Genomic DNA, 267,353 nt, shown 5'->3' on the forward strand with positions numbered 1-267,353 from the left:
TTCCCCCAAGCCTTCAGACACCTGAACTCCCAGAACATTTGGGATTGGGTATCATGGACTGTTAAGGTATAAGTCTTAATATTTTTAATGTGTTGAACTTCTATTTTAACATATATTTATTTAATTATGTTCCATGGTTCTGGAGAAACATAACCTCATCTTACTGTACCAGCATGGTATGAATGATAAATGAAGGTGATTTGACTTGCTCTAATTAGAGCAAAAAGAGAAATGTTGGAAGAATCAATCCATCATAGCCTGTGAAAAGAGAAACTAGTTAATATTCTGGGTTTAAGATTCAAATTAATTTAATCATTTTTTAAAAATAATTGGATGAGTTCTTCTCGAATTTCTGTTTTGTTACAGGCTCCAGCATTTGAAAATGTCCTTGTTTATCATAAACATTTTCGGAATCATTTTCTGTCTAACGAATTCCAAGCTATTTGTTGAGAAAACAAATAGATGATGGAGAAACTCAGCAGGTCAAACAGCGCCTTTATGTAGCAAAGGTTAAGATACATCACCAACATTTCAGGCTTGAGACCTTCATCAAGGTATGGGGGAACATGAGAGATGTCCCGTTTTCACCCCTGTTTTACCCCAAGCTATTTGTTGTTAATCATGCGTAATGTGCCTTAGCTGGGTTTTTTTCTAAGTTCTGTCCATGCAAATTTTTTTTGGATAATTCAAGTGCAACAGCCTGCAGACAAATCAATGGAAGAAGATTGCATTGAGGAAATGAAGACTTCCTGAAGTGTTCAGCTAAATGGAGATTATCTCTGAACCTCCGAGATATTTTGAGACCAATGTCATTCTGCATGAAGTGATGCTGTTCAATGAAATAGCAAGTCCAAAATGACCATAATAAAGACTGTGATGTCCATGAAGCCAGACTCCATATGTGACACTGGGAATTAATGCGGGGTTATTAAGACATTAATAATATGTGAGATTGAATATTCAAGGTCAATAGCCATGAAGGTATAAACACATGGGAAATGAGGTTGATTGGGGTAGATTCGATGGGTTCAAAACTTCAATATTGGACCTGCCAAACTTCCAAACTCTGACAAATGATAAAGGTTAAAGGTTCTATTATTGTCACATAATACTACATTTGGAATGTAACATACATGAAACTCTTTAACTTTTGTCTACTGTAAGGCAAATAGAAAGTCGCCACTTTGTCCAGCGCCCCTCTACAGCATCTGGTGTTCCTAGGCGGTCTCCCCTCCAAGTGCTGGCCAGTCCTGTGCCTGCTTAACTTCCAAGGTCAGACAATCCCCAGCATATTCAGGCTATTAGGTGCTTTTGGTACTTAAAAAAAGAGGACAGAAATATTTCAAAGATAATCAGAACACTTCTTAGCATCTTATTAGGAGGATCACGCTGAAAGCTAAGAAAGGGTGCCTTCTGGCCTCTGCACATCAAGCTATTCCAGATCTCCGCACCGATGCAATGTGGTGTGGACGAATGCAACATGATGGAGGTTGGATGCCAGTGTGTGTCTAATCTTTTGCTCTGCTTCAGGATTAAATTTGCTGTCATTGCATTGTACTCTAAATGCAGGGACCAGCTACACTTCTTGACTAGGTAAATGTACTCTTCTTTAATTTTCTTTATTGAATTAATAGTGAATCATGATTTTTTTAAAAATAATTTTGATTTCTAAATCAATATCAATCTTCTGATTGTCACAGGCATTTCCAAACCTTGATAAAATGCCAAAGATTGTCAGAGCCAGGTAGGGAGCACACTCAGGATGCCTCATCCAGAGCTTGACCTTCATTCACAATGCAATCCACTTGCTAGACAGGGGTGGAACTGAGGCCTTGGGGGCTTTAGGAGCCACACAGTCTGCCCAACTAACAGCATTCTTGTGGAGGAGGGTGCTGGTAACAAATCCATGTGGTTATGTGGCTAATCCACCAGATTTTCTCATTACACAGGTCTCATATTCAGCAGGAACATTGTACAAAATGCAGTAAGAAAAGCTTGCCCTCCTTCACTATCCATCAATGTTGAGTATATCCCTTCATTCCAGCAAGGATGACTTTATATTTTCCTTAAGTCTGGGGTGGTTGACCACAGAAATGCCAAAATATGGTTTATATCCATGGTGAAGGAAGCTTTTTAATGGGCAAATTTAGCACTGTTACAGATGATTTCACAGTATTTTTTATTGTTAATTACCATTGGCCTGAACCATGATGTATGTCATATCGTATTCATTTACCTCTTGGATGTAGGTTTACCTTTAATTCAGACCTCTTAAATCATCCCTGTAAACCTCATTTCAACACTCTCCAATGTCAGCACAGTTTTTTCTTAAATGAGGAGTCCAAAACTGCTTACGATACTCCAAGAGACAACTCACCCAGTACCTCACTTGGTAGCAGGTACCCATTGGTTCAACCTGAGCCCATCGAACTGGGCAAAGCTATTAAGGATCTTGGAGCAATGCAAATCAGAAAGCTTTAAAAATATTCACTGAGAAACCATTCGAAATATAGAATCATTCTAACCAGACCCGCTTTCATTTTGCTCTAATTTTATCCAAAAGTCTCACTTTTCATATTTGATTAATGCAAACTTCCTTTTGATTCTACCACAACATCTTGTTTGACTGTCACAAATTGTCGAATGCCTGATGTTCAATTAAAAAGCCTCTAATGAAGAAAAAAACTAATTTTATTAGCAGCTTTTAATAGTTGTTAACCAGTTTACCGTGATGTCAACAGTGATGACTTATAACTTTGATGTCCTTGCCACTGCAAGGATTTGAAAGAAAAGAGAAACAAATTCTCCAGAACTTCCTTTCCAGCATATAGCCTGTTTATAAAGTTCAACAGTGAAGCATCTTGAGATAAGAACTTCTGTCAAATTTTGGTCAATTTTAGTTTCCTGTGGATTATGTATATTTTTGGTAGAGATGTCATTACATAGCATTCTGCATAGCAAAATAATTTGGAATGAGATTAGTTTTGTTCGGGATAGAGTAGTAATTAACACAACATTTGCTTTCTAATTATGAAATAACAAATAAATTGCAAGAAATAGCAAATAAAGGAAATTCATTATTTCAGTATTAGATCAGATCTGTTGACACACATAGTTCTCTCCCCCTTATTAAAGACAATTTAACATAATTGGTCCTGACAACAATAGTACATTGCAAAATTTTAAATAGATATGGCAACATTAATGAGTGTTTGGAGGGTTTGATGCAAGGCAGCTCCAAAAATGCAAGAGAGAAGAAATTAAAATATACAGTAAAATCCCCGTTATTTGCAATTCAAGCAACCGGCAAAAAAAATATTGAAGGGAATATATAGATTAAAAAAGCTTAAGTTTAAAATCCCTCACAGCCAGATCTCTGATCACATACGTGCAATCTCAAGCAAGTGGCAAATACACTTATCCGGCATCTACCAATCCCCATAGGGGATGGATACCGCGGGTTTTACTGGAGAAGGAATGCCTGACCTGGAATTCCACGATGTAGGATAATATATTCAATTTCTAAAATATGAATTTAGCCTTTGAATACAGTATTCAAAAAGGAATATCTGATACGATGAACAAGGATCAAATGTCAATCCAATGCAGAATGGTGTTAAATGTGCAACAACACAACTTAATTGTTTACGGTTGTCACCACACGGCTTCCAATATGCTCGTGTGGATGTCCACAAGAAATGAGAAGAACTTCGGAATTTATTACCTTGCTTACATTTCTTCTTGAGTGCAGTTCATAGTTACAGACAAGTAAAAATTCTGCTTGGCGTGCAGGCAAAAGAATCTCAGGGTTGTATGTGATGCCATGTACGTACCCTGGAAATTAGTTTGGACTTTGATATTGGAACTTTGATCCTGAGGCCGAGCTCCCAGCCCCGTTGATCGTCTCCTGCCACCCCAAGTTGTCAGAGGTCTTCTCCACCGGTTCTTAGTGATCAGAGACATTAGACATAATTTTAAATGAAAAGAATTAAAAAGTCAAGCATTAATAAATGTAGTTATCATAACCTTCTCCATTAACAATGGCATGAAGCAAGGCTGCGTTCTCGCACCGACCCTCTTTTCAATCTTCTTCAGCATGATGATGAAACAAGCCATGAAAGACCTCAACAATGAAGACGCTGTTTACATCCGGTACCGCACGGATGGCAGTCTCTTCAATCTGAGGTGCCTGCAAGCTCACACCAAGACACAAGAGAAACTTGTCCGTGAACTACTCTTTGCAGACGATGCCGCTTTAGTTGCCCATTCAGAGCCAGCTCTTCAGCGCTTGACGTCCTGTTTTGCGGAAACTGCCAAAATGTTTGGCCTGGAAGTCAGCCTGAAGAAAACTGAGGTCCTCCGTCAGCCATCTCCCCACCATGACTACAAGCACCCCCCCCCCCCCCCACATCTCCATCGGGCACACAAAACTCAAAACGGTCAACCAGTTTACCTATCTTGGCTGCACCATTTCATCGGATGCAAGGATCGACAACGAGATAGACAACAGACTCGCCAAGGCAAATAGCGCCTTTGGAAGACTACACAAAAGAGTCTGGAAAAACAACCAACTGAAAAACCTCACAAAGATTAGCGTATACAGAGCCGTTGTCATACCCACACTCCTGTTCGGCTCCGAATCATGGGTCCTCTACCGGCATCACCTACGGCTTCCACCAGCGTTGTCTCCGCTCCATCCTCAACATTCATTGGAGCGACTTCATCTTTATCATCGAAGTACTCGAGATGGCAGAGGCTGACAGCATCGAATCCACGCTGCTGAAGATCAAACTGTGCTGGGTAGGTCACGTCCCCAGAATGGAGGACCATTGCCTTCCCAAGATCATGTTGTATGGCGAGCTCTCCACTGGCCACCGAGACAGAGGTGCACCAAAGAAGAGATACAAGGACTGCCTAAAGAAATCTCTTGGTGCCTGCCACATTGACCACCGGTGGGCTGATCTCACCTCCAACCGTGCATCTTGGTGCCTCACAGTTCGGCGGGCAGCAACCTCCTTTGAAGAAGACCACAGAGCCCACCTCACTGACAAAAGACAAAGGAGGAAAAACCCAACACCCAACCCCAACCCACCAATTTTCCCTTGCAACCGCTGCAACCGTGCCTGCCTGTCCCGCATCGGACTTGTCAGCCACCAACCAGCCTGCAGCTGACTTGGACAGTCATTAATCTTCATCTGCGAAGCCAAGCCAAAGATACACTAATTTGAAATATTACTATTGCTTGATCAATGAATGAAAGCAAACCACTTAGCGTCATGCCTCTTTTTAATGTAGGTCAGAAACTCCATCAAATGGATTTGGGCTGACATGAGATATGATGGATATGTGATGCTACCAGGGATCTGTCAGTGGGAGCGTGAAGGGGGACATGTCCAGCCTGATAAAACAAGCAGCAGTTTTGTAGGATCAGTTGGGGTGTTTTACTGCGACAACTGAGCAACACTCGATATAACACATCTGCTGCTCAGTTTCCATATGGTTCTAATTGTGATCCTGCAGCAACTGGCATTCGAATGTCTTTTGATGCCCATTTATTTTGGCACACCAGTAAAATACTATCAATCAAGATGAATGCAGAAGATTGTGAGGCAAAATTTATCCCCTTCCACTGATTATTCGTTTCTTCTTAAAAACTGCTGCAGACATGCTCAATTTCAATCTCTGCAAATCTGCGACACTTGGAGAAAGTCAATCGATACTTTTGCACACAGGAATGGGAGAATGTCGATCAACAAACATTTGCATGGCTCAGGATCTCCTCCCAGTGAAGACAGAAATTGATGGTAAAATTCACAAAGCTTTTGATCAATTGAAGGTCAAGATCAGAGAACTGCTCTACCTGGCGGACATGATCCCTATCTCCTTTATGCTTCTTACACCTGGGCTAACCGCAGAAGGAACCTTAGTGACTGGGAATATATGGCCAACCCTTCCTCGACAATATATTCCAACCAACTGGAACCCTAAGCAAACCAACACCAGCCTGTGATAAGGGCCTGATTACATTAGGCAAAGCCACGTCACACAAATGTTCAACATAAGTCTTCCGAAACAGGCATTTTCTTCAGAGCCAATCAGGAAAGAAATGACCAGGAAAAGATTCAAGCACGGCGTGCTTGGGATTAAGTTAGGGGGTGATGTAAGAGATAAGCTTTTCACACCGAGAATGGTTGATGCATGGAATGCACTGATAGCAATGGAGGTGGAGGCAGGTATAATAGGATCTTTGCTATCTACTAGATAGGAACATGGAACTGAGGGAAATGGAGCGTGGTGCAGCAGGGAAGTTCTGGGCAGTTGTTTGATTTGGTTGTTCAATTGGCACAATGTTGTGCTCCAAAGGGCCTGTACTGTGTTGTAGATTTCTACATTCTATGTAGAATGTCCAAAACAATTCATTGTCAGTAATGTTGTTTTGAAAGGTAGACCCAAGGGTGCACAGAGGTCAGCTAATGCACAGATAAACAAAATCAAGATAAATTACCAAGTGATCTGTGATCTCGTGGTGATGATCAAGTTAGAAATAATGGCTGGATGGCAAATGTGATTCTACTGCTTAAACAATGGAGTGCAAATGTTTTGTGTTCGTTGTTCCTGAGAAACTTCACGATGGTGCTGTCATTTTTGGGGTGCAATTTTGGGTGATGTGCTACATGTGTTCTTCATCAACTGGCTCTGATTGCTATAACAGATTTCCCTCCCAGTTTTTTTGGCCAAAGTTTATTTCTCATGTGGGAGTTTGCCCTATGACACAACAATTCAAAAGTACCCATTGATGGTAAGAGAGCTTTGGAATGTCCTGAGATCATAAATGGTGCTTGGCCAAGAAACAATGGTTCCTTTGTGAAATTGGAGGAAGAATAGTTCACTTATTAGATTAGTCCTTTGAAATGAGGGGGGGGGGTTGAAGAATCTCTGGCTCAGATGAAGGGCTCCACCAATGAACAAGCAATGGCATACACAGCAGTTTGAATTGTCTTGCTCTCCATTACAGGTGACACGGTTGACATAGCAGTTAGCACACCTTTACAGCACCAGTGATTGGGACTAGACTGGGGTTCAGGTCCTGTGCTGTATGTGTTCTCCCGGTGTCTACGTGGGTTTTCCCCGGGTGCTCCAATTTCCTCCCACCCTTCAAAAACGTACTGGGGTGTAGGCTAATGGTGTGTAAGTGGGCCAAATTGGCCTGTTGCTGCGCTATACGTCTAAAATTTAAAATTAAATTAAATGTTAAAAAATTAAAAATAATGTTTTTTAACTACTATATTTACATCTTTTTTTTAGGTCTGATTTACATTTCCAATGCTCTGTGTTGTTATCGTAACTTCCTCTGAACGCCAGTGATGCAACACTACCTGGCTTAATTCTCTCGTATTTTATTTCTCTTCTCCCTCCATCTCCATTTCTTTGGTGATGGTGATATCGTCATTTAAAATATCAACATGAATCGCACTGATCTCATTGTTCACTATCTGCTGTGACTAAATCGTTACTGACACAAAACAGCTGTGGAAACAACAGTTCAAGTCATCATCTCTCATTTCATTGTTTATTCATGCCCACTCACTAAAGCCAATATATTTTTTCTGAGATCATTATATTGCATTGCCATACCCTCACCAAGTTATTTGAAATAAAGCTGTTTTTCTTTCATGACAAACTCAAGGTATTTGTTCATTTTGTTTCTTTGACATTATGGCAAATTTATTTCGCCCGTTCCACACTATTAATACATTTACAACTGTTGTGTAATTAACTGCTGTTAGTTCACAGATAAGCGTATACAGAGCCGTTGTCATACCCACACTCCTGTTCGGCTCCGAATCATGGGTCCTCTACCGGCATCACCTACGGCTCCTAGAACGCTTCCACCAGCGTTGTCTCCGCTCCATCCTCAACATTCATTGGAGCGCTTTCATCCCTAACGTCGAAGTACTCGAGATGGCAGAGGTCGACAGCATCGAGTCCACGCTGGATGGGTCACGTCTCCAGAATGGAGGACCCTCGCCTTCCCAAGATCGTGTTATATGGCGAGCTCTCCACTGGCCACCGTGACAGAGGTGCACCAAAGAAAAGGTACAAGGACTGCCTAAAGAAAGCTCTTGGTGCCTGCCACATTGACCACCGCCAGTGGGCTGATCTCGCCTCAAACCGTGCATCTTGGCGCCTCACAGTTCGGCGGGCAGCAACCTCCTTTGAAGAAGATCGCAGAGCCCACCTCACTGACAAAAGGCAAAGGAGGAAAAACCCAACACCCAACCCCAACCAACCAATTTTCCCCTGCAACCGCTGCAACCGTGTCTGCCTGTCCCGCATCGGACTTGTCAGCCACAAACGAGCCTGCAGCTGATGTGGACATTTACCCCCTCCATAAATCTTCGTCCGCGAAGCCAAGCCAAAGAAGAGTTCACAGATGCTTTGCAATTCTTCATGTGCACAAAGTTCACCTGAGTTCTTTACTCAGGGATATTAATCTGAAGTGAGCAAATTCTCTGCCATCAAGTTTTAAAAGGTACCTTCAAGAGCACCTCCAACAGCCACTCCATTCTCATGTTGGCAAGCCTCTTTTCAAGGAGAACTTTGCATGGTTCTGATTTTGTAGAACTAAGAGAAGTCCATTTTATAGTTGACATGATCATAATTCATTGCAAGAGCATAAATTTAGACCAACAGTGTGGTAATAGGTCCTTTCAGCCCACAAGCCCGTGCCCCACAAATACACCAATTAACCTACATTTTTGAAGGGGTGGGAGGAAACCGGGGCACCCAGAGAAAAACAACGCAGACACTGGGAGAATGTACAAACTTTTTACAGACTGCACTAAATTCCAACCCAGGTCATTAGCGCTGTAATAGTGTTGCACTAACTGTGCCGCCCACAAAACCAGACAGTTCCCCATACTACCAAGGGACGAAGAAAATAGCACCTAATAAATGTGAAAAATGTTTATTCATCATGTTAACCAGAATCTCCCCTGCATTGCCATATTTTATGACTTAACCAGTCCTTTTTTTTGCATACAACTGGAAATATTTGATTTATTATACAGAAAATTTGTCAAATAATCAGATAATCTTATAACAAGTTTATTGTCATATACATTGTACAATGTGCATAATGCACTGAAATGTTTACTTGTTGCAGTAACTAGGTGCAGATGGTCCGACTTGCGATTTTTCAGTTACAATGGTCATTATCGCTCTACTTTATGATTTTTTTTCAGTGTGGAACAAAAAGGTATTCAACATTTAATTATAAAATAAGCTTTGATTTAGATACATTTGTCCCCCTGTAGGCTATGGTAAGTGTTCTTAGCATGTTTAAGATATGCTAGGCTAGACTATGATGTTTGATAAGTGTGGAACTGTATCTTTTTCGACACGATGGGTTTATCGGAACTCAGCCCCATCGTAAGTTTAAGAGCACCTGCTATTCAACAACTACAAAAATAACTAAAAACATCTATAGTCTACTCAATTGAATTAAAAATAGACAATAAATACAAAAAAATAGATAGATAATAAATATTCACAGTTATCCTCGTGCAATAAAGTGACTTAGCAATAGTGCAGGTGGTCCTTTTGTGATGTCGGAGTAGTCCCTGAGAGGCGGAACAAAGGGAGTTTCATGATCCTGATTGCTGTTGGAAGGAAAGTGTTCTTGAACCTACAGGTGCTGGTCGACAGGCTTCAGTACCTCCTGCCCGAAGGTAGTGGAGAGAAGAGGTTGCGACCAGGGTGATGGGGCCCTTTTTAATGTTTGTTGCCCTCTTGAGGTAGCACCTCACTTCAATGTCTTTAATAACTAGGAGACTGCTGCCCGTGATGGACTTGAAGGGGTGATGGGGGTCCTTTATAAAGTTAGCTGCCTTCCCAAGTGCTGAATTTCTATCAACAGTGGAAAATGAAAGGTACGTTATTCATCTAGCCTGCAGCTTATTCATGTTAGATAAAAGATATTAACCAAATTCTTTCTAACCTCAATGACAACCTCACAGTCATTTAAAAGCTGGAAATGAATCTAGAACAAATTAATTTTAAAAATTGCAGTGGGAAAACCCTCTCCAATCTCCAAAGGTGATTGAAGTACAGTTTGAACTTGTTTTACCTATGCATCACATTAGAATAAGAGTACACTGTGGGATTATGGACAAACAAACATAATTAATCAGGGTTTGAAAGATAAAAAGGCTGGAACTCTGAAATAAGAACAGGAAATGCTGTAAATGATCAAACCTTCTGATAAAGATTCATCAAATCAAAATAACAACACTATTCCTACCTCCACCAGATGCTTTATGGCTTGTCGGAATGTTTCCAGCATTTTATACTTGTATCAATTTACAAGAAATGAAAGAATCTTACAGCCCACCTCATCACCAAAGGCTAGTTTCAGTTTTGTCAAGAGGCCCAGACCTCAACATCAGCCGGGTCAAAATATAAAACATGAGCTGAATTCAACAGCCCTTGAATTGTTGATCTGGTCATTCATAAATTTCTATTTGTGATTAATTTTTCAAAAATTTGAATAAAAAGGAATGGCTTGAAGTCAAAGGCATCAAGTCAGAAGATTATCCAGAGAGTTTTCAAGCATGATCCATATCAACAGATGTGCTTTAATAAATTACAGGTGGGCTGCAGATCTAGAACAGACTTCTGGAGACAGGCCCACATGAAAATCAGGCCAGAAATTTCTCCCTTAATTTTCAGAAGTAACATCTTTCTCCCTATGACAGGAACAGTTTGGCTTCAGAAAAATATTCTTCTCACTTCTGGAAATTTAGATTAAGCTTTTTAAGAGGGCAAATAGAATGCGCATTGAAAACCTTATGTCAACACAGTTCAAGTTGAACTTTTGGAGGAACCTAATGGTGCAGAGCACACTACTACCTAGAACATAGAACTTTACACCACAGAACAGGTCCTTCAGCCCACAACATGGATCGGAGGTCAATTCACAGGAGCATAAGCGAGGCAGAGAGGATCACTGGAGTCTCCCTTCCCCCATCGAAGTGATCTACCGGGATTGTTGTCTGAGGCGAGTGCGCCAAATCATTGAGGACCTCATCCACCCTCAAATTGGAGGAACAACACCTTATATTCCCTTCCTACCCTTTCCTCCCCCCCCACCCCCCGTCATCAATTCTCAATTTTTCTATCCTGCCCTCCTGTCCATGTTCATTGCATGTCTCGACTGTTGGCCTGTGCTCCTCCCCTTGACCTTTCTTCCTTCCTTCCCCCACCTTTTTTATCCAGGCGCCCGCCTGACCTTTGCTCCAACTTGACAAAGGTCTCAGGCCCGAAATGTTGGCTATGTATCTTTGCTTACTGTGGATGTTGAGGGACCTGCTGAATTCAATTGGCAGGCTTGTTTCCATGCTATATAACTCTATGACTCAAGGACCAGAAGGTAAGATTAGATGAGCAGTTCTACTTCATCCAACACAGACAAGATGGGCCAAATGTTCTCCTTCATGCATTTCAAATTCCCTCACCCGCTCTTTTCCATTCTTGGGGCTGAGAAGTCAATGACTGAGGTGGCCCGTAAAGGGATTTTACATGATCTTAAAGGCCTCAAGTCTCAAAGTGGAGGGTCGGCTCTGTGGACCTCTCATGATGAACCTAACATTATGAGCCCAGTCAATTTGAGATTGAAAGCCCAGTTTCTAAGGGGAAAAAAGATTTCGAGGGGGGTTGTGGAAATTGGTTCCAAGTTTGCTAATGAACAGCAAAATGTACCAGACCAATCTGACCTTGAAAGAGTCGGGTTTCTGGGGATTACTAAAAGGCACTTTGAGCATGAAAGTACTGCCACCTGGCATCAACAGTTTCTCATCGGATATAAGGCCTTTGTAATTAAGAACTAGAAAGCACAAGGTACAAATAATTCAGCTTCTGTTATTGGCCTGTAAAACAGTGAATATCAGTTCAGTGCTGAATTAATTCCTTTAATTTTCATTTGCATTGGGATGCATCTGTGAGACACCAAGATGCACGGTTGGAGGCGAGATCAGCCCACCGGTGGTCAATGTGGCAGGCACCAAACAAAGGGATTATTTGGATTTAAATTACTACACAATTTAAATTACTACACAAACCAACAGAAGCAGTTTTCACAGCATTGGAGTAATGAAAAAAAAACCATCACAGCGCTATTACAGCACCAGCACCCGGGTCTTGAATTCGCCGTTGCCTGTAAAGAATTTGTACTTTCTCCCCATGTTCACATGGGTTTCCTCTGGGTGCTCTAGTTGCAGGTTAATTGGGGTATTTGTGCTATGGATTTGGAAGGGCCTGATACCATGCTATATGTCTAAATTTTTTTTTTAACTGGAAAATTGCATCTCACTTATTCCTAATAGAGCTCTTTTCCCTCTGAATTTCCATAGAATCTTGTAAAAGCAGTATATATACCTGATAGTTAACTGAAATCCCCTTAGTGTTTTCGGAGTTCAAATAGAGTTCCTTCGGGGAAGAAATATTAAGCTGCTGGAGGAATCCATTGGGTCAGGGAGCAGCTATTGGAGGCAAAGGGGTGTGTGGCATTTCAAGTCAGGATCCTACATCCATCTTGATTAATCCCCGGACTCCCCTCCCACAATAAGCTCATTGGAGCTAAACAAAAGAATCTGCAGATGCTGGGGTCTCTTGCAATGACTCACGCCCAAGATGGCAACTGCCTTTTGCTTTCCCTGAATGCTGTGTGACCTGTTGAGTTTCTCCCACACTTCTATGTACTGCAGTAGGCTCCTTGGTCATGCCGATAAGGTCATTGTGACAGAGTATATAGATATGTTTTTGGGAGATAAATTGGGAAAGATTTGTTAGTGAAGGTCACATACAAATACTTTAAAACAGATCTTATTTGAAATACTGGAGCTCTGCTCATGCTAGACATATTGGCCCCACAACCTTTGCAAGAGCTTTGGAGAGTGCCCAAGAGACTTCACTAATGGATTTTTGTTTACAAAAATGCAACAGACGATAGAGCTTGTCGGAGCCACTTCTATCTGGAGCTGTTCTAGGAGGGTCATGTGGTTTGGCAAGCAGAGAGTGTCAAATACGTTTTCTCTCAGAGAGAGAGAGAGACACACACAGAGATCACTTCTACAGTGTTACAGCCAGTAAGAGCAGTTGGGACTGGAACATTTGGAAGCCGGGTTTGTAAGTGCTTTGTTCAGCCTGGTCAAAGCCCATCTGGTTCATGCTGTCTTACGTTTCACTTGGAATAAGTGAAACAAAAAGGAACACTGTGGTGACCTGAAAGAAAGAGGTTATCATCTGGAGAGCCCTGACGGAGTCATGTTTCATCAGCAAGAAACTGAAGTGGCTGATTAAAAAGGAATCAGTTGTGGATGTCCAGCGAACAACAAATCTCCCTAAACCAAAAAGAACCTTCCTAAGCGGTAACCATTTACCTTTCAAGCTCCAAAGCCTGGTGAACTTTATAAATGTTAACTTCTGTCCACAGTATAAGAATTAATTGCAACCAGTGAACTTGGAGGAATGAGAAGTGAGATTGGACTGTGAACCAAAGAACTTTTCTGAACTTACACACACATTATACACACGTGCACTTAGTATTAGAAGGGGGCTAAGTTAGGTTAAGTAAGTCAATAGTGATAAGTTAAAGTTTGAATTTTCTTCATGTTTAAAGATAATTAAAAACAACTTTTGTTTAAGTAACAATTTGTCTTGGTGAATATCTGTTGCTGCTGGGTTTATGGGTCCTCTGGGCTCGTAACATAATTGAGTTATAAATAAATTGTAACATAAATTGTAAAATGGACATAAATTGTCCATTATCAGAATCAATAACATTCTCTTATTTTAGGCTCCTAATTTAGCTTATTTCCTCTCTCACTTTATTCAAGCTTTGATAGGAAAGGTTTGGAAAGATATGGACCAAGCACAAGCAAACGTGACTTGCATCAGTAGACAACTTGGTTGGCATGGAAAAGGTGAGCCAAAGGGGCAGTTTCTGTGTTTTAAAACTCTTTGATTTTATGAGCCCTCAAGTTGCGCTGGTTGGGAACAGTTAACAGAGTTTGGCCAGAGAACTGAATGTCAGACTCCGCTGCTCTGAATGGTTCAATTCTGTTGAACAGTCTGTCCATAATGGGCAGTGCCTTTGCTAATTAGTCATTTAGGAATCCACTTATGTCTGTTTTTCTGTTTTTCTTCAGAAGATCACAAAACATCTGTAGTATGTCATACTTCATTTATTTAAATAAATCTGATATATTTATTAATCATAAATCAGATTAATCCAGTCATTTAATGGAACAAAGTAAATGAATGTAAGTTTCATTTTTTTCATTAAAAACTCTCCAACTGTGTAAACTGTGTAAACACCTTTGTTTTTAAAGTGGTTTCCGTTGTCGAGTTAAGTACTTTAATCCAAGTAAATTGAAATTTCCACTTAATGGCAGTGGACGGATTGAACTATGACCCTCATGTCTCCGGATGGTGAGTCAAATTGAAGCTGATGTCCTTGAAATGATGATACTTTTGTTACAAATGGTCAGACTGGAAGGTCAAGTGGGATCAAATATAACAGACGTTCTCAGTACGAAGCAAGATATCTGAAGTTTAAAAGAATGGTGCCTTTCGATTCATTACCATTGGTTGAAAGTTGACAAGGAATTGGTTTTGCATTTGTTTAGGACATTAATGTGCACCCCCACTCATTGCTATTTTACTCAAACAGTCTCTGTTTAGACAAAACAAATGCAGTCACCATTTCCTTTTCACTGAAAAATAAGAGAAGTTAATTGAAACATCTCATGCAACTTTCTAACCAGCACCAAGAATTAATTGAAACATCTCATCTCTTTCTAACCAGCACCAAGAAATCCAGAGATTAATTAAATAAGCTTCTTCATTAAAATACTCCATTAGATCCAGAAAAGTAAAGATACAGAAATATGGTTCCATGTAATTTTTTTCAGTAAAATTCATCCATTTTTCAGGTTATTTTGTTTGAGTTAAACATCCATGATTTCTTTATGTAGGAGATACACCTACATGTTGCAAGAAGGTCACTCACAATAAAAAAATACATTTTTTTTCCTTGCGGGTAGAAGTTCCCTAAGAATTTGGAAATAATCGCAATTTAAAGTGGTGCCCTAGTGAGTTAGATGCAATAAAGACCACAAAAGGTGCGTGTACACAGTGTGCAATGAAACTTCATTGTTGCAGAGAAATATTGGCAAATATGTACAGTAATTACTGTTTTTGTCAGGAAATTGGCAATTGAAATCCCATTATAAAAATGAAAACCATAATACCCAGTGGAATAAATTTTAAATTGCAAATCCTATTTGGATTTCCATTGGCCAAATAGAAATCCTGAAACATAAGGAATGGGAGCAGGAGTAGGTCAGATGAGATCTCCAGTCAAGTTTGTCTTTTAATCTGATTTCTGGCCTCATCTCCACTTCCAAACCTGATTCCTATAGCCCATATCAACTTACTCCACTCCTCAATATTTTACGTTTATAAGCAAGCAGGAATGACACGGTGGTGCACAAAGTTGTTCTGTTCCCATCGAGCACCAGTGATGTGGCACCAATCCTTATCACCAGTGCTGTCAGTGTGGTTTAGTTTACCAATAAATATGCATGTGTAATGTGTTTCGAGTATAATGCGACCCCCCCCCCATTTTTGAGGGGAAAAAGGGAGAAAAATTCTACCCCCATGTATAATACGACCTCACCCCCCTCTCCTGCCCAATTTGCGCTGCCGTCTCTCTTCCCCCGCACCCGCCCAATTCGTGCTGCCTTCTCTCTTCCCCCCTTGCCCGCCCATTTTGCGCTGCTGACTCTTGTAAGGTAAAACATCATGAGATGGGAATGTGTAGGGAGTTACCCTGTACAGGGCAGTAACAAGAAGGGGAGGTGTCCTTGTACTCCTGTTAGGTAAAACATCATGAGATGGGACCGGAGAAGGAGTCACCCAGTACTAAGGAGTAACAGAATGCATCCTTGTACTTACAAGATAAGAGAGACATTGATGGATTGAGAGGCAGGAAGCTAGCAGGGAAAGGATAGCAACAGTTTTAGTCATTGGACAAGTAATGATATGATGATGTTCTAAGCACATATCCAAGGGTATAAAAAATCACCATTTTGCTGATAACGGCAGAATGCATTCTCCGACTAACTTTGTTAGTCGCAAGTGTTACAATCCGGTAATAAAGAACAAAGAACCCTGATTTCGACTCAGCCTGGTGTTTGTCTCACTCATTCATGAACAAAGCAGACCTAACAATTTGGTGACCCCGACGTGATGGGTGAGTGAACACTGGACGACGGTTTCTGTTTTTACTGACAATCATCTCAGCCGGCTGATAAAAAGGTCCAGAGAAGCCTGTTTTAACAAAATTCTCTTTTTTTTTAAATCTTTATGATTGTCAGTAAGAACTGGAGATCGGACAAATTAGACGACCACAATTGAAGGTCGCATGCCAGGATTGTAACACGTAAGTGATTACAGACAAGATAAAAGTCCTTAAGGTGTTTGAATGACATTTATTAAGTGCTTCGCAAGAAACTACTAGAGTTTAAAAGTCTTTATTGTGTCGTTGCAAAGTCCAATAGAGTGAGAAGGTGGTCTATAAACAATTGAGGACCTGAGTTTTCTGCCCTAAACTGGTTATTAAGAGGAGAAATCTCCCACGTGAAGGTTGGGCTTTGAAAGAAAACAAAGGTTCAGGCTTATTGGCCTCAATTGTATCTGAGAGACTGACTTATAAATGTCCGGTAGGTATGATAATGTCTGTACACTTGAGAAGTTAAGAATTTATTTCCCCAATTCGCCGTGGTTGAATACCACAGCAGACACTAGAGACCTTGAGACAACAAAAAAAGTACTCAGGGACGCCTGCCTGGTGAACAAGAACGACGACAGAAGGCTGCGACAGCTGTGTCCGGATCAGGTAGGAGATATTAATGAAAAAGTTGACAAACTCCTAAGAGACACCCAGTTTATTCGAAATACTTTTGATAAGTTAAATGAGGGTATTCCCAACATCACCAAGGAGATAAAGTTACGTAAATTCATAGATTGGTACAGGGAAACAGGACAAAAGTATAGCCCAAATATTTGGTTTTCTAGTTGTAATTTAACTTTCAGACCCCTTTGGGAAAACAGAGAGTGGAAAACGAGCAATCAGAGTATACAGGACAGTCTGAAGTCAATTGGAGGACAAGACTTAGACTGTTCCTTTAAAAGATATTAGTCATCCAGCTTGCAAGGAGACATTTTTAAAAGCAATTTTCGTTGACATAGATCCCCTAAACGGACAAGAACCTAAATTAAAACAGGCATTAGAAAGCGGTCCCGCAGCTATGGCTGTACAGTTGCCTGCTAAGACTTTTGACCAAGTTATTAAGGAAATTAATCAGGAATTAGAGGAGCGAAATACCAGTAATGCGGCATTGGAAAAACAAAAAATGCTCCGAAAATGTGTAGACCGCTGGAGGAAGAGGGGTTGGTTACCCGGGGGCACTGAGATGTTCCTGACAGGTGAGGAAAAAAATTTTAAAACGTAGAGGCTTAGATAAGCTGGAAGAAACAAAACACAGAAGGGAAAGGAAAAGTGCCTGTTTCCAGTTTCCAGCCACGAAGTGTCCGGGTTTGCTCTCTCCCTCCCTCCTTTCACCCTCCCCCCTCTCTCTTCTCTCCCCCTCTCTCTCTTCTCCCCCCCCCCCTCCTCTCTCACCCACTCCCCCTCCCAATCCCAATCTGTGGTGGTGCTGCCCTGAAATCCCCAGGTTGGGCAGGGCAGAGAAATACAATTTGGTTTTAATTTTGTACCCACAATTCCAGCTCCGCATCAAATGGGATCCTGTTTTATCCTCTCTCCCTCCCTTTTTCCCGCACCCCCACCATTGCGGGATCAGGGCAGACATTGTGGGCTGACGTGTAGCTCACTCGAGGTGGGAGGGAAGGAAGGAGTGATAGTTCCCAGTGGTGGGAGACCCAATCTGATCCAGACCAGTGATCACAGGATGAGAACCTTTTAAAACCTTTGAAACGAAAGTGTTAATCTGAAGACTTTTCTCCCAGTGGGGCCAGTGCAAGGCATTTTCTCTCTCTATCTCTTGTGCTCTGTGTATCTGCCTCTCTATCTCTTTCTCTCGCTATGCTCTCTCTCTCTCTCTCTCTCTCTCTCTCTCTCATAGTCTCTGGATGTATGTGATGTCATGTATGTACTCTGACAATAAATCATTTATAAGTGAGTCTTATACAATTAAACAAATAGCTGCTATGGTTGTCATGACAGAAGAACAATGGAGTGGTTCTGCTTAGGAGTGGAAAGTGTGCCTCATGTGACCTTGGGTATTGCCAAAGATCATCACGCTCGACAGCTGGGTCCGATGGTAAAGGAAGCGATAGGGTGTGAATACAGGCAGACAGAAATCCCGGGATATTCCACCCCGGAGGGAGGAAAATTTGTCAGACTGAATATTGAAGCATGGGACCAGGTAGTGAATGAGAAAGTAGAAAGAGACCGAGCCATAGAAGGAGAAAATATTGATCACAGAGACTCAGACAAATATCTTTCTAATCTGAGTCCACATATATGGACAACGGGGCCCTATGATGTGGGAGTAATAAAAGGAGAGGTATTTCTAGAATTGGCCAACCCCGGGCAGAAACCAATATGGAGAAAACAATACCGCTTGTCGCCCAGTCAGGAGGAGGGTATTAAAGGAACGATAGAAGGGTTAATGGAGTCAGGGGTTTTAAGGGCGGCACCTGACAGTATGTGGAACACGCCCATCATGCCTGTTCCCAAACAGGGTAGAAAAGACTGGAGGATGGTACACGACCTCCGGGAGATTAACTTGGCTACCAAGACCATCGGGAGACCAGTCCCAGACCCATATGTAGCACTTAGGGCTCTGAGTCCGGAGCACGAATACTATACTGTCATTGATCTGGCAAACGCATTCTTCTGCTTGAATTTAGCTGAGGAATGGCAAGACTGGTTAACTTTCACTTACCAAGCACATCGGTACACATACACTAGATTACCTCAGGGTTATAAGGACAGTCCAGGACTGTTCAATCAGGCCCTTAGCGAAATCCTAATGAAATTAAAGCTCCCGGAAGATGTTACACTGATTCAGTATGTAGACGACCTACTATTAGCAGGGAAAACGCCACATGGGTGCCTGACAGGGCAGCCAAACAGGTTACTGGTTATCATGAACATATACAGGGGATGATTTTGAGGTCCCATAACAAAAAAAAATGAATCTGAAACTAAGGAGACTTGTAGCAGATTGAATGACTACACAGATGAGTTTTGTGGAGGAAGAGTGCTGTACAACTGGCTCCCTGCTAACTGGGATGGTCGGTGTGCTCTAGTAACCCTTAATGCGCCAGTGCTGATTGTCAAAAGGCAGGAGGGAGACGAGGATTCCCTAGAATTGCGCCACACAGAGAGTTGGCTGTGGAGGAAAAGGAGGAGTGTTGGACTCTTGGGGCCGGGAGGAAGGAACCCTGATGGGGTATGGATTGATGCCATTGGCCAAGCCCGGAATATTCCGGACGAATTTAAATTAGCCGATGAGATTGCAGCTGGGTTTGAAAGCTTTCCTGTTTTTAGTGCAATTTTTCCCATCACTGTAAATAAGAATGTTAATAGGATCAACCTTATTCACTATAATGTCCAGCGCCTTGCAAATTTGACCAGGGACGTTGTTGAGGCAATACATCAACAACTGTCAGAAACTTCCCTTATGACACTTCAGAATAGGATAGCGATTGATATGGTCCTGGCAGAGAAAGGTGGAGTGTGTGCTATGTTTGGAGATCTATGCTGCACTTCTATCTCTAATAACACAGGGCTAGATGGATCACTCACTAAGGGGTTAACGAAACTTAGGGCATTGGCGAAAGAATTAAAAGCCCAGTCTGGAGTCTCCAATCCTGTTTTATCCTGGTTACAGGGAGTGTTTGGGAGATGGAGCACATTGTTAGGACAACTTTTGCTGGGTTTGTTCATTTCTGTATCAATTTTTATCACTTGTGGCTGTTGTTGTATTCCATGAATTCGAACGCTGGTCACGAGGACCATAGAGAAAGCCTTTGCTGACCGTGATGAACTGCCTCCGAAATATCAAGCTGTGCAGGCTGTGGAGCAAGACTATCTCACATTACAGGAGGCGGAGAAAGTTGCTGAGATCGATCTGGAGTCTGATGGGGAATGTGATGGAAAGGAGGGATTGTGAATTAGATTGTTACACATATAATTTTAACCTTGCTTGTAACCTAAATATTATAACCTTGATTGTAGAACAAATATTATAACATTGATTGTAACACAAACATTATTAATCAGATTGTAGAACAAGTATTATGAATTAGATTGTAGACCATATGTTAACTTGGGAATTTACTAATGTACGGGGGGTTAGCTAGTTTTTTGCTTGGGGGCAAATGGGATGAAACTTGTAAACGGGCAATGGGATCGGGGTGACGGATGGGGGGTGTACGCAAAGGAGGGTTGGGGGAGCCCTCGCCCACCAGCCGAACTACCCTGTGAACAGAACCCGTATAGAGCTTGGCAATAATAGGCGAACTAATGTAACGCGGTGGTAGCATAGTCAGGGCGAGATTGTCCTCTAAAGAGGACAAAGGAGGGATTGTAAGGTAAAACATCATGAGATGGGAATGTGTAGGGAGTTACCCTGTACAGGGCAGTAACAAGAAGGGGAGGTGTCCTTGTACTCCTGTTAGGTAAAACATCATGAGATGGGACCGGAGAAGGAGTCACCCAGTACTAAGGAGTAACAGAATGCATCCTTGTACTTACAAGATAAGAGAGACATTGATGGATTGAGAGGCAGGAAGCTAGCAGGGAAAGGATAGCAACAGTTTTAGTCATTGGACAAGTAATGATATGATGATGTTCTAAGCACATATCAAAGGGTATAAAAAATCACCATTTTGCTGATAACGGCAGAATGCATTCTCCGACTAACTTTGTTAGTCGCAAGTGTTACAATCCGGTAATAAAGAACAAAGAACCCTGATTTCGACTCAGCCTGGTGTTTGTCTCACTCATTCATGAACAAAGCAGACCTAACACTCTCTTCCCCCTCACCCGCCCAATTTGCGCTGTCGTCTCTCTTCTCCCTCGCCCTCCTGATTCACTCTGCCATAAAAAAGGGGTGTATAATGTGATTCCTACTTTGATCTCGAATTTTGGTACAAAATATTTTGCGATTTACAAGCATATTTACGGTATTTATTTGTATAGCACATTTAAAGCAACTCATGTTGACCAAGATGCTGAACAGATTAAAAGGATATTTCAACTAGGCAACTATTTAAAGAACAGAATAAAATGAATAAAAGAGGTTAGAATACAAGGTGCATGAGGTCGACTCAGAATGCTAGTGAATTAAAGTACATCTTCATTCTGGATATAAAAGAGGTGATGGAAGGGGCTGGTTTGATAGAAGGAGGAATGGTGTTCCACAGTATGGGGTCTGCAGTAGCGAAGGCGTGATCTCCTCTGAGTTTACAATTCGAGTGTGGAACAGCCAAGTTAGCCAAACTGAGAGGTCTTGAAATGGAATAAGGAGTTAGGAGAATCCATGATATAAGTGGGGGCTAGCCCGTTAAGGGCTTTATAGACAAACAGCAGAACTTTAAAATCAATTCTGAGCGGTACTGGCAGCCAATGGAGGGAGGCCAGAATGGGGGTGATACTGTCCCTCTTCTTGGCATCTGTCAAGAGCCTGGCTGCAGCATTGTGAACCAGTTGCAGGTGGGATAATGAAGACTGACTAATCCCAGTCTATGGAGCGTTACAGTAGTCTAAACAGGAAAATATAAATGTGAAGTTGATATGTTCTCACTGTGAGCGGATTGATTTCTTTAGCATGCTCTAGTTTCCTCCTGAATCCCGAAAATTAAGTCGCTGTGGCAAATTGTCCCCAGTGCAAGTGACTGGCAGGAGAAATGTGGGGAGGAGTTGATGGGTAGACGAGCATAAGTATGTTGGAGGGGGAAATACGTGGAGGAAGTGGGCTGATGGGATTGATCTGACAGCAGGTGTAGTATGGTCTCCAATGTTGTAAGACGATTTCAGAAAATGTGACAAATGTGTGCTGCTTCCGGTGTGAAAATGATGAGCTCTTGATTGCCTGAATTCTGGCAGTGGGTGAAGGTGAGCGCCACATGCTCCCTCCCATCTCTTGAAGTTTGTCTGACAGTTGGCTAATGTGTCAAGAACTTTATTATTTGTCTGAGAAAGGGGTGCATGCACAGAGCACTCGTGGAGGGATTTCTCTGCTGCACAGAATTCTGGGAGGGGAGGTCCACTAATATGCTTTCCCCCACCCCCCCCCCCCCTCTCTCTCTCTCTCTCTCTCTCTCTCTCTCTGCAACTTTGCCACGGTCTTTATAAATTTATAAAAGTTTATATAGTTGTGGTGCACTGAGGTAGCAGCGAGCAAGCACAAACTCAAAAGACTGTACAACAGGCTTTATTCCAGTAAAAGTCTGAACACCAGTTCATGCCTTGATGGCTCGCCGTGTGACTGGCTCAGGAGGGGCCGGCTCAGATCTATATTCATGTCAGCTGATTGACAGCCAGCCAGGTGGAGTCAGCCCCTTAGGTGGTCTTCCTGCAGGTACAGAGATTGCCCCCTGCAGTCGGCTGGTGGTCACATCACCACAATAGGCTGGCATAACAACAGGGGCTGAAGGGCTCATATTGTACTGTACATAAAGCTTAATTATGTTATAATTAAGCATGATTAATTTTGTTTAAATATGTTCATAATTAGGGGATGCAACACTCAGGCTTCACCAGTAGAGAATAGGAGTCCCGGGGATCCCTGGTGGTGAGTGTGAAAGGACGCAGAGAGCCAGTTATCAGTGGTCTAGGGTGATCGGTAAAAACAGCTTCTTTAACTAGTTCATTGAACGGCCAATTTACAGGTGACTCAGTGTGTAAAGGGCTTATATTAGAACTCCCACATGCACTGCAACTTCAAAATCCAGTGGAACATTGTGAATGCAACTTCTTTCTACAGGAAGAGGACACGTTATCCTCCCTTTTACCCATAAGTTTCACCTCAAGGAAGAAACCCCCTGCAATCTATACTATTTATTTTCTTTGTTGACACTGAGCTATTTAGTGTAAGGTGTAATGATCCAAATTGATCCTTCTCTTCCTCTTCCATGGGTGAACTTTCTTCTTTTTTGGGCAAGGGAAGGAATGGGTTAGAAATGGGCCATGGTCTTTCAATACATGGAAAAGAAAGCAAGGCAAGGGTCTGTCTGTGAACATGGCATGTTCTTTTCAGCTACATGTCATCGGAATATTCAGTGCACAATGTAGAAGATATTTGCATATCAAAAAATAGATGATTTCTACAATGGGACCAATACATATGCCCCAACACCCTTCAGGAGAAGGGTTTCCTTTATCATTCTATCTTGTCTCTGAGATGGGAAGATGTTCACTTCCTTTCTACTGAGACAGACTTCTGTACAAGTTGTGTGTGTGTATGTGCGTGTGTGTGTGTGTGTGTGCGTGTGTGTGTGTGCATGTGCACGCATGCATATGAGTGCTTATATATATTGGTGTGTGTGTTTTAAGTTTATTTAAACATAGAGCAGTGTAGCAGGCTATTTTGGCACACGAGTACATGCCAACAAACCCCATATGTTTTTTTTTGGAGGTTGGAGTGTGGTGAAACCACTATTGTATATATTTGTGATATGTAAATGTCATGACCTTTCCTGGTTGACCCTGCTCTCGCTGGCCAGCTCACGACTCCTCCCCTTTCTTCCCCATAAAGGCTGTCATGCCACAAGCCTGCCCCCAGTTCGACTCCAGGTCAACATGAGCGACCAACACAGGGGTGCTGTCCATCTCTTGTAAATAAAAGCCTTCAGTTTCGGCAGCTTCAGTCTTTGTGTAATTGATCGTGCATCAGGGAGGAAACTAGACCACCCAGGGGAAACCCATGCAGACATGGGATAATGTACGAACTTCTTACAGACCGCCAAGGATTCAAACCCAGGTTACTGTCTAAAGCATATGTTTGTATTGGGCTATGTTTGTATGTCTTTGTGCATTGTGATTTATGTGTGCAAGTGAGATAGAAACATATAAAGTTATGAAAGGGGTTGATAAGATAAAGGCAGGAAAATTGTTTTCACTGGTAGGTGAGGCCAGAACTAGTGGACACAGCCTCAAGATTCAGGGGAGTAGATTTAAGAAGGAGATCAGGAAAAACTGTTTTTCCCAGAGAGTAGTGAATCTGTGGAATTCTCTACCCAAGGAAACAGTTAAGGCTACTTCATTAAACATATTTAAGGTTCAGTTAGATAGTTTTTTTTTACATGAGAAAGGAATTTGGGGATATGGGGAAAAGGCGGGTGGGTGGAGTTGAGTCAATGATCAGCCATGACCTTATTGAATGGTGGAGCGGGCTCGACGGGTCGGATGGTCGACTCCTGCTCCTATTTCCTATGTTCTCGTGTAAAGAGAATGGCTGGAAAATGTGAGATAGAAACTGAAGTGATAGCCACCTACTTCTCCTCAGTGTTTTCATTGTGAATAATTTTCCCCATTGTTACGCTAATATGCTAAATAGAAACTGAGATTTGGCCTTTCAATTGTTTTTTTTTCAAACCTGTTGAGGGCATGTGTCCAAACCCACTGCCTGTTCAGTGATCAACCAAAGAGCCAGATTGTCTGTAAACATCTGAGCACCTGATGACAGTATGAATGATTCACAATTCGAAGTGTGGGATCTAGTAAGTGATTTAATTTCATGTAAATTGGTGCTCGAGGAAAGGTCATCGATGACATCCTGCCTATCCATCTGGGATCTGGTTGGTCTGTGGTCCCCTCCCTTCACTCATGACAAGAACACACCTCCTGCTCTCCGCTCCTCATGGAGGTCATAATTTGAATAATGAAACCACGAATCCTCCCCTCCACTGCCTCCCAACATTTCAACTCAAAATTCATCAGAACTCAGAAAGTGACTTAGTGTAGAAAGCCATCCATCACCTGAGGTCCTGGCCTGAATTAACATTGATAATTATTGACAGCTGAGATCTGATCGCCGGTATCTGCTGAAGGGGTTACACTGGTGAGTGAACATCTAATGGCTCTTTCACATTAGGAATACAATGTAGAACTACTACAGTAACGTGAACAGATGTGCGTGAACGTCTGATTCGCACTCCAAATCGGAATTGGGACATTTCTAGGAAAGTCTCAATCTGGGATTTAATCTTCAGGGCAGTTTTTAAACTGAGACGGATTGTTTATTCGTATTCCTGCTGGGCATCACATCACATTTATTTTAACTAAAATTTCATAAACATAGAAATGTCAGCCTATGAGGATATAAGCCCATTTAAAGTTTTTGGAAACTTGCTGGTAATATTTTCCAGCACTGCAATCCAATTTTTCACAATTTTTAATAAACTTGATTTTTTTTTTATTATTATTTCAAGTAGATCATTGCAGTATTGCCCAAGTTCCACAACAAGATAACTATCTGACCATGTACTGGAACATTTCAGTCTTAATATTTGGGAGAGATTGAAGATTCTATTTTAACCCTGAACAGGTTGTAAATGGAGGGTTGGTGTGGCAATGTTAAAGTGACTTGATGGGACTTGAGGTGTGTTCAGCAATTATAAACATGGAAACCTAGTTAAAATGATATTGATCAAAACTAAAGTTTGCCTGCTAAATTAGCATGGATTTCTACCAGGGTTTCCATTGAAGCTCTCATTAAACTGATGCGTTGTTCTGAGGGCATAGGTGCAGTTCCCTTCCCTTTTGATCCTTACAGCCTGTTGTGTTCACCTTGAGCATATATTCAACATTGGAACAGCAGGAATTTGCAGTCCAAAGGTAATCCTGAAAAGATGCAAATAGATGTATTTCCTTTCAGGTTGTTGTGGATAACAGTAGCTATTAATGTAGGCTATTGCACATTTTTAATCATTTTTGTTTTTTAAATGAGGGTAGAAAATCGACGGTTGTCCTCCTCTACACATGCAGATGCTTTTCACGGCTTATCTTGCTTCACTGTCGACGCTATTTTGGGTGGTTGCTACACTGGCAGTGTGCTTGGGTGGACAACATGCTGTTAACTTTCTGAAGGTCAATCTCCATCCTTAAGATTTACCCTATTAAAAATGGGGAAAGTTATTCCCAAAGAAAGGACTGAGAAATAACCCTTCCTCAAAAACAAACATGGAAAGGGAAGGTGTGTTTAACAACCACTTGCTTTTGAAAAAAATTATTGAGGGAAGGGGGAAGAAGAGCCGCAGTCTAAATTCCAAAACTAACAGAAGGATTTTATTAACAGGCCCAACCTGGAGAGAATATTTTAAGATCTGCTGGCATTTCTTTGCTACCAGGAGAAACCTGATAATTTTAAGAAATTGGTGGATTGTTTGAAGTAAAAGGAGGGGTCACGCAAAGTTTGATTTTCAGTTAAGGAAACCCAACAAAGTGGTGCCTGCAAATATAAGTGAGTGGAGGATGTTATCGCCAGACTGTAGTTATGGCAACATTCTCTGTCAGACGATAAGGGACAAGTTGGAATGCAGAATCAACGATGACTGGATCCAGAGGCTATGATGATCAGAGCTTAATCTGACTTTCAAAATTGCTCTGCAAATTGCCCAGGCTGTGAATTTGGCAACTAAAAGCGTAAAGCGATTGAAAGGGACTGCAACTGTTCCATGTATGGAATGTTCCAGTTCCAGTGTGATGGTGGACATGGCAAAGCACACAGTTCCAAAGCAAATGGATCGTGATATCTTTTAAAGGTAAATAAAAGTTATCACTGCTATTAACAGGGAACTGTTGCTAAGAAAAGTGGCAGATACATGCTTTAAAAATCCACTGCCACTCATTGCATTGTAGAATGTAACAGCATGGAAACAGGTACTTCAGCTAGCTTTACCAATTGTCTACCTGTGCTGTCCCTTTTGCCTCTGTTTTCCCTCTAAACCTGTTATAACTACGTTTCTGTCACTTGTTTTCGATTTCCCTACCCTTGTGGAAAAAAAATTATAAGCCTTCTATAACTCAGGGTGAAAGCTCCCAGCCTATTCAGTTTCTGCTAGAAATACTAGTCAAACAGTCCTGGTAACTTTCTTATGAATTCTTCCTACATCCTTTCCAGCTTATTGATATCTTTCCGATAGCCAGACAACCACAACTGCGCACTTGTGAGAATGAGCATAAAGTTGAGCAAACAAAATTAATGCAAGTCGAAAGAAAGCATTCAAAATTTCCACTTCATTCTTGCCACAGTGCAGTGTTTGATGGAAGAGTGACTGACTTAAAGTTGAATTATTCATTGTTGACAAGAATTCAAAGGGCAAAGCTATGACATTTGAGCTGGGTGCTCGGTGCACCATTCCACCGAGGAGCAAGACTGACTGTCCAGGTAGATGGCATTCAACCAAAGCACCACTACATCTGATTAAAACAGACAAAGATATCAAAGTGACAATGAAATACCAAAGAAAGGTTAAAATATCATTCACAGTTGAAGGTATTGCCTGAAAAGAGGTAGACTGAATGCAATTCTCTTAATTACTAAGCGGGTTGAGGCTGGAATATTACAGATGATAATGATGCTTCTCCATGGATTGTCACCTTGTCGTGGTGGAGTAGCCTGTGGGGTCCTGTGATCCTGAGAGCGATGCCGTCTGGAGCTTTGCACCTGGCAGGGTCACCCATGGTAGTAAGGTCGAGGGTGAGGTCCCTGACAAAGAACAATCCAACCAAGTCCTCAGCGGTGGAACAGGCAGACAAAGTTACTCTGAACTCAAAGCTGTGAAGGGGGACGAAGACTGCAACAAATCCATCAGCTCATCGTGGTTTCCATGCCACTGGAGTTAGCTGGTTGATTTGTGAAGTATCATGTGCTTCTTGCAGTGCAACATCAAGTATAACGTTAAACAAATACATGCACAGGGGTCTTCACTCTGTGGATCAATGGAACCAAGGCCATCATCCTCGACTAAGGGGGTTAGCCATGACAACAATAAAGGATTTTTTAACATATACATTGTATATGTATACTTATGCACCGAAGTTCTTACTTGTTGCAGCAGGGCAAGTGTTTCATTTATCAAAAGTAACTATAATAATACTTCTTAAATTTAATTGAAAAGAGATAATAATCTGAAAGATACACAGATAATAAATATTAGTAACGCTGAATGCACAGCACTCATTGTGCCACTGTTGAAGCATGGTGGATCCATTTGAATTTGTGGAGAATACAGGTTGATTGTTAATCATCTCCTTCCTGGAATAGTATCTCATCCCTAGGATGGAAGCCATTTGTAGTTTTATCTGAATGGCAGCGACTAACTAAGTTGGATATCACATGCACCGACAAAGAGCATTAGAGGATCGATTGATGAATGTTTTGACTGCCAAAATGCCCCAGAGCATGTTCACACATAACCACTGGAGTTTAGTCCGCACTTTCTACCCCTCGGGGAATCAGAGACATCTGACGGCAAGCTATTCCCAAGGTTGCACTATGCTTGAGGTTTCTACAACCAGGATATCACCCAAGATGTGTAATGAAGAAAGAAGTGTTCAACGGACTGGAAAATTCAGCTTATCTTTAAAGGTGTACTTTTCCATTGAATATGCTTTAGACACTGTGTGGACACCAAACAACGATTCCTAATATCAGATGGGCCAACAACTGTGAACCGTGTTTCTACCTCAACTGATGAAAACTGAGCTTCCAACATAACCAGGATTGTTGAAGTATTATGGATACATTCTTGCCAAATGTTGTGAAATTGCTGTAAAAGGATGAAGGTGAACTGAAACTCAAGGAAATTCTTTCAGTCTTCCAAAGAGTTGCTGATGTCCATCCACTCAGTGGAGATTTAGTTTTTTTTTAATTGTTAACATTATAGCATGGTGGAAACTCATTCTGGCCATTGAAACCCCAAATGTTCTTTTATGGTGGGAGGAAACCGGAACACCTGGAGAAAACCCTCACAAGTGAGAGGGTAAATGCACAAACAGAGCTGGATTGGAACCTGGGTCTCTGGTGTCGCTGTAACCATTATGCTGCTCTAGCGTTAACCTTGTGGTGCATTCCTACATTGTGCTATAGGATAGGGGATGGTTCAGAAAACTTGATGGGTTTAATTCTAGAATTCTAACAGCAGATAATAAAATAATACCGTCAAATGGACAAATAAAATTGAGCCATCATGTTGGAGTGTACCGTGATTACATTTATAGACGTCACTTCACCATTTACCCAAATCATAAAGAGCTAATTGCTCTGTGCCGCAAAATGGAGCCATTGCTTTAGGTTCAAATGTGGACTTGGATCTTCAGAGAGTATGAATGCATTATTGTTTTCAAAGTTAGGAAATTTCATGGAAATAAATGATCTCAGCCAACTTTTGGTGCCAAACACAACTGCCAGTGAAGGAATAGAGGGCCAAGTGCTGATTATAGTTCACTTAGGTACTTTGCCAATGAGTACGATGCAAGCCAGACAGTGAACAGCATAAGCTCCTGTATGAACACAAGTGCACGAGTAAGTGATGAAAGAACCACAGTTAATGCCCTTCCATATTTGGAACCTGCAGCTGAGTCCGAAGGAAAGACATGGGGAGCTGGTGCCGTCATTCCCTGACAAGGCCAGGCACTGTCTCTGAATTAACTCGATGAAGCGCATCCTGGAATTGCCAGAATTTGGACCTATCATTTGTCGAATATGCTATCAAACATCTACAGGTACATGTGGAAAGTGTACTGACTGCTTGCATCATAACCTGATTTTGAAACCCAGCCATCCAGGAGGATACTGTTATGAGTCCAGAGGACGCCAAAACCCAGCAGCAATAGAAATTCACCAAGACAAATGGTTACTTAAATAAAAGTTGCTTTTAATTATCTTTAAACATGAAAATGGAATTACACTTTAACTTAACTTTATTGACTTATTTAACCTAACTTAACCCCCTTCTAATTCTAAGCACTTATGTGTGTAATGTATGAGTAAGTTCAGAAAAGTTCTTTGGTTCACAGTCCAATCTCACTTCTCATTCCTCCAAGTTCACTGGTTGCAGGCAATTCTTATACTGTGTACAAAAATTAACATTTATAAATTTCACCAGGCTTTGGTGCTTGAAAGGTAAATGGTTACCACTTAGGAAGGTTCTTGTCGGTTTTCAGAGAGAGATTTGTTGTTTGCTGGACACCCACAACTGATTCCTTTTTAATCAGCCACTCAAGAGTATTGCTGACGAAACATGACCCCGTCAGGGTTCTCCAGATGATAACCTCTTTCTTTCAGGTCACCACAGAGTTCCTTTTTGTTTCACTTATTCCAAGTGAAACATTAGACAGCATGAACCACATGGGCTTTGACCAGGCTGAACAAAGCACTTACAAACCCGTCTTCCAAATGTTCCAGTCCCAGCTGCTGTTATTGGCTGTAACACTGTAGAAGTGATCTGTGTGTGTGTGTCTCTCTCTCTCTGAGAGAAAACCTGTTTGACGCTCTCTGCTTGACAAACCACATGACCCTCCTAGAACAGCTCCAGACAGAAGTGTCTCCGACAAGCTCTTTCGTCTGTTGCCTTTTGGAAACAACAATCCGTTAGTGAAGTCTCTTGGGCACTCTTCAAAGCTCTTGCAAAATCTATTGAGGCCCTGAGATGTCTAGCATTAGCAGAGCTCCAGTATTTCAAATAAGATCTGTTTTAAAGTGTTTTTATGTGACCCACTCTAACAAAACTTTCCCAATTTATCTCCCAAAAACAAATCTATATACTTTATATACTCTGTCACGATACTGTGATGACTCTTTTGAAGAATGGTAATGGCACTAAATATATTGTACTTCCTGCTCCAAGATGACTGATAAAATAATCTCTCTTGGGGAAAAGAGCTGCAGAGAACACAGGACATTGTTGCCTGCTAAGTAGCACAGTGGAACAGGAATTTTTTTTACCACTAGTGGCCATGATTTATTTTCCTTCATTTGAAAGAAATCACTGCCAAAACAGCAGAGAATTAATTGGGGTGGGGGTGAGTAGGTGGGTGGTGAAGAGATGACCCAAAGCAGTAGCAGCCAGACCAATAGCACCGTGGTTGGCTGTCATTCTAGGAAAGGAGTGATGAAGTCAGGTAGAGTGATAGGCATAGGGGACCTGATAGATTCCACAGCCACAAAATGGACTCCAGGATAGTGTTCTGCCTCCCAGGTGCTCAATTCCAGGATGTGACTGAGCGGGAGCAGAATATTCTTAAGGGGGAAGGTGATCAGCCAAAGGTCATGGTGCATATTGGTACCATTGACAATGGATTTACGGAGTTAGGAAAGAGGCTCAGGAGCTGTACCTCCAAGATAGTCATCTCAGGATTACTCCCAATGCCATGAGCTAGGGAAGGTCAGAATCAGAAGATAGTGCAGACAAACATGATCTGAAGAGATGGTTCGGGAGCAGGGTTCTTGGATCATTGGAACCTTTTCTGGGGAATGTGGTAACCCTAAAAGTGGGACGGGTTGCACCTGAACTGGAGGGGAGCCAATATCCTGGCAGGGAGGATGGCTAATGCTCTTGGGAGGGTGGGGTGGGGGGGATTTAAACAAGATTTGCAGGGGGATGGGAACCAAAGTGAAGAACCTGAGGAAGAGATGGTTGGTGAGCAAGTCAGGACAGCTAGTAGGGAGTTTGTGTGGAAGGACAGGCAGATAGGGCAAGATTGCAGCCATAGGATATGTTTCAATGCTACAGGGACAGAGTCAAACGTAACAAATGAAGGTTTCTTTGTATTTAAATGCTCACAGCATAAGAAATAAAGTTGATGACCTTGTAGTAGAATTATAGATTGGCAGATATGATGTTGTGGCCAGGATGGATGTCATTTGGAGCTTAATGTGCGAGGATATACAGTGTGTTGAAAGGATGGGCAGGTATGTAGAGAGGGTGGCATGTCTCTGTTGGTTAAACAAACAACAGTAAATCATTAGAAAGAGGTGACATGGGATCAGAAGATATAGAATCTTTGTGGGTTGAGTCAAGAAATGGCAAGGGTTAAAAAAAAGTCAGTATTGTCTGTTTATATACAGACCTCCAAACAATAGCCAGGATGTGGAAAACAAATTGCAACTGCAAATAGAAAAGGCGTGCCAGAAGGGCAATGCTCTGATAGTCATGAGGGATTCTCTAACATGCAAGTAGATTGGAAAACCAGGTTGGGACTGGATCTCAAGAGAGAGATTTTGTAGAAAGCCAATCAGATGGCTTTTTAGAGCAGCTTGTTGATGAGCCCACGAAGGGATCGGCTATACTTGATTGAGTGTTATGTAATGCACCAGAAGTGATTAAAGAGCTTAGAGTAAAGGTACAATTAGAGGTCAGTGATCATAATATGATTGGGTTTAATTTGAGATTTAACAAGGAAAACCTAAAGTCAAATGCGTCGGTATTTCAGTGGAGTAAAGGAAATTAAAGTGGAATTGGCCAAAGTAGATTGGATTGGGGCAGTCGTCGGGAAGACCTCAGACGAGCAGTGAATGGATTTTCTGCAAGAAGTGGGGAAGATGCAAGATAAATACATACCAAAAATAAAGGAAATATTCAAATATAAAAATGTCAGAATGGTGGGTGACAAGAGAAGCCAAGGCCAATGTCAAAGCAAAGAAGAGGACACAAGGAAATGGGAAGATGGAGGACTGGGAAGTTTTTAACACTTGCAGAAGGCAACTAAAAATTCATAAGGAAGGAAAAGATAAAATATGAAATTAGACTAGCAAATAATATCAAAGAGGATACAAAAAGCTTCTTCAAGTACATAAAGAGTAAAAGCGAGGTGAGTAGATACAGGACCACAATAATGGGAGACAAGGAGATGGCAGAGGTACTAAAAGAGTACTTTGCATCGGTCTTCACTGTGGAAGACACTAACAATGTACCAGATGTCAAAGGGAATCAGGGAAGAGAAGTCAGTGCAGCCACTATTTCAAGGGAGAAAGTGCTCTGAAACCTGAAGGTCTAAGAGTGGATAAGACTCCCAGACCAGATGGATTCCACCCTCAGGTCCTGAAAAAAGTAGCAGTAAAGATTATGCAGGCATTGGAAATGATCTTTCAGTATTCAATAGATTGTGGCATAGTACTGGAGGATGGGAAAATTGCAAATGTCACTCCACTATTCAAGAAGAAAGTGAAGGTGCTGAAAGGAAATTAAAGACCGGATAGCCTGACATCAGTGGTTGGGAAGGTGTTGGAATCGATTGTAAAGGAAGAGGTTACGGAGGACCTGGAGGCACATGACAGGTTAGGACAAAGCCAGCATGGATTCTTTAAGGGAAAATCTTGCTTGACAAACATATTGGAATTCTTTGAGAAAGTAACTAGTGAGCTAAATAAAGGAAACGCAGTGATGTTGTGTATTTGGATTTTCAGAAGGCTTTTGACAAGGTGCCGCATATGAGGCCACTTAAAAAGAAAAAAGCCCATGGTGTAACACGAAACATATTAGTATGGCTAGAGCATTGGCTGATTGCCAGGAACGAGAAAGTTGGAATACAGGGATCATATTCAGATTGAGTGCCAGTTGCTAGTGGTGTTCCACAGGGGTCGGTGTTGGGCTGCCTCTTTTTATGTTGTATATTAAGCATTTGGATGATGAAATGATTGGCTTAATGGCCAAATTTGCAGATATTATGAAGGTAGATGGAGGATCAGCTAGTGCAGAGGAAACACCGAGGCTGCAGAAGACTTAGACAGATGAGAAGAATGGGGAGAGAGGTGGCAAATGAAATATAATGTTGGATGGTCATCCACTTTGGCAGAAAAAATAAACGGGCAGACTATTTTTAACGGGGAGAAAATTGAAAATATCCAGATGCAAAGGGGCCTGGGAGTCCTTAACCAGGATAACCAAAAGGTAAACTTGTATGTTGAGACAGAGGTGAAGGAGGCAAATGCAATCCTGGAATTCATTTCAAGAGGAATCGAATATAAGAGCAGGGATGTGATATTGAGGCTTTATAAGGCACTGGTGAGACCTCACTTGGAGTATTGTGAGCAGTTTTGGACTCCTCAGTTTAGAAAAGATGTGCTGATGTTGGAGCGAGTTCAAAGGAGGGTCAGTGGATTATCTCAGGAATCAAAATGTCATCATGTGAGGAGAGTTTGGCCAGTATTTGTTGGAATTTAGGTGATTGACGGGGAATCTCATTCTTGTTTCCCATGGTGGGAGAGTTTAGGACAAGAGGCCACAACTTCAGGATTGAAGGGTATCTGCTTAGAACAGAGATACGGAGGAATTTCTTCAGCAAGAAGGCAGTAGATCTGTGGAATTTGTTCCCACAGGTGGTTGTGAAGGCCAGGTCACTGGGTGCATTTAAGAGAGTGATTGATAGGTTCTTGATTGGCCAGGGCATCCAAGGTTATTAGATGGCCAGGCAGTGGGGCTGAGTGGGAAAATGAATCAGCTCATGATTAAATGGCAGGGCTTACTCGATGGGCTGAATAACTTATTTCTGCTCCTATGTCTTATGGTCATATTGGTATCTCAGGTGGGGCTGAAATCCATCAACCTCTAGCTCTGAAAGCAAATCTTGAGCTTAGCCTGGCACTTAAACTACAGAGTGTTTGGTGAGGACTTGACGAGTGTAAAAATAACAAACAATAAACCAGTAATATCCCTTATCCATGTCTGCAGAATAAACTTGCAATACACTTTGTGAGCAAAATGTTTGCCCAAACCACTTTAAGTGGTACAAGAAAGTCTGCGGAAGCTGTGATTGCAGAGAATGCATAAAAGTGCTGAAGAAACTCAGCAGGTCCTGCAGCGTACGTAGGAGGCAAAGACTGGGGAGGCCCGGTTAGTGTAGCAGTTAATGCAATGCTGTTACAGCGCCAGTAATTGGGACCGGGCTTCAAATCCCACGGTGTCTGTAAGGAGTTTGTACGTTCTCCCCGTGTCTGTGTGTGTGTGGGTTTCCTCTGTGGCTCCAGTTTCCTCCTACACTTCAAAATGTACCAGGAGTTGTAGGTAACTTGGATGTAATTAGGCTCGTGGGCCAAAATGGCATGTCACCATTCTGTATTTTGAAATTTAAATTTTATAAACAATGAATATTTCAGGCCTGAGCCTTTTATTTAGATATGAGCAAAAATCAGGCAGATGCCTGAATAACAAGGTTGGTGGAGGAGGGGAGAAGGGGCAGTGGGGAGAAGAACTGACCAAGAGCCAAGACTCCATTGGACACAGATTGGATTCAACAAGGACAGGATTTCCCTACCACCCCACCAATCTCTGCATCCAACACATCATCCTTCACAATTACTGCCACCTACAGCACGATCCATCCACCAGACACATCTACCCCTCTCCTCCCCTCTCTGCTTTCCACAAGAACTGCTTCTTCTGTGAATCCCTCGTCTACTCATCTTGTCCCACCCCTCGGCCTCTTGGTACATACCACTGCGACTGCAGGAAATGCAGTATCTGCCCACACACCTCCTCCCTCACCTCCATTTTGGGGCACCAAATAGCCCTTCTAAGTGAAGCCACACTTCACATGAGTCTGCAGGGGTCATCTACTGCATCTGTTGTTCCAGTGGTGGACTCCTGTACATCGGTGAGACTGAGCACAGACTGGGTACTTTGTTGAGCACCTTCACACTGTCTGCTGCAATTGCAAGGATTTCCCAGTGGCAACCCATTTCAATTCCCTGCTCCATTCCCATGCTGACATGTCTGTCCACGTTTTCATGCACTGCCAAACTAGGCCACCTGTAAATTGGAGGAACAACATTTTACATTCCAGATGGAATTAACATCAACTTCTCCGGTTTCCGGCTAATCCCATCCCGTCCCTCTCATTTCCGATTCCTATATCTCCTTTTTCTCCAGCTCCCTGCCCCAGTCTCTTTCTCTCTATTTCTTCAACCATCAGTCTCCTTTCCTGTTGCTCTGCATTCACAGTGACCCCTTCCCCCAATAAATTCTCAGCTTTTCTCACCTGTACTCCTATTTGTGTCCACTTCTAGCCTGGGCTCATCCCCCTCCCCCTTCTTCCCTTCTCCCCCTAACTTTTTATTTAGACACCTGTCTACTTTTCACTCACATGTCGTCAAAGGGCTCCAGCCCCAAACGTTGGTTGTATATATTTGCCTCCTCAAGATTCAAGATTCAATTTATTGTCATTGTAATAAAACAGTGTCATATTTACATGAAATTGCTTTTGCCTGTTATAAGGCAGACAGATTTGCCATCGGCAGAAATTTATCTGAAGCACCTCTAACAGTCAGAGAAAGAGAAGCAAAAGAGAGCCCTCCACCCCCTGAGTCACCAAGTTCCCATAGATTCTCCTCCAGTGCTTCTGCAACCACATAGAGTCTAGTCCAAACCATTGGTGACCCGAGCTCAGGATTCCAACCTCTGACACAGTCAGGAACCCTTCAGCACTCCTTGCATCCCAGTTCCGAGACCTTGTACCCATTCAGCTAGTTTTGAGCAAGTCTCCAGCAGCGCCCCAGCCTCCGTGGGTTCCTCGTCACAAGTCACCAGCAGCCCACCGCATGGGTTGGTCTATCAGCCGCAAAATTCCCCTCACTGGACCGCCGCCGTGGTCACCTTCCCTATGGGTCATCTCCTCCCCAGATGGGAGATGGCCTCCCTGTGATAGTACAGATCTATCACCAATGTACATAGTGTATATAGTTACTGTATCTAGACTGTGCTTACAGCGATTGGCTGAGAGCTAAGCCACACCTATTGTTTGGGCCTTAAAGGGTTGTGTCCCTAGCCAGGTCGGATCATTCCGGACTGGTCGGCCACCTGTGAAGAGCTCCGGTCTTTTGCTAATAAAAGCCTTGGTTTGGATCAACAAGTCTTTGGTTCTTTCGACGAGCTCTACAATTTTATTAGCAAAAGGAATTTTTTTTGAAAGGGATGGAGCGTTTAACTCGGCCAGAAAAACTTGATATCGACCCACAGTCAGCTACAGCCTTCAAAGCCTTTAAGTTCTGGCTGCTGAACTTTGAAAACTTCCTGAGATTCATTCAGGTAGAGGAGGATAACCAGCGTCTAACAGCATTGCTGTCTATGGTGTCCTTGAGAGTCTACGAGAACATCCAGGATGAGACCACTTACACCGCAGCCATAAAGGTACTGAAAGGACTGTATGATCAACCGGTGAACAGAGTTCATGCCCGGCTCATGCTTGCGTCGAGGAAACAACAGCCCGGCGAGTCCAGCAGGGCATATTTACAAGTACTAAAGGCATTGGGCAAGGACTGTAACTGTGTGGACAAAACTGCTGCCGAGATCACTAGCGACCTCGTCCGGGATGCCTATGTGGCTGGGCTCCGATCGAACGAAGTGAGGCTGCGTTTGCTCGAACAAGGGGTAGAAAAACTAGAGGACGTGGCCCGGATTGCAATCACAATGGAGGATGCAGCCTTAAAGTCCACCGAGCTCTCTAGGGACTGGACCCCTCGTTCTGATGTGAGTAAAGTGCCCTTCTACCCTACCCCTGACGGCCTGTCGGCTGCTGCTACCCTGCCCCGTGCGAACCCGAAATGTTATTTCTGCGGGAGGAACAAGCACAGCAGATCCCAGTGCCCAGCAAGAAAAGCCAGGTGCCAGAAGTGCCTTAAAAACGGCCACTTTGCTGCAGTCTGTAGGTCTAAAATGGCCGCCAGCAAACACAGTGCCTCGTGTGAAGCCCAACCGCCACTATCCCATTCAAACTCTTCTTCCCCAGAGCTCTCGTCCAATGAGAGCGAGGGCTCCCCTGCACGGCAACGCCTGACGTCACGGAGACGCCGAACCCGGAAGGGGCAACCCACCGTCGCAACCATGGTGATGGCCTGCCTCTCGCCCGCCGCTGCTGCCGCCGCCACAGTCACCCCCGGGGCCGACGCTACCGCCGCTGCTGCCACCGCCACGGACACCCCCGGGGCCGACGCTACCGCCGCTGCTGCCGCCGCCACGGACACCCCCGGGGCCGACGCTACCGCCGCTGCTGCCGCCGCCACGGACACCCCCGGGGCCGACGCTACCGCTGCTGCCGCCGCCGCCACAGACACCCCCGGGGCCGACGCTACCGCCGCTGCTGCTGCCGCCACAGACACCCCCGGGGCCGACGCTACCGCCGCCGCAGCCACCCCCGCGGCCAACCAGGTGCTCACCCTAGCGTCCATCGCTGACGACCGCCAGGGCCCGACCACCGATCACGAGCAACTACAAACCCCACTACTTACCATTTACCCGCCACAACAGCACTTCCGGGAGGTTCTCCAACCTGCTCCTCGAGCGTTGACTACGTCATCCCGTTGCGTGACGTCATCCCGTTGCGTGACGTCATCGCGCAAAACTCGCCTGTCAACTGCTTCAATAACATTAAACCAGCAATGCTCTCATCCCCTCACCAGAGCAATGGAACTGATTAAAGTGCATGGACACTACACCAATTGCTTATTTGACTCTGGGTCAACTGACAGTTTTATCCAGCCAGATCTGGCCCTCCATTGGGGACTTGACATTATCCCCACTACCCAGAGGATCTCATTAGCGACGAGGTCGCACTCGACTGGGATAAAGGGGTATTGCATCGCCACGCTGGAAGTACAGGGCGTGACGGTCACCCACTTTAAATTATTCGTCCTTCCCCAATTGTGCGCCCCAGTGTTGCTGGGATTAGACTTCCAGTGTCAGTTCCAAACGGTGTCCCTACACTTTGGGGGACCCCACGCCCCCCTCTCGGTCTGCCATCGCCATCGCCCCACTCCCGAAGCACCCGAGCAACCCGCCCCCGTGCCCCGGGGCCAATCCTGCGGCCTTTCCACACTCCGGATTGCCCCGCCAGCACTCTTCGCAAACCTCACCCCTGGCTGGAAGCCTGTGGCCACCAAAAGTCGGCAATATAGTTACGAAAACAGGCAATTCATTAGGAGTGAGGTGCGTAGATTGCTGGATGAGGGCATCATCGAACCCAGTTCAAGCCCCTGGAGAGCCCAGGTGGTGGTTGTCAAGAATGGGGAAAAACTACGGATGGTGGTCGACTACAGCCAGACCATTAACCGCTTCACACTCCTGGATGCGTACCCCCTGCCACGCATCACGGATGTGGTGAACCAGATCGCCCAGTACCGCATTTTCTCCACTATTGACCTACGTTCGGCCTACCACCAGCTCCCGATCCGCTGCGAGGACCGACCATTCACGGCCTTTGAAGCGAATGGGCGGCTATATCAATTTCTCAGGGTACCATTCGGGGTCACAAATGGTGTCGCGGTCTTCCAGCGGGAAATGGACAGGATGGTGGACCAGAACGGGCTAACCGCTACCTTCCCGTATCTGGACAATATCACCATCTGCGGCCACGACATGCAGGACCATGACGCCAACCTAGACAAATTTCTTCAAACTGCCCGTCAGCTAAACCTGACTTACAATTTGGACAAGTGTGTTTTCCGGACCACACGACTCGCTATTCTAGGTTGTGTGGTGGAAAACGGGATAGTCATGCCAGATCCTGACCGCATGCGTCCCTTAATGGACTTACCCCCCCCACATACCCAGAAAGCTCTCAAACGCTGCCTGGGCCTTTTCTCTTATTACGCACAATGGGTTCCAAACTACGCTGACAAGGCACGTCCTCTTATCAAGACCACCTCTTTTCCCCTCTCGACCGAAGCCACAGCGGCTTTCAATCGAATCAAATCTGACATCGCTGCTGCGACGCTGCACGCGATCGATGAGTCTGTCCCGTTTCAAGTCGAGAGCGATGCATCCGACTTCGCCCTGGCAGCCACCTTGAACCAGGCCGGTCGGCCTGTAGCCTTCTTCTCCAGAACCCTCCAGGGTCCGGAGAGTAGACACTCCTCGATCGAGAAGGAGGCCCAGGCCATAGTTGAAGCGGTACGTCGTTGGAGACATTACCTCGCTGGGAGGCGCTTTACACTGTTGACTGATCAACGCGCGGTCTCCTTCATGTTCAGCAACACCCAGCGTGGTAAGATAAAAAACGACAAAATCGCCAGATGGAGAATCGAACTCTCCACCTTTAACTATGACATCCTGTACCGGCCTGGTAAGCTCAACGACCCGCCTGACGCGCTCTCCAGGGGGACGTGCGCCAGCATACAGATGGACAGACTACGGAAACTCCATGAGGCGCTCTGTCATCCAGGGGTCACTAGGTTTGCTCACTTTGTCAAGGCGCGCAACTTACCCTACACAATTGAGGAGATCCGCTCCATGACCCGAGCCTGTTCGGTGTGCGCCGAATGCAAGCCCCACTTCTTCCGTCCGGATAACTCCCACGTCATCAAAGCCACCCGCCCCTTCGAGCGTCTTAGCGTAGACTTTAAGGGACCCCTACCGTCGACCAACCGTAATACCTACATCCTTACGGCCATCGACGAATACTCCCGCTTCCCATTCGCTGTGGCCTGCCCAGACACCACTGCCACCTCAGTGATACAGGCCCTTCACAGTATTTTCACCATCTTCGGGTACCCCAATTCCATCCACAGTGATAGGGGGTCCTCATTCATGAGTTCAGAGCTGCAACAGTACCTTCTGGAGTGTGGCATTGCTTCAAGCAGGACCACGAGCTATAACCCACGCGGTAATGGCCAGGTCGAGAGGGAGAATGCCACCATATGGAGAGCGGTTACACTGGCTCTCCGGTCTAAAGGTCTCCCCACCTCTCACTGGCAGGAGGTTCTCACTAGTGCCTTACACTCCATCCGCTCCCTCCTATGTACTGCAACAAATGCCACCCCCCACGAAAGGATGTTCCTTTTCCCGAGGAAATCCGAATCGGGAACCACTGTACCGGCATGGCTCACCGTCCCTGGCCCCGTCCTTTTGCGACGCCACGTCCGGCACTCAAAGAATGACCCCTTGGTCGACCGAGTGACTCTACTCCACGCGAACCCACATTACGCATACGTGGAGTTCCCAGACGGGCGGGAGGACACTGTTTCGGTGCGGGACCTAGCTCAGGACGCGGTAGACCCAGCAAACCCCCCAACTCCTTATGCTCCAGGCCCCGTGCCACAACAGAAGGACCAACAGCACCCCAATGACTCGGGCCACCCTGCCGACAAAACGACTGGGGAATTGAGCGACGGAGCAGTCGCACCCGATGAGCCCGCTGGTGACACCACTCCAGCGACCCCAATCCCGGCACCACGGCGGTCACGCCGGATGGTCAGACCCCCTGACCGCTACAGTCCTTGACCTACCCCTTTTCATTCTCTCCCTCGTTTTTGTTTTTTTTTTTTCCCCGGGTCAATTCTCCAAGAAGGGGTGAATGTGATAGTACAGATCTATCACCAATGTACATAGTGTATATAGTTACTGTATCTAGACTGTGCTTACAGCGATTGGCTGAGAGCTAAGCCACACCTATTGTTTGGGCCTTAAAGGGTTGTGTCCCTAGCCAGGTCGGATCATTCCGGACTGGTCGGCCACCTGTGAAGAGCTCCGGTCTTTTGCTAATAAAAGCCTTGGTTTGGATCAACAAGTCTTTGGTTCTTTCGACGAGCTCTACACTCCCCATTTTCTGGCCCCCCCTGCATCAGTCCTCCGCTCCCCTGGAGCCTGAAACCCTATATTGGGCGCAGACCCAGCAGTCGTGGGATTTTAAAGAAAGCTGCCATCAGCTCCTTTAATGGGCCATTCTAAGCCTGTACAGAGTTGATGGCAGTTGATGCCTGTGGTGGCTGCAGCATCTGCAGAGTTTTTCCAGCACTTTGTGGGTTCAGAACAACTTTGGCATCAGCTTCAAAATCTGCCAGTAAATTCACTGTCATGGCTTTATAAGAGCTCAGCCTCATTTGCAGAATATGCGGTTTCTTTTTTTGTAAACATAGCCGCCCATGACATTTCCTGCAGGATTATAGCCTCGTTAAAAATCGTACAAAAACAGAATGATGGCAGTCCTGTTGAACAGCAGGAAGGTTGTTCTCTCAATATAATCACTGCATGAATATTAGCCTAGGTCAGGAAGTAATCATAACGTGAATAATGAAGCTTTGCAGGTCTGGTGTGTCCTCCAGGAAATCAGCAAAGTTGGTGCATGTGTTCTGATCTTGATTTTCTCCTTCATAATTATCCTGCAGGAGAGGAAAGTTATATTTTACAATCAGTAATCATTGCAAACATGAAATACCGAATGGTAATCAGAGTTTTATGAATTGAGAGTATTAGAGTCTGGATTGCTCAAGGTGTTCCTTGTGGAGGTTAGCATAATAAGTAAATATTTCTTCTGATGTGAAAATGAAATACTGCTGATGCTTTTAAAAAATTGAATAATTGCTCTAATGAACGGCTTTTGGCCCAGGATGGTTTTTGTCTGCAGGTGCTGTCCGACCTCGCTGGGTATTTCCAGCACTTGCTGTTCTTCTCACGTTTTGCTTTGAATGCATTGACTAGGAATGGGCTTCCACTTCCTCCTTTTAATTCCACACACTATGGCCAGACTGATGTGCCCAAACATGGTCTCATGTACAGCCATACCTCGACTTAACACCTGATCACAGGTCACCATTGTCCCTATCTCTGCTCTCCCAGGCTCTCTTCCTTTTTACTCTCTCTCTCTTTCGTCCTCCTTGACACGATATTTCCTTTAATCTCTCCCCAGTCTTCCACCTTCCCTCTCTCCTTCTGCTCTCCTCCACCACCCAGCTTTCCTGCAGCTCTGCCACCAACGCCAGAAGGGCCCCAACCCATGGTATCTAGGCACCAGCTGTATACTCCTTTCCAGAACCAACCTAGCCACAGATCTGACGAAACAAACATGATTAAAAAGAAAAAAAATGTATATATATTATATTATATATATTATATTTTATATATATAACCATATAACTGATTACAGCATGGAAACAGGCCTTGTCGGCCCTTCAAGTCCATGCTTGTGATATATTATATATATAAATATACATATATATAAATCTTCGTCCGCGAAGCCAAGCCAAAGAAGAAAAAGAAGATATATATATATATATATATATATATATATATATATATATATATTTAACAACATATTATGATCATTAAAGCAGAGACCCTGCAGGACCAAATGGGCTGTCTAGGCAGTACCTGCAGCTCCCCACACAATGAAGTGCAATTTGCTTAAATCCAGGCACCGACTTGAAATGTAAATTGCTGCCTGGTGTATGTCAAACAAGATCTGGAGGCAGTTATTAAATCCGTGACCATTTTTAATACATATTTCATCTTGTTCTCAGAGGAATAGATTTTATTAATATTGTTCAGTAGATTTCATCTATTCAACGATGCGCCACTTAACATCCATTTGGGCAATGACCGACCATATATACGTCTGTCGTCCAAGGTCCCATAAGGTTATAAGAATTCAGAAATCCAGATCGGAGGATGGGACATAGTGGATGTAACCGGGTGAACGCAACAACATCCCGTGAGCAACACGTGTATCTCGTGTCTTTTGTATACAAAGGCTTATGCATGTAGGTACTGTACTTTCTATCTATCATGGCTCCCAAACGCAGCAAGACCAGTACTAGTGATAGCAGCAGCAAGAGACAAAGGAGAAATTTCGATTTGGAAGTGAAACAAAAGGTTATTAAACAACACAAAGGTGGAAAAACCGTGAATTCTATTGCTTGCGTTTCAGGCACGTCACACTCGACAATCGCGATAATCCTTACAAACAAAGAAAAAAATTCTCCAAGATGTTAAAGGATTAGCTCCTGAAAGCTACAAGGCTAATGGAAATGCGAGAGGGTCCTATATCAGATATGGAGAAATTGTTAACGACGTGGATTGAGGATCAAACGCAAAGGCGAGTCCCTCACAGCACGTTGATGATCACTGCTAAGGCCCGAAGCTCGTTCCAGGTGCTTAAAAAAAAGCAGGACCAGACTACGATATTAGCTTAGTGCCAGCTCTGGTTGGTTCAGGCGCTTCAAACAATGATTTTCACTGCATAATGTGAAAGTGAGTGGCGAGCCTACGAGGTTAGCAGAAGAATTTGTTGAAACCTTAGATTAACTAATTATAGTATAATTATAATTATTAGCCCCAGCAAATTTTTAATATGGACCTAGACATAGATGACGAGGACATTGAAGAACTCCTAGGGATGGTTCCTGAGGAACTAATGAATGAAGAGTTGCTGGAGCTAGAGCAAGAGCAAACAGCTGAAGAAGAGGCAAGGGAAAAGGAAACTGCAGGAGAGGAAGAAGAGGTGCAGAAGAGTTTCACCGTTAAGGGGTTCACCAAAATTTTATGCAGACCTTAACAGCTTGCTGAAGAGATGGACCCAAACACTAAACGCTTTTCGCTGATAGAGAGGAATGCTCATACAGTGTTTGCTGTATGTAAAGAAAATTATGAAGAAACTAAAAAGCAAACTATACTGGACATATTCCTGAAGAAGCCCCAAGAAGAGCTTCAGCCAGGTCTTTACAGAGTGGCAGTTCATCAATGAACCTTCCAGTGGAACACTATGACGGAGTTTTGAACAGCGATGTACATAATCCTGATCCTCTGTTAGATTGTGTGTGATATAGTTGAAGAAAGTTGATGTACCATCGATAACTTCAAGAGACTGTAAAACTGATAGGCTTTTATTTGCAATAGACTGGAGCCACGTCCATGCTGGTCGACTGCCCTGAACTGAGGAGGGAGCTGCAGACCACTCACAAGAGTCTGTGGGAGGAACCACAGGTACAATCAGCCAATGGGCATGCCCAGACAGTTAAATATACAAGCAGTGGTTTACCACAAACAAGTTTACATAAAAGTTTAAAAAGTGAAAAAAGCTGTTTAACTTAGCTTGTCCAGTATCCCATATAATTTTGCTAAGTATATACAATAATATGGTGTTTGCACAATGTCCACATGGCATAACGCCGTTTCACAGAATGTATCATGGGCGATAAGCAGCGCATACCTGTAATGATTAACTTACACCCAAATCAATTTGCATCCTCTCTTCCAGAACATAACCTGGACACAAATAGATGCATGGCTGTATTGCCCAATCCCGCAAATTGGAGGAACACCTTATCTTCAAAAGGGTGCCACAACCCATGACGACTTTTGGCTGGATGCAGGACACCTTACTCTCTTTAACGTTAAATACTCATCTTCTGAGCTTCTTTCACTGAAATCGGCACCATGCAGTCTTGTCCTCAACTGCCAGCTGAAAAGAGTTAATGATCTACAAATCTCCCAGGTAACGGCTGAGTCAGGCTGGAAGGCAGAGGTCTTAAAAGTACAGGCCACCACCAAGGCTGAGGCTGGAAACATAGTGTGAGGGCTGGGATCCGAACAAGACGGAAACCCAAGGGATTGAGACCACCCCCATCATCCGTTACTGGCGAATGCCCAGTCACTACAGAAAAGATATTGATGAGCTGCAAGCAAGTCTGCTTTACAAATCTCAATTTGCTGCACCCAGACCTGGCTAATAGAGAACACACCGGGCACCGCTACCCAACCAGACAGTTTCACCATTCCTAAACTGGATCAGAACTTGGATGTTGAAAAGGGGAGGGGGGGCAGTATGTGCTTTTCTGAAAATCCTCTTTTTCTACTGCCTTAGAGCAAATCTTGATTAAATGCAGACCCTTCTATCTACCCCGAGAGTTCTCATCAGTGATTCTCACAGGAGCTTATATCCTTCCTGATGCCAATTACAAACAGCTTTCGGAGCTGCATGATGTGGTAAGTAAACAAGAGACGGCCCAGCCCAAAGCACTACAAATCTTAACCCTCTCTCAAGAAAACCCTGCCCAACTATCACCAGCATGTAACCTGCTGCTGCAGAGGTCCCTCGGTCTCTGCTGCACCAAGATGAGGAAGGCCATTCCTGACACTCCATTTTGGCAAGTCGGATCATCTGGCTGTAATCCTTCCGCCTTCATGTGGAGAGTGCCTAAAAAGAGCAGCTCTGGAGATCGGGACAGATGGTCACAGAAGGCTGAAGAACGGTTGCAAGACTTCCTCATTTCCACTGATTAGGTGGTGTTCAATGACTCAGCTGAGGATCTGAAGGATGACACCAGGGCTGTCACAGACTTTGTCGAAACAGCTGTGGATGAGTGTATCCCCACCAAATCGTTGAGAGTTTTCCCCAACCAGAAGCCCTGGATGAACAATGAAATCTGAAACCTGCTGAGTGCCAGATTACAAGTATTTAAATCCGGACTCTAGATCAATGCAGAGGAGCAGGTATGACCTGCGGAAAGCCATTTTACTGGTAAAGTGGAGCTTCCGGACAAAAATGGAAACCCCGAGGCATGTCCGACAGCTGTGGCAGGGCCTAAATGACATAGCCTGCTCCAAAATAAAATCTTGTGCTGAAGAAGTCAGCAGAGCTTCACTCCTTAATGAACTCAATGCTTTCTATACCCAACTCAATCTCAAGAAAAAGAAAATAAAAGGTAAAGGTTGATTGTCATGTAAAACTACATTTAGAATGTAACATACACGAAGGTCTTTGGATGAGAAGAAGATGGAGGGTTATGGGCATTGTGCAGGGAGGTGGGACTAGAAAGGGGTGTTTGGTTCGGTGCGGACTAGAAGGGCCTAATGGCCTGTTTCCGTGCTGTAATTGTTATGTTATGTTATATGTATGTTATCCCTCTTTAACTTTTGTCCACCATAAGGCAGACAGAGTCACCACTTTGTCCATCACCCCTCATAGAAAACTACAATACCTGGCGTTTCTAGGCAGTCTCCCCTCCAACACTGTGTATTCCTACGTCCCCTGATGATCCTCTCCTGCCCTTATCCGAAGATGACGAGCGTGCTGCCTTCAGGAGAGTCAGTCCGAGGAAAGCATCCGATCCGGAAGGAGTATCCGGCCGAATATTAAAAATCTGTGCTGACCAACTTACCAATGTATTCATGGATCTCTTCAATATCTCACTCCAGCAGGGCGTGGTACCCAACTGCTTCAAATAGGCATCAATCATACCAATGCCCAAAAAGAGTGTGGTAACCTGCCTAATGACTGTTGACCAGTGGCCCTCAAATCAATGGTGAAGAAATGTTTTGGTGTTAAAGCATTTCAGCTCCTGTCTGAGGGTGACATGGATCGGTTCCAGTTCACATATCATAGCCACAGGTCTGTGGCGGATGCCATTGCACTGGCTCTATACAAAGCCCTGGAACACCAGTACAGCAAAGATGCATACATCAGGATGCTATTTATTAACTACAGTTTGGCATTTAACATCATCATCCCCTCAAAACTGATCAGCAAACTCCAAGACCTGGATTATCTCCTCCACAATCTCCATCAGTACTGGAGCACCATGGGCTGTGTTCTTCATCCCCTGCTTAATTTGCTTTACACCTATGACTTTTTGACTTGGTATGACAACAACACCATCTACCAATTCGCTGATGGTACCATGGTAGTAGGTTGTATAAAAAGGGGTGATGAGTCAGCTCACAGGAGGGAAACTGAAAACTTGGTTGAATGGTGCACCAACAACAACTTCACACGAGATTAAAAACTGCTGATATAGATTAGTTGTTGACTGGTAATTCTGTTGAATATTAGTCATCAAGGACCTTCGCTGGGACGATAAGGGTCTGATGGGGATAGAACACAAGGCACCAGTGGAAAACACTTCCATTCTCTCAGGCATTGATTTGCTCCCTAGTTGTAGTGTTTCCTAGGCAATGTAAAATTCAGCCAATATTTGTTATCTCCGAAAAGAAACAAGTCAAATTGGAAACAACCAATGGAACTAACTTTTAAAATGCAAACATGTCATCTCAGAGCGGGTTTTATGACCACTCTGTCTTGCCTTCGGAGAACCCAACGTAGCTCGGAGGCACCTCACCCAACATTCAAAAGGGTTTTGACTTAACACTTTTCTCCCACATGTGATCTTACTCACCAAAGTATATAATGAAATCTAAACCAGATCTATTCTTTCTCATTATTTTTGAAGTCATTAGAAAAAAAGTAACTGAAAGCAAAAACTGTCCTCGTTTTAAAAGCGATGGAATGATTTAACTGCTTTTTTCAGTATTTAAATTTTACATCTCGACATACTGCACAGTAATAGGCCCCTCCATCCCACAAGCCTGGCCTCCCAATTAACTGAAAAAACCCTGTACGTTTTTGAAGGGTGGGAGGAAACCGGAGTGCCCAGAGGAAACCCATGTGGGAACAGGGGGAACGTACAAACTCCGTACAGACAGTGTCGGATTTGGACCCAGGTCGCTGGCACTGTAATAGCATTGCTCTGCTCTGGCCGCCACACTAACTGCTCTACAAACCGTGCCACTCAATTAATTTTTTAGAGCCATAACATGACTTGTTTATAAAGCATTGCATGTAAATGTTTTTCTTGCAATCATTTAAAAGCTGATAATTGTTTGACTTGAGATACCTTTTAAAATTATAGGTTTTACAAAAACTGTTTGTTTATCCACTCTAAGCCCACTCCCTGAGTTGTCCCATTAATTGTATTCCCCCACTCTTTCTCTCTAATCCCATAAATCACCATTTACACCCTTTCTGTCTACCAAACCTGAATATGCATTGCCATTTTTTATTCCTACATTGCATCCATTTTTCTTTGTGAATTCTCATGACCCCAATTATAATCTTTATGGCCTGTGTAAACTCAGGACATTGTAATTACCTCTCCCACATAATGCTGCAGAGCAGCTGTTCAGTAAATCTGAATCCCTGCTTCTCAGCTGTGCCACCATTAAAGTCCACTGTTTTATTTTCTTCTGAAATGTTCTCAATAATTACATAAGTAAAATAGAAAATTATAGTTATAAAATATAAATTCTGCTTTTAAAAATTAATAGATTATATGACAAGCAATCCATCCAAGCTCTTTGGATGCAATGATGTTCAATGTTGATTTAATAAATATACATAAAATAATCTAATATGTTTTTTTTAAATTCTGCTTTGGCTCGACTAATTTCCTTCGCATTTCTATTTGACAAATGTGCACCAAAACTTTGAGCAATTCAAAAAGGCATCTGCTCGTGTTTTCAATAATTTATTTCCTCTTTTGCTAAGTTTGACATAAGGTGGCCATTCTAAAAGAAGGCATGGATGTAGGTTACCATATATTACCATAAACACACACACACACACACACACACACACACACACACACACACACACACACACACACACACACACACACACACACACACACACACACACACACACACACACACACACACACACACACACATGCACGCACGCACGCACAGACACAAACACACGCATGCACGCACACACGCACAGACACAAACGCACTTACACATACATGCACACACACCCACTAACGTATGACCATGCCCTCCTTTGGAATGGCCATCCTACGATGTAAAGGGGTGTTCATAATGAACTGTGGAATAGTTGGTGTGCATTTTCAGTTGAAGTTGAAGTTGAAGTGTTTGCAACATTACCCTAAAATATACATTATAGTGTAGTATTAATTTAATAATTACAATAGAAGTCCTAAAATTCCGACTGCTCGGGTATTGGGTCAGTCTGGATTTTCGGATTTTCCAGATTCTCAGGCAGGACTTTTTAAATTAAAGTTTAAGGAGGAATAAAGAAGAAATGAACAGGTAAATTTTGATTGGTTATTCATTAACAAATACAGCAGGCTTCATTTATCAAATTGAGCACTTTAAAAGTAAAAAGTAATGTCAACACTTGACAAAAATGTAAACATAATCTTTTTCACCACAATAAGAGTGTTTAGTGTTTGAAATTATGTTTAAAAATGAACATTATAAAAGAAATATACCGCGTTCAAATGAATTTCTTTGTGATAAGATTACCTGTATTAGACGTGGTCACTTGTTGCCGTTGCCGTTGTGCATCTGTTGCACTTACCTATGCACACAAAAGCCCACTAAATTTTAAAAGTTTGAAAGTTTTTGCGAAGTACAGATTCTCGGGTGATCTGGATTTATCGCATCTGAATTTTTGACTTCTACTGTATCCATCAATCCAAACAACTTTCTCTATAAGTAGTTGTGTGTCAAAATCAAATACATATTCTAAAAATACTCAGTCTTTCTCCATAACCTTACACCGAGATAAAATCTCTTAATTCTAGCATTTGAAAGAGAATAATATGTACCATATTTGATGGCATATTAAAAACCTTTTTTTCTCAAAAAATGGCTCAAAACGTCTAAAATCTGGAAAGCTCCAAAATCCAGCAAGTGGAGTCCAGCGGTTGGTTGAGGCAGCCGAGAGACTGGCGGTCAGGGGAGACATTTGAGGGACTGGCGGTCAGGGGAGACTGCTGGCCAGTCGGGGGACCAGCGGTCGGGGAGGCGGCCGAGGGACCAGGGGTCAGGGGGAGACATCCAGGCAAGTGAGGGACCATGGTCGGGGGAGATGGCCGAGGGACCACGGTCATGGGAGACTGCCGGGTGGTCAGGGGACCAGCGGTTGGGGAAGGTGGCTGAGGGACCAGCAGTCAGGGGAGGCGGTCGGGCAACTGGAAGGGGATGGGGGTGGATATGGCAGCACAATTCAAGTGGGCTTACCGAAATAGGGAAAATTCTGAAATTCAGAACACACTATCCCCCAAGGGTTCCAGATAAAGGATCGTGTACCTGTATACTGTTAGAAGCCCAAAGGAACCCATACCCCAGCAGCAATAGATATTCACCATGGCAAATGTTTACTTAAACAAAAGTTGTTTTTAATTATCTTTAAACATGAAAACAGAATCAAACTTTAACTTATCACTATTAACTAACCTAACTTGACCCTCTTTTAATTCTAAGTGCACATGTAAGTAATGTGTGTGTAAATTTAAAAGTTCTTTGGTTCACAGTTCAATTTCACTTCTCATTCTTCCAAGTTCTCTGGTTGCAGGCAATTCTTATACTGTGCACAAAATTATACATTTCTAAAGTTCACCAGGCTTTGGTGCTCGAATGGTGGACATTTACCGCTCAGGAAGGTTCTTGTAGGTTTGCAGAGAGAGATTTGTTATTCCAGGATTTCCACAACTGAGGTACCACCATTGGTCACCTCAATGTCTTGCTGATAAAACTTGCCCCATCAGGGTTCTCCAGATGATAACCTCTTGCTCTCAGGCTAGCACAGAGTTCCTTTCTGTTCCAATTATTCCAAGAGAAACATCAGACAGATAGCACTTCCAGCCATCTACCGCTCTGGAGTTTCTGTTTCAGTTCCAACAAGCTTCTCCTGGTTTGTTACAGTTTTCTGTGTCATACACAGAAAAAGACTCCTTTCTGTCTCTCTCTTTATCCAAACTGCCTGCAGCATGTCCTTCTCTCTCTCACTTGCAAAGCCTCCGACCTTCTCCAGCAAACAACAGGAGTTAGTCTTCTGCTCCATCTGTTGTTTTAGGTAAACAAACCTCTCAATGACCTCTGAGTGAACACTTTGCAGAGAGGTCAAAACAGACAACCTGGCTCTGGTTGTTCTTCCAAGACAATAGTACATTCATTTCATGACATTATTTCAATTAGCACCTACATTCTCCATAGTTTCTGTAAAGTCACTGAATATGAATTTTTCAGTATTTCAAATAAGATCTGTTTTAAAGTGTGTGTATGTAACCTACTCTAACTTTACCAATTTATCTCCCAAAACCATTCCCAAATATTTAATCACAATGTGACGTTGAATTTAGGGTGATAATGGTGGGTAACGTCGACAATTGTCATTGTCGCTGTGTGGCTCACTAGCATTGTCATTGTGGGCTGATGGTGAACTGTTGAGGGAGTCTCCCGGTGGTCCCGCTGTCAGTCCCCATACTGGTCCCATTACCCTGCACCCCCCAGACTGCTCACCACCTCTCCTACCACCTGTCCTACCACCCATTCCTCCCTGACAGCCCACAACCAGCCCACACACTGATCCCACCACCCCACTCCCCCCCCCCACAATCAGTGCCTACATTGATCCCACCTCCCTGCTCCCCCAACAGCCCATCACCAGTCCCCACACTTTTTTAACAAAATACCTTCATTTCGAGTCAGGAACCTTTCTCGAAGGTGGGAAGGGAAGATGACAACCGTGAAAACAGGAGGATGGAAGACCATGAGGTAAAAGGATATGGGAGAGGTAGAGGCTGAGGAGTGGGGCATCGTGAAATGCCAGTACTGGAATAGGCTAGGGGATGGGCCCAGGTAAATGACAGATGGAAACAGTGGACCAGGATTAGGGCAGAGTTACCTGAAACTGAAAAATTCAATGTTCATGCCATTGGGTAGTAGATTACTCAGATGGAATATGTCATGCTGATTTCAAGTTTGTCCTTGACCTTACCCTCGCAATTGATGAGGCCAAGGATACAGTATATAGGTTGGTGCGGGAATGGAAAGAGGAATAAAAAGTCATTCCAATGTGGTTCCCAAATTAGCCTCAACAACCAGCTCAAAAGCAACAAAACCACAGAGTCACCAAGACTGGCTGTTCTCTGGAGAGTGACTTACCTTCTGACAACCCATGGCTCATCTGCCATCTACAAGGCCCAAGATAGGTGTGGTGGACTACCCTCCACTTCCAGCACAAGGGCACAATGTCTCACTTGTCTCATTTGTATGATCCACAAATGAACCGTGGTTACTCTCCCAGGCTGTTACACCAACTTCTGCTAGACCTTTCACCAAGAGCAACAGTGGGGACTAACTGCAATTGTAGGTTCCCTTTAAACATTCCAAGTCAGTTGTTGACCTGACTTGGAAATAATATCACTGTTGCTTCATTGTAACTGGCTGTAAATCTTGGAAGTGAGTGATAAGAAGAGATCGGATTGCTTTAGGTAAAACCATGTGAAGTGGTAGATTGAACTCAAGCTGTGTTCACTGGAAGACTCAGAGAGTGCATGAAACATCAGACTTATTCAGCACCAACTTGGAAAACCAGCAACTATTCTCCAAGCAATATTATTATGACAATGGGCCTCCTTTTACCAATTGATGAAAATGACCCCCATACTCATCTGACATTTGCTCTTCCTTTCTATACCTCACTCTTCCACCTTTGTCCAATTCCAACAATCAATCTGCTACCGTGGTTTAAAAATCAATATATTTAAATGCATATTTCGGGGAAGAAATAACTTCAAACAAAGTAGTACTACTTCTCAAGAGGCCCAATTTTTCAAGAAATATGAATTTCCCTTTCTTTAATCGCAGGATGATCTTTATCTGGAGACACAAGTGTCAAGTCAAGTTTATTATCATATGATTGTACAAGAATAGTCCGATGAAACAGTGTTCTCCGGTCCTCGGTGCAAAACATGCAGACACACAACGAGACCGAACACACACACAGACAAACAATACATACAAGTGACTGCAGATGCTGGAATCTACAAAAAAGTTTCAGGAATAATGCAGCAGGTCAAGCAGTATCTGTGGAGGAAAACCACAGGTTTGGGTTCAAGACTGAGCATTATAACTTACTTTGCAGTTCACGTTCTACCCCATCTTTAACTAATTGATTTGAGATCCTTCCACACTGAGAATTCATAACAATTTCAGTATTTTTTTTTGTGTTACAGATTCCAGTTGTTGACTTTATGACTTCAGAAGCTCGTCAAATGAATGGTTCAGAAATGTGCATGTTTGAGAGGTGAATGTGGAGAGGTATGGTGTGGAAGAGAATGGATAGACACAATTGCATACTACAATTCTTTCTGTGGTGGGATGCAATTCTACACCAATAATTTTAACATAAAAAATGATATGTTGGTGATCTAATCCCTGTCAGGCATTTGTTAACCATGATTAATGTCACACATACTCCATTGGCCTCATTAACAAAGAGGATCTTGCCCCATTTTTCCAACATTGTGCTCTTCTAAAAAGAATGAAAGAGTAAACTGAAGTATGTCTTCAGTTTTTTTTTCTCCCCCTGTAAAGATTTTGATTTTTTTTCTTTCATTATCATGTTTCCTAAGAGGGTTTATCTAATTATTTGACAACAGGCTGTGATTTTCATTCGTTTTAGGAAGTATTCTGCTTAACAAGCTGCCTCAGCTCATTTTATACTAACCTGAAAATATCGATTCATTAATATTGTGTGATCAGCCAAGCAAATGCAAACACCTAGAATCTAGTCCCTCAACTGATGAGTTGGCAAGGTGATGGTTGGAGAAATTCTCAACACATTGTGAAGCTGTCAGTTAGACCAGCCATTCTCAACACTTTCGTTGGCTACCGCCACCTTAGGACTACACTCAGACTTTATAGGCCCCCTTCCCTGTGAAACAGTCAAAGTTAGTTGGGGTTTTTTTCTGTCCTTCTCTCCTACCAACTACATTAAAAAAAATATTTTATGGTTTCAGATCACGGCCCCACTTAAGTGTGATGTGCTGTGAGCCCTGGGAGGGAGGGGGGGTAGGTGGGGTGCACATTGAGAATGGCTGAGTTGGACTGTTAGACTACAAGTCTTCTATGTTTGTTATGTCTGCAGTTGTGATTCTAAACCTCACTTCTAAAGGACTTTCCAAGTTATTGTTCTGAAAAAGTTCAGGATGTTCAACTTCCTTTGACCAATTTTACATGCAAGCAGTCTACTTACATTATTAAAATATTGCTGATACCTTCTGCATCTTGTGTTAAAGCAAGATGGGCTGATAATTGGTCATGAAAAATAAGCTAGACATTGCTACATAATCACAAAACAATTAGGGCTTCCAACCCCCAATTTAATCTCACTAAATCCCTTTGTATGGCTACCTCTCCTTTCTTGAAGTCACTCTTTAAAATCCAACAATTTAACATGTCTTCCTATGTGGATGCCAGAACAAAGTTACCACAATATTGCGTTCTTTTTGTTGATTCTCCTCAAGGTTTCCGTGAAGCAGAACTATTATAAAACCAGGCTCCAGAGGTATATTTGTCTGCAAGGAAAATTCTTCTGCTGAATTTCTCCTGAAAGCCAGTTTATTTAATTTTAAGAGGTTCCAATTTGTTTTTTCTTGTGGCCCAGGACTCAAAGAATAAATAGATGCAAAGAGGAGTATTGAGAGAGGTAGTAGTGGTTACCTTATGGAACCAATAGCCAGACATCTAGACTAATAATTTGAAGATATGAATGCAACTCTCACCACAGCAGCTAGGCAATGTAGTTTCAAGTACAGTAAAACCCCTGTTATCCAGAATTCAAGCAACCAACAAAATTAAAACTCAGAAAATAAATAGGTAAAAATTTGGGCAGAATAAAATGTGGGATTAATGCAGGATAAGTGTAAATGGATGATTCAGTGAGCCGAAGAAAAGGTTTCTGTGCTCTATCTCTCCATGACCTTATTCCTTTGATAAATAATGCAACAACAGCTATTTTTCTATAAACCATATAACCATATAACCATTTACGGAGTGGAAACAGGCCATGTTGGCCTTTTGAGTCCACACCGGTTCACTGATTTTGTGTGCCCTCTTCAGGCATTGGTCCCAGTAGATCTTCATTCAATAACGATGGGCGAATGGTGGAATGAAACATTTTTTCATATAAAATTTTAACAAAAACATTTATTTGTTCATTTCCACAATTTCTGTGCATCTGTGATGCTTATGCATGCATACATACACACAAAAGGCCGCTACATTTAAAAAGTTTGAGTTTTCGAGAAGTCCAGATTCTCGGGTGGCCTGGATTTCTGGACTTTACTGTAGTACATTTGGAACTTTCACAAAGCCTTCAATAATTCACAATTATTAATGAATTCCTTGAAAATCTAGGCAGCCAGTGTGTATATTCAATGCACTTTTACTCCATTATTATGTAAAGTGTTGTACAAGCTGCTAACAGTCAATAGCCCCTTTTCTACTGGCACCCTGGCCCAGGAATTAACTGGGAATTTACTGGGATAGGGTCCAGTGGAAAAGGAATGCTGTCTGAATGCTGGCATCAAATGACGTCATTTCACGCCACCTCTACCCCTGCTCGCATCCCCGGCATTTGCAGATGCCAGCGTGCCGATAAAACCAGCAGAAAGTTGCCCGTTTCCAGTTGGAGGTAGAATGCTCTGATCCCCGGGGATGAGTTGTGCTCAGTGGAAAAGTAATTAGTGTCCCAGTTAAGGGTGGTCCAGTGGAAACGGGGTTATTCCAGGACACTGCACTGCCAATTAACTGGGATGCCAATGGAATGGATCCCAATAATAAAGACTCTGTATTATGTTGATGCAAAATAGAAAGAGACAATGTACCACCAAAATATTTGTGAAGATATATTTCTTAGATGAAATGAAAAGACAAGAAAGTTTTTAAAAGTGCAGCAAAAAGATGGGGGTATATATTCCAGGATTTTTATAAATATGGAAAATAATTATGTGAAATATTTGATAAATTTCAATACATTTTAAATATAGACATTTTGATATTTGTAGATTCTGTGTAGGGTACCCTTCTCCCACCTGCATCTCCTTACGTCTGGATACTTGGATATTAATTAAGCTCCTCAGCTCCTACAAATGTGAATATACTTCCGTTCATCTCCCCTTTCCCCTTACAAATACTCTACCTCTGAAGGCTTAGCGAACTTCCAAACCTCATTTCAAGCTTAATTTTCTCCTCTGCCCTCCTTCACTGATGCCCAATTTCTAATTTGCACTTTTCCATCCTGCAATGAGACTTCTCCCACATTACCTTTTTGAATCAATGCTTTCAAATCTCCAGATAGTGTCCATTCTTTTATTTTAAAAAAAACTTTATTTAAAGATAACAATCGACTAATAATGATAACAAGGAAAAATAGAAAAAAAAGATTTTTTTTACATAATATAAAATGTTAAAAAATATCCACCCACCCTCCCACCTCCAGCCAGCTCCCTTAAGAGGAATCTTAAGGCAGTAAATATTAAAAAAAATTTCAAAATATATCTAGATTCATATATTCTAAATAAGGAGACCACATTTGAACAAAAAATGGATAATTATCATGAAAATTACATGTAATTTTTTCCATAATAATATAAGTTCTCAATCCATTATGCCAACGTGAAATATTAACCTCCACATTATCTTTCCAGGTACTAGCTACACATTTCCGTGCTACAGATAGCACCAAATGTACAAAAACAATTTGAAATTTATCTATCCCTAATCCTTTCAAAGAAACCATACATCCCAACAAAAAAATTGATGGATCTAATGGTAATTTAATTTTAAATATTTTTTCCAAAATCAACCTAATTCCTTTCCAAAGTGGTTGTACTTTAACACAAGACCAGACTGCATGTAAAAAAGTTCCAGTGCATAATCCACATCTGAAACAAGAACCCGAATTACTAAACCCATACTTTTTAAATTTCTCTGGAGTCAAATACAACTGATGTAAAAAATTATAATTGACCATTCCATTTCGTACATTGGTCACTTTAGTTACACTATCAGAACACATATCTTCCCAATTATCTTCCGGAAAAATATGTTAAATCACTTTCCCATTTAAGCCTAGATTTCTCCCAGCCCAGGTTATCCATAATTTCCTGTAACAAATTATACATATCCAAAATATAACCTTTTCTTAGGTACAGAAGAAATCAAAGACTCAAATTTCATCAACATAGGTAAATACATCTCTGTACCATAATTCTTTTTTTATCAAAGCTCTAACTTGATAATGCACAAACAAGGAATTTACTGAACTATCAAATTTCTCCCACAATTGATTAAAAGAAAGGAATTGACCACCTTCAAAACAATCCTGAATTATTTTTGTACCCTTAGAATTCCATCTCTTCAAATGATTATTAAACATTAAAAAAGGAATAAACCGATTATGATATAATGGAGATTGAATTGACAGTTTACCCTTTGATCTTAAAACCCTATTTCTTTTAACCCATACCTTTAACAAATGTTTTAGTACCGGCATATTACATCCTTGCAACAAATTCAAATCCTACTTAAGTATAAACTGATGTATCTCAACTTCAAATATACAAGCCATTTCCACCTTTGCCCAACTCGGAGGTTGATTCATATCCATCAATCTGCTAATAAATTTCAACTGAGGTGCGTCATAATAATTTTGAAAATGAGGTAACTGCAATCCACCTAGGGCATATTGCCATGTAAGTTTAAATAAAGCTACACAAACTAATTTCCCTTTCCACAAAAACACCCGCATTGCTCTATTCAAATCTTGAAAAAAACCCTTTGAAAATGAACACAGTATAGACTGAAACAAATATTGAATTCGAGGAAAAATACTCATTTTAATGCAATTTACTCGACCAATTAATGTCAATGATAAATCTTTCCACTTAATCAAATCCATTTTAATCTTTTTTAATAAAGGAACATAATTAATTTATATAGGGACTGATAATCTGCACTTACTACCACTTCTAAGTATTTAATCCTATCAGACCATTTTAATTTTATAATACTTTTATGCTCTAAATAATCCCCATCCCCAACTAGCAATATTTCACTCTTATCCCAACTTACTTTATATCCAGACAATTCTCCAAACTTTAACAATCTTGTAAATGTTTCAAAGACTGCTCAGGCTCTGTCAAATATACCAACACACTCTCTGCAAATAAATTAATCTTGTATTCATCATTCATAATTTTCATTCCTTTAATCTTATCATTCTGTCGTTTTGTCTGAGCTAACGGTTCAATGCGAATAAGGCTGATGATAATGGACAACCTTGTCGGATCAATCACATTAATTTAAATGATGGGGAAATTTGGCCATTTGTCACCACCCTATTACTGGATTTATGTAAAGCCCCCAGAAAGAGGTTCAATGTTGGAAACCTGCAGTCAGACAAAGTGAGAGGAAACTTCCAGGCAAACCTCAAAGGAAAGCTCAAGGATGCAATCCGCCTCACGGACTCGTCCCCTGAAACCCTCTGGGATCAGCTGAAGACTGGATTTCTATATAAACCCTTAACCCAGCCAATAAAATGAGGGCCAAAATTAAACTTCTCTAATACCTTAAATAAAAAATTCCACTCGACCCTATCAAAGGCTTTTTCTGCATCCAGTCCAACCACATTGGATGGTTGGGTTGCTGTCTAAATGCATTGACCAGAGTTATCAATCTAAGAATATTGTCAGATGCATTTCTATTTATAATAAAACCTGTTTGGTCTATATGTATCAACTGAGGTAAATACTTAACAAGTCTATTTGCCAACACTTTTGCTATAATTTTATAGTCAACGTTTAATAAAGAAATAGGCCTATATAAGGATACTTTCAATGGATCTCTATCTTTCTTAGGAATCACTGTAATTATAGCACTCAAACAAGATTCAGGTAATGACTGTTCTTCAGTTACTTGCTGTAAAACATCTCCAAATACAGAAAATAAATCTTCTGTAAAATATTGTATAAAATTCAACTGAAAGACCATAATCTCCTGGTGACTTTCCATTTGGCATCTCCTGTATAGCCTCGTTAATCTCAAAATCTGTAAATGGAACTTCTAATTCTCTAATCTGCTCCTCCCAAAAAACAGGTAAATTTAATTTAGATAAATATGATTCAATAGAACCGACGTCATGCCTTCCATCAGAAGTATATAACTTTTGGTAAAATAAATAAAATTGATCATTAATTTCCTGAGGTTTATAGGTAACTATTGAGTTCTTTTTCACAGCATTAATAGTTTGCGATGCCTGTTCTGTTTTAAATGTCCATGCTAATACTGAGCTCTCTCATCTAATTTATAATAACGTTGCTTAGATCGATTAAGTAAACGCTCATACTGATAGGTTTGTAATGTATTATAACGCAACTTCAATTTCATTAAAGCAGCTTTTTATCTTCTGTAACGTCTTTCTGAAATTCCTTTTCCAATTCAGTAATTTGTTTCTCTAACATTGAACTTTCCACAACATATGGCTTTTTAACTTTCATAGTATAACTGATAATTTGCCCTCGTAAAAATGCTTTCAAAGCATCCCACAATACAAAATTACTATGCAGTGAGTTAACATTCTCATGCAAAAATAATGCAATTTGCTCCTTAACAAAAGTAATAAATTCCGGTTTCTTCAATAGCATTGTATTAAATCTCCATCTATAAAACGACTGTACCACCTCTGAACTCACACAAGAGAAAAATAACATTAAATGGTCTGGTATAACCCGGCTTTTATATTCAGCCTTCACTACTCTATCCAACAAATGTGCCAAAATCAAAAAAAAATCTATTCTAGGAAATGAATCATGTCGAGACAAATAAAAAGACAAATCTTTCTCGGTAGGATTCACTCTCCTCCAACCATCAACCAAATTCAAATCTTTCATCAAAGCTCCTATTTGTATGGCCGCCTTTGATACCTTATATTTTTCGGAGATCTATCTAATAGAGGATCCAAAACACAATTAAAATCTCCCCCTACCAAAATATTATTATTAGCCTGATTTAACAACAGAAGAGTCTCTGACATAAACCGTTCATCATCTACATTAGGTGCATAAGTATTTAACAAAGTCCATGATTCAGCAAAAATTTTACAATTGACCATCAAAACCCTACCCGCATTTCCTTCAAACGATTCCAACTCAAATTATAATTTCTTCTGAACTAATATTGCTACTCCCCTTACCTTAGAATTAAAAGAAGAAGAAAACACATGCCCAACCCATTTTCTCTTCAACTTCAAATGTTCTTTTCAGTCAAATGTGTTTCTTGCGAAAAAACAATATCAACTTTCTTTTTTGTATATAGGCCAAAACTCGTTTACGCTTAATCGGGTTATTCAAACTCTAGACATTAAATGTTACAAAAATTCAAATTAGACATCACTAAATCTAATACTATATCACATTACTATAATATAATGCTCCCCTTCTAAATCTCACAATATTCTAATACCCCCTATTTTAAAAATTCAAAAAAAAGAAAGAAAAAATAATCCCCAAAAAGAACTACTAAAAAGTAGTAGCCCCCTAAAAATCTGGATGTGGTAAAACCCACTAGTGGCAGGTGACTAAAAGTCTCAGTGTCATCCACACCCCCCCAGTCAGACTCCACAAAGTACTTAAACAGAAACATTCAACCCAGTGATTCCAGTCCCAAAGATTGTTCAGGATCTTCAATATCGAGAAGACTACATCAATTCAGCTTTTTTCCCCGTTCATTCCATATTTTCCATTCTTCCCATTTCCATTGCCATTTACCCTTCTCTTAGGTGACAATGGTGACGATCGCCCATTTCCTCGTAGATCTGGCAATGAATTAGCAAAAATTAATGCTTCATGTTCATTTTCAAAAAAATTAGATTGAAAATTCCCATAAAAAACTTTCAATACTGCCGGGTAACGAAAAGCAAATTTATATCCCTTTCGCCACAATACTTCTTTAGCCAAATTAAATTATCGGCGTCTTCTAATAATTTCTTGACTCAGATCTACATTAAAAAAACACCCTGTTATTTTGAACCATCATTGGAGCCTGATTTTTCCGTGTTTTCTGCACCGCCAGTCAGAGTATCATTTCTCTATCCTGATATTTCAAACAGCGAATCAAAACTGCTTGAGGTAATTGGCCTGGAAACGGTTTCTTCCTTAATGCTCTATGCGCTCAGTCTAATTTCAGACCATCTGGAAAGAATTCCTTGCCCAACACTTCTGGGATCCATTTCTTAAAAAACTTCACCAGATCCGAACCTTCCATATCTTCCAGAAGACCTACTATCTTAGGACTTTGGTTTTCTAATGAATCAATCTTCTTCAAAGTCCTTCTGAATCCCCCAATCTACAAAAGAATCTTCCATTTTGTCCATTATTCTCTATTACATTCCACTTAATTCTTACATTCAAGAAAAGCCTCTTCAATCTTTTTAAAGTTATCTTGTACAGTATCCACTGATTGTATACATCTAGTAACATCACTCTTAACTACATTGATATCTTGCTTCGCAAAAGTTATTTCTTCACACATAGTGTTCATTTTAGTTTTTATTTCCGAAAATCCATGAGTCATTTGGTTAGACATCTGCATTGACATATTTGAATATGTTCCATTTGCTGTGCAATCCCTTCTAGAATTGTAAGCACACAATCCATTCCAGGATCCATCACCTCCCTTTGAGGCCGACCTTCTTTAGTCACCGTCCCCAATTCTTCAAATTCTAATAAAGTTGAGCTCTCTTCTTCCTCCAAAGCAATGGGTCCTCTTCCGGTGCGGCTGCGGGTCTGGACACCCAACGACAGCATGCCAACCTCGTCAGCCCTCCGCCACTCAGGCTCCCCCTCACCCCACACCTTCTTCAAAAGTTCGCGGACCCGCGAAGCACCACGCATGCCCGGTAGGGCAACTGACCACGCAGATCCATCTTCCGATGCTACATTGCGCGCCCGTGGACCACCAGGCAATGCCACGGGCTCTCGGGTCTGTCTGTCCTCGCTCAGCCAGCCCACCCACGCACTCAGACTCACGAGTGCACGAATGAGACCCAGCCAAACTCATCGCTGAGCCAGTGCCATCATGCGATTGCGCAAGCGGCACCAACTTAATTCTTAGCCGAGCAGGAGTCCTCTGAGGTTTGGGGACTCCCGTCGATGACTCCGTGGCTTCAACTGGATAGGTAGGCCTCAATTCTTCAACATTTTTGTAGGGTAATTTCTTCTGTAGCTGAGTTTTCGATTTTTTCACATTTGCAGCCATTTCGATCCTCCACTATTCCAAAGTCTCTAAACAGTATTTTTAATCGCTTTTACAACTTTTAAAATCTGGAATTTAATAATCTAATTGGGGAAAGGTGGAACCACACGTCTACCCTCTACGCCATCTTGCCACGCCCCCCCCCCATAGTGTCCATTCTTTTTGTGGTTTTGACCAATCATATGCTTAAGTCTTTCGAAACATAGTCTAACTTGCTGAGAACAATGTCCACATCATCTCCTTCATAGGTGAGTTTCTGTGATTGATATGTCACAGGTACTTGGTTTGGTTCACAACTATGTTTTCTGCACAACTCCCATCTGTTTCATTATGAAGAAATAATTGGATGAATGCCAGGACCACTGGAGTCCATCTCTGCTAATATTATCTCTAAAGACTCCCCCTCGTTAAGGGAGTTATAAAATCAAATATATATAAAATCAACCATTTGATGACCTTAACTGTTTAAGTAAAATAACACACAATTTTTCCATTCATGATACGATTGTTCATAGAGAATCAGTTCCCTCTTATCTAAACAGTCTGTGTGTCCATGTGTGGGAAGTTGGTCAAGCTCAAAATTGACAGAATTCACAGTAATTCTCATTGCCAAATGGCCCAATCCACAGTCTTCAGTTTATTTTCACAGAAATGCTGGAGGAACTCACAGAGTCCACTGGTGGTAAGGATATATAGTATACCCATCATTTCAGGCCTGAGCCCTTCTTCAAGGCATGAGCAAAAAGCAGGCAGGCCTGAGTTAAAAAGAATGGGAAGAGAGGAGAAGAGACCAACAGACTGCAACTGTTCTTTGGACATGGATAAGAGAGCAGGAGAGAGGAAAGGTGAGAATTGATTGGGGGCTAGGGTTGTTTTTGGGAGAGAGAGAGAGCTAGAAAGAGAGAGAGGGGGGAGACCGATAGAGGGAAGGAGACGTGGGGAAAGGTGGGGAGGGAGCTAATTCTTTCCATGGTTTCATCCACTGCCAGACTGAGACCATCCACAAATTGGAGAAATAAAACCTCATATTCTGTCTGGGCACCCTCCAAACATTAACATTGACTTCCAGTTTCCATTTGCCCCCCCCCCCAATCTTTCCTCATATCTCCATTCACAGAGCAAAAAGAAGTAAACCCCCCCCTCCCCGAATTAATTCTCACTTTTCATCTCTCCTGTCCTCCTATCAAATTCAATGAGCACCATTTGCCTGTGGGTCTGTACTCTTAACCATTCTTCTCTCCATCCCAGCCTTTTAATTCAGGTGCATATCTACTTTTTACTTTTATCATCAGTTATATATCTTTCCTTCTTGGCTTGTTGAATTCCTCCAGCATTTCTGTGCTTTTCCTACATTTACAGCATCTGCAGACGTCAGCATTTCACTCCAGTTTATTTTTAGCTCGGTTTCATACAGTATTTTCTCTTTTTAATTTAATTTAATGTAATGTAGTTTTTATTTTAATGAAGTACCTGGTTGGCCACAGCAAGTGCACACGTACGTAGCGCAGAGCGCATGACAATATACTCATTCCCATTATTGTAAAACACTGGAATTTAATTCACCCCACTGGAGAGATATTTGGCTGCTTCAAATTAATGAAGATTTGTGTATTTCGTCTTTGCTTTTTCAAAAGAACAAGTTATCATTTTGTGATGTTGAGAGGTGGCTCTCACCTAAAGTGGGACTGTCCAAATATCAGAGAGAACTATATTTCTTAATAACTTCTCATGGTTACATCTTCCTTTGATTTCTGTATAAAAGTAATATCATCTCAAATTTCCCCAGTCTCTCTTATGAACTCATCATCTTGCCTTTGGATACAATATCTTATATTAAGGGAAATGCACCATGAACGGAAAAGTTTTTGACTCTAAAGAAAGGATTAAATGGAATTCTTTAAATTGGTGTCTCTTTTGGGAAAGACCACCCGGTAGAGCAGGAAGTTCAATACATGAAAGAGCTGAAGTTGGTAATCTTGGATCCACAGGAAGCCAGATTCTGTCAGTTTACTTATATAACCTTAATTTCTGCTGTATTTTTTAAAAAATCTGATTAATAAACTTGCAATTGGATGAAACCTGAGAGCTGAACTAAATTTAAACTGAGCTCCTCACCACCACTAATATATTGTAGGGGAAATTAATAAGAAACATAGAGTCTCGGAGAATAGAAATCATTATCACATGGAGCATTGGAACGCAAAGCACAGATATATTTCTCAGAAAGGAACATAAAATGGAAGATGGATCATCGGTAAACTTTCCTTGAGTTTGGACAAAGCAAAGTGTGAAGAGGTTCACGTGGAAGATAAATATTGCAAAGATCTAATGGGGATCTAAAGGTCTGCTGCTGTGTTGAAAACCCATTGTGAGCGCGGCTGTGCAAAGAATTCAGACACAAAGTACAAAAGGCTTTCATTGTCTCAGTACACTCCAGGCTCCATGTGCCTGACCGCTCCCAATGGGGCCAGCTTGAGTCTTTATACAGGCCGGTGATTGATAGCAGGCAGGTGGGACCAGCCTCCCAGGTTGCCTACCTGCAGGTACAGTGGTTGCCCCCTGCAGTAGGCTGGTGGGAGTGTGGTCAGTGTAGTGGTTGTATCGCCACACCCATGCAAGATAGCCTCTCCCCAAATTTGACCAGGCCTTTCCAATGTCCCTCTTTATCACACTCTGCACAAATATTAAAAATTCTTAAGTGTAGGTTTAATTAAAATATGGAGTGCAGCCAAGGTTTAAGGTTTCATATCTGGAAAATATTCAAATCCACTTCTAACAACATACTTAATCTGTGCATTAGTCATTCATCACAGCTGTAAATAATGGTTTGCAGGCAGGAGGCTTCAATAATTACCAGATATTGAAAATGACCACTGATCATAATGAACTGCAATATATGGAAATGGTATAATGACATCACCGTCAATAGATTGATGCCAGAAAAAAAGAACTTAACCACCATCACACTTAACTCTTCCAATTAGTATTGATTTTTATTCATTATAATATCACAGTAAACAAGCATGCCTGTTTATGTAGTCAATATCGCGACATGCAACAATACTGCAATGTGTATGATTTATCTTGGATATAAATCAGTTAAAACAGATTTCAAGATGGCATTCAAGTTTTACATCAATTTGAATGTGAAAAAGTGAATAAGGGAAGTTCATTATTTCAAAATGGTGGCCACGGGAAAACTGGGACTCCAGATTGGTTACTCAAATATCAGTAGTGGGAAATGCCAGAGTTTATTGTAAAGAAATGAGTTAAAGGGACACAGAAAATCAGCGTCGGTGCCGGGACGAATGTTAGAGGAGGACATTAGCGTGTTAGATTGGGGCCCGGTTATCCTCATCTGCCCCTCCAGTGTAGGTGCTGAGAGCGCTACTTTTATGGCGTCAAGTCTCATTAGCCACTGGTGATGCTTGACGACCACTAGTGACATGGCTGGGAGCAGCTGGAGCGTCACTGGCATGCATCGGAGCAAAAGACACGGGGTGGAGGGGCAGAAATACCCATGGATGGCCCCCTTGGTGCCGACCAAGGATTTATGAATGTAAAATCATCTTTGACAAACCAGCTGCATTTATTTTGAGGATTTAACTGGTAGAACAGCCAAGGGTGTGTCTGTGAACTTGATGTGCTTGGATATTCAGAGGGACTTTGGTAAAGTCTCACATAATGGATCAGTGTGAAGAATTACAACATTGGGAACAAGATGCTTGCATAGACTGGAAACTGGTTGACAAGCAGGAAAGATGATGAAATCAGATTGGTTCTTTGGAAGTCATGTGATTTTCCTGCTGAAGGGGAAAAATAATTCTGGCGTATCGCTCACCCACTTCAAAAGACAATGAAAAAACATCAAAATTATCATCAAGCGAAGACAAAATTGTCAATTGCCGAGAAGAATAAATAAATATTGTACGAAAACATCCCGAAGTACTTCATACAATTAAGAATAATTCAATTGATAATCAAACACAGAAGGTAGTTTGTCCACAAGATTTCAAGAGCATTGACCAGATGTGTGGCATCTGCAGTCTTATTTCATTTGGTATGAGTTGAGATATCCCAGCTTTCTCTAGTGGGAGAGGGAGCTTTGGAGAGGGGAAACAAGAATAAGGAATAAGTGGGTCATTTTTAAGATGACAGGTCCTCTGGGGATCACTAACACTTTCAATCAAGCTTTGTCACTCTCAGGAGTTTTCTGAATTCAGCATGGAAATGGGAAAAAGAAGAGTTTGGGGCAATAAATGTATAGAGGACAGCTCCTGATGCCTAACTAAAAACTGTGTTTTCCTCATCAATGAATTGGTTTAAAGGACATTCATGTTGGAAACTGTGGGAGTTCACCTTCTTCAATAAAACAGACTGGGATTATTCCTAGATATAATATATATAATGTACAATGTTCAAGTTAAGGGGAGAAAAGGGGCAAGGAAGCATGTACAGGCAAAGAAAAAATCTGGACCATTTGATAGCTTGTTTTGAAACATTTACGATGATGGCATTTTCTTGTGGCCAGAGTCACCATGGCCAGAACCAAAGTCAGAATTTATTATCATGAACAAGTCATGAAATTTGTTGTTTTGCAACAGCCTCATAATGCAAACGTTCATATAGACCACCTCACAAAAATTAAGCAAATAATAATGAACGAAAAGTCAAAGTCAGGCAGTGTCTTTGGTTCATTGATCATTCAGGAATCTGATGGCAGTGGGGAAGAAGCTGTCCTTGTGCTGCTGGGTGCTTGTCTTTAGGCTCCTGTACCTTTTTTCCCAATGTAACAGAGTGAAAAGTGTATTGTCTGGGTCCTTGAGGATAGAGGCTGCTTTTTAAGGCACTTATGTAGATTTCCTCGATAGAGTAAAGTCTGGTGCCCGGGATGTCTCAGGTCGAGTTAACAACCTTCTGGAGTATTTCATTGTCCTGCACATTGACATTTTTGTACCAGACAGTGATGCCACCAGCCAGAATGCTCTCTACCATACACCTGTAGAAGTTTTCTAGAGACTTTGGTGACATACCGAATCTTCTCAAGCACCTCAAAAAGCTGCAGGCAAGCCTTCTTTGTGACTGCATCAATATGGAGGCTCCAGGTCAGATCCTTGGAGATGTTGACACCCATAAATTTGAGTGGGAAGGGTTAGGGTTTGACCCAATTGTTACTGAAATATTTTTCTTGAGAAAAATTGTCATTGGCCCAATTTCTTTGGAGTTATGAAACCATAGATATAACGAGTCAATTAGGGACGATTAAAACAGTGGTTTTCAAACTTTTTCTTTCCACCCACATACCACCTTAAGCAATCCCTTACTAATCACAGAGCATAGGGAATACTTAAAGTGGCATGTGAGTGAAAAGAAAAAGGTTGAGAACTACTGCTTTAGACGGTACACATATATGGATATTATAAGCAGAATATGAGCTAAATATGCAAGAATGGAATATTAATACTTCCTAACCTGTAGATTTGTAGCATGGTATTTTACATCGAGTTGAATCATTCCATAATATCTAGAATTAGAAATATAATATCCAACACACCCATTATTCCAATTGCTACCTTTTCAGAGCCATGAAATGAAAGTTATCACTTGGATCGTAATTATTTTCTCCAATAAGCTATTTTTTCAACAATTTTCTTAAATTTCTTCTTTTCCTTGGATTCTTACTTTTCAGTATTGCTGGGAAGATATGTGTATTCCCATTCAGAAACTTTCTCGTTTCTGACAATATAAGATCTACATTTGTCTTCAATGGTCATTGCCATTTCACAAATATTTAAAAGCTTGCACAGTCCACTTTCATGTTTTTTTTGCAAGTTTTCTCTCATTACTTCAGATTTCAGCTTTATTGTCAGAATACATCACATACAACCTTGGGATTCTTTTATCTTGTGGGCGAGACAGAATTACCACTTATTGGTAGTGCCAAAAAAATCTGCTCTCAACGTACACATTTAAACCAATAAAGAAATGTAAACAAACTGACTGTGTAATGCAGAGAGGAGAAACAAAACAATAACGTTCACAAGTAAGAGTTCTCAAATGGGTCCCTGGTTGAGTTTGTTGTTGAGGAGTCCAATGGGGGAGGGGTATCAGCTCTTCCTGAACCTGGTGGTGCAAATCTTGTGACGCCTAGACCTCTTTCCTGATGGTCGCAGTGACCATGCTGTCAATCAATCTCTGCTTATTGAATTCTAAACTGCTCCCCAGCAAGTCATTGTTACTTTCCTGACAACTCTGGATGACTCCATGTTGTGCCTAACTCTTCCCTTCCTGCTTTTGCTTCAGAAAGGAATGCGTACTCTTGTAACCATTGCAGGGTAAATCCACACGCTTGGGCAGGGGCTGGGGAGAAGGGAGAGCGTGATAACACTGGAGATATTCCCCATATGCAATCTACAAGTTTGTTTCGTGCTGAATTTGTTGCTGCTCTGAGGTTAATCATATTAATGCTTGACTTTCCTACATTGAGAAACTAATGGAGACATGATAGCAGCAGACTGAAAATAGATTAAAGAATTAAATATGTTTATATATCCAAACAAATATACTGCATTTACCGCAGGTCACATTTAAATTTTGTGGACCACTTTTTGGATGAAATTTAAAGGATTAACTTTTCCATGCATACTACTTTTGCCCATGGCAAGTGCCTCCATTTTTCGAGGCGTCGGGGTTCGGGGGGGGGGCAGCCGGGACCAGGTGATAAGTCCACGTTCAGAGAATTGGGAGCTCGGACGGGTGGACACCGAGGCCCAGGTGAGAGTCCGCGGTCAGGGCATCCAGTGGGCGGGCAGCAGAGGCCAAAAATAAGGAGGGGTTGACTTTTATATGATATCGACTATTAAACGTGAATATACGGTAGTTTCAAGGGATTAGAAAGCTATGAGGCTTAAGTTATTCTCTTTCAGCCGATTTTTCTGACTACTAATGACATATTTTCTTCTTGGGGGCTCAGGATAACTTGTTACCACAATGTTTCAGTGGTTCTGAGGTGGCTGAGAGCTAACATCTTAAAGTGGATGATTCATGACATAGAAATTAAACCAAATTTTGGAAATATAATGCAACAAAACATTTAGTGATTACAACAGAAGCCCATAATGGAGCGAGGTGATAAAACAGCTCGGGATGACTGCAGGGCAAAATAAGAACTTCTAAGCAGGTTTGACCTTCTGGCCTGCAGAGCCTGATCTACCATTTAATAAAATCATGGGATCGGGCCATGGACTCAACTCCACTTCACCTTCTTTTCCCCATGACCCTTAATTCTACAATGCAAATTTCTATTTAACTGTGTCTTAACTATATTTAAGAATATGGAATTACTAAAGAAAGAAAGATTTTCTTTTACTGCTCAATTGATTTGCGAAATTGCTGTGGGAAATTTAAGTACTCCCCTACCAATGAGAGTAAAGCAATTAGTACCTAAAATGTTAGTATTGTGCAACAAGATTTAGAGACCAACATGTCCAAAATGATGTTCCTCTCAAACATGCAAAACTTTCAACTAATTACTCATTAACTGCGTTCCAAATGTTGTTTTCCTAATGATAATGCTTATGCTTTAAAATACCATGAACCATCATGGTGGAAATGTAACTTGTGATGAACAATTCCCCACAAACCGAACTCTGATAACTCGATAACAAAGGATTAACAAACAGCAAATTATCTTTTTCAAAATAAAGAGTCAGGATATAGGTAGTCAAATGTTAAAAGTGGTTAAAAAAACTGCTACAGGTATGTACATTTGTTTTATGTCACTAAAGATAACCGAGCAGAGAATATTTGTAGTGGAATGATTGTAAAAACCAATTGCAGCTGAGCAAAGACCTTAGAAAATGTCTAAAGATGGGCTCCAGTGCCCTCTGTTGGGCGACAGGCAGATCCAACTGCTCTAAAAACACACCATGGAACTCAACTGGTCTCTTCAGCATTTATAGGAGACAAAGATATATTGCTGACGTTTCAGGCCTGATCCCTTCTTCAAGGAATAAGCAGAATAAGCCAGAAGCAGGAAATCTCAGAAAGTCTCAGAATTCAGACAATGGGGAAGGAATCCAGACCAATGGATATGATAAGGGATGATGTAAGAATTTAGCACGTTTGTGGAAATGGAGAGACAGAGATAGGCAAAGACGACGGGGGATGAAGTGGGGGTGGGGGTTAACGAAAGCCAGAGAAGTTGATATTTATGCCATCCGGTTGGAGGGTGCTCAGTCTGAAGGTGAGGTGTTTTTCCTCTAGTTTACGGGTGGTCTCAGTCTCCCAGTGCATGAAACCACGGACAGACATGTCAGCAGGGCTGGCACTACCATGAGGCAAACTTTCAACAATTCAGCAGTTAAAATTTGATTTTATGCTTACAATTTTGCAATACTAATATTTTGGTATAATTTGGAAATATTTATAGTATGTCAGTAAACCGGGATTCTAAATTCCTGTTTCTATAGTATTTGGAGGGGTATTCAACAAAATGTGCATCTATTACTTGCCACAAATCTACTCTTAATCTATGAATTTTGGAACACATTCTAATAAGTTAATTATTGAAATGATTGCTGCGCAAATAAGTTGTTCTCTTCAAGCATAGAAAACAAACACATGATTAAAGGAAGTTAAACCCTGAGCTAACCTTGATCTTCATGTAAAATATGCTGTCATTTAGCAAACTTATAAGTGAGAATCCTGCCTTGGCTCATCATTAAATACAGCTGGGGTTTTGGATGATATGATGAGAACTGCATAAATATTGTCAGCTGCACATCGATGTCCGTCTACCCTGACTATCTAGCAATTTTTTTTTAATCTGCATTAACTCAATAGAGCATAAAATCTTCTTTTCACTATTTGATCTTCCATTTTTTGCTAAAATATTAAGCCCCATTAACAAATGAACTTTATGGCCATGTTGGTACATGCAACAGGAAGTCACATCTTTGAGGCTAACAAGTCTAGAAGTCCACTGTTTTCTTAAATCCCACTTACTTACATTAACAAAGCTCATAATAGCATCTTCCAGGGTTCCGTGAGTGCTCTGCAACACGTGAAAAGACAACGAAGCCCCTTGCCACCAATCTGACTCTTTGTTAGCCACAGTACGATAAAGATCCAGCATGAAAACTGCAGTAGAAGATGAGTGCTTGATGGAGAGTCGAGGTCAGCTCAGAAGAGACAAGATTTCTTACTTCTCCCTGCTGATCAGCTTCCGATGGTTAAAGCTTCAATGAAAATGCTGCTTCGTCAAGCTCCCCCATTCACTAACTCCACAAACTGACCCAACAAACACATCAGAAGAAAAAGATTCTTGACACATCTATTAGCAACTTCAATCCAATAAAGAGTCACTTGAAGGCTAAGTGAGCCACTTTATTTGTGACGCGCTACAATTATTTCCTTAAAAGTCCAGATGCATTTCAATCCTTTATTTTAACACATTAAATTATCTTCTTAAATGCTGAAATGTCCATAAATAACATCCTTATAGACGTTTAATAATATCTGTATTGATCTCCATGAAAACATGAAAATTGCAAAAGCAGTTAATGAAAGTTATGAGCATTTCATTCGCCCTATCTGCATTGCCATGTTTTAATAATATGTTAGCTAAAATTCTTGATTCACGTCATACAGTTCTGCACATGTTCCAGCCAGCACTCCAATACATGAAAGTGCCGCACATGCTCCTGGAACTCACTCATGTGCACAAGAACAAAGATGGCTGCCAAAAGCCAAATGAACTCAGGATGCCTCCGATGACCAATGGGATGCCTACCAAACAAGGTAAGTAAACAAATTATACGTTTGGGCTCCTACCACATCTCTGCATTCCTTCATTACCAATAATTGTTGTTCTTCTTTTATCTTATTTTATTTTATCTAAATAGTGATAGAAATTCTCTGTTGAAAATATTAAAAAGACTGAATTTCTTCACAAACATCTAAATATGAATCAAGTTTCTGTAGATGAAAAACGTCTGCTGCAACTAAAATACAATGTAGTTCTGCTGTTTAAGAAAGGAAGGAACAGAAAAAAATGAAATTATAGGCCTATTAATCTGACGTTGATAGTTGGAAAGTTATGTGAGTCGATCCTCAAGGACGAGTTGATGGAATACTTCAAGGTGCATGACAAGATAGGCCCAAGCCAGCATGTTTTTATGAAGGGAAGATCCTGCCTAACCAACCCAATGGAATTTTTTGAGGAAATCTCATTAGGATGGACGAGGGAGAGGCAGTGGATGTTATGTATTTGGATTTTCAATAGGCCCTGGATAAGATGCCACATAAGAGGCTGTTTGGTAAACCACTGTCTGCGACAAGCCCATCGGCCTGCGGCTCCTCCCACAGGCACCTGGATAAAGGTGACTGGTCCACAGCCCCCTCCTCAGATCAGGGCAGTCGACCAGCATGGACCTGGCTCCAGTCTACAGTGATTGAAAGCTTATCAGTTTTGCATAACTTCCAGTCTTTCGGAGTTACTGATGATGCATCAATTTTATTCACCATAAATTTTGACAACGGAGCAGATCCTGAAGCCGGATAAGCAGAAAATTGACCCGCCACCAACTTCAGACTCTGTCTGCATTGTTTTGAAGCGTTCCCGCAGACATTATCGGCCATCATTCAATTAGAGAATGACAAGCAGCAGGTACCACTCTCCCGAGGCAGGCCCCGGTAAACTCCATGATCAGGGACGCTGCATTGTACTCGGAGGCGATGGACATTCTGAAAAGCCAGTACCTGAAGTTGAATGAGATCTACCTCCTGGTCATGCATAAACAAATGCCCGGGGAATCGAGCGGCGGGTACCTACTGCCCCTACGAACTCTTGGACAGGCCTGTGACTGGAAGGTCATGATGGCTGTGGAGAACACAGAGGACTTCTTCAAGGATGCTTGCATTGCAGGTATCAGGTCCCATTACATCCGCCAAAGACTATTAGAGAAAGGTGAGTTCAATTTGAGGATGGTGGTCGAACTGGCAGGCGCGCTGGAGGTGGCCCTCCAGAATATGGAAGCCTACTTGGCCAACAATGCAGCAGCCTCGTGGTTGCCTTAGGTGCCACTACCTTGGGACGTGCTGCCACTGTCACATACCGCCAGTGACCCACGAGCATATTACACCGCAATAGACACATCCCACCAACAACCTGAACATGGCTGCTGTACACTGTGAGCATCCGAAGTGCTACTTCTATGGCCTGCAGAAGCACCTGAAGAAATGCTGCCCAGCAAAAGACATTGCCTGTCCAGCTGTGGGATGAAAGGGCACTATGCAAAAGTATGAAAGTCCAACCCACCTCAACCCAGCAGTGTGAACCAGGGGGCTGCCATCCTTGATGCCGCCATCTTGGTCGCCAGCCATCTTCAGGACCCAGCAGCACTGCTTGCGAGTCGTGGGGGCTCCCATCTTGGATGTCGCCATCTTGCAACCGAACATGCAAACACCCCACCGCAGCTATAGGCAGAGACCTGACACTAGCCTCCTCCATCACGCTGGATCAAGGCAGCCCACAGCAGCTTTCCAGATCGATGATGGACATCCAGGTAAACAGCCACGTAATGGGCTGTCTATTAGATAGTCAGAGCATGGATAGCTTCATTCACCTGGACGTGGTGCAGCCCTACTCTCTCGTAGCTAAGACAGTGAGTCACAAAATCACCTTGGCCTCAAAATTCCATACCACATTAGCTGAGAGGCAGAAAGCAAAGGATGGGAATAAAGGGATCCTGTTCTGGTTGGTTGCCAGTTACTAGTGGTGTTCCTCAGGGGTCGATTTTGTGGATGCTTCTTTTACAATGTATAATCATGATTTAGATTATATATTGAATGGTTTTGTGGTAAAGTTTGCAGATGACACCAAGATGGGTGGTGGAGTAGGAAGTGTTGAAGAAACTGAAAGGTTGCAGAGAGACTTGGATAGCTTAGGAGAGTGCGCGAAGAAATGGGTAATGACATACAATGTTGAGAAATAAACGGTTGTACAATTTGGAAGAGGAAATAAACAGACAGATTATTATTTGAATGGGGAGAAAATTCAAAATTCGAACTTGGGGGGTCCTCGTGCAGGATAACCTAAATATTAACCACCATCGGGTTTGATTGGCAGTAAAGAAAGCGAATGCTATGTTGGCATTCATTTCAAGACGTCATTTGGAGAACTGTGTGTAGTTTTGGCCCCTTGTCTTAGAAGGGATGCAATGATGTTGGAGAGAGTACAGAGAAGATTTACCAGGATGATTCCTGGTAAATATGAGGAACGTTTATCAGCCCTTGGACTGTATGCATTGGAGTATAGAAGAATGAGAGGGGATCTCATAGAAACATATTGAATGTTGAAAGGATTGGACAGAGTAGATGTGAATAAAATGTTTCCCTCAGTCTTAGAATTAGAAGGTACCCATTTAAAACAGATGAGGAGGAATTTCTTTAGCTGGAGGGTCGTGGATTTGTGGAATTCATTGCCATATCCAGCTGTGGAGGTGCGATCAGTGGGGGAGATTGATAGGTTTCTAATTAGTCAAGGAATCAAGGGATGTGGGGAAAAGGCTGGAACTTGGAACTAGATGTGAAAACAGTATAGCTCAGATTGGAGTTGCAGGGCAGGCTCGTTGAGCCGAATGGCCTACTTCTGTTCTGATGAATTCTTGCAAAGGAAAAAAAATGCAAAGAAGTTGAAAATAATTGCTGCAAATTTAGAGTTGCTCTTTGATAATCATGGCTACCAGTGAAAGCTTAAATGGATCCATGAGCTTTCCTTTCTTCAGCAAATAGGACAATTGACTTCAGTTGCAGAATTCCACAGTCAGCTCCTGAGCCTCCAGACCCTGTATATATCGAGTCTCAAGCTGTGGAAAATGACTCTGTTGATTCCCCAGGGGAGGTTACCATCTGACTGGCTTGGCCATTGTGCAATGTTAGATACAACCCCAGGCCATTCAAATGCCACAGTATTCACATACTACAGATTTTCCCCTTAGCATCTCTATATAAACTAATCGCAGCATATTCACACACGTTACACCGTGCCCGAATTCATTCTCTAAAGTCACCCACCATTTAAATTGAGCTTACTCTTTCATTTATTTTGTTTGTGTGGTGATACAAATAGGTGATTGCCCATGGGTGGCTATTCCATCCCCCACTGGTGATTCACTCCCTGGTAACTCCTCCCCTTGTGACCCTAGAATAGGGTCCTCAGTCGACTGTCCTCAGTCGAGCCCTTGGAATTAGACAGCTACAAGACTTAAGTATAATATTGTTCCTCACTCTACGGCTTTGGAGTTTATTGATCAAGCCAATCAGTTTGTTCATGCTCATTTTTTTCATTCAGATAGTCAATGTCCTGAGGGTTTTTAAGCTGTATTTAAATATTAGATGTTTACAATTTGATGGATCATTTTGTTTTGAGTTCTATAAAATTTAAACTGAGCTTCATCTACATCACAGCGATTCGGGCTCAGAGAACCTATAGGTTCATCAACTGCGCAAAATAACAAGGTGCTTGGAGTGCACCAGGTTCTTCAGTAAACTGGGATTCTTATATTTGTTTTCTTCCTTCTTACTGGATACTTGATCACATATGTGTGAGACTAAGCAATTATTATCAATGTGAAAATGAAAAATATTTTAATTTGGGAAAGAATGATTATTTTACACATTGTGATTTACATTCACAAATAGAAAATCTGACATAGCATTCACAACCCAAGCTCCCAGTCCCTGCAGAGATTGGAGTGGAGATCAGACATTAAACATCCGCTGGGCATTGGCCTTGGCCGTCTCAGGTTCAGAAAAAAAAAAATCAAGGCACATAATTGTTCAGAGAGAAAATTAAAAATAACTGACTGATTCATCCTTGTGCTGGTGGTGGTAGAGGCACTGAAGGTTTCCAATACTGTTATTGATTATTTGCAAGTAAGACCACAATAGATTTCCAATCCACTTCTCCTTCAAGGTTCTCCTTAAAAAAGTTTGATCCAGAGTGCAATGTGTTCATAGGTGGCTAGAGGCATTTTTTTGTGTGATAATACATGGTTGCCTGGGAACATTTTCAACAAAAAGATAATGACACAACTGAGTTTATTACCATGGGTATTAACAAATATACATAGGCACCAAAACTTTGTCTTGCTTCAGCCAAACAGGTACTTTGTGCAAATGTTTCTGACAAAAACAATTAAAACACAACTGTGTTTTGTCTTTTAAACTGTTTATTCTTAATGCAGGTGTATTAGTTAAGCTTTGTAAGAGTGTATCTCAGGCAACCGAAAATACGCATATCCGGCATCCACAATCCCCGTAGGGGCCAGATACTAGGGATTTTATTTTACTTAATTGAGCTAGGAAGGGACACTAAATACAAAAATATCTCGATAATAAATATTCACAGTTACCTTATAAGTTGAGTTGTGAAACCCAAAAAAACTCTCAAAAAGTGTGGGGGGGGGGGTGGGGTCGACTTGTTCACCGGGTATACTTTTGAGACCTAAAATTCAGCTTAATCCATGCCGATCTGGCGTATAAGTCAGCCCTTGAAAAAACAAAAACAATCCCGACTGCAATAGATTTTCTTGTTAAAAACAACAGCACAATTAAAACCCTTCCAAATCACTCTCATCATCTGAGGCATCGATGGCGGCAAGCACATCCATGCTCTCACTGTTTAAACAGTCATCATATGGGTCCCAGTCTGTACCTGATTAGGCAATTTCAGTTTTGTCGTCAGTGTCCCTCAATGAATCATCTTCCATGCCATCAATTGCACAAGAGATACCACACTTTTTAAACAATTTTATCACAGTCTCTACTTTAACTTTGTCCCGTGCTTTGAGCACAAAGTGACACAGCACATCAAGTGATGTAGCATGCATTGCCCCGCCTTTTGTAAACGACTTTTCAACACTGGACATTCATGTATTCCATTCCGCGCGCACATGTTCAAGCAGACATCGAGAGGTTGCAATAGAGACGCCAAATCACCTGGGATAACCGCCATGTGTAGTGTGAATAAATGCTCTCTCGACTGGAGGGAGAACAAACCCTTTTATTAGCTTATAACTAAGGGTAAGGTTCAACAGTCATCTTCAGAAGGGTTCTGGGTTTAGGTGGGAAACCAGGGTTATATGTGGGCAGGTGGGGGTGGAGCCAGGAGGTGGTGCATAACAGCCTACCAGTGAATCCCACTTCATTGCATTCACCCCCTCCTGTAGAATTTAGGGTCTGTGAATGAAGACCGAGAACATGGTTTCAGAACAAGTTGTAAAAAAATATATACATTTATTTACAAATCTACAAGTTTAAGCAGTCTAAGGGTCTAGAGATCCTGGTGGAATGCTCAGCACAGGGGGACCTTGGACTCCTTGGGTCTCCTGGTCCCCTTGTGAGGGAGGAGAGGCGGGCTGGGTCTCTGGTTCGACGATGGAGGGGGATGCACTTTCCTCCTGAACTAGATCCCCCGAGGCCCTGACAGGGGATGGTGAGAATGAGCTCCATGGCTCATGGGGCACTTGAGGCAACAGACCCTCTGTTCCAGTGGGTGCCAGTTTCTTGATGAAGATGGTGTGCACCCTGCCATCCGGGTACTCCATATAAGTGTACATGGAATTGGCAGGAATATAAATGGCCCCCCCACCCTAACCCCACCCCCCCACCCCTGAAGTAACTCTAATGCCTGCCTGATTAGATTTGTTCTTACACTGACTCTATTGTAATAACAGGGGCAGGTACCGAAGAGGCAAACAGTGAGATACAGTAAATGCTTTGTTATTCGTCATTATGAAAGCCTTAATGTGAAGCTATGCAAAATGTTTATCTGTTTTATCAATGAATTAAAACTACTGCAGTGAACTGGGATTCACTGGGTGGTGAGTTGTGCTGATTGCTGGCCCCGCCCCCATCCCCTGGTTTCCCACCTAAACCCAGAACCCTTCTGAAGGGTTCTTTGGCTTGGCTTCACAGACAAAGATTTATGGAGGGTATGTCCACGTCTGCTGCAGGCTTGTTGGTGACTGACAAGTCCGATGCGGGACAGGCAGACACGGTTGCAGCAGTTGCAAGGGAAAATTGGTTGGTTGGGGTTGGGTGTTGGGTTTTTCCTCCTTTGTCTTTTGTCAGTGAGGTGGGCTCTGCGGTCTTCTTCAAAGGAGGTTGCTGACCGCCGAACTGTGAGGCGCCAAGATGCACGGTTGGAGGCGATATCAGCCCACTTGGCGGTGGTCAATGTGGCAGGCACCACATTTAAGCTGTCCTTGTACCTCTTCTTTGGTGCACCTCTGTCTCGGTGGCCAGTGGAGAGCTCGCCATGTAACACCATCTTGGGAAGGCGATGGTCCTCCATTCTGGAGATGTGACCCACCCATCGCAGTTGGGTCTTCAGCAGTGTGGATTCGATGCTTGCGGACTCTGCCAGCTCGAGTACTTCGATGTTGGTGATGAAGTCACTCCAATGAATGTTGAGGATGGAGCGGAGACAGCGCTGACGGAAGCGTAGTAGGTGATGCCGGTAGAGGACCCATAATTCGGAGCCGAACAGGAGGATGGGTATGACAGCGGCTCTGTACACGCTGATCTTTGTGTGTTTCTTCAGGTGGTTGTTTTTCCAGACTCTTTTGTGTAGTCTTCCAAAGGCGCTATTTGCCTTGGTGAGTCTGTTGTCTATCTCGTTGTCGATCCTTGCATCAGATAAAATGGTGCAGCCAAGGTAGGTAAACTGGTTGACCGTTTTGAGTTCTGTGTGCCCGATGGAGATGTGGGGGGGCTGGTAGTCATGGTGGGGAGCTGGCTGATGGAGGACCTCAGTTTTCTTCAGGCTGACTTCAAGGCCAAACATTTTGGCAGTTTCCCCAAAACAGGACGTCATGCACTGGATCTTTGTTGGGACCACCCATTAGTTGGGATGAGAAGTTAGACCTATCAAGTGCACCTCTGGGAGAGCGGGTTGCCACTCTCCTTCGAGAAAGTAAATTTCCTGGTAAAAAGGGGACGCTGACAGACGGTTTTAGGCTGCTGGCCACAGCCTTACACCACTCCGTTCAGCGTGAAGCAGAATCAGTTCAGCGAGAAGTAGAATCTCAGCATAAGAGAGAGCAACTAGAGGAGGAGCTAGAAGCCCTGCGACAATGCTGTTCCATGATGAGTGAGATTGTTTGCACCAGTCAGGACCGAGCCAAAGAATGGGAGGTCTAAGTTTACCCAAGACAATTATAAGCTAATAAAAGGGTTTGTTCTCCCTCCAGTTGTGAGAGCTTTTATTCACGCTTCAACTACCTAAAATAACAGCCACAGAGTTGGATTTGTTGGATAAAAGAGATCGAAATTCAGAATATCGTCGCTTGTGCCTTGGAAGATGACACTTTGAAATTAGGATATATTAGAATAAGGAACGTGTGGTCTCTCAGGGGAGCTGGAGAAAGTGGCAACCCTCTGCCTGCCTTACGGTAGATAAAAGTGAAAGAATTGCACACACTTTCCATTCTAAATGTAGTTTTCCGTGACAATAAGGGATCCTTTTACGGAGGTGACCGGGGAGCAGGAGGCGGTGGGATCCACAGTCACTTGATGACTCCAAAGGGACTCCCTTTCTTCCTTGGATTAGTGTGCAATGGAGCAAACAAGGGGGAAGATGTATTTATTAATTATATGAGGGTTTTTACATCTATAAAGTGGTTTATTTGCATGGTGTACAATGTGATGAGCAACTGGAAGAGAGGAGCTGCAGCCCTGCACCCCACGTGACCCCTGGTCGCGGGCTGATGACGCACTGACCCCCTCGTCGCACAGTGAGTTTCTGAGCGAGCACGAGTCCGTGTTCAGTGACCGAAGATGGTGAAGGCTCAGTACAAGGGTCGGAACACCATCAATCCGTCCACCGCGAGCACCAACCCAGGTGAGGGACGGGGGGGGGCGTCAGGAGGGAGGGAGGGACGGGGGGGGCGTCAGGAGGGAGGGAGGGACGGGGGGGGCGTCAGGAGGGAGGGAGGGACGGGGGGGGGCGTCAGGAGGGAGGGAGGGAGGGACGGGGGGGGCGTCAGGAGGGAGGGAGGGACGGGGGAGCGTCAGGAGGGAGGGAGGGACGGGGGGGGCGTCAGGAGGGAGGGAGGGACGGGGGGGGCGTCAGGAGGGAGGGAGGGACGGGGGGGGCGTCAGGAGGGACGGGGGGGGCGTCAGGAGGGAGGGAGGGACGGGGGGGGGCGTCAGGAGGGAGGGAGGGACGGGGGGGGCGTCAGGAGGGAGGGAGGGACGGGGGGGGCGTCAGGAGGGAGGGACGGGGGGGCGTCAGGAGGGAGGGACGGGGGGAGCGTCAGGAGGGAGGGACGGGGGGGGCGTCAGGAGGGAGGGACGGGGGGGGGCGTCAGGAGGGAGGGACGGGGGGGGCGTCAGGAGGGAGGGACGGGGCGGCCATCAGGGATGAGGCCCATTGGCCCAGGGACAGGAGGCTGGTGTTCCAGTCAGAGTGAGGGGGGTGTTGGCTGAGGAGGGTTGAAAGGTTGGCACTAGGATGGGGGAGGGGGTGTGTTGACATTGGCTGGGGCCAATGTTGGGGAGCGTGGAATGGTGGCCCTGGTTGGGGTGGGCGGGTGGCCCTGGTTGGGGTGGGCGGGTGGCCCTGGTTGGGGTGGGCGGGTGGCCCTGGTTGGGGTGGGCGGGTGGCCCTGGTTGGGGTGGGCGGGTGGCCCTGGTTGGGGTGGGCGGGTGGCCCTGGTTGGGGTGGGCGGGTGGCCCTGGTTGGGGTGGGCGGGTGGCCCTGGTTGGGGTGGGCGGGTGGCCCTGGTTGGGGTGGGCGGGTGGCCCTGGTTGGGGTGGGCGGGTGGCCCTGGTTGGGGTGGGCGGGTGGCCCTGGTTGGGGTGGGCGGGTGGCCCTGGTTGGGGTGGGCGGGTGGCCCTGGTTGGGGTGGGCGGGTGGCCCTGGTTGGGGTGGGCGGGTGGCCCTGGTTGGGGTGGGCGGGTGGCCCTGGTTGGGGTGGGCGGGTGGCCCTGGTTGGGGTGGGCGGGTGGCCCTGGTTGGGGTGGGCGGGTGGCCCTGGTTGGGGTGGGCGGGTGGCCCTGGTTGGGGTGGGCGGGTGGCCCTGGTTGGGGTGGGCGGGTGGCCCTGGTTGGGGTGGGCGGGTGGCCCTGGTTGGGGTGGGCGGGTGGCCCTGGTTGGGGTGGGCGGGTGGCCCTGGTTGGGGTGGGCGGGTGGCCCTGGTTGGGGTGGGCGGGTGGCCCTGGTTGGGGTGGGCGGGTGGCCCTGGTTGGGGTGGGCGGGTGGCCCTGGTTGGGGTGGGCGGGTGGCCCTGGTTGGGGTGGGCGGGTGGCCCTGGTTGGGGTGGGCGGGTGGCCCTGGTTGGGGTGGGCGGGTGGCCCTGGTTGGGGTGGGCGGGTGGCCCTGGTTGGGGTGGGCGGGTGGCCCTGGTTGGGGTGGGCGGGTGGCCCTGGTTGGGGTGGGCGGGTGGCCCTGGTTGGGGTGGGCGGGTGGCCCTGGTTGGGGTGGGCGGGTGGCCCTGGTTGGGGTGGGCGGGTGGCCCTGGTTGGGGTGGGCGGGTGGCCCTGGTTGGGGTGGGCGGGTGGCCCTGGTTGGGGTGGGCGGGTGGCCCTGGTTGGGGTGGGCGGGTGGCCCTGGTTGGGGTGGGCGGGTGGCCCTGGTTGGGGTGGGCGGGTGGCCCTGGTTGGGGTGGGCGGGTGGCCCTGGTTGGGGTGGGCGGGTGGCCCTGGTTGGGGTGGGGAAAGGCACAGGGTTAGGGAAGGGAAAAGATGGTATTAGGGGATGGGAGAATTGGTGCCAAGAGAAGGGTTGGTTGATGTTGGAAAATTAATGATTATCATTCAAGGTGTGTGTTGGCGGGTGGGGGAGAGGTGGGGATGTTTGATTGGCACACATGTTAACAAATGGGGAAGAAGCAATTGGGGCTCAGTAGATTAGATATTGATTGGCAATCGAGATTGGTGGTGGTGACAGAGACATAGAGTGCAAATGTTTAAACATTGCTCTTAGAGCCTTCTTAGAATATACTTAGATCCTGGCTGTTGAATTGTGTTTGTTTCTGATGGTGGTAAGGATATTAAGGACTTGGAAGAGATGTAGAAGTGATTTACTAGAATGTTGGCTGGGATCACAGACTTGGATACTGCAGGAACTGGGGTTGTGGAGAGAAAAAAAAGAATGATAGAGATGTTAAGTAAGGATTGATTTGGATGAATCAAATTCAACAAAATATTTCCAATAATAGAAGGGCATCGGAGAGAAAGTTAAACTGGAGGTGATGTGACAATTGTGGGACTAATTTGATATTTCCAAGAGCCAACGGAGAGGCGGGTGGCTGACCTCTGCCACATCTTTCTTTGTTTATGGAAAGAAAGGTATTATCTGTGTTGAAGAATGTTGATTAGCAGGATTTGGAGTGACCTCGTGTGCTATATGAATGCACAGAAGATTAAGAGACGGTTGGATTGTACTCTGTGGATTTTTTGGGGGCAAATTTGGGGGCAATGTGTTGGGGCAGGATGTGTCTGACCGGATGGGAGCATGGATAGTTTGAGGTAGTACACTTCTGCTGATGCTTCTGTGTACTTCCCATGAACTGAAGGATCTTGGTACCAACTTGAATACTTAATACTTAAGCAGTCATTCTAGGGATTAGCGCGGATGTAGCATTTCTTTGAGGGGCTTTGAGCATTTATTCTGGTTATTTAAACGCAATTGTCATTCCATTTCTACATTGTTCCCCTTTGGATTTTTTTTGCAAAAATTTATAAATCATGGAGAGTTGACTATTTCATTTAGAACAGGGGTGGCCATCCTTTTAGTTCAGCACAGCAACAGGCTAATTCGGCCCATAAATACGTACCAGGGGTGTAGTAGGTTAATTGGGTGGTACAGGCTCTTGGGCCAAAATTGCCTGTTACCATGCTGTGTCTTAATTAAAGAATTAGAAGGTTGGCCACCCCCTGATTTAGAGGGTGTTTGCTTTATGGAAGATGAGAATCATGATTTTATTTTGTTGGTACTTTTATTTGTGTGCAGATCGGCCCAAAGATGCAGGAGGCCTCAGGAGGGACCGGGCAACTATTAAACGCCTGAATATGTACCGACAGAAAGAGCGAAGGTTGGTGTGTATTTATTTTTATCACAAATTTCCCAATGCTGACCCCGTAATACATCTCTGTAGCCATGTTTCGATAACCCTTGTTAAGTAAATCTTCCATTCAAATCTTGACCAAGCACCATCATGTCAAAGCTTTATCAAATCATCTGTGTGCTTTGAAAGGATAAAAAGGAAGGACTATGGGGTACCTCTTCACCTGTAGCAGCCTCCAGGAGTTTACAAGATTTATGTTCAACTGTGCGATTAGACTTCTTTGCTTTTCATCTTTGTAATTAAAATGATGTCACTAAAGTTAAATTATTTTTAAGATTGGAATGGGTATAGTAGATATCACATTCTATTGACAGCATCTTTTTGGCTCATCTATTTTCTTGTCAGTTTTGGGTGAGGATGTTAGAAGCCTTTTTTCCAGATTTTTGTCAGTGTGTTTTGAAGTTATTTACATCAATGTTATCTATAAGTAAATCTAATGATTAGATGTATACTGTGCCTATTTCTTCACCAGTGGAAGTCTAATATGGATTCTTGTCTTCCTGACGGCGAGATCTCAGGCTGTCCGGATCGGAAGCAGCAGTTCCAAGACCATCCCTCTGAGCACAGGCCCCCCACCCCCCGCAAGGCTGCGAGCCGAGTCCACTGCTCTTCACTCTGTTGACCACAACTATGCAGCAAAACACAGTTCGAACCACATCATCGCGTTCGCTGACGACACGACCGTGGTGGACCTTGTTAGTGTACAGAGATGAGATGTAGTCACTAACGAACAGACTAGAGCAGAGCCAACAATTTGTATTTGAACGTTAATAAAATAGAGATGCTGTCGACTTCAGGAGGGCTCGGGAGATCACTCTCTGCTGACTATTGATGGCTCTACCATTGAGGGCGTCAAGAGTATTGAATTCTTTCATGACCACATGGTGGAGAATCTCAGCTGGTCCATAAACACCAGCTCCATAGCCAAGAAAGCCCAGCAGCGCCTCTACTTCCTGCGAAGGCTGAGGAACATTCATCTCCCACCCTCCATCCTCGCTGCATTCTACAGAGGGTGCATTGAGAGCATTTTGAGCAATTGCATTGCCATCTGGTTTGGAAACTGTACCACCTCAGACCTGTAAGATCCTGCAGATGATAGCGAAGTCACCGGAAAGGACCAGTGGGGGCTCTCTTCCTACATCCCATAAAGCAGGTGGAAAGCAATATACATTGTGGAGGACTCCACATGCACTCATGTAAATTGTTCTCCCTGCTGCCATCTGGTAGGAGGTACTGCAGCACTTGGGCCCTTGCGTCCAGATCGGGAAATACTTTTTCCCCCAAGAGATCAGGTGCCTGAATTCCCAGGACATATGTGGATAGTGTACCACAGGCTTTTATTGTATGTGATGAAATCATTGAACTTGTAGGTCTAGGTAAATCTGCTCTGTGCTCCTAGAGAAATGCTATCTCATCTTTACCTGCAATACCTGGTATGAACGTCAATGAAAGGTGAAATGACTTGACTTAATTGTACTTTATTTCTTTCTAGAAACAAATTTGGAAAGGTAATCAAACCACTACAATACCAATCAACAGTTTCATCCGGGACTACAGCTCGAATGGAACCAAATATCAGGTGGTTTGGTGAGTTTGTATATTCCAGGATGCAGGAGTGTATGTATATTTTTCAGATGTGGTACAAAGACTGTAACAAGTTGTAGGGGGCCCCCATGCTCAGTGTGATGGTCTTGGAACTGCTGTTTCCGATCCAGACTGCCTGAGGTCTTCTGACAGGAAGTCAAGAATCCATATTAGACTTCCACTGGTGAAGAAATGGGCACAGTATACATCTAATCATTAGATTTACTTATAGATAAATATTAGTGTAAAAAACTTCAAAGTGCACTGACAAAGCAGAAAAAATGGTTGTCGACTTCTGGAGGGCCCGAGATCATGCTACCATGACCATTGATAGCTGTACCGTTGAGGTCGTCAAGAGTATCAAGATCCTTGGTGTGCACCTGGCGGAGAACCTTGTCTAGTCCCTTAGCACCACCTCCATAGCCAAGAAGCCCCAGCAGCACCTCTACTTCCTGCGAAGGCTGAAGAAAGTCCATCTCCCACCCTCCGTCCCACAGAGGATGTATTGAAAGCATCCTGCGTAACTCTATCACTGCCTGCTTTGGAAGCTGTATTACCTCGGATCGCAAGATCCTGATGGTGAAGTCAGCAGAAAAGACTTGGGGAATCTCTCCTGAGCATGAAGGACATCTACTACACTTGATGCAGGCAGAAAGCAATAAACATTGTGAAAGACTCCACATATTCCACATGTAAACTGTTCTCCCTTCTGCCATCTGGCAGGAGGTACCATAGCACTCAGACCCTTGAGTCCAGAGTGGGGAACAACTTTTTCCCTCAAACCATCATGCTCCTGAACTCCCAGTACAGATGTGGATAGTGCGCTGTGGACTTTCAGGTATACCTTCATACTTTAATGTGTTAACATTAAATGTACACCGTGGTCCTGGAGAAACACTATCTCATCCTACTGTGCGTGCATGGAATGAACGCTAAATAAAGTTGACTTAACTGAGATGTTCACAATGATCTCATGAATGGGTGGCCAGAGTTGGTGATAAAAGACCATGACTGGAAATGGGACAGTGGCTGTTTCTCATCAAAAATGCTTTGGTCCAACATGTCCATATCAACGAGGTTGTCCATTCAAGCTGGTTTCCTATTCCTGCATCTGGCCTATATCCCTCAACCTGTACTATCCAAGCACTGTACCTGTTTAATGTCACAATTGTAGTCCTCTCTCCAGGTTATTCTGGCAGCCTATTCCATACACTTCTGGGTAACCAAGTTGCATCTCAGCATCCTTTCAAATCTTCCCCTTCCCATTTTGAACCTTTTAGCCGTAGTTTGGGACCCTCCATCCTGGGAGAAAGTGTGTCCATTCTCCTTATCTATACCCCTCATGATTTACATGCTCAGCCTTATGCTGCCTCTCCTTGTAACACAAACCCAAGACCTCCCCAGTCCCAAGATCATCATGAATCCTCACCCTAATGCCATCCTTCCTGTGACAGGGCGACTAGAACTGCCTATAATACTCCAGTGAGGCCTCACCAATATCTTGAACAGTTGTAATGAGTAGTCCCAGCTCTTGTACTCATTGCCTTAATCAATGAAGACCAGTAAGTGGGAGATAAAAAAATCATCTCTAGACTTGTGTAGGGTCTGAATGACTGCAGAGCACATTTTGAGGCATGATAAATATCTAATGTGCCTGTGGGAAGGATCCTGTGGTGAGGAAGCTCAGATGGTACGTCTTTGACCTTTATTCAGAGAGCAGTCCAGCCGCACCGATGTAGCAAAAGATCCTCGATCACTACTGATTCGGGAAACCTGGTTCTTAAAATATATTGCTCGTCAGAGGTGCACTGGTAGGTTGTTGTGACTGTAAGGAGGGTTTACGCAGATGGACGTGCCTTCGTTACCTGCACCAAGATTCCTGACTTATTCCATGTAGTGTTATTTCTGTATTGATCCTTTCATTAATGAGCCTGTGACGTTTCCTGTGGGCATGAATTGAGTGTTTCAGCAGGTAAAAGCCAGTGAAAATATTCCCCAGTAGTTTAAGAACATACAAAGAATTTTTGAAGGCCAGTTTGAGCAACTTTTTCTGCATCTGTAAGAGTGTCACCTTAGCAATAATCCAGCAATAAACTGGAGCCTAGCAGGTCATGCAAAATTCCAGCACTCTACAACCCCAGTCCTCCCTGTTTCACTTTTTTTCAAAAAAAATGTGCTCCTAATTTTGCTGTGTAATATTGACATATTGAGCAGGACTTTTTATTCTCAACATTAATGAAAAGTTTTTTGTTTGTTTGTTTAAAATTTGTGTATAGCTAACACTCGAGTCATAAAGCAGTCATCTCTGCAACAATTCCAAGATGAGATGGGCAAAGTTATGAAAGATCCTTACAGGGTGATCCTTAAGCAGACCAAGCTTCCAATGTCCCTGCTCCATGATCGAATTGCACCACATGTAAGTAATGTTTGACTTTTGCTTATACAGACTCTGATATTAAACATCACAATACAGTGAAGCCCATTCAAGCAACTGGCAAAAAAAAAAATGGGTAAAAAAAAAACAAAAGTTTAAAATTGGCATGTCTCTTTGTTAGTTCACTAATCACTCAACCTCACTTATCTGGCATCTACCAATCTCCAGAGGTACCAGGTACCAGGGATTTTACTGTTGTGTTACTTCCAGTGATGCACTTATCCAGTCATACTGTGAACACTATGACTGTACCATTTTAAATTTGCCTTGGACTTTGCTTGTACAAAATGTTGAAATAGTTGCTGCAAATGGTGCTCTTGCCATTTCATATCTGTCATTCAAACTTTGTGTATGTCTTGTTTGTACAATCCATTAGTACGGTTTCTGGCTGTGGCCATCAGTTCTGATGGGGTGGACCTAGAATGATAATTCATGGTGGGGAATGCAGTGTTAATGTTTGTCTTACTCTAAATAGGAAACTGTTAAATAAAAAAAATTGTAAATGGAGTTTTTTTTTAAAAAGCAGAATCATCTCCAAAAATGTGCAAACAACATGCTGACTTTGAATTCATTCAGTTGGTGTTGGAATAATTAGATTTGTAGCTTGTGTTTTTGGGTTGATGCATTTTTGAGAGGCAGTTCAATGTGACAATTACCTTTAATCTTGCTGCAGTTGGTCTATTTGAAATCTCTTAATTATTGGAATGAATTTAGGTAAAATCTCGAAATATGGGCATCTTTTCTGGAATAGTTTGGAAGGTTTCTATATTCAAAGAGATACATGATTAATTCCTTTCAAAGCAGGATTTTATTTCAAAGGAATTTGTTGGATGCTTTAGATTTTTTTTCTGCCCATCAGAATTTCAATCAACACATAAATGAGGGATTTTGATACATTCTGGCAATTCTTTTTCATCAGTCATGGATTCCTTGGTTTTTGATGATCCAAAGTAACTGCACTGAATGTAATGGTACAGTAAATATTCAATAAATCGAGCAAACAATGAAGAGGTGGTTGGGATTTGAGAGAGTAGACAGCATTTGTGGGTAGAAATAGTTCATTAACATTTTGGGCCAAGACCCTTTGTTAAGACCTCAGTAGGAAAAGGTGATATCAAGTATGTTCGGAGGTGTGGGAGGGAGGGGGGTGTGTGGAAAGGAAGCAGAGAGAAGGGGGAGGGATTGAGTTGATAAGTAGGAGATGGTTAGAGTGAGAGACCTAAGACCTTAGAGTGAGGGTGGAGAAGGTTAAAGAGAAGTAAGAATGGGAGAAGTAAAAGAAGAAATGGAAAAAGTAGAACCAGATAGAGCTGGGTTCATTCCGTTAAAACTGTCCAGGAGGAATGATGTGTTCCTCAAGTTTCCATTTGGCCTCACCTGGGCAATTAAATGAGGCCAAGGGCAGGCATGTCTATGTGGGAATAGTAAGGGGAATTAAAATGATTGGCCACTGGGACATCCAGCTTGGACCCACGGACAATTGGATATGTTTGGTGAAGCAGTGACCCAGTCTGCATTTGGTCTAACTGATGCAGAGGAGGCCACACTGGTTACTGTAGATTAGATTGGACAGTATGCATGTGAAGATTAGTTGGTAGCCCTGGATGCAGGTGAAAAGGGGTGGGGAGGAGATGTCAGGATAAGTTCTACACTTTCTGTGATTACAGTGGGGAATGGAAGGGTGGGTGAGAAGGAAGGAGTGGACCAGGGAGTCTGGGAGAGGCTGATCCCTGAGGAAAGTAGGTGTGGAGAGGATGATGTGGTTGGTGGTGGGATCATGTTGAAGTTGGCAGAAGTGTCAGATCTTGAAACTGGTGGGATGGAAAATGAGAACTAGAAGGACTCTGTCCTTGTTCTTCTTGGGGGGGTAGGTGGTGCAAGACAGAAAGAGAAATAGAGGAGATGCAAATTAGGCCTTCATCATAGGCAACTTGGAGGGGCGATTCTGGTTGATCAAGAACCTATAAATCTCTGCCTTAAATATATCCAATGACCTGGCCTCCACAACTGCCTGTGGCAACAACTTCCACAGATTCACCACCCTCTGTATCTTTAGTCTAAGCAGATGCCCCTCACTCCTGAAATTGTGCCCTCTTGTCCTCGAATCTCCCATCATGGGAAACAATCTTTCTGCATATACTGTCCATGCCTTTCAACATTCAAAATGTTTCATTGAGATCCCCCCTCATTCTCCTTGAAACATTCTTTATATGAGAATCCTTTCATTCTGGAATCATCTTTCTGAACCTCCTCTGATCTCTCCAACGCCCACACCTCCTTTCTTAAATGCGGAGCCTAGAGTTGCTCACAGTTCTCCAAGTGAGGTCTCACCAGTGCCTTACAAAACTTCCGCATCAAATTCCTGTTCTTGAAATGAATGCCAGCATTGCATTTGCCTTCTTCTCACTGATTCAACCTGCAAGTTCACCTTCAGGCACGAGGGCTCCCAGGTCCCTTTGCATCTGCATATTTTCAACTTTCTCCCCATTTAGAAAATAATCTTTGCATCAGGTGCAAGGAATTTGAAGATTTCTCCATCTGTTTTAGCTCAATTAATGGGAATTCATGTTGCAATCACCATAGTTTTAACTGGAATCTTTTCAGTAAACCATAATTAAATTATTATTATTTTTTTTAATGACTTATTCTTAGGCTGATCACCTGTTTGCCTTGATATTTGGCACACTGTGCAATGCACCTTTCCCATCACTGTTTTAGGTGTGTTGCAAGCTTTGTGCTTGTCATATAGAATTAGTACTTGGCTGACATGGCAATGCAACAAGAGGTGCAGTTGTCCCTGCTCCATCAACCTAGATTTGATTCTGACCTCTGGTGCAGCTTTTTGCTAGAATGTTCTTCCTGTAGCTTTTTGCTGGAATATTCTTCCTGTACTATGCAAATTCCTCCAATGCTCAAATTTCCACCTACAAACCAAAGATGTGCTAGTTTTTAGGTTGCCCCTAAATTACTCCTATTTTGGGTGGATGACTGGAGAATGATGCCAGTGAGATTGGGTTATAGGGAAATCAGGATGTGATTGAGAGCCAGTATATATTCAATGGACTGAATGACTTCCTGTAATGATATATGAAACTATACCTCAATGATCCAATGTGAGGAATTTAAAATATTTTTGGAAAACCAGTTTTGATGGACATTTAGTATCTCAGAAACCACGACTCTTCCATATTAAAAAGTAGAGTTTTAGAAATATGAATTTTTTGGCTCCAAGGCAAACTTGACAAGGGTGGGTGATAAAAGTTTCTTAATTATTTCTCCATGGTTTATTGAAACATTTGTAGTCAAAGGCTAAATTCACTGTGCATTGAGCGAAAGCAGGTGAAGTCTTGAAACTGCTTTGTTCCAAGCGCAACTATTTATCTGATTACCATTGTGAAGTTCATCCATCAACTTGCTTAACACCTGAGTTTGAAGTTTTTGAACTTCTCTTTCATATTGTTCATAAAAGCAACAAAAAAAATCATGAAGATTTTTTCATCCTTTTAACTGCACCTTGTAAATAGCAACTGCTGTAAAGTAATTGTTTCACAGGCATTTCATGGTACTGTCTCTTGGGTAATACAGAATGTGTTGACAAAGGCATTGTCAATTTTCTCAAAAATTGTCCACTGATATATTATTGAGTAGGAGCCATTTAGTAATTGACATCAGTGTACGCGTTCATCAATCATTAACCCTGGGGCATTGAATAGATATTTGTGCATCATCTGGTAGAATCCTTCCTTCTAGAACTTGCCTTAGCGCCACTGTTATTTTGGGGTGAATGTGGAACCAGATAACTACCCAGTCTGAAATGCATAACATAGAACACGGCCCTTCACCCCTCAATTTGACCCAAAAAAAAACTAAACCCTCCCTGCCTTATAACCCTCTATTTCTCTTTTATGTTAGACATACAACATGGTAACAGGCCCTTTCAGCCCTCAAGCCTGTGCCGCCCAATTACACACAATTGACCTACGACCCCTGTACGATTTGAATGGTGGTACAGGTTTGAAAATGTCATCAGCGCAGCATTACTCCGGTGAAGACCAATGTTAGCATCCTAATCTAATCCACCTGGTTCAGCATATCACTGTGTTAAACATTATTCAATGAACCTGGTTATATGAGTCTTCGTATATTTGCTCCATATTTTTTGATGAATGCTTAAAGTAAAATTATTTGATTGCAGAATTCTAAAGTACATATTTTGGATACCGAAACATTCGAAACAACATTTGGTCCCAAAGCACAGAGAAAGAGGCCAAATATTAGTGTATGTGATATGCAAAGTCTGCTGGAAAAAGCTGAACAATCATCAAAAGAATATGATTTGGAAAAAGACCGAGATTTGGTTGTGGAAGATACTGGAGTACGGTGAGGAAATCATTTGCACTCAAATTAGAATTCAGACGAAGTGTTATCATTCAATAGTACAGATTTATAGTCAGTCCTTTTGGACAAAAACAAATGGCAGTAATTGAAAAGCCAGTGTATTGCATACAATTTCAGAAATATCATCACTTATGCACTTTTGCTCATCAAACTTAAAGGAAAAATTAGAATCCCCGAGTATTTGGGTTTTGAGCTATTTCTTCATTTCTGTTTTCCAAAAGGCACGTCACTGCTGGATGTACACTCTATTTCATTTGTCAAGATTCAATAATTAGTTGTCTTTCTGGTTCTGATGAAATACATCTTGACTACAGAAAGCTTGAAGGTATGCCTATACTGCCTCTGGCTGGAAAATGCTAGGAATTTGGTTTGCCAGCCATTCTCTGTCCAAGTCAGATTGATGTGTCCCATGGAGGGGAATTTTAAAGTTGGCTCCGGTATTGTTTATAATAATATGTTGGTGATACTTTCTTTTGTCCAGGGATGAAGTGAGAGAAGAAATCTTTAAAAAAGGACAGTCAAAGAGAATTTGGGGTGAGCTCTACAAGGTAAATGTCTTGACATCTTTGGGATTCCTATTGAGTGAATAAAAACTTGATTTTTGAATGACTGGGTGAACTCAATTTTTCACAGTTGACAACAGTACCCTGTTGTCTGGAATTCAAGAACCCAGCAAACAAATTATGAAAGATAAATGCAGTAGATTTTTAAAAATTCAAAAGCTTAAAACTGGCGCCATCTAGTGGTTAGTTCGCCAATCCACACACAATCAAGCAAGCAAAAAATTCACTACTCCAGCATCTACCAAACCTCATAGATGCTGAATATTGGGAGATTTACTGTATCACTAAAATTTATAGGAATTTTGCTTTTCATTTTATTTGCGTTCCTTTAAGATTCTCAATGCTGCTTTGCACAAGGTGATTAGGACCTTGGTTTACTAAGCAAGTTCTGTAATTATTTTAATTTTTTTGATGAAAGAACAACTATTAACTTAACCAGCAAACGTAACGATGTTTAAGAGGCACCCAGACCAATAGTTGAATGTTAAACACAGAGGAATATGGTGTTCAAACAGGCACGTCGGAGGATATTGGAATGAAGGTCGGCATTGAGGCTCCTTGAAGGACCGGTTTCTCTGCTACACCACTCTGTCTCTTAAAATGTTATCTCAACTGTTACGAGCCCAGAGGACCCCAAAACCCAGCAGCAGTAGATATTCACCAAGACAAGTAGTTACTTAAACAAAAGTTGCCTTTAATTAACTTTAAACATGAAAACAGAATCAAACTTTAACTTATCTCTATTAACTTAACTAACCCAACTTAACCCCCTTCTAACTCTAAATGCACGCGTATGATGGGTGTGTAAATTTAAGAAAAGTTCTTTGGTTCACAGTTCAATCTCACGTCTCATTCTTCCAAGTTCTCTGGATGCAGACATTTCTCATACTGTGCACAGAATTTAACATGTATAAAGTTCACCAGGCTTTGGTGCTTGAAAGGTAAATGTTTACTGCTCAGGAAGGGTCTTTGGAGGTTTACAGAGACAGATTTGTTGTTCCAGAATTTCCACAACTGAGGTACTACCTTCATTAGTCACCTCATTGTCTTGCTAATGAAACTTGCCCCTTCAGGGTTCTCCAGATGATAACACCTTTCTTTCGGCTATCGCAGAGTTCCCTTTTGGTTCTACTTATTCCAAGAGAAACATCAAAAGATGGCACTTCCAGCCATCTGCCGCTCTGGATCTTTCTATATCAATTCCAACAAGCTTTTCCTGCTTGCTTCAGCTGTGACTGTTCAGTCTCTCTCTTCCAACTGCTAGAAAGCCCATGTGACTCTTTCACTTGCTACAAAACCATCACCTTCTCCAGCAAACAATAGGAGTTAGTCTTTTGCTCCCAAATTTTGTTTTAGGTAAACAAACTTCTCAGGAGTGACCTTTCTGTGCACTTTGCAGAAAGGTCAGAAGTCTTGTAAAAATATTCAACACAGATGAACTCTCTCCAGTCTATTAATTTTATGACGTCGTTTCAATTAGCACCTACTTTTGAAATGTGCATAGCATTCTCCATAGTTTCTGTAAAGTCCACTGAATATGAATTCTTCAGTATTTCAAATAAGATCTGTTTTAAAATGTGTGTATGTATGTAACCTACTTTAATTTTACCAAATTCTCCTAATATTTATCTACTTTACACAACCGATGTCCTTTGTTTTAATGAATCTGTGTGCAAAAACTATTTTTGTCATTTGTCTTGTCCAGTATGACTTTTCAGTTAATTTTTCTGTGAAGTGCTGAAGTTTTAAGTTCATCATCTAAACCAGTAAGTAGTTCTCAACCCTTTCCACTCACATACCACTTTAAGTATTCCCTAAGCCATTGGTGCTCTGTGATTAGTGAGGGATTGCTTAAGGTGGCATGTGGGTAGAAAGAAAAAGTTTGAAAACCTCTGTTTTAATCGTACCTATTTGACTCTTCATATGCACGGTTTCGTAATTGCAAAGAAAATAGCCCAATAACAATTTTTCTCTAGCAAAATATTTCTGTAACAATTGGGTCTAGACCATTGGTTCTCAACTATCCCTTCCTACCCACATATCACCTTCAGCAATTCCTTACTAATCACAGAGCACTGATGGCATAGGGATTACCTAGTGGTACATGAGTGGAAAGAAAAAAGGTTGAGAACCACTGGTCGAAACAAAAACGAGCCTTTTTACCCACTGTCTCTGTGCCAACCCTCCAGAACCCAGTAATTCTATTTGATTTCTTTCACATTCCCATCTACTGCAGCCATTCCCCTCGCCTTCCCCTCTTCTTTCTCCTCCCTCCTCCCCCCCCAAAAAAAACCAGTTCCCTGCAGATTTAAGCCACTCTGATGCACTTTAGGTTATTTGCTATCACCAATTAACCTACCAGTCAAACATCGGGATTACACCCAGGCCTTTGGAGCTGTGATGCAGCAGGTCTACCAGCTGTACAACTGTTCTACCCCATTTGGTTTGGTATTATCTGAAAATAACATGGACTCAAACTTATTTCAAAAGACAGCGGGCCAATTTTTTTTGCCCATTTTGTTTTTTGCTTCTACTTTGGTGGTTTGCTAGGAGATAGACTGCTTAAGAATGCATTAAGAATGAACAATATAGACACTAGTTTATTTTTACAAATGTATACGTGGCCTGTCAGAACAGTAAAATAGGATTTAACGGACTTTTGAAGACTTTTTGTTCAGTTCTAGAATCTGAGGCATTCTTCTTCAATGGGTCAATCCTATTTGGTTTGGAGTATTGTTACAAATCACCTCCCTATCTCTGTACTGGGAAAATCATTGGTCCTTCTATAGTCTCCTAGATTTCCCTCCCACCTCTACTTCTAATCCCTCTGCTGAGGATATTCTGTGCAACCTCTTGCCTGCATCCTACAGTCAGTCTATGAGTTACAGTTTGACCATTCTTGATTTAGGTTGATGGAGGAAGTTTTTCTTGTTTATTAATGAGAATCCTTTTGCTTCAAGGTTATTGATTCATCTGATGTTGTAATCCAAGTATTGGATGGCAGAGATCCAATGGGAACATGCTCACCCCATCCCCATATTAATGAGAATCCTTTTGCTTCAAGGTTATTGATTCATCTGATGTTGTAATCCAAGTATTGGATGCCAGAGATCCAATGGGAACATGCTCACCCCATCCCCATATTAATGAGAATCCTTTTGCTTCAAGGTTATTGATTCATCTGATGTTGTAATCCAAGTATTGGATGCCAGAGATCCAATGGGAACATGCTCACCCCATCCCCATATTAATGAGAATCCTTTTGCTTCAAGGTTATTGATTCATCTGATGTTGTAATCCAAGTATTGGATGCCAGAGATCCAATGGGAACATGCTCACCCCATCCCCATATTAATGAGAATCCTTTTGCTTCAAGGTTATTGATTCATCTGATGTTGTAATCCAAGTATTGGATGCCAGAGATCCAATGGGAACACGCTCACCCCATATTGAAGCTTTCTTAAAGAAGGAAAAACCATGGAAACATTTGGTCTTTGTGTTTAATAAGTGTGACCTTGTACCTACCTGGGCTACTGTAAGTGTTTTACATTTTATTTATAAATTCAGCATTAGAATTTAAATTATTCATTTAGAGTGGGGGGTGGGGGGGTAAACAAATGTTATTTCTTGTATTGGACAGCTGTGTATGCAAACTTGAAAGATGGGAATTATGATTTTTAAAGTCCTGTTCCATCCACTTATTTAGTAACACTGCTAACATTAAACATAAAAAAAAATACAATATCTTGTGTAATTGTTGATACTGTGTAATAGTCGACACCCCACCTCCCCAGCCTAAAAATCAGGTGGGTTTTTTTTGTATGGCCTGTGTAAAGTCGACCCACCCATTTTTGGCCTTGCCCACCCAACCACAGATCCCTGTCCTGGCGCCAGCCCAACCGAACTCCAGACGGCAGATCCTCTGCCCACCCATCTGAGCTACCAACGTCCCCAACCATGAACTTCCCACCCAGTCCCAGCTATCCGAGCTCCAGACATCTTAATTGACACAGGTACTCATGAAGTCAAAGGTTTGACCGATGTAAAAGTCTTTCCCTTTTCCCCACCCCCCCCCCCCCCCCACCCCAAAAAAAATACATGTGGTAATTCAGTTTTTGTTTTGGCTTATAAATGTTCGTATTTATTCAATAATATATTGGCACCCCAGCATGTTCCGAACTTTGATGGAACTGGACTAGCAAATATTCCTTTACGCACACACTTTAAATGAACCCCCTCTGACTAATTTGAACCAGCCTCTAGCAGCCTGGCACAAGCCTCCCTATAGCATGGTTTTTAGGTACTTATTGATGTGACTGAACCATTTGAGTTGATATAATAACCATCAGTTTAGAATGAAACTCAACAATATTTATTGATCAAATACTTTAAACCTTTGAAAGGAAAGAAAATATATTCAGGTATAAATTTTTAATGTTTTAATTTGGAGATATAGCACGGTCAAGGCTTTTCTATCCCTTATTCCCTTTGCTGCCCAAATACACCCATAAAGCTACCAATCCTGTATGACTTTGGAAATTGGAACATCCAGAAGAAACCCATAGAGACATGGGAAAATGTACAAATTCCATACGACAGCACTGGATTCACACACAGGTTGCTGGCGCTATAATGGTGTTCTACTCTTTCTTTGGCTTGGCTTCGCGGACGAAGATTTATGGAGGGGGTAAAAAGTCCACGTCAGCTGCAGGCTCGTTTGTGGCTGACTGACCCACCTGTCTTTCTCATAGAAACAATGGGTTGCCATGCTATCCCGTGAATATCCAACTCTTGCGTTTCATGCAAGCCTCACCAATCCCTTTGGAAAAGGAGCATTGATCCAACTTTTGCGGCAGTTTGGGAAGGTAAGAGAAAAAAATTAAAGTGGGTAATTAAAAATAAAAACTGCTGAAGTGTTGGGAATGTGAAGTGACATCAGAAATTAGTCATTAGGTTAAGCAATATCTGTGAAAGGAAGAGCTGGGGACCAGAAACATCTCATTTCAGAATTGGGACCCAATTAATTTGTTCATGTTAAGTTTGGTATGTTCCCATCCCTTTTGTACGCACTCCCCAGTCCTTCGGTGCCTTTGCACCCCTCCCCAAAACAAGGTATATCCCTAGTGCTCTCAGGTTGTGATCAGTAGACTTTTAGATACCAAGGAAATAGGAGAATTTGGAATCAAACAGTAAAATGGAAAAGTTCAGGTTTTAGAGTGGGCTTGAGACCCTCTACAGTCACTCTCCTGCTGCTTCCCGTGATTTTGCTAATATCTCCTTTTTTCTTTGCTCTTTTTTCCTTTGGAGAGTCTTCAATGTTTAGTCTTGTAATGTGTCCAAGGTGGTTTAATAACAACAAATGAATTAAAAATAACTGGTTACATTTGAAGTTGCCTCTTGACTACAAGCAAAATTAAATTTATAAAGGCACTGATTGTATGTTATCATTTCCATTTTAAAAATAGCTCCATAGTGACAAAAAACAGATCAGTGTTGGCTTCATTGGTTATCCTAACGTTGGCAAGAGTTCCATCATTAATGCACTTCGATCCAAGAAAGTCTGCAATGTTGCGCCTATTGCTGGTGAAACAAAGGTATGTAAACTTCTGAGATTAAGTTGCTGTAAATCAAACCAGTAAATCTAAACTATTGTCAGGCACATTTAATAAATACAATTTGCATACCTGCGGAATCCTTTTACTTAGTGTTCGGTACTGTGGATCACCATCATCTGTTTTATTTTTGTTGAACTTTTTTTCAGTGCTGACATCAGTAAGTTTGAAAATCTGTCATGCACGTTTTCTTATCTTCCATTCACCTGTAGTTTCATTCAGTACGTTAATTAGTTATACTTGATGCAATTTGTTCTCAAGTCTGGTCAATGGCTTGGCAGCATTGGCTGATATTTGAGAAGGAAGGTCTTTTTTTTTTCAGTATTTATTGTCATGAACAAGTCATGAAATTCGGTGTTTTGTGGCAGCGTCACAGTGCAAACATTCATATAACCATCTTACAACATTACTATGAAGTTTTTTTTTAAATCAGTGCACGAAAAGTAAGGCAGTGTCTTTGGTTCATTGATTATTCAGGAATCTGATGGCAGCGGGGAAGAAGCTGTCCTTGTGCCGCTGAGTGCCCGTCTTTAGGCTCCTGTACCTTTTCCCTGATGGTAGCAGAGTGAAGAGGGCATGGTCTGGGGTGGTGGGGATCTTGAGGATAGAGGCTGTTCTTTTTTTTTTAAGACACCGCCTTGTGTAGATTTCCTCAATGGAGTGAAGTCTGGTGCCTGTGATGTCGCAGGCTGAGTTAACAAACTGCAAAATTCGCAGTGGAGTTGACGCAAATGGCGAATGTCATCTCTTGTGGTGGTTCTCATTTTATCGGTGCCTCTAGTGATGCCCATTGGCATCTCTGTTTAGCTGGATATGTTGTCGTTCACTTGGATGACCAATTGGTGGGACAAGCCCATCCCCAAAGGGCATCTTCCCTAAGATCTTCAAAGTTGCCACATTTTGGCAGTGCTACAAGGAGCAATATTCACACACTCCGATTTTTGCAGGGCAGTCATCGTTGAGTTACATAACATTCCTCTGGGATGCTTTCATTCATATTTGTACACATTCTTGTGGAGGCGATAATCCTATTGCCATTCAGATTGCAGCATCTTTCCCAACATCTGTAATGGGTCTTTGCCCTGTCTTCATCTTTTCTGTTCTGTATCTGGAGGTCACCCAAGCAGAGTTGGTAGAAAAATTTTTCGTTTGTTTTGATTTCAGTGAGGACCAGGTGGCATCGTGGGCATTGGAATTTGCCAGCATTGTTGGCTTTCCATGATTGCACAAAACCATTACGTTCAGCAAGAGCTGTTAATAACCCAGACCTTTATTACAAGCAGGAATGGTTTTTCACCCCCTCTCAATGTTCTGCTTATAAGAATTTTGAAGTGTCAAGGAAGGATTCTTAATAACTTCAACCTGAGGAAGTCTGCATCATGGATTTTTTTAATAGATACAGCAGAGACAAAAGGCCTTCGGGCCCATGAGTCTGTGCTTCCCAAATACACTCGTGACCAATTAACTGATTAAACCCCGTATGTCTTTAGAACATGGAAAGAAATTAGAGCACCTGGAGGAAACCCACACGGACCTGGGGAGGACGACCAAACTCCAAGCAGTCAGTGCCAGATTTGAAACCAGGTTGCTGGGTGCTATAATAGCCTCATTAACTATTCTGCCCTATTTTCCATGCCCAGAGGGATGGGTCATGAGGAGATAAAAGCTGCCCACAATCTTTGAGTGCACACCAAATAGCTACCGCTGCCCCCCCCCCCCCCCCGCCCACAACAGCAACTTAGTGTGAAACGACCATAGCCACCCAAGTAGCAGAATTGTTGAGAGAAACATTTTTTAAGCTGCATTTCAGATGCCTGCAGTGTACAAATGTAAATATATCATGGGCTTCTACATTATCTGGCCAAGCAGACATCACAGTGTCAGCAAAGGGTAGCATGCAAATCTGAAGCTTGAGGAACCTGAGCTTGAGCCTGAAGAGCAGCAGGAACTCATGGCAGGCTCTGAGAAAGGCCTGAAATGACAGCCTCCTAACCCATTGGAGGCAAAAGGCATTGTCCATGCAAGCCATCGAGAGATGATCATTTTAATGAGCCTGCTGAATCATTGTTCCTGATTCAAGCTAATTAACCCTCTCTGTTGTCCTTTACACAGCGTGCTATACCCCCACACCCTTCCCTTTCTTCAATCAGAGTGCAACCCGCGTCCCTCTTCACATCACTTCTCAGCTTTTGTTCTCTTCTACCCTCCCACCTGTATCACCTCTTGCCTGTTTTTGCTCCTCCCCTGCCCATTTCTCCCTCCATCTCCCCCACCTTAATGCCCTCCCCCATCTTTTTGCCTATTTTTGCTTATACCTGATGATCGTCCCAGTCCCAAAATATTGATCACCCATTACTTCCTATGGATGCTGCATGACCTGCTGAGTTTCTCCAACATATCTGTGTATTGCACTTGACCCCACCATCTGTAACTTTGTTTAACTCTACACGAGAATGGGCTGCAAAGCCCAGATGATGCTTAAATATTTTCTCACATTCTACTGTCCTTTAAATATATCCTGTTATTAATGCTGTTTTCTTGAACTCACCTGTGTAGAAATTTTATTTCTTGACGGGTGGCATCTAGTTTAAAAATGAACTCTGCCCTCTGATTAGATCCTGCCTGTATCAGTGGACACGATGGTTAGGATGATTGCTAAACTCTTGCACAAAAACGCATACAACCTCTACAGCAGCAGCCATAGCTTCCTGACCCAGCTGCAAGAACATAGCGATAGACTGTCCATTCTTGGCAGACAGGCATGATGTTGTAAAAACACCAAAATGCTAGAGGAGGAAGGGCTCCAGTCCGAAACGCCGGCAATATTATCGTATCCTATAGATGTTGAAAAGACCACCTGAGTTCCTGCAGGATTTTGGCATGCTTTTTATTATAATCACAACGTCTGCAGACTTGTGTGTTTCACTCAGGCCTGATGATGTACCTGCCATGTAGTTGCACATCATTATCTGTCCTGTCGTAGGGACCAAATTGTCCAGTGACTTTGTTTTTTTCTCTCCATCAATTTCCTTGTGTGTGGTGTATTTGACTTTTTTTTGTCTAATATTTATTCTTGTAAAGAATTATCATGGCAAATACTTGAATTATTAGGGCATAGAAGTCTATGGATTTAGTGACAGGGAAACAGGATTAGTGTAGCTGGTCATCGTGGACAAGGTGAGCTGAAGGGCCTGTTTCAGTGCTCTTTGACTGGATGACCTCTTGTGGTGTTGTCATTCTCAATAATGCCCATTGACCTTCACGATTAATAACATTTTCCTTTTTGCTGTCTTTTGGTTTAAAATTTCAAATACAATTTGGTTTGAAAGGCGCTCGTGATTTGGGTTTCCTACGGAGAATGGTGCCTGAATGCCATGCCGGGGAGGTGGTGAAACAACAACGTTTGGAGCATTTCAACAGATACAGGAACAGGCAGGAAATGGAGGGATACACACGATATGCAAGCAGTTGAAATTGGTTTAAATTAGCATCATGGTTGGCACAGACATGGTCTGGGCTCAACCCAGAAATGTTGCTCATGTATTTTTACCTTTGCTATATAAAGGACACTATTTAACCTGAATTTCACCAGCCTTGTGTTTTTACTTGAACCACAATATCTACAGATTTTCATTCTTTGCTTGTTGACAATGTATCCTGGTGAAAGGAACACTTGAAGTCCTGCCTTGAGTAGTAAGAGGTTCAGAAAAACAAACTGATAGCCCAACACAAAAAAAAGTTAGGACTATTAAATTTTCTATAGTTTGTGTGGAAGTTGTGGCTCGTGGAATTTTTTCATCCTATTTTACGCTTAGGATTTCACAATCCAAAATGCTACAGTAATTTTTGTTTGCATTCTTTCTCTGTTGCAGGTTTGGCAGTACATTACTCTGATGAGACGTATTTTCCTTATTGATTGTCCTGGGGTTGTGTATCCATCTGGTGACACAGAGACTGAAATTGTGTTGAAAGGAGTGGTGAGTACAACCTTGTTCTTTTTTTTTTGGAAAGAAAATGTAGGATTATCAATGTGGATTTTGTACAAAATAAGTTCCCAAAAAGGCTACAAATATTTTTGATTACTTCCTCTGAATTTCCAGTGATTGATCATAAAGCGGTGGTAGATAATTTATGAGAACATTCTTTTTGCAAGGTTATATTGCAGCAGGTTATTTTACATTCTTGTTTGAAGCAAATACCAATGAATCTTTCATTTTTATAAAGAGAAAAAAATGAACAAAAATGTGGTTATAGCAGCCCCTCTCTCTAATTGATCATGGATTGGTCTTGCAAGTTCCCTAAGTGAGACTTTGTAATGTTCCAATTGAACTTAATCAGGTGGCACATTAATTCAAGCATTTCTTGTATTCTTCTACCTTTGGTTCCCATATGCTGGGTCTCTGTAGCCAGGAAATAAACAAAGAAAGAGAATTTGATATTTGTTAACACATGGACTGGAAGATCTATTTTCCCTTGTGTTAAAGTATTTAGTGCTAATCTATTTCTCCCTCCATTGGTGAGACTATATTGTTAAAACTTGTGTGATTGCATGTTATGTTTAATAATTTGATCCCACACATTATATATTTGCCCTTCTGCACCTCTTATCAAAGGCCTTCCTTCACATAATGATTTTCCTCTTGCTGATTCAGATAGGCTGAAAACACAATTTAAAATTTAAATTGGGCTAAGGCACTGCTTTCGTTTCTTGCTTTGATCACCAGTAAACTCTTTACAATTAATTGTCTACATATGTAGCAAGGCACATTTTGTTTTTGGTATAATCACTGCATTTATTCTGCAAACATTTCACATATTGAGACTGCCCTTCTTTTTCCAACATACCTTCTTAAAAAAAAAATTCCCTTAACCATTTCTGCATGCCACATATAGAAACTGCTTCCTTATCTCCAGCAACATGCGTGCCCTTTTCTTTTTACATATAGCAAATCTTTTGTGATGTACATTTGCTCGTATCTTGATTTTGTTCTTTTTGCGTTTTCAAATTTAGACATACAGCAAGGTAACAGGCCCTTTCCGCCCATGAGCCCGTTCTGCCCAATAACACCCAATTGACCTACAGCCCCGGAATGTTTTGAATGGTGGGAGGGAGCCAGAGCTTCTGGAGGATACCCACGCAGACATGGAGAAAATGTATAAATTCCTGACGCATTGTGGCAGCATTATGCTAACCACCTCTCTAACTGTGTCTTTCAGTTTCCTTAAATTGTCCCTAAAATAACAATCAAGATTTTGAGTATTGTGGTTAAGCACTGAAAATGATTATCTATATTTTAGTAAACAAGGTAATAACGATTTAAAAGGTTCAAATTGGATGCATGAGTTAATATGCTGGTTTCCAGTCATCCAAGATGGCAGCACACACACACACACACACACACACACACACACAATGTGGCAGGATTGGAGCTAGAAAGGCTGCTTTTATACTGTTCAAGTTCCCGCCGATTTTGCTGATTGACTGAGTCAGCCATATGTGGGAGGGAACATCCATGCATACGAATTCCCTTCTTCCCCAGCCTGTTTCTGCTGAGTTAGTTGGGCAACTTGACCAACGCCATTTTAAGGCTGTTGGTCTGATGCTACCCCAGCTTCTCCCCCCACTGGTTCGTTGTCCTGGGAGTCGCTTTAGCGATCTCTGTTCGCATCTGCTGCAGCGCAATGTGCCGGCCCAATCTCCACATTGCAGGCCACCACACTGGTATACTGTTTCTCGTTGTTTGTAATAAATAATGATGTCACCAGTATGCATTTATTCAGAGGAGGGTTGCAGTTTACTGGTGATTTTTGAGGTTCTCATTTTTGAAGCCAATAGAAATGCTGAGTTTCAGACCTTGCCAATTTAAATTGTTTTCTTACCACCTCCAAAAATCATTTTCTTTTGCAGGTTCAAGTGGAGAAAATCAAATGTCCTGAAGATCACATTGCCACTGTATTGGAAAGAGCTAAGGCAGAATATATCAGCAAAACCTACAAAATAGATTGCTGGAGCCATCCAACTGATTTCTTGGAAAAACTTGCATTCAGGATGGGAAAGCTTTTGAAGGTGACATTTATTACAGCATCAGTTCAGCACCAATATCCCTCTGTTTGAAATGTACTGAAAGTCAGCAGAATGTTTTCAGGAACTATTCTGCAGTGGATTCTTAAACTGCTACAAGTCCAGTGTTGTAACAGGCCGCAAGTTGCAGCGCATTTTACAATTAACAAGTTTGAATGGAATCAGTGTAGAATTTTGTATTCTGTTGAATTCTTTGTATGGAGTTTGAATTAATTAAATAATCTGTTACTAATTCCATCTGTGTTCTCGAGAATTTACAATTTTTGAATGACCTTGTACAAACAAGTACTTGCTACTCATTTAAACATTGAGGTTCAGAAGAGAAAACCATACTGAAAGAACTATGTAAGAACTATGCAATAGCAATGTGGATCGACTGCATCTTGCATATTGTCTTACTTTATGGCTGAATTATTGCTGGAAGTTGGCTTTGGAAATCTTTGTGTAAAGTGTACAAATTTGAGAAATCAGTAAATCAATATGGGTGGATGCTGTTGGTAAAATGTTTTCAGCTATTTCCTATTTTACCATCTGTTCTTGTTTTTTAGGGTGGAGAACCTGACATACAAACTGTAGCCAAAATGGTATTGAATGACTGGCAAAGAGGACGAATACCTTTCTACGTTAAACCACCAAATGCAGAAGACAACTCCCAGGTAATATGCCCTTTTATTATTAAGTAGGTATGTTTACCAGTGCCCACAATAATTGGTGAATTGGTGATTTTTTTTAAAGGTGAAATACTTCTATGTTGAACTGATGTCAATATAATTTAAAGCTATGAAATCTTGATTTTTAAATCGCATGAATTATGAAAGCAACAGTTTCCCTTTTGCAATTACCAGAAATGTATAACTTTTTTTTTAAAGTTACATGGAACTGCTGTGGCTAATTGTAAGAATAAAAAAGAAATAAATTTTGCATCTATATTCTTGTCATTGACAAGGGCAACTTGCTTAATATAGAATTTGCATATTTAATTCCTTTACTTAAGCCTAAAGGAACATATTGCTCATTTAAAAAACATGACTATTTCTTGTAACTCTCTCTGGAAATGATTTTGTGTATCATTAGATCCGAGGGATTGGAGGTAAAGAGCTGTCAGCTTCCAGATGTGCTTATTTCACCAAAAGGCTGTTTGTTGCTCTTGGACACCATCACAAAATATTTGATTAATCTTTCTGCAATTTCTCAAATAAGATGTGTCCCATCTCAGTCTTTGTGGAGCCCTCATTAATCTTTGCTCAGCTTTTACTTTTCAACGTCTCCATAGGTTTATAGTGATCACTTTTACATTAATCTTGCCAATGCCTTGATTGTTCTTTGCCAAAATCTGGACTTTTGTACTCAGATTAACATATTTCAGCAAACTTAAGCCTTTTCTTTTGGTCTAATGTGATCTTGCATGTCTGTTGGACCACCTTTCCTATTCAGCTCTTTGTGCCACAAGGATAGAGGTTTCTTGTCAACTATTGCTTGTCTATAATCATTTTTAATGCAATTCCCAATCTACAATGGGAGATCTGTGCATCATACCTTAGCAGTTCATCTCGTTTAAGACCTTTGTTTTTGCTTGAATTATTTTTTTTAATCTTTCTATATTTATCATGTATCCTTAAATGCTAACTTTCTCATTACACAGCCCTGGAACTAAAATAGACTGCCTGCTCATTGGTTCCTTCATGTTTTTTTTCTTTGGCTTGGCTTCGCGGATGAAGATTTATGGAGGGGGTAAAAGTCCACGTCAGCTGCAGGCTCGTTTGTGGCTGACAAGTCCGATGCGGGACAGGCAGACACGGTTGCAGCGGCTGCAGGGGAAAATTGGTGGGTTGGGGTTGGGTGTTGGGTTTTTCCTCCTTTGCCTTTTGTCAGTGAGGTGGGCTCTGCGGTCTTCTTCAAGGAGGTTGCTGCCCGCCAAACTGTGAGGCGCCAAGATGCACGGTTTGAGGCGTTATCAGCCCACTGGCGGTGGTCAATGTGGCAGGCACCAAGAGATTTCTTTAGGCAGTCCTTGTACCTCTTCTTTGGTGCACCTCTGTCTCGGTGGCCAGTGGAGAGCTCGCCATAGAACACGATCTTGGGAAGGCGATGGTCCTCCATTCTGGAGACGTGACCCATCCAGCGCAGCTGGATCTTCAGCAGCGTGGACTCGATGCATCGACAGCATCGAGTTCCTTCATGTACTGATCTGTAAAACCACATTGATGCTGCTAAATTTGTTTGCCCTGCCTATGTAGAGATGAAAGCCTCCATGATTAGGGTGTTATTCTTGTCAGAAACGTTCTCTGCTGCTACTTCAAGTTGACATGGAGAAGTTGACACCCAGGAATTTGAAGTTCTCAGAGGAACTGTCCTGGAGCCTCCATGTTGATGCAATCACAAAGAAGGCTCGCCATACTTTGTGAGATGTTTGAGGAGATTTGGTATGTCACCAGACTCTGATAAACCTCTACAGGTGTACCATGGAGAGCATTCTGGCTAGTCTCATCAATGCCCGGTACGGAGGCGTGAACTCTCAGGACAAGAATAAACTCCAGAGGGTTGTTAATTCGGTCTGTGACATCACAGGCACCAGACATCACTCCAGTGAGGACATCCACATGAGGGAGTGTCTTTAAAAAAAAAAGCAGCCTCTATCCTCAAAGTCCCTCACCACCCAGGCCCTTTTCACTCTGCTGCCATCTTAAAAAAAGAGGACAAGAGCCGAAAGACGAGTACTCCACGGCACAAGAACAGCTTAATGCCGGCTGCAGTCCGATTCCTGAATAATCAATGAAGCAAAGATACTGCCTTACTTTTCATGCACTTTTTTAATATTATTGTAAGAGGATTATAATACGAAGGTTTGCCCTGTGATGCTGTCGTGACAATCAATTCTGATTGTGAACCTTAAAATCCATTTCCCACAAGTTTTCAAGTTTGACTTATTCTAGGAAAAATGGATTGGGATTATTTTTAATTGTGTTTTCATTGGAAATTGGATAATGTATGTTGGTTAAGTTGAACATTATACGCATGGGTAGAAAAGGTCAGTCAACCTTCATCAGCTACTCTAGAATAGGTAAAAGTGCAAATATAAATGGAGAAAGAAGCTGGGGAGTGGTCAAGGGGGGTGATCGGGTCTGAAGGTGAGAGGTGGAGAGAACGGAAGAGAGAGAAACCATTAGGAAGGCAGGTGGGTAAAGAAAAGCGGGAGAAAGCAGTACAGGAGTAAGTAAAGAGATGGAAACAGTGGAAATAAAAGGGGGTAGTGGTTGCCCAAGATTTTTTTTTTTAATTATTGTTAATGCAGTGAGGTTTAAGACTCATTGGAAAAAGTCCTTCTCCCACCCCCCAAAGCCCCAATTGTTGTTGGCACTGGAAACCTTTTGATATACTTTTGGGGATTAAGCTTTGCTCTCTTCTGACTGCAGCCAAGGCACCACCTGGACCCTTGAGATCCATCTGAGCCAGGAAAGTGAGGGGGAGCAAAGGAAAGGTAGATGATGTTGCTGAGGTGATAAAGGAATGATGAGAAGATTGAGGTCCATGAAGAGATTATTGAAGGGGAGACTGATGAGACCACAAGGGTAAACAAGTAATGTGGAATACGAAGGAAAGGTTGGTCTGGGTGTGGGAATTGTCCACAGAGAATATTGATAAGTGTAAATTGATCCTCTGAAGGAAAGGAATGCTCTTTCTCTTTCTGAATATAAACAATAAACATCCCTCAAGGAAGAAGAGCACATCTTTGACGATCCTCCACTGGCCTGCTCCCAGCAACAACTTGGATTGGAACTAGCCTTTAAGTAAGGCAGGTGCAGGCCTTAATGGCTTGTTCCAGTATCCTTGATAGTCCATGTTGTGAACATCAAGTGGGTGGAAACAAAAATGGCAGACGTGATGTCAGGTGTGCATAGTATGCTAGCAAATTGACTGCAATGCATTTGCTACATGTGCATTGCGTCACTTAGAAACCTGGATACACTCTGCAGGAATATGCACCAGCTGCCCTTTTGGATTTAGCTAAAATTATTTTAGATGGTGCAAAAATATTGAACAATGCAATAGAATTGGAAAATTGAGTTTTTAATTGAACTGCTCAAGATATGAAGAATGGTTTTCATTGATGATGTCATCTTTCAATGCAGTGTATGCCTTAAAGTTACAAATCACTGTCCACAGAGAATATTGATAAGAAGTGTAAAGTAGCATCAAATATTTTGGGAGAGAATTTTATCATTATTTATATTTGGTCAAAAGAAGGGCAAAATTTTGCACAAAGCCTGACTTTTTTTTAATTTCTGTGTTTTACAGCCAATAGCTGTGATGGAAGTGGAAGAAAAGCCTAACAAATCTGATCAAGTGGAAGAAATTGGAGAAATGAAGCCTGATAAAGTTGAGACCCCAGTTGTGCCGCAGTTTGTTGCACAAGTCAGGCAAAACTTCGGAAAAATCAATGTGGCACCTGAGTTTTCCGATGCAGACCTTCTACCTGTAAATATTTCTGACAGCGAAGAAGATAATTCAGAAGTAGAGGAGGAGGAGGAGGAAGAAGAGCAAAGAAGGGAAGATGGTGAAGGCCAAGAAACAGTGGATGCTAATCGAAATAAACTTCAAGAGAATTATCTTCGTGGTGCAGAGAAGCCAAAACAAGTGCTGCGAGAATTGGATGAAAAGATTGCCAAATACAAGAAATTCTTGGATAAAGCCAAAGCTAAGAAATTCTCAGCTATCAGGTACGGTTATCAATTTCTCCCGTTCTTTCTTTTATCATCCTCTCTGCTCCCCATGTCAACAAACTTGATCAAGAAACTGTTTCCCTTTTGCTGAGCTACACAAGATCTCTTGAGCAGAATCTACCAAAAAAGATCTAGTGTCAGTTAATACCGATTTTTGGAATATTTTTACAAGAGTAATATCAAAAGTGAGAGTTTTTAAAAATAAAATAAAGCTGCAAGTGTGAGAGAGCTGAAACAAATGAAAATGTTTCTCAGGCAGCATTGATGGAAAGAGAAACGGTTAACATTTCAGGTTTGAGGTCCTTTGCTCACAGACCTGAAACGTTGGCTTTTTTTTTCTCCAAAGATTTGGCATGACTTGCTGAATTTTTCCAAAAAAGGAAGAATGGGTTGGGTCTTAGTATCCCTTGAGAAAAGAAAGCTAAGGGTTAACATCTTGAACATTTGTGAATGGCTTTAATAGAGTGGATGAAAAGATGATGTTTCCATTTGTAAGGAAGAGTGCAGCTAAAGTCCATCATTACAAGAATCGCCAACAAATCAATAAAGAATTCAAGAGAAAGTTCTTGGAGAAGTAGTGGCCATGCCTGTTTCTTCCTCTATTAGTTCTAAACACCTTCCCCCTTTTTTTATTTTTTTATATATATACCATATATATAAAAATTTGTGTATATGATGTAATTGTAAATAATTGTGTATACATGTATACATTTTGTTTGTGTGTATGAAAAATTGCATGCATGTCTGTCGGTTCTCCGTGAAATGTCCAAGGCGGTTCAGTAGTGGTAACATTTGATGCTGAATGTTATGACCACATTGAATTTAACCTTTAAAGGTCATCAAAAAAAAATTTGAACTTGCACCAGGGACACCTCAATTGGTTACAGAGCTGTGCATCACAGTACATTCAGAATAAAAACAAGTGGTCAAACCCAGTTCAATATGGACCCAAAAAAGCGAAGCAATGTTGGCCGAAACTCTTCACAAGCTCATGAAGTTGGACAAAATCATCAAGTTTTTTTTTGACTAGTTTGTTTCAACCAAGTAGTGTATAACTGAGTGTTTTCTTTCCGAAGCAACGCAGTGTAGCGCGTGCGTGCGTGCGTATAAAAACACATTGAATATTTTAAAATTTAGACTTGCAGCATGGTAACAGGCCATTTCAGCCCATGAGTCCGTGCCGTGCTTCCCAATTAACCTACATCCCTAGTATGTTTCAAAAGGTGGGAGGAACCTAGAGCCCCCGGGGAAAATCCATGTGTACGTAGGGAGAACGTACAAACTCCTTACAGTGTGGCATTTGAACTGCCTTTTTTATATTTATTTTAATCTATATTATGTGTATTGTGTGTGTGTGTATTATATATATATATATATATATATATATAATTACCTCATCATTTGATTTGATAGTGTTCTGACTCAGTGTTGACCATTTCTATTTATAGACGTTCTCTGATCTGCTGAGATCCTCTGGCAACTCTGTCAAAATCCCAGTTTGTGCAGCTTTCATGTTCCTCATTGCATTTGTGTTCCTTCCTACAAAAAATAATTTGAATAATGTATGTTGAATAACACCTCGATCTGTTAGAATTTTTTATAAGCATTTCTCAGAATTTCACTTTTAAAAAAAAACAATCTTTCAAGCTTTGTTTTGTGCTTTTTCATCCTAAATATCCCCCCCCCCCCCCCACAGTTCCACCTAACTTGACGAAAGGTTTTGCACACAGCTTTCACTGCTGGCAATACCTAAAGTTAGTTGCCTTAGGATGTGCTCCAATTACAAATGAATTTTGCTTAAGGTCTCTTGAACCCACAACCGACCTTTTAACAAATGTTGTTCCTGCTGACCCAGTGGAGTGCTCTTGTACTGCATCTGATACTTCTGAAATGAATCATAGGATCTTCATTCCTGAGAAGCTGTTGAGCATTTGATTTGTGTCCTTTGAAGAGACACTGGGAGCATTATTTAATGTGTTATTTTTATTGAATCCAGAGGGCTCAAAGGATAAGTGGATTGGGTAAGGACCTGGAGTTGAATTCTAAGATCAGCCACAATCTTATCCTCTTGCTACTGGTCGTAAGTGTATTTATCACATTAGACCTGGTACAGTGAGATGGATTCTTCAGTGAGCAGACCAATGCGTCAATGCTAACATGAATAAGAGTGTAATTACAAAATATTGAGTTACATTTGGTGGGGGTGGTGGGGGGGTGGGGGGGGAGAAAGAATCACTTTGTACAAACCAAGAACATGAGAGTACTGTTGTGGGGTCCATTTAGGAGGCTGATGGCTGCAGAGAAGAAACTGTCTAAGCCTGATGGCGTGCCACACTCTTGAGGCTTTTTCTGAATGAGAAGAGTGTGTGTCCAGGGTGTGATGGGTCCTTCAGTACGTTGGCTGCCTTTTGCTAGGCAGTGGAAGATCTAGATGCATGTCTCATTCAGAATTGCATGAACTTTGATTGTCCAGTTCCACGTGAGGTGGCATAGCTAGTAGAATGGCTGCTGCTTCGTGACACCAGAGGTGCAGGTCCAGACTGGACCTTGGGTACTGTCTGAGTCTTTGCGACTGCATGGGTTTCACCTGTGTGCAACAGTTTCCTCCCACATCCCAAAAAATGTGCAAACTTTGACTTGCAGCACGGTTACAAGCCATTTCAGCCCTTGAGCCCCTGCCGCCCAATTACACCCAATTAACCTACAACCTCCAGTGCGTTTCGAATGGTGAAAGCAAACTGGAGCCCCCCACGGAAAACCCACTCAGACACAGGGAGAGTGCACCAACTCCATACAGTGTGGGATTCGAACCACAGTCCCGATTGCTGGCACTGTAACAGTGTTGCGCTAACCACTTCCCTAACCGTGCCACCGTGACAGAGGTGCACCAAAGAAGAGGTACAAGGACTGCCTAAAGAAATCTCTTGGTGCCTGCCACATTGACCACCGCCAGTGGGCTGATATCGCCTCAAACCGTGCATCTTGGCGCCTCACAGTTCAGCGGGCAGCAACCTCCTTTGAAGAAGACCGCAGAGCCCACCTCACTGACAAAAGACAAAGGAGGAAAAACCCAACACCCAACCCCAACCAACCAATTTTCCGCTGCAACCGTGTCTGCCTGTCCCGCATCGGACTTGTCAGCCACAATCGAGCCTGCAGCTGACGTGGACTTTTACCCCCTCCATAAATCTTCATCTGCGAAGCCAAGCCAAAGAAGAAAAGAGCAGTGTTCTCTAATTTTTTTGGGTCTAAAGCCCACCTGGCTTCTGGCCTAACGTCCCATGGCCCAATCAAGGCAATCACTGAGCAATATTTTCAAGCCAAAGGCAGCTCTGTAAGAAACGCATCTTTATCGTAGTTGAAGTATTTTATTTAACATTTTAAAAGACCCACATGGACACAAGCAATGGGTCACTGATTGGCCCGCTGCTACAGTGTAAGTGAACGTTAGAATCTGGGAGGAGATTTTTTTTCTTAAATGGGATTAAGGCACGATTAGTAACCATAGCAAAGACACAGTGACCTGAGAGGTCTTTTCTGTGTTGGATCTCTCGATAGCTCTCACTCCTGAATTTTGCACCATGACCAACTTAGACAAAATGTTTAAACAGATATTGTAGGAGGTCGCACCTGCCTGCATTGATCATTCAACAATCTAATTGAAATGAAGGTTTGACTTTTTTTTTGGTTGCAGGGAATCTTCTTTCTAACTTTTTTGTGGAATATTATTAATTTTATTATTTTAGGATTCCCAGGGGGCTTACCGCAAAATTACTCACACGGCCAGGTCAAAAGACGACAAATCAAACTGAAAAATCTACAGAAAATGGTAAGTAAAGTCCTCGCTTTTTGTGAAAGTAAAACATTTGCATGAATCTGCTTTTTTAAAAAAAAAAATCTCAGATTAACTAAGAGTACAGATTATAAAATCTTTGATATTTTCTAAATGGTTCATTAAAGTTGCATTTCATGGGAGACATTGTCAATCATATTCCAATTATTTTCAGCCTTATAATAGCACTGATGGCGAGGTTTGTGCACCATTATGGAGCTGCCAGTGGATGCAATTGGGCTGCATATAGCAGAGATGGATGGAGTTGTGGTTGAACAGGTAGCTTTGGATCACAGATGGGAAAGGCAGGTCAGTGGCTGAGGGAGGAACCTGTGTGGTGCAGGGACATTATATATTTAAAAAAGGGATGGGGGGGGTTCAGGCAAAGGGAGATATTGTAGCTTGAAGGACAAGTGGATGGAAATGAATGCAAAGAAAATCACTTGTGGAAGGCCACATACATCGGGCTGGCTGTGGATCAGGTAAGGTCAGGGTTCCTTCAACTAATGCCAAAGCAAGCCTCAACTCTTCAGACTGTGAGCATTACAGATGGTGCTCAGTATACCTTTGGGATAAATTTAAAACGTACACTGTTTCCCCATCCAGAGGATGTAAGCTATTCAATATTTTGAATAGTTTACATTTTGTATTGACCTGTCATTTCATAAGAAGTGTGAAATTGGAATCAGTTTCGTGAAAAGGATAGCTCTGTCTTTGGTTTCAGATCTATTTCTTGATCCAAAAGTGACCAGTGCCTTTTCAAAAGGAATTTGTTTTCTCACTTTCAAAAGATTGCTGTTTCTTTAAGCTTCTATTGAACTTTTTTGCAGTTTTTCAACGGGGAAAAAGAAAAGTTCAAAATGAATCTGAGGATGAACAACCTCCTCCTAAACTCTCATCGAAAGAGGCAAGTTTTTTTCTTCCTGTACAGAACTGAGTTGAACCTGGTAGTGGAGCAAAATAACAACTCATTAACTACACTCGTTTCCAACTGAGGAAGAAATAATTGATCTAAGCAAATGATCTTTTCAATTTGCTTTCGGGGAGGGGGGGTGCGGTGGGAATTAAATGTGCTGAAGATCTAGTAAATTACAATGAATTCTGGTTTATTTAAGAGATGGTTATTTTAAATAATAAGCAGGTTATGATCAAATGATTTGATCTTGAGAATTAGAGATGAATATTCAGAATTTGCCATGTAGATCAAGTTGAGAAGTTAATAATTGAGTGCAACAAAATACCAGTAAATGTTAATAGAGTTGTAGGATGGGCATGAAACAGGCAAATGATTGTAACTACATATCCAAAAGATGTACTTTCATGCAAACACATGAAGCATGAATAATGAAAGTCCAATAAAGATTTCTCATACATTGGAATGAAGTAAAGGAGCCATTCATTCCATCAAGTCTATGTTGGCACCCAGGACAATCCCATTCCCCCAATTTTTTCTCCTTTTTTTATTATCCACACCGTACAACCCAAAGAATGCAGGGTTATGGATGTATGTATCACTAAAGGTGGTGGTGTGTTTCATGAGGTAAACTTTTTTAATTAAAAACCATACACTCAAAACTCAATTTCTGATGGAATAGGCCTGGAAATTGCATGAAACATAGAAAAGAGAATCTAGGTTGGAACAAATTGTTTACGGTGCAATAGATCTAGAACATGGGAAAAATTTAACCTGAGGGTTATAATCATCAGGAAAGATTGAAATATCTGAGGCTTTTGTGGGAAAGACGGAGTGGTACCATTAGGAGAAATGGAAGTGTAATTTCAACTGGAGGGGGTTAAATACATTATCACAAGCATAAACCTGAGAGAAATTTGTACCTTCAGTTCATTAAGAAAATGGAATATTGAAAGAATATTGAAAGAGCGGTTAGAAATGCATGAAGGGGGAGGAATGAAAAGATGCTGTCAGCGTGGATGAAGTGAGCAGGGGACTCCCTCACAGAGTGTCATCGTGGACTGCGTTGCACTGTAAACTTTGTCAAGTTTAACTAGGCCACAAAACTAATGCCTTGTGATTTTTGCTTTATATATTGCTAATAAATCTACTTTCAGCTCATTGAGCTCCTGTGATTCTTTTTCTGTTTACAGAAGCGAAGGCTGGAACGCCTACAGCACTCAAAGAAAGTGGGTGTCCGGTACTATGATACGCACAACGTCAAGAACAAAAATAAAAACAAAAAACATATTGTGTCCAAACCACAGAACAGTAAAAGAAAGCGACAACAATTGAAATAAGACTGGGGTCTTTTAAAATAAATGCTGAAATTATTTTTACAAGTCCTGAGGTCTATATTTAATATAGTGATTAACATTCAATGCAGATGGGACTTTTGCTTTTCTTAGTGTAATGACCTTTTGCCTTTGGTGTTTGGTTTTGAATTTGGAAATGAATGAGGCAGGAAGTTGATGTAAATCCAATGATGAGCTCGTTAATAGATTTGGGGAATATAATACAACAAGAGAATGTAAACAGGTGACTTGGAGTGTGATAAACCCCAGATATCACAAGGCAATTAAATAAGGTTGTTAAAAACACATTAAAGGTGTATTTCTTTACCAATTGCAGCATAAAATAAAATAGCAGTATTAAAAACATACTTATTAGGCCTCTGTTTGAATACTGTGTGTAAATCTCCTCTGCATTCACTTTGAAATCCAGTAGCCAGAACTTCAATCCTGTTTCCAGGACAATGGAAAATATAGCATGAGGAAAAGTGCGAGAGGTTTTGGTGGGTTTTTTTTAAATGAAAGGGGGAGCTGTGGGAAGACTTAATTGAGGGGCCGAGATGGAACCTGTTTAAAAGTAGCCAAAGTGGAGTGTAGTTTGTTAGATAATTCCTGTCACAAATCTTTAATGGATCAAAGTTCTGTAACCGGACAGCGAAATGCAGAAAGGAGGCGTAACTTGGTGCTGTGATTCTAATTTGACACTCTGGGATTGAAAATGCACTTCAGACAGAGTGAAATGTAATAATCTGTGTCACTCTGGAAATTTATCTGACACATCCAAGCATGAAACCCCCATTGGGTCTCCAACCATCTCTTCTCCTGACCAACCTTAATCACAAACTGGGAAGGGCCACAATTAAAATAAATTGTTAAACCAACGTGACCATCTAGTGTATCTATAATAACATACAAGGTTCAACATTTCTTTTTGTTATCACGTAATAACACTTTAAAATGTAATATACATGATATTCTTTCATTTTTGGACTGCCGGAAGACATTCTCCATGAGTAGGCCACAATTTCTACAAAGAAATTAGGGGCGGGAGTTCATCTTTTGGACCTGTATGCCTGCTCGATATAATGGTTAGCAATAATCTCAACTTTGTGCACCTGTTACGAGCCCAAAGGACCCCAAAACCCAGCAGCAATAGACATTCACCAAGACTAGTGGTTTTTAAAACAAAAGTTATTTTTCATCAACTTTAAATATGAAAATAGAATCAAACTTTAACTTAACTCTATACCTAACCCCCTTCAAATTCTAAGCGCATGTATATGTAATGTGTGTGTGTGTAAATTTAAGAAAAGTTCTTTGATTCACATTTCAATCTCACTTCTCCTTCCAAGAACAAAATCAACAATGTGTATGGATGCTTTTAAATTTATAACCCAATGAATGATAGATAATTTTCCAATCAAGAGCTCTTCAAATACAAGTATTAAGTAATTTATGTTAAGAAAGAACAAATCTATTATTCCAGAAATTACAGAATTAGTATTACTAGGGCAACTAAACAATTAACCCCTTTTAAAAATAAGACTAATATTGTTAAAGTTAAGATGGGATATGGAACAGAATCTCAATGTCTTGAAGCAAAAAAAAACATCTTCCAATCAGTATGTACATTTTATTTTTTGTGAGCCTGTTTCACTTAAATTGCCAGAGTGAAATCAGTTGCTTCAGCTGCAGGGGGTCTTTGTGAAACTACTTCCAGATGATTTCCCCGCCCCCCCCCCAAGAAAATATTGAACATTGTTAAATCTCATGCAGCCCTCTCAAGGTTCAAATAAATGAACATTGCCTAATGATATCAGTATTTCTTCCTTTTAAAAGAAAAGCATACTAATTTCTAAGCATTTTTAATTACATTGATTACATGTTTGTTGGTTTTAAAGGTATATTGAAATTGGCTATTGGATGGACATGAAAAGGCCATTTTTGTTTGGAGGTGACTTCATTAAAACTAGTTATTACTATTGTAAATTTTACTCCTTACATTGTATTAATGCCATATTATTGCTAATTCTCGTACTATGCTAGATAAGTTGAATTTTTTTAAATATTGCCAGGACAATGAGCAAACTGATGAGGGTCATAATTAATGTTGAAAAGTTGGTACATTTTAACCACATGAAACATTACATTTATAGATTCAATGAATCTTGGTCCATGCCTACAAAGAGCTTTGAGATTCTTTTCCATAGACACTAGCTTTTGCCTATATGAAACTTGTACACCTAGTCACAGTAGTACTGTGTACATGAAATATATGCTTAAAAGATTGTCTTGAAGAAAAACATGATGATTTCATTTTCTTGGAGAGATTATGCCTTCCAGTTGAGCCTAGAACAAGAAAGGATTTTTATTAAATTGATTCAACAATATGACATATAATGTATTACTTCTAACAAGAACTTTTAAGTGCTCAAGCATAAATACAGAACTAAAATATCATGTTAATATTCCTCATGCAGGATATTTTCAAGTGTAAAAATGTCTTCATTCAATTGAGACAAATACCCAATTATGTAAGTTGAATTGATATTAATTGAAAGATATAAGCCAATTCCATTTCTTCTCCTTGTAATGCTTAACAGTTGCGCACATTGTAATCATTTAACAAACAGTGAACCCAGTGATCTGTGATTGAATGATCTGGAATGGTGAAATGAAACAAACTTGTTTTTAGATAGCCAAACTATTTTGCAACCAATTAAGTATTTTAACAGAGTTAACATTGAAATTCATAGATTAATGTGAGGCATTGAATTTTGGAAAGTCTAACATGAGTATAAAATGATGTCTAGGGATCTGGGAATGCAGGTACATAGTACCTTGACAGTGTGGTCACAAAGCTTTTAGCATGTGGATCTTCATCAGTTAGTATTGAGTATAGAAGTTTGGGGGTCGTGTTGCCTTAGTGTTGGTGAGGCCCCAATTGGAGTCTTGTGTTCAGTTTTGGTCACCGTGCCACAGGAAAGATGTCAAGCTGGAGAGGATACAGAAGTTATGAGGGTTTTATTTGAGTTCTGAGCAGTTTGGAGCTTTATTCTTTGGAGCTTAGGAGGTTGAAGGGTAATCTTGTACAAATTCATGAGTGGAATAGATCAAGTGAACACAATCTTTTGCCCAGGGAAATCAGTAACCAGAGGACATAGGTTTAAGGTGATGGGGAAGTGATTTGATAGTCACCTGAGATATGGGCTGCTGGAGGAGGTGGTTCAGCCAGGCACCATTCAAGAAGAATTTGGACAGATCCATGGAAAAGATGGGTTTATGCCAGTGGTTTTCAAACTGATCCCCCCCCCCCCACCAAACTCACATTCCACTTTAAGTAATCCCTATGCCATAAGTGCTCTATGATTAATATGGGATTACTTAAGGTGGTATGTGAATGGGAAGGTTGAGAATCAATTGTTACTGAAATATTTTGCTTGAAAAAAATTGTCATTGGCCCATTTCCTTTGGAGCTCTGAAACCGTGCACATAACGAGTCAATTAGGTACGATTAAAACTGAGTTTTCATACTTTTTCCACTCGCATACCACCTCAAGTAATCCCTTACTAATCACAGAGCACCTATGGCATAGGGAATTGCTTAAGGTGGAATGTGAATTTAGGGGGGCAGTTTGAAAACCACTGGTTTATAGGGATATGGGCCAAACACAGGCAGTGGAACATTTTGGTTGGCATGGGGAAGTTTAGACAAAGAGTCCGTTTCCATTCTATCTGACTCCATATTGACATATAATTAAATAAGTAAAAACAATTAATTTTGACAGGCCCCTTGACATTCATTATAAGTGGTCAGAAAAGTTTCCGTTTAAATTCCTTTGCTCACCTTAAGTTGCTGATTGGTTCGTTTGAGAAACTGAATTTCCTCTGCATGCTTCCTCTCCTCCACTTGCCGCCTTTCATTCTCTCGTTTCTCTATTGCTTCGCACTTTGCTTTCTGCTCATTGAGCTGTCTCTCTAAATCTTTCTTTTCTGCTTCCAAATCAATGATCTAGCAAGAGAACACTTACAATCAGAAATCGTGCCATCAACTTTAATCAAATATTTTTTAATGTTGCCAATCTTTGCAGATACAGACCACTCTTTAAATTGACATTGACAATTCTATTTGAAGAAATGAAGATTTTTACTGAGGTTTTAAACACTATCTATTCTACTGGGACAATAATGTTATCTTAGATCAATGAACTATCCAACAAGCTGTTATTAATTCAAGTTAACAAAAAATCAGATCTGTTTTCAATTACTCATCCATTCGTAAGGGTCATATATTGTTTTTTTTTTTAGTTAACAGTGACTATTTACTCTTTTCTCCATGTCATTTTTGCCCTCTTCTGCTTGCAAAGCTTTTCTCATCCCGAAAGCAACACTGCTTTCATACAGTGTCTGATAGGCAGAGATGGTCATGCGGATCTCATCGCGGACTCGCAATAACAGTAGTCCACGCTCAGCGCAGTTGATGGTAACTTGTCTGATCAGTTCATCTGTGGAAACACAACGAATGCGAAACAGAACTCTGAAGAGAAAGCATTGCCTTCATGTAAACCGTGTTTCCCAACAATTTCAAAGAAGCCAACCTCATAAAGCTGCCACACATCATGCAAAGAACAGTTTGTTGGAGAAACTCAGCAGGTTAAGCGGCATACGTGGGCAGGGAAGCAATTGTCAACATTACAGGTTGAAACCCTTAAAGAACTGGAGGCTTCTGACCTGAAACATTGACACTTCCTTCCCCATCCCTGCCACTGATGCTGTTTGACTTGTTGAGTTCCTCCACGAGATGGCTTTTTTTTAACCCTCTTGATTCCAGAATTTGCAGTTTCTTGTATCTTTTATCATGAGGTGCCACTACCCAGGCTTGCTTTAACTTCTAATTTTTGGTATTAAAATATTAAGTATATACAAATCACATTTTAAATGTTTATATGTACTTTCTATTGTGTTCAAGAGAATGTGACCTCTAAACAATATACTTCCACTTTCATCATTTCAATCTGGCTCTGCAGTTAAGTAGCTTGCCCTTTATCGCAACTGGTGTTGCATCCAAATGTTAAAACTGCTTATGGAATTGTAAGTGTTCTTTCCTAGAGAACATTGATTGTACCAAATGAGGTTACCTTAATTTTTATTTATTTAATGTGATTGGTTACTGTAATATTTTGGTTACTGTGGGGAAAAATAGTTAAGATTTGTAAGGGCAAACTTTCTTCAGCTATTATAATACACCACGGGGATATCTGCCAGGCTTGTACAATTATGAACAAACCCCATTACTGGCAATTCTATTCCAGTTGAGATTCACAAAAACAGATCAAGCTATAAATACTGGCAGCAGCGTGGAGAAATGATATTGGTAATGGGCTCCTTTTGGTTTTTAAATCCACCCTCAGCCAAATCAAAAAGTGTGTTTTCAAATTTCTGTAGCCAATGTTCAGCTATTATAATACACCACAGGGATATCTGCCAGGCTTGTACAATTATGAACAAACCCCATTACTGGCAATTCTATTCCAGTTGAGATTCACAAAAACAGATCAAGCTATAAATACTGGCAGCAGCGTGGAGAAATGATATTGGTAATGGGCTCCTTTTGGTTTTTAAATCCACCCTCAGCCAAATCAAAAAGTGTGTTTTCAAATTTCTGTAGCCAATGTTTTTAGCATTGCTCTTTTGCCAGATTTTAGTTTGAATTGCAACAGCATCCAATTCCCTGAACTTCCGTACATCTTTTGTTAATTTCCTGGTCAAACAACATCTCCTCACTTACCAGGAGGTGCAACTGCAACGGAACTTCCTGAGAAGACTGCAATGGGCAAGGCTACCGGCCACCATCCTGTCTACTTTCTACAGGAGTTCTATCAAGAGCGTCCTGGGCAGCTGCATCACAGTGTGGCACACTCACTGTAGAGCGATGGATCGGAGGTCAATCCATGGAACCGTAAGAGCAGCAGAGAGGATGATGGGTCTCCCCTCCATCAACGTGATCTACCGAGAGCTGGTCTGAAGAGGGTTCACAAAATCGTTGAGCACACAGTATATTTCAGCTCCTCCCATCATAAAAGAGATACAGAAGTCTCAGAGCCAGGACCATCAGGCTGAGGAACGGCTTCCCACAGGCAGAGAGAATGCTGATTGACTGATGAACTGCTCATACAATCCCTCAGAGACCACTATGTATTTAACAATATTTTTGTATATCTACTGCATATAAATCATTTGTAAATATGTGCTATATATTTATTTTCATGTTTGTAGACTGAGGACTGAAGAAGTACTTACACAATTGAATGATGATCATCTTAAAGACCAGCAATGACTTACCAAAGCACTGTGAGTAGAGCTCTCTGCGGACTGGGCATATTCCAGTCTCTCGAGCTTGCCGCTGTTGCAGCTTGATATCCAGTTGTTCCTGCAGATGGACCACATCAATCCGAGTGCAGGGGGTACTGGATACCTGCTGAATCCACATCTGTGAGTTCTCTGTCCATTCTCTGAAACACAACACAAATTGATTGAAGCATATTGTCAGCTGATTTTTTTTTTCTTCCAGTTGATACTTTGACAGAACTAATGTTTAGCACGCTGAATTCCATACAGAGACAAACAACATTAACCCAGCATGCTTGGTAGTGCCAGAAAGGCAGATTTTTAGGATTAACTGGACACTTTTAATTCACTTTTTTTTAAAGTAGTGGAATATTTTCCGGTGAATCCACAGGTTGAAGGGAACGTGGAAACAAAAGCTAGAATATTTCAAGGGAGATTAGAAAATAGAACCAGGTGAATTCAAGTCAAATCTGATCCTATCTCTACTGCTGAAGTTGAACAGTGGAGCCCAGTCTTGCTGAGCTTGATCTTGCACCTGTTATGGGCTAGTGGGATGAAATTGCTATAAGCAAATGGAGCAAATCTAAGATGGCAATTGAATTCATGAGGCAGTCAAGTTTAGGAATGATTCTTCACAGTTGTTATCCGAGTGCTAACAGTCTGGCTGTCTAAGGTGAAGATATAACCATATAACCACTTACAGCACAGAACAGGCCAGTTCGGCCCTACTAGTCCATGCCGAAGCAAATCCCCACCCTCCTAGTCCCACTGACCAGCACCCGGTCCATACCCCTCTAGTCCCCTCCTATCCATGTAACGATCCAGTCTTTCCTTAAATGTAACCAATGATCCCGCCTCGACCACGTCTGCCGGAAGCTCATTCCACATCCCCACCACCCTCTGCGTCAAGAAATTTCCCCTCATGTTCCCCTTATAATTTTCCCCCTTCAATCTTAAACCATGCCCTCTAGTTTGAATCTCCCCCTTTCTTAATTGAAAAACCTATCCACATTTACTCTGTCTGTCCCTTTTAAAATCTTAAACACCTCTATCAAGTCCCCTCTCAATCTTCTACACTCCAGAGAAAAAAGCCCCAGTCTGCACAACCTTTCCCTGTAACTCAGACCCTGAAATCCTGGTATTGCAACAATGATTCCTACACACCTGTACATTTCTATGCTGTCTCCTAAAAGTCTTCCCCATCCACTAGCAGGATAACCAAACCAGCTTCAGTGTCCTCACCCAGACCAACGTCTCCAAGCATTGAGGTTCTATTACACTTTTTCTGATTGGCAAGCCATGTTGTTCATATATCTTATACCAGAATCCTGAAGCAGACACACTGGTCTCAGAAATTATAAGGAGGGCAGAGGAAACAATTCACAAATGCTTTCAAAGCAGTTCAATAAAATATACTCCACACAAGATGCAAATATCAGGAAAGGTTAAATTAAGTTTGAATTGTTTATTGCCGCGTGTACAGAGATATAGTGAAAAGCTTTGTTTTGCATGCTATTCAGGCAACTCATCTCGTACTTAAGAACATCACAGGTATTGCAAGTACAGAACTAAAGTGCAGGATATATGGATTGTAGAGTTAATGCTATTTTCTGTGCATGAGAATTTTCATTTACATTGTTTAGGCTGATCGTTCTGGAGAGAATTCCTATCATCTTACCTGGGTGGTAAAATTGCATTTAATATTTCTTCAGTCTGCTTGGTGATGTCCACTGAAAGGGATTTGGGTTTTGGAGGACTTGGTATTGGTGATGTAGGCACAGGCTGTTGGGGACTCACCTTCAAGGCACGAACCTGCAATGATGTAAAGGTAAACCAAACTATGCAATGCACTCAGACATTAAGTATCATAATTCCAGCCACTACCAATCCTTGCCAGTTGGGTTGGAAGAAAGAGGGCTTGAAAAAATAAAACAAAGAACTAACCCCCAGCATCTGCAGATTTTCTTGTTTACTTCTATAAAACAATCAAACCTTACTGAAATGAACTGCTGTTTAATACCTGATCAAAAAGTTATGCAAATCTTTTCCACACCTGGGAGGACTTGGAACAAAAAAATAAACTGCTGGAGGAACTCAGCAACTCAAGCAGCTTCTATGGGGGTAGGGGAGGAAGCATTGTCCACATTTCAGGTTCAGACCCTGCAACAGGACTGAGAATGGATAGGGAAGATAGCCCATATACAGAAGAGGAGGGAGACCAGATCAGGGTGAGGGAGGAGCTATAGGTGCAAGTTTTGCACCTCCTGCAGTTGAAGGGTAAAGTGCCAAGGGCCCAAATATTCAGCAATGGCCTTGGTATAATTTGTAATGTGGCATTCAAATCCTTAAATTCGTTATTTCCTACTCCAAGCCACGCATTTCACTGACTAAATTACATAACAGAGATATTTTCTTTGTCTTGACTTTTGTGCCTAACAACTTTATTTTTTAAAGAAAAACTACTGAATGAATGCACTGAAGGAGGCAAAAAGTCTCAAGGATCTGGACAAATTAAAGTTTGTCATAAGGGACACATTGAGTGAGCTGAATGGTACATACACCGCAGAATTTTCGGAAAAACTTTATAAACAAAACTGTAGTTTTTAAAGAATTATAACACTAGCTTGACAGGAGATCAATGTGAAAAGGCAACAATTAAATTTTAAATTTAGACATACAGCATGGTAACAGGCTATTTTGGCCCACGAGTCCATGCTGCGCAATTTACACCCGATTATCCCTGGTAATTACACTTTGAATGGTGGGAGGAAACTGGAGTGCCCCAGTGAAAAACCACGCAGGGAGAATGTACAAACTCCTTTTTCAATCTTTTTATTGACTTTTGAGAAAATAGTAATAACAAATACACGATATAAATTTCAGATAAAAATAAAATTACAGATAGTAAACAATGTTAAACAAGATATGTGTGATGAATGTTGTTGATTTATAAAAAGAAAAAAACCTGCAACTAATGTAATGTCTAACCCCACCTATTATCTGAGCCATTCCAATCAGAACCAGGCATCAACCACTAATATCAATACGAATAGTTCAAAAATTAAAGAAAAAGAGAAAAAAGAAAATATTTTTAATAAAGAGCAAAAATAATTGATCTATAAAATTTGAAAATAATTGAAAAAAGAACCCCAAAGCGAAAATGTTTTTTTCACTTGTTTTAGTAGTTGAACCCAACACCCAACCCCAACCCACCAATTTTCCCCTGCAACCGCTGCAACTGTGTCTGCCTGTCCCGCATCGGACTTGTCAGCCACAAACGAGCCTGCAGCTGACGTGGACATTTACCCCCTCCATAAATCTTCGTCCGCGAAGCCAAGCAAAGAAGTAGTTGAGAAACTAATTTTCAAGAGAGAGGAGGGATGCAATCAAATCCAGTAACCATTGTGTCTGTGTGGGAGGGACAACATCTTTCCATATACATTCTCTTTACAAACAGTGCAGGTTTCGAATCCTGGTCCCAATTGCTAGCGCTGTAAAGGTGTTGCACTAACTTCTTTGCCAACCGTGCTACCCTTGAATGATATTACTGAACATTAGATTGATTGCGTTTCTTAATATACATTTTTTTTTGCCCATGACCCCTTTGAAAGGAAACCAAAGTTGCTCCCAACATTTTCGCTAACATCACACAAACAGTAAGAGTCATTGGATGGTAATAAAGTTAAACCACCTTAACCCAGAAGCACCATGAATAAATTAGTTGCTGGAATTACTGGGGTTAGTGAACTGGATGCAGATTCCTTTCCTTGCTCTGAATATCCCCTTCTCCATTGCAGCTGCTCCATGGATCACAGGCCTGGCCCATGAAGAATTATGCTCTTCCTCATCTGTAGCTGTCTCAGGTGCCGCAGGTGGGGTGAGAGCCAGGTCATTAGAGATGTCCTCCTTCTTCAAACAACCTGGCTTCCCTTCTACCAGCATCAACTCGGCCCTCACACGCATATCCTTCATTACCCACACATCTGCACTGGACCTCTTTTCCCCCCATCCTCAACAAGGACAGGATTCCCCTGCCCTCACCTATCAGCCCACCAGCCTCCATATCCAACAGATCATCCTTTGTTATTTCCCCACCAACTATGTAATCTCACCACCAGACATATATTTACCTCTCCGCCTTCCACAGCGACCACTCATCCACTCCTCCCTCCCCACCCAACCCCCCCCCACCCCCCCAGTACCAAACCCTGTGACCACAGGAGATGTTCCACTTGCGTACACACCTCCTCCTTCACCACCATTCGGGGCCCCAAACAATCCTTCCAACACTTCACTTGTGAATCTGCAGGGGACATCTACTGCATGAGGTACGCCCTTTGTGGTCTGCTCTACATCAGAGAGACTTGACTCAGACTGGGAGAACGCTTGTAGAGCACCTTGGCTCTGTTCACCGCAATAGCATGGATCTTCCATTGGCCACCCATTTCAATTCCCTGCCCCATTCCCTTGCTGACATGTCTGTCCATGGTCTCATACACTGCCTGACCGAGACCGCCCATAAAATGGAGGAACACCTCGCATTCCATCTGCGCACTCTCTAACAGAACGGCGTTAGCATCGACTTCTCTGGTTTCCATTACCACCCCCACCCCCCCTCTCCATATCTCTCCTCACGTCTACTTTTCTCTCGCTCTCTCTTCCCTTTTCCCTCTCTCCTGTCCTCTTAGCCAATTAACTCTTTTTGGCGGTTTGTACTCCTGAGGTAGGGCTCAGGCCTGAAACTTTGGTTATATATTTTTAACTCCTGCAAGACGCTGCAAGACTGGCCGAGTTCCTCAGCATCTTTTTCTCGCAGGAGGTAACTCCCATAGGCCAGTGAGGGTAAGCCAAAAATGGAATCTTGGTTGGGGGATACAAGGTCAAAACCAAAGGCAGACTTCTCACCTTGGCAGTTTTTTTCTCAGTGTTCCTGCTAACAAGCAGTGGATGATCATATTTCAACAGAGAGTCTATCGGGGGGATCATCTTTGTTGTTCGGTCTCTCACGGTTTGTCGGTCTATACTATTCTTTCCTTCCTTCTTTTTCTTGCTCTTCCTCCCTCTCCCTTTATCTCTAGCTGTCTTAGTTTATCCTCCTCTCTCCCACCCTCTGACCCGATTTATATCTTCTCCCAATCTATCCTGTTCACTCTCTCTCTCACACACACACACACACACACTCAACCTATTCTGATTTGCTCCCAATCTATGCTGTTTTCTTAGTCCCTCTCACCTGCTTTGCCCAGCCCTCTCACTTTCTCCATTGTGCCTTCTCTTTATCAATCCCAGTCCTGCTCTCTCCCTCCCCTCCTCTCTCCCCCTACCCCACTGTCTCCCACGGCCCCTTCTCTCTCCCTCTGTCTCCCTCCCTCCTCTCCCCTCGACGTCTCCCTCCCCTTCTCTCCCTCTGTCTCTCTACCTCCTTCTCTCTCTCTCCCTCTCCCCTTCTCTCCCCCTCCCTCTCCCCTGATCTCCCTCTGTCTCTCTTCTCCCCCTCCCTCTCCCCTTCTCTCCCCCTCCCTCTCCCCTGATCTCCCTCTGTCTCTCTTCTCCCCCTCCCTCTCCCCTTCTCTCCCTCTGTCTCCCTCCCTCCTCTCCTCTCAACGTCTCCCTCCCCTTCTCTCCCTCTGTCTCTCTACCTCCTTCTCTCTCTCCCTCCCCTTCTCTCCCCCTCCCTCTCTCCTTCTCTCCCTCTGTCTCTCTACCTCCTCCTCTCTCTCTCCTTCTCCCCTTCTCTCCACCTCCCTCCCCTTCTCTCCCTCTGTCTCTCTACCTCCTTCTCTCTCTCCCTCCCCTTCTCTCCCCCTCCCTCTCCCCTTCTCTCCCTCTGTCTCTCTATCTCCTTCTCTCTCTCCCCTCTCCCCCTCCCTCTCCCCTTCTCTCCCTCTGTCTCTCTACCTCCTTCTCTCTCTCCCTCTCCCCTTCTCTCCCTCTGTCTCTCTACCTCCTTCTCTCTCTCTCCCTCTCTCCTTCTCTCCCTCTGTCTCTCTACCTCCTTCTCTCTCTCTCCCTCTCTCCTTCTCTCCCTCTGTCTCTCTACCACCTTCTCTCTCTCCTTCTCCCTCTCCCCTTCTCTCCCTCTCTCTCTCTCTCCCTCCCCGCACTGTTCTCAGTCTCTGTGTCCGGCTGCAGCGCTCGCGTCGTTTCCATGGTAACGTTACCGGGGAAACAGAGAGCGGGACTCCTCCGACACCCGGCGGGGGGGGGGGGGGGAGAGGAGGGGGGCGGGGGGGAGAGGAGGGGGGCGGGGGGGAGAGGAGGGGGGCGGGGGGGAGAGGAGGGGGGCGGGGGGGGGAGGAGGGGGGCGGGGGGGGAGAGGAGGGGGGCGGGGGGGGAGAGGAGGGGGGCGGGGGGGGAGAGGAGGGGGGCGGGGGGGAGAGGAGGGGGGCGGGGGGGAGAGGAGGGGGGCGGGGGGGAGAGGAGGGGGGCGGGGGGGAGAGGAGGGGGGCGGGGGGGGAGAGGAGGGGGGCGGGGGGGGAGAGGAGGGGGGCGGGGGGGGAGAGGAGGGGGGCGGGGGGGGGAGAGGAGGGGGGCGGGGGGGGAGAGGAGGGGGGCGGGGGGGGAGAGGAGGGGGGCGGGGGGGAGAGGAGGGGGGCGGGGGGGAGAGGAGGGGGGCGGGGGGGAGAGGAGGGGGGCGGGGGGGGAGAGGAGGGGGGCGGGGGGGGAGAGGAGGGGGGCGGGGGGGGAGAGGAGGGGGGCGGGGGGGGGAGAGGAGGGGGGCGGGGGGGGGAGAGGAGGGGGGCGGGGGGGAGAGGAGGGGGGCGGGGGGGAGAGGAGGGGGGCGGGGGGGGAGAGGAGGGGGGCGGGGGGGGCAGAGGAGGGGGGCGGGGGGGGAGAGGAGGGGGGCGGGGGGGGGAGAGGAGGGGGGCGGGGGGGGAGAGGAGGGGGGCGGGGGGGGAGAGGAGGGGGGCGGGGGGGAGAGGAGGGGGGCGGGGGGGGAGAGGAGGGGGGCGGGGGGGAGAGGAGGGGGGCGGGGGGGGCAGAGGAGGGGGGCGGGGGGGAGAGGAGGGGGGCGGGGGGGGAGGAGGGGGGCGGGGGGGGAGGAGGGGGGCGGGGGGTGGACGCGGCAGGGGGGTGGGGGGGCGTTTTCACTGCTACCTACGGCTCCAGGAGGTGAGGGAAGGCCGGGATTGTCCCTGTGATGAGCAGCCACTGTTGGGCCTGGGCTGGAGGGTTTGTGGCCGGGAAGGGAATGTATTCGTTCACAGCTGGTCATCATTGTACTTGTCCTTGGTCATGGTCAGTCATGGACTGGTCATGGTCATGGACCAGCCATGGGTCATGGTCAGTCATCGACTGGCCATGGTCATGGACCAGCCATGGGTCATGGACCAACCATGGGTCATGGACCAACCATGGGTCATGGACCAACCATGGGCCAAGGTCAGTCATGGACTGGTCATGGACATGGACCAGCCATGGGTCATGGTCAGTCATGGACTGGTCATGGTCATGGACCAGCCATGGGTCATGGACCAACCATGGGTCATGGACCAACCATGGGCCATGGTGAGTCATGGACTGGTCATGGACATGGACCAGCATGGGTCATGGTCAGTCATGGACTGGTCATGGTCATGGACCAGCCATGGGTCATGGTCAGTCATGGACTGGTCATGGACATGGACCAGCCATGAGTCATGGTCAGTCATGGACTGGTCATGGTCATGGACGAGCCATGGATCATAGTCAATCATGGACTGGTCATGGTCATGGACCAGCCATGGGTCATGGTCAGTCATGGACCAGCCATGGGTCATGGTCAGTCATGGGTCATGGTCAATCATGGACTGGTCATGGTTATGGACAAGCCATGGGTCATGGTCAGTCATGGACTGGACATGGACATAGACCAGCCATGGGTCATGGTCAGTCATGGACTGGTCATGTTCATGGACCAGCCATGGGTCATGGTCAGTCATGGACTGGTCATGGACATGGACCAGCCATGGGTCATGGTCAGTCATGGACATGGACCAGCCATGGGTCATGGTCAGTCATGGACTGGTCATGGACATGGACCAGCCATGGGTCATGGTCAGTCATCGACTGGCCATGGTCATGGACCAGCCATGGGTCATGGACCAACCATGGGCCATGGTCAGTCATGGACTGGTCATGGACATGGACCAGCCATGGGTCATGGTCAGTCATGGACTGGTCATGGACATGGACCAGCCATGAGTCATGGTCAGTCATGGACTGGTCATGGTCATGGACCAGCCATGGGTCATGGTCAGTCATGGACCAGCCATGGGTCATGGTCAGTCATGGACCAGCCATGGGTCATGGTCAGTCATGGGTCATGGTCAATCATGGACTGGTCATGGTTATGGACAAGCCATGGGTCATGGTCAGTCATGGACTGGTCATGTTCATGGACCAGCCATGGGTCATGGTCAGTTATGGACTGGTCATGGACATGGACCAGCCATGGGTCATGGTCAGTCATGGACATGGACCAGCCATGGGTCATGGTCAGTCATGGACTGGTCATGGACATGGACCAGCCATGGATCATGGTCAGTCATGGACATGTACCAGCCATGGGTCATGGTCAGTCATGGACTGGTCATGGACATGGACCAGCCATGGGTCATGGTCAGTCATGGACTGGTCATGGACATGGACCAGCCATGGGTCATGGTCAGTCATGGACTGGGCATGGACAGACCAGCCATGGGACATGGTCAGTCATGGACTGGTCATGGACATGGACCAGCCATGGGTCATGATCAGTCATGGAATGGACATGGACCAGCCATGGATCATGGTCAGTCATGGACTGGTAATGGTCATGGACCAGCCATGGGTCATGGTCAGTCATGGACCAGCCATGGGTCATGGTCAGTCATGGACTGGTCATGTTCATGGACCAGCCATGGGTCATGGTCAGTCATGGACTGGTCATGGACATGGACCAGCCATGGGTCATGGTCATTCATGGACATGGACCAGCCATGGGTCATGGTCAGTCATGGACTGGACATGGACATGGACCAGCCATGGGTCATGGTCAGTCATGGACATGGACCAGCCATGGGTCATGGTCAGTCATGGACTGGTCATGGACATGGACCAGCCATGGGTCATGGTCAGTCATGGACTGGTCATGGACATGGACCAGCCATGGGTCATGGTCAGTCATGGACTGGTCATGGACATGGACCAGCCATGGGTCATGGTCAGTCATGGACAGACCAGCCATGGGTCATGGTCAGTCATGGACTGGTCATGGACATGGACCAGCCATGGGTCATGATTAGTCATGGAATGGACATGGACCAGCCATGGATCATGGTCAGTCATGGACTGGTCATGGTCATGGACCAGCCATGGATCATGGTCAGTCATGGACTGGTCATGGACTTGGACCAGCCATGGATCATGGTCAGTCATGGACTATTCATAGTCATGGACCAACCATGGGTCATGGTCAGTCATAGACTGGTCATGGTCATGGACCAGCCATGGGTCATGGTCAGTCATGGCCTGGGCATGGTCATGGACCAACCATTGGTCATGGTCAGTCATGGACTGGTCATGGTCATGGACCAGCCATGGGTCATGGTCAGTCATGGACTGGGCATGGTCATGGACCAGCCATGGGTCATGGTCAGTCATGGACTGGACATGGTCATGGACCAGCCATGGGTCATGGTCAGTCATGGACTGGTCATGGATATTGTCCAGCCATGGGTCATGGTCATTCATGGACTTGTCATGGTCATGGACCAGCCACGGGTCATGGTCAGTCATAGACTGGTCATGGTCATGGACCAGCCATGGGTCATGGTCAGTCATGGCCTGGGCATGGTCATGGACCAACCATTGGTCATGGTCAGTCATGGACTGGTCATGGTCATGGACCAGCCATGGGTCATGGTCAGTCATGGACTGGGCATGGTCATGGACCAGCCATGGGTCATGGTCAGTCATGGACTGGACATGGTCATGGACCAGCCATGGGTCATGGTCAGTCATGGACTGGTCATGGATATTGTCCAGCCATGGGTCATGGTCATTCATGGACTTGTCATGGTCATGGACCAGCCACGGGTCATGGTCAGTCATGGACTGGTCATGGTCATGAACCAGCCATGGGCCATGGTCAGTCATGGACCTGGTGTGCAGGTGGGGGTTGCCGAGACCACCCATTTACAACAGGCCACACTGTGTTCAGGGGCGGGGGAGGCACAGAGCGAAATCCATAATAAAGTGTAGTAGTGGGGGGGGGTTGTAGGAGAGAAGCAGGGACGAATCTAACTAAACTTGACTGCTTCACACAGAAGGGGCCCATAAGTTTTGAGCAGCGTCCGAGCGGGGCCATCGCCAAAAATTGGTTAGGTTGAGAATGGCTGGGCAAGACGGTGAGAACTTGGCACAAGGTAGGATGGGGAGGGGGATGGTGAGGGTGGTGGGGGGGCTGGTGAGGTTGGTTGGGGGGGGGGGCTGGTGGGTCAACTGCCACAGTACCCAAATCAGCCACTTTCAACTTAAAAAAAAATTCGTGAGCTATTGTGCACTTTGGACTCTGCTCAATGTTTAAGGGGCCACCTTCCCTGGGACGCAGCTGTTTTAGTTAGTAGCTTCTGTACTTCTATCAACTACATAAAAAAACATTAAAAATAATTTATGATTTCAGTCCGTGCTGCTCCCTTAAATGTTTTGTCCTTATACATTATTCCTTATCTATGTGCTGTTGTATGTATGAGGCTGGCCCGCCCACTAGTGACTCATCTCCTTTGTCACCTCCACTTATGAACTGGCCATAAAGGTCGACCTCCCTCCCCCCTTCCGGCATTCCTGTACCTGGATCCTGGCCAGCCAAAGTCTTGTGTTTCTTGAAGCCTATCATTCCCCCGCTCTCGAGCCTATCACCTCTGTTGGGAATATCTGATCTAAAGCACCCCGCTGGCCATACAGATATTATTATTCCAAATGCTCATATCACATCACTTAAAATATATATATATTTTTTTTAAAAAACGCTGGAAAAATTTGTTGTAACTGCAAATACTGGAAATTTCAAATAAAATAAACAGAAAATACTGGAATACTCAGCAAGGCAGGTCATGTTTGTGGAAAGAGAAACAGTTAATCTTTCAGGTCTGGGACTCGACGTTGAAAATGAGAGAGATAACTGCTAAGTGTTTCCAATATTTTCTGTCTTTATTTCAGATTCTCAGCAGGTACAGTTTTCTTTATCAATTTTCAAATCAACTAACAAATTAATTTTAGTTTGCAGAAAGATCAATTCAGACACCACTGTGATAGATTAGAAATGTGCACTAATTTTCTCCACATTTTGGACATATTTAAAATCATTTTTACTAGTTCTTTGATTTTCCTAAATCCATAGAAATCTAGGTGAACCCTAGAAACTAAATATTAGATATTTAGTTTTTCCCTCAGTCCAAAACGTTTTATATCCTGGAATTACAAGTAATTTAGTGCAGCCATTCTCAATGCTCCCTCCCCCAACTCGGAGTCCCAGCATAGTTAAGGGCTGCCACGGACTGAAATCATCATCAATTTTTTTCTGTAGTCAGTATGAGAGAACTAATCTTGACTGTTTCATGGGAAAGGGGGCCCATAAGCTTTGCTTTAAGTCCTAAAGGGAGCAAAGGCAAAAAAAAGTGCGTAACCCTTTGGACTCTGGCCATTTTTAACCTTTCATATATACTTTGCACTGTGTCCATGGTAAACTACAGTACGAACACCAGTATGAACCAGCTGGTGGTTGGGAAAATGGAGAAACGGAGTATATGCGCTTATTGGTAGTCCCTGGAAACAGAGACACAGAGTCCAAAGGGTCAATGTCTCAAACATGTAATTCAAAGTTCAGATTTATTGTCAGAGTACATACATATTACATACAATCTGAGATCCTTTTTCCTATAGGCCAGGCTGAATTATCACTTATTGGTAGTGCAAAAAGAGCATACACATATAAACAAGAAAGAAATATAAACAAATTGACTGTGAAAAACAGAGAGAAATAAAAACCACTGTCTCTTCTGGTTAAGCATCCATTCTATTAGATATTTAGTTTTTCCCTCAGTCCAAAACGTTTTATATCCTGGAATTACAAGTAATTTAGTGCAGCCATTCTCAATGCTCCCTCCCCCAACTCGGAGTCCCAGCATATTTAAGGGACTGAAATCATCATCAATTTTTTTCTGTAGTCAGTATGAGAGAACTAATCTTGACTGTTTCATGGGAAAGGGGGCCCATAAGCTTTGCTTTAAGTCCTAAGGGGAGCAAAGGCAAAAAAAAGTCAAGGACGGCTGTGCTCTTAGTTCCAAAGAAGTTAACATATTTGATCAGTAACACCCATGTATGCTTCGGTTTGGCTTTGAAGAATACTATCAGGATCCCTTGGTGTTGGAAACGTATCCTCTGTTAATATGTAATGTAATAACAGGTGCTTGTGTACTCTGCCTCCACAATTTGAAGTAATATGAGAAATATTGGCTGAAACAGCTGGATGTATGTTCATAGAATCTTTTGTATCTAGCCTCCGATCGCGTGGCCTGGCAGCACGCCATTCACCCATCGGTCTCCTCCTTTGAGGACGTGCACAGGGCTGACCTTAAGGACAAAAGGAGATGGAGGAAGAACCGTGACACAGCAGCACCAAACCCAGAACAGAATTTTCCTTGTAGCCACTGCAGCCAGGCATGCCTGTCCCGCATTGGCCTCATTAGCCACCAGCAGCATCAGACGTGGACAGCCCCCTTCCTAAATCTTTATTTGCAAAGCCAAGCCGTGACTGTCATGGTGTAGAACAAATACAATTTGCACCCTGCAATTTACCAAAGTAGCATAAAGATAATGACCTGAAAATCTGTTGTGTGTGATGGTCATTGGGGATAAATGTTGATTAGGGTACATGAAGAACTCCTCTGCTCTTAAAAATTTTGCCATTTTATATTGACATCTAGCAGATAAGCTATTTGGGACCATGGCTTGATGTTTCCTACATTAGGGGGCAAGGTTAGCGCAATGCAATTACAGTACTAGCAACCCAATTCAAATCCTGCACTGTCTGTAAGAGGTTTGTATGATTGCACTGTGTTGCATAGGTTTCCCCCTACGTTCCAAAGATGTACAGGATTAGTACGTTACTTGGTCACATGGATGTATTTGTGCGGCATGGGGGGGGTCATATCTCAAAAATTAAAATTAAAGATTAGATGTTGCATACGATAGTTCAACATTTCCTCAGTGCCAATTGAACAATAAACCTATATTTTTATGATGCTTTCTCTTGAATTTACATTTGTTTACCAGAGGCAGAGGGTACAAAAGAGTGTTCTAGCTAAATAGAAGAACTGCCGACAACAGGTCAAAATAGTATTCCGATCTATTTTATTTTAAAACTTTTGCTCTTCAAGAACCTATTGATTTACTCTGTTTTCCAGTTCCTGAGAAGCACTGACGGAAGATTAGTTAGCTTGGGGGGAAAAGAAGAACCCCTATGAGCAGAGAATGAACTGCAATCTTTCCTTGTTCTATGACAAAGTACTCCAAGCTCTGATTCCACAGCTGCATTAATCTTGAGTACGGGACTTTGGGAGATGAGAAGATTTTATAGACTATTGATTACTATTCCTGGAAATGAAAAGCGACACAGTTAACATAGTGGTTACAACGCCAGCGACCCAGGTTCAAATCCATCACTGTCTGTAAAGAGTTTGTACGTCCTCCCCATATCTGCATGGGTTTTCCCTGAGTACGTCAGTTTCCTCCCAGGTTCCAAAGATGTACTGGGTTAATTGGGGGTATTTGGGCAGCCTGGGCCTGTGGGCTGGAAGATCCTGTTACCGTGCTGATTAAATGCTCCAACACACTTTTAAGATGTTGCTGAATAGAACCAAGTGAGCTTGGAGGGAATATGGGAACTGGCAAAGGGGGTCCTGGTTTATGAAAGGGATTATAGGATCTGGGGTTCCAGTGAACTAAAAGTTCAAGATAATCAGCACCCAGTGAGGAACATGCCAAACCACTGGGATTTCTAAATATGTAACTAGATAGTGGATTATCAGATGTTTATTCTACTTGTCTGCTGCTTTTGTGGCTGTCCGTATTTACAAAAAACCCAACACCCAACCCCAACCAACAAATTTTCCCCTGCAGCCGCTGCAACCGTGTCTGCCTGTCCCGCATCGGACTTGTCAGCCACAAACGAGCCTGCAGCTGACGTGGACTTTTACCCCCTCCATAAATCTTCGTCCGCGAAGCCAAGCCAAAGGAAGACATGTAAAATATAATTTGCCAATTATATTACAATAACTGGTGTGAACAATCTGTGACCATTTCACAGATTAGGGATTACCAAGAAGTGCAATGTAGTGTTTGATTTCACAGTGGTCAGTTCTCTGTTAATTATGCATCTATCAATAATCTAGAAACCCGATTCAGGAACAGAAGAACATTAAGTCCTTTACCTAAAAAGCCTCGATATTTATTGTCATGCCTAGTAACCACTTTCAAAGATTGTTGTAGTCATTCTAGGTAAGTAAGATCTTAACTTGTGATGAATGAACATGAACTAAAAATTCATGAAAAATTCTATGCCGTCATGAGTAAGAGAACAAGAGGCCCTGTGATGAATTGTTCAAATATTCTAATGGTTGAGAGGAAATGCTGAAGCTGTTTATACAAATTCACACAAGCTTTTATGGATTTCTTGTCAACAAAAAGATTTACAAGTGAATACATGCATAAAGAAGGAAAAGATTACACAAGTGGTTTTGGGACAATGGGCTTTGAAAGTGGTTAACAACAAAATATAACCAAATCACCAAGATTCCCCTTTCATACCTTGCACAGCTGGAGTTACAATCATCCAGCTCCTCTACTAAAAAGAGGTTATATATTGGTTACCTTGCCATTCAGAAATTGACTAGAGCTCTTCTTATTTTATCATGACTATTTAAAAAAATACTTAATTGACTGTAAAATGTTTTGGTCTTCTCTAATTAAAGTTGATAGATAAATGCAGGTTTGTTTTCTCTTTCGCTTGACATATGCCTAACAATATAAAACATTTTAGAAACTAGATTGCAAAGATCAAAGCATTTTGCCATTTTAATGTTTTATGATTATACAGTTATTAACACATGAAAGACTTTCAATGTTGTGATAAAACATTTTATTTTTGATCTGATGGGATTCAATTTTCAGATTCTCACTGAACTCAACATTAATTCAATCAGGGACTCATTTAAGGATTCTTACTTTTGCACTTTATGACTTTTTTTTCCTCTGTATTTTCCTCTGTATTTACATATCTTTATTTGTTTCCATGTGCATATTGAGTATAATTTTTTGCACTAGTGATAATTGTGCCTCACCCGCTTGAAAAAAAGAACCTCAGGGTTCTATATGATATCATGTATGTACTTTGACAATAAATCTGAAATGTGACTGTGTGGGTCTTGATTTTGCTGATTTGCAGGTAAAATGACCTGATTTATGGCAGCAGGAGAATGGGAGGCGAGTTCATGGAATCTGAGAAGTAAAATGATTGTGAAAGATTAGATAGGTTATGTTTAACATAGATTCAATGGACCGAAGGGTCTGTTCCCAATGTGTTGTCACTGAAGGGGCTGTGTGCAGAGAGAAAATGTCACACTGATGTAAATTATGTAACATTCCCTCATTCCTAATAGTTTTCTGAAGATGGGCTTATATATGATTGTTTTCCCTGCCAGATAATATATAAAGAAATAACCAAATATAACGAATTAATAAAGGATTTAGTAATAAAAGTTGGTAAAGCTTGAAGAAAAAAAACAAAAATTTAGATTGAATATTCATTGTAATCGATTAATACATCCAGTCAATGTAATCAAAAGTGGTGACCATCCCGATAATAATATTTTAATCTGATTAAGTAATGCTATAAAAATTTCTTTTATCTTATAACTTTTTGTAAAAATGATTCCGAAATATTGAAACTGATCATGAACTATTTTAAATGAAAATTTAGAATACATAGAAAGAGAGATCCTTTTAAAATGAAAAAGTTCACTCTCATGTTTTATTTTATATCTTTAAAATTGTCCAAACTGAGTGAACATAGTTAACATATTTGGTTAAAAAAAAACCCTCCAGATTTGAAATAAAAAGCAATAAATCATCTGGATAAAGAGATACTTTATGTTCAATTCTATTTCAAATTAATCCTTTAAATTCTCCAGATTCTCAGAGGGCTACCCCTAAGGGTTCTAGTATTATAATTAAACAGTAAAGACACAACAGACTCGCCAAGGCAAATAGTGCCTTTGGAAGACTATACAAAAGAGTCTGGAAAAACAACCAACTGAAAAACCTCACAAAGATTAGCGTATACAGAGCCGTTGTCATACCCACACTCCTGTTCGGCTCCGAATCATGGGTCCTCTACCGGCATCATCTACGGCTCCTAGAACACTTCCACCAGCGTTGTCTCCGCTCCATCCTCAACATTCATTGGAGCGACTTCATCCCTAACATCAAAGTACTCGAGATGGCAGAGGCCGTCAGCATCGAATCCACGCTGCTGAAGATCCAACTGTGCTGGGTAAGTCACATCTCCAGAATGAAGGACCATCGCCTTCCCAAGATCGTGTTATATGGCGAGCTCTCCACTGGCCACTGTGACAGAGGTGCACCAAAGAAGAGGTACAAGGACTGCCTAAAGAAATCTCTTGGTGCCTGCCCCATTGACCACCGCCAGTGGGCTGATATCGCCTCAAACCGTGCATCTTGGCGCCTCACAGTTCGGCGGGCAGCAACCTCCTTTGAAGACCGCAGAGCCCACCTCACTGACAAAAGGCAAAGGAGGAAAAACCCAACACCCAACCCACCAATTTTCCCCTGCAACCGCTGCAACCGTGTCTGTCTGTCCCGCATCGGACTTGTCAGCCACAAACGAGCCTGCAGTCAGCAGGCCACCTGACCTCCCGTCAGGTCCACCCATGGACATTTACCGCTCCATAAATCTTCGTCCACGAAGCCAAGCCAAAGAAGAAAGAAAGGACTTAATGGACATCCTTGTTATGTTCCCCTAAATAGCCGAAACATGGTGCCATCACTCATTCAAATCTTATTAATTTGATTTTTAACTGCAATACCTTTCCATCGACTTGCAAGTGACTTACCAATCTTTTCACCATGAATTATAAAAATGACTTTTACTTCTCAACAATTGTTGTTCAATAGGATATGTAGAAAGTCTGCCTAATGGTACACTAAAGGAAACTTTGTGCAATATTGCAGCTAGCTGCTCTTGCTCTGCAGAGACTATAGCTCAGGAGAGGTTATAGCTGCATGCAAGTTAGCTCAGAAAGTTCCCAAAAAGAACAACGTGAACCCTAGTTGAGTGTTGTTAACACTAAGCTTTATTGGGCTCACAGCCCTGCTTTTATTCTCAAGCTGAGAGGTGTGGTTAAAGCACCCTCAGTGCTGATTGGTGCACTTGCGATCCACTTTCCTTGATAGGCCAGTTAGGCTCCTTTAGTTGTGGCTAATTGGAGGGCAGCGTGGCAGGCCTTGTGCAGCCTGCTGGATTGTTGCATTCATCCTTCATTTTGAGGCACCCTGAGGGAGGGGAGGGGAGGGGAGGGGAGGTGACGGGTACATGACAGGTCATTCATCTGAGTTCTACTGGTACCCTGTAACCCAGTGCTACTTGATGCATAATTGGGTGGTTGGTGACTAAACTGGCTCCCCCTACCTGGTGTGGAGGGTGGCTAGCCACCCTGCAGAATGAAAAAGAAGACCTGTCAAAGGGCAGGCAAACCCTCCCGTCAGGTCAACGGCCATCTTGCAAACACGTGTCACGAAGCGTGGAAAGGGCACCCCCTGCACCGAAGCTCGGTCTGGCCATCCGCTGCAACAGAACTCTCCCCCCCCCCCCACCGCACCCCCCACAGAACGTCTCGGACCTCACCGCGCTGCAATGCTGGATGCAGGAGGGGATGTCGAGAGGGTGGGTCTGGGCTCCCCCCCCCCCCTACAATCCATTCCTCCTCTGTGAGGAGCGGGCTAGCCTCGCAGTGCCGGTACAGGGCACACCCACCAAACTGGCTGAAGGGAACCATCATCAGCTATGGGAGGAATAGCCAGAAGAGGACATGGCAAAAGACTCTTATGTGACCTATTATAGCCCTTCTTCCCTGCTCCCTCCCCACTTTTTATTTTAGTTCAAGCACCTGCCCACTGTTTCATGTCTGAAATGTTGCTGTGTGACCTGCTTGCGAGGGATACTGGAATGTTGGGAGTCCAGAGATACTGGAAGCAAGTGCCAATTAGGAATAAAGTATTATGGGTTAACTTAAGGTGAAGGGATGCTGGAATGTGAGGAGTCAAGCAAGTGCTCATTAGAGATGAAGTATTATGGGTTAACTTAAGGTGAAGGGATGCTGGAATGTGAGGAAGGATTGTAAAAGTGTAATAAACTAAGGATCTTCAAAACAGGATAGCAAGTAGATAGCTTTAGCAAGTCTTAGGGATTGATTAATGAGTGAAGAACAAAGACATGATATTTCCTGGTGAACAAGGTTGCAGGAAGACACATAAACTGATAAGAAGTAAGAATCCATGTGGGCAGAATTACCTAATCCAGCAGGCAGCAGAATGTTGGGGGGAAGGTATCTCTGCACTGAAATGAACTGTAGAAAAGTTGGGTGAGCCCCAGTATCTGTGTGTATTCCCAGGGTAAGGGGAAGCCCCCAACTTTGCACTGTTGTAATAGTATAATAAAAGTTCTTTGTTCTCAATTTTTGTCTCAAATTCTGTGAAGGAACTTCTGCTGATTCTCCAGCTCTTTCCCATTCAGACTCCAATCAGGGGGTGAAACAAGAGGGTGACTGGAGGAGACACACAAACGTCTGCCCAAATAGCCCAGCAGGGGGAGACCTTGCCAGGACTCTGGGCTGCAACCTTGCCAGGACTCAGAGCCTGACCTTTCACCTTTGCCCCGCTGCCCCGGAAGGGCTGTCCTCCCTCTTCCGCCATCTCTCCCGGCGCCCGTCGTCTGCGGGGGGAGGGGCGTCGAGTGCTCCGCTGGATCCGCCCGCCCGCCCGGTGAACATGGAGGCACGGGGCCGCCGCAAGGCCTCGGACAGCCCCGGCCGCCGCCACCGGCTCAAGATCAAGCGCGAAGGCGCGGCCATCCAGCGGCGCCGCTCCAGTTCCGGCTCGTCCGGCGGCAGCCTCTCTCCGCCCGGTCACTGGGAGGGCCGCTCCCCGGGGCGGAGGAACCCGGGCCCCGGCCAGCACTCGGGGCCGGACACCAAGTGCAGACGGGTGAGTGGAGTCGGGCGGGTCCCGGCAATGGTAGGGAAGGAGGCTCCCTCCTCGCTCAGGTCGGTGTCCCGGGGTCGGGCTGGGAGGGGAAGGAGGCTCCCTCCTCGCTCAGGTGGGTGTCCCGGGGTCGGGCTGGGAGGGGAAAGAGGCTCCCTCCTCGCTCAGGTCGGTGTCCCGGGGTCGGGCTGGGAGGGGAAGGAGGCTCCCTCCTCCCCCTGGTGGGTGTCCCAGGGTCGGGCTGGGAGGGGTAGGAGGCTCCCTCCTCACTCAGGTGGGTGTCCCAGGGTCGGGCTGGGTGGGGAAGGAGGCTCCCTCCTCACCCAGGTGGGTGTCCCGGGGTTAGGCTGGGAGGGGAAGGAGGCTCCCTCCTCGCTCAGGTGGGTGTCCCGGGGTCGGGCTGGGAGGGGAAGGAGGCTCCCTCCTCGCTCAGGTCGGTGTCCCGGGGTCGGGCTGGGAGGGGAAGGAGGCTCCCTCCTCGCTCAGGTCGGTGTCCCGGGGTCGGGCTGGGAGGGGAAGGAGGCTCCCTCCTCGCTCAGGTGGGTGTCCCGGGGTCGGGCTGGGAGGGGAAGGAGGCTCCCTCCTCGCTCAGGTGGGTGTCACGGGGTCGGGCTGGGTGGGGAAGGAGGCTCCCTCCTCGCTCAGGTGGGTGTCACGGGGTCGGGCTGGGTGGGGAAGGAGGCTCCCTCCTCGCTCAGGTGGGTGTCCCGGGGTCGGGCTGGGAGGGGAAGGAGGCTCCCTCCTCGCTCAGGTGGGTGTCCCGGGGTCGGGCTGGGAGGGAAAGGAGGCTCCCTCCTCGCTCAGGTGGGTGTCCCGGGGTCGGGCTGGGAGGGAAAGGAGGCTCCCTCCTCGCTCAGGTGGGTGTCAAGGGGTCGGGCTGGGAGGGGAAGGAGGCTCCCTCCTCGCTCAGGTGGGTGTCCCGGGGTCGGGCTGGGAGGGGAAGGAGGCTCCCTCCTCGCTCAGGTGGGTGTCCCGGGGTCGGGCTGGGAGGGGAAGGAGGCTCCCTCCTCGCTCAGGTGGGTGTCCCGGGGTCGGGCTGGGAGGGGAAGGAGGCTCCCTCCTCGCTCAGGTGGGTGTCCCGGGGTCGGGCTGGGAGGGGAAGGAGGCTCCCTCCTCGCTCAGGTGGGTGTCCCGGGGTCGGGCTGGGAGGGGAAGGAGGCTCCCTCCTCGCTCAGGTGGGTGTCCCGGGGTCGGGCTGGGAGGGGAAGGAGGCTCCCTCCTCGCTCAGGTGGGTGTCCCGGGGTCGGGCTGGGAGGGGAAGGAGGCTCCCTCCTCGCTCAGGTCGGTGTCCCGGGGTCGGTCTGGGAGGGGAAGGAGGCACCCTCCTCGCTCAGGTGGGTGTCCCGGGGTCGGGCTGGGAGGGGAAGGAGGCTCCCTCCTCGCTCAGGTGGGTGTCCCGGGGTCGGGCTGGGAGGGGAAGGAGGCTCCCTCCTCGCTCAGGTCGGTGTCCCGGGGTCGGGCTGGGAGGGGAAGGAGGCTCCCTCCTCGCTCAGGTGGGTGTCTCAGGGTCGGGCTGGGTGGGGAAGGAGGCTCCCTCCTCACCCAGGTGGGTGTCCCGGGGTCGGGCTGGGAGGGGAAGGAGGCTCCCTCCTCGCTCAGGTGGGTGTCTCAGGGTTGGGCTGGGTGGGGAAGGAGGCTCCCTACTCACCCAGGTGGGTGTCCCGGGGTCGGGCTGGGAGGGGAAGGAGGCTCCCTCCTCGCTCAGGTCGGTGTCCCGGGGTCGGGCTGGGAGGGGAAGGAGGCTCCCTCCTCGCTCAGGTGGGTGTCACGGGGTCGGGCTGGGAGGGGAAGGAGGCTCCCTCCTCGCTCAGGTGGGTGTCCCGGGGTCGGGCTGGGAGGGGAAGGAGGCTCCCTCCTCGCTCAGGTGGGTGTCCCGGGGTCGGGCTGGGAGGGGAAGGAGGCTCATTCCTCGCTCAGGTGGGTGTCTCAGGGTTGGGCTGGGTGGGGAAGGAGGCTCCCTACTCACCCAGGTGGGTGTCCCGGGATCGGGCTGGGAGGGGAAGGAGGCTCCCTCCTCGCTCAGGTCGGTGTCCCGGGGTCGGGCTGGGAGGGGAAGGAGGCTCCCTCCTCGCTCAGGTGGGTGTCCCGGGGTCGGGCTGGGAGGGGAAGGAGGCTCCCTCCTCGCTCAGGTCGGTGTCCCGGGGTCGGGCTGGGAGGGGAAGGAGGCTCCCTCCTCGCTCAGGTGGGTGTCTCAGGGTCGGACTGGGTGGGGAAGGAGGCTCCCTACTCACCCAGGTGGGTGTCCCGGGGTCGGGCTGGGAGGGGAAGGAGGCTCCCTCCTCGCTCAGGTGGGTGTCCCGGGGTCGGGCTGGGAGGGGAAGGAGGCTCCCTCCTCGCTCAGGTGGGTGTCCCGGGGTCGGGCTGGGAGGGGAAGGAGGCTCCCTCCTCGCTCAGGTCGGTGTCCCGGGGTCGGGCTGGGAGGGGAAGGAGGCTCCCTCCTCGCTCAGGTGGGTGTCTCAGGGTCGGGCTGGGTGGGGAAGGAGGCTCCCTCCTCACCCAGGTGGGTGTCCCGGGGTCGGGCTGGGAGGGGAAGGAGGCTCCCTCCTCGCTCAGGTGGGTGTCTCAGGGTTGGGCTGGGTGGGGAAGGAGGCTCCCTACTCGCCCAGGTGGGTGTCCCGGGGTCGGGCTGGGAGGGGAAGGAGGCTCCCTCCTCGCTCAGGTCGGTGTCCCGGGGTCGGGCTGGGAGGGGAAGGAGGCTCCCTCCTCGCTCAGGTGGGTGTCCCGGGGTCGGGCTGGGAGGGGAAGGAGGCTCCCTCCTCGCTCAGGTCGGTGTCCCGGGGTCGGGCTGGGAGGGGAAGGAGGCTCCCTCCTCGCTCAGGTTGGTGTCTCAGGGTCGGGCTGGGTGGGGAAGGAGGCTCCCTACTCACCCAGGTGGGTGTCCCGGGGTCGGGCTGGGAGGGGAAGGAGGCTCCCTCCTCGCTCAGGTGGGTGTCCCGGGGTCGGGCTGGGAGGGGAAGGAGGCTCCCTCCTCGCTCAGGTCGGTGTCCCGGGGTCGGGCAGGGAGGGGAAGGAGTCTCCCTCCTCGCTCAGGTGGGTGTCTCAGGGTCGGGCTGGGTGGGGAAGGAGGCTCCCTACTCACCCAGGTGGGTGTCCCGGGGTCGGGCTGGGAGGGGAAGGAGGCTCCCTCCTCACTCAGGTGGGTGTCCCGGGGTCAGGCTGGGAGGGGAAGGAGGCTCCCTCCTCACTCAGGTGGGTGTCCCAGGGTCGGGCTGGGAGGGGAAGGAGGCTCCCTCCTCACTCAGGTGGGTGTCTCAGGGTCGGGCTGGGAGGGGAAGGAGGTTCCCTCCTCACTCAGGTGGGTGTCCCGGCGTCGTGCTGGGAGGGGAAGGAGGCTCCCTCCTCACCCAGGTGGGTGTCTCAGGGTCGGGCTGGGTGGGGAAGGAGGCTCCCTCCTCACCCAGGTGGGTGTCCCCGGGTCGACTGGGAGGGGAAGGAGGCTCCCTCCTCACTCAGGTGGGTGTCCCAGGGTCGGGCTGGGAGGGGAAGGAGTCTCCCTCCTCACTCTGGTGGGTGTCCCGGGGTCGGGCTGGGAGGAGAAGGATGCTCCCTCCTCACTCAGGTGGGTGTCCCGGGGTCGGGCTGCGAGGGGAAGGAGGCTCCCTCCTCGCTCAGGTGGGTGTCTCAGGGTTGGGCTGGGTGGGGAAGGAGGCTCCCTCCTCGCTCAGGTGGGTGTCCCTGTGTCGGGCTGGGAGGGGAAAGAGGCTCCCTCCTCACTCAGGTGGGTGTCCCAGGGTTGGGCTGGGAGGGGAAGGAGGCTCCCTCCTCACTCAGGTGGGTGTCTCAGGGTCGGGCTGGGAGGGGAAGGAGGCTCCCTCCTCACTCAGGTGGGTGTCCCGGGGTCGGGTTGGGAGGGGAAGGAGGCTCCCTCCTCACTCAGGTGGGTGTCCAGGGTCGGGCTGGGAGGGGAAGGAGGCTCCCTCCTCACTCAGGTGGGTGTCCCGGGGTCGGGCTGGGAGGGGAAGGAAGGCTCCCTCCTCACTCAGGTGGATGTCCCGTGGTCGGGCTGGGTGGGGAAGGAGGCTCCCTCCTCACTCAGGTGGGTGTCTCAGGGTCGGGCTGGGAGGGGAAGGAGGTTCCCTCCTCACTCAGGTGGGTGTCCCGGCGTCGGGCTGGGAGGGGAAGGAGGCTCCCTCCTCACCCAGGTGGGTGTCTCAGGGTCGGGCTGGGTGGGGAAGGAGGCTCCCTCCTCACCCAGGTGGGTGTCCCAAGGTCGACTGGGAGGGGAAGGAGGCTCCCTCCTCACTCAGGTGGGTGTCCCAGGGTCGGGCTGGGAGGGGAAGGAGTCTCCCTCCTCACTCTGGTGGGTGTCCCGGGGTCGGGCTGGGAGGAGAAGGAGGCTCCCTCCTCACTCAGGTGGGTGTCCCGGGGTCGGGCTGCGAGGGGAAGGAGGCTCCCTCCTCGCTCAGGTGGGTGTCTCAGGGTTGGGCTGGGTGGGGAAGGAGGCTCCCTCCTCGCTCAGGTGGGTGTCCCTGTGTCGGGCTGGGAGGGGAAGGAGGCTCTCTCCTCACTCAGGTGGGTGTCCCAGGGTCGGGCTGGGAGTGGAAGGAGGCTCCCTCCTCACTCAGGTGGGTGTCTCAGGGTCGGGCTGGGAGGGGAAGGAGGCTCCCTCCTCACTCAGGTGGGTGTCCCGGGGTCGGGTTGGGAGGGGAAGGAGGCTCCCTCCTCACTCAGGTGGGTGTCCCAGGGTCGGGCTGGGAGGGGAAGGAGGCTCCCTCCTCACTCAGGTGGGTGTCCCGGGGTCGGGCTGGGAGGGGAAGGAGGCTCCCTCCTCACTCAGGTGGGTGTCCCGTGGTCGGGCTGGGTGGGGAAGGAGGCTCCCTCCTCACCCAGGTGGGTGTCCCGGGGTCCGGCTGGGAGGGGAAGAAGGCTCCCTCCTCGCTCAGGTGGGTGTCCCGGGGTCGGGCTGGGAGGGGTAGGAGGCTCCCTCCTCACTCAGGTGGGTGTCCCGGGGTCGGGCTGGGAGGGGAAGGAGGCTCCCTCCTCACTCAGGTGGGTGTCCCAGGGTCGGGCTGGGAGGGGAAGGATGCTCCCTCCTCACTCAGGTGGGTGTCTCAGGGTCGGGCTGGGAGGGGAAGGAGGCTCCCTCCTCACTCAGGTGGGTGTCCCGGGGTCGGGTTGGGAGGGGAAGGAGGATCCCTCCTCACTCAGGTTGGTGTCCCAGGGTCGGGCTGGGAGGGGAAGGAGGCTCCCTCCTCGCTCAGGTGGGTGTCTCAGGGTCGGTCTGGGTGGGGAAGGAGGCTCCCTACTCACCCAGGTGGGTGTCCCGGGGTCGGGCTGGGAGGGGAAGGAGGCTCCCTCCTCACTCAGGTGGGTGTCCCGGGGTCGGGCTGGGAGGGGAAGGAGGCTCCCTCCTCACTCAGGTGGGTGTCCCAGGGTCGGGCTGGGAGGGGAAGGAGGCTCCCTCCTCACTCAGGTGGGTGTCTCAGGGTCGGGCTGGGAGGGGAAGGAGGTTCCCTCCTCACTCAGGTGGGTGTCCCGGCGTCGTGCTGGGAGGGGAAGGAGGCTCCCTCCTCACCCAGGTGGGTGTCTCAGGGTCGGGCTGGGTGGGGAAGGAGGCTCCCTCCTCACCCAGGTGGGTGTCCCGGGGTCGACTGGGAGGGGAAGGAGGCTCCCTCCTCACTCAGGTGGGTGTCCCAGGGTCGGGCTGGGAGGGGAAGGAGTCTCCCTCCTCACTCTGGTGGGTGTCCCGGGGTCGGGCTGGGAGGAGAAGGATGCTCCCTCCTCACTCAGGTGGGTGTCCCGGGGTCGGGCTGCGAGGGGAAGGAGGCTCCCTCCTCGCTCAGGTGGGTGTCTCAGGGTTGGGCTGGGTGGGGAAGGAGGCTCCCTTATCGCTCAGGTGGGTGTCCCTGTGTCGGGCTGGGAGGGGAAAGAGGCTCCCTCCTCACTCAGGTGGGTGTCCCAGGGTCGGGCTGGGAGGGGAAGGAGGCTCCCTCCTCACTCAGGTGGGTGTCTCAGGGTCGGGCTGGGAGGGGAAGGAGGCTCCCTCCTCACTCAGGTGGGTGTCCCGGGGTCGGGTTGGGAGGGGAAGGAGGCTCCCTCCTCACTCAGGTTGGTGTCCCAGGGTCGGGCTGGGAGGGGAAGGAGGCTCCCTCCTCACTCAGGTGGGTGTCCCGGGGTCGGGCTGGGAGGGGAAGGAGGCTCCCTCCTCACTCAGGTGGATGTCCCGTGGTCGGGCTGTGTGGGGAAGGAGGCTCCCTCCACACCCAAGTGGGTGTCCCGGGGTCCGGCTGGGAGGGGAAGAAGGCTCCCTCCTCGCTCAGGTGGGTGTCCCGGGGTCGGGCTGGGAGGGGAAGGAGGCTCCCTCCTCACTCAGGTGGGTGTCCCGGGGTCGGGCTGGGAGGGGAAGGAGGCTCCCTCCTCACTCAGGTGGGTGTCCCAGGGTCGGGCTGGGAGGGGAAGGAGGCTCCCTTCTCACTCAGGTGGGTGTCTCAGGGTCGGGCTGGGAGGGGAAGGAGGTTCCCTCCTCACTCAGGTGGGTGTCCCGGCGTCGGGCTGGGAGGGGAAGGAGGCTCCCTCCTCACCCAGGTGGGTGTCTCAGGGTCGGGCTGGGTGGGGAAGGAGGCTCCCTCCTCACCCAGGTGGGTGTCCCGGGGTCGACTGGGAGGGGAAGGAGGCTCCCTCCTCACTCAGGTGGGTGTCCCAGGGTCGGGCTGGGAGGGGAAGGAGTCTCCCTCCTCACTCTGGTGGGTGTCCCGGGGTCGGGCTGGGAGGAGAAGGAGGCTCCCTCCTCACTCAGGTGGGTGTCCCGGGGTCGGGCTGCGAGGGGAAGGAGGCTCCCTCCTCGCTCAGGTGGGTGTCTCAGGGTTGGGCTGGGTGGGGAAGGAGGCTCCCTCCTCGCTCAGGTGGGTGTCCCTGTGTCGGGCTGGGAGGGGAAGGAGGCTCCCTCCTCTCCCAGCTGGGTGTCTCGTTGTCGGGCTGGGTGGGGAAGGAGGCTCCCTCCTCACTCAGGTGGGTGTCCCGGCGTCGGGCTGGGAGTGGAAGGAGGCTCCCTCCTCACCCAGGTGGGTGTCTCAGGGTCGGGCTGGGTGGGGAAGGAGGCTCCCTCCTCACCCAGGTGGGTGTCCCGGGGTCGACTGGGAGGGGAAGGAGGCTCCCTCCTCGCTCAGGTGGGTGTCCCAGGGTCGGGCTGGGAGGGGAAGGAGTCTCCCTCCTCACTCTGGTGGGTGTCCCGGGGTCGGGCTGGGAGGGGAAGGAGGCTCCCTTCTCACCCAGGTGGGTGTCTCAGGTTTGGGCTGTGAGGGGAAGGAGGCTCCCTCCTCACCCAGGTGGGTGTTTCAAGTTCGGGCTGGGTGGGGAAGGAGGCTCCCTCCTCTCCCAGCTGGGTGTCTCGTTGTCGGGCTGGGTGGGGAAGGAGGCTCCCTCCTCACTCAGGTGGGTGTCTCAGGGTCGGGCTGGGAGGGGAAGGAGGTTCCCTCCTCACTCAGGTGGGTGTCCCGGCGTCGGGCTGGGAGTGGAAGGAGGCTCCCTCCTCACCCAGGTGGGTGTCTCAGGGTCGGGCTGGGTGGGGAAGGAGGCTCCCTCCTCACCCAGGTGGGTGTCCCGGGGTCGACTGGGAGGGGAAGGAGGCTCCCTCCTCACTCAGGTGGGTGTCCCAGGGTCGGGCTGGGAGGGGAAGGAGTCTCCCTCCTCACTCTGGTGGGTGTCCCGGGGTCGGGCTGGGAGGAGAAGGAGGCTCCCTCCTCACCCAGGTGGGTGTCCCGGGGTCGGGCTGGGAGGGGAAGGAGGCTCCCTCCTCACTCAGATGGGTGTCCCGGGGTCGGGCTGGGATGGGAAGGAGGCTCCCTCCTCACTCAGGTGGGTGTCCCGGGGTCGGGCTGGGAGGGGAAGGAGGCTCCCTCCTCCCCCTGGTGGGTGTCCCGGGGTCGGGCTGGGAGGGGAAGGAGGCTCCCTTCTCACCCAGGTGGGTGTCTCAGGTTTGGGCTGTGAGGGGAAGGAGGCTCCCTCCTCACCCAGGTGGGTGTCCCGGGGTCGACTGGGAGGGGAAGGAGGCTCCCTCCTCACTCAGGTGGGTGTCCCAGGGTCGGGCTGGGAGGGGAAGGAGTCTCCCTCCTCACTCTGGTGGGTGTCCCGGGGTCGGGCTGGGAGGAGAAGGAGGCTCCCTCCTCACCCAGGTGGGTGTCCCGGGGTCGGGCTGGGAGGGGAAGGAGGCTCCCTCCTCACTCAGATGGGTGTCCCGGGGTCGGGCTGGGATGGGAAGGAGGCTCCCTCCTCACTCAGGTGGGTGTCCCGGGGTCGGGCTGGGAGGGGAAGGAGGCTCCCTCCTCCCCCTGGTGGGTGTCCCGGGGTCGGGCTGGGAGGGGAAGGAGGCTCCCTTCTCACCCAGGTGGGTGTCTCAGGTTTGGGCTGTGAGGGGAAGGAGGCTCCCTCCTCACCCAGGTGGGTGTTTCAAGTTCGGGCTGGGTGGGGAAGGAGGCTCCCTCCTCTCCCAGCTGGGTGTCTCGTTGTCGGGCTGGGTGGGGAAGGAGGCTCCCTCCTCACTCAGGTGGGTGTCTCAGGGTTGGGCTTGGTGGGGAAGGAGGCTCCCTCCTCACCCAGGTGGGTGTCTCACGATCGTGCTTGGAGTTGAAGGAGACTCTCGCCTCACCCAGTCGGCCACGTGAGTGTCCCAGCTTTGGGTGGGAGAGAAGGTGGATCCCTCCTCACACTGTCCACACCAGATACCTATCAACAGTTCAGCTTTCTTCTCTGAACAGAGAATATTCCAACCCTTTTGGCCAACATTTTTTTGTTGGCCTATATTTTTAAATCTTCCCTACCTCACTCCCTTTATTGTTCTTACATCGATGTGCCTGTATAAGAGTCTTTTAAAAGTCCTTATTGTGTCAGCCTCTGCCACCATTTCCAGCGACACATTTCAGGTATCCACTTCTCCATGTTTTAATTTTAAAATATGTTTTAAGGTCACTCCCTTGACCTTAAACTGATATCCTGTGATGGGAATGGAGAGGGATGTGGTTCCAAGTTGAGAATGGGTAGATGGTGAAGGAGGATCAATCTGGTGGATGGATCAGTTACTCAAGGGCATAAACCTGAAGGAAACCAGGCAGGGGGAAGGTGGGGGGGGGGGATTAAGGTAAGTTATCGAGATCTGGAATGTGGTTGGTGAGAGAGTGGGTCAAAATACAATCTGCAGTAACTTTCAATGAGTAAACCTTTGGACATGGTGGGACTTTGAAACGCAAGAAGCAAGACAAATAGAGCATCTTTTGTAATGAGCTTAAGCAGGCATCACATAATGAACTCTCCCTGTGAGATAAAGTTGTTCACTTGTGAATGGTTCAAAATTAATTTCAGCCTGGAAATGTGTTTTATTTTATTCTGGTGATGGGAAGGAGATGAAAAGTAAACTGAATCATCTACAGTTATTTTGGTTAATTTCATAAAATAGTTTCCTAATAAAATCCCAGCAATGTATTTTTTTAATTGGAAGTGTATTAATTCTAAAAGCAAATTTAGAATAATTTATTTCTTTATCTTAATTTATTTCAATAAATAGTTTGCTACTAAAATTATGGCACATTTTTTTAAAAAAAGGACACTAAAAACACTTTGATTCGTCAGAGCATCAAGGGTGAAGGGGAGAAAGCTGGGGATTGGGTAGATGGATCAGCTCATGATTAGAATGGCAGAGCAGACTCAATAACCCCATGGCCTATTTCTGCTCCTATATCTTGTGAATTCCTAGCTGTGTTCTGGCTGGCCAAATTGGATTTTACTCTTGGTTCCAGGAACGGCACGACCATCCACGGCATGAACACAATGAAAGACGCCACAAAGACCACGCTGAAGGAAACGAGCACCGACGCAAGAAGGATGGTGATAGAGAACGGCGCAAAGAGTGGTCAGACCATAGGCGAGTCCACAGCAAAAAGAATGGAGGGCCTCGCACAGAGCACAGCATGAGTGGTCGGGACAGGGAAGTTCAGCAGCTGAATGAGCAGCAGGCCGAGCGAGAGTATCACAACGAAAGAAGGCGTCTGAATCGTAATCGGTTTAAAGCACTCGGCGCTGAGAATCCTGAATCTGAACCGAACAGTAGTCAGGCTAGCAGTGGCAACACTGCACAGGTTAAAGAAGAGCCTAATTTTGAGTTATCTGGTGCTCTTGTGGAGGATACAAATACCTTTCGTGGAGTGGTGATAAAGTACAATGAACCACCAGAGTCCCGGATCCCAAGGAAACGATGGCGACTTTATCCATTCAAGAATGACGAGCCTCTTCCAGTCATGCACATTCATCGTCAGAGTGCCTACCTTTTGGGTCGGCAACGCAGAATAGTGGACATCCCAATTGACCATCCCTCCTGTTCCAAGCAACATGCAGTGCTACAGTACAGGTTTGTGTTGGGTTCTGAATGAATACAGTTTGTGTGAGGAGTTTTCTTTCACATTTTTAGATGCTGTGGCCATTGGTTGGATATTGCTGACCTGTATATGCCATGGCCATTGGTTGGACCTTGTTATCAGATACAGCATCTGTTGTAATCATGTTACACAAGTTTGAGATTTCCTGTTAACTTTTCGAACCTATATGTGGAATACTAAATGCTTTCTCCATTTTTTTTTCCCTTTGGAAGTAACTACAATAAAAAGTGCACCCACAAATTTAAATTGGGATCTACAAACTGCACAGAATATTGCACAGAAACAAATGGCACTGTGAGACACTGGCATTGTTTGCTGCTTTGTCATATGCTGATAGTGAGAAGGTGTGTTATATTTGAAACACACCTTGTATCTTGGTGTCATGTCCTGCTCATGTCTGTTTTAAGAATAAGAACTTTTTCTTCATCTTCCATCATGGATTTTTTTTTGTTTGTTTTGGGACATTGTTGATTCCAGCTCCACATATATCTTTCCCACTTGATCTTAAGAGGAAGTGCAGAAATTAAGAATTTTTTTTAAAATCTACTGGACAGAATAGTGGTTTGGTGAAAGTTCTCCAAGAAATGCTGTTTCAGTTGAAGTCCAAAAATCCAGATGCCATAAATTCAGACTTTTCAAAACCTCTCAATCTTTTTTAATTTTGTGTGTGTGCACATAAGTGCTGCAGATGTACAACTGCAACAACATGACTTTATTTTTTCTTTAAAACTGCTCATTTTGATAAATGAAGCATACTGTATTTGCAAATGAAAGTTTACCCTGTTCATCTCTTTTTTTTCCCTCCTTAAATCTGAATTTTAAACGTACTGCTCAAGAATCCTAAAAATCAGGATGAACGCATCCCTGAGCAGTTTAGATTTTCGGACTTCAACTGTGATAATTTAAAGAAAAATAAATCTTAATTCATTGTTTGGTCAGCTCTTTTATAGAATGGGATTGGTGATAATTGTGATATTTTACTCTCGGAAGAGATTGACCTGGGGAAACGGACAGTCTTCTTGGGGCTGGGGGTAGAAATAGCTGACCTTGGTTGAGAGTGATGTTTAAGGATAAAGAACATGGGTTTGTACATTTTTTACAAACCTTCTAACTTAGTTATTGGCAACTACTGTACTTTTGAATTGCATGCACAATTTTAGCAAATAATTTTTGGGTGGAGTCAGGAGGCATTAAACAATTCAAAACATTTAAAATGAATATGCATGCTTTACATTTGCATCTTATCAATTTATTTGTTTTGGCTATTAGGAGTGATTTATTTTCTCTCATTCCCTCTTCTAATGTTGCTGTTAATGGTGGGAATGTCATGAGAATGAATGCCTAATTTGTCAGCTATAATGCTAACGTGTATACACCACACCAGGCTCAATCTAAGAAATGAGCAACTAACGGGTGGCTCTACGTCTGTAATGAGTTTGTACGTTCTGCCCATATTTGCCATGAGCTTTCCCTGGGTACTCTGGTTTCCTTCCACCACCCAAAATGTATAGGGTTATTGGTTAATTGGGCAGCACTGGTTTAAATGTCCAGAATCAACTTCTAACATGCTGTGAATAAAATTTGAAATTTAAAAATTAAATTTAAACTTTATTGTGATTTCACGTTGGTTATTTGTGCTGGGAGAGAATTTTACTTGATGTGGTTTTTACTGCTACTATTTAGTTCCTTTCACTTTGTTTTAATGAATGGTTTTTAGGTAACTCCCTTAACAAAATTGTTATGTAAATGTTTTTATTTTCCTCGTTGTTATATTCCATAGTAATCAAAAACAAGGTGCTGGATATGTGAAATAAAAAGAAAATCTGTGAAACCACTCACCATCAGGTAGTATTTCTAAACAGGATTAATGCTTCAGTTTGTAAAATAATTGACTTAAAATGTTCATTATTCTGATTTAATGCTGCTCTCTAAAGGCTCTGGCAAATTTACTGGAGTTCTTTTTTCAATTTCTCCATTCAGCATTAAAAAATGATACACCTGCGTGTATCTCTGTCTTTCCCTCATTTTGTAATGTTATGAACTTGATCTGGAAAATTATAGTGTTCAAAAAAGTTTGTCAGCGCATCTGAACATCAAACACTCATTTGCCCTAATTCCATTTAATTCTGTCCACATTCCCATCAAAAGCCACCACACATCCTCTTCCCACCACCCCCCCCCCCCCCCCCCACTTCCCCAGCCTACCTTCTAATCATTCACCTAATTTATCGTACCCAGTTAACCTCCCAACTTGAATGTATTTGGGTTGTAGGTAGAAATCAGATAACTTGGGAAAAACCCACAGGAAAGAAATTGTAGTCTTCAAATACCACTGGAGATCAGGAATGTAACCAGGTAGTGGGAGTTGTGAGCCAGCGACTCTGCTAGCTGTGGCAGTATGCCAATCTTTGGTATATTTTTCTTCCCTTGGGCAAAGCCTCAATGCATGTCTTGTCTGAATGATGCTGATATGAAATAGATCTTTAATATTTAAAAGTACAATTGTTAAGTGAAGTAATTTGCTGTCCATTTTTACTCCATAGACTTGTGGAGTTCACACGAAGTGATGGTACACCTGGCCGTAGAGTGAGGCCATATATCATCGACCTGAGCTCTGCTAATGGCACCTACCTTAACAACCAACGTATTGAAGTACAACGGTACTATGAACTCCGAGAAAAGGATGTACTGAAGTTCGGTTTCAGTAGCAGGGAATATGTCATTTTGCATGAGTTCTCAGATACTGCTGAGGTGGATGCAAAACAGCAGAATGATGAAGACGAGGAACTTGAAAGTTAATGTATAAAGAAAAAACCTCCCTACTGTGCATTTTGAAATTAGCACGGCAGTTTCACTTCCCCTTGCAGTTTAAATGGTTGTACTCCAATTATAAGGATCAGTGAACAAATGAGCAGTTTAGTTTTTTGTCTCAGCCGAGCCAACTGAAAGTGCATATTGACTCAAATTGGAGTTCCACGTCAACTTGAGAATGAAATGCAACGTCACTAGTAGAATTGAGCGTGTCATTCCTTCAGACCAAATGTTCAAGCTTCTGTACTGCAATCAATTTTCATGTTTTGCAGTCTGATGCATTGACTTCAGTATGGTGTTCAGGAGCTTCACAAAAGGATAGCAAGGATCCATGGAATTCTGGCATCAATTTAACAGAGGGCAGTGTTTTCATTGATGAAGGAATACATGATTTTTGTTATTATTTGTTTCAAGTTATTCAACAGAGTACAATGAACTCCGTTATCTATTGACTCTGAGGATGTCAGAAAACAAGAATCAAATACTGCTTGGGCTTCTTTCATATCCCTGTTGGCTTTTGCAGGTTCAGAAATGTTGAGTTGCTAGTCTCAAGATTAATTTTTTTCTGTGTATAAATCACTTTTTTTTCCCCTAATCTAAAACCCTTGTTACATACATAAGTTACAATAACAGGCATTTCAGATCCCTGTGCTATTTGGATAATCTATTAATGGTAAAAAGAATTGAAGACTTTTTTTGTCTGAAAATAACCTGCTTTGAATCTTTTGTCAAACTACACGACGTAGAGTATCTTTGTGCAGTTAGAGTTTCTCCCCCGAAATGTTTTCTTATACTCATTGCTTTGGAAGGAGGGAAGTCATTCTTAGTTACTTAAACGCTCCAGTCAGGCAAGAGATTGTGGTTAAAGGTTTCATTTTTTTTCTCTCTCAGCTGGCAGTAAGTTGTTATTTTGAGTTAGAGGCAAAAAAAGACAACAGGACCCTCAACAAACTACTGCACAATGAACCTTAGAGGTATAACCCTCTGCTTCTTTATTGATTAATCGCATTTGATTTGGAGGCTCTAATGCAGTTGTACTTGTGCACAGTAAAAATGACATGCCGACACATCAACTGATGAAAATATTGTAACTAGTATACTAAATTATACTTTGCCTAGTACTTGCATTTTGTGCATGCTTTGTACTGAGAGGGATCCATCTTTTCCTTAAGTAATCTGCTAAATGGGATATGCAAACATTCCAGTGGTTATGATTGGGGAAAAATGAATCAAAATCTTGAATTTAAATTCCTGTACTAATTGTCAGCAAACGTAACATGGACAATTTAAATGCCTTCCCCCGCCCCCCCCCTCCGGATTCTTTAGACACCCAACATAATCTGATTCTTGCTGTCATATTTAAGACCCTGAATGAGTGAGGATAGCATCATCCAAAAGCATATTTGTACTATAGTTTCAAAAATTGATTGGGACATCTCTATTCCACTAGCAAATTATTTTTTTTTGTAGCTCTTGTGAATAGCCATGGACCTGGAACATTAACCCTATGTTCTCTCCACAGATGCTGCAGGACCTCATGAGTGTTTGCCGGCATTTATTGTTTTTAAATAATTTTCATTGCCTTGATGGACTTGGCATTTGAGATGCCTGCATCTGACACCTCCGCCATAACTGCTTGGAGCGAAAAATTTAATTTTTAAGAAATGACAGATTGGTGGGGGTGGATTCTGTTAGCTTCATTGATTTGTATTTCTCGTTGACGTATTGGACTGATTTTGTTTAGAGAGGAGGTTTTTCCTCTCTTCACATGAGATTTTGATGTTAAAAGCCTGCTTGAGAAGCCATATGTGATATAAATGTTGTGTTTCTTCAAAAAATAATAGGAAAGCGGGTAACAGATAATTACTGCTTTTAAGTGTATAATTACACTGATGTGTTTAGGCCTTGAAAACAGCGATTCAGGAAAAAAAATTGTACTTGACATAATTCTTTGTGAATACATGCATCTGCTAAAATGCTCATAGATTATCATACCAAAGGGCTCAACTTTACCCTGTCCCCAATGCAGTTGTATAGTGAAGTTGGATTGTTGCTAAGCAACAGGAGAGTGAAACTAGGCAGCGGCACAAGCCTGCCTTTTGCTGCATTTTGTTATTAACGGAAAGCTGTTTTAAAATACTGCTCAAATTATATTTTGTTGTATAAATAAAAGTGGTGTTCTGTAGATTGTAATATTTATTACAATCTCTCCTATGTTTTTGGCAGTCTGTATAATTTTTAGTAAAGTAGATTTCAAGCAATATTTTTCACGTGTTGAGTACCTTCTTTGTTTTTTTTAAAAAAAGGCTGCCTTGAAAAAGAAACTGAACCTGTTCTATTTGACAACTGCCCATGGGAATGTGGTCAAGATAGGCACATATCAAGGTCATTATTGAAGGTCTTGGTAGTGTTATGAGCCCAAAGGACCCCAAAACCCAGCAGCAATAGACATTCACAAAGACAAGTGGCTTTCAAAACAAAAGTTATTTTTTATCAACTTCAAACCTGAAAATAGAATCAAACTTTAACTTAATTCTATACTTAACTAACCCAAATTAACCCCCTTCTAATTCTAAGAGCACATGTATGCAGTGTGTGTGTAAATTCAAGGAAAGTTCTTTGGTTCACAGTTCAATCTCACTTCTCCTTCCAAGTTCTCTGGTTGCAGGCAATCACCATACTGTGCACAGAAGTTAACATGTATAAAGTTCACCAGGCTTGGTGCTTGAAAGGTAAATGTTTACCGCTCAGGAAGGTTCTTGTAGAGTTTGCAGAGAGATATTTGTTGCTCCAGGATTTCCACAACTGAGGTACCACCACTAGTCACCTCAGGGTCTCGCTGATGAAACTTGTCCCATCAGGGTCTTCTAGATGGTAACCTCTTTCTTCAAGCTACCACAGAGTTCCATTCCTTCCTGAATTTCAAGAGAAACATCAGACAGATAGCACTTCCAGCCATCTACTGCTCTGGAACTTGCTTTCATCAGTTTCAAACAGTTTTCCCTGGATTGAACTTTTCAGTTGCTTGTCAGTGTCCCACACACTGACTGACTGACCAACTGAGCTATTAACTCAACTCTCTTTTCCAACTGAAACGCCAACTGACTCGTGTCTTGCAAAATCCCCACCTTCCTGAAGAAAACGGTTCTTCTGCTCCCATCTGTTGTCAGATAAACAAAATCCAGGAGTGACCTTTCTATGAGCACTTTGCAGAAAGGGTACTGATAGACAGCATGACTCCAACAAGACAATGGTCAAGCATTTTATGACCTCAGTTCAATTAACTGATTCACACCTACTTGTGAAAGGTGCTTACATTCTCCAGAGAATCTGCAATGTGAATTCTTCAAGTCTTTCAAATAAGATCTGTTTTAAAATGTGTCAATGTATGTGACCTACTCTAATTCTTATAAATTCTCCCCAAATATTAATAATCTTACATAAACCATTGCAAAGAAAGTTTATTTTCCTACTATTTTTATAAATGTTCAACCTCAGTGAAATTGCTGGATTTTGTTGCTGGTGTAGAGTTCTGTAAATGTCCAGGTGGTTATGCATTATACCAAACTATTAATAATGACCCATTTACTAGTGAATTAAAGCCATCAGCCCCAAGTCTGCGCCCCACCAGAGCGGCCTTGCCTGGGGAACCTCCGGGGTGTTTTGCAAGGCTTGGGAAAGGATGAGGTCCTTACCCGGGAAGAGACATATAAGGCAATTGAACAACTGAAAAGTGGCAAAGCAGTAGGTATGGATGGAATCCCCCCAGAGGTCTGGAAGGCTGGCGGCAAAACTGCATGAGTTTTTCATGCTCTACTGGGACCAAGGAAAGCTGCCTCAGGACCTTTGTGATGCCATCATCATCACCCTGTACAAAAACAAGGCGAGAAATCAGACTGCTCAAACTACAGGAGAATCACGCTGCTCTCCATTGCAGGCAAAATCTTCGCTAGGATTCTCCTAAATAGAATAATACCTAGTGTCGCCGAAAATGTTCTCCCAGAATCACAGTGCGGCTTTCGCGCAAACAGAGGAACCACTGACATGGTCTTTGCCCTCAGACAGCTCCAAGAAAAGTGCAGAGAACAAAACAAAGGACTCTACATCACCTTTGTTGACCTCACTAAAGCCTTCGACACCGTGAGCAGGAAAGGGCTTTGGCAAATACTAGAGTGCCTCGGATGCCCCCCCAAGTTCCTCAACATGGTTATCCAACTGCACGAAAACCAACAAGGTCGGGTCAGATATAGCAATGAGCTCTCTGAACCCTTCTCCATTAACAACAGCGTGAAGCCATGAAAGACCTCAACAATGAAGACGCTGTTTACATCCGGTACCGCACGGATGGCAGTCTCTTCAATCTGAGGTGCCTGAAAGCTCACACCAAGACACAAGAGCAACTTGTCCATGAACTACTCTTTGCAGACGATGCTGCTTTAGTTGCCCATTCAGAGCCAACACTTCAGCGCTTGACGTCCTGTTTTGCGGAAACTGCCAAAATGTTTGGCCTGGAAGTCAGCCTGAAGAAAACAGGTCCTCCATCAGCCAGCTCCCCACCATGACTACCAGCCCCCCCACATCTCCATCGTGCAAACAAAACTCAAAACGGTCAACCAGTTTACCTATCTCGGCTGCACCATTTCATCGGATGCAAGGATCGACAATGAGATAGACAACAGACTCGCCAAGGCAAATAGCGCCTTTGGAAGACTACACAAAAGGGTCTGGAAAAACAACCACCTGAAGAAACACACAAAGATCAGTGTGTACAGAGCCGTTGTCATACCCACGCTCCTGTTCGGCTCTGAATCATGGGTCCTCTACCGGCATCACCTACGGCTCCTAGAACGCTTGCATCAGTGTTGTCTCCGCTCCATCCTCAATATTCATTGGAGTGACTTCATCACCAACACTGAAGTACTTGAGCTGGCAGAGTTCACAAGCATCGAATTCATGCTGCTGAAGACCCAACTGCGATGGGTGGGTCACGTCTCCAGAATGGAGGACCATCGCCTTCCCAAGATCTTGTTACGTGGCGAGCATTCCACTGGCCACCGAGACAAGAGGTGCACCAAAGAAGAGGTACAAGGACTGCTTAAAGAAATCTTTTGGTGCCTGCCACATTGACCACTGCCAGTGGGCTGATATCGCCTCCAACTGTGCATCTTGGCGCCTCACAATTCAGCGGGCAGCAACCTCCTTTGAAGAAGACCGCAGAGCCCACCTCACTGACAAAAGACAAAGGAGGAAAAACCCAACACCCAACCCCAACCAACCAATTTTCCCTTGCAACCGCTGCAACCGTGCCTGCCTGTCCCACGTCGGACTTGTCAGTCACCAACGAGCCTGCAGCAGACGTGGACATACCCCTCCATAAATCTTTGTCCGCGAAGCCAAGCCAAAGAAAGCCATCAGGACTCTTAGCTGAGGATATTAGATAAATGTGGATGCAGTCTGAGGTTTTTTTTTGTTCCCTCCAGGTTAGAGACCTTGGAGGATGATAAAGGGGAATTGGCAGAAGCTTTAAATTACTATGTTGTCACTCTTCACGGTGGAGAACATGTCTACCATGCCAAAGACAGGTTGTGCATGGAATGGGAAGGGAGGACCTGGATACAATAGTGATCATTAAAGAAGGGGTGCTGTGCGAACTTGTGGGCCTAAAGATGGAGAAATCCCCAGGTCCTAACATAATGCATCCCAGCGTACTGAAAGAAATGGCAAAAATTATAGATGATGCTTTGGTGATAATTTACTAAAATTTTCTGGCAGATTGGGAGAAGGTGAATGTCACACCACTGTTCAAAAAATGTTATAGGATAAAGCCAGGTAACTCTAGGCCAGTTTAACATCTGTAGTTGGGAAACTGCTTGAAGCCATCATTAAAGATGAAATAGGGAGGCATCTGGAATGAATTGAAACTGTCAGACAGATGCAGCATGGATTTAGCAAAGGCAGGTCTTGTTGACGAAAATGCTAGAATACTTTTGAGGATCTATTGAGCATATTAGATAGAGGTGGATGATATTTACTTGGATTTCTTTTTGTTATATTTTTTTTATTTTTCACACTGAACCATATCAACCAAAATACACACAAACATTTCCCTCTTAAATATACACAGTGGCATTTTCTCCCCTTTCCCCCCCCCCCTACCTTCCACCCCCCTCCAAAACCAATAAACATTCAACATATACAATACAATAAACCCATTAAACAATGTCATCACACAATGAAAATAAACAAGAAAAATGTGTCATCTACTTTTATACACTGGGTCAAGTCATTTTGTCGTCTTATCATTTTAGGGGTGGAGGTCTGAGGCAAGCCCTCTCTGTTATGTTCCATGTACGGTTCCCAAATTTGTTCAAATAATGTGACTTTATTTTTAAAATTATATGTTATTTTTTCCAATGGAATACATTTATTCATTTCTATGTACCATTGCTGTACTCTCATGCTCTCTTCTGATTTCCAAGTTGATGTTATACATTTTTTTGATACAGCTAAGGCTATCGCAATAAATATTTTTTGTGCTTCATCCAGTTTGAGGCCTAATTCTTTACTTCTTACATTACTTAGAAGAAAGATCTCTGGATTTTTTGGTATGTGGCTTTTTGTGATTTTATATAATACCTGATTTAGATCTTCCCAAAACGTTTTCACTTTTTCACATGCCCAACTTGCATGTACTGTTGTTCCCTTTACTTGGATTTCCAGAAGGCATTTAATAGGTTCCAAATAAAAGGCGTATCCATAAGATAAGGATTTTGGATTGATGTATTAGCATGGATAGAGGATTGGTTTATACACTTAAAAAAGAGAGTTGGGATGCATGGGTGTTTTTTCTAGTTGGCAATTAGTAGTGAGTGATGTGCTGCAGGGGTCAGTACTAGGCCCACAACTCTTCATGATATGCATTAATGATCTAGAAGAGGAGACTAGTGCATCAACGTTAGCTGATGACACTAAATTGAGTGGAAAAGCAAATTGTGCAGAGGATATGGAGAGTGCAGAGAGAGGTTAAGTGAGTGGGCAGAGATCTGACAAATGGAGTACAATGTTGGTAAATATGAGGCTATTCACTTTGGAAGGAAGATTGGAAGATCAAATTATTCTTAAATGGTAATCAATTGCAGAATGCTGCTGTGCCATAGGATTTGTGATTGCTGGTGCATGAATCACAAAAGATTAATTTGCAGGCTATCAAAAGGACGCATGTTGCCCTTCATTGCTAGAGGGATTGAGTTTAGGAGCAGGGATGTTATGCTGCAATTGTAGTGTACTGGTGAGGCCACATTTGGAGTACTGTGTACAGTTCTGGTCTTGCTTAAGGTGCAGAGGAGGTTCTCTAGAATGATCCAGATAATAGAGATAATCTGGGTTTTTCAAGAACAAAATTCTGTATTCAAAGGATTTACTGCAGGCTTGGTTCTGAAGTGGGTCACCTTCAAAAACTTGGATCTCCTTGGGCATTAGAAGAGAAAGAGACACTGTAGCTGGATTAATAATGCAGTGATTTCATTTTTCATTGCCTTTCCATCACCATTGCTTATAGCTGGAGATGTCACATGTGCATGTTCATCTGAAGTTCAGATCCTTGACTGGAGTTTCAAGGGACCTGTGGTGAGAGATTGGATTTGAGCTATAGCTGAGTCTGCAGTTATTGTTCTTGGTGTTTGTTTTATGTACATGACAGCAGTGATAAAGATTAGCCCAGACAGTGATATATTTAAAATAATAAATTAAGGGAAGGAAGGGGATCAGCATGGTGGAAAAATTGAATGTAATGTAATATATCACTGTTGTTTTGGATTTGAGTGAGTCTTGGAAAATCAAAAATAAAATATTCAAAAGTGCCACAAAATAAAATGAAAAGGTCCACAAATGTTCCTGACCGCAGAAAAGTGACGAGAAAGGCCATCGATAACAAAGTCAATTATGTTGAAGAATCCTCGGCATCCTCTTGAGTTGGGTGTCTCCTGCGAGTAGCAAAACTATCTACCGCACTGATTATGACGGACTAATGCCATGATTCTTCAAAAATATCATTTGGTTTTATTCTTCAAAAATATCATTCGGTTTCTCTCCCAGTTTCTGCATTTCTGCCTGTAGTTGATCAATGTCTCTTTGCACACCTGATGTGGCATCATGAGATTCAATTACCAAGTTGACCTCGAGGATCATTGTGAGAACTTTAATCCAAATGGCTGACATCAGTACACATTCAAAGGTATTTTTTGATACCCTGAAGATCAGACTTAAACTCTGCTGTTAAATTAGTAACTTCACTCAGCTCCGCCTCTGAATTTCAAACACTATCTAAATGCTATGCAATTGGTCTTACACAGTTAATTCTCGCGGACATTTTATGCAGTGAGGCAGGAAGGTGTTCTTTCAGTATTTTCCACCGCTGGGACCTTGAACTGGGGGCTTGTATGATTCCAAAGAATATTATGGCTTCACTGCAGGCTTCAGCGAGATTCAGAGTGTGATTTACCCAGAGGAAGAAAATGTAGTTCTCATTCTTCCCCTTTAAGATAGCCTGGGTACCACTGCACTTTCCTGCCATTGTCATATGCCTGACCCACACAGTCTTCAAAGTTTAGATTGAAACTTTCTAAGAAGTCTAAGATTTTCTCTCCAATTTTTTCCCCCGTCTTTTTGTAAAATTCATGAAATGCAAGAAAGTGTTCTTCAATTAAAAAACTGATATCTTCCCTCTTCATCTATCTGATGATGAATGATGACTGTTCTTTGTGAGAACAATTGTGAAATACTTTGCAGCTTTTATTTCTTCAATAATGCTCTTTTGTACAAATGACCCACAGGTTTCAAGCCTCAACCTGAACTCTGAGGGTCTATTTTTAAACCAATTACACAACACAAATAGATGAGCATGAAGAATTTGATGGGGGAAGACAGGATCTATTGAGTGGCAGCTCGATAGCCAGTCAGATATGATCACTTTTTCTCTTGCAATGTACGTGCACGGCGAGCGTTGTGTTCGTGAGAAGAGCGGGAAAATATATATTTTTATCTGTGTGTGCGGCCACCACAAGAAGATGCATATAATAAATGTGGAGATAATTTGGTTTCAGTTATCTCCATTTATTTATTTAGATTTTATCTGTATTAATCTTTTATGAATAATCTTTCAAATATTAATATTTTGTGTTAAAGGATCTTCCCTTGACTCTCTTTATAATATCAATATTCTTTACCAAGGCAAAAAGTTCCCACTTTGCTTCTACCAGGGGGAGTAAGCCACCTCAAAATCATAGGCCCATGCCAACTGGCCAACCCTCCCCCTCCCCCGCCCCCCCCCCCCCCCTTACCCCCCCCCCCCCCCCCCCCCCCCCCACACACACCTTTGGTTCTGAATGAAGTGGATATCTGCAACCAGCTGGTTCTTTCCCAAATGCAGAGCACAGACTGAGATGCACTGAGGTTTTGGTCAATTCAATGCAAGGGATCTATGTGGAAAGAACACAATCTGTGGCCCTGGACAATAAGGGGCTGATCTACCTAATAACCCATCAGTTTTGCTAATGGAATGCTTGGGGATAAAACATTAATGATACAGAAGGTGATAATGTGTCTGAATTTGTATGACTGCATCTTTCTTCTTTGGCTTGGCTTCGCGGACGAAGATTTATGGAGGGGGTAAAAGTCCACGTCAGCTGCAGGCTCGTTTGTGGCTGACAAGTCCGATGCGGGACAGGCAGACACGGTTGCAGGGGAAAATTGGTGGGTTGGGGTTGGGTGTTGGGTTTTCCCTCCTTTGTCTTTTGTCAGTGAGGTGGGCTCTGCGGTCTTCTTCAAAGGAGGTTGCTGCCCGCCGAACTGTGAGGCGCCAAGATGCACGGTTTGAGGCGTTATCAGCCTCAATATGACTGCATATTATATGAATAAATATACTTTTGGATGAGGAATACCAATCAGCTGAGGCCAAAGGCTCCCCCGCCTCAAATGTCTTTCAGTAAACTAAATAAGTTGTCAGATAAGATTTTTTTCTCCCACACATAATTATCAAGGTTAGATTTTGAATTCAAAGGGGGAATAATCTAAGAGGGAATAAGTTGCAGGGCAACAGGATGGTGGCAACTCCAATCCTTTTACAGGCAGGGCAGACTGAAAAAAGTCTTTGATTTTGATCCCAACCTTGTCCTTCAAGATTCGAATCTGGAGACAGGCAGGTGTTTAAATTTTGGGATGCCTAGATAAGGCTATTAGTGTGAAGATCAGAGTTTTTCGAGGGTGAGAGGGAGGAACGGTGTCTCCCTTCCTGACTTGAGGCTGCATGAAATATTTGCCTCTGAGAACTAAGTGTGAGCAGCTACATTTATGGAAAAAAAACCTTTGCTTTTGCGCACATTTTCTTTCTACCTGGAGTGCTCGCCTAAGTTTGTTCCTGCATTAATAGTGCACTCAAAAGATACATTTCAGGTGCAGCTGAAGTCCAGGTGGGTAGAAGTGTTTGCTGCATTTGCCCCTGTTCTGTTCCTTTTTGAATGGGGCTTCTTGTACCTCTGCACTAGATCAATGAGCATTGTTACGAGCCCAGAGGATCCCAAGACCCAGCAGCAATAGAAATTCACCAAGATAAATGGTTACTTAAACAAAAGTTGCTTTTAATTATCTTTAAACATGAAAATAGAATCAAACTTTAACTTATCATTATACTAACCTAACTTAACCCCCTTCTAATTCTAAGTGCACGTGTGTAATGTGTGTGTAAGTTTAGAATTTTTTTTGGTCCACAGTCCAATTTCACTTTTCATTCCTCCAAGTTCATTGGTTGCAGTCAATTTTTATACTGTGCACAGAATTTAACATTTATAAAGTTCATCAGGCTTTGATGCTTGAAAGGTAAATGGTAACCGCTCAGAAAGGTTCTTGTCAGTTTTCAGGGAGAGATTTGTTGTTCCAGGACATCCACAACTAATGTACTTCCATCAGTCACTCCAGTGTCTTGCCGAAGAAACTTGCCCATTCAGGGTTCTCGAGATGATAACCTCTTTCTTTCAGGTCACCACAGAGTTTTTTTTTTCTCTTATCCAAGTTAAACATGAGACAGCCAGTCCTCTCCTCTTGCATGAACCACAAGGGCTATGACCAGGCCATCTTCCAAAATGGATTTCCATAAGCTTACCAGCTTGTCCTGTTCCAGTCCCAGCTGCTTCTGCTGCCTGTAACACTGTACAAGTGATCTGTGTGTGTGTGTGTGTCTCTCTCTCACAGAGAAAAAAGCCTGTTTGATTCTCTCTGCTTGTAAAACCACATGTCTCTCTTAGAACAGAAAGCTCTCTTCTAGACAGAAATGGCTCCAACATGCTCTTTCATCTGTTGCACTTTGTAAACAACAATCCATTAGTGAGGTCTCTCAGCACTCTTCAAAGCTCTTGCAAATACTGAGGCCTCGACATGTCTAGCATTAGCAGAGCTCCAGTATTTCACATAAGATCGGTTTTAAAGTGTTTGTATATGACCTACTCTAACAAACCTTTCCCAATTTATCTCCCAAAAACATATCTATATACTCTGTCATAGCATTAAAATGCAATGTCAACAGAGAATGCCACTGTCCAAAAAAAAGCAGATGGTTGACATTTGGGATCAAATGCTGGAAATGCAAGTAGTATCATTGGAGAGAGAAAAACCTTTCAGATCGTCATGCTTTCATCAGTCACGTGCCTCCAGGGCCAGTGCCAGACTATTTTGCGCCCTTGGCTGGGTTGAGTGCGGGGGGTAGGTGGGGGGGGGGGGTGCTGACTGGGCTGAGCGGTGGGAGGGGTGGTGCTGCGCGGAGATGGTGGGGGGGGGGGGGGTGGATAATCCTGACCAGGCTGAGCAGTGGGTGCAATACCTGATGTGACGTTCAGCATACACCGTACCACTTACTCCCTCCACTTAACCAGATTAACACACGGGCTCCTAGAGCATTCGTCAGAACCACGTCAAGGTGCCGGAGCTGCTGGAATTCTCTCTTCAACAGCGCCCCCTTGAGGTCTGAGCCCAAGGCAGCTGCCCAGTTGCCCTAATGATAGCATGCCTCCCACACTAGCCCAACGGCTCGCGCGATGGCACAGAGACTCCCCCACCTGCCCAGGGACGTGGCCCCCCACCCCACGACCGCCGACGCCTCCCGCTCTCGCCGAGCGCCTGCCACGCTCACCACGGACTTGCTTTCGCCAAGGGGGGGGGGGGGTCACACAACCAGAGAGGGCCTCCCGCGCTCAACAAGCGCCTTGCACTCTCGCTGAAGGCCTCACGTCTGCTGAGAACCTCCACCAGATACTGTTCTGATTTTAACCGAGGGACTCTCTGGGTGGAAAGTCCTGTCCCCTCTATGGGAGGTTCTTTAAAAAAAAACTTTCTGGCCTTATTGCACATAAAGTGCAATGTCCAGTTATATCCAGTTCTGGCCATGGGTTTTGGACCTTCAGTGTGAGCTGGGCTTCTCCCTCCACAGAAGCTGACTGACCTGCACTTCTGCTTTTCCCGCACTAGGCGTCGCTGCGGGCGGACACCGCTCCCGCTTTCCACGTGGCAGCGCCGGAGTTTCTGCGGCCCCGCCACCTTGCCTGCAGGCGGCGCTGTGGAGCGCGCGGCCGGCGCCCCCTGGCGGCGGGAGGACCTCCGTCGCCCACGAGCTGGTGCGGCCTGAAGCAGTGGCAGGATGGCGATGCACAACAAGGCGCAGGCCCCGCAAATCCCCGACACCCGGCGGGAACTGGCCGAGCTGGTGAAGAGGAAGCAGGAGCTGGCGGTACGCGAGGGTCCCCCCCCCCCCCCACCTCGGGCCCAATCCCCCCCCCACGGAGGTGGGGACACAGGAGGCCCTCCGCGGGCGGCAAAGTTTCTCCAAAGAGGCGGGATGCGGGGCGGGAGAGGCCGGCCTCGGGGTGGGGGGGGGGGAGAGGAGGGGGGGGGGACTGGGCCCGAGGTGGGGGGGGGGACTGGGCCCGAGGTGGGGGGGGGGACTGGGCCCGAGGTGGGGGGGGGGGCTGGGCCCGAGGTGGGGGGGGGGGACTGGGCCCGAGGTGGGGGGGGGGACTGGGCCCGAGGTGGGGGGGGGGACTGGGCCCGAGGTGGGGGGGGGGACTGGGCCCGAGGTGGGGGGGGGGGCTGGGCCCGAGGTGGGGGGGGGGGGCTGGGCCCGAGGTGGGGGGGGGGGGCTGGGCCCGAGGTGGGGGGGGGGGGCTGGGCCCGAGGTGGGGGGGGGAGAGGAGGGGGGGACTGGGCCCGAGGTGGGGGGGGGGCTGGGCCCGAGGTGGGGGGGGGGCTGGGCCCGAGGTGGGGGGGGGGGGGCTGGGCCCGAGGTGGGGGGGGGGGCTGGGCCCGAGGTGGGGGGGGGGGGCTGGGCCCGAGGTGGGGGGGGGAGAGGAGGGGGGGGACTGGGCCCGAGGTGGGGGGGGGGGCTGGGCCCGAGGTGGGGGGGGGGACTGGGCCCGAGGTGGGGGGGGGGGACTGGGCCCGAGGTGGGGGGGGGGACTGGGCCCGAGGTGGGGGGGGGGACTGGGCCCGAGGTGGGGGGGGGGGACTGGGCCCGAGGTGGGGGGGGGGACTGGGCCCGAGGTGGGGGGGGGGGCTGGGCCCGAGGTGGGGGGGGGGGGCTGGGCCCGAGGTGGGGGGGGGGGGCTGGGCCCGAGGTGGGGGGGGGGGGCTGGGCCCGAGGTGGGGGGGGGAGAGGAGGGGGGGACTGGGCCCGAGGTGGGGGGGGGCTGGGCCCGAGGTGGGGGGGGGGCTGGGCCCGAGGTGGGGGGGGGGGGCTGGGCCCGAGGTGGGGGGGGGGGCTGGGCCCGAGGTGGGGGGGGGGGGGCTGGGCCCGAGGTGGGGGGGGGAGAGGAGGGGGGGACTGGGCCCGAGGTGGGGGGGGGGGCTGGGCCCGAGGTGGGGGGGGGGAACTGGGCCCGAGGTGGGGGGGGGGGGCCGGGCCCGGGGTGGGGGGGTGGGGGGGGCCGGGCCCGAGGTGGGGGGGTGGGGGGGGCCGGGCCCGAGGTGGGGGGGTGGGGGGGGGCCGGGCCCGAGGTGGGGGGGGTGGGGGGGGCCGGGCCCGAGGTGGGGGGGGTGAGGAGGGCTGGGCCTGAGGTGGTGGTGGTGGTGGTGGGGAGGGGGGGGGGGGAGCTGACAGTTCATCGCCGGCCGTTGATGGACTGGAGTGTGGTTAAAGGGGAGGTGGGGGGGGGGGGTTTGTGTGTCAGCCGATTAAAGGGCAGGGAGTGCAGCCTCCCGTCCACGTCTGTCTGAGCAGCAGACGGGCCAGAGGGTCGGCCTCTTCAAGGCGTTTGCATCCGTGGGCCAACCATGTTCATCCAACAGACGCTACAGAAGCATTTGTCCAATAGCCATTGCATCAGTGGACCAGCCACAGATGCTGTATCTGATTACAAAGTCCAAACAATGGCCACAGCATCTACAGGACAGCAATGATTGACCAATGGCCATGGCATTATAGGTCAATGATTGGCCAATGGGCACGGCATCTATAGGTCAACAATGATCGACCAATGGCCACGGCATCTCTGGGCCAACACCATTAATTGAATGTTGTTGGCCCAGAGTGCGATGGCATAGGTCAAATATTGACTGCATATATGGGTGAACAATATTCAACCAATGGCCTTTGCTGCCATACTGAATGATGTGTGACCAATTGTCAATGCACCCATGGGTGAACTATGTTCGATTTTTGATTTTTGAACAGTTCACCTATTGATGAACAATGTTCAATCAATGGCCATTGCACCCATGGCTAAAAGGTGTTTGACTGACGTCTTTGCACCCATGGCTAAAAGGTGTTTGACCGACCCCTTTGCATCCATGGCTAAAAGGTGTTTGACCAACACCTTTGCATCCATGGCTAAAACATGTTTGACCGACACCTTTGCATCCATGGCTAAAAGGTGTTTGACCATGGGTATTGCACCTATGAGTGAACAATGTTAGATTGATAGGGTGGCATAATTGGTGAAGCAGCGCGATGCCTTTACAGCACCAGCAATTGGGACCAGGATTCGAATCCCTTACTGTCTGTAAGGAGTTTGTTCTCCCTATGTCTTCATGGGTTTTCTCTGGGGGCTCCCACTGTTTGAAATGTACCAGGCATGTAGATTAATTAGGTGTAAATTGTGCAGCACGGACTGGTGGGCCGAAATGGCCTGTTACCATGCTGTATGTCTCAATTTAAAAAAAAATTAAGATGGCCATTGCTGAACAAGATTTGATCAATGTCCATAGCGCCCATGGGTGAGTGATGTTCGACTAATGTGCATTGGACCCTTGGGTTGTAGAGTTTCATCCCTTTCCTCGATTCAGACCTAGGGAATAACTTCATACTCAATGAATTTCAAACCATAACCCTATATGAACAAGCTTCATTGCTCACTTGATATCTAGGGTCTCACTCATAAAGCTTAGATATCTATAACCAAGTGATCCCCGACAAGGTCTGAGACTGCTTCTTACACCTCTGTTGTCAGGTGCACTTGCATATTTTGACTGGACATCCTTGCTTAGGGGTTTACAGGCTACATAATGCTGCAGGTATGTCCTGTATCAGTCGTAGCACCTCATCTTTGATCAACTCAGTGGGCAGTAATCAGGGCAGGACCGTCAATTCCTCTGCAGCCATTCTATTCATAATTTGTGCCTGTTCTGCATACAATAGAGTTAAGATGTTAATAAGTAGTACAAGGCCGTGAACAAGTTTAAGCATAATCCCAATTCCTTCCTGCTGTGTTAAACAATTCTTCATTCCCTGCTTTTATCATCCCATGACATCTAAGGTTAGATTCTTACTGGGATTATTGTATGTCATGATGTTCATAATCATACAGGAAGGGTGGCTAATAACCCTTGGGATAGGCCGAAAGATTCCCCGCATCATTATATTCCCCATCTGACACACTGGCTCCTCGTCTTTCCGAGGTGCCTTTACTTCTTGAGGTTCTCTCTGTATGAGTACTGCTACAGGTGTGGGGCAAAGGCATATGGGCTGATAAGGGGCCAAAGATATTGCAGAAGTGCAATGAGTATAAGTACACCTGGTATGATGATGGCATAATGTTGCATGCTATGCAAGCAGAGAGAGGTAATATTCTCTTGTCCAATAATGGTACACGTGCCTCTCAGTTAGGACAAAGTTAAGGGGACTCTGGTTCTGTTAAACCATCTGTTGTAATGCCATAATTTCTGTATTGGTAGCTTTCATCTGGTCTTGGATGTCATCCATGGCCTTGACAGAACTATTGGCCATTCCTTTTAGAGCTGTAGCCAGGTTGATAATTTCCATTGAATTGTGGGCTATTGGATGATATTTGGATATCATCCAAAAGGCTCCGAATGAGATAACTCGTTTCTGCCGAGGGAGGGAAGAATGGTTGTCCAGGGTCTCCAGAAACTATCTATGTGGGGCACAAGGTAAGCCAAGAAGCAACATCCCTTCCACTTCCTGCTCCCTTGTTGGGGGGCATACTGGATCACTGTTTCTCCAGGTAGGCCCATTCCCCACAGATCCACTGAGTTCCGTTTAGGGGACACAGTGGTTCAGCTGTAGTGTAGGTGGCACAATTGTTATTGGCCAGAAAGTAAGGCCCCTTGCCTTCAAAATTTCAGTTGCAGGTAATATTTGCTGGCTGATCAGATTGGACAATGACGTAGGGTCATGATGGGTTTCTTTAGGGGAGGACTGATGTACCAGTCATCGAAACAGAGATACCCACAGTCTCCATTCATATTAAGGGGATATTTCACTCATCTGAAGAAGATGTCATAATCGCTCCATAGCAGATGCAATTTCATTGGCTCTGGATCACTGAGTCGTCAAGTTTATTGTGAGCTGAGTGCACAAGTACAACCTGATGAAACAGCATTCTCCAGTCCTTGATGTAAAGCACACAGACACACAACCAGACATAACACACATACAGACAAGCAATACATATGCAGGACAGCTATTGATACACAAATAAATAAATAGGCGGGTCTTGGATGGTTGGTGTGAGCCATTCCTTTGGTCATTCTGTATTCTCACTACCCGTGAGAAGAAGCTATTTATCAGCCTGGTCGTGATGCTGCTGTATCTCTTTCCTGAGGGAGCAGCTGAAAGGGGTCCTCAATGATTTTACGTACCCTTTTCAGATTAAACGACTACGATAGATCGTGTCGATTGTTTGGGGGGGGGGGGGTTGGGGAGAGATGCCAGTGATTTTCTATATCACTCATGATCCTGTGGATTGTCCTCCGATCCATTTCTCTGCAGCACCCGTATCGCACGGATACAGCCAGCCCGGATGCTCTCAATAGTACTCCTGCAGAAGGTTGATATGACGGTTGCTGGTAGCTTTGCCCGATTCAATCTTCTCAGGAAGTAGTGTGCCTTCCTTACAAGTGAGGAGATGTTTGCCCATGATAGGTTGCTTGTGAAGTGAACTCTCTCCACTACAGAATTATTGATGTGTAGTGTGGGGTGATTATTCCTGCTCTGCCTGAAGACCATTATGCACATAATAAACTTTGTTCAGCCGATTAACAGATACTTTTAAGTCAGTTCCTCTGCAGCTATTCTACACATATGTGGTGTATTGCTCATAATAAAGAAGCTAATAGGTAGTTCAAGGCCGTGAACAAGTTTAAGCCTAGCCCAATCCTTCCTGTTCTTTTACACAATTTTTTAGGTGAATGAAGTTCGACGACTAATGGCTATTTCACCCATGGATATTTCAAGTAATAGGGAAAGGTGATGAATATCATTGTTTATTGTGAAAATTATTGTATATAAATAAAGTAGGGATGTTGTTTTTCCATTAGATAGGATGTTGGTGAGGCCACATCCAGAAAGTATTAGTTTTTTTCTCTAAGGAAAAATGTAAGTGCATTGGCAGCAGTTCTGAGAAGGTTTACCAGACAGATTTGTAGATAAGGTGAATGTGTCATGAGGAATTGTTGAACAAGCTTGGCTTGTTTGGAAGAATGAGAGGAAACTGATTGAAATATACAGGAACCTGAGATGTCTTGACTAGATGGATTGGATATTTCTTGTGGAAAATATAGAACGAGAGGTTGCTTTTTTGAAAATTAAAGTTAAGAGATGACTTTTATGAGATGTTCATGAGCTTTTCGCATATTCAAGGTTAAGACAAATTCTGGATAATGTAGAGATAAAAACAGTGCAAAGTCAGGGTGCAGAGTTGAAGATACAGCCTGATTACAGTTGGCCATGATATTTCTAAATGCAGCAAAAAGCACATCCTGGTCCTTATTCACATGTTTGTGTATGTTGTAATATCCATTGCCTTTTGGAGAAGACAAATTTTGCATTTTGGCAATTATTTGTAAATAAAAGAATTCTGATTCATCTCTAAATGTGCTATCTCCAGTTTTAAGCATTGTCTAGGTTCTACCTGACCCAATAGTTTTTCTCTATTTGTCAAATCCTTAAATGTGTTTAAATTACTTTTTAGATTAGCCTTCTGTGAATATGAGAGGTTTGTTTATCCAACCTGCCCTCATTATTTAATCCAGTAAACTATGGTATTCAAGTCAATCTGTGTGATTCAGCTGTACGACTAATATAAAGTTCCTGAATTATGTAGTGTTAAATAATTTCCATATATCCAAGTACAGATCATTAAATCCTAGACTGTTTTATTGAGAAAAGTTGTTACACATACATGACTACAATGGGAGTAATTTTTCTGTTAAGCTATTCTGGAATAGGTCTTTGTAGTTCTTTCTGTATCATTCATTGTCATGTGCTAAATATTTGTGGAAAAGGGGTTTTTAGAGAGTAAGTTGTCACAAAGCTTTTAATTTAACCTTTGTGCTTTCCATTATGGTCTAAACTTATAAAACAATACTTTTTGTTCTACTGCACTTTTAACAGTTAATTTATTCTTCTCATAGGAGACTTTGGCAAATCTTGAGCGGCAGATTTATGCCTTTGAAGGAAGTTATTTGGAAGATACCCAAATGTATGGGAATATCATTCGAGGATGGGACCGGTATTTAACCAATCAAAAGTATGTTTACAGGAAGAACCTTTGCATAGCACCTTCAAAACATTATCTTTATATACAGTATAACTTCAATTATCCAAAATAGGACCGGACCCATTTTGAATAAATTTCAGAGAACTGGTCATTTTTTAAAAACAGCCTGGTAGCAATAGTAAGTCACTTGTAACAATGTTTAAACAACAGCAAACAACAAGATAAGGCTTTTTAAGTCATAAAATAATGTTTAATTCTCACCAAAATTAATGCTGGCCACTGCCGGTCACCGACACTTCCCCACTGGGGCCCCGCTCATGCCGGGAGCCCAAGGGTTCTGCTCCTGCCCGGGAGTTTTAGGTCTTGACTGCCACTAAGGGCCTGAGGTCTGCTGCTGCTGGCCCAGGAAGCTGGAGATCCGCTGCTGCCGGCGCCGGGAGCCCGAAGTCCGCTGCCCTGCTGCCGCCGCCACCGGAAGCCCGAGGTCCACGGCTGCCACCGGTCAGTTCAGTTCTGAAAAAATTTCAGATAAATGAGGATTTCTGGGAATCCAATTTTGGATCATCGGAGTTGTACTGTAATTCTGTAAGTTTCATATATTATGCAGTGTTTTCTGTTTCATTATTAAGTCTGCTCGCAGATGTTATTTTGACCTTTAAACAAAAAAGAGGAATATTGACTTTAGAAGAATCTTGTATCATGTCCATAAACCATCTATGTTTCCTTATTAAAGTGTACTGATCTGAAGGCAGACAGTTATATGTGTGCAAATAGAAAAAACTCCAGTTGAATCTCTTTCAAAAATTTTTATGAAGAAAAGTTAATGAAGTAATTCTCTGATTTTAAATTTAGCTGTGAGGCAACCCTGAGATAATCCCATGCTGTCAGTACTTGGACAAGTAAACTTGGCCTCATTACTACTACAAAGCCCAGGAAATTGTATTCAGAACTTTTCTTCTCAATCATCTTGCATTAACTGCTCTTGGATAGAATTATGCTTAACTAATATTCCCACAATCGAAATGTTTGCGGATATTGATTGCATGAGTTGATATGGGAAGAACAGCCATTGCAAGGTTGAGGTACCAGATAAAGCTTGATACCTTCAACTGAGAAGTGCAGATTGGCTGCAAGGTAAAATGGGTTAATTTCCTTTGGGGTATGTGGATAGCTTGTTCTTAGAGCCATACTCTCACCTCGTACAAAATGGTATGTTAGTTAGCAAGTTACTGACTATTAATGGTGGTGTATGGCAAGAAATCCATTATTTATTTATTTGTGGAGTGCCATTCTGGGACCATAGTCATAACTTCTCAGACATCCTACAGTTGAAAGTGTTAATATAATGAGGAGTATTTGGTAGCTCTGGGCCTGTTCTTGGAGTTTAGCAACATAACGGAGGATCTCATTGAAATGTACCGAGTATTGAAAAGGTTAGATCGAGAGGATGTAGAGAAGGTGTTTCCAGTAGTTGGAGAGTCTAGGACCAAGAGGGCACAGCCTCAGATAAAAAGAAAGACCCTTAAGACAGATGAGAAGTTTCTTCAACCAGAGGCTATCATGAGGTAAATAGAAAGCAGAGGTTGATAGATCTTTGATTAGTAAAAGCATCAAAAGTTATGGGGAGAAGGCAGGAGAATAGTGTTCAGAATAGGAAATGTACATCAGCCATTATTCGAATGATGGAGCAGACATAATAGGCCAAATAGTCTTCTGTAGACATACCATTTGCATGTAGGAAGGTAACTTGTTATTCATTATATTTTCCCCTTTCCTGGTTAGAAGCAGCTTGCACTCTTGGCAGTTTTATAATTTGGATGAAGCTATATAATTCAACTTGAATAATTAAAAACCTTGGCTGGTTTACCAATGAGGGCTGTGTTCTGTTTCAGAAACACGAACAGTAAGAACGATCGAAGGAACAGGAAGTTTAAAGAAGCGGAACGTCTCTTTAGCAAGTCCTCTGTTACTTCAGTAGCTGTGCGTAAAATAGTATTTTTATATTGATTATAGGATGCTTAAATTTTGCAAATCTATTTTGTCTTGTGTGTTTAGTATTGTTGTGTAATCTCTCTTTTGTTATAGGCAGTGAGTGCTTTGACTGGTGTCCAGGACCAATTGGTTGAAAAACGTAAGTCATGATTAATCTGTACTTTTCACTCACCATATGTCTTGACCAGATAAGATGAGCTTACAAGAGAGTGCAGATGCTCGAATCTGGACAAAAAGAAACAGCTGGAGGAGCTCATTGGGCAAAGCAGCATCTGTAGAAGCAAAGGGATAGATGCCATTTGATTCTCATGCATGCATCTAAATGGTCTGGCTGTGCCATCTTCAATGTCGGTGAGACCAAGTGTCAAGAAGATTGCTATTTTGCAAAACATCTATAATCTGTCTGCAGTGGGCGTCCTGCATGCCATTTCAACTCCCTTTCCGATTCCCACACAGACCTTGGACTTCTCCACAGCATAATGAGGCCAAACACAGACTAGAAGACAAGCACTTTGTATTCTGCCTGAGTAGTCTACAATCTAGTGGTATGATCGCTGAAATTTCCATCTTCAGGTAACCCATATTCCTTTTCATCCTTTCTCCATTCATATCACCCACTTTCATAACTCTCCCCCCTCTGGCTCCACTTGTTTGACACAGCATCGTGGAACTATACAACATGGAAACTGAACTGCACTTGCCCCTTTGCACTTTTCCCATTTGTCTGCATTTAGCCCAACATCTCTCTCAGCATTTCTGACCATATAGCTGTCCAAATGACTTTTAAATGTCATAATTGTACTGCCTCTGCAGCTTCCTCTGGCATATTGTTCCATATATGCACCACCCTCTGAATGAAAGTGTTGCCCCCTCAGGCATTTTTTTTTTAAATTGATCCCCTTTCACCTTAATCTGATGCCCTCTGTTTTACATTCTACCCTGTGGAAAAGACTATGACTATTCATCTTATCTATGAATATGTATACCTCAATCATGTTATCCCTCAGATAACATCACAATTCAATCCCTTTCAATTCAAGCCCTCCATCCCAGTAAAATCATTGTACATCTTGCATCCTTCCCAGATGTGCGCACATTACTCCAAATGTGGTCTTATCAAAGTCTTGTACAACTGTCCCATGATATCCCAGTTCTCTGTGTCCTAACCGATGAAGCCAAGCTTACCAAAACCTTCTGCAAAACCCTGCCTGCCAGGCTTTGCCACTTTCAAGGAACAATATTCTTGCACCCCAAGCTCTCTCTGTTCTACAACTCTCCAGGTCCCTATCATTTACTGTCCCTGTCTGGCCTTGTACATACCTGGGCCAAACTCCATGTCCCATTCCTCAGCCCACTTACCCAGTTGATCCCAGATCCTGTTGTATTCTTAGACAACTTTCTTCACTGTCCACCATACATTTGATTTTTAGAGTTATCACAAACTTACTAGCCATGTTAAAGTCCACTAAAACAACAGATCTCAGATTTATTGTCCAGAGTGCATCACGACACCACATACAACCCTGAGATTCCTTTTCCTGTGGGCCAGGCAGAATTACCAATTATTGGTAGTGCAAAAAAAAAACTACACAATGTATGCATGTAAAAAAATAAAGAAAAGGTAAACAAACTGCAATACAGAAAGGGGGGGGGGGAAACAATAAAGTGCAAAACTAAGAGTCTTCAAATGAGTCCCTGATTGAGTTATTGTTAGGGAGTCTGATGGTGGAGGGGTAGCAGCTGTTCATGTACCTGGTGGAGTGAGTCTTGTGATACCTACACATCTTCTGCCCTGCCCTCATCAACCTTTTTGGTCCAAAAAAAACACAACATGATTTCCCATACACAAAGCCATGTTGACTGTCTAATCAGTCCTTGCTTTTCCAAATGCATGTAGGTCCTATCTCTCGTAATTATCTTCAACAACTTAACCCAGGTTTACCAGTCTGTAATCCCCAGGCTTATCATTGCAGCACTTTTCCGTCTTTCACTTGCGGCCAATCACCAGGGCCACCACAATTTTTTCACACGCTATCCAAGGATTCACTTTGTCAGGTCCCAAAGATTTATCCACCTTTGGGCAATTTAAGAACTCCAGCACCTTGTCTTCTGTAATATGGACTCTCTTTGAGACTATTTACTTTGCCAGTTTCAATGACTTTTTTCACAGGCTTAATTTTTAGAACCTCGTTCATACCTGTAGCTTAGCACATAGATGACTATATTGATCTTTGACAGAATCTATTCTCTCCTCAGTTACCCTTTTACTCTTAATATACTTGTGAAATCTCTTTGATTCTCTCTTGTCCCCTTTTTGTCCTCCCGATTTCTGTCTTGAATGTACCACTTCCCCTATACTAGTGGTTCTCAACCTTCTTTCCACTCACATACCACTTTAAGTAATCCCTATGTCATTGGTGCTCTGTGATTAGTAAGGTTTAGATAAAGTGGGATGTGACTGGGAAAGGAAGATTGAGAATCACTGCCCTAGATCCAATTGTTACTGATACATTTTGCTTGAGAAAAATTGTCTTGGCCCATTTCCTTTGGAGCTATGAAACCCTGCACATAATGAGTCAATGAGGGACAATTAAAACAGTGGTTTTGAAACTTTTTCTTTTCACCCACACACCACCTTAAACAACCCTTTACTAATCACAGAGCACCTGTGGCATAGGGAATACTTAGTGGACTGTGAGTGGAAATAAAAAAAGTTGAGAACCATTGCTCTATGGATTGACAGTCCCAACTGCTTCTACCTGACATATGGCTTCCCTTTTTGACCAGTGCCTCAATATCTCCAGTCATTCAAGTTTCCCTCCCTACTCCTTTGCCCTTTTTTCTAATAAGAACATGCTGCCCCTAAATTCTTGTTATCTTAAAAGTCTACCATTAGCTAGATGTCCTTTCCCAATGTCCTCTACAAGTTCTTTGCCTTGATAGGACTTCAACTTGTGGACCAGTCCTATCCTTTTCAGTAACTATTTTAAAAGCAAATAGAATTATGGTCACTGAGCTCAGGATGTTCCCCCCACAACACTTCAGTCACTTGCCCTGCATTATTTCCCATGAGGTTGTATGTTTTCAGTATGGTCATCTACATATTGCTTGCAAAACCTTTCCTGAACACGCTTAACAAATTTCACTCCATCTAAATTCTTAGATGATGACAGTCCCAATTAATATTTATAAAGTTGAAATCCCCTTATGTTACAACATTTATTCTTGCAGCTGTTTGCAATCTCCCTGCATATTAGCTCCTTAAATTCCCATTAACTATTGGGAGTTTAAAGTACAATATCAAAAGTTTGATCACCCCTTTGTCCCTCCCTCAGTGATGTTCCTGTAATGGGTATAATATCCCAGTCCCATAATTCCTATCCATGCTATGAGTTCCCCTGTTTTACCTGTCAAGCATCTTATATTGAAATTAATGCATTTTGGACCAACAGTCTTTCCTTGCACCTGTGACATGTTCTTGCCTATCTTGTCCACTGAACTTGCTCTCTTTAACCAATATTTGTTGCAACCATTATAGCCTTAGGTTTCCAACTCCCACCCCCACCAGACTCGTTAAACCCTTTTGAGTAGTACTAGCAAATCTCCCCACCAGTGAGATGCTACTTGATCTGCTGAGTTCCTCCAGCAGTTTGCTTTTTGTTCTTGACCACTTAAGTAGTCTGCAGTTTGGGCAAATTAATTGCATTTTTGATCACCTTTGATTTTTATTAATTAATGTCAACCTGGACAAGTTTGTGGTGTCATTTGCTATTTTAATTATGACAGTGAAGGAAAATTCATTCAAATTGTAACCACCATTAATATAAAATTGATACTAAGAACAATGCAGTCTTAATAGTCTCACCAGTATGCTATATCGTTTCATAGTTCACTAAATATACTCTAGCTACAGTTTTGCCTGCTAAAGCAAGTTACAAAGTATTTGTGTTTGTACTTCCGGAAAAATGAAGTACTGTTGCAATAACTTCTAACTTGTGTAAGGTTGTTTCAACACATTTCCGATTAATCTTTGCTGAGGTTCATTGAGGAATGTCCTTTTCAAAACTGAAATTCGTAAATGTGTTTTCCAAATCTATTTTGTCATCTATGTGAAATGTGTTAGGTGAACCAGGTAGTGGGACAGAAAGTGACAATTCACCAGACTTCCAGAATCAGGAGAATGAGCCGAATCAGGAGGACACTGAGGAATTGGATGGATCGCACCTGCAGGGCGTGAAGCCTCAGAAAGCAGCCTCCTCCACATCGTCCAGCAGCCATCATGGGAGTCACAAGAAAAGGAAAAACAAAAACCGACACAGGTAATTCTGAGATTCTAGGATGTGTGGGCTGGAGTGGACAAGTTTTGTAGAAGTATTTTGGGGATTGTGGGGACCAAAATGTGGCATGTAGGATGTCCACTGATAATCTATTTTTTCTAATAAAAGAATAGCAGCTTACTGGTAATAATCAATAATCAATTTTGTAAATTGTAATAGTGTAATTAGTAATATTTTGCTTTAGTTTCTGTTTGCTATGGGGACTCTCCTCCCTAACCTGTTGGCTCTTTTACCTTTGAATTTATCTGATTAGACACAATTAACATCTTTCGTGTTCCATGATATAATAACTTTCGCTGATTATTCTACAAATTTATGATTATTGAGTGAAAAATATTGTTAGATTTATTTTTTTCTCCATTAAGTTTATCAAAATTCCAATAGTCTCTTGCCTTTTTTTGCTAAAAGTCTCAAGTTCAAAAAAGGTAGAGACTCTGGTCTGGATAATTGATATGTTAACGTGTTGCTTTCTTTCCTCTTTTATGCTACCATCAAGCCCATCTGGCATGTTTGATTATGACTTTGAGTAAGTTTGCTTTCTGTCAGTATACGTGCTGTCTCTTTTCCAGTATTTCCCTATGCTGTGTTGTGTAGATTGTAGACCTTTATGGAAGAACTGTTGTCAGTAGTTGCTATAGGTTTGGATATTTGCTTATATTGTATATAATTCTACATTGAATATCAAATACTAAATTCTGCTTGTCTTTAGAAAATGCCCTGTACACAAAGATAAGATTAAAACCATGAATTTTGTATTCAGTATCCTGATAGATAGTTGTCAGTCAAAACACAGAAATGCTGGAGGAACTCAGCTGATCTTTTTAGCATCCAAAAAAGCAAAACTATATTGTCAACATTTTGGGCCTGAGTCCTTCTTCAAGTAATGAAAAGAATGAACCAGAAGCAGGAAATCTCAGAGGTTCAGAATTCAGACAAGGCTTGGTGGGGAAGGAATCCAGAGCAACAAAAGGTACTAATTGGATATAAGGGACAAGGTAAGAATTTATCACATTTGTGCGAAAGGAGACATACCTGGAGGAAGGCTCGGGGGAGGTGGTTTAATGAAAGCAAAAGTCGATATTAATCCCATCCGGTTGGAGGGTGCCCAGTTGAATGATGATGTTTTGTTCCTCCAATTTGCAGGTGGTCTCAGGCTAGCAGTGTATAAGACCATGGAAAGACATGTCAGCAAGGGAATGGGATAGGGAACTGAAATGGGTGACCACTGGGAGATCCACGCTTCTGAAGCAGACAGAACCGAGCGCTCAACAAAGTGATATCCCAGTCTGCGTCCAGTCTCTCCAATGTAGATAGACCCCATTGGAAGTACAAAAAGCAGTAGGTGGGCTCTGCAGATTCACAAGTGAGATGTTGCTTCACTTTGAAGGACTGTTTTGGACCCTGAATGGTGATGAAAGAGGAGGTATGGGTGCAAGTAGAGCATCTCCTGCTGTCACAGAGGTAGGTGCTAATGGTGAGGCCAATTGGTGAGGAGGGAGGAGTGAACAAAGGAGTCACAGAGGGAGTGGTCCCTACGGAAGGTGGAGGGAGGACGAGAGGGGAATACATATTTAGTGGTGGGATAACTTAGTAGGCAGAAATGACAAAGGAGGATGTATTGGTTGTGGTGGCCAGTGCAGTGGTAGGTGAGGAAAAGAGGAATCCTGTCCTCGATGCACGTGGGAGCAGAGGGGGCCAAGCAAGATGAGCAGGTAATGGAGGATATATGGGTGAGCGCCGTGTTGATGGTGGTAGAGGGAAGGTCACATTGTTTGGAGGACATCTCTGATGATCTGACAGGTAAGTCCTCATCCTGGGTGCAGATGCGACAGAGATGGAGGAATTGAGAGAATGGAATGGAATCCTTACAGGGGACAGGGTGGGAAGAAGAGTAGGTGAGGTAGTTGTGGGAGTTGGTGAGTTTGTAGAAGATGCTGAGAATTTATCTTCGGAGATGGAGACAAAGAGATTGAGGAAATTGAGTGTTTCTAGAGATGGACCAATTGAATTTGAGGTCAGCGTAGAAAAGTTGATAAAGTCAATGAACTCATCATGGGTACATGTGGCCGCACCAAAGTTGTCATCAATGTAGTGGAGGAAGAGTTGAGGGCTCTTGCTTGTGTTGGCTTGTTGCATGGATTGCTCCATGAAGCCAACAAAAAGGCAGACATAGCTGGGGCCCATGTGGGTACTCATGGATACATCTTTAACCTGGAGAAAGTGAGATGAGTTAAAGGAGAAATTATTGAGGGTGAAGGTAAGTTCTGTCAGCTGGAGGAGGGTGGTGATGGAGGGGGACTGGTTGGATATATTGTCCAGAAAGAAACTAATGGGTTTGAGGCTTTCAGTATGGGGGATGGAAGTGTACAGGTTGAGTTCAGGGAACTGGAAGTTGTTGAAGTGATGGAGGGCACATGAAGTGTCCCGGATATAGGTGGAGAAGGACTGGACTGGGGGGGTGGGGGGACAAAACAGAGGACGGGGTAAACGGGGACCAATTCAGTGGCCAGGAGCATGCAAACACGAAAGATCTGCCGGGACAATTGGGTTTGAGAATCTTGGGTAGGAGGTAAAAACGGGCAGTGCGGGATTAGGAAATAATAAGGTTGGAAGTTGTGCCAGGGAGGTGACTGGAAGCACTGAGTTCAGAGATGGTGCATGATACAGAGGTTTGATGAGTTTTGGTTGTCAACGTGAAGCATTATTTCACTTGTGAATCTCCAGGAGTCATCTACTTCATCTGGTGCGCATATTGTGGTCTCTACATGGGAGAGACTAAATGCAGACTGGAAGATCATTTTGTTGAGCACCTTGGTTCTGTCTGCTGCAGGTCTCTCAGTGGCCACCCATTTCATTTCCCCATCCCATTCCCTTGCTTACATGATCTCATGCACTGCCAGACTGAGACCACCTGCAAATTGGAGAAACAACACCTCATTTTTTGACTGGGCCCCCTCCAACCGGATGGTATTAATATCTATTTCTCTGGCTTTTGTTAAACCACACCACCCCCACCCCCCAAATCACCTTCCCCAGCTCTATCTCTCTCCTTTTTGCTTGTCTCTTTTTGCACAAACAAATATATTCTTACCTCGTTCCTTATTCATAATCCAATTAACACCTTTTGTTGGTCTGAATTCCTTCCCCATGTCTGAATTCTGAGATTTCTGGCTCATTCTTCTTATTCCCTGAAGAAGGGCTTAGGCCCAAAATATCGGCAATATTCCTTTGTTTCATTGGACACTGAAATGATTGGCTGAGTTCCTCCAGCATTTCTGTGTTTTTACTACAACCTCAGCGTCTACAGACTTTTGTGGTTCAAATAGTTGTCAGTCATCTGACATAGGCAGAAGTGTGGAAGTCTCTCCTGTGAGCAGTGTTTGCTCAAACTAATTATCATTTACATTCCAGTCATTTGGTCTCACACCAGTAATGTATGTACTGTGGCATCGATCAGTTAGCGTATCACAATTCTCCAGTTTAGAATATTGCCATAAATAATGTGCACATAAGTGAATTTTTTTCTCCCAGAACAGACAGATAGATGCTTGAATGCGATCTACAAAGCAATCAGGGCTTTGGATAGCAATAACTTTCCACAAATCCCAGATCTTTTTTTGTCATTGTTACCATTTAGTACTTGAGTTATTAAACAGAATTAAAAAAAGATCCTTGACTACAAAATGGATTGCAGAAGAACTTGGTTTCTGGTGTGTACGTGGCATTTTTTTTATACTTAAGATAATGTACCAAGTATATAATTAGATGTGAACCTGTGTCTAAATATATGAGTGTATTAAACAGGATGATTTTCTGTGGCTCTTTCAATGCATAGTTTCAAAGTCTTGGCATTCTGACCTGAACATTGGACCTGCAAGAGAAGTGATTAAATGAAAAGCTATATTGAAATATTATTTTACCATTTTAGCCTCTTTAACCAGATCCATCTCCTATCAATGAAATAGAAATAACCTTTTATCCTCTATAACATGATTGAGCTTTGAACCAAATCATCCACTTTACTATTATGACTTGCTGACTTTCTCAACCATTTTTGTGTAAACTACTAAATCATTCACTATGATCAAAAGCAGTGAAGTAGCTACATTGTAGTCTGTGATTTCCAAATTGAGGCAATAGCCAGATGATGTTGAGCTTCTTCCCCCTATGCTCTACCTTCTCAGCTCCAGATTCAGTCTTGTCAGTCTGAACCCAAGAACTTTGGGCCACAGGTACATAATTGATATAATTAATTGATCACAATTTGTTAAATTCACTTCTCTCAAAATTGAGCACCTTTTCATTTTTTTGAAAAAGGCTGCATTAGTTTGCACAAATTCATATTTGATTACTGAGGGCTGGTAAAGAGAATATGGAAAACATTGAAATAGAAAAGCCAGTTCAGGAGAAACAACTTATACCATATATAGCTGAAGCAGTTTGATATCCTTGGCATTATCAATAGATGAATATTTTTCAAGTAGCAGATTCCTAAGATATGCATATTTTTATTATAGGATTGATATCAAGCTGAATAAAAAGCCAAGAACTGTGAGTACAATTTGTATTATTTTTCTTGCTGTATGTTTTAGAATGTGTGGAGCATCTCTGTGATATAAAATGAGAGAATAAAACTAATTTCAACTGGAATTGGCTGATCGTGAAGCCTTACGTGGTTTATAAGTTAACAGTAGGAGAGAGATTACGATACTTTGCAGCCCTTCCACATCGAGTGGTGACTAAGTACTGGTTAAGCACAGGCAGACAAACCTCAAAAAAAATCCTTAAAAAGGGCAGAGGCGGTGGAAGCATTGAAATGATCTTTTCTCAGGAGAACTGATCAATTAAATTCTGCCTCTTCCTATTAGTGAACCAAGTCTTCTGCCAAAATCTTTGACCCATGTAGTCAAGAAAAAAATTGAGAGCACTGGATATACCAGAACTAATTGCATTTCTAGCCATGAGAGCAGAACTGCTACAGAGCCCTCCATAATGTTTGGAACAAATATGCTTTTATTTTCCTTTATTTGCTCCTGTGCTCCACAGTTATATATTTTTAATAAAACAATTCACATTAATTAAAGTGCGTGTTCCAAATTTTATTCAAGGTTATTTGTATACATTTTGGTTTGACCATGCACTTTTTATACATTGTCCTCTTATTTCAGGGCAACATAATGTTTGGGACATTTGGCTTATAGGCCTTTTTCTTAACTTAACAAAGATATGAAGACATTGTCTAAAATATTGGCCCATAGATTGAAGAATATTTTAATCACTTCTGAAGATCAAACCAGTTTCATTAAAAATCGTTACTCTTATTTTAATATACACCCATTTATTGAATGTTTTATATTTATCTCCCACTCTTGCTTCTGATTGTGTTATCTCTTTAGATGCAGAGAATGCTTTTGATTGGGTGGAATGGGGTTATCTATTTGCCACTTTGGAAAAATTTAATTTTGGGCCATGATTTATTAAATGGATAAAATTATTGTATTTACATCCCACTGCCTCAATTCTTACTAATTTACAGCAATCAAAACCTTTTAATCTTCAACGGTGTACTCGTCAAGGTTGTCCTTTAAGTTCATTACCTTTTGACTTGGTATTAGAACCTCTTGCAGTTGCTCTTTGTGAAAGTAGAGATTTTATAGGGATCCATAGGAACGGTATTGAACATAAGGTTTCCTGATGTGCAGATGATATTTTGCTTTTTGTATCCAATCCAGATGTTTCTTTAGCAAGTTTATTAGCTTTGCTTTCTCATATTAGTCAATTTTCTGGGTACAAGTTGAATCTGCATAAAAGTGATCTTTTACCTTTAAATGGTTCTATATCAAGATATTTTAATTTTCCTTTTAAGATTGCAATGGATCAATTTACTTATCTCAGTATTACAATTACTAGGAGTTATAAACACCTTAAGGAAAAATTTTCTACTTTATTTAATCAGGTCAAATAACTGCATCAAGATGGTCACCTGTATCTATTTCCATGATTGCATCAATTCTATAAAAATGAACATTCTACCTAATTTTTGTACATTTTCCAATCTAATCCAATTTTCATTCCAAATCCTTTTTTGACTCGTTTGATTTGCTTATATCTTCCTACATATTGGCAAGGAAAACTCCCCCGCTTAAATAAAACTAATCAAAAAGATTAAAGGAATGGTGGATTGGTGTTTTATATTTTATTACTGGGCGGTCAATGTACTTAAATTTGCTTCTTTTGTTAAACTTCGATAATCTATTTGACTGCCCTTCATGTGTAGAACTGGAACTGAATTTTACTAAAAATACTTCTATGTTGGGAATTCTAGAGTCTTTTTTAATCCTCTTTTTTTATATAAACTAACTGATAATCTGTTAATTAGACATAACTTGAGAATATGGGCATAATTTAGAAGGTTTTTTGGATTTCAGATCTTTTCTCTTGCCAGCCCTATTATATCTTTTTCAACCTTCTTTGCAAGATACTGTCTTTAATGACTGGCATAAATTGGGTATTAAATGTTTTAATTACCTTTTTATTTGAAACAATTTTGCTTCCTTTGAATATTTGGTGGTAAAACTTAACTTAGCAAACACTCATTTCTTTAGATATTTACAAGTTAGACATCTTGTTCAATCTCAGATCCCTGACTTTCCACAAATTCACGAGCCAAACATCTTTGATACACTTTGATTTGCAAGTTTCTCTAAAGGTTTAATATCTCTTATTTGCAATAATTTGCTTGATTTAAGGATGGCCTCGTTAGTTAAAATCAAGAATGATTGGGAACAGGATTTGAATCTTTCATTCTCAGATGAGGCGTGGGATTCTATTTGTAATCTGATTAATATGACCTCCTTTAGTGCACGACACTGTTGCAATTTAAAGTGGTCCATAGAGTACATAGTCTAAAGTTGTCTAATTTTTATTCAGATATAAATCCTCTATGTGACAAATGTGAAATGGGTGATGCTTCTTTGGTTCATACAAATTTTGGAAAGATACCTTTCAAACATTATTGGTGATTCTCAAGATCAAACTAGAACCTTGTCGTATAATTGCTCTATTCGAATCATTTCAAGATGATGATGTTATACTGACTCCAAATCAAAACCAAATTTTATCTTTTATTTCATTGATAGCCATACGTGCAATTTTGATTAAGTGGTAAGACAATACTCCACCACACATACACAATGGTTAAGTAATATTATGTCTTGGTAAAGTTTAGAAAAAAAGAGATATGCCATTAAAGCGTCAAATGTTAACTTCCAAAAGACGTGGGGCCTGTTTATCGACTATTACCATAACCTAAAGAATTAGGGTGTTCTGAAGCTTTGGTGCTCTGCTGTCCATATCCAGGTTGTTGTCACTTGATTCCTGCAGTTTAGCTTTTAGCCTTACTTAAAGGTAGGGGTTCTGAATTACAAGGATTTTTGGGTGTTTTTTAATTTCTTTTGAACCTTACAATACACAATTGTGCATAATGTAAATATCTATAAAGTATTTCAAAAAGAAAGAAAGAAATTGGAATGTGCACTTTAATTACATGTGAATTGTTTGATTACAAATTTAAAACTACAGCACTGGGGCAAATAAAAGGAAATAGTGTGTTTGTCCCAAACATTATGGAGGGCATGAAGTATATAATTGCATCTGCCTTACATTATGGAAATTATTCAAGTATATCCTATCTAGAAAAATGGCAAATCAAATCCAATTGGGCCAGTCTCCTGCAAAAAAAGATGTCGTCAACATGATCACCCACCATTTTGCGTGGGCCCTTCCATTCCAGACTGTGCTACAAAAGAGCTGAATTCCAGAGGCTCAAAGGTGTCAAGCCATCAGTTGGTTGAGTGGTATGAGTGAGCCCAAGTGAAATTGAAGGCAATTGAAATGTTGGAGAAACTCTTTATTGTCTCGAATTATAGCTAGTACAAAGGACAGTAGTTGCAGATGTTAAAGTAATTAAAGTTATTGTTCATGTTTGCTGATATTGAAGAAAATCACTCAGACCATGCAGGCTTTCAGATCAATTGCATCAAACCTGCTTCTCTACCAATCTTGCTGCAATGTATTCTCTCAATACCCCACTAACTCACCTGCCATCTACCCTGACAAGTACCTTTAATCATCTGGCAGATATTTATAATTCAAAAGGTCAAAGTAGCAATTGTGGGAACTCTACATGGTCACCGGGACAGTATGCAAACTCCTACAGCATCACGACAGCTTGTGTCTTCAGCAAAGTAGAATCTATAACCCGCTTCAAGGGTATTGCCCTCACCAAGTTTTCCTTCGTCAACATTCTGTGGGACGCCAATAACCAAAAGCTGAATTGGACAATTTACATAAGTAGCTGCATGAATGGCTCCCAATTCATCACCCTACCAATTTTCACTTGCCACTTTCGCTATGGTGCCTAGTGTCTGCATAATGTACCAAAGTAATTTATTGAGGTATCTTGCACAACATAATCTCAAATCCATGCCCACATTGATTGACAAGGAAGTCAGCAGGCCATAAGAATATGTATGGAGTGAAACAAGCAAGTCTGCAGATGCTGCGATTGTACTGAAGGGACACAGATGCTGGAGCAACTCAGCCAGTCTCACAGCATCCATAAGGATATATTACTGACGTTTCGGGCTTGACCCCCTCCTTCAAGGAATAAGCAAAGAATACAAAGGTGTAGGAATAAAGAGACTGAAGGCTGGCTGGCGGAGGAGTCCACAACAACAAAGATGTTATTGGATATGATAAGAGGAGAGATGAGAATGTATGTCACTGATTACAAGTCCCCTTCAACCCGACGGGGAACGTTGCAGCTCCTTTGCCCTTTGGTCGAAATCCTGATCCAAAACCACATGATGAACACCTTCATCACATAGAAGGTAGTGGGCCAAGAATGTGTGACACCTGCATGTGGTTAAGGATAGTCAAGTAACTGGTCCCATCACGTGAAGAATAAAAACTCAACTAGCCTTTAACAAGCATGCCTTTAATTTTGAAGACTAATCTGGCTATTGTAAGGCAGTACTAAATATTTTAAATCTAAAATATATAATGAACAATGAGGTCCATTTTTAGAGTTATTGATGAGTGCACCGTTTTCTATTATAAACTGCATGAATCAAAATTATGTTAATTTTATACATGTTAATTTAGCAAATATTCCACAAATTTTGTTAACTGAAAATATTGTTTTGCTTTGAAGATGCAATGTAAATTATGTGAGTGGAAAGGGAAGGTTGAGAATCACTGCTCTTGATCCAACGTTACTGAAATATTTTGCTCGAGAAAAACTGTCATTGGCTCATTTCCTTTGGAGTTCTGAAACCGTGCACATAACGAGTCCATGAGGGACGATTAAAATAGTGATTTTCAATTTTTTTTTCCCACCCACATTATCACCTTAAGTAATCTCTTACTAATAGCATAGGGATTACTTAAAATGGTATATGAGTGGAAAGAAAAAGGTTGAGAACCACTGGTCTAGATTGAAGGAACTAATTTACAAAAATCAATGGTTCTATTAACTGCTGCTTTGAAATAATAGAGTGAATGTAAAATGACGATTGCTCTTGTATTATTTAACTGCAGCGATTAATTAGAGTGAATCTTTATCTCTTAGTATTAATTCATTGTAAATTTGTCTGACCTTTTATTCTTAGCTCATTTATCTGGTCTGGATATGTGCCTGGTTGAGAAAATACTTTTGACACTTTGATTCTTAATGTAATATTTTAAACTTTATTATATACATAGGATTACTGAACGACCTTTGCCAGTTAGCAGATGCCAAGATCAAAGTTTGAGGAAAATGGACAAATAGCAAAACATTGAAATCGAGTTGCTTCAGGCGTTCACCATGTTTTTAACTGGATTCTACAAATAAGAAGCAGGCAATGCCTCCTCCTGGTGTTCAAGGCCACTCATTGCATCTTTGTCAGCTGCACCTCACTTGTGTTCTATTGGACGACACTGTTGGAATACGGCTCATTTGTTTGTTATTTGTACAAGTAAAGCCTCCATTGGGTTTTATAGTCAATTTAAACTGTCATGGGAAGGGGGGTGGGGTGGGGGTATTGGTCACCTTTATGTCTGTTGTGACTGAGTTTGACTATATGATGTTTACCCGTGGCATTTACGTGAGATTGTCTTCGACAAAAGCATTTTGTTTCATTGGTAGCATTGAGTTTTAAATCTCTTATTGGAAGTTCTTGTTTCAATTTAAGTACAAATGGAAGTTAATTTTTCTTTGCCCTGAACTTTATTTGAAATAATCTCTTCTGTGCTGGATTGTGCCTTGACAGATGTTGTATGCAGGCACATTGTTCTCATTTTGGGGTCAAAGCCTTGTGTAGTTGGGAGTGTGAGAAAAGCACAGAAGGCCATAATCCCCAGATATTTTTAAATGGACTCAATGGAGTTAAATTCAATAGCAACACATGGTTTTATTTTTTTGAACCCATTATATTTTTTGTGCTTTGGATATTGTATGTATAAATATTACCTTTTTAATTTGTACAATTATGACCTTTTTTGGACACATGGCTTAATTATTTTTTTTAAGACAGAAAATGGATTTGTGACATTTTGTATTAAAGATGTTAATTATTGTTGTTTCTCATTCCTGATTAGACCTGCTCTCAGCATCTGATGGGGAATATTCGACAGGGTTGACTGATAAATTAAGCTGGAGCTTCAGCAGTAGATGTAGTCTTTTCACTGGATGTGTATACCAGCCTAACCATTCTCTGCAACTGCTAATGGTAGCACCCTGGCCTCTTGGGTTCGAGGACAAATGCTGTTGCACCTTGAATGTGCAATCTTAGCTGATTCTTTATTGCACTACTGAGGAACCATTGATGTTTTGAAAGTATATTCTTTAAGGAAGGTATTAACATGAGTCCTGTTGATCAGATGGATGCAAAAGATGCTATTACACTTTTTTTTAATACATGCAAATTCTCCCAAAATGTTGACCATCATTTATCCTTTCATTAGTGCAAAATAGATTTGGTAATTTCTTTCTTAGCTGTTCGTGAGCTTTGCCATAAGCCACTTTTCTTTGTATTGGGCTATGTGATAGTGAAGTAATTCTTGAACAGTGAAGTACTTTGAATGCAATGTATAAAAACACATTTATTACACACTGATAACATTTTTTTATATTTGATAACACCATCACAGTTGGTGACTAAGAATAGGTGTGATGGTTTTCCATAGTCAAAGATTTTGTGTGAAAATATCTGACTTGTAGTTAATCCTCCAGAACACCTAACACCATGCATGGTTTTGCTGATTGATGTAATTACGATATTTAAAGTGGCATAAAAGTTGGAATATCTCGAATGAGGTAACAAGTAATCATCAGGAAAAAATGTTTCATTGGTGCTTTTTCAACCTCAACTGGAATATTTTCTGTAGCTATGGGAAACCGATCAATAAATATCCAGTTAGTAATGATTGGTTACAGGAGCTGAGTGCTGAGAAAAGAATCTTTTGAAGACTCAACTGCACCTCTGATGTGACAACCCGAGACTTCATCACACAACAGCCTATTTGAATCAGCCTTTCCATTGCTCCTGGTGTCAAAAATGCTTGATCCCAATTAAAAATACAACAATTTGCCTGCTGAAGAGCTAAAACTTGGTGGTGAGGATTGTCAGTCATAAATTTCAACGTATACATCTCAATGATGCTATTATTGTGACCACTTAAAAGAAAGGAAACATTTGACATGTTAAAGAGAGAAAGAGAGTCCCATTTTAGCCACATGGAAAATTATTTCCATATTCTTATTAACTGCTTTATGGCGTAAGGAAGTGTGTATTGCATCCATTTGGAGACATAGTGGTCTTGTTCTTTACTATCACACAGTTCAAAGTGAAGTGCAGGAAGCAGCTCCAACAATAGTTCTTGGGATTTTTTTTACCTGACTTTTGACTCCATCAACCAGAAGGGATTGTAGACCACAGCCTGCAAAGTTGGCTACCTGCAGAATTTTTTCTCTATTTGCATTGTGTTTGCATGCAAACATGATCCTGATCAACGTGCCTACAAGAGCAGTAATCTAGGTGAAAACCTGTGTCAGCAAATCAACATTTTCCACTCAATTCTTCGGTGATATGCCTGTCCTCTATCTAAAGTTCCTGCAAGGATAGAGTTAATCTTCAAACCTAGTTGATTTCTTCTTATGGCATGAGATTCTTGCACCATGGTCACCTGAACCTTGGTAGTCAAAAAGAAACAGAAGTTGGAGGCCAAGGTCCAATATTGTCATCTCATTCACTGAGATTCACAAATGGATAGGCCTTGAAGTCTGCATCTACAAGACAAAGGTCCTCTACCAAACTGCTCTCACAATACAATGTTGCTCTCTGACAATAAAAGGTCATATGTGGATCTCTTGTTCATTCACCGGCCACCTAAAGTCACCATTGCCTTCAGCACATCAAAATCCTTTGAAGAAGAGGTGTCTGAAGACTTAAGACTAACCTTGTAATCTACAGGACACAGTAAATCATTTTTAAGATTTTGACATTTTGGAAAGATTCCACCAATATTGTGCAAAATCCTCTTAAGTTCACTGGAAGAATGTGAACCAATATTGATGGACTCTTTCAGCCAAGATGCCCAGCATTGAAGCTCTAATTGCACTCAGTTGGTTCCATTGAACAAGACACATTGTTCATATGCCCAACACCAGACTCCAGATAAGGAACAGTCGTCCCAAGCTTGTCACAGTAAAATTTTATCAGGAGGATATAGAAAAGACTTCATGGATGTACTAAAAGCCTTAAAGAAAATATAACTTGCAATATAAATTGTGGAAATCCATGGGCTTTCCCTAATCAAACTGGATAGGAAGCATCCTGCAAAACTATTAACAAATTTAAGTCCATGCATCTGGACAAATGCAAGCCCTTCTCAAATGGTCAAAGGAGTGAACAAACTAGCAAGCTACCGGGAAAAAACAAGGATGCTGCTTTGTGAGATGAAGCCACCGTCTTCCATCTTTTATAGGCGTTCATATGGTTAGTGTCATTGTTACTGTAACAGCAACCTGGGTTTGAATCCAGCGCTGCCTAAGGAGTTTGTACATTCTCCCTATGCCTGCATAGGTTTCCTCCCACCGTTCAAAAAAAAAATGTTAATTTTGCTGTTTGGGAAGGGGAGCATGAACTCATGAGCCAGAAAGGTTTGTCAGCGTGCTCAACATCTAAATTTAAAATTAAAATTTAACTTTTAAAATATTGATGCTCAGAAAGAACAAATGGCAAAGGAATCAACTTAGACCAGGGATAGCCACATTTTTTTGGTCGTGGGCCACATACTAAAAAAAATATATATGGAGTCACGGGCCAAACAATGCCAAGCAATTTTAAACTAATTACACAGCAAGACCTGAAATCCCCTGTGCCATCAAAAATTCATATTTTTTAATCAAAATAACTATACAACACTACTGAACAGTTTAACTGTTGACATTACTGTAGTTTATTGATGCGCTCACATATTATAGTAGGCATTTCTGTATCTGCTGTTCTTTAAATGAATACAATAAAGCTCCCTAAAACTACGGAAGTTTTGAAACTAAGATGTCCAATGGTAGCCTTGAAGTTGTTCAAAATAGCAGCGACATCTTGTATTGCAACTAAGACGTTCAATGTAGATACAGTGCAATATATAATGAGCCACTTAAAAATGGGCTCGTTAGTTTGGCTACCCCTGCCCTTGGCCTTCGACCAACTGGACCTGCAGAACTCCCAACAAAAGGCAGGTTGAAAAGTGAGCTTAATTGGTAGAGAGCTTCTCAAGCTTCTGGCTGGCACCTCATGCCAAACTGAAGGACATTATACCTTTTTTTGAGTGGGATGTGGGATATAATTGGATAATGAAAGAAATTTGTTGTGGTGAAGTTTTCTTCACTGTGAGAGTTCTCCCTTCATTTAACCCCTTCAAGGTGAAAGTTTTAATTACTGCTGCCTTTTCTATCCTTAGAATATTGGCTACTGAACAAATCTGAAGTAATGATCATCTTTATAACCTATCATTTTAAGTAGTTAAATAGCACATGAACTTGGGGTTTTGAGGTTAGGTCATTTTTTTTTTGTGCTGCACATGTCTCAATTAATATGTTATCCATGGGGATATTTTGCTTTAAAGGAATCTAATTCATTGTCAAATTAAGACTTAAAATTCATTCAAATCTGACAAAACAACCAAACAATTCACAAGGCTAGTTGAAACCAACCAATACTTTAGCAATAGAATAAAAGGGAAAATTTAAATTTTAAATGACTGGTAAAATTTGATAGATTTTGAGGATTTTTAAATTCAACAAGGTATTATTTTTATCAGATGATTAAAAAGATGTCCACATGTCAAGAACTGGAATGCAATCTGTTTCTCTAGTGTTTGTTTACACATCAGATGAGCTACGCAGTTACTAAGAGTGACATGGCAACATCAGATGGTATGTGTATACAGAAGTCTCATACTGTTAACATATTGGAGACTGGACTACTGCTGTTCAGAATATCGCATTATAAATTGAGGTTGCCATAATCTGCATGGGATTCTGACAGGAATGAACAGGCAAGATTTGCTCGTGCAAGATCATTCCATTTTTGGTCAACTCTCATTGAAAGGTTGGAATTCTTGTTTTGCTTTCGGAGATTTTGGAACTCGTGCTGGCTGGACAAGGATTGAGGTTACTAGTCGGAATGTGGTGTTGGTGACTTTCTTGTCCTTTGTAGTGCATTTTTATTTTATTCTTCATGTTGGCTACTATATCAAAAGCATGCAGGGCAGTTGTGGTGAGAGAGTGGGATCGTTGGCTAATCTCCAAAAATGGAGTTCTTTTTAACTGGATCGCAAGATTTGATGCAGAGAGCATGAAACAAATCAATTAAAATTCTCAGAATATATAAAGTACAATCAACATCAAATATTGTGGTCATATTATTTGAGTTGCACTTTATGCTGTAAATCTGGTTCGTTTAAAATACTTTCTATATTTTAAATAAACCAGTTAAGAACTTTGTTAAAACTAAGCCAGTTAAAGGAAAACAAAAGAAAAATGATCAAGTAATGAAATATTGTTTTCTTTAAGGTGTAAATAACCATAGTAATTTGTAAAGTTTTTTTATTTGTTCTGCTTATTGAACATTGTCTGTAAATGACTGTTCAGAACATCAGGAAGATAGATCGGAATTCAGGGCAATAAGAAGGGCCTCGTAGCTGATCAAAACAATTTAGCATTCACTTTATATTTTCTGTTAATTAAAAAAAAACATTTAGTTAAATTATAGAAAAGCAGAAAATGCCAGGGGTTTTGGAGGGAGGTGTTTTTAGTGGATGGGAACAAATCTTGTGTAGAAAGGGAATTTTACAGTAAAATTACTTCATGAATTCCATGTATTTAAAGTTTGTACTATTGCTGATTTTGTTTCCTCTTATCCCAAACTTTGTACTTTACCCATCTGCTTCCTACATGTTGTGTCAACGTTGTTTAATTTGTCATATAGTATAAAATTATTGCAGAATCCTAATTGCTTGAGATATCCAATTGCTTGAGCAAATCTTTGTAAGCATTGCTGAGCATGTTGAGTACAATCAAGAACAAAATAAATTTTATCTTTGGTAAAGTAGGGTTTGGTCAACTTAGCTGTACCAGCAGCATATTAAACTGCTTTTGTTTTAATACCTCTAAGCTAGCAGAGAGCAGAAAATGGATTGAGTAGAATTTGCATTGTGCCATTACAACTACTTTAGGCCCAATCCGTTACAGTACATCCTGATAACTTGCATTATTTAAAAAAAAACTCCATCTGGAATGAACTTTCTGAAAAGTCAGCCAATGTTGTATCTTGTATATTGCGTTCTTAAATAGAATGTTCCTAGAACAGAAAATATACATCTGGAAAATAAAATAAAGACTACTTTCACAAAAATCTCCCATGGAGAAACCATCATTCATCCATAAATTGTAAACAAAATTCCACAGAAGCTGATATCAAAATAAATTTAATTTGCTTTTGACTGAGGAGGCACTTAGGCAATTCCTGCCAGTGGAGTATCTGTCTGCCTTGCAGCAGTCAAAAAAAAATTCGTGTAATATGACACTGTTTTATTAATATGACAATAAATTGAATCTTGATTGGATCTGAGCTTGAAGACTTGAATGGAACAATTGTGCACCTTGCTGGATGTTAACTATGCGGTGTTTATTTACCACTGTGCTAAAATCCACTTTAGATTGTATTTAAAATATACAGAGTGGGATTGAACCCATAAACACCTGACACCCAGTGAGACAGCCACTAAGTGACTCCTGATTTTTGTATCCATTATAAAAGTATATGTGGAATGTTGACTTTGCTGGCAAGGCCAGGATTTATTGTCCAATCTGTGATGTTTCTTTTATTGTAATAAAGAAACTTAGGTTCCTTTAAAACAATTATACTTTATTAGCTATAGAACTCACTCACAACCGTGTGGAGACATCCATCTTGAATCGAACTGAGCTGCAGCAAACTAGTCTCCGACTCGCTCTAGTGGTCAGGAGGATCACTAGCACTCTATCATTACATGATAATGATGTTTGATCTAACAACATGGCCCACTAATCCAGCATTAATTTCAATTTGAAGTTCAATACAAATGTAAACAACAGCAGCAGCACAACCATTTTAACTGTGCTGTTCTTTTTTCTTTTAGAAATACAGTCCGTCAGGTGCTTTGATAATGCACGTGGATCTTCTTAACACAGGTGCTTGTGTGAGCTCTGCTGGTCGACTACTCTCTAGCACTGGTGGTGTTTCCTCTGTTGCTGTGTAGGCTGGATCTTCTGCATTTGTTTATTCCCGCAATATATCTGGCATTTTCAGCAGGCTCTTTCAATTCCTCCTCAGTATTTGACCATCCTCTGTTCTGACTGTGTCGGATATTGGATTTACTTCCACCAGAAGTAAATCCTCAGGTGTTGGAATCTCTGAGTCTTACTGTGTCATGTTGGGCCAGTGGCCCTAAGCTTCTTGCTGACATGTCGTAGTTTGCTTTTTGTCTCCATTGCAGATGCTTTTGTTTCCGTTTGACATCTTTGACGTCTCTGATCTTGTTTGGGTCTGCAGAGAAGGGAAGTGTGGTGCATAGTCTATCTCCCATCAGAAGTTCAGCAAGTGACATGCCATGTGAAGCTCTGTAACTCAATCAAGCTAGGTATGGATCTGAGCCACTGTCTAATGCTTTATTGAGCAACTATCTCTGTGAACTCCTTTCTCTGCTTTACTGTTTGACAGTGGATGCAGAGGACTTTAAATCACGTGTCGAAAATCATACTCTTCTGCAAAGTTCTGGAGTTCTCTATTGCTGTAGTATGGTCCATTGTCACTGTAGACAATTTGAAGAATTACATGTTTTGCAAAGATCGATTTCATATATTTGATCACACAAGCAGCAGACATGTTAGGAAGCAGCACAAACTCCGGATAGTTTGATAGTTAATCAATAGCCAGCAAGTAATTATTTCCATCCATGTGGAACAGATCAGTCCCAACTTTCTGCTGGTAAGTCAGTTATGATCATGGGTTCCTTTGTGTGAGGTTTCAAACAGGCCTCACAGCTGGAAACCATCCTGCCAATGTCAGCATTTATCCCTGGCCAATAAACAGCAGGTCTGGCCCTCCTCTTGCATTTTTCCATTCCAGGTGCCCCTCAAGCACCCTTTCCAGCATCTCTTGTTGCTATGATTGAGGAGTGATAATTCTGCTCTGTCTGAGTAGAAGTCCATTGACAACACTCAGCTCAGCGCTGATGTCATAATATGGCTGACATTCACCTCCAGGCCATCCTTCATTTAGATTCTAGATGATCTCCTGTAGAACTGGGTATTTTTCTGTTTCAGCTGTGATCTGCTTGGATTTCATGTCAGATACAGGAAGAGATTCAGTGATCAGGTTCACAAAGAGATTTACACCTGTTTCTGTGGAACTCTCATTCATTCTGTATCTTTGCCCTGGATAAAGTATCAGCTAACACAATAGGTTTCCCTGGTGTGTACAGCCTCATGACTAGGCTTAAGTCTTCACATGCTTTGTCACCTAAGTGTGATTCATGTCCATCTGGGACTACTGTGAACCTATTGTGTCGATGCTCTGTCCATTGTAGGCTTTGAGGTGTACAAGATTTACATGGATGTATTGCTTTATCTTCATTGCCCTGATGCCATGCTCACAGATTAAATTGACCTTTGCCCTGATGTCCATCTTGAGAGGATTATTTGTTCCATTTGTATGCAATGACACATTCCACTTATCCTTTTCGACTTTATTCACGCTTGGCTGTTCAGTGTATGTTGGTTTATAATCTTCCTTCACTACCATGCCAAAAATAAGTGTATCACGGAGAGCAGTTTCTTCTATAGTGTGTACACTGTCATTTCTATTTTGTTCGCCTTTGGAAAAAGATTGCTTTGCATAGAGATTCTTCCCTTTGCAGCTATTACAGACATTTCCATAAGCAGGGCATCATTTTGGTAAATGTTGAGTGCCACATAGTTGGCACTTGAATGTCTCTCCATCTTTTTATTGTTTCCTATATCCCATTTTTTTGTTTGTGTGTCCTGATACTGGCTACAACTATGCCTTAATTTTCACTGGCTTTTACCCTACCAATGAACGTTTTCACATACTGCAGAGCTAAATTACTGGTGTAGCATATCTTCACGGCTCCAGCTAAGCTAAGCTCTGTCTCTCATAGGAACCTCTCTCTCATTTTCTTATCAATAATCCTGAACACAGACATTAAACCTTGCAGTGATCCAAAATTGCATATTTTACCTTTTAATTTTAAGTCTGTTAAGAAAGTATTAAAGTTCTCTTCCTGAATCTGTGTATGCAAGTGAAACACGTACCTCTCAAATATTTTATTTTCCTTTGATGAACTCTGTTCATTAAACATTCAATAGCCTGTCAAACTTGTCCTGGTCAGATGCTTCGGAAAATATGTTAAAATGCTCTAGAGCTTGAGGTCCTGCCATGGTAAGTAGCAGTGCAATCTTCCATGCATCAGGTTTGCTATCAACTCCAATACCTTGCAGGTACAGCATGAATCTTTGTTTGAACAACCTCCACTCGTGGTCAATATTTCCAGTCCAATTTACAGCATCAGGAGACTTCACACTTTCCATTTTGATGCTGCTATTGACTGCTTCTCACTCTGTACACTCCCAGTGTTTCTTCCACTCATAGTATGCATACTCCTGGTGTTTCTTCCACTCCCGGCACTATGTGATGTTTCTTTTTATTGTAATATAGAAACTTAGGGTTTTTTTTTAACTATAATTTATTAGCTATAGAACTCACTCACGAACATGTGGATGCATCCATCTTGAACCCAACCAAGCTGCAACAAGCTGGTCTCTGACTCCCTCTAGTGGTCAGAAGGATCACTAGCATTCTATCATTACACAAACCCAAATGCCCTTATGGTGAAGGGGTGTTTTGGGTAGTTAGATTGATCACTTGCCACAGGATACCCAGCTGTTTACTAACAGTTGTTACAACATTATTTTTATCCTAAGTTCATTGTTGGTCAATGATGACACCCAGGATCTTAACGTCAGGAAATTAGCAATGTTAATACCTTTCAATATCCAAATAGAAAGAATTTCTCAATTTAGAGTCTTTGTTTGCTATTGTATGGTATGAAGGTTTCCCAATATTGCTACATTTTCTAAGGAGTTGTAAATCGAGTAAACGTGATGTGATCATCAGGAAATATCTTCAATTCTGAAAGGAAGTTCATTGATGAAGCAACTATAAATGGTGGAGCAGCACCTGCAGTAGCATCCTGAGTCTGAGGTGATTGATCCTCAATGACTTCAGGATCTTCCTTTGAGCCTTGTACATTTTTTTCTCTCTTAATTCCCATTGACCAGTTTTCTTTCAGGTCTCCTTGATGTCACACTTCCCCAAATACTGTCCTTGTTTTCAAGACTGTTACTTAACTATTCCCCTTCAGAACTCAGATTGTTGGTCCATGTCTGAACCTGGGTTAAGCCTAGAGTTAAGTGGTCCAATCAAAACCCAAAATAGGTATCAAGAAGCAGGTTGGTAGTATCTGTGTTATTAACAACACTGTATATCATTTCTGATCTACTGTGATGAATGCTTTGAGAGGTCATTGCCAGAATTAATACGTACTTAAATAAAGATTTGGACTCACTGCAATCTGCCTACTGTCACAATCACTCCACACAGATAAGATTTCACTGGCTCTCCACTGAGCTCTGGATCACCTAGACAATGGCAACCCATACATCCGGGTACTCTTCATCGGCTACAGCTCAGACTTCAACATCATCGTTCCCTCAGAGCTGGTCAGCAAGCTCCAAAACTTGGGCCCCTGCACTTCACTTCTGTAATTGGATCCTTGACTTCCTCATCAGAAAACCACAGTCATTACAAATTGGAAACAAGGCCTCCTCCTCACTGACAATCAATATAAGGGCACCTTAAAGATGAATGCTTAGCCCCTGCTATTAGCTCTACACCCATGACTGTGTGGCTGGGTACAATTCAAATGCTGTCTTCAAATTTGCCAATGACACCACGGTTGTCTGTAGAATAACAGACGGCAATGAGGAAGCGGACAGGAGGGCGATAGATCAGCGAGTTGAGTGGTGTCCCAATAACATTGCACTCAATGTTAGAAAAACCAAGGAGATGATTGTGGAAATCAGGACATGACCCAGTCCTCATCGAGGGCTCAGCAGTGGAGAAGGTGAAGAACTTCAAATTCCTGGGTTTCAACATCTCTGATGATCTGTCCTGAGGCCTCCATATTGATACAACCAGAAAGAAAGCTTGCCAGAGGCTATACTTTGAGTTTGAGGAGATTTAGTATATCACCAAAGACCTCAAAAATTTCAACAGGTGTACCAGGAGGACCATTCTTGTCTGATTGCATCACTGTGTGGAATAGAGATGCCACTGCACAGGTCAGGAAAAAAAAAAACACCAGATTTGTTGACTTGGCCAGCACATCACGGGCATCAGTACTCCATCGAAGACATCTACAAGAGTCTTAAAAAACAGCCTCAATCCTTAAAATCCCCGACCACCCAGACCACGCCCTCTTCATTCTGTTACCATCAGGAAGGAGGCACGGGAGCCTGAAGACAAGCACCCTGTGGCACCAGGGCAGTATCTTCCTCTCTGCCATCAGATTTCTGAATGGACAATGAACCAAAAACACTACCTCACTTTCTCCGATTTCTTTGCACTATTCATTTATTTTGTAATGTATTTAATAGCAATATTTGCACAGCAATGCTGCCACAAAACAAAAATTTCTGTGATGTTTATGAAAATTATTCTGATGACAGAAGGACTGATTGGATCGCAATTTAGTCAATTTTGACAAATTCCCTTTTTTTGTGAACTGGAGTACCTCAGCAAATTTTCCCATTATTAGGCAGATGGATCTATAACTGTATAGGAACACTTTGATTACAGATGTGTCTACTTCTGGAGAGTAAGTTCTCAGGTTTCAGAGTCTTTGCTCAGTCTAATGTTCTTTTTCTGCTATTTCCTGCTGCCGCATGCAATGAATTTGAAAGGCTTTTGTAATGGCAGAGTTCGTATGACAAGTCTGAGGTCATTCATCTATGGTTCTGGATAATGCTCTTGCAAATTGTTCAGCCACGCATTTGGCATGTGCTGGGGTTAGCCATCTTGAATATGTGAATGTCCTGTAATTTCCTCTGTTAACTTCTTATTGTTCACACGACTAAAGGACTGCAGTGCTTTGATTAATGCATTTGTTGTGGGACTGCACGCCTCATTTTTGTTGTTGAGTGAGGTTGGCGTTTCTCACTGATGACTTTCATCGACTTTAGTTTGCAAAGTAACCTTTTATATGGTCATTAACAATGGTCTCCTCACATAGCTTTTCACATTGACAAACCACCTCTTGATCAGCAGAAAAGAAAATCTAGCCCTCCGAAGCTACATTGTGCGCCCTTTCCTTGGGCGATATCGACTTGGATTCTAAAATGCATTTTATTTAGTTATGGGGATCGTTCATTGTTTATGTTCCCTGTTTTTACATGATTGAGTGGGAGATTTTCATCTTGTGCACACACATTCCATTCATAGTCTTCCCTCTAATCCTTCTGGTCATACTGAATGGAAGGCTTTTGGCACAATGGGGGAGATGGAAGTGGCATTTCTGTAATGCTATAGTTACTTAGTGACTGGTAACTACAACAGTAGGAATGATGGGCATCCAGCAGCGAGAGCTATGCTGGTGTTGAAGCACACAATAGCTCACTTTACAAACAGAATTCCAGCAGCTCGTGACCATCGTTTTGGAGATGCATGAAAAATTGTGATTCCAGAAACAACTAAGGATCCATGTGGAATGCACAAAAAGTGCAGTAGAAACGCGACAGGTCGTGCAGCATCTTAGGAATGAAAGGGTAACCAAGGTTTCGGCCTGAGCTCTTCGTCCACATGTGAGCAGATGCATGGGGGTGGTGGGGGGGGGGGCAGGAGAAGAGGAGACAGGAGGAGGGAGAAAGGGGCAGGGGGAGGAGTGCAGGCCAACAGGTAAGGGGGGGGGAAGAGAAAAAAAATTGAGAAGTGATCAGAAATGGGGTAGATCTCGGATGGGAAGGCGACGGGGAGGTGGAGGAAAGAAGATACAGGGCTAGGGGAAGACTCAGGGGAGGGGTTTAACAGAAACTGGAGAAATCATTGTTAATGCCGCCTGGTTGGACAGTGCCCAGATGAAATGTAACGACTCAAATGGCTGCTACAAGAAAAGTAAAAACATTTGATATCTGGTTTTATGCAATTGAATTCCAGAAATAAAGTTCAGCGTACATGCACAACTAAAATCCCACGTTTTGGATATTATCACAGAGAATGATTATCCAGCCTTCCACAGTTTATTTTTTAGCTGAAGAGAAGACTTAGTGTCAATGTTTCGGTTTTTAATGGCTAGACTGGGCTTCCCAATTTTCTGATTAATGTTTGATCCCATATGACCCAGGATACAGTGTTCCATTGCAAGCCAAACTCTCGCACTTCAGGACATAAAATGTCAAATGGTATGATTTTAGGAAGAACAAGCATGTAATCTATTAAATTTTAATCCTTCAGTCAACATTACAAACTAGGAGGGTGGGGATTTGTTACGGCATGGACTAGTAGGGCCGAACTGGCCTGTTCTGTGCTGTAAGTGGTTCTATGGTTATTATTACCTTGCTTTTTATGGGTGGCTGCAATCAACTGCTGTATCTCAGACATTGCTCTCAAATAACTTCCCGCTCAAGTCCAAAGAGACTACTGATGTCAGAATCTAGAACAAATAACACAGCACTGGAAGAACTGAACAAGTCAAACACCATCTGTGGAGTTAAAAGGTACAAGTCCACATACTGGGTTTAGACCCTGCTTGAGGATTAAAGGGGTTGCAGAACAAAATGGCAATATATGAGTGGGGGAGGGGGGGAGAGAGTGGGTGGTAGGTGATAGGTGGAAGCAGAGGGGGAGGGAATGATGGAATGGGTGAGATGAACTAAAGGAGAAGAAAATTTGCTGTACAGGTGACAGGTGGCATGGGTTAAAAAGACTGTCAATGCTCGTATAATTGGTTTGAAATCAATGTATGTGTAATGAAATGTTGTTCTAAATTTGCTTTTGGCCTCTCCATATCAACTGAGAAGTCCAAGGACAGAGTGGTTGGAAGGAAAGTTTAAATGATATGCAACCAGAGGTAGGAAATGGCCATTGCAGGACTCCTGAGGTGCATTGAGATGTTCTCAGGATGTGAAAGACAAATCTGTTTTCATTTAATTTCACTTCTTCACTCTGCTACCATCGGGGGAAAAAGGTACAGGAGTCTAAAGACAAGCACTCAGTGGCACAAGGACAGCTTCTTCCCCGCTGCCACCAGATTCCTGAATAATCAATGAACCAAAGACTCTGCCTTCCTTTTCCTGCTCTGTTATTGTTATTAACTTTTATATATAGTAATGTTGTAAGATGATAATAATACAAACTTTTGCTGTAAACACCAAATTTCATGATTTGTTTATGACAATAAATCCTGATTCTGATTCTTAGGAACTGAGAAGCTATCTCACAAAAGTATTACACAGTTTATAAAATAAAACTTATTTATTTTAAGTTTTGAATTGATGTGCCATTCAGTGCATTTTGTGTTTAAATCTCTTTCAGCTACGACACAAAGGAATACCTCACAAGCTCCTCATTGTGAAAATGATACCTTAGACGTTTATCAATCCAGAAGCAGATTGATTGACCCAACAGAGGCCCAGTAGACATGGCCCTCTACTATACCTGGTCGGCCTTATGGAAGATTCTCAACAGGGTTTTAAATTGGTGGAGACTGATGTTGGTGGTACTGATTTCTTTTATCTTTGCCATGTGTGAATATAAATATTTTACTAAAGCAGAGAAACACAAAGGACTGCAGATGCTGTGGTTGTAGTAAGAACACAAAAATGCTAGAGAAACGCAGAAGGTCACACAGCGCCTATAGGAGGTAAAGGTATATCAACAATGTTTCGTGCTTGAGCCCATCTTCAAGCCTTTTTTTTTTAAACCTAAATAGACCTTTTTATATCTCTTATGTTCATCTGCCCATGCTGAGGTAGCTAGTTGACCTTTTATTTCAAAGAAGCAGAGGAAAAAAAAACTCATTCTCTGGGTGACTCCAAGAACAACATCAGACTCTTTCTTGAGTATAGTCTTTCTTTGGCTTGGCTTTGCGGACGAAGATTTATGGAGGGGGTAAATGTCCACGTCAGCTGCAGGCTCGATTGTGGCTGACAAGTCCGATGCGGGACAGGCAGACGCGGTTGCAGGGGAAAATTGGTGGGTTGGGGCTGGGTGTTGGGTTTTTCCTCCTTTGCCTTTTGTCAGTGAGGTGGGCTCTGCAGTCTTCTTCAAAGGAGGTTGCTGCCCGCCGAACTGTGAAGCGCCAAGATGCACGGTTTGAGGCCACTGGCGGTGGTCAATGTGGCAGGCACCAAGAGATTTCTTTTGGCAGTCCTTGTACCTCTTCTTTGGTGCACCTCTGTCACGGTGGCCAGTGGAGAGCTCGCCATATAACACGATCTTGGGAAGGCGATGGTCCTCCATTCTGGAGACGTGACCCACCCAGCTGCACACACAGGAATTCTGCAGGAACTCAATGGGTCCTGAAGTGTCTCGCACTTCAGGACATAAAATGTCAAATGGTATGATTTTAGGAAGAACAAGCCTGTAATCTATTAAATTTTAATCCTTCAGTCAACATTACAAAAACACGTACCCTGCCCTATTATTACCTTGGTTTTTATGGGGGGGGGGGCCTGCTGTGCGTTTAAAAATGGAGATAAAAATGCATTACCGGCGTTTCGGGTCTGACTTTTCCTCAAGATATGGGTAAAAAGCAGATGTGGATCGGTATTAAAAGACTGGTGAAAAAGGGGAAAATAGCAGGGGGCAGGAGTACAGACCAACAGGCAAATGATGATAACTAGAGAGGAGAAAGATGAAAATTGACTGGGAGAGAGGACATTTGTTTTGGTTCTTTGAAAGTGACAGAGGAAAATAGAGAGAGGGAGATGTAGGGAAATTTGGGGAGGGGTGGCTAACAGAAAACTGAGAAGCCAATGTTAATGCCATTGGGTTGGAGGGTGCCCAGCTGGAATGTGAGATGTTGTTCCTCCAATTTGTGGGTGGCCTCAGTCTGGTAGTATATTTCTATGGACACTGAGAGACCTGCCGATTTCCTCCATCATTTCTGTGTTTTCATACACAATTCCATTTGATCCTTCTAATCTCTGCTGAATCTAATGGGAGGAATATTCCTACAGCATGAGCCCACCATTAGACGTATCGTCCCCTCTCCATCTTCCGTAGGGACCGTACTTCCCTCTGTGATTCCCAGTAGCCACAGGAAGTTCCCCATGTGCCCACACCTCCTCCCTCACCATCATATGGGGCCCAAAGCAGTGGTTCCAAGTGAAACAACGTGATTCTGTGGGAGTCATCCACTGCATCCTGCTGTGGCCTTCCCTACGTCGGAAAGACTGGACGCAGACTGGGAGATCATTTTGGCGAGCACCTTCGCTCAGTCCGCATGAGTGGCAGGGATCTCCCAGTGGCCAACCATTTTAATTTTGTGCCCCACTCCCACGTCAATCCATGGTTTCATGTACTGTCAAACCAAGACCACCCATAAATTGGAGGAGCAACACTTAATTTTCCACTCTCCAACCGGAAGGTGTTAACGTCAACTTTTCCAGTTTCTGCTCACTTACTTCCCTTTCTCCCTCTCTTCCCCATCCATCTGTCTTCTTTACTTGAGCTCTCCCCTCCCTTCCCTCTCCATTCACAGAACCATCTGCCTCCCCCTGTTTGCTGGTGGGCCCTCCTCCCTAATCTACTTACCTCCTGTCTGTGGGACTGAGCTTCTCCCCCTGCTCTCTCCCCAGCATTTTGTTCAGGAGCCTGGCTACATTTTGCTCTTACCTTGATGAAGGGCTCAAGCCTGAAATATTGGAGATCTTTGGTGCGTAAAGAACACTGTTTGACCTGCTGAGTTTTTCCAGCATTGTGTTTTCACTTCAATGACGATGTCTGCAATTAATTTTACACTTAAATCTAAATCTAATTGACCCAGCCTGTCTTCATATTGAAATATGCCAACTGCTCTTCATGCAGAATTCTGATATATAAAGATAACCAAAATTATTGATATTAATTAGTGAAATATGGATTTGATTTGTTGAACAATTAATTCTCAACATCAATTTGGATAATTGTCTAACTTGGCTTCAAGCAGACTGAATGTCTGCTAGGGATCTGTACAAATTTTGATGTTGCGCAGCATCTGAAGAGTTGCATTGAGTTTCGAGTACTGTAAATCAAGGATAATTGAAAGCAAATAAAACTGTCGATACTTGAAATCCGAAATGTAAATGCTGCAAATGGCCAGCAGGACAGGCTGCTACTTTTAAATCAGGAACATATTGGTTTTGGAAACACTACATTACAGAACTGAATTACAGATTTACCAAAATAATACATGGCCTATAATTTAAGTTCTGAATTTGGGTTCTGGATTCTCTAGAGGGTGTCACATTAATTTGAACAAAACCGGCTGTATTCTCCAAAATTTAGAATGTTAACTGTTAATCCAATCAAAAGAGTTGGTAGGGTACATGGAAAAATATTATTTTGTGTTGGGCAACACCAAACAAGGGAGTATACTCTTAAGTGTGTCCAGGAATGATGACAGGGAACATTTTAAATCTTGAGCTTCTCCTTCCAATATCTGTAGATGCTTGTGATACTGTATATGGCGGTGTATAAGACGACTCTATAAAATGACCTCCAGAATTTCCACTTGCAATGTAGGTTTTACTCGCTGTATAAGACTACCCCAAGTCTTGCACTTACCACTGACTACTGGAGTGATGCTGTCACAATATTTTAAAAGCAAATTACCCAGTAAAGATTTAAATTTTATGAGCATATTTTGAAATAAACCACCGTCGGCTCCTTTAACGAGTCATTTAAAGCCTGTCCAGAGCCAATGGCAGTTGAACTGGGCAGATGGATCACCATGGGGGAGCGTTGAGACTTTGCTGTCAAGGTTTGGATATTAGGCCTGGCATATAAGATGACCCGGATTTGGGGTGACATTTTTAAGATTTACATGCCAACATATATGGCATTTGAAAATTTTCAAACCAAATACATTTTTCTGAAAGGATCAAGGGAAATATACTGAAGATAACTGGTTAAAATATGGATTTCCCATATATAATTAATTTCAGAACAAACTGATGGAGTTAGATGGTCTAATATAATCCAAATAATTTTTTTCTGAGTGTCACTTTTCTTTCACCTTGTTCACAGCCCAAATTGAAGCCGAGAATCAAGCCTTTATCCTACTGGACAACTAGTGTAAGTATTACTTTTTCTTAATAAACCTTGAGCTATACTCATTGTATAAGACTGTCCCATAGTTAGATTACAATGGTATGGATTGGAAAAAAAGAGTGGACATCTGATCCAGGGACAAGACCACCAGTTTGCACAGCTGTCAAGGCATAGGGCCAACAAATGCAATTTAATTCACAATGTGTTGGGTGTTGAATGGTCTCAAAGATTAATGTAATTCATACAATTATAAATGTTAGGCTTTCCTGTCATTGCCTGATTTTAAAATTTAATGAACAAGTTCATTGTTTATGAGATGCACAGTTGTGTTGGTTTACTACACTTCAAAATGTGAAATATGACATTGGGTAGAACGTGATGTTTATTTAAATCTCACCCAAAACTCTTAAACATCCCTCAGTCTCATTATACCTTCACAACCAACAGGCAAGGTGACGGAAAACTGGAGAGTGGTTCATGTTGTTCTTTTTTCCAAGGGAAATTGCGAAATCTAGGAAATTATAAGCCAGTCGGCCTCACATCAATTAGGATATTGAAGAACATGGAGGGATAGGATTTACATGCATTTAGAACAGCAGGGTCAGGTTACAAACCATCAGTATGGATCTGTGTGGAACAAGTACTGTTTTACAAATTGGAGGAATATATTCCAGCTTGGAACTCTCCAGCTCGACTTCCAATTTCCACGAACCCATCTCACTCCACTACCTCCCTTCAGCTAGCTCTCCACACCCTTCCCTGCTTTCTCCTGCACTCTTTCCCCCATTGGTCTGTGCTCTTTCCACTTCCCTGCCGCCACCCACCACCCTCCCTCCACTATCTTATTCAAGCATTTGTTTGATTTTTGAATTTGCCAATGAAGTGCTTAGGCTCGAAACCTCACCTATTTTTTTGTTTCTTTATGGATACTACGTGACCTTCTGAGTTTCTCCAGCACTTTTGTACAATGCACCCAACCTCAGCATCTGCAGATCTTCTTGTTTACTTACAATGTGATTGAGTTCCTTGAAGTAATGTCGAAGGTGGTTGATGAGATTAAGGCAGTAGATGTTGTTTACATGCTGAGACATTTGGCAAGGTCTCTCAAGTTAGGATGATCCAGAAAGTAAGACTATCTTGATCCACCATGATTTGATAGTTTGGATTAGGAATTAGCTTTCCATACAAGACAGAGGGGATGGTCTGGAGGTCTGTCACCCTTGATATTCCACAGGAATTGGTGTTGGGATGAAAATGAAGATGGGTGGATTACTAAATTTGCTATGACACAGGTGCATGGAATTGTGGAAAATATATAGGGCTATGAAAGTATACATCAAGGATTAGCGATCTGTAATGGATATGGGTGATGGAGTTTAATCTGATCAAGTAGAAGATGTTGCATTTTGGAAGGGAAAGTATAGATAATGGAAGAACCCTTGTCAGCACTGATGTACAGATGAATCTGTGGTACCTCTCCAAGATTCCTGAAAGTGACTACGCAAATAGATAGGGTAGTAGAGAAGGCATGTGGTGTGCTTGGCTTCATTGGTCAGGAGAATCGAGTGATGTAGCAACAGTCACCCCTGAAGTATTGTGTGCAATTCTGGTCTGTCCATTACAGGAAGGACATGGATGCTTTGGAAAGCATACAGAAGAGATTTACCAGGATGATGCCTGGATTAGAGGGGATGAGCCATGGGGAGAAGTTGGACAAACTTGGTTTACTTTGGAGTACTGAAGATTGAGAGGAAACCTGATTTATAAAATTATGAGTGGCATTGAAAGGGTAGACACTGAGTATCTTTTTCCCAGGGTAAAATTGTCACATAAGGTATACATTTGAGTTGGAAGTTTGAAGGAGATAGAAAGGCAAGTTTTTATACATAGAGAGTAGTAGGTCACAGGTGATTAAATTGTACTACCAATCAACCACAACCAAACAGAGAATTGTGATTAATAGGCTTTAATCACTTTAAAGTGTCAACACAGCTTGCATGTTGCTGGCCCGGTTCCAACGTAGGTACTGAGGGAGGGGTTTGGGTGCAACAACCTTTATGGGACTATCTGGGATGGAGGTGTCATAGGTTCACGGGGTGGGCCAGCCCATACAGAACACACATACATAGTGGTAACACCAAATGATGTCATATAGTGATATATATTTCCCTTTTTGATGATGTATCCTATTCTCGTCATGTATTGTTTACTTACAATATGATTAATAAACAGATTGAAAAAGAGAGTGGGAGGTGCCTGGAATGAGCTGCCGGGGGTTGTGGTGGAAGTAGAAAAGATGGTAACATTTATGAGGCTTTTAGTTAGACGTGTGAGTATGCATGGACTTAAAACGTATGTATCTTGTGCAGGACAAAGTGATTTTGTTTAATTTTGGCAATGTGTTCGTGGATCAAAGAACCTGTTCCTGCACTGCGCGGTTCTGTATTCTATAACATGCATATTATTTAACATTGTGTCCAGGTACAGGAGCACAGTGAACCAGCATCCAAAAACACAGTCATCAGTCATCTGAATGCAATGGATTATTATTTGCATTTCTAAAGAAAATAGATTATTTGGGATTTGTACAGACAAATAAGTCCGGATATAAAATAAAACTGAGTGAAAATGGAAAGATTAAAATGTCAAATATAGAGATTAAAATGTTATTAAAAAAGGTTAATGGCTGAGCTTTGTTCAGAATCTGTTTGAATTGGTGTATGTTCTAAATTGGTATGTCAGAATACAAGAATATTCCTGGTAAATATAATTAAAATGATTCCCTAACTCCAACTTCAGTTGTTCACTTAACTGGTGACCTATTGTGGACACACAATATCGCCTCACTTGTCAGGAAGGTGCAACTGCACTGACTGAGAAGACTGAAGTGGACTAGGCGACCAGCCACCATTACATCAACTTTCTACAAGAGCTCCATTGAGAGGGTCCTGGCTAGCTGTATCACAAGCTCTTTTTATTGTAAAAAAATAAGTTAGTGTAAAGGCAGATATTCTCCACCCTTACATCGCTTAACTTACCTTCATGAAATGCGAGGTCGGATCCAGCACGTGAACTCCAATCAGTTCTGAGGGTAGTCTCAGAGGTGGGGCGAATCGCTCCACCTCTCTCTATAAAGGCAATGCCGCTGAATGTGGCTGCTTGGGGCGGGCTGATGACATCGTGATGATGTCATCAGCCCTCAATCCAGAAGCCACCACCAGGGCTCCCACGGTGATTAATGCTGGAGTTAGGGCTCCCTGCTGCCACCCGGAATGCTCTATTCCCGTTCTCCCTCCACTTCTTCACTGAGCCGGACCCGAAGGAGGCAGACAAGGGTGTGGCGGAGCCCAGTGGGGTGAACCTCTTTTTGTTTTAATGCGGGATCAATGGATGCCTTCGTTACCCATAATCCTCCATGCAGCTGGAACTGCTCTGCATTTCCCAGAGTAGTTCCAGCTGCATGGGAAATATGGGTAATGAAGACAGCCATTGCTCAGCGCATATGTTTGACTTCATGGTGATAGACGGCACTACTGCACCACTCGCCGTGCCTCCCTCAGCTCCAAAGGATGGCTCAAGATGCCACTTTCCATAAAATCAATGCTGGATCAACCTTATAGGCCTTCTCTATAAAAGGCAAGTCCACCATTTTTTTTCCTCGCTGAACTGGCTTCAATGCGGTGTCACTCCATAAGAAGAGCTAGAGTGTGGTAATGTTGCTGCAGAGAATAGGATCAGAAGTCAAACCACAGGACCATGAAAGCAGCAGAAAGGATCAATGGAATCTCCTTTCCCCATTGATGTGATCTACTGGGATCGTTGTCTGAAGAGAGCGCGCAAAATCATCGAGGACCCCTTCCACACTGCACACAGCATCTTTCAGCTGCTTCCATCGGGGAAGAGTGTCAGACACAGAACCTTTAGGCTGAGGAACAGCTTCTTCCCACAGCAAGTGAGAATGCTGTCGACCAAAGGAACTGCTCACGTTATCCATCCGAGATGCTCATATTTATGTAATATTTATTAATTTGTATATATGAATACTTGTCCTGCATGTGTATTGTTTGGTATGAGTTATGTCTGTGTTATGAGGATCAGAGAATGCAGTTTCATCGGGTTGTACTTGTGCAATCAGATGACAATAAACTTGACTGAATGAGCTATCACTTATATGTTCTTAATAATTTATCCTGACATCTGGGTTTCAGCCATCCATACATATTAAACTTATGTGATGTGTATCAATTGGCAATTCAATCTGAGGGTGAAAGAGGGTGAGAGTGGAAGATAACCTTTATTTGACAATCCAGAGGTTTTATTATCCAAGTGTTCAAAGGATTACAAGATGTAAGAGCAGAGATAGGCCAATGGTCCATCGAGTCTGTTCCGCCATTCTTATCATGAGCTGATCTATCCCACCAACTCAGCCCGACTCCTCGGCTTTCTCCCCATAACCCTTGATGCCCTGACTAATCAAATACCTCCCAATCTCTACCTTAAATGCACCCAACGACCTCGCTTCCACGGCCACCTGTAGCAAACCTTGCTTCCACGGCCACCAGTGGCAAACCTCGCTTCTATGGCCACCTGTGGCAACAAGTTCAACAGACTCCCGAATCTCTCACTATAGGAATTTTTCTGCATCTCTGTTTTAAATGGATACCCTTCATTTCTGGTATCATTCTGGTAAATCTTCTCTGAACCCTCCATATAAGGCACCCAAAACTGTAAACAGTACTCTGTGAGTCTCGTTAATGCTTTATCGAGGCTAAACATTACATCCCTGCTCTCATACGCTATTCTTCTTGAAATGAATGCCAACAGTGTACTCACTTTCTTCACCACCGAATCAACCTGGAAGTCAACCTACTGGTCAGCAATGCTCTACCCATGCTAGTATCCTTCCTGTAATTCCATGAGCTCTTATCTTGTCTAGCAGACTTTTGTGTGACACCTTGTCGAAGGCCTTTTTGAAAGTCCAAATACCCAACATCCACTGCATCTCCCCAGTCTATCCTACTTGCGATCTCTTCAAAAAAGTTGCAATTGGTTCCTCAGCCATGATTTTCCTTTAAGGACACCAGGCTGACTTGGGGCTATCTTTCCATGCACCTCCAGGTATTTCTGTAATCTCATCCTTGCCAATCGACTCCAAAAGCTTCCCAACCACCAACGTCAGGCTAGAAGTATAGACAACACTTTCCATGTCCTATTATTTTCCAATTTCAAGACGTGCCATCTTCAAAGAAACACAGGGACGATATTCCAAATTATTATCTTATCACTCCAATAAACCAAACTGCGTAGATGCAGTTTTATGTAGCTTTAATTCGTTGGTAAAAACAGATAAACATTTTGCATAACTTTGCATCAAGATTTTCATAACAATAAATAAACAAAGCATTCGGCTATATTTAAAAAAAAATTATAATAATGATGAGATAAGACAAATTTAAAGAAAATTATTTTGACGCTTCGGAGAATGAAAAGCAAGCTCCGAGTCTGCGCGGATGTTACGACATATGACATCGTAGTCACTAATAGTCACACTACAAACAATTCTTATTCCTTAAAGTGTAAGGCACAAAATTACTAAGAAGCAAAAACACAAGGTTTTAACTTTTATGTAGGTCTATAATTTCCTTTCTGCTGCCTCGATCCCTTCATAAAAAGTGGAGGGACATTCGCGATCCTCTGGTCCACAGGAACCCCTATGCCAGACTTGTTGTGAATTTGTTTTGGAATATTTAATTACAGTATTTGAGGTGACTAGAGGATTTTTTTAATTGTAAATGTTCGATCTATTACTGATCCAATTATGCGAGAGGAAAAGAGTGAGAAGAATCAGTAAAGAACACGATCACTTTTGACACTATAAATATTGTTTAAATATTTGAATGGAAGTTCTTACTAAATATCACAGAAATAATTTTGTTTAAGTGTAAACATTTATGAAGCCAGTATTTCAGTGTCATGCTTTAATTAACCTGCAGTGGATTAAAGCCATGTACAGGTATTTTATTTAACAAAAGCAAAGGACAAGAGTGGCCAGCTGTTTTGATCCTACTCGTATCTGTTTGAGTATTTCCTAACTTCCTCACATCTTTGCCCCTTGAATTTGGTGCAGATATTACGATACTCTTCATAATCTGAAAAAGTCTTTAGAGGTCTATTCCAACCTCATTTTTCTAGTGTACACTGCTACTTCTGGAACTAAAATTTGAAACTACAAATTGTATATATGCCTTGTCTAATGCATTAATGTACATTTTAAGTGCAATGTTGAATTAGAAATAAATATATAAAGAGTTGACGTAAATCATTGTTGAAAGAGAAGCATTAAACCCAACTTCTCTATCAGTGATGTAAATGGAATGTAACACTGCATGGAATATAAAAGTAGCTGGCGATGCACCAACTCTGCACATTTCCTATTAAGAATTAATTACATATTAGACTTGTCTCTCATTTTGAAAGATTTGTTTTGTATTCCAGTAAAATAACTTCAATCTCTCCATTCAGCACACCTGGATTGTCATCCAAACTATTGGGACCAGGCACTTGTTTGGTAAAAGTATATGATTTTGCCACAGGAATGTAACGGAGATATTCACTCCCCCAATAAAGCTGGATCAAGAGTATGGCCCTTGTCTTCCATTGTCGAGCTTTCATTAATGGCTCAGTGCTCTGAAAGAAAATTATCAGAGGCTCGAGGCCCACAAAGCCCAAAATAAATTCCAAAGTTGCAACTAATTAGGACATCGCTTTTTGTTAACACTTACAAGGGCAATTCAGGGACATCGTAAGCATTTCCCGATGATTACCTCAGCAGTTTGGAAGGGTGAATGGACTGGTAGGAGGGTCAAGAGCCCACAATTAAGCAATTGGAGAGGTGGATCAAAGACATTGCCTGTAATGAAAACCAGTCATTCCACTGAATAATTCATGGTTCAATGATTTTTAAAAGATGACAAGAGTCTGGTTTTTCAGAAGTACTGGCTGCACAGGCAAGATAAAATACTGTTATGAGCCCAGAGGGCCCCGAAACCCAGCAGCAATAGATATTTGCCAAGACAAATGGTTACTTAAGCAAATGTTGCTTTTAATTATCTTTAAACATAAAAGCAGAATCACACTTTAACTTATCAATATAAACTTACTTAACCTAACTTAACCCCTTTCTAATTCTAAGCACACGTGTTTGTTGGTGTAAGTTCAGAAAAGTTCTTTGGTTCACAGTCCAATCTCACTTCTCACTCCTCCAAGTTCACTGGTTGCAGGCAATTCTTATTCTGTACACAGAATTTTACATTTATAAAGTTCACCAGGCTTTGGTGCTTGAAAGGTAAATGGTTACCGCTCAGGAAGGTTCTTGTCAGTTTTCAGAGAGAGACTCGTTGTACGCTGGACACACAGAACTTATTCCTTTTTAATCAGCCACTCCAGTGTCTCGTTGACAAAACTTGCCCCTTCGGGTTTCTGCAGATGATAACCTTTCTTTCAGGTCACCACAGAGTTCCTTTTTGTTTCACTTATTCCAAGTGAAACATTAGACAGCCAGTCCTCTCTTCTTGCATGAACCACAAGGGCTTTGACCAGGCTGCCTTCCAAAATGGGGCTTTCCATAAGCTTGCCAGCTTGTCCTGTTCCAGTCCCAGCTGCTTCTGCTGGCTGTAACACTGTACAAGTGATCTCTGAGTCTCTCTCTCTCTCTGAGAGAAAGCCTGTTTGACCCTCTGCTTGCAAATCCACATGACCCTCTTACAACAGCTCAAGACAGAAGTGGCTTCCACAAACTCTTTCATCTGTTGCCTTTTGTAAACAACAATCCATTAGTGAAGTCACTTGAGCACTCTTCAAAACTCATGCAAAAGCACTTGCAAAAGCTGTTGGCCCTGATATGTCTAGCATGGGGCAGAGCTCCAGTATTTTAAATAAGATCTGTTCTAAAGTGTTTGTATGTAACCTACTCTAACAAGTCTTTCCCAATTTATCTCCCAAAAACATATCTATATGACACTATAAAGGTAATGCCATTTCTCTTTTGTTTTTGATTTAAGCTCAGTTTCACTGATTTCAATTTAATACTGTACAAGTAAGATTGAAAGCAGGTTTCCTTGTCTCTGTCTAATCCACCCTGCATATTGCTACATTATTATTTCTCAATGTAATACAGGTGTCATTTTATGTCATTAGGTTTTTATTATGTATCAATCAACTTTATATTCAGGCTTAAGGTAACTGGCTGTAATAACTTTGAAATGACAAGGAAATCTTTAAACATGGACTGCTTTTAAGTACCGCATTTAAACAAGGCTACATTAGTCATATATATTCAAATGAAGTTTTAAATTAAAATTTTAAATTAAAAACAATTAGACATGCAGCACAGAAACAGCACAACCAAGCCCACGAGCTCGTGCCACCCAGATACAACAATCAACCTACAACCCCTGATGTTTTGAAGGATAGGAGGAGCACAGAGAAAACACACTCAAACTCCGCGAGAATGTATAAATTCCTTGCGGATAGCATCGACGTGAACCTGGGTCCCTAGTGTTGTAATAGCATTGTGGTAACCGCTATGCTCACTGTGCCACCATAAAGTTTATATTCCTTGTTGCTATTGAGGATTGGTTAACAGACAGAAAACCGAGGGAAAGAATAAGGGTGATATTTTCAGGTTGGAGATCTTTGACCAATGAGTTTCAAAAAGTTTGGGTGCTAGATCCCAGGGGTTCATAGCTCACTTTAGAAGAATGGATGGAAGTGTCATTGGAACATGCAAAATTCTCATGGGGCTTGGAGGATTGGATGGGGATTCATTCCCCGTGAATAGACTAACCATCTTCGGGGATCATTGCCTCAAATTAAGGGGTTACCCATTAAGGAGAAAGGTGAAAATAAATTTCTTCTTTCAGATGGTGGCGAAGTTTTGGAATTTACTACCCAGGAGGCTGTGGTGAATTGACTTCTGAGAATGTTCAAAACTGATTGATAGATTTTTGGATATGAAAAGAATGAAAGGATGTAAGATAGTGTCAGAAAGTGGTGCGAAGAGAAAGATCAGCCATGATCTTCCTATGATAGTTTGAACAGGAATGAAAGACCAAATGGTGTACTCTTTCATATACAGTAAAACCCCCAGTAATCTGGAATTCAAAAAATTGGCAAAGAAATTGAGGAAAATTTAAAAGAATATAATAAATAAACATTTAAATAAAAGTTTAAAATTGTAAATGTATATGTTCTATGACGTAACACATAAACCTTTTTGAGATGGGAGCAAATGTTCAGCCAGTGGAGAGCCTTGGTCCTGCCTTGATCATGGCAGCTGTTTGAATAAATTTGCATTTCCATTAAAATGGCATTGCCCAGGACGAAGAGCTGGTTGATGCAGCCATTAAAATGCCTCCTTATCCCTGCCTTAGTAAGAGTCTTTATCTTTATTTATATATTATTAAGCATATTAGTAAAGCTTTGCCTGTAAGTTTGGAGGAAGGGGCGTTAATTATCTATAATGTTATTGTTTGTTTCTCGGGCGGCTCCGTGGAGTGGAAGGTATCTGCAGATTCAGTGATGGTTAAATATTTTCAAAAAATGTGACTGAAAATAAAATAAAATGCTTTAAGGTTTATATATTCATGGAAGTGAAGTTTGATCAGTGTAAGTACACTATAGAGCAGTGATTCACAACATTTTTCTTGCCACTCACATCCCACTTTAAGTATTCCCTATGCCATAGGTGCTCTGTAATTAGTAAGGGATTGCTTAAGGTGCGATGTGGGTGGAAAGAAAAAGTTTGGAAACCACTGTTTTAATTGTACCTAATTGACTCGTTATGTGCATGGTTTCATAACTCCAAAGGGAATGGGCCAATGACATTTTTTCTCAAGCAAAATATTTCACTAACAATTGGGTCGAGAGCAGTGATTCTCAACCTTCCCTTCCCACTCACATCCCACCTTATCACAGAGCACCTAGAGCAAAGGGACTATTTAAAGTGGGATGTGAGTGGAAGAAAAAGGTTGAGAACCACTGGTGTAGTATTTTTGTCTTTAAAACTGTTTATTCTTAAAGCTGGTGCATTAGTCAAGCATTGTGTGTCTCAAGCACTTATCCGCCAGCTACCAATCCCTGTAGATGTCGGTTACCAGGGGTTTTAGTGTATTTCTTGTTTTTCTTTGGCTTGGCTTCGCGGACGAAGATTTATGGAGGGGGTAAAAGTCCACGTCAGCTGCAGGCTCATTTGTGGCTGACAAGTCCGATGCGGGACAGGCAGACACGGTTGCAGCGGCTGCAGGGGAAAATTGGTTGGTTGGGGTTGGGTGTTGGGTTTTTCCTCCTTTGCCTTTTGTCAGTGACGTGGTAATTGTACAGGCAGATAGAGGGGAGAGCAAATGCATAATAATAAGATATTGCAAAAGCAATTGCAACCAAAAAGAGAGAGTGAGAAAAAAAGACAAAAGATGCTGGAAACCTGAAAGAAGCACAAAACAAAACGTGGAAATATTCCGAAGATCATGCAACACCCGAGGAGAAACAGGGTAATACTTCATGCTCGTGACCTTCCATCAGAAGCAATTCCTTTTGGAACTCAGTTTTAGAGAAAAAATATTACATCTTACTAAGCTGTAAACTGAGTGCACAGGGCGTTTCAGTCCATGGAACCATGCAGTTCTTTTTTCCTCGTTGATTGCTGCCACCAGCTGGTGAATGGTATTACTCACGGTTTGTTGTCAAACCCCCTGATGAACATTTTTGCCTTGCAGATTGAGTTTCAGGAGTCAATTCCAACCTCAGCCAAAGGACAACTGTGTGCAAGTCTCACTATTCCCGCGGAAATTCGATACGGACAGAAAGGTGTGCATTTTATATTAAAAATGTAAACCCTGACTTCTGAATGAAGTTTAATCTCTGGTAAAAAGTCCCATTGAAATGGAATCAGAATCTATTTGGGGAATGATCAAAGTCAAATAATTTATCTTTTGCTTCTAATAATCTGAAGGATTTTAATTCCATCCAAGCTAGGATGGATTTTGTGCGGCTCGACTAGTGCAGCGGTTTGTCCAACACTATTACAATGCCAGCGATCCACGTTAGAACCCGTCACTGTCTCCCCACGTCTACATTGGTTTTCTCCTGGTGCTCCAATTTCTTCTCACCCTTCAAAAATGTGCAGAGATTGGAGGTTACTTCATGTATTTGGGCATAATGGGCTCAAGGGCCTGTCATCATGCTATATGTCTAAATTTTAAAAATCTTCAATGTAGATAGAAAATGCAGGAAATACACAAAAGGTTAGACAGCAATATCTGAAGGGAGATAGATCAGCTTGTTAAATGGTGTAACGATGACAACCTTGTGCTCAATGTCAGGAAAATCAAGGAGATGATTGTGGACTTGAGGAGGAAGACAGGGGAACACGATCCAGTCCTCATCGAGGGCTCAGTAGTGGAGAAGGTCAAGAACCTCAAATACCTGGGTGTCAACATGTCCGAGGATCTGTCATGGAGCCTCCACGTTGATGCAATCATGAAGAAGGCTCGCCAGTGGCCATATTTTGTGAGGTGTTTGAGCAGTTTTGGTTGGTCACTGAAGACTCTCATAAACTTCTACAGGAGAGCATTCTGGCTGATTGCATCACTGCCTGATGTGGAGGTGCCAACTCTCGGGACAAGATTAAACTCCAGAGGGCCTGCGATATCACAGGCACCAGACTTCACTCCATTGAGGACACCTACATGAGGCAGTATCTTAAAAAAGCAGCCTCTATCCTCAAAGACCCCCACCACCCAGGCCAAGCCCTCTTCACTCTGCTACCATTGGGGAAAAGGTACAGGAGCCTAAAGACGAGGACTCAACAGCACAAGGACAGCTTCTTCCCCGCTCCCATCTGATTCCTGAATAATCAATGAACCAAAGACTCTGCCTTACTTTTTGTGCCCTATTAGTGTTCTTATTATATTTTATTTTTTATAGTAATGTTGTAAGATGGTTGAAATACGAACGTTTGCTCTACAAGGCTGCTGCAGAACATCGAATTTCATGACTTGTTCATGACAATAAATTCTGCTTCTGAACAGAGGAAAAATGTCTGCATTTCAGGTCATTGACCTTTAGTCATGACCCGATCTGAAACATTAATACTGTTTTTATCTCTCAGCATTCACCTGTGTGTTTTCAGCATTTTCTGCCCACAAATGTGTAGTCACTACCTACTCTTGGGCTTTGGAATTTGAACGCATTCCCTGTCCAATTCCTCCCTCATGCAGTATTATAGCATTACATTGCATAACATTAATCAAATACAATTCTCAAAAATTGTTCCTTAATCTAAATAGTTTCATAAACATGGGTCAAAATGGTTGTTTTAAATGGTGCATTTTGAGAAGTGTAAAACTTAATAAATCAGGCCTGGAATGAGTTATTGCCTTAATGGATGGATCTATGCATCCCAATAAATTATTACTTCATGCAGAGAATTACAAAGTAAGAAGGAAGTTAATAAATGTAATATCTTTCAAGAACCTCTGTGCTGCTCAGGCCATGGATTTGAAGGCAAGTCACACAGCCAAAATTGACTGTCAACTTACACACAAACACCAATAAAATAAATGACGTTTGGTTTTGGTTGTTTTAATGCTGACCGTAGCATAAAACAGAATACTACAGGCCTCAATGTTGTGCCAAACCATCCATTCCTTTAAAAGGTACTAACCCACCCACCCCTATCCATAACCCTCTATTTTTCTTTCATCCATATGTCTGTCCAAGAGTCTCTTAAGTGCCCACAATGTTTCAGCTTCCACCACCACCCCCAGCAAGGCATTCCAGGTACCCCAACTCTCAGTGTAAAAAAAAACTTACCCCTGATGTCACCCATAATCTTCCCTCCCTTAACTTTGTTCATATGTCCTCTGGTGTTTGCTGATCCTGCCTGGGAAACAGATGCTATGCCTCTCATAATCTTGTAGACCTCTATTGTCTCCTCTCATCCTTCTATGCTCGAAAGAGAAAAGTCCCAGCTCTGCTAACCTTGCCTCGTAAGACTTATTTCCCAATCCAGGAAACATCCTGATAAATCTCCTCAGCACCCTCTCCATAATTTCCACATCCTTCCTATAATGAGGTCATCAGAGTTATAGAGTTGCAACATGACCTCTCTATCCTCCCTATTGATGAATCCCTGCATCCCACAGGCCTTCTTAACTGTCCTATCAACCTGTGTGGCATCCTTGAGGGATACGTGGATTTGGACTCCAAGGTCCTTCTGTTCATCTGCACTCTTAAGTAACCGACCATTCACCCTGTACTCAGCCTTCTGGTTTGTCCTTCCAAAATGCATCACCTCACACTTATCTGGATTGAAATCCATCTGCTATTTTGCATTGATAACATTGAGGGAGTGAGCAGGGATCTTTTACAATCTCTTCAACAGGTAGATAGGAGCTTGAGTTAATATTTCAGCTGAAGGATGGACACCAATCACTCCCTGGATTCTTTATCCAAACAGTCAGCCACCAAATTGTCTGGAATGGACTTGATCCTACAAACATTCTGTTGTAGAAGTCATAATGCCATTATTAAATCATTCCACGTCTACATACATATAATTCAAAGAATTATGCTGTTGCAATAATTAACCTGTTAATGTATTTGATCTCATGTAATAACTAACTGAGGAAAATATATCTTGTGTGGATGAACTCCCCAATGCCTGGTAACCCTTCAGAGTTACTGAAACTTATTGCTTTTGGCAATTTACAAATTGTATGATAAGATCAATCTCACTTGTATATAGTTTATCAGGGAGCAATATTTGCTTGAGTGGTTTTTATCTGACAATTTAAGTTATTTTTGTCATTTTATGTAACCACAGATGGGATTATTCAGAAATGCATTAGACTCCAAGAAGAGAGTAAAGAGTCAACAAAGAGAATCATGACGGTTGAAAATGACATTGAGTGTATTAAATTAGAACTAGCCAAAATGCAGACAGAATGGCAGTACAAATGGCAACAAAGTCCAACAGAATGGAATGGGACCAGTGGCCAGGTAAACTAATAATTTGATCCATTTCTTAAATTTTATTTATCTATTTTATGTAGCCAACTCTAAGCCATTTTCACACTCAAGACCAACACATGTCAACTGAAAGTTGTCAGCAAAGTTGCTACTGGACAGCACAGACAAAATTAATGCTCTTCGAGAGCCACGTAGCATAGCAGTTCAAGCCCTATTTGGACCTAGCAGATATGCACATCATGCACTGAGCTAAAACAGGACTGGGAATAAATGATTGGACTTTAAATTGGGATCATCAATAATGTGAGCCTTTTGAGTTGTCCCACTATTCATATGATCATGGCTGATCTAGCCCAAACCTCTGTGTCAATGGTCCTCAATCCAATCTCTCAAAAATATATCTACCTGATCTTTGAATATATCCAAGGACCTAGCCTTTACAATTCTCTAGAAAATTCCAGAGATTCACTATCCTATGTGTTAAGAAAATTCATCTCAGTTTTTAATAGATCTTTCTCTTGATCTTGCGTCCCCTCATTCAAGACCCTCTCGGTAGTGAAAAACGTCACTGCAACTATTCTGTCATGCACTTGGAGAATCTTTAATGTTTCCCTACAATCATCCTCTATTTTTCTATTCTCCAAAGTGCACTGACCCTATTTCTTTAGCCTCTCTTGATAGGACAATACTCTTATCCCAGGAATACATCTCTTTTGGATTACCTCCAATGCTGGTCTATCCTTTTTTTTAAAAAAAAAGTAGGGGATCAAATCTTATTCAGCACTCCCACGTGTTTCCTGACCTGTATCCTGCACAAGAGTAACAAAGCTTTCCAAGTTTTAAATCCTTTTATAATGAAGGTCACAGTTCCATTTACCTTGCCACACCTGCTAACATTTTGTGATTCATGCACAAGAACACGTCAACCTCTCTAAACGTCACTCATTTAGATTATTTCCATTTAGTTTCTTCCCATTTAGTCAATAATCTGCCTTTTGATTCCTCAAACTAAGTGCAAGACCAAACATTTTCTGACATTGAACTTAATTTGACTTTGCCAAATCTTTCAATCTATCTCCATCCCTTTGCAGAGTCACAGTTGACTCATCATATTCCATCTATATTTATGGTATCATAATCCTCAGTACTGTGGAATAAAAGTCTGCCTGGTGTAGATTAGTCAATGTTAATTAATCCCTACATGTTGCTTTGCTGCTTTGTGAAAGAATGCAGAGAAGTGAGGGGCAACATGGCTTGTATTGCCAGTGAACCCCAGCCAAGCCAGTAAATTTCCATCCCCAGATTAGGTGCAAAGGAATGCATGAGGGAAGGGGGAAAACCAGGTCATGGATGGGTTCGCATAATGAAGCAATTTGCAGATGGATAATGTGTAGCTTAATGCTGGTAGGGTAATGCTTGTCAGATGGGAGAAACCTGTTTTGTAATTGGTTAACATCAGATTGTGCCGAGATGTACAAACCCATGCATTTGTATGTTTGGAGAGCTTCATGATCCTCCATGGAGGTGGCGGACCTCCCATAGGCTTGTGTAACAAATGAAGAGAATTGAAATGAAAAGTCTGAGTCCTTCATTCCTCAGGAGAGTAAACAGCTGAATCTTTCTTCTTTGGCTTGGCTTCGCGGACAAAGATTTATGGAGGGGGTAAAAGTCCACGTCAGCTGCAGGCTCGTTTGTGGCTGACAAGTCCGATGCGGGACAGGCAGACACGGTTGCAGCGGCTGCATAGGACTGTGGGAAACCACTGTTCGTGTATATTTATCTGATAAGGCATGCCCATTGGCCGAATGTACCTGTGGCCCCTCCCACAGGCTCCTGAATAAAGCCTACCACAGCCACCTCCCCAGTGCAGGGCAGTCAAGCAGCATGGATGTGCCTTTGTTCTTTAGTGAATAAAAGCCTGTCAGTTTACTCAACTTCAGTCTCTTGAGTCATTGATGGTGCATCAGAAACCTCACCCAGAACCTCGATTGAGGATCAACACTGATCCTCCACAATACATGTTGCGTTTCTCCCTCCTCTAGGTCATTAATCTATGTAGTAATAACTGAGGGCCTGGAAATGATCCCTGGGGTATGCCACTATTTAATAACAGTCAGTAAATTTAGTTTATTGAATTATTTTTAATACATTTTAGGGATCTGGGTTTTTTTTCCATCCCTCATAGTATTTGAGAAGGAGGTGAGGAACTCCCTTTTTGAACTGCTGCAGTCCTTCTGTTGAGGGTGGATTCGGTATTTTGACCCAGTAATGGCATGGTGCGTTTCCAAATTAGGATAGTGTGCCCCTGCTGTAGTCTTTCTTGGTGGTAGAGATCTTGGACTTGGGAGGTGCTGTCAAAGTAGCCTGGATCAGTAACTGAGGTTCAGTGAATCAGGGTAAGTGCTGTGGTCATTGTACAAGGGTGGTGAAGAGAATTATTATTTAGAGCATGTAATCGGATGATCTTCTCCTCAAAAGTATTAAAGTCATTGAGAGTTGTTGGGGCCGCACTCGTCACAAGATACAGGGGCAAAATAGGCCAATCGGCCCATCAGGTCTGCTCTGCCATTTAGTCATGACCTGATTCTTATCACTCAGCCCCACTCCTCGGACTTCACCCCGCAACCCTTGATATCATGACTAATGAAATACCTGTAAATTTCTGCCTTAAACCACCTTGGTTCCACTGACACCTATGACAACAGGTTCCACAAACTCATGACCCTCTGGCTAAAGCAATTTCTCCACATTTCCATTTTAAATTGATGCCCTTTTATCCTTAAATTGTGCCTCTTCACGGGAAATTACTTTGTCACATCTACTCTATCCAGGCCATTCAGCAAAGTCCCCCCCATCCTTCTGTACTCCAACACGTACAATCCAAGAGACAACATATGCTAACCCTTTCATTCCTGGTATCATTCTAGTAAATCTTCTCTGAACAATCTCCAATGCTAGCACATCCTTTCTCAAATAAGGTGCCCAAAGCTATATACAGAACTCCAAGTAAGGTCTCACCAGTGCCCTGTAGAGTCTCAACATCACATCCCTGCTCTTGTACACTATTCATCTTCACTGGTGACTCACTTCCCAGAGACCTTTGAGTGTCCACTAAGCTACTAATATCTTCTACTTTGAAGATTGATCCAAAATATTCATTCAGTTCCTCTGTCATCTCGTTGTCTCCCATTACAATCACTCCAGTGTAATTTTCTAACAGTCCTATGTTTACTCTTGTCTCTCTTTTGCTCTTTATATACTTAAAAAAGCATTTAGAATCTTTTTTGATATTATTTGCTAACCTCCTTTCATAATTTATCTTTTCCTTCCTAATCACCATTTTAGTTGCTTTCTTTAAGTTTTTAAAAGTTTCCCAGTCCTCCATCTTCCCATTTATTTTTTGCTTCCTTGTCTGCCCTCTCTTTTCCTTTTTCTTTGCCTTTAACTTCCCTCGTCAGCCACAGTTGTCTCATTTTTCCGTTCACAACTTTCTTTCCTTTTGGTAAGTACCTGTTCTGCACTGTGTTCATTTTTTGCAGAGCCTCCAGCCATTGCCGATCTGTTGCTTTTCCATTCCAGATCCTCTCTCATGCGACTGTTATTCCCTTTACTCCCAATCCAAAACACCCTATCCCCTGATGGGCTCACCAACAAGTTGCTCCCAACTTCACCAAACTCTCCCTCCTGGAATCCTGTACCGACCTCATCAAGAGGTAAATATGCCCTTTGAAAATCTTGAGTTTCTTGCCAATGGTAACCAAGAGTATTAATATTGAAGGCCTCAACAATCTAATACCATTAAATGTCAAGCTCACATCTTGTTGAGAACTAAGGATAGATAACCTCTTACTGGCGGTTACTGTTCATGGTGTACATAAATCTTTGCTGTCTCAGTCCTGCTGCATTAAGACATAGGGATTCTAAATGTTTTATAGTCACATGTCATTAAATAAACTAAGCTTTGTTTTCCGTGCTATCCAGGCAATCCAACTTGACAACAGGTAGTGCATTAATAACAAATGGACAGACAAAGAATTGTGGGGAGTTGTGCAGTATTCACCTAATGGAGGGTCTGGATTAAAGTATAGTCCTAAAAAGTACGTCTTTTACCAGTGGGAAATCATTTTAAGTTTGAGAGGAGTCGGAAATAAGAATCAAATGATGGCAATTAAAAAATATTGAGATTAATATGGCAGGGAACATTGATCAGAACATAAAACTATCTGAGCCTTCATCATCAGTTAAGACTTGGCTGATCTTTACTTATTTTGGATGCACATTCCTGCCTTGTAAAACAAGGTGATGAATAGAATGACATTTACATTTTATTTGGTGATGAATTGTTTTAGTAACCCATTTCAAACTGACAAAGCTATCAAATCTAAAATGATAAAATTTAGGTTGAAGCAATTGTCAATTTGGAAATTTCATATTCATGTTGTAACTAAAAATTTAGGTCAATCACCACTAAAAAGAAGAAAAAAAAATCAACACATCTTTTGAGGACCTTTATCGCAAGAAGCATCTAAGCTGAAGTGTTAACGGATCTTTCCTTTTCATGCGGTGCTGCTTTTTCTCATTATTCTGCTTTCATAAATACTGAGAGTAAGTTACTGTTCAATAAAACACACAGGAGTAAAAGAGTTGTTGATGACTGCAAAATAACATAATGGAAGTAGTAGGAAAGTAACAAGTTTGTTGTTGCTAATTGAATTCGTCAGCCCCATGTTGAATGCAGAGAGCCGACAATGAAGGAGAGAGATTTGGATCTTCCTTGCAAAGCAGCAGCCCAGGCTCAAAACCTCACATGCCAACTGAGAAGAGATTGTGCCATGAACGATGAAGTGGACTACACTTGCAGTGAGTTATAAAGACTGGTGATCCTCAGTTCAAAGATGCAAGGGACTACATTGGAGAGTTGACTGTAAACAATCTCAGTGTTTGCCATGTGACATTAGCACATCCATTGCTAATGGAGACAATGCACTGCTCAATAATTTAATGCTGGTGTTATGAACTAACAACCCTGTTAATTATGTTTGGGATTAAATGGATTTTGTTAGCACTTACACAGGAACAGCAATGGCAAATTCACCAGACAATGGTAAATTCAAAATAAGAGTTTTTTAAAAAATCAAACTAATAATAACATAACATTTCTTACTCATCTCCAAACGTAACACTAAATTCAACCCCACTATGCGCAAATTTAAAATGTTAATTTGTGTGTGTAATAAAGTCCCTCTCTGAAATGTTAATTTTTAAAACTTCAGCATCATTTTAGTTTTGCTTAAAAGTCTTCATTTCTCAGTTCAGAAATAGCTATGAAGCACTTTTAAACATCATATTTTCAGGTTCCTTTATTCACAATTCTGCCCTCTTTTCAAAGAGACAGGGAATGTTGCTATTTTCTTCCACGATGAATTCACAAACCTGGACAAAGGTTAAATGAAGTGGCTGTACAAACATAGACTCAGTAGAATTCTGTCCTCTTTTCAAAAGAGACAATGAAGTAGTCATGCTTATTTCAAAAGCCACTGATTCTGCATTCCTTTTTTTTCAGGAGTAACACATACAACATCTATTCTGGTTATTGTAACTCAACCCTATCTTTCACAAAATTTCAACTTCTGTGTGTCACAGGATTTTGACTTCTCTAAACGCCAAACTGAACTCTTCTAAAAATATCTGAATTGAATAATATAGTTTTCTAAACCATGTGCTAGTTATTGGAATTTTAAACAGTTGCCAACCCAGTTTCTTGTGAACCATGTGATCTTCATAACTCTGTATCATAGACAACACAACTCCTGTACCAGCCCACAACTAACTTACTAAGAATATTTTAATTCTTAAATTTAATTTACTAAGACTTTTTATATACGAGAAATATAGTTTAAATTAAAGGTTAACACAAATCTGTTTGAGTGGGCATACAACACCAATGTCTTTTTGTTGCCTACATGTGGAGCTGCTTGAAATTGTGGCAGGCTAGCCCTATTTAAATTGAGCCTCAGGTCTGAACTGGCGGATTCAGTTGGTGGAGGAATTCATTTCACAAATTCTGAAGCCAAAAAAAATAAAGTTAATAGTATGCTGTTGAGTGAGGAAACAGGTTTGGTAGGTCACAAAGGCACACAGTTTTGATGGGAAAGGATTTTATTTACTGAAGGCAAGTGTGGGAAATGGAAACAGATACAACACACACACACACACACACACACACACTTTATAGCAGCTGTGTGAAAGTAATAGTTGAGAATTAATAATGAACATGGGGAAAATGGTGTGGGAAACAAAATACACATACATACAATGAACAGGTACATATAATCAAAGATGCCCCACCACCCCTTTTCTCGGTGCAGGCATGGCTCTATGCCACAAGGGACACTAATTAAATGCTCCCAATCCTTGTAAACAGTGTACATCTTACCAACAGTTTCTCCAGTGCCCTTCCATGTTTCTAGGCCTGGGGTGAAGCAGGTGGTCCCAAACTGGCAAAGAGGGAGAGCAAACAACATATGGCATTTTTATAGTACTGAAGGGTCCAGCCCAGGTCATTAGCAGGACATAATAGCTCAGTGCCAGGAGTGTTAATCCAATTACAGCAGCCAATGGCCCAAGGCCAAGTACAGGCAAGCTGGAGAATCCAATGAAGGTAATTTACATGGGTAAAGAGCAAGATGGGGCAGAACCAAACCTTGATTGGCAGCTGTGTATCCTCCGACTAGGTAGGGGGCAGTGCTGTCACGTGACAGTCTCAACCCTTTCCAATGCATATGCCATAGAAGAGAGGAGGTTTCAAAATCTTCCAGTGTCCAATGCAGTACCAGAGAATGCAGAGGGTGCTTAATTAATGTGATTCACACATTTATTTATTTAATATTGTCTTTCAGCTTTGATTTATGAGCAAGTATATACTGGGAGGATTAATAACTCAGGGAAGATTTTTTTTTAATTCAGATGAATCAGGATTACATTTACTTGCTGTCAAAGTGTCATCTTTCACACGATCAACAATTCAGCCCATCTTTGTATAGTCTCTGAAGATATTGATTGTGTTATGATCAGATTCTCACTTTACACGACATTTTTTTTGTTATCTGCAGATTTACCAATTATTTTAACAACATTGTCATTCAAATCGTTAACATTGTTATAGGATATGTTAGAATCGCTATGGGTAAAATAAGTCTTTAAAAGAGATAGATTGTGGGGGTTTAGGTTACACTTCACAAACAGAGTAACTCTTCACAAAAGACATCGCATTTAAAATGCAAGAGCTTTGCTGAAGTGAGACATCGCATCACCAGTGATTTTGCGGAGACAATGGAACTGCTTTGGAAAGGACTTCAAAAGGAGGTGCAAAGTTGATCATGACCAGGCTCAGATACTGATAAGATCTTTTGAAAATTGGGTTTGGAGCCTTGGGAGAGATCTTTTGGCAAGACAGAGGAAAAAAAACAAATGGATGATTTCTCTTTTTTAGAGAGAGAATGAGAGTAGTAAGTTCTACAGCAGCAGTTGAGGCTGCAAAATGGCGAGCTGGAAGGTTTGTGTGAACAACCCCATTTTGAGGATGGGGTTCTGAGTTCAGCCTGTTGAAAACCCTTGTAGTCCTTACAGGAGGAAATGGCTGGCTAGAGTGTTTCTCCCGAAATAAGGGAAAAAAAGAGGAACTCTGTAGTGACCTGGAAGAAGAGGTTATGATTTAGAAAACCCATGTTGGGTCAGGTTTCTTTGGCAAGGCTCTGAAGAGACTGATTGGAGGAAATTAGTTTGTGTGTGTCTAACGAGCAACGAATCTCTCTCATAAACCAATGAGAACCTTCCTGAGCAGTAGCCATTTAACTTTAAGCACCGGAGCCTGGTGGAAATTACACATGTTAAATTTTGTGCACAGTATGAGAATTGACTGATACCGGTGAACTTGAAGAAGTGAAAAGTGAATGATTGGACAGTGAAACAGAGAACTTTCCTGAACATACACATTACATACACGTGCACTTAAAATTAGAAAGGTGTTAAGTTAGGTTAGGTTAAGTTAATAGTTATAAATTAAAGTTTGATCCTGTTATTAAGTTTAAAGAAAATTAAAAGCAACAAGTAACCATTGTCTTGATGAATTTCTATTGCGGCTGGATTTTTGAGTCCTCTGGGCTTGTAAAAATATATTGTAGATAACAAAGCACAGTGGACTCTGTGCAAACCCCCATGGCACATCATTGATCAGAGGCCTTCAATCAGAAAAGCAATCCTCTACTCCTACTCACAGAGTTCTTCCACCGAAGAGGTTTTGAATTGAATTGGCCAGCACACTTGGATCCTGTGTGACTTAACCTCCAAGACTAGCCTATCATTGGGGGCCTTGTCAAAAGCCTGGTAAAAGTCTATTTAGATAATATACACCATTCAGTCCTAATCAATCCTCTTGGTCACCTCCTCGAGAAAGATTTATGAAACAATACACAGATTTCACTGCAAAAGTAGAGCCGATTTATGCTGAAAAAGTTTTAAAAAAATATGGTATTTGGGAATTATTTTTTCAAAGTCATTTTAGAATACTAAATTTTATGTAAATTTCTGCTTTGTGCTGACAGATTTCCTACCACAATTTGATGAAGGTAGCCAAACAGAGTTGATGCCATTTCTCAACGAACCTGCTGACAAGCACTGCATCACTGCAGTGCCCTTTTGCAGCCTCCCATTTGGGTCTACCCAATTCACTTCATTGAGAAGCTTCAGCTCTTTCAGAAGTGGCTCTCTCCTCAACAGGTACGTTGTCAAAGGATGAGAAACAAAGGCACTACTGCAGTGGTTCTCACCCTTTATCTTTCCACTCACATCCCACTTTAAGCAATCCCTATGCCGTAGGTGCTCTGTGATGAGTAAGGGATTGCTTAAGGTGCTATGTGGAGGGCAGGCTGTGAATCACTGCTCTCAACCCAATTGTTACGGAAGTATTTTGCTTGGGGAAAATTACCATTGGCCCATTTCCTTGGGAGTTCTGAAACCGCGCACATAACGAGTCAATGAGGTACGATTAAAGCAGTGGGTTTCAAACTTTTTCTTTCCACCTTTCAAACTTTTCCTTTCCATTCCTTTTCGATAAAAGCATTCTTGTTTTGAATTCGGAGTTTTTGGGTTCTCATCTCCCACTAGGAACTCAAATGCCTGCATCCAGTATGGCGACACTGTACCAAGAGAGTGCGGTATTGGTGGAGGTGGCTGTTTAGGATGAGATATATTGTTACCATTATAAGTGGAAGTAATTAATCACATAGCAATATTCCAAGGGGAGTTACTTTTGGCAATATTTAATATTCTCAAAATGATATTATATCGATGCTGTTAGGTATTGCTGTACTTCCCAAGTGAAAACAGCATAGGTCAATGGTTCTGAACCATTTTCTTTCCACTCACATCCCACTTTATGTATTCCCTATGCCATAGGTCCTCTGTGATTAGTAAAGCATTGCTTATGATGGTATGTGGGTGGAAAGAAAAAGTTTGAAAACCACTGTTTTAATTGCCCCTCATTGACTCGTTATGTGCACGGTTTCGTAACTCCAAAGGAAATGGGCCAATGACAATTTTTCTCAAGTAAAACATTTCAGTAACAATTGGGTCTAGAGCAGGGATTCTCAACCTTCCCTTTCCATCTCACATCCCACATTAACCAATCCTGACTAATCACAGAGCACTGATGGCACAGGGGTTACTTAAAGTGGGATGTGAGTGGAAAGAGTTGAGAACCACTGCAGAGGTTTTAAATGCTATTAATTGGCTGTAAAGAATGACAAATGATTATGCTTAGCTGCGTTAGATCATAGGATGCTGAACGGCATTTCAAATGCAAATCTTTCTTTCTTTGGGAAGCTAAGCTAACCAAAAACAATCCGGACCTTAAATTTCAAAAATATGCACAATTTCATTTTTTTTAAGACAAATGTTTTATTTTCTCTGAAAAGTCCATTCAGAAAGTTATACAGCCCCTAATGCCTGCTCTGCCATTCAATAAGATTATGTTTGATCCTCTCCTTTGCCCCTTGGTTCTAGTATCACTTGCTTTCTCTTCCATCCAAAGATCTGATCAGAACAGTAAAACTGTTAAATTTTTTTAACAGAGAATAGACATATCACTCTAACCCCTTTTGCATTGACCCCCAATGGATAATTCCCAGGAATTAACTGGGAATTTACTGGAAAGGGTCAAGTGGATAAGGACCATTGTCCAAATGCCGGCATCATATGATGTCATTCCACGCTGAGGTTTAACCCCCTCTATCCCTATACTCACATCCCCGGTGTTTGCTGATAAAACCAGTGCAAAATCAATGCAAAAGAGGATAGCAGAAAGTCACCCATTTGCAGAGCAGGGATGAGTGTGTTCAGTGGAAAAGCAATTAGTGTCCCAGTCTGGTGGAAATGGCTTCCTCTCCCCGGACACTGCACAGTATCCACCTTAACTGAGATGCCAATGGAAAAGGGGCTCTTGACACTTCCTTATTCAATGGAGATTTGTTATTATCCTGTTTGTGCAAAGAACAGTGAGCTGAGATCTATATCTGGAAACATCTATGAAAGGCAAATGAAGCATGGGCTTAGTGTCATAATTACTGAGGCAATGGGATTAAAAAAACTGGCACAACTCTAAGGTAGGTCAACAGAAACAGATCGCTCCTCTCCTGAGATTCCCTGAGATATTGTCATCTACTTTCAAAGGCCTGTCATAGACGGCCTGTGCTCAGGCAGAAAGCAGGTCACAGACTTGTTCAGCTGTTTGGAAATTATGCGTGGGCTTGGTATCCACCATTCATGCAACGCTTTAATGCACAATGAAGCCAGAAAGAATATTGTGTGCACACAAAGGAGAACGGGTTTTAAAGAAGTAACTGTGCAGGGTATTAAAATGATGCATTATGCAATTGAATATCTATAGCATGGGATTTATCGAAAGAGGTTAATATTGTAGTTGAAAGGAATGCTTTCAGTGCTGCACTAGTTTAATTTCTTGGCAGGATTGATGAGAAAGTTGGTTCTAATGCACAGTATTTGTGGATTAAACAAGATTATCTGGCTTCTTGGAATTTGGCTGGAGGAACTGAGTCGTGACTTGGGGTCGCAACACAAAATGTTGACAATTTCACCTTGTGGAATTCCTCCACCGGTTGATTTTTTTTTGCTCCAGATTCTCCAGGCTCTTGTGCCTATCCAGAAGTATATTCTTGTTCTTCTGTCATCACTGGGGGAATTGCTGAAACTCCTTTTCTAACCAACAAAATTTTATCACCATGCTGTAGTGTGGCACGGTTAGCATAGCACAGTAGTTCGCAACCTTCCCTTCCCACTCACACACCACTTTAAGTAATCCCTATGCCATTGGTTCTCTGTGATAAGTCAGGGATTGCTTAAGGGATGGGAAGGTTGAGAATCACTGTTCTAGACCCAATTGCTACTGAAATATTTTGCTTGAGATAAATTGTCATTGGCCCATTTCCTTTGGAGTTCTGAAACTGTGCACATGATGAGTCAATGAGGTACAATTAACACTTTTTCTTTCTACCCACATACCACCTTAAGTAATCCCTTACTAATCACAGAGCAACAATGGCATAGGGATTACTTAGTGGTATGTGAGTGGAAAGAAAAAGGTTGAGAACCACTGGTGTAGCGGTTACACTGTTACAGCACCAGCGACCGGGGTTGGAATCCAGTGCTGTCTATAAGCAGTTTGTACATTCTCCCTGTGTCCGCTTGGGTTTCCCCTGGGTGCTCCTGTTTCCTCCCACACTCCAAAATGTACCAGGGGTTGTAGGTCAATTGGGTGTACTTGGACGGCATGGGCTCATGGGCCGAAATGGCCTGTTACCATGCTGTGTATCTATATGTAATGAGAAGGGGGTCAAGAAGTCAGATCATGGCCCTCTTAAAGGCACATAAGGATGGGCAATAAATAATCACACTTCTGTGATTAGTTCCATTTCATTACCTGCTCAAAGCTTATGCTCAACCGGTTCTTACCATTCCTTGCAGAGTTCCACCTTCCAGTTCAAGAATAAAGCAATAGAGGGTGTAAAAAATAACCCTGCTCGATCAAGCAGCATCAGTGGGAGAAAAAGAATGGTCGACGTTTCAGGCCAGCAACCTTCGTCAGTTCTGATGAAGGTCTCCAACTCGAAGTGTTGACCATTCTTTTTCTCCCACCAATGCTGCTCGACTCACTGGGCTCCCAGCAGATTGTTTGTTGCTCCAGATCCCAGTCCCTCGTATATCTGTAATAGATGTTTCTTGAGATGGGTAATTGGGGAAGTGTCGAAAGGGCGAAATCAAGTGAAACCTCTTTTATCTTGAAGAAGGGCTCAGGCCTTAATATATTTTTACCCTTTATGGACCAGCTGAGTTCCTTCAGCATTTCTGTGCGTTTCCACATTCTTTGCCTTTGTTCAAGTGAACCCTCTGGTGAATTGCAGATGTTGTGATCATGCAAAATTAGGTACAATTCTGTTGCTCCCAGGATGGGTAAAATTATGAAATTTATCCAATAAAGCACTGATATTCTCTCCCACCAGCCAACTGTGCCACACTGATGCCAAATTGTAAGCTGCAGGCAGAAGAAAGCTTACTTTACTGACACCAATTGGGACAATCTTAATGCCAACTCTATCACCCCCTAAGGATGGGAAAGGTGGAAAGAATTAGACAGGTACAGGGATGGCTTTAAAGGGATATGGGCCAAACAGAGGCAAATAGATAACGTAGTTGACGTGGACAAGTTGACCTGAGGGGCAATTTTCTGTGCTGTTTAATCTTATGAGAGAGTTGGTGGCTGAAAGATAGAAGAGAGTGAGGAGAGGCTTCATGTCAGATCTGGAGTGAAGTGAGTGGGGAATGATAAATAACAGGCTGGATGGCTGACCCCTGCTCCAATTTCTCATGTTCTTATCAAATCCACAGCTAAGTAGAACATAGCTGAATGGACTGCCACGTGAACGTCTGAGTGCTGACATGCAACAGAATGAGTGCTAATTCTCCGCACGGTGTGTCCTAAAAGAGTTTTTTTTTGCATCCCCTGGCCCACGAGTAACTTTGCCTTAAGCATGATTTCATTCCCTCTCACAGGTTTAAGGCAGATCTCAAAAGCAATCAGCCCTTGAAAGCCTACGCACCACGCACCATCTTTGATTTAAAGATCGGGCTCAGAGTGAAGATCATATTGCCGACTGGCAAAATTGGAACAGGTGTGTTGAAGTATATTGGCATGTTGCCGGGCGTGCCAGAAGTCTGCTTCGGAGTAGAACTACAATTTCCTGAAAATGGCCTCCGCAATGGAACGTTTGCAGGGCACTGTTATTTCCACTGGTGAGTGGAGCAGTACATAAGCTTTATGAATGTGAAAATGTTTGCTAAACTTGGTTACCTTTTCTTCCCACTTTGTTTCCTTTGAAAAACCTGTCAGCAAATTATACATTTATGGCATCATTAACTCATTCTTCTTTTAATCCTTAGCTTCTTTGAATAGGTGATTCATTGGGGCAAGGAATTATTTTGTTAATGGAGACATTTGAATTCTCATTTAAGATTTGCCCCAAATTATTCTGAGGTAAGGTGACATATACGGGATCTCCATTCTAGCTAAAATGCACCAAAGGTAAATGGCAGGATGTCATCAGGCCTAAACTCTATTATTCTCTGAAGTCCACCTTTCTTCAGCTAACACCAGAACCACGAAGGGGAATCCCTTTGTTTGAGGTGGTGTTTTAATTAAATTTGCAGCTTAATTAACTTCAAGATATTTTTTTCTTTTTTTTGGAAAATGAGCTTTAAGATGCACAAAACTCCATTTATGCAGGGAGATTGGTGGGGCTGGACGGGTGGAATTTACAGACGATTTTAATACGCTCCATTTTTCATGCATGCTTTTTCTAGATGTTTACACTGTAGAATAAGGCATGTTTCCAGAAGTTGCAGTATGTTTAAAGGAAACAAAGACCAGGTAAGCTTTGAAGGAGTGGAGGAAATCAACAAAGTGACTTTCAAGGGAGCACAGGAACTACCACAGTGAATGTGAATCTGCGATGCAGGTGATTTTAAAGGGAATTTCAGGAGTTAAGACACCAACGTGTGAAGGGGAGTGATGAGCCAGGTGCTGAACCATTACTATTTATGGATAGTGCAGTATCAGAGTTTTCGGTGCTTTCATGACATATACCGAGGAGAAAAAGGAAGAGAAATGTTACAGGGCTAGAGTTCCAAATTGAAATCATTTGAAGTAAAACACAAAAATCTGCAGACATTGGTTGAAGTAAAAACACAATAATGTAAAACTCAGCTGCTCAAACAGTGTAATTTTTATACAGCTAAGATAAAGATAACAGAACCAATGATTTGGGCTTGAGGCCTTCATCAAGGTTGTAGCCTCACTTGCCAATCAAGGTTAGAGTCTGGCCACCCATTAATGCAAACCACTGGCTCATTTAAATGATTTAGTGTCATCAGTGGGCAGATGCCCAGCTCAGAACAGTAGAAAACAGTGGTTCCCAACCCTTTTCTTTCCACTCACATCCCACTTTAAGAATTCCCTCTGCCATCGGTGCTCTGTGATTAGTAAGGGTTTGCTGAAGGTGGTCTGTGAGTGGGAAGGGAAGGTTGAGAATCACTGCTCTAGACCCAATTGTTAATGAAATATCTTGCTTGAGAAAAATTGTCATCGGCCTGTAATGATGGTGATCATGGTTGCAATGCAACTAGCAATGCCTTAAGGATTATAGCTCCCGCTTGATTATACTTGGCTGCCAGCAGGGGACCGACACAGAGCAGGAGACTGCAGTATGTTAGATCTGCAATAGAGGCTTGCAGCCTCATGTCATGCCTCATGGTGCTGTTTACAACAACTTTAAAGTAAAGAACTTTTCCTTCATCCATGTGCTGTTCTAAGAACTCACACATATGAATACAAGATGAAACATGGCCCATTTCCTTTGAAATTATAAAACCGTGCACATAATGAGCAAATTAGGTACGATTAAAACAGTTGTTTTCAAACATTTCCTTTCCACCCACATACCACCTTAAGTGATTCCTTACTAATCACAGACCACCTATGGCATAGGGAATACTTAAAGTGGTACGTGAGTGGAAAAGAAAAGGTTGAGAACTACTGGTACAAAACATCGATGGATGCCATATTCTTTCTCTCTGCCTCGTAGTTCAAGCTCCGGACATCACTCCGTTCCAGGTCAGTACTGTGGACATTGCTTGAGGAGATGCGGGTGAGGTACGCACTACACTGAGGTGAGCTGAAATACTGCAAAAGATCAGTACTTGCCGAGAATCGCACCCCTGTTCGTATAGGGAGTGTGTTTGGAAGTCCCTGTCTGTGAAGTATGTACACGTGCGGGAGTGTGTAGAAGATAGGTTGCCACTGGTATTGGAGTCCAACTGGGGTCCGATGTGAATGCCTATATAATTGTTTAGCAGTAGAATAATTGAGTATCGTTTGGTGTCTTTCCCTGTTTGTTTCCTGTGTGTTCAAAAATAGTTACCTTTGATTGTTACACTTGTATCCGGACTCATCCCTCTATGAACCAACCGAACCTGATACTTCCCCAGAACAACCGCCCCAGACTAGAAGGGTCGAAGGGCCAGTTTTCTGTGCTGTATGGTCATTGCCATAACCTAACCCTAAGTGTAATTAAATGCAAATATGTGAAAAGCTCTTCATGAATGTAATGGGCCAGTGGGCTCATCTCTCGACCGTATAACTATCACAACAAAGCAGAGTTGGTATCTAATTAATAAAAAAACATTACAAATTACAGCAATTAAAAATATGCTTCGATTTGTTTCCAGTTTTACGCTTAGTTTTCCATTGTGCCAAACTCTGATAGTTTGTTGGATCGAGGTAATCCTGGAGATTGACTGTACAAAATTACAGGAATTCATTTCATCTCTCTCATTTCAGCGACTTGTGCTCCATGTTTTCCTTTTTTCAATTGGTGAACTGAATTTGGCCCAAGTGTGTGCTGCACATCCCCCAACAAACCTTAAAGTCATAAAAGTAATTTATTCAAAAGTAGTCAAAGTTTCCCTTAAGTAGAGGAGCTCCAGCAAAATGGGTGTCACGCAAGGTGGAATTAACAAGATGTGCTCAACTGACGAATGCGTTTCTATTTCCTCTAAAATCCCCTTCCTTATAGCCATTTACCTACTTTTCGATTCTTCAGTTTCCTTCGTTATAATTATCCATTTTACAATAAAGAGATTTACTGGATACAAGAGAAAATGCTGGAGGCTTTGAACAGGTCGGGTAGCATCTGCAGAGAGAAATAGAACCCAAACTCCAGGTCGATGACCTTTTATCAGAACTGGTAAGAATGAGAAAACATGTGATTTAAATTGCAGAGTAGGGGAGTGGTGGCAAGAACAATGGGAATGCCTGTGACTGGGTGGGGATCAAAGATGTTCAAGTTCAGGCTTATCTGCCGTAAAAGAGAGGATGATGAAATGCTTGTTAATCACAGCTGATGTGTGCGGAGCAGAGGAAGTAATGGGACGTTATTTACATCCAAATACACCTACATCCCCCTGTATAATTTTGAATGGTAGGAGGAAACCAGAGCCCACCTAAATGAAATCCATGCAGGCACTGGGAGAACATACAAGGTCCTTATGGGATTCCAACTCAAATTCCAGCCACTGACGCTGTAACAGTATTGCACTAACTGTGGCGCTCATTTGTTCCTTTAAAGCAGATGCACCATCAATAACTTCAAAAGACTAGAAGCTATGTAATACTAACAGGCCTTTATTCCCAATAGAATGGGAATGATCGATTGTCATGAACTGAGAAGGGGGCTGTGGAACAGTCACCTTTATTCGGGGCTTTGTGGGAGGGGCCACAGATACAGTCAGCCAATGGAGCGTGCCCAGACCATTAAATATACATGCAGGCCAATGAAGTGGAAGTGAGGGCAAGTTTCGTCCTATCCTTATTGAGTGTAGGAGAAGGGGGTTGACAACACAAGGGCAAAAGTGGAGAAGAATCAGTGACTGCCTTGTCAACTATGGTGGGGGGGGGGGGAGAGGAGGTGAAGTCACAGTTAAGGATCAAAGAAGATATCTCAGAAGCACCGATGAGGAAACTCTCATTATGAGAACAAATACGGTAAATCTGAAGGAATTGGGAGAATGGAATGGAGTCCTTATGGGACACAGGGGGAGAGGGGGTGTGGTCGAGATAGCTGCTGGTGTTGGGCTAGTACTGCATATTTAATTACCAAATGATCTCCTGATGGCTGTCAGAAGAGGGAAGAATGGAGAGTCTCCTCCTGTCGGTAGGTAACATAGTTGGAAGCAGCAGTATGACATCCAGTGAGGAATAAGTGAATCTTGAATAGAGCCCATTTCTCCCAAAACTTTTAATGCTAATGAATCATCTGAATTAAATAAACTGCTTAAAAAAAAACTTCTGCTTCAGATATGACCATGTGAAGGTAAGAGCAATGCTGATCTAATTCAATTTCTAATGTTCTTGTGAGTTTTTTTTCATAAAAATTAAAATATAACAAAATACTAAACAAATAATTCTTACTTTTGGTAAACCATGTAAAGCCATAAAACTCTAAGTAATTACGATGAGATTCGTGAATCCGATGAGCAGATTTTGTTACATTCTCATTAATATTTTCCCAACCAGAGACATTTACCACCATAAGTTTCATCTCACATTTATCGACATTGGAGAGAAACTATCCTTGTGACCCGACACCCTTCTTGAAGTTCTTCCTGAAATATTAATGTTAACGCACAATGCAGAAACCTCATCTGGTCAGACACATTATTTTCTCTCTCTATCATGGAAGAGGACATTTAAAGATTCATTCTGAAGGAAACCTGAAAGCTTACCGGAAAGGGCTCAGGCCTGAAATGTTAGTTATATATCTTTCCCTTCTATAGGTGCTGTGAGACATGCTGAGTTTCTCCACAACTTTTGTGTATTACCCTTTGGTGTTCAAAAGTACATTGAGAAGCAAGTGAAAAGTATTGGGTTTGCCCCGCATAACTGCTATTAACAACAGAAGGAAGTAACCTGTCTCTAATTGCCACTGACCTATTTTATTTCAGCCTGTCAGAAATATTTCCTTTTGTTTTATCCTTCTGCACCACGTTTGCGGCTGAAAACTACAGTCCGATTATCCAAAATCCCCAGTCATCCAAACTTTTTTGGACTTGGAACTGACGTCTGTTCAACTCTGAAATTTTTCTTTGGATAAGAGAATGTCAGGAAAAAATCAGAAATCCTCATTTATCTGAAAAAAATTTGAAGCCGAAACGACATCATTTTGCCTCCCAAAAAATTTCGGATAAATGAGGATATCTGAAGCAATCAGAAATACTCAATTATCTGAAATTTTTTCAGAGCTGAACTAATGCCATTGATTGAAAACATTTTTTTGAATTTTGGAAAAACCTCCAAGTGGAATTTTGAGTTTTTGGTGTTGGATTTATCTTGCTTTGTTCAGGTTGTTTTTTTTTTTAGTGAGAATTAAACATCATTTCATGCTTTAAGAGTCTTCCCTTGTTTGTTTAAACACTGTTACAAGTGATTTGCTGTTGCTACTGGGCTGTTTTTAAAAATGACCAGTTCTCCGAAAATATCGTTTATCCGAAATAGGCCCGGTCCCGACCATTTTGGATAATCGGATAATCAGATGAAAGGTATCAGGGCTGAAACATTAACCCCATTTCTCTTTCCACAGATACTGCCAGCCTGTTGTGTGGGTTAAATGTTTTCTGGGTTTTTTTGTAATTTAAGCTCCTGCTGTTGGCAATGTGCTTTCTGCTCCTGTCGGTAGATAATGAGGTCTCCTTGTACTCTTGAAAGCAGTAATATGACATCCAGTGAGGAATAAGTGAACCTTGAATAGAGCAATTCCTCCTAAAATGTAATGTTGATGAATTAGCTGAATTAAATAAACTGCTAATGTGCCTTCTGCACCAGGAGGTGATTCCCAAACATATGGGTCCAGTAGTTAAAATGTTACTTGCTGTGCACAATCACATAGGACCAGAACAGGCCCCTCAGGACATCAAATTCATACTGATCATCAAGGATCCATTGGCACAAATCCTGCCTCACAACTCCCTTGAGATTCTACCATTCACCTCCTTACTAACAGCAAAGGACGTATCAGAAATCACATCTTTGGGATGCGGGAGGAAACCAGAGCACCCCATCAACATCCACTTGGTCTCAGGGAGAGTGTGCAAACTCCACACCGGAACTTATGGAAATGTAAAAGAATTACTCACAAACTGTAGCTTGTCCAGGGTTAACTCAGCAAAAGAAAACTCATTCTGCCATACTGTATGTTAGTTTTAATTCATTTTTATTCCAAAATAAATGATTTGCGCATCCTGATCAATCATTTGTTCTGTTTCTCTCTATTCAGCAAACCCAGTCAAGGTGTTTTTGTCAACTTTAACAAGATATTGATGATCCTCGAATAGAGATGATTGTCTGAAAGGAAGATACTTCTACCTACTTAGGTACCTAAAATAACATTGGATTAATGATGGTAAAACCCAGCCACTTTCCAATCCAAGGCATGAAAATACAGTGACCAACATGGAACCACATTTCATATTGCTCCATAATTCTACCTTCCTTTGTAACATCACGGAAGGTGTTCATTTTAAAATAATCTCTGATACGTTCTGTTCAATGCTAATAAATGTGTAGATTCTGCCTTTTTAATTGGAGAATATTTTTGTTCAAAATTTCGTGTGGGACATGATGAGATGTTATTAACTTAATGCATGAACATTTGATCTTTCTGCATATAACTTTGGCGGCTCAGCACAGCGCTGGAAGAAAACCCATGGATTTGATCAATATGGCCCTTTCAAACTGTCACGTATAATCAGGTTAACTGGGCACTTTGCATGGTTAGCGCCTCAGTTATGCAGCAATTTGAAAGGGTCCAAATGGGTCAACCCTGTCAGAACCCAACCCCGTCCCTAACCCACTTCAGAGGTAGTCAGAGAACCCGGTTAAACCTACCTAGGTCTCGTCCATGGCCAATTTGAAAACAAAAATGGCCACTGATGTCTGCGGTGGCGACTGTGTGTCACCGGGCAACCAGCATCTAAACATCTGGCAGTGCTTTCGGTGAGTGCATAACCTCATTTGCAGGGGCGGGATTCCCCCTTAAATTGCTGGGTTGGTGATATAATGGGTAGATCTCCCTGCAATTTAAAAGGTGCTTCCAGCACCTTTGCCCCAGTAATTGCACCCGGGTTCCAGATACTGCAATTTGAAAGGGGCTCTTATCGCCATTGGAGAAAGATGACATTAGAGAAAGGATGTGGTGAATTGTGGTGAGGCAGGGTAAATTCAGTTGTCATTTGATTCCTTGGATGAGGTTTCTTCTTTAACCAAAAACAGCCTGCAAAGTGGGGTTGCAACTAATTAGCGCTTCGTCAATAAGGTGTTTCACACTTACAAATTTATGAAATCTTGAACAGTTTGCTTGTAATTTTGGAATATAGTTCTCTAGTAGATTCCAGCACTGCAGCTTTTTTTCTACAGATCACAACTCTATCCACGTATCACCACTCCACCCTGAATGACTCATTTTCCATCTGATCCCTTTACTCCTCCAAGCTCTCCTTTTGTCTGGTACCTGCCCATCAACTGCCTCTGCCCATCAATCTTCACCTCTTCCTGGTTCACCAATACCCACTCTTCCCTATCCAACCCCTCCAAACCAGTCCACATTGTTCGAGCCATCCCTTCTCTGCTCTGCTAGACTTGATGAAGGTTGACAGTTCTTTCACTCCCAATGATGCTTCTCAACCCATTGAGTTTCTCTGGCAGATTGTTGCTCCAGATTTTAGTGTTGGCATTCTCCTGCGCGTATTATTTTCCAGGAGCCTTTAAGACTTCTCTACAAGAGTCTTCTCCGGCTATTTACTTTTACTCCTTTTCGCCCTTCCTGATAGTTTCTGTTACTTTTGCTACATTATGGCAATTGCCCCAAAACCAATTATAATACCTCTATTCCCTTGCATTCCTAAGAACAAAAGGAACAGGTCCTTGATCTTTTGAACCTTCTTCACCTTGCAATAAATCACAATATCACTTTCCCATTCTCTCTCCGAACCAGTGACTCCCCAGTGAAGATGTGCATTTCCAAAGCGTGATTCAAAACCGATGCAATCACAGAAACTCTGTATCTGCAGAACTTGGCGAAGAACGTAACCCTTACCGGCTTAACGTAGGCAAATTGAGAGAAATGCACAACTCTCTGGTATAGTTTCCCTGAACTAACTTTTCTGAAGTTTTGGGGAAACCCGTAAATCGGAAAGGAAGTTGTGCATTAAAGAATGTAAATTTCCAAATTCCATGGTGCCGCTGCCAGGAACTTGTACCAGAGACAGATTATATAGCCAGTTAAATTCCTTCCATTGCATAACCTCCATTTGAAAGTCTGTCACCACGGATTCTCACATTTTAGCAATACATACAGTACTTCTTTTATCACTAAAGCTTATTTTGATGTTTGCCTCCACATCCTGCAGCAAGTTTCATGTTCCTTTCTTTTTAAAATATATTTATTGATTTGGTAGAGAAATATTACATTATATATTTCTACATATTACTTACATAACTTTTATAGAATGTTATTCTGAATATGAATAATATTGTCTTGCACACAATGCTCAAATAAAATGGAAATTTCCTTTTGCAAACTTCACCTTGTATTCTAATATTTGGAAACGTTCATTACAGGTTATAAGTTTCACTTTGCCACCACTCTGGGTAAAGACCTCTTCAGAATTAATGGCAGAATTGCATTTATTGCTTTTGGTTCTAGTCTGACCTCGAGGTAGAAAAGCTTCTCTATCTGTACCCTAACTCATCCCTTTACTGGAAGGAACATTTCCACTCTACTTGATCTTTATTGACAGATGTAACTTCATTTTGATGTTTTTTTTTTAATTCTTGCTCCTTCTTCAATGCCACCAGGTACTTTGAAAATTATAGATCCCACAATTTTTCCGTTTTAGTTCCATGAATATTCTTCAAATGAACCCAATAGATTGGTTTTCTTTGATAACTTTATTAAACTCCAAGATAACGTTTGATAATTTTGGTCTAGATCCATAGTCCCTTCTGTTTCTGTCCCCTCCTGTGGTGTGCATGTTATTGAAGATATATGGCCTTGACTCTTCCTACTGCTATGTGCCCAGAGGACCCCAAAACCCAGCAACAATCGAAAATCACCAAGACAAATGGTTATTTAAACAAAAGTTGTTTTTAATTTTTTTAAAACATAAAAACAGGATCAAACTTTAACTTATTACTATTAACTAAACTTAACCCCCTTCTAATTCTAAGCACACGTGTATGTAATGTGTGTATGTTCAGGAAAGTTCTTGGCTTTAATATTCCAATCATTCTCTTCTCACTTCTCCAAGTTCACCGGTATCAAGCAATTCTCATACTGTGCACAGAATTTAACATTTATGAATTTTCACCAGGCTTTGGTGCTTAAAGGTAAATGGTTACAGCTCAAAAAGGTCCTCATTGGTTTCAGAGAGATATTTCTTATTCACTGGATGCACACAAACTGATTTCCTCCATCACCCAGTCACTTCAGTGTCTTGCCGAAGAAACTTGCCCCATCATGGGTTTTGCAAATGATAACGTCTTCTTCCAGGTCACCACGGAGTTCCTCTTGTTTCCCTTATTTCAGGAGAAAGACTCTAGCCAGCCATTTCCTCTTGTAAGGACTACAAAGTGTTTCCAACATGCTGAACTCAGAGCTCACAACCTGTCTTCAAAATGGGGTTTTCAACAAGCTGCCAACTCACCACGTTGCAGTCTCAATTGCTATTGCGGAACTGACTTCTCTCCCTCTCTAAGAGAAGAATCCTGCTTTCTTTCCTCTCTCTCTGCTCGTAAAAAACCATCACCCCTCCCAAGGCTCCAAATCCAATCCTTAAAACAATCTCATCAGCCTCTGAGTGTACATTGTTCCATTTGCATCTACTTATGATGTTCCATCCACAGCAATTCCACTGACTTTTGTAAAGCCATTGGTGCCTGAAAGTCTGGCTTCAGCAAAGCTCTTTCATTTTAAATGAGATGTGAAGTGTAAGTATCTGTTTGTGAAGTGACCTACACTAAACCCCCCAAAATCTATCTCTTTTAAAGACTTATTTATATATAATATAAAATATAATATAACCTGTAACACTACCAAATAGCATAAGTGAGATGAATTAAAAATACAGAAGTGAATCTTAAAGAAGTAATGTGACACGTATTGGAAGTGGGTACATAGTACATAAGGCACGGTTAGCGCAACGCTATTTCAGTACCAACAATCCGGGTTCGTATCCGGTGCCGCCTGTAAGGAGTTTGTATGTTCTCCCTGCGTCAGCGTGGGTTTTCCCCAGGTGACCCTCCTAAAGCATACTGGGTAGTATGTTAACTTGAGTGTCATTGGGTGGCATGGGCTAAAATGTCTGGAATCAGCTCCTACTGTGCTGTAAATAAATTTGACATTCTGATATGCAATCTGGATTTTGTGCTTCACCTTTCAACCAAGGAGTGAAATGCAAGAAACTAAACACTTGAGATAAACGTCTCTCCTTTCGAATGGCAGAATTTTTAATGACTAAATTACTGGAGGAGGGGTAAAATAAAAAAAAAACAGTTGAGGTCTGTAATTTGTCATTGCTAAAAACTCCAAGGGTTGGATTTTGACTTTATATGAATACTAAATTCATGACTTGAACCAACAGTTCAGTAAAATCAGTAGATAATAAGATTTTTGTATTTCACTCTTATCACAGGAACATCTCTTTACAGAAGCATTTTTGCTTTCTACACTGTAACAACTTGTCCACAAACAGATTTTAAACAGACCAAGTGATTGTGATTTAGTTCCTTTTGATACGTTTTGCATTCTTCTTCTGCAATGATTTATGGATTTCCCATGAAGGAAGGATTTCTAAAACAGAATGAGAAAGACTGTCCAAATAATCCTGAATCTGTGGTCATATTCTTGCACTTGAGAGGATCATTTTTAGAATGAGAGCAGAAGCTAGGATTTCCAACTGTGTGCCAGGTATTTCATGACTTGGAATGAGAGAAGGGATAGACTACAGAGAATAAAAGAGAGTTTAATTGAGTCTTTAATCATTAATGAAACACCTTTGGTCAAGCTCACGAGGAGAGTCCATCAAAGTGTGTAATAAATCCAAATCAAGTAACAGATGCTTCCTTTTCCTTTTGGTAACTTTCTGCTCTTTCATTTATTGAGATGCACAACGATAAGATTACAGGGATGGTGCAAGCAGAAGCAATTTTAATCTGTTGGGGAATTGGTTGTGTACTTCACACAGCCCTCTTAAGTGCTCCCACAGGTCATTCCCAGAGTTTAAAAAAAATGGTCCAAACAAAACTAGTGCGCTACTTAATTTGCTCAGTGGTGGATTTCAATGAAATACAATATTATTGCTGTGTTAGCATGCATTACCATTTCAGGGCAATGGTGCCCCTAACCACAGTTAGCACCACGCCTTAAAGCGCCGGTGATCGTGGTTCGAATCACGCGCTGTCTGTTTGTACGTTATCCCTGTGTCTGTGTGGGTTTTCCCCAGGTGCTTCAATTTTGTCCCACTGTTCAAAACATAGGGGGGCGGGGGGTGTAAATTAATTGGGTGTAAATTGGACGTCACGGACTTGTGGGCCGAAATGGCCTGTTATCGTGCTGTATATCTAAATTTTAAAAAAATTAAATGCTCAAAAGAGCCATCGAGCACTGAACTAGTGTAGAAATGGCAGATTGCGGGCAGGATACAATTTCCTTGCCAGGAAGAAGCCCAGAAGAAGTGACGTGTGGACTGCTCGTAGGTAAGGTTCCATTAAATTGAACAGTGATGAGCTCACAGAGATACTGATTGCAAACATCTAAGGACTTTGTCTTCTGAGGCCCATGTCAGTCTATCTGATGGGCAGTCATTCAGCTAATGGCAGGGAGGGGATGCACGGCATTGTTACCATTACTCCAGGACTTCCACTGATTCCCACAGTAAACGAATGGGCAGGGGTAAGAATCGAAAGCAGCATCAAGATGAGGTGGAAAAACTCCAAGAGGATAGAAATTACGATCATGGAGCTCCGTGCCCAAGGCATTATTTAAATTTATTTTCTATCTATGCATATTGCCTAGTTGGTGAGGACTACATGTATTGCCCAATCCATAATTGTCTTACTTTAATGTCCTACTCGGGGATTTGAAGGTTAATAACATTGGTAGGACAGGAGTCACAAATATGGCAGACTGGCTAAGAATGGAAGATTTCTTCCTCTGGAGGCCATTTAGTACATCAGATTGATATAAATGACAATGCTTTAGTTTTCATTGGTTATCATCTTACTTTCAAAATCCCAGATTAATTTAATTTAAGATCCACCATGGTGGGATTTGAACTCGTCATTCTAAATTGTTAGTGCAAACTTCTGCATTACTAGATTGCTAATCAATTTACTGCTCCACCACTGTGCACACTGCAGTAGCCACTAAACACGGCCTAGTCTGCACTATTTGTTTTTATTCCAAATTCTTTGCTATCATTACCTTAATTCAGCTTTGTCTGTGAACATGGATGAACAATGTCCAATGTAACTTACAAATAAAAAGCTCTGTAGATTAGTGTCATAAAATGAACCCTCTGTGGTGGCAGTAGTCCCCAAGGCCCTGCCGCCATAACAGTTCATCTTCCTTAGCTGTAATCCTTGTGTGCCCAATTGTTTTTGACCATGAGGGTCCAATAATTGCTTTGGAAAGGAGCAGTTTCAGACATCGATGTTCCAAGAGACTTGTGGTGGGAAATGGAGGTTGAATGTTGGGCATTGTCAGCCCAATCTGGGTCGAGATGAGGTATGTCCTGCTAGAGCTCAGAACCTGTTAAAGCCTGGCTGCGCTGAAATAAAAAACTGCAGCAGAAACATGGAGAATTCAACCCAGTTTATTCACTATGGTCACACAATTATTACACCGGTGGTAACAAGGAATATAAGACATGAGTTCAGATTTGTCTTTTCTTCTGTATTGATCCTTTTTCAATTTATAGGCAGTAAGGGTACCATTTTTGAACCATATTTCTGCATATTCAGCGGTAGATAACATTCTTTTTCTTTGGCTTGGCTTCGCGGACGAAGATTTATGGAGGGGTAATGTCCACATCAGCTGCAGGCTCGTTTGTGGCTGACAAGTCCGATACAGGTAAGTTATTCGCACGCTTTGTTTTATTGGTTTTTAATACAAATGGATGTAAATTATTTCTGTCATTCAAGAGGAAATGGGAACCAATCCGTCTTGCACTTTATCAGCCTGATATTTGTCTCAGAGTTTCGATCCTTTGAAAGAGTCTCGCAGGTTATTTTAAGTCACATCGGGTTGCATTGTCCATTTGGCTTGGTTTCAAGGTTAATTATAAGATGTTAATTTATCCCATTTGAAGATTGATTCTGCTCCTGTTTGTCCATTGTGGCAAAAAGTATCCTAAATTTCCTCGTGTGATCTCGTAGCATCAATGCTGAACTCCACCTGACAATCTGTGTTCTTTCAAGATAATACGTTCAATCTTTTGTTCTGTGGGGCATTTCAACAGGACACAATTTAACGTACGGATGAGTACTGCAGCAACTGTGTTGGATTCATTGGTGTGAGAGATGAGTAAAACTAATATGAAAATATGTGTAATGAATAAAGCCAGTATGAATAGGATAAGGGTAGATAATAGAATGTAGGAAGTAAAGTTAGTCTGAATAAGATAAGGGTCTTCTATTAGAGAGAGTCAGCAAGTTCCGCATATGTAATTAGTAAGCGCAAACAGAGAAACTACTGACATGGTCTTTGCCCTCAGACAGCTCCAAGAAAAGTGCAGAGAACAAAACAAAGGACTCTACATCACCTTTGTTGACCTCACCAAAGCCTTCGACACCGTGAGCAGGAAAGGGCTTTGGCAAATACTAGAGCGCATCGGATGTCCCCCAAAGTTCCTCAACATGATTATCCAACTGCACGAAAACCAACAAGGTCGGGTCAGATACAGCAATGAGCTCTCTGAACCCTTCTCCATTAACAATGGCGTGAAGCAAGGCTGTGTTCTCGCACCAACCCTCTTTTCAATCTTCTTCAGCATGATGCTGAACCAAGCCATGAAAGACCCCAACAATGAAGACGCTGTTTACATCCGGTACCGCACGGATGGCAGTCTCTTCAATCTGAGGCGCCTGCAAGCTCACACCAAGACACAAGAGAAACTTGTCCGTGAACTACTCTTTGCAGACGATGCCGCTTTAGTTGCCCATTCAGAGCCAGCTCTTCAGCGCTTGACGTCCTGCTTTGCGGAAACTGCCAAAATGTTTGGCCTGGAAGTCAGCCTGAAGAAAACTGAGGTCCTCCATCAGCCAGCTCCCCACCATGACTACCAGCCCCCCCACATCTCCATCGGGCACACAAAACTCAAAACGGTCAACCAGTTTACCTATCTCGGCTGCACCATTTCATCAGATGCAAGGATCGACAATGAGATAGACAACAGACTCGCCAAGGCAAATAGCGCCTTTGGAAGACTACACAAAAGAGTCTGGAAAAACAACCAACTGAAAAACCTCACAAAGATAAGCGTATACAGAGCCGTTGTCATACCCACACTCCTGTTCGGCTCCGAATCATGGGTCCTCTACCGGCATCACCTACGGCTCCTAGAACGCTTCCACCAGCGTTGTCTCCGCTCCATCCTCAACATCCATTGGAGCGCTTTCATCCCTAACGTCGAAGTACTCGAGATGGCAGAGGTCGACAGCATCGAGTCCACGCTGCTGAAGATCCAGCTGCGCTGGGTGGGTCACGTCTCCAGAATGGAGGACCATCGCCTTCCCAAGATCGTGTTATATGGTGAGCTCTCCATTGGCCACCGTGACAGAGGTGCACCAAAGAAGAGGTACAAGGACTGCCTAAAGAAATCTCTTGCTGCCTGCCACATTGACCACCGCCAGTGGGCTGATATCGCCTCAAACCGTGCATCTTGGCGCCTCACAGTTCAGCGGGAAGCAACCTCCTTTGAAGAAGACCGCAGAGCCCACCTCACTGACAAAAGGCAAAGGAGGAAAAACCCAACGCCCAACCCCAACCAACCAATTTTCCCCTGCAGCCGCTGCAACCGTGTCTGCCTGTCCCGCATCGGACTTGTCAGCCACAAATGAGCCTGCAGCTGACGTGGACTTTTACCCCCTCCATAAATCTTCGTCCGCGAAGCCAAGCCAAAGAGACAGGATTAGCAAGTTCTGCATATAAGAGTTAGTAAGCCCTGAGGGTTGGGAAGGTGTGAATAAGGACAAAGGCAGGTGAATAAGGACAATGACATGATGGGACACAGACAGGATACCCCCTGGTCCTCCAAGTTCACAGAAACAGCACGTAGGCAGACAGGATTGCCTAATGCCAAACTTATCCAGGAGGCAGAAGAATGTTAGGGGTGGGGGGAGGGTACCTCTACACTGAAATGAACTGTATAAAAGTTGGGTGAGCCCCAGTATGTGTGTGTATTCCCAGGGTAAGGGGAAAGCACCCAACTTTGCATTGTTGTATAATAAATGTTCTTTGTTCTCAATTTTTGTCTCGAGCAATTTCTGTGAAGGTTCTTCTGTTTCTCACATTGGGACACAATTAGCAAAGTGGTAGCAGGTAACCTGTGCAGATCTGTATGAAATCGGATTTATTTCTGACCTCTTTAAGTGATGGAATCGGGGAAACTGGGAGAATCATGGCTTGTGTTGAATGGAATGGAAGCAGGGGCTGGGGTGGGGGAGGGTGGAGGAAAGATGTCAGATTTTATATTTTTTTTAAATGACAAAGCAGTGTGGGACAAACTATGAAGAGAGCTAAGAAGTAACTTAGTCACATCCTAGCTGGGAAAATCCTGATTCAAACCTAGTCGTCCTGTAAGTGACTAACAAGGAGTCATCCACATACCACACGTCTCCTGCAATACTCTTAGCTAGACAGATTTGGTGAGAAACAAAAATTTACTTCATTTATATAGAAAACCCAGTCAAGTGTCTGAACAGAGACAAATGACCTGGAAACAATTGCTATTGCAGTTCACTCCATATTCATTCAGCATTTTGCTCTTTAAAACATGTAGCATTGAAATTTGCAGCAACACCGATCATATTTCCAGGGTGGTAAATCTAACTACTTCTTGTGCCAAAATATATGTCAGACGTGGGAAGCTCAAAGCACACGCTGCCCAAATAGAGCTGAACTCACAGCACTTTGGGGCAAGTTGCTGCAAGATATTTATTTCAAATCTACAAAAAGATTTGGCTCTGAACAAATGGAGCATGCAGGATTAACTCAGCGATCCATTATTTACATTATTCTTTTCTTTGGCTTGGCTTCGCGGACGAAGATTTATGGGGGGGGTAAAAAGTCCACGTCAGCTGCAGGCTCGTTTGTGGCTGACCAGTCCGATGCGGGACAGGCAGACACGATTGCAGCGGTTGCAAGGGAAAATTGGTTGGTTGGGGTTGGGTGTTGGGTTTTTCCTCCTTTGCCTTTTGTCAGTGAGGTGGGCTCTGCGGTCTTCTTCAAAGGAGGTTGCTGCCCGCCGAACTGTGAGGCGCCAAGATGCACGGTTTGAGGCGAGATCAGCCCACTGGCGGTGGTCAATGTGGCAGGCACCAAGAGATTTCTTTAGGCAGTCCTTGTACCTTTTCTTTGGTGCACCTCTGTCACGGTGGCCAGTGGAGAGCTCGCCATATAATACGATCTTGGGAAGGCGATGGTCCTCCATTCTGGAGACGTGACCCATCCAGCGCAGCTGGATCTTCAGCAGCGTGGACTCGATGCTGTCGACCTCTGCCATCTCGAGTACCTCGACGTTAGGGGTGTGAGCGCTCCAATGGATGTTGAGGATGGAGCGGAGACAACGCTGGTGGAAGCGTTCTAGGAGCCGTAGGTGGTGCCGGTAGAGGACCCATGATTCGGAGCCGAACAGGAGTGTGGGTATGACAACGGCTCTGTATACGCTTATCTTTGTGAGGTTTTTCAGTTGGTTGTTTTTCCAGACTCTTTTGTGTAGTCTTCCAAAGGCGCTATTTGCCTTGGCGAGTCTGTTGTCTATCTCATTGTCGATCCTTGCATCTGATGAAATGGTGCAGCCGAGATAGGTAAACTGGTTGACCGTTTTGAGTTTTGTGTGCCCGATGGAGATGTGGGGTGGCTGGTAGTCATGGTGGGGAGCTGGCTGATGGAGGACCTCAGTTTTCTTCAGGCTGACTTCCAGGCCAAACATTTTGGCAGTTTCCGCAAAGCAGGACGTCAAGCGCTGAAGAGCTGGCTCTGAATGGGCAACTAAAGCGGCATCATCTGCAAAGAGTAGTTCACGGACAAGTTTCTCTTGTGTCTTGGTGTGAGCTTGCAGGCGCCTCAGATTGAAGAGACTGCCATCCGTGCGGTACCGGATGTAAACAGCGTCTTCATTGTTGGGGTCTTTCATGGCTTGGTTCAGCATCATGCTGAAGAAGATTGAAAAGAGGGTTGGTGCGAGAACACAGCCTTGCTTCACGCCATTGTTAATGGAGAAGGGTTCAGAGAGCTCATTGCTGTATCTCAGCGACAAGATCTCCATCCTCAACCGATGGTCAGAACACTTCCAATCTCTTTTCAGTACCAACCGCTCAGTCCAAGATTCCGCCCTGCTCCAGCTCCCTCAACAGCCCCTAAGGCTAGAGCTGGATGAGGTTCCCACCCTGGATGAGACATATAAGGCAATCGAACAACTGAAAAGTGGCAAAGCAGCAGGTATGGATGGAATCCCCCCAGAAGTCTGGAAGGCTGGCGGCAAAACTCTGCATGCCAAACTGCATGAGTTTTTCAAGCTTTGTTGGGACCAAGGTAAACTGCCTCAGGATCTTCGTGATGCCACCATCATCACCCTGTACAAAAACAAAGGCGAGAAATCAGACTGCTCAAACTACAGGGGAATCACGTTGCTCTCCATTGCAGGCAAAATCTTCGCTAGGATTCTACTAAATAGAATAATACCTAGTGTCGCTGAGAATATTCTCCCAGAATCACAGTGCGGCTTTCGCGCTAACAGAGGAACCACTGACATGGTCTTTGCCCTCAGACAGCTCCAAGAAAAGTGTAGAGAACAAAACAAAGGACTCTACATCACCTTTGTTGACCTCACCAAAGCCTTCGACACCGTGAGCAGGAAAGGGCTTTGGCAAATACTAGAGCGCATCGGATGTCCCCCAAAGTTCCTCAACATGATTATCCATTTACATTATACCATGAAAAGAAATGCTGGAAATAACAGATCAAACACCATCTGTAGAGGGAGCAAGAGAATTAATGTTTCAAACCCATCTCCCTTTCTCAAAACAAGGATTGGTTAGAAACGAAGCAGAAGTTGCAGAGAAAGAGGGTGGGAGGGGCAGAGGGAACAGCAGGGACGCTCAGTGATAGGGTGAAGAGATTGGATGATACAAGTAGAGGTGATGCCAGTTGAAAGAAGTGGCAAGCCTATCCCTGGAGGAATCAAATAGAAGGAAATGAATGAACTTTGAAATACCAGAAGAGGTCAACACCCCTGATTGCTGGAAACAAGACTAGATTATTTGACACTGTTGAATTTGACGTTGACTCATGAGAGCTTTTATATGCCAGGAGATGAAGAACTGTCCTCAAGCTAGAAATTGGGTTTTATTGGAAGTAGAGGGAGGTCAGAATGGGATGGAGGATTACACTGACAAGTGATGGAAAGCTCAGAGTCACCCTTAAAAAAGTGATCTATAAGATGGTCACCTGATCTGCATTTGATCTACAGAATGTACTGCTATTCTTTCCTCAGTGTGTGTTTTGCCACCAATGGATTAAAAAAAACCCACAATATACAAGACGTGACAACTGGAGACTGCACCGTGTGCACCAAACCAAGCGTGATAGATTGGAAGTAGTGCAAATGAGTCAATGCTTCACTTGGATCAAGTGGTTGGGGCCCTGGGCAGCCGCCAGCAAGGAGATAAAAGGGCAGGTGACAAGCTCAGGAGAATGGGGAGTGGGTCCTAATGGGGATGGTGCAGAAGTGAAAGGGAATTTCAGAATAATGGAAGGGGAGGCAAAGATATTTCCATTGTGTTGGAGTGGGAGGGGTTTAAACTAGATTTGTTGGGGGGGGTGGGAACCAAATTGAAGATGCAGAAGGCACTCAAGTAGAGAGAACTGGTCGGGGATTGGTGTGGAAGGATAGGCAGATAGGGAAAAATTGAAGCCAATGGGAGAAGTTGCAGTGGAGCAGGGACAATGAATCAAAAATAACAAAAGGGCTAAAGCTTTTGTATTTAAATGCACGAGCTTAAGAATAAAAAATGGATGATCTTGTAGTACCACTACACATTGGCAGGAACAAAAACACTTTTTTCCTTTATTTGCAACTGTGCTCCACAGTTTCAAACTTGTAGTCAAACAATTCACGTGATTTTAAAAAATACACATTCCAATTTTTATTCATGGTTATTTGTGTACATTACGGTTTGACCATGTAGAAATTACAGCTCTTTTTAATACATAGACCCCCTCATTTCAGGGCACCATAATACTTGGGACTTTTAGCTTCACAGGTGTTTGTTACTCACGTATGTTTAATTGCTTCATTGGTGCAGGTATAAGAAAGTTAGTCTTGGTTCTAGCCTTTTGATAGCAGTTGGAGTCTGAAGTTGTCATTTTTCAACTTGAGGACCAGATTTGTGCCAATGAAAGTCAAAGAAGCCGTTATGAGGCTAAAAAAACAAGAATAAAACAGTAAGAGATATCAGACAAACCTTAGGATTATCCAAATCATCTGTTTGGAACATCATTAAGAAGAAAGAGTGTACTGGTGAGCTCAGTAATCGCAAAAGGTCAAGGAAGATCTCCACTGTTGATGACAGAAGAATTCTCATCATATTGAAGAAAAATTCCCAAATGCCTGTCCGGCAGATCAGAATCACCCTTCAGGAGGCAGGTGTGGATGTGTCAATGACGACTGTCTGCAGAAGACTTCATGAACAGAAACACAGAGGCTACACTCCAAGATGCAGACCATGAGTTAGCCACAGAAACAGGATGGCCTGTTTACAGTTTACCAAGAAGTATTTAAAAGAGCCTGCAGAATTCTGGAAAAAGGAAATGTGGACAGATGAGACCAAGATTATGAGAGTGATGCCAAGATCAAAGTGTAGAGGCGTAAAGGAACTGCCAAAGCATGCCACCGTATACATGTTGGTGGGTGTGTTATGGCCTTGGGCTAGTATGGCTGGCACAGGTACTGGTGGACTTTTCTTTGTTGATGATGGCAGCAGCAAAACTAATTCTGAGGTGTATAGAAACATCTTAGCTGCTCAAGTTCGAGGAATGCCCTCCAAATTCATTGAACTGTCCTTCATCCTCCAGCAAGACAATGATCCCAAACGTACTGCTAATACGACAAAAAGTGAAAAACTGGAAAATTCGTGAATGGCCGAGTCAGTCACCCCACTTAAATCTAATTGAGCAAGTAGAAGAGAAAACATAAGTGGACAAGTCCCCTGAAGCAAGTCGGAGCTGAAGGTGGTTGCATCACCAGTAAAGATATCCAATACATGGTGATATCTATATGAATCACAGACTTCAAGCAGGCCAATGGATGCAAGGGATATTCAACAAAGTACTGAACGTGGCTACTTTAATATACATACCATGGCGCTGTCCCAAATATTATGGTGCCCTGAAATGAGGGGATAATGTATAAAATGTGCTATAATTTCTACATAGTCAAATCAAAATGCATACAAATAACCTTGAAAAAAGCTTTGGTCACATGTGAATTGTTTGATTACATATTTAAAGCTGTGGAAAATAAAGGAAAAGAGTGTGTTAAGAAATGAGAAGGGTTAAAAGACACTGTTTGCAGTTATATACAGACCTCCAAACAGTAGCCAACAATGAGAAAAGGCGTATCAGAAGAGCAATGTTATGGTAGTTAAATAGGATTTTAACATGAAAGTAGATTGGGAAAACAAGGCTGGGTCTGGATCTCAAGAGAGAAAATTTGTAGAATTTTCTTTTTGAAGCAGGTTGTTGATGTGCCATGCATGAGAGGTGATTAGAGAGTTTAGGGTGAAGGTGTAGCATGCTGGTGAACAGACTGGAGACGCAGACGATGAGCTCTGAGGTCGCAGCAGGAATGTTTCTTTAAACTTCGTGCGCTTGCTTTTCAGCTGTGCAGATGGTCCGCGCGTACGCTCTGCCACATCCGTTACTGAATGGACAAAACAAAAAATTATACCACAGTAACTGTCATCATTTCATGAGAACTGGTTGTACAACCCTAACCCTAACCCTAGAATATTGCTATTTACAACTTCAATGAAGCAACCAAAAATCCTACCAAATTCTAATCCAGAAATTCAATTTGGTATGTTTCGATTTGCATCTGAATTCTCTTGCAGATTTTCAAACATTTAGAGATAACTGTGTCACAAGCAAATTACTGTGGGTGGTAGAAATTTGAAATGTTTCAGATATTCAGATTGTGTGGTCCTGTGAATGCTGAAATAAGGTCAAAGTGAACTGGATTTAGTTTACTACCTATTTGTTATCCCTGAACACAATGGCATCACCAGGTTTGGTGTCACCCAGAAAGGTAACTCATGGTGCCATTACCCACCCCCCCCCCCCCCCCACCATCCCATCATGGACTTCCTCCTGTACTAGACTACACAGAATCGCGTGCAGATGAAACCACATGATTCGAAGCGTCAATGTAATTGGGTAATAATGGCAGCTCTGACTGGAGCCCATTAGAAGGTTTAGAAAGTAAATGAGCATTGAGTTTTAGCCTTGTAGGTATATTGATATGTGTAAGCTGGGCTTACGAAAACATGTTTTTGCTGTAATAACTAACTACAGGGATATTTTTTTATGCTGAAACAGTGCACAAAAAATTTATAGACAGTCATTTTGGTGTCACCCCGCATCCCACTACCTCGTCACTAAATTTAGCTCGCTGTCTGTTTATTGTCCCTGGATACTTGCCCATCTCCACGCCTGATCTAGAAGACTGCACAAGCTGTCTGAGTTGGATGGTGAGGCCTTGGCCAGGATTTGTGGCCCTGCCTGAGGAGCATCCTGGCAGCTGTTGACAAGGAGGGAAGATCAGAGACAAGGCCAAGTATTTGTCTTTGACAAAATAAACAATTATTTTAAGAAAGTAATATTAATTTAAAACACTAAGAAATAATTAAAATATTAGAACAAATCAAGGAAAAATAGATAGAAATTTAAAAAATATTGCTTGAAATTTAAAATAAAAGCAGAAAATGTTGGAAATATCATATAGAGTAAAACCCCTGGTATCCAGAATTCAAGCAACTGACAAAAAAAGTGAAAATAAATTAAAAAAAATTTAAATAGAGTAAAATGGTTAAAAAAATACACAAGTTTAAAATTGTAAAAGTAAATTTTACTTTGGATGAAGATGGGAGCAAATATTCAGCCAGCAGAGAGCCTTGGTCTTGTTTTGCTCAGAGCAGCTGTTTAAATAAAGTTATTTGAAACAGCAATGGCGTTGCCCAGGATGAAAAGCTGATTGATGCTGCTCGCCATTGGGGTGATTCTTGAAGTGCCTGCTTAGTAAGAGTCAGCCCAGTCAGAACATGGGGGGAGTTAATTACCATAATGTTATTGTTCATCTTTTGGTTGGCTCCATGGAGGGGGAGGAACCTGCAGGTGGAGAGAAGATTAAATGTTTTCAAAGAATGTGACTAAAAATGAAATACTTTAACCTTTATATATTTATGCAAGTGAAGTTTGTTCAGAGTAAGTATTGTATTTTTGTCTTTTAAACTGTTTATTCTTAATGCAGGTGTATTCTTTCTTTGGCTTGGCTTCGCAGACGAAGATTTATGGAGGGGGTAAAAGTCCACGTCAGCTGCAGGCTCGTTTGTAGCTGACAAGTCCGATGTGGGACAGGCAGACACGGTTGCAGAGGTTGCAAGGGAAAATTGGTGGGTTGGGGTTGGGTGTTGGGTTTTTCCTCCTTTGTCTTTTGTCAGTGAGGTGGGCTCTGCGGTCTTCTTCAAAGGAGGTTGCTGCCCGCCGAACTGTGAGGCGCCAAGATGCACGGTTTGAGGCGATATCAGCTCACTGGCGGTGGTCAATGTGGCAGGCTGCAAGAGATTTCTTTAGGCAGTTCTTGTACCTCTTCTTTGGTGCACCTCTGTCACGGTGGCCAATGGAGAGCTCACCATATAACACGATCTTGGGAAGGCGATGGTCCTCCATTCTGGAGACGTGACCTACCCAGCGCAGTTGGATCTTCAGCAGCGTGGATTAGTTAAGCTTTATTACCGGCATCACCTACGGCTCCTAGAACACTTCCACTAGCGTTGTCTCTGCTCCATCCTCAACATTCATTGGAGCGACTTCGTCTCCAACATCGAAGTACTCGAGATGGCAGAGGCCGATAGCATTAGCTCTTGATCTCTAGTCCTACACCAAATCTGGCTGGAGTTGGGATGCAGAGGCAGGAATTTCATTGCATTGCAATTCTGCTAAGGGATAGATGTTTGGGCATCTGTCACCAAACAGGGATTCCCCTAAATCTGAGATGTTCTTACTTGAGAGAACTGTATGTGGTGTAAAATGCTGAAATACTCATGAAATACTCCAGTTTTTTATAGTAGACATGTTCTGCTCAAGATCCCGGCCCAATCATTGCCATATTAATTCTTCAGCGATTGATTGCTGTCAGCAATGCTATAACTATTCCCCTGTGAAATAGAAGAATGCTGTCGAAAATACTCTTGTTTTTTTTCCCTTTGCACACTTAGTGATCTTTGGAATATGCCTTGGCAATCTGCACGGTTCTGAAGCTGCCGGTCAGCCCGGCTGACATCAGCAGAGAAACGTTTCAGTGTGGTTCTTCAGAGATTATTCCATGACTCAGGAGGAACTTTGAGTTCCAGTTTATGCCAGAAAGGGGCCCAACACAAATTATGACGTCGTTATGTTCATGACTGACACTCAGAAAAGGTCAGTTACCTAAAGATAGATCATCCACTGAATCCATAGTTCGCAGTTTTTCCACCAGACCAGTTTTGCCAAGAAATGTTTCCCAATATAGTCCAAGTAAAATACAATTTTGCATGATTAGTGTCCAGAAATGACAGCATTGCGATCCCGTTTCTAGTCTACAGGTTCCTTAGGTCACCAAGAGCAGAGGACCAGTTTGAGCATCTCCCACCCTAGCCCAGATATAACCAAGTCAGATACAGTACAACTCCTACTATCCAAAATGGTCAGGACCATGTGTGGATACATTTTTTTTTGGAGAACTGGTCATTTTTTAAAAAACAGCCCAGTAGCAACAGCGAATCACATGTAACGCAAGGCTTTTTAAGCATTAAAATAATGTTTAATTCTCACCTAAAAAATGCTGGCCATTGCCGATCACTGACACTTCCTCACCGAGGCCCCGCTCCTGCCCAGGAACCATAGGTCCCCGCTGCCGCCAGGAACCCAAGGATCCAGGGGCCACTGCTAGGAGCTGTCCACTACTGTTGGCACCGGGAGCCCGAGGTCCACTGCTGCAGCCGCCGGGAGCCCGATATCTCCGGACAGTTCAGCTCGAAAAAAATTTCAGGTAAATTAGGATTTCTGATTTGTTTCGGATATCCTCATTTATCTGAATTTTTTGGATAAATGGAGTTGTACTGTATAGCAGTCACACTGGCACTCTGGATGAGATCAGGCAACCAGCTTAAATCTGGGTTCAGCTGGGAACCATTTACTCTATTTGGATTCATTTACACAAGAAGGTGAAATTGCTAAATCAGCTAAGATGACAATATAATTGCTATACGGTTGCAACACAAGTACCTATTTTAAAATGTTTATTTTATTCTTTGGCAATGGTGAAAATTATAAAAAATACAAACAATGGGCTGAAAACACTCACGCCTTGAAATTGGATTTCATCCATTCGGGAAACACTCCAAAATTGTAAAATTCAGAAAATCCTACTGCTAAAAAAATTTTATGGGTATTTTTCACCCAACAACGATAAAGGATGCAAGTGTTCTGGCTATGCCATTAGGGCATCATGGGAAGAAGGTCACCCTTGAGGACGTCTGAAGCACTTTCTGGCAGAATAAAAGGTTGCCATGGACGTGAGGGAAAGCTCAGGTGAAGAGAGTCAGGTGTCATCAATGCATCGAACTCTCCTGCTCCCATTAGATCACCTTTCCCACAATTATCAGCGAAGGTTTATTACTCAGGCAGTATATCTGCTGAGCAGTACTTTGAATGGGACATTGTGCGATGCACCCGGATGAAATCTCACGTGAGCAGATATGGCATCAATTTCATCATTATTCCTTTTGGGTTACCCTGGAAATATCTGGACAGATAAAGGACAGGAAGGGTTTAGAAGGCTATGGACCAAATAATGGCATATGTTATAAAAGTTAAAACCTTGTGTATTTTAATTCTTGGATTATTTTGTGCCTGTCTCGGTAAGAGACTATTGTTTGTAGTGGTACCGTAGTGGCTATGATGTAATATGTTGTAATATACGCCCAGACTAACGGCTTGTTTATTATTCTTCAGGATGTGAAGGTGTGATCGCGAGAAAATTTTCCTGTTTCTCTTTAAATTTATGTATCTACATCATTATGAATCTCTTTAAAGTTTGAGCTTCTTTAAAAACGTTTTATATCTTTGTTTATTCATCGTTATGAAAGTCTTAATGCAAAGTTATGCAAAATGTTTTATCAGTTTTATCAACAAATTAAAACTACATAAAGTAACAGCCAAGAGTTTGATTAATTGGATTAAAGAGATTGAAATTCTGAATATGGTAGCTCATGCTTTTGGAAGATGATACTTTGAAATTAGGATATATTGGAATAAGGAAAGTGTTGTCAATATATGGGACTGACCCAAAATGTCAACTTGGCCAGTATGAATAAGATGGGCTGAAGGACCTGTTCAGCACTGTCTAAATATGTCTTTTAACTCCTAGCCAATTTTGTGCACAGGAGACACCAGCCAACTGCCCCAAGATGAAAGACTAGACCAGGACAGTTTTGCTTAGGGCAGGATATCCAGCAGCAGTTGTTACTGTAACATTAAAACGTTATTTTAACAATCAGTCTGTTCTGAAGGTGGTACTGCTGTAGCTGGTGCGGACCCGCGGAAAGCGAGGGAGCGGAGATGCAGCACTCCCGTGGTGTCCAGCCTCCTAGTCGACACCACACCAATGGCCGTTGAGGAAGCCTACAGGGGTTTTAGTTGAAGTCCTGCGACCATGGGTCTGCGCCCATGGATCTGCGCCCAAGGTGGCGGCTCCTATTAATTGTCAGCAGCCATGAGGGGGCTGCAGACTCCGGGGAGGCAGAGGACTGCAGCGGGGCACCAGAGGATGGGAAGATCAAGGACGATCTGAGAGGGAGAAGTGGAGGAGAAAACCCGCAGGGATGGTGACCAGAGCGGCGATCCAGCCACTCTGTGGCTGAGGGACAAGTGCACATGCTGGGCTGTTGGCGACTCAAGGTGAAGAACCCATGAAAGCTGTGGGCTGCCGGGAGACTCGCACCGGGCTGCAGACTGCTGGAGACTGCCTTGAACTGGCTGGAGGGGTACCAGGTATCGGAACTGGGATGCAAGGAGGTGCTGAGGGTGCTGGAGTATCCCTGACTGTGTTGGAGATTTAGATCTGGAGCTCGGGTCGCCAATGGTTTGGACTAGACTCTATGTCGCTGGAGGGGCTCTGGAAGCACTGGAGGCGAATCTATGGACACTCGGGGACTCTATTTTACTCCTCTTTCTCTTTATGTAAGTCTGACTGTAAGAGGCGCTTAGGCAATTCCTGCCGGTGGCAAATCTGTCTGCCTTGCAGCAGGCAAAAAGACATTTTCTTGTTACATGACACTGTTTTATTTCTATGACAATAAATTGAATCTTGCAAAAGTCCACACAGAAGTGTTTACAGCACCTATATAATTTATCACATTCAGATAACAAATTAAAGCTGGGAAATGAAACAATTGGATATTCTCTCGATTTGAAAAATAAATCCACGAGGCCCTTTTTAAACACTAAACTACTGCATGTGGAAATAATTCTCTCTAAAATTAAATACTTCTTGAATCAGTACAGGCTTTGGATCTAAAGGCTTTATTTGATCCCAGGGGAATTTATTTTCTTATTAATAAACAGTTCAGAGATCCAACACTAACGGCTAATTGCATTCTTCACTCTTGAAATAGTTTCCATGCCAATGGACAATATGGGGATGTGTCCAATCCAATTAGTTGTAAAATCCATGAATTCAGACCAAGCATGTCTGAGAAATAAGCCTGTCATCTATAGAATAGGCTCCCTAATATTGAGGGTGGGGAAATAATAATCCTGATGAATTGCAAAAAGTGTGGGTGAAACAATGGAGACATCATATATTTGATCATGAAAAGGGTTGATGGGGAAGGTGGTAAGCCCGAATGGATAGAAAATGGAAATTCTCCTTTTCCTGGCTGTACGATAGTGACCAGACCTACAACTTCATAAGTTCAACTGCAGAACCCCATCGTGCCTGGTTTGGAAATACTCAAATGGCTATAATGCACGATCAATTGCACAAAGACTGAAGTAATCGGGACTGAAGACTTTTATTAGCAAGAGATGGACAGCATCCCTTGTGTTGCTCACTCACAGTGACCCAAACTTGTGGCATGACAGCTTTTATGTGGGAAAAGGGGAGGGATTAAATTGTGGTGTGCTTTTAGACAGAATCAGACACACACAATTTAATCCACAAAATTTTCCATTGGCTGCCATGGAAAAACTCCTGAGCGCAGGGACCATCGAGGTCGACCCACGCCACCCAGAAGCCCAGACAGGCTTCGAGATCTGGCCGCACGCGGTCGAGGCAATTATCGAGGTGCACGAGGGTGACATCCTGGACTCCGATCGGAAGCGATTGGTCCTACTCCGGTCAAAGCTGGGTCCCTGCGCCTTCTAGGTAACCAAAGGCTGCTCCACGTACAAGAGCGCAATGGACACTCTCAAGAACTTGTACAAGCCCCCCATGAATGTGGTCTGTGCAAGGTACCTCCTCAACACCCGAGCCCAGCAACCCATGGAAACGACTGAGTCTTACCTGGGACACTTGCGAGAGTTGGCCCGACTGTGTCTGGCTGAACCCAAGGTGGGTGTAAAGGAGGTCGAGAAGCTGATCCGGGATGCCTTTGTCTGAGGGCTAAGCTCGAGGGCTATCAGACAGAAGCTGCTGGAAGGCAACATCTATGCCCCTAACCAGGACTGTGGAAGTGGTCCAAACCCTGGAAGCAGCAGCCCTGCACATCGAAGCCTTCGATTCTGGGTTCCCCCAGGCTCCCTCATGGCCCTCACACTGAGTTGCTGCAGCCACAGGGAGCCTGGCTCTGTGAAAGTTTTTGTGGATTAAATTATGTGTGCCTGATTCTGTCTAAAAGCACACCACAATTCACGAGCCGGCCAGTGAGAGCAGGGACAAACAGAAAAGGTCATGTCATTTACATATACAAAAAGGTACAAGAATGGTTTCACCACAGGCTGTGGATTTATCAAGTGTGAGGTCAGTGAGAGAGAGGGAAAACATGTCTTACTCGTTTAACTCTGTATTTTCTTCTCTGACCACCCAAGGGTCTTGGGTTCCTTAACTGAATGTATCAAGACTTCTGTCCCTTCTACACGTAATGGTAACCAAGTCGGGTACTCATTTTGTTTCCTTCTTGCTAACCTTTTTTCCCCAACTCCCTTTCTAACAGTTTCTCCTCAACTTTTCTCTCCACTTCTCACACCTTCTATCCTCTACTCCCTCACCCCTACTTCTTTTCCCCTCTATACATGCAATTTCTCATATTCTCTATCAGCCTTGATTGAGAGAGTCATAAAAAGAGTTGGTGGGGGTGGTAGTGAACCCGAATGCATAAAAAATGGAACTTCACCCTTTCCTGGCCACTTAAGATGTTGCAATGTCCGGAGTAAGTGGGGCTAAACGGATGCCTGTACAATAATGCACTGTTTGACCTGCTGAGTGTGAACAAGATTCCAACAGATGCAGCTTTACAGTTCTCTACCGTGGAAAATATTCTGCCCAGATGCTGAACAGTTTGGTGCAGGAACTGCTTGGCTCAAGACCAGAGGAAAATGAAGAAGCTTCTAAGAGGTGTGATGCAGCTCACAATGTAAACCAGCCTCGCTTGATTTGTGAGCGGTGCAGGCTGTGGACTTCCCCGAGCTTCCTCTCATGCAGCAAACCCTCGCCTGATACCCTTTCTTGCTGGAACACACTGAGCCTTCAGCTGGGCAACAAAATCGGGGATGCTGGGTCTTGCTGCAGAAAAAGCCCTCCCTAGCAGTGGAACCAGCACCCGTTAGGGTTGGGGTAGTGGGAGCAGCCGGTCCTTGGAAGGGGTCACCTGGTGAGCGAGCTCGCAGGCTTTGAGGTCATCGTTCTCGAGCTTGGCCCGTTCCAACGATTTGGCCAGTTCAACGTGGCTAGCCAAGTCCTTCTTTCCCGCGAGCAGTCGCTGCCTTGTGTACCTTGAGTGGACCCCCGTGACTAGAGTGTCCCAGATCTGTCCTTCCTCACAAATGTGACCCGTAGCCGCTTCATATCTGCACTTCTTGGCAAGTGTCCATAGATCCAGCAGATAGTCATCAATGGTCTCTCCTGGCTGTTGACGACGTAGAGCGAGTCAGTGCCTCACTAGGACCTCATTTTGTGACTTCAAGTACCGAGCCTTCATTTGTACTGCATACCCTTTCGTTCCTACCCTCGAAATGTGTGCGCACCTCCTGAGTTCATCGGTGTGGAAGATGTCTCTGGTCATATTCAGTTAGGCCTGGAAGCAGTTGAGCCAGTATGTGAGCTCCTCAGCCGCGTTGGGAGACAGAGGGTCTTTCAGCATCATACCTGGCTTGAATAATGCTTTCATCGTGTAGAGAATAAGCTAATAAAATTGTATTGCAAATGAAAGCTCTCAGGACTGGAAGGAGAACATATGCTTTTATTAACTTATAACTGAGGGTAGGGTCTCACAGTAGTCTTCGGAAGGGTTCTGGGTTTAGGCGGGAAACCAGAGTAATATATGAGCAGATGTGGACGGAGCTGGGAGGTGGAGCCAGCCATCAGGACAACACCCTACCAGTGAATCCCTGTTCACTGAAACAGAATAATAAACAGTTTTATTCCGTCACCTCAGCAGTGAATGTGGATGACATCAGGCAGCTTAGGAACAACCCCGCAGAGGTTCATTTCCCTACCAGTAGGCAACCAAGAGTCATCTCTGTCATCCAATACTCTTTCCTATTCCCTCAGTTCGTGCTGCTGGACATGTTCCATCACCATCCCAGGCCTCTTTCCTGTCACATCTTTTTTTAAAAACCTATCTTTGGTACCTACATCTCAAGTCAAGTCGTCACCTTTATTCATCGTTCATACCGTGCTCACACAGTAAAGACAAGATAGCATTTCTCCAGGACCACGGAGCATATTTACATAAATAGAAATTAGAATGGAATTTAAACACAATGAAATATTAAAATATTAAGATGTGTACGGTAAAAGTCCACGGTACACTATCCACATGTGTTCTGGGAATTCTGGAGCCTAATGGCTTGGAGGATTAAACTGTTGCCCAATCTGGACTCAAGGGCTTGAGTGCTGCAGTATCTCCTATAAGATGGCAGAAGAAAGAATAGTTTACATGCGGGGAGTGTGAAGCCCTTCACCACGTTTATTGCATTTTTCCTGTGCCAAGTGTTGTCGAAGTCCTTCATGGTTGGAAGAGAGCCCCCAGTGATGTTTTCCGCTGACGTCACTATCCTGTCGTAATACGAGGAGGTACAGTTTCCAAACCAGGTGGTGATGCAGTTGCACAGGATGCTCTCAATGCATCCTCTGTAGAATGTAGTGAGAATGGAGGGAGGGAGATGAACTTTCCTCAGCCTTCACAGGAAGTAGAGGCACTGCTGGGCTTTCTTGGCTATGGAGCTGGTGTTAACAGACCAGGTGAGATTCTCTGCCAAGTGCACTCCAAGTGCACTCCTCAACAGTCGAGCCATCAATGGTCAGCAGAGTGTGGTTCCCCTGGGCCCTCCTGAAGTCAACAACCATCACTTTTGTTTATTAACATCCAAATATAGGTTGTTGGCTCTGCACCAGTCCGTTAGGGACCACACTTCATCTCTGAATACTGACTTCTCATTCTTACTCATCAGGCCCACCTCAGTTGTGTTGCCAGCAAACTTGATGATCTGGTTCGAAATGTGTTTAGCTGCACGGTTGTGGTTAGCAGAATGAACAGCAGTGGACTCAGCACGCAGCCCTGGGGGGCACTGTGCTCTTGGAGGTGCAGTTACTGATCCAGACTGGCTGAGGTCTCCCTGACAGGAAGTCAAGAATCCAATTGCAGAGGGAAGTGTTTAGACCCAGCAGACCCAACTTCGTTATCAGGTGCTGAGGCATGATTCTGTTGAATGCTGAACTGAAGTTAATAAACAGCATTTGAACATACGAGTCTTTAGTTTCCAGGTGGGTGAGGGCTAGATAGAGGGCGGTGGAGATGGCATCGTCTGTAGAGCAGTGGGATCTATATGTGAACTTCAGGGGGTCCAGTGACAGGGGCAGCAGGAGCTTGACGTGCACCATGACGAGCCTCTCGATGCACTCCCTGAGATGGACGTGAGTGCGACAGGGCAGTAGTCATTCAATTAGGATGCAGACAACTTCTTCAGCCTGGGGACAATGGTAGTGGTTTTGAAGCACGTTGGGACCTCGATGCTTCTCAGGGAGATGTTAAAGGTGTTGGTGAGAACATCTGCTAGCTAAGCCACACATCCCCTGAGCACTCTGCCGGGGACGTTATCTTGTCCTGCAGCTTTCTGTGGGTTGACCTTGATTAGCTCTCTTTTCATGCCGGCCACTGCAAGACACAGAACCTGGTCATTTGGAGGAGAGGTGTACTTCTTCACCACCACATTGTTTTACACCTCAAAGTGTGTGTTGAAGTTGTTCAGTGCATCTGGGAGGGAGGGTTCCCCAGCACAGGCAGATGGTGTAGTCTTGCAGTTGGTGGTTCCTTGGATCCCCTTCCAAATGCGATGCGTGTCCTGGCTGTCCAGGAAGTGATTGTGAATATACTGGGCGTGTGCACGCTTTGCCTCCCTGATGGCTGATGACCTTAGGCAGCTTGGCTCTTGCAAAAGCTAGGACTACCTATTGTCCGCTCTGAAAGTAGCAACTTGGTTTCAGAGCAGCACGCGCACCTCCGTAGTCATTCATGGCTTCTGATTAGAGCGAGTAATTATGGTCTTGGGCCCAGTGACATGTTTTCACTCAAAGAACAATGTCTTTGGAACTTCAAATGGCAGTGAAAGTAGAGTCTATGAATACTTAAAGACATTGGTAGACAGACTGTTAATAAGTAAGGGGTGAAAAGAGTCTATGTGATCCGATTGAATGGCAAAGAGGTTTGAAGGGTTGAATAACTAAACTTAACATGTGCACATCCCATTTCCTCTTTACATCCTATTGACATTAACTACCAGTTAAACAGACCTCTAAATTTAAATTTTTAAAGTTTAGATGTACAGCATGGTAATAGATCCATTCTAGCTTACGAGCCAATGTCACCCAAATATGCCCAATTAACCTACAACCCTGTACATTTCGAAGGGCGGTAGGAAACCAGAGCACCCAGCGGATACCCACGAGGTCA

General features: G+C 43.1%; 7 protein-coding genes and 1 long non-coding RNA gene across 13 annotated transcripts; 7 read left to right on the forward strand and 1 right to left on the reverse strand.

Moving 5' to 3' along the window:
- The first annotated feature begins 6,916 nt into the window (after positions 1-6,916).
- LOC138741941 (uncharacterized) lies at positions 6,917-7,681 on the forward strand. Its single transcript, XR_011343907.1, has 2 exons — positions 6,917-7,015; positions 7,306-7,681. It is a non-coding gene; the product is annotated as an uncharacterized lncRNA (long non-coding RNA).
- A 29,074-nt stretch (positions 7,682-36,755) lies between these two features.
- On the forward strand, positions 36,756-41,552 carry LOC138741557 (uncharacterized). Its single transcript, XM_069895812.1, has one exon. It carries the CDS (start codon positions 37,012-37,014, stop codon positions 41,311-41,313), a length of 4,302 nt encoding a protein of 1,433 aa, XP_069751913.1. The 5' UTR covers positions 36,756-37,011; the 3' UTR covers positions 41,314-41,552.
- A 38,939-nt stretch (positions 41,553-80,491) lies between these two features.
- On the forward strand, positions 80,492-115,687 carry gnl2 (G protein nucleolar 2). Its single transcript, XM_069895814.1, has 16 exons — positions 80,492-80,617; positions 83,732-83,813; positions 85,339-85,433; positions 87,707-87,846; positions 92,060-92,244; positions 92,744-92,810; positions 96,202-96,360; positions 97,577-97,690; positions 98,291-98,419; positions 102,310-102,414; positions 104,346-104,504; positions 105,068-105,175; positions 108,816-109,237; positions 112,987-113,069; positions 113,903-113,979; positions 115,179-115,687. Exons 1-16 carry the CDS (start codon positions 80,554-80,556, stop codon positions 115,323-115,325), a joined length of 2,136 nt encoding a protein of 711 aa, XP_069751915.1. The 5' UTR covers positions 80,492-80,553; the 3' UTR covers positions 115,326-115,687.
- Positions 115,688-116,746: 1,059 nt separating this feature from the next.
- On the reverse strand, positions 116,747-127,115 carry dnali1 (dynein, axonemal, light intermediate chain 1). The gene is made up of 6 exons (XM_069895813.1): positions 126,570-127,115; positions 123,343-123,476; positions 121,659-121,828; positions 119,643-119,821; positions 119,164-119,328; positions 116,747-117,665 (listed from the first exon to the last, which is right to left on the reverse strand). The coding sequence occupies exons 1-6, from the start codon at positions 126,648-126,650 to the stop codon at positions 117,630-117,632; spliced, it is 765 nt and encodes a 254-aa protein (XP_069751914.1). The 5' UTR covers positions 126,651-127,115; the 3' UTR covers positions 116,747-117,629.
- A 3,871-nt stretch (positions 127,116-130,986) lies between these two features.
- On the forward strand, positions 130,987-137,099 carry LOC138741560 (uncharacterized). 2 transcript variants are annotated; one of them, XM_069895815.1, is made up of 2 exons: positions 130,987-132,052; positions 134,185-137,099. In XM_069895815.1, the coding sequence occupies exon 1, from the start codon at positions 130,989-130,991 to the stop codon at positions 131,886-131,888; it is 900 nt and encodes a 299-aa protein (XP_069751916.1). In that variant the 5' UTR covers positions 130,987-130,988; the 3' UTR covers positions 131,889-132,052; positions 134,185-137,099. The 2 variants fall into 2 exon arrangements, 1 of the variants encoding a protein (XP_069751916.1); XR_011343574.1 differs by lacking the exon at positions 130,987-132,052 and adding an exon at positions 132,148-132,856.
- A 3,558-nt stretch (positions 137,100-140,657) lies between these two features.
- On the forward strand, positions 140,658-160,679 carry snip1 (Smad nuclear interacting protein). Of its 2 annotated transcripts, XM_069895817.1 has the most exons (4): positions 140,658-140,966; positions 150,692-151,299; positions 153,871-154,127; positions 155,661-160,679. In XM_069895817.1, the coding sequence occupies exons 1-3, from the start codon at positions 140,751-140,753 to the stop codon at positions 154,124-154,126; spliced, it is 1,080 nt and encodes a 359-aa protein (XP_069751918.1). In that variant the 5' UTR covers positions 140,658-140,750; the 3' UTR covers position 154,127; positions 155,661-160,679. The 2 variants fall into 2 exon arrangements, with proteins under 2 accessions (XP_069751918.1, XP_069751917.1); XM_069895816.1 differs by having other exon boundaries at positions 153,871-160,679.
- Positions 160,680-166,724: 6,045 nt separating this feature from the next.
- On the forward strand, positions 166,725-203,903 carry meaf6 (MYST/Esa1-associated factor 6). Of its 4 annotated transcripts, XR_011343575.1 has the most exons (9): positions 166,736-166,910; positions 173,048-173,163; positions 175,026-175,113; positions 175,219-175,264; positions 179,249-179,444; positions 179,959-179,988; positions 183,980-184,013; positions 189,228-194,119; positions 203,720-203,903. XR_011343575.1 is itself a non-coding variant. In XM_069895820.1 (8 exons), exons 1-8 carry the CDS (start codon positions 166,821-166,823, stop codon positions 203,771-203,773), a joined length of 654 nt encoding a protein of 217 aa, XP_069751921.1. In that variant the 5' UTR covers positions 166,725-166,820; the 3' UTR covers positions 203,774-203,903. The 4 variants fall into 4 exon arrangements, 2 of the variants coding, with proteins under 2 accessions (XP_069751921.1, XP_069751922.1); XM_069895820.1 differs by lacking the exon at positions 189,228-194,119 and having other exon boundaries at positions 166,725-166,910; XR_011343576.1 differs by lacking the exon at positions 179,959-179,988 and having other exon boundaries at positions 166,750-166,910.
- A 3,512-nt stretch (positions 203,904-207,415) lies between these two features.
- Positions 207,416-241,009, forward strand: LOC138741562 (uncharacterized). Its single transcript, XM_069895819.1, has 7 exons — positions 207,416-207,463; positions 221,322-221,497; positions 226,189-226,327; positions 230,071-230,245; positions 234,593-234,832; positions 237,670-237,840; positions 240,925-241,009. The coding sequence occupies exons 2-6, from the start codon at positions 221,384-221,386 to the stop codon at positions 237,800-237,802; spliced, it is 801 nt and encodes a 266-aa protein (XP_069751920.1). The 5' UTR covers positions 207,416-207,463; positions 221,322-221,383; the 3' UTR covers positions 237,803-237,840; positions 240,925-241,009.
- The last annotated feature ends 26,344 nt before the right edge of the window (positions 241,010-267,353 follow it).

The sequence above is a fragment of the Narcine bancroftii genome, chromosome 8, assembly GCF_036971445.1.
Source record: "Narcine bancroftii isolate sNarBan1 chromosome 8, sNarBan1.hap1, whole genome shotgun sequence".
Classification (NCBI taxonomy): Eukaryota; Metazoa; Chordata; class Chondrichthyes; order Torpediniformes; family Narcinidae; genus Narcine; species Narcine bancroftii.

Bases quoted from the DNA above. Each gene is read 5' to 3' on its own strand.
- LOC138741557 (XM_069895812.1), top strand. From the start codon at position 37,012: ATGGAGCGTTTAACTCGGCCAGAAAAACTTGATATCGACCCACAGTCA.
- gnl2 (XM_069895814.1), top strand. From the start codon at position 80,554: ATGGTGAAGGCTCAGTACAAGGGTCGGAACACCATCAATCCGTCCACC. The intron at 87,847-92,059 runs GTAAGTAATGTT...ATTTGATTGCAG, and splicing joins ATGATCGAATTGCACCACAT to AATTCTAAAGTACATATTTT. The intron at 97,691-98,290 runs GTAAGAGAAAAA...TTTTAAAAATAG, and splicing joins TTTTGCGGCAGTTTGGGAAG to CTCCATAGTGACAAAAAACA.
- dnali1 (XM_069895813.1), bottom strand. From the start codon at position 126,650: ATGATCCCCCCGATAGACTCTCTGTTGAAATATGATCATCCACTGCTT. The intron at 123,477-126,569 runs GTGAGAAGTCTG...ACATCATTGCAG, and splicing joins CTGAGAAAAAAACTGCCAAG to GTTCGTGCCTTGAAGGTGAG. The intron at 119,329-119,642 runs GTAAATAGTCAC...TTCTCTTGCTAG, and splicing joins AAAATGACATGGAGAAAAGA to ATCATTGATTTGGAAGCAGA.
- LOC138741560 (XM_069895815.1), top strand. From the start codon at position 130,989: ATGGACCAGCCATGGATCATGGTCAGTCATGGACTGGTCATGGACTTG.
- snip1 (XM_069895816.1), top strand. From the start codon at position 140,751: ATGGAGGCACGGGGCCGCCGCAAGGCCTCGGACAGCCCCGGCCGCCGC. The intron at 140,967-150,691 runs GTGAGTGGAGTC...TCTTGGTTCCAG, and splicing joins CGGACACCAAGTGCAGACGG to GAACGGCACGACCATCCACG. The intron at 151,300-153,870 runs GTTTGTGTTGGG...TTTACTCCATAG, and splicing joins CATGCAGTGCTACAGTACAG to ACTTGTGGAGTTCACACGAA.
- meaf6 (XM_069895820.1), top strand. From the start codon at position 166,821: ATGGCGATGCACAACAAGGCGCAGGCCCCGCAAATCCCCGACACCCGG. The intron at 166,911-173,047 runs GTACGCGAGGGT...TTCTTCTCATAG, and splicing joins AGAGGAAGCAGGAGCTGGCG to GAGACTTTGGCAAATCTTGA. The intron at 179,989-183,979 runs GTAAGTTTGCTT...TTTTTATTATAG, and splicing joins ATGTTTGATTATGACTTTGA to GATTGATATCAAGCTGAATA.
- LOC138741562 (XM_069895819.1), top strand. From the start codon at position 221,384: ATGACGGTTGAAAATGACATTGAGTGTATTAAATTAGAACTAGCCAAA. The intron at 226,328-230,070 runs GTGAGTTATAAA...TTGTGCTGACAG, and splicing joins TGAAGTGGACTACACTTGCA to ATTTCCTACCACAATTTGAT. The intron at 230,246-234,592 runs GTACGTTGTCAA...TCCCTCTCACAG, and splicing joins AGTGGCTCTCTCCTCAACAG to GTTTAAGGCAGATCTCAAAA.